This window comes from Molossus molossus, unplaced genomic scaffold (genome assembly GCF_014108415.1).
Source record: "Molossus molossus isolate mMolMol1 unplaced genomic scaffold, mMolMol1.p scaffold_m16_p_18, whole genome shotgun sequence".
Classification (NCBI taxonomy): Eukaryota; Metazoa; Chordata; class Mammalia; order Chiroptera; family Molossidae; genus Molossus; species Molossus molossus.
This window is the reverse complement of record NW_023425353.1, coordinates 61,416,010-61,659,022: the sequence shown is the minus strand read 5'-3', so window position 1 is coordinate 61,659,022 and position 243,013 is coordinate 61,416,010. Positions and strand designations below refer to the sequence as shown.

The 243,013-nt window shown below is 50.5% G+C and overlaps 5 protein-coding genes and 2 non-coding genes across 8 annotated transcripts; 4 read left to right on the top strand and 3 right to left on the bottom strand.

Annotated features, from left to right (window-relative positions):
• Nucleotides 1–11,721: 11,721 nt before the first annotated feature.
• On the bottom strand, nt 11,722–19,734 carry CCR9 (C-C motif chemokine receptor 9). Its single transcript, XM_036267345.1, has 2 exons — nt 19,699–19,734; nt 11,722–12,836 (listed from the first exon to the last, which is right to left on the bottom strand). The coding sequence occupies exons 1-2, from the start codon at nt 19,717–19,719 to the stop codon at nt 11,748–11,750; spliced, it is 1,110 nt and encodes a 369-aa protein (XP_036123238.1). The 5' UTR covers nt 19,720–19,734; the 3' UTR covers nt 11,722–11,747.
• Nucleotides 19,735–49,265: 29,531 nt separating this feature from the next.
• LOC118633665 lies at nt 49,266–49,370 on the top strand. The gene has a single exon (XR_004960219.1). It is a non-coding gene; the product is annotated as a small nucleolar RNA U13 (small nucleolar RNA).
• A 13,394-nt stretch (nt 49,371–62,764) lies between these two features.
• LZTFL1 (leucine zipper transcription factor like 1) lies at nt 62,765–81,663 on the top strand. Its single transcript, XM_036266883.1, has 10 exons — nt 62,765–62,891; nt 68,090–68,214; nt 70,671–70,865; nt 72,316–72,376; nt 73,436–73,504; nt 75,926–75,991; nt 76,078–76,155; nt 78,886–79,062; nt 79,818–79,921; nt 81,232–81,663. The coding sequence occupies exons 1-10, from the start codon at nt 62,889–62,891 to the stop codon at nt 81,248–81,250; spliced, it is 897 nt and encodes a 298-aa protein (XP_036122776.1). The 5' UTR covers nt 62,765–62,888; the 3' UTR covers nt 81,251–81,663.
• A 17,311-nt stretch (nt 81,664–98,974) lies between these two features.
• On the top strand, nt 98,975–131,487 carry SLC6A20 (solute carrier family 6 member 20). Its single transcript, XM_036266938.1, has 11 exons — nt 98,975–99,182; nt 114,663–114,803; nt 116,303–116,394; nt 116,801–117,028; nt 119,716–119,826; nt 120,663–120,904; nt 121,925–122,087; nt 125,697–125,901; nt 128,018–128,177; nt 130,549–130,714; nt 131,080–131,487. Exons 1-11 carry the CDS (start codon nt 99,062–99,064, stop codon nt 131,227–131,229), a joined length of 1,779 nt encoding a protein of 592 aa, XP_036122831.1. The 5' UTR covers nt 98,975–99,061; the 3' UTR covers nt 131,230–131,487.
• Nucleotides 131,488–135,888: 4,401 nt separating this feature from the next.
• On the bottom strand, nt 135,889–179,977 carry SACM1L (SAC1 like phosphatidylinositide phosphatase). 2 transcript variants are annotated; one of them, XM_036266845.1, is made up of 20 exons: nt 179,840–179,977; nt 170,588–170,685; nt 169,621–169,695; nt 165,812–165,939; nt 163,736–163,885; nt 161,987–162,046; nt 161,110–161,143; nt 159,178–159,279; nt 156,369–156,454; nt 155,232–155,318; nt 154,860–154,928; nt 150,497–150,576; nt 146,460–146,558; nt 144,689–144,827; nt 142,402–142,471; nt 142,210–142,282; nt 141,313–141,406; nt 141,108–141,200; nt 139,788–139,845; nt 135,889–137,496 (listed from the first exon to the last, which is right to left on the bottom strand). In XM_036266845.1, exons 1-20 carry the CDS (start codon nt 179,869–179,871, stop codon nt 137,360–137,362), a joined length of 1,764 nt encoding a protein of 587 aa, XP_036122738.1. In that variant the 5' UTR covers nt 179,872–179,977; the 3' UTR covers nt 135,889–137,359. The 2 variants fall into 2 exon arrangements, with proteins under 2 accessions (XP_036122738.1, XP_036122739.1); XM_036266846.1 differs by lacking the exon at nt 141,108–141,200 and having other exon boundaries at nt 179,840–179,914.
• A 281-nt stretch (nt 179,978–180,258) lies between these two features.
• On the top strand, nt 180,259–180,331 carry TRNAR-ACG. The gene has a single exon. It is a non-coding gene; the product is annotated as a tRNA-Arg (tRNA).
• A 4,937-nt stretch (nt 180,332–185,268) lies between these two features.
• On the bottom strand, nt 185,269–242,788 carry LIMD1 (LIM domains containing 1). The gene is made up of 8 exons (XM_036266340.1): nt 241,066–242,788; nt 213,648–213,749; nt 195,821–195,888; nt 193,332–193,394; nt 190,999–191,129; nt 190,392–190,443; nt 189,920–189,988; nt 185,269–188,767 (listed from the first exon to the last, which is right to left on the bottom strand). The coding sequence occupies exons 1-8, from the start codon at nt 242,456–242,458 to the stop codon at nt 188,630–188,632; spliced, it is 2,016 nt and encodes a 671-aa protein (XP_036122233.1). The 5' UTR covers nt 242,459–242,788; the 3' UTR covers nt 185,269–188,629.
• Between the last annotated feature and the right edge of the window lie 225 nt (nt 242,789–243,013).

Genomic DNA, 243,013 nt, shown 5'->3' with positions numbered 1-243,013 from the left:
CACACCCTGCAGCCCTGAGCGCACCCCAGAGCCCCAAACGCACCCTGCAGCCCCGAATGCACCCTGTAGCCCCGAGCGCACCCTAGCCTTGACGAGGAGCCGGGCTGTTCCAGGCAGGGTGCACTCCGCCCTGCACCACCCAACCTGGGGCTTCCGAGGGCTCAGGCAGCCTTCCCTATGGTTAGGGACTAACTGTCCTTGCACCGAAGGGACACTCTGCCAAAGGGCCACCTGCTCCTGAGGACACCATTGGTTCCAAGCCTCCTGTGGGAAGAGTTTCACAGGCCAGACGAGATGCCCACCTCTGCCCATGGAGGGAGTTGCCCTGCTCTGCCCAGCCTGGGCCCGGCATCCCAAGAGACCATGAGCCTGGATGCCCTTGCCAGACCCCGAGAGGCCCTTAGGTCCCCTGAAAAGAAGGTCTCAGGGTCACTGCGAGAGCCAGCATGCCAGGGCCCTCCTGAGGTCTCCCCGTGTTCCTGCCCCAGTGGTTTCAGAGGCGCCTCCAGCTGCTCCTTCCGGGCCTCTGGGCGTTTCTGCCTGTGAGCAAAGCCCTCGTCACCAGGCCCGGCAGCTGTTGGCAGAGTCACTGCGCCCAGGAGCCAGACCCCATCGCACGCGGGCGGCAGCAGCTTCCTGGCTGCAGATGGCCGAGGGCGGACGCTGGCCGAGGCCCGTGCGTGACTGAGAAGCGGGGCCGTGCTTGGCCTTGCCGCCCTGCCCCTCAGCGGGTGGCCTGGCTCTGCTTATACAGACGAGCCGCTGCCCACCTGCGGACGCGTGACTGATGCTCGTGATCAGGACGAGAACCACTCGGGCAACGGTGCGCAGGCGGAGTTCGTGGATCTGCTCCCGCCTGCCACAGTCCCCCGCACCCCACTTGCCTGCTTCCTGCTGCTCAGCTTGTACCCGGGCAGATGTTTCCTGTTCCTGCTCAAGGAGATGATCTTTCTGTTCTCTGTGGCCCTCGTGTTTTGCGCAGAAAGCTGGCCCTTGATGGCCTCTTCGTGCCTGTTCACTGAGGCCCGCCTGCCGCCCAGCAGCCCTGGCGGAGCCGCCACTTGGGCAGGGCCGAGGCGGGCACGGGGCAGGCGGTGTCTGAGTGCTGGGCCCGGCAGTCCTCCCGCTGGCCTGGTGGCTGCGTCAAGTCACGGCACCTCAAGGCTTCACTTGGTGACCCACAGGCCTGGTCTGACTGGTTTTGAGAGCTGGAGACCAGGTCGGGGCCCCTGGCCCAGTCCAGCGAACACCCCGCGTGCGCTGCGCCCCGCAGAGCACTGTCCTGGGGCGGGGTAGGAGGAGACGACTCGCTTGGGCGCTTCCAGTTCGTCTAAGTGGGGCATGGGGAGGGGTGACAGAACCTTCCAGAGCACAGCCAGGCTTGTGCTCTCTTCCCTGGACCCAGCGCGGCCTCTGGCGTCTCCTGGCTCAGCACCAGATGGCGGCCGGGCCAGAGGTCGGAGCGGCGTGCTGGTCCGGGCGTGCCCACAGCCGGGCTGGCTCTCCAGAGCACGCGGCCCTGCGCTCACCCCCTAGGAAGACTAATAGGAAGTGGCTGGTCGACCACATGAAAGGAACCAGCAGTTCAGAGAGAACCGACGCGGTCTGGGATCTTGTGAGGGCTTAGCTTTCCCAGGACCGGGGATGCCCAGCTGGTGCGTGCCGTGTTCCGAGCACTGCCCGGGCCCGCTCGTGACCGGCCCTCGCGTCTTGCTGTGCCGCGCGGGCCCCGCCCGCCGTCCCCAGCTTGTTTGCTGTGCCCTGTGCAGCTGGAGGCCACCTCGGCCGTTGAAGTGCGGTTTATAAACAGTTTGATCACTCTAAACAGCTCTAACTTTCCTGGGGCTTTGGGGTCAGGGTGCTTTAAAAGCTGCAAATGGAATGAGGAACTGTTGAAGGGGTAGCCCAGCCAGTAGACAAGAGGACACTAGAAATCAACAAGGAGGAATCATCCATGGGCTCCCAGATCACTAAGACAAAACAGACCAGCAGCCCTTGCTGGCCCCGCTCTCTGCATCAGCCACTTATGTTCAGTATCGTCCCTGCCCGTCTTCACCAGGGCTTTGGGAGCTGCTGGCCCAGCTTGCTGAGCATGGGCTCCGGCAGGCGCAACAGCCCCGGGGGAAGCGGGTTCGGGGTGGGGCGGGGCTCCTGCAGGGCACCGGCTGGGCCCAGAGCGGGCGGGCTCTCCTGCAGAACCTGGACCGGGAAGACCCCACGGGGTTTGGAAGGTAGAAGTGAAAGGCCACATAATACAGCGCAGAAATGAAGGGGATGGTTTTCCTGAACTCGTCCGTTGTCACCCACCCAAGGTGGCGAAGCCATTCCAGGCTCCCATGAGGAAGTCCCCCGGTGGGGGCTGAAACCTCGGTCTGCAGCTTATGGTGCTGGTCAGATGTCCACCGACGCACTTTGGTAGGACTTCCACTCTTCAGTCTCCGTCGGCTCGGAGAATTACAGCAGAGACGCCGTCCGCACTTAGAGCCAAGGGTCACTCTTCACGGCAACCTGAGTCAGCCGTCCGCCTGACCCAGCACCCAGCAGGCACTTTTTAGTGGAAGCTTGGGTAAGTTTTCTCGTTTCGATGTGGTTCTTTCAAGGAAATGGGAAAGACTGAATAACGGAGTATATCCACATCTCGGGAGGGACGGCTAAGGAAAGGCTGCGGAGCCTGGGGACGCGCTGTCCCGAGGGCGGCGCCCGGCCCGGCTGCGGGGCTCCCCGCAATTGCACTTTGCTCGGCTGCCCCTCCTCTCATGGCCTCACGGGTGGGTCTGGGAACCGTTCACGCTCCACAGATGACCCAGAGCACATCAAATGCCAACACCTGCAGGGGGCGACACTTGGGGTCCCAAAGCATTTCTTCACAGCAGCTGCTGCACCTTTGGACACGTATCTTCAAGCTCAGGATTTAAATAAACACTATGACGTTGAGCGTGGTGTCCTCCTTCATTCTGTGGGACGTAGGCAGGCAGGTGATGAAGTTGCCCAGACCCGAGTCGCGCTGCGCTGCTCTGCTGGGTGCCGGGCTCCGAGAAGTCGCCGCAGGCCCAGGATCCGTGCTTCCCGATCTACTCCGGGCGGCTGCTCAGACCTGCCTGAGCGGGGAGCTGCCCTCGGCTCATGTCCCGGCCCTGCTGAGGCACAGCACTGAGCGAAGTCTAGCGTCTGCCTCACCAGAACAGTGGGTTTGGGGAAAGTCGTGGAAGGCTGACCCACAGTGAGTCCACCCATGGTACGCAGCTGGGCAAGACTGCCAGGCCGGGCAGCTGGCAGTTCCCACCGCAGCTTACGTGGCTGCAGCTGCGCCAGGCCCAGTGGCATGTTCCCATCACTACTGAGCGAGTCAGACGGAGGTGAGGCTGGGCAGTCCGTTCACACCTCCCTCCACAGCAGGGCTGCCACAGCTCCTGCCCTTGTTCCCTGTGCCTCGCAGAGCACCCCCCAGCTGCTGCACCTTCCCTCCAGCCCTGCCCCTGCCCGGATTCTCGAGTGGCCTCCTTGAATTAGTCACTCGGGGATACGTTTCTGCATCTGTCTTCTCCCTGGCTTCGTCCACCTCTGTCTCCCTCACCCTCACAGCACTGAGCGCTGGTGCCAGGCTGATCCCTGTTCCCGAGTCCTTGAGGACACTAGTCGGTCCCAGTGCCTTGGCCCGCTGTGGACCTCAGCAATCCCTGGAACGCCCTTGCAGAGAAGGGCCCAGGGCAAGCCTGCAGAGGCTTGGGGAGGGTGCCGGTGAGCTGGCCATCCCTGGCTCCTCCCCTGTACTCGTTAACGACGCCCTCAAATCAAGCCTCGTGGCTGTCCCGCCACCAGCTTGAAGCAGCGGAGATTGGTCCATCCAGGCGCCCGAGCCGCACAGAGGATGGACCTGCCAGTGGAATGGTCCCCCCGAGGCGTGGCGGCCTTGCAGGCGTGCGTGCTGAGCCTGGGCTGGGATCTGGGGCCCCCGCGCCAGAGGCCCCGTGGTACCTCCCCGCCTGCGCGACCACCGGGCAGCCCGGACGACCCAAGTCTGCTCCCGGTGTTCCCAGCACCGTGCTCCACCCCAGACTCCTGTCCACTCGGTGCCGCAGGCCCGTGGCGCTGGGGGGACCACGCCTCTTCAGGCCATGTGGGCCCCTTGGTGGTGGAGGACATCGCGGTCCCCCAGGTGACTCAGAAGGACACTCCCGGCAGGGTCAGCCCTTTCGGTTTGAAGATGCGTGGGGAAGTCTGGTGTGAGCTCACTGCCCACACATCTGAATAGCAAATGGTGAACCCTGTCACCCCAGATGAGAGAACAGACTTTGCGGGAACGGTTGACGCTGAAGCCATGACAAACCAGAGGGAGGGCACAGCTGCGGTGAAAGCCGTTCAGAGTGGGTTAGGGTTGAAAGTTCAGCCTTTTACTTTTCCCACACCCACCGCCTTGTGAAGGGAGGCGGTGGGGCCGAGCAGGAGCCTGCTGGCAACCTCGCCCGAGGTGCCTCCTCCCGCCCCTCCTCCGCGCCCTGTGGGCGGACCGAAACCCCTGTGGTTTCCTCACACCTCTGGCCCTGTCTCAGTCCGCAGCCCCGTGCGCAGCCTGGAATGAGTCGTCGTCTTAGCCAAAACGGCAGCAACGTGAGACAGGCCTCAGCAGACCCCAGAGGCCTGAGCCCTTACAGAGCAGGAGGCCGCACGGCCCGGCCAGGCTGGGCTCTGGGCCTGCGGCTCCAGGGACTCGTCAAAGAAAAGGTGACTTCAGGGAGACCTCCCAGCTCCCTGCTCCCAAGGAGCCTGACCGGCCACGAAAGAGGAGGCGAGCGTTCTTAGGAGCCTGAACCTCTGTGGGCAGGTCAGTGGGGCGGGCACCGGGGGAGAAGGGGGCGCTATGAGGATGGGAGGGAAAGGGACACGCAGGAAGCGCCTTCCGGGGGCCGGGCTGCAGGCCAGGTGAGCAGGCCTCGCCTTTCTCCCCGGAAGAAAGGGCGGCGGGGCAGGGCCGTGTTGGTGTGGCCGGTGGAGGCGCATGTTGGTGGAATCGAGACCTGGACCGCTTACCGGACAGACACCAAAGGCAGTGACTGCAGACGTGGGGCGGTCACTTGGCTGTCCCCGGACCCAGCTGGCCTCGAGGCCTTGCATGCCCTCACGGAGGGGCGCCGGGGGGCCACTCCCTCACTCCTCCCGGGAGGCCTTGGCTCAGAGCTGGGGTCCGTGTGTGGAACCAAGAGTCTTTGTGAAGACAGCCCTCTCCACCAGCAAGGGCCCCCCAGAACGGGGGGTCTCAGAAAGAGGGCCGTACGTTCATCCCCCGAGTTGTGGAAGAGGACGGAACCAGCATCCACCTCGGATCAGGCCTGGAGCCTGGGGTGGCCAAGGGTTCCGACATCAGCTCCAGGAAGAGCCCAGGACTGACCCGGGGCTCGGTCTTGCTCCGGAGTCAAGCTGTTCTTTAGTGTCAGTAAAGATAAAGCAAGTACCTTAGAGTTTCTTAGAAGAAAGTTTTCCCATTTTGGTTGCCTGGTGGTGTATTAAAACCCAGATTCACGGGCACCACGCGGGCCAGCTCTGGTCCCGGGGCCTGGCTCGTTCCCGAGTCTGCCGGCCCGGGCAGGGTGCTCTGCGGGCCGCACAGGATCCTTGCTGCTGGGCTGTGCCGGCACTTTGCTGAGAGCTTGAGGAAAGGGGGTAAAAGGAGCTAATGGATCTTCTTCCTAATTTAACTCTGCCAGCGACCCTAAAACCGTGGAACCTGAACTTCTCCCCCAGTTCGTTGGCCCAGCCACTGGGATGCAGGGATGGAAATTTGATCCACAGAGGAAGACAGTTCTAAGTGAATCCCCTGCAGGTAAAGCCATTTGACAACCATGACTTTCTATGGCTTGTATTTATATTCAACAGGCATGTTGCTAGCTGGCAATCCCTTCTCCCAAATCCAGAGTAGTTCCATTCACGTCCAGAGTTTAAGAATCAGAGGAAGAAATACGAATTTGGTACCAATGGATATGGGTTGGGGGACCAGGTTACAGGTGGGTTCCTGAGCTGTCCATACACGGAATTCAGAAGCTCTGGACTTGGAATGAGGGTGGATGGCATCCTTCCCCGAACTTCTAACTAAAATGTAGGTCACCCCTCAGGTAGGGACATAGACCACACACCCTTAGCAAGACCTGTGCGGCCAGCGGTGGAAATGACAGGCGTGTCCATGTTGAGACAGTTGTTACTGACGCTCAGAATATTTATGCTTGTCGCCCGGGCCGGTTTGGCTCAGCGGTTAGTGTCGGCTCGTAGACCGAAGGGTCTGGGGTTTGATTCCTGGTCAAGGGCACGTACCTGGGTTGCGGGTTGGATCCCCGGCCCCGGTTGGGGTTGTGCGGGAGCCAACCAATCGTTGTGTCTCTCTCACGTCAGTGTCTCTGTCTCTCTCTCCCTCTCTCCCTCCCTTTCACGCTCTCTAAAAATCAATGGAAAACATCCTTGGGTGAGGATTAAAATATAAATAAATACACACACACACACTCATCTCTACTCGGAAACAAAGGCTGTCATCGATGGATTCTACTTAATGCACCAACAAAGAGGCACACGTATTATTAGTTAATAAATTTATTTCACTATTTAGAGAATTGTACATCAATATAGTTGGTTCCCTCTGCAATCCTATATATTGCAGTCATTTCCAAACACCCCAAGAAGGGGCCGTGGACGGCGTCAGATGGCCGCCAGGTGCCTGAGCCGCCAGGCGCTGGGAAGGGGCCGAGAGAAGGAGCCGCTCACGGCCGCTGCTCACCGGCCGCGCAGGAGTGTTTCACAGGCTCTTGTCCTAAGTCAGCCGCGCTCAGGAGGCCGCGCAGGTGAGCTCCACAGGCTCTTGTCCTAAGCCAGCCGCGCGCAGGAGGCCGCGCAGGTGAGCTCCACAGGCTCTTGTCCTAAGTCAGCCGCGCTCAGGAGGCCGCGCAGGTGAGCTCCACAGGCTCTTGTCCTGAGTCAGCCGCGCGCAGGAGGCCGCGCAGGTGAGCTCCACAGGCTCTTGTCCTAAGTCAGCCGCGCTCAGGAGGCCGCGCAGGTGAGCTCCACAGGCTCTTGTCCTAAGCCAGCCGCGCGCAGGAGGCCGGGGCAGGTGAGCTCCACAGGCTCTTGTCCTAAGTCAGCCGCGCTCAGGAGGCCGCGCAGGTGAGCTCCACAGGCTCTTGTCCTAAGCCAGCCGCGCGCAGGAGGCCGGGGCAGGTGAGCTCCACAGGCTCTTGTCCTAAGCCAGCCGCGCGCAGGAGGCCGGGGCAGGTGAGCTCCACAGGCTCTTGTCCTAAGCCAGCCGCGCTCAGGAGGCCGGGGCAGGTGAGCTCCACAGGCTCTTGTCCTAAGTCAGCCGCGCTCAGGAGGCCGCGCAGGTGAGCTCCACAGGCTCTTGTCCTAAGTCAGCCGCGCTCAGGAGGCCGCGCAGGAGTGTTTCACAGGCTCTTGTCCTAAGTCAGCCGCGCTCAGGAGGCCGCGCAGGTGAGCTCCACAGGCTCTTGTCCTAAGTCAGCGCGCTCAGGAGGCCGCGCAGGTGAGCTCCACAGGCTCTTGTCCTAAGTCAGCCGCGCTCAGGAGGCCGCGCAGGAGTGTTTCACAGGCTCTTGTCCTAAGTCAGCCGCGCTCAGGAGGCCGCGCAGGTGAGCTCCACAGGCTCTTGTCCTAAGTCAGCCGCGCTCAGGAGGCCGCGCAGGTGAGCTCCACAGGCTCTTGTCCTAAGTCAGCCGCGCTCAGGAGGCCGCGCAGGAGTGTTTCACAGGCTCTTGTCCTAAGCCAGCCGCGCTCAGGAGGCCGCGCAGGTGAGCTCCACAGGCTCTTGTCCTAAGCCAGCCGCGCTCAGGAGGCCGCGCAGGTGAGCTCCACAGGCTCTTGTCCTAAGTCAGCCGCGCTCAGGAGGCCGCGCAGGTGAGCTCCACAGGGTCTTGTCCTAAGCCAGCCGCGCTCAGGAGGCCGCGCAGGTGAGCTCCACAGGCTCTTGTCCTAAGCCAGCCGCGCTCAGGAGGCCGCGCAGGTGAGCTCCACAGGCTCTTGTCCTAAGCCAGCCGCGCTCAGGAGGCCGCGCAGGTGAGCTCCACAGGCTCTTGTCCTAAGCCAGCCGCGCGCAGGAGGCCGGGGCAGGGGCGAGGCCATGCTGCTGCTCCGGCTGCGGGCGCGGTTTCTCTGAACCACTCTCAGTTCACTGGGACGCAGACTGTCCGCTTGTGCCTGCGTCTTCCGTAGACCGGGCCGTGCTGGGCCAGGGTGGGCAGGATGACTTGCCTGGGCTCTGACCTGGACGCCGCATGGAGCTCAGTGTATGAGGCCGACTCAGATCGGAAAACCAAGCACAGCTGCTCACAGGTCACAAACACAGAACACGTGTGACAGCGTTTCGTGGCTTGAACCAGAAGGTCACTGGGCGTGTCCGAAGGTCTCATCCCGCTCGTCGGCCTTCGCTGTGGTGTCAGGCCATCGGGGAAACGCCCGCGGGACCGCCTGCAGCGGAGGGTGAGCGGCCCAACGGCAGGCAGGCGCTGGGCTGGCTGCGTCCTCCAGGGCAGTGAAGAGCCCGGTGGGCCAGCGGGAAGCCCTGAGCAGCGCCCCGCCCGGAGCCGGCAGGCAGAGCCGGAGCCACGCCCAAGGCCGCGGGAAGGCACAGTCGGCTCACGCCAGCCCGCGCCCCGACAGCCAGCTCCTCCCGGCGCCTGGAGGTAGGAGGACGCACTGCCGCCCACACTGCGGTGCTCGACGTTGTCCGCCTTTACTTCTCCAAGGGTTTCTGGCTGCCGATTTCTGACACCTGAAGTACAAATTTGACAAAGGACTAGTTTTACATTTTAACAAATTTATTAGTTCAACATGTTGTGTCTACTACATACAAGGCACCATGGAGGGGAGGGGGTGCTTGGGTCACCCAGCAGGTCAGGGACACACTCAAAGCCGCTGTCCCAGGGTTCGCCCAAGGGGCCGTCATGCGTGCGAGCGGCTTGTCCTGGGAACTGTCTACAACCGAGCTGATGAGCCACGCAGGGACACTACCTGCGGTTCTCAGCCGAGGGGTGTCACCTGACAGCGCCCGTGGCGCTGGCCTTCCCGTACGGCTGGGATGTCAGGAGCCCGAGGGAAAGAACCGCTGTTCCCACGTCAGCCTCGGGGAGCAGAGGCCCGGCCAGGCGCTCGTGTGCCGAGTCAGTGAGTGTCCTGTGGGCCTGAAGGGCGGTTCCCAAGGCCTGGCTTCCCAGCCAGCTGCTTCCGACCACAGTCCTCGCGGGGCCATGCGTGCCGGGGTGCGGCAGCTTAAAGGTAGTTTAAAAAATTCCTTTTTGGTGAAACCATTTTTTGGTCATGAAAACATCATCTTTGATCCAGTTTCTTTATTTTTCTGATTTACAGAGGTCTAGTAAAATGTAATGATATACTGTAATCCACTTTTATATTTCAAAAAGTACTCACACAGCATACTTTCTAGAAATGTTGAATGGACACAACTTCCTCGTGGATTTCCCCGCGTTGACCCGTCCAACATTTTTGTCTTAAGATAAATCTGTTACTGAAACCTAGTTTAATTCGAATGGGAAATGGTCCTATTTATGCAGCCCCTTAAAAACCAAGACAAAGAACCTGTAAAACAACACGCGTGCAGCAGGCCTCCAGTGCTAGCTGAAGCTGAATGAGGCCTGGACCGTCCAGGAGTGGCAGGCGGGGCCATGCGCAGGGGGCCGCGCAGGGTGCAGGGTTCGGGGTTCGCGGTGCCTGTGGCGTTCCCGCATCTCCCTTCTTAAAACCAGAGGGGCAAAGGTGGCCCCCGGCGCTGTTTGCCAGCTAGCGCACAGTGGCCAAGTCTTACTTCTGAGCTCCCGCCAAGGCTCCGTGTCCCCTTAGTAACTCTAGACTGAGTCGGTCAACAAGCAGGGTGATGGCTCAGCTTCCTTTCCCACCCCAGCGGCCCTCGGCTCCCTGGGAGCGCAGGACCCGGGTTCCACGAATGGAAAAGCCAGGCTCGTGTCCTCCCCACCTGACTGCACTTTGTTGTTTAGGGTTGGCTCAGGCTCAGCCTTATCTTCCAAGTTCCCCAAACGACATCTGGGTCTTCTGGAAGCGGCCACACGGCGGCTCTGGGCACAGGCTGGCCTCGGAGAAGTCTCGCCCCTGGACTGCGGGCACCCTGAGTGCTGGCCCGAGGCCGTGCTTGTCTGCCACCCACCGCCCCCCACGGGATGGCCTGGCGTCACCCCTTGCGCCCTCTCGGCGTGGCCCATTTCCTGGGCTCTCTCTCACGGACACGTCGCTGAGCGGGCGGGAGCGGGAGAGAAGGTGGCAGAGTCCAGTGCTGCTGCGTCCCCTTCGGGAGGGTGGCCCTGGACCTGAAGCCCCGTTAGTCAGCACACTGGAGAAATCAGACGCTCCTCTAGGCACGCGGCGAGGGGGGTGCCGGCGGGGCCGCAGCCGCAGGGAAGGTCCTTGCGCTGTCGGGACGGCTGGGGCAGCGGCGTGACCAGAGGACAGAGGAGCGCGAGTCGGCCCTTTCCAGGGTCTGAGAGCTGACTCACTCTCCTCGCTCTTCATAGGGCTATTTTCTCTGTACTTTTATATGTTTAAAATACAGAGACAGGGTGAAGAAAGGGACAGGTCATCGGTATTTTTAAATGTACATTAAAAACTACTTTTCTAGTATACCTAAAACTAATATAATATTGCATGTCGACTGTAATTGAAAAGTAAATTTTAAAAAATGTTAAGCACTTTTCTAATGTACAAAACGTTTTCAAATGTGATAAATTTGCCAAACAGCTAGACGACACAAAGCAAAAAAAAAAAGAATTATATTAGTTTTTTCCAGCCTAATCTGCAAGCTGAAAGCTTTGAAACGTGTTAGTGCTACACAGTAAGAAAGGACGGCGTGGAGGCGAGAGGGCCGACGGGCCTCGGCTGTACGGGCAGCAGCGGGGACCATCACGAAGCCACCGGCCGCGGGAGCCCACGAGGCCCCAGGGCTGGTTCTCCGTCTCCCTGTGGAGGCTGAGGCGACCACCCCCACGACACCGGGGGACAAGCTGAACCCTTGCCCACATCACCCTGCGGGCAGGGATCACAGAACCTCCAGCAGAACACAGGAGGGGTTGGGAGCCGACAGGATCCAGGTGACCAGCTGGTATGGTCATCCGCCAGGAGCTCACTGACCAGTCCTGCAGAGAGTTTCAAAGCAGGAACAGGGACCCTCCCTGGCCCAGACCAGATCAGGGGGACCAGCGGGGAACTAGGTCTGAGGTCTTTGGAAAGATTCTAGATTAAGAATCTATGAGACCCGGCATAGGCATCAGCCTCAAAACCAGGGCGGAAACTCCCCAAAGATGGGAGTTTTCATGCAACCTTGTGCTTTTGTGGACGGTGCACCGTGGCCAGTGCTTCTGCGTGACCTTCGGAAGGGGCGGCTCGGCACTGAAACCACGGCAGCTCGTGGTGCTGAGACTCGGACGCCGCAGCCAGGCGTCAGCGCACTGGTGGGCCGGGCCAGGGGTAGTCTGCAGTGCTGCCCGCAAGCTCTCCTGAGTTGTGGGCACTGCCGTCGGGAGCCAGTCAGCAGGCTCCTGGGAACGGCCAGTCCGTTTTGAAAACTCTGGCTTGGAAAATGATGACCCGAACTAATCCTGTTCCAATTCATTCTTTTCTGAGTTTTCTTTTTCTCCCTGTTTCTTCTTCGGTGTCCTTCTGGTCCCATCGGTGGGAAAGCTGTATGTGTATTGATTGTTATCCCCAAAAGGACTGTCCGCCTCTAGGACGGTCCCTCAGGAGAGAGCACCTGAGTTTGTCTCCAGCAGCACGGAGGACAGCTTCAAGCTACCCTCTCTCCTTGTGAAGGAGACCCACTGAGCATGGCTGATGCAACCCAGGTTCTTCAGGGTCTTCACGAGATCCCGGCGGAATCGCTCACCCACAAAAACATAGAGAACAGGGTTCAGGCAACTGTGGAAAAAGGCGATGGTTTGAGTGACCTGGAGGAAGATGTCAATGTTGGTGGAAATGGCACAGCTGGAGATGAACATGGTGTAGGCGTCGATGGTCTGGACCAACAGAACGCAGTTGTAGGGGAACTGAGATAAGACAAAGACAGTAAGGACAGTGATGGTCACCTTTAGGGCCTTGTGCTTGGGCGACTTCTTGGCCTGGATCAGAGTGTGAATGATGATGGTGTAGCAGCAAGCCATGACCACAAAGGGAAGGAAGAACCCCAGGATCACCTTCAGGGTCAAGACTGCTGATTTGAGTTTGGTGCTCTCATCACGAGGGTACACCATGGTGCAGATGGTGACGCCAGTTTCATTCTTGACTTGACTGTACATGATTTCCGGGATGCAGAGAGTGGCCGCCATCACCCAGACAATAACGCAAACCATTTTGCTGTACAGGAGCCGCTTCCGCCGCCAGTTCTGCGCTCGCATGGCCTGCGCAATGGCGATGTACCTGTCCACGCTGATGCACACGATCAGCAGCACACAGCTGTAGAAGTTCATCTTGTACATGCCGTTGACCACTTTGCACATGAAGGACTGGAACTTCCACTGTTCGGCGGCGGCGATGGCCCAGAAGGGCAGCGTGACGAGAAAGAGGAGGTCAGCGATGGCCAGATTCAGCAGGAACATGTCAGTCATGGTCTTCACCCTTGTGCAGTACCAGTAGACCAGGACGACCAGACTGTTGCCCACGGTGCCCAGGATGAACACGAGCCAGTACAAGGGTGGGAGGAAGTGGCTCGCAAACTGCCTGACGTGGTTCTTCTTACAGAAGAGGTCTGTGAGGGTGAAGTTCAGATAGTCATCCATGGAAGACGTGTAGTCGTAGCCGAAGTCATTATTAGACAGATCAGAGACCAAGCTCTGCAAGGAGACACAAGACAGCGTTAGGTCAAGGACAATCTTTTGGAGGTTCTGTCTGATGGCAGAGGCAAGGACCACTAGACCCTTCCAATCCCCAAAGCCTATGATAAGACGAAAGAAATGTGTACGTAGGAAGTAGGGATTCTGAGAGCGTTGCTTGAATCATAACAGATTTATTCATTCAACAAATGTTTATTGAGCACCTACGATATGTCAGATAACCTGTCCATGCTGACGACACAGGTGAACAAGTCAGGCATGGTTCCTGCTCTCATGGAACTTAACCCACCTGTGGAGGGCACACACGGGGGTGACAGCTGCTCTTATGGGGTAGGACCCCCTCGGGACCACTGATGGGCACAAACCTTTATCAAACTCTGAATGATTCTGACTGTCCCTCTCCTCTGTTCTTTCCTCCCCAATAAGGTCTTCAGAGGCTCTTCGACGTTTCTGGGTCCGGGTCCCTCTGAGTCTACTGCTCCAGAAGCACTGACCTCACCCATGGACACACATGCACGCGCACGCAGTTCATACACTCTCACGTACGCGCACACAAGCGCCAGGACAGGCTATATCGTTTTCAGGGTCCCTTGCTCAAAATTCGCTAAGCATTCCAAGACAACAGAGCATTAAACCAAACAAGTGGCACTTCTAGGTACAGGGCCTGTGCAGCTGTGCAGGACAGATGCCCATGAAGCTGGCCCTCGCCGCACACACACTCACATACGCACAAACATGCCTACACTCATGCTCACACACACATATGCACACTGTTCAGAGAGGGGCACACGTCCTCACAATGCACACTCACACATATGCACACCCACACAACTTGTGTGCATGTGTGTATGTGCACACACACCCCCACTACAGTTTTGGTGGGTTTCTGGCCCAGAGCCAGCCTAGAACCCCTGCTGGAGAAGTGGGAATAAGGGCTGATGATCAGAACCTCCCGCAGGGAGGGAGGGAGGAGAAGAGCCGCAATCCCACATCTGCCAAGTTCCAAACGCATCACTCACAGATCCTGAGATGCCCTCACTTCCTACTAGCCCCTCCCGGGGCTCCCAGGAAGTCCCCCAAATTCCACCAGGAGCCACCAGCTCTGGCTCCCTTGCCCCAAGCCATCTCTACCTTTATTTCCCCTCAGGGAAATGCAACAGTTCTTCACTTCACCTGGATGCATTTGGACTAGAAGTAACCTCAAGTCCACAATAGCTTTTTATTGTTTTAAATATTAAATATTTAATTTACATATTTAACTGGTCAGTAAAATAATAAAATTCTTCCACCAGACTCCTGTTAGCGGGGTTCTCCCTGTCTATACACACTGTCATTTCCACGTCTTCCTAGTAGCTTCCACCAGCATTTCCCAAACCGTGTGTGGGCGGAATACTGATGGTTAAATAGTGGAGAGTCTCTGCATAGCATACCACCTTCTTTGAACTTCACAGTACTGGTGAGCTTATTAAAGGCTCTGAAAAGTCCTGCAGAGCTTGTTTTATTTTAACTGCACATTAGAACTGTAAAGTTTCTGTGGAGTCTTTCATATCTGGTGGATTTTGTAGAACAGTGCTTCCTAAATGTGTATGAGCACGGACCCGTGTGTGTGTGTGTGTTGCTCATTAAGACATCAGGACACACGGAGTTGACTGGTAAGGGGCAGTAGATGTCAGGAGCCTGTTGTCTCCTGAATTCTGAAGCTCACACCAAGAGCTAAGGGAACATGTCCATTGTATTGGGCCCTGGCTGGCAGAAAGTACCAGAAGGACCCCAGGGTGGACACCCAAGGTAATTCGGACTACAACTAAGAAGATCTGGAATCTAGTCCTGACACCACCTCCAGTGTGTGAGCAAGAGAAAGTCCTAGTGCAGGGAGAGACCCAGTGGACTGGTCTGGAGATGGTTCGAGGGCCTGGCAGCCAGCAATGGCCGCCCCTCCCCTTTCTCCGCAGGCCTGACGGATCCTCCTCGGTTTGCATGAAAAGATTTCCTTTCCAGCTTTGGCCACTGTCTGGAGAGCCAGTCTCTTGGCAAGACAGGTCTCATGGGTGACACGCTTCAGTGAAACTTTGGGGAGAAGGACGTTTTGGAGGAACGTCAGTGAAATTATGCGGATGAGCAGGTGTCCCTCGTGAATCCTCACAACAAGGAAGCAGGGCACTGCTTTCGTAGAGGTTTGGTTGGTTTTTACACTTTTGGGGTCAAATAGCTTTAATAGACTCTCACATGAGCCTGAGGCTGATGCTGGGAGGTCAGGAGGCAAACAGCTTCCCCATTCACAGATGCAGCCCGGAGGGTCTCGAAGAGGGGACCTCACGCAGTTCGTGTCCCAGGAGACCCAGCATCTGCCTCTGCCCAGCGAGGGGCCCACGACCACCGCTCCCCGAGATGAGTCCCAGATCAAGGGCCCCGCGTCCTGCTCGAAGCTCCAGAAGTATGTTTTCTTCTTGGGTGAGGGTGGCAGGACCCAGCGCTTCAGTACAGAATTACATTTAGTTAGGGACTCCCCAGGCGTATTTTTAAACATAATTTTTTATTTTTCTATTACAGTTAACATACAATATTGTATTAGTTTCAGGTGTATAACATAGTGATTAGACATTTGTATAATTTACAGTGATCACTCTGGTCAATCTAGTACCCACCTGCCACCACACATAGTTATTAGAATATCACTTACTATATTCCCTGTACTGTACACATCCCTGTGACTATTCCGTAACTACCAACTTGTACTACCCTGCTCCACAAGCCCCCACCCATCTGTCGAAATGTTTTCTGTATCTATGCGTTTGTTTCTATTTTGTTTGTTCATTTATTTATTATTTTTAGTGAAATCTTAAGGCATTTCTTTTTCTCTGTCTGCCTTATTTCACTCAGCACAATAAATACCTTTTAGGTCTATCCATGTTGTTGCAGATGCAAGATCTCCTTTTTTATGGCTGAGTCATACTCCATTGTATAAACACCACTTCATTCATTCATCTGTTGATGGACATCGAGGTTGCTTCTATCTTGGCAATTGTAAATAATGCTGCAATGAACATATAGATACATATGTCTTTTTGAATTAGTGTTTTGAGTTACTTTGGATAAATACCCAGAAGTGGGATTTCTGGGTCCTTTTTTGTTTCTTATTATAGCCTTTGTTTTAAAGTCCATTTTGTCTGGTATATGTATTGCTATCACAGCTTTTGTTGTTGTTCGTTTCCATTTTCATGAAATATAGTTTATGTGTGTCTTTCTATCTGAAGTGAGTCTCCTGTAGACAGCATATGTAAGGGTCTTGTTTTGTTATCCAGCCACTATATGTCATGTGATTGGAACATTTAATCCATTGACATTTAAAGTAATTATTGAGAGATGTGTAGTTATTGCCATTTTATTATTCATATTTTTGCTGCTGCTTCTTCTCCTTCTCTTTCTCCTTCTTCTTCAAGACGTTTCTTTAACATTTTTTTGTAATACCGGTTTGGTGGTGATGAACTCCTTTAGCTTTTTCTTGTCTGAGAAGTTCTTTATCGCTCCTCCGATTCTAAAGGATGGCATTGCTGGGTAGAGTAACCTTGCTGTGGGCCCTTGCTTTTTTTCACTTTTCATATTTTATGCCCCTCCCTTCTAGCCTGCAAAGTTTCTGTTGAGAAACCAGTTGACAGTCTTATGAGTGCTCCCTTGCAAGTAACTAACTGCTTTCTCTTGCTGCTTTTAAGATTCCCTCTTTGTCTTTAATCTTTGACATTTTAATTTTGCTGTGCCTTGGTATTGGCCTCCTTGGGTTCATCTTGTTTGGAACTCTGTGTGCTTCCTGGGCTTGTTTGCCTATTTTCTTCACCAGGTTATAGAATATTTCTGTCATTATTACTTCAAATAGGTTTTCAATTCTTTTCTGTCTCTCTTCTCCTTCTGGTACCCCTGTGATGCGAGTGTTGGTACACTTGATGTTGTCCTAGAAGCCCTTAAACTATCCTCATTTTTTGTATTTTATTTTTCTTTTTGCTGTTATGATTGGATGTTTTCTGCTTTCTTATCTTCCAAATTGCTGATTCAATATCTCAGGCATATTTTAAAAGCTATCTGAGTCATACACAAAACACCCTGGGTTTGTATAAGATCACATTTGTTGTGAAGACCAAGGTAAGCCTGCATCATCCTTACAAGTTCGAAGCTTTGGGCATCTGCATGAGCACAACAGATCAAGCATTCATAGCGGGGCTGGGGAATCCTGGACAAAGGTGTCTCTTCCGTCTCAGGACTACACTCACTGTGTACATGCCTGATGGGTAAATGTCCTTTGGATCGTAGACACAGGATCCAGCACATGTCCAAGTCAGTATTTACAAATGCATGTATTCACTCCCTTTGGAGCACCTTGTGCATGTCAGACTCGGTGCTAAGCACGGTCTTGCCTATGTGTACTCCTTTGGCGTCCAGCTCAGGGCTGGTCCCTCTTTTCATGGGGGACTCCAGGCTCCCATGAGGAATTCTGAAGTTGCAAAGCCCTTATTCCATCCTCCCTGCTCTGAATTGTGTCTTAGAGACACTGTTCTTGCTGGAGAAGCTACCTGCAGAGGCTGTTCTCAAAGCCTGGGCCAGAGAGAATTAGTGGCAGGGTCTGAAATCCACACATTTTTACCCCACATTCCTTCCAGCGTACATGGTGGAACCTTCTAGAATGATTTCCACCAGCTGCAGTAGCTTTATGCCCAGGGTCTACATCAAGGTGGGATCTAAGAAACTCCCCATGCAGCCCACTCTGCATTGAGAGAGGGTCCTCAGGGGGTTTGTTCATATAGCTCTGTGTCCTATGTAAAGAAAGGCTTCATAGCTCCTGAAGAACATGTGAGGGTTTTTATTCTCATGAAACAGGAATTTTATGATCAATGAGGGTTCTCTTTTTAAGTAGGAAGCTCAGCCAAACCTGTATCCCAGTGATAGTAGCCATACAAGGCGCGTTGGCCAGCATGGTCCAACAAGAGCAAAGACAAGCCCCAGGTTAAGTTGGAGTTTGCTAGTAGCCACATTACAGTAAAAGTGCCCTGGCTGGTTAGAGCATTGGCCCGTGGACCAAAGGGTCTTGGTTTGATTCTCAGTCAAGGGCACTTACCTGGGTTGCAGGTTCCATCCCCATCCTGGTCGGGATCGTGCGGGAGGCAACCAGTCAGTGCATCTCTCTCACATTGATGTTTCTCTCTCTCCCTCACTCCCTTCCACTCTATCTAGAAAGCAATGGAAAAATATCCTTGGATGGGGAGAAAAAAAAGTAATAAGAAACAGGGAATTCATTTTCATGTATTTTAGTGAAACCTGATGTATCTAGAATGTTTTCTCATTATGTAAGCAACCTAAAATGTATGGCGTCATTCTATACCCTTTCGGGGACACGGCTCTCAGTCCACAGGACATCTCAGTGGGAGCAGCCGCATTCCAGGTGCGTGGGGCTACCTGGCCGCATAGCACAGTTTCAGGCTAAACACCCAGGTTGGACCTTCTCTCCCTCTTTCCCACTTGTCCTTTCATCTTCCTCTGACCCCGTCTGCGTTTGTTCTCTTTTCCTACTCTGTGTGCGTGTCCTCGTCAAGCGCCTCAAGTCTGTTATGGGACGTGAGGCGGGCGGGGAGTGTGTTGGAAGGGCACCCTTGTTCATAGAACGTGTCCCAGCCTGTGTCCGGAGGGACTGACCAGTTCTCTTTTGTATCTTATTAAAATGTCTAGAAATACTCTTTAAAAATTTTTTTTCCTTTATTGTTTTAGAGAGAGAGGAAGGGAGAGAGAGATAGAAACATCAATGAGAGAAAACATCGATTGGCTGCCTCCAGCATGCCCCCCACTGGGGATCGGGCCCACAACGTGGGCATGTGCCCTGACCGGGAATTGAACTGGCAATGAGCATCGGTACATGTGCTGATGCTCAATCACTGAGCCACACAGCCGGGCCAGAAATACTCTTACCGAAGGTTTCTCTTCCTGTATTTCTTAGCAAACTATGTTGTTCTCAGACCCTCTTGAAAAAATGAGGTGTTTACCAAAGCTAGACCTATTATCCGGATGAGCTGACCTCTGAGCTGGTTCTTGATTCTTCTGTGTGAGTTGAGGGGACACATGCAATGCTAAGCATCGTCAGCATATCATAAATGACTTATCTGACCTTAACGATGGCAACCACAGCCCTACGTGGACTGTGAAAACCTACAGTGTTCTGGGAAGGGCAGTTTGTTAGCTTCACTAAGAAGGCTTGATTTCAATGGTCTTCCTGGAAAGCCCAGACTTTCCCTTGGAGAAAAGCAAAATTAAACCCCTTAGGTATTTTTGCAAGGCATTTATGAATGTAACGAAAGCATGGGAATTTAATTTGATTCTGTAATTGGTCACATTTACCTATAAAAATACAAATGATTCTCTGGATAATGACCTACTAATTTTTGTTAACTTCTTTGTACCTTTCTGAGAAATCAATCTCATTATGTGGTTTTGTGAAACCGACGTATTTTTATGTGAGAAATACAATCAGTGTGCCCACCAGGGATCTTGTGAAAACAGTGAATGGGTTCACCCTCACCCTCTCTGGTTTCAGTTTCAGAACAGACACACGGAGCAAAGCTCATTCTAGTTGAAGATCATGAAAACCCTTAGCTCTTAGTAAAATCTAAAATAGCCTTTTCCTCTGTCTTCACAACACACCTCGAAGGGCGTCTGTCTCTTGTGTTTGCAAAGCCCTCTGCACTGGGTGTGGACCGCCTCTGTGGGGCGCTGCTGAACAGAACGCTTACCCAGGAAACTTCGCAGAGAGAGCCTTCCCCACACCCCCCCGAAAAGCAAGAGAGGAGGGTGTTTTTAGGAGCCCGAGGAGCGGGGCTGTACTCACTGTGGATTCTGTGGGTGTCATGGTGGGTCAGATGCAAGCTTGCTGCTAGAAAGAGGGCAAAATAAAAACAGGACTTGTAAGTGAACAATAATAAACACCTAAAGATGGAGGTTCCATGTTAACTCTCTTTCTCACGAAAACAAATCTCGAGCAAGGGTTGGGGTCCACGTTGTGCTGATATCAGTCAAATAGTCTCGATTCCAAAACCACCTTGGCTGTCCGCAGACAGGAGGGAAGCCTTTCCTCGGAGAGCCCTCGGGGCTTTAGCATTCCAGCCTGTCCTTCTTCCTTTAGCTCCATTTCTCTGGCCTCACTTCCCTGTCAGGGTCTGTTTCACTGAATTCCATCTCCCTCCCTGTTTTATCACCCTGAGATCGCCGACAGCTGACGACTTGGGAATGCTCTGGCCTGGACTCTGAAGGGGGAGGGCCTTTGGGTAACCAGGAGGCAAGAACATGAAAGTTGGGTGTCATGTGCCAGCATCAGGGTCCCCAACCCAGAGGGGCCCAGCACCCTAGCACTATCTGCATGCTCCGTCTACAAGCTCAGAAAAGGAGAACAAGCCCTATTTCCCTGGACCCTGACTCCAGCAGGAAAGGAAAGTCCTAGATTTGTTTACTAAAGAAAAGGCAGCCCTGGTTTGGTTAAGTGGTTAGAGCGTCGGCCCGTGGACAGGAGAGTCCTGGGTTTGGTTCCCACTAGGGGCACGTACCTCGGTTGCAGTTTGTCTCCGGCTCTGGTTGGGGTCATGCGGGTGGCAGCCAGTTGATGTGTCTCTCTCACATTGATGTTTCTCACTCTCTCTTCCCCATTCTCTCCCTCCTATTCTGAAGAGAAATGCAAAAAATGTCCTCGGGTGAGGATAAAAAAAGAAAAGAAAAGAGAAGGTAGTAGCCTAATGCGCGGGGCCCCTGAGCTGACTGGAGTCCATCTTCGCTGTTGGTTTCACATGTTTGGACCTGTAAAAGCCAGGCCTGCAGGACCAAGGGAACAGCAGCTCGACTCCCTTCAAGGGGGGGCCTGTGTCTGAGCGGGCGTTTCCCCTCTGCTAGTGCCTGTGCCGCACCCCAGGCTTCCAGAAGAAAACATGCTGCTTCTTCAATCCGGCCCTCACCCATGGGTTTCCCTTTCCCCGGAAACACAGCATCGGGCTCACCCTGCTTGGTCACACCGTGTGGTGCGCCACTTTGGAAAACCGTCTGTCAGTTTCTTAAAAAGTCAGACATGCCTACACTCACCGGGTGATCTAACCATCCCACTCGTAGGAAAACGTTTAGCTAAGAAAAGTGAAAGCATCGTCCCCGCAGACTCTGATCTGCGATGTTCACGGCAACTTCATTCGTAACAGCCCACGGCCGGGAAAAGCCCGTGTCCGGCGGTGTAGCGAGTAGGCAAGGAAAACGTGGGCTGTCTGTCGGGCGGAAGGGCGGTACCGGCTGCCACAGACAGTTTGTGGGTGGGTCTCAGATAATTATGCTAAGTAAGGAAGCCAGACCCAAAACTCCCACGCTGTGTGATTCCACTCCTGTCAGATCTAGAAAATGCGAGCTCATCTGTAGTGACAGCGCAGATCCGTGGCTTCCCGGTGAGAGGGAGAAGGGGCCGGCCAGCAGGGAGGTGCTGGAGGACGCTGGGGATGAGTGTGTTCACTCTGCTGATCGTGTGGTGATCTCGCAGGTGAATATCTATGTCCAAACTTATATTCTGCCCGGCCAGTGTGGCTCGGTGGATTGAGCATTGTCCCATGGACTGAGAGGTCCTGGTTCAGTTCCCAACCAGGGCACATGCCTGGGTTGTGGGCTCAATCATCAGTATGGGGTGTGCAGGAGGCAGCCAATTGATGTTTCCCTCTCTCTCCCTTCCTCTCTCTCTAAAATATCAATACAAACATTTTTAAAAAGTATATTCTGCCCTTTGATTATTTGCCATTGATTGTGGTGGGACCATCCTAACTGAAGCCGTTGAAGTGAAAGAAGGAAGGTGAGGTCCCTGGGAACTCTGGCTGCCCCTCCGGGGCGCATCCAGGCTCAGCAGCGAGGGGCAAGGCTGTGGGGCTCCCCCTTCCTGCCGGTGGCCTCCCTGAAGCGCCTTGCTCTGTTCTACAGCACCTGAGGGCCCAGTGCGACCTCGTGGTTTTTAAAATTAGATTAGAGAAGATATTAGATCGACAACGTGTGTTTTACATACGTATTTCCTGGCTGTCTGCTGAGCGGGCCTAAAAGCGGCGACACGCGGCAGAGTGAGACCTGGTGCCCAGACCTTGGTCTCCGAACACCTTTCTGCACCGAAAGGAACCAGGACTCCCGAGGACTGTCCGAGTCCAGAGCCGGGGCAGGGAAGCCGCAGATGAACCTGGGGCCGCTTTTTGCACCAAAAGGCAAGGAAGTGTTCAAAGGACCATGAGGACCTGTCAAAAGGACATAAGAGCCAATCTGATGCCCCCCTTTGCCTAACCTGAGGCGATCGGAGCATCTGCCTGAGTGATGACGGCAACAGCGAGAGCACGTCCGGGGGATGCGGATCCGCGCGTGCGTGTTGAGGGAATAGTGAACAAGGGGAGGAGAGAGGCGTTATGGTGCCAACTAATAAAGCAGAAGGAACACTGGACTTAGAAAGTCACCGGAGGACTTGAATTAGTGGGTGAACATTTCATGAGGAATAGGATGTTTCCCTCATCTCCCCCCAAATCACATATTGCCCACTGACAGACTCTCCCTCTCTCTCTCATTCTCTTCTGAATCATGCTCTTAAAATTTTTATTTTATTTTATTTTTTTAATCCTCACCCAAGGATATTTTTCCATTTATCTTCAGATAGAGTGGGAGGGAAGGAGTGGGGGATCGAAATGGGAGAGACACATCGACTGGTTGCCTGCCACCCGACCCTGACCAGGGCCGGAGATAGAATCACAACCGAGATATGTGCTCTTGACCGGAATCGAACCCGCCACTCTTTGGTCCATGAGCCAACACTCTAACCACTGAGCCAATTCGGCCAGGGCTAAAAAATTATTTCTAAAAAATGCTCAGTTAAGTTTTGAAGATCCCAGCTCAGCCAATTTGATTTTATTACCGCTTGGAGAACAGGGAGATTGGTTTGGAGGACATTTGTTAGAACACATTACATATTTCTCGTGCCCATGGCTTACGTCACCTCCTTTGTACCTGCGTGAAGAGACTGAATGTTAATCAGATAATAGCTGAGAAAACAGATTTCCAAAGAAAGAAGCCACGTAAAGAAGAAAGCAGGGGCCCTGGCCGATTTGGCTCTGGTTGGAGCGTTGGCCTGCGGACCAGAGAGTCCCAGGTTCGATTCCTGCTAGGGGCACGTACCAAAAAAAAAGAAGAAAGAATGGCTTTGGTTGTGGTTTGTTGTCAGCAGTGTTAGGTTGAAAATAGGGATCAATGATGATGATGTTGGTAAAAGTTTGGGGAACAGGCTTCCCCGCTGCAGTGGGCAGGTAAGTCTGGGTGATCTTGGAGGATTAAGCCATGTCTGTCAAAATACCAAGGCACAACAGCGCTGACTCAGCGGTTCTGCTGGGGACACACCCTCCTGGTGTTCTCACAGAAGAACACGGAGGTCCATGTACAGGGATGTATGTTGCAGCATTTTTCCCCCAAACAAAAAACTAAAAACAACTTAAACATCCAGAAATTGGTAATATTCTGATATATCTGTTCAATAAATCACCTGTAGCCAATAAGTAGAATAAGACAGACCTCACACCACCCTGGCTGGTTTGGCTCGGTGGTTGGGGCATCGCCCCACCGGCCACAGGGTTGCGGGTTTGATTCAGGGGCGCGTGCCTTGGTTGTGGTTTGGTCCCCAGCCCTGGTCGGGGTCGTGCAGGAGGCAACCAATTGATGTGCCTCTCTCTCATCGATGTTTCCCTCTGTCTCTCTCTCCCTCCCACTTTATCCGAAGATGAATGGAAAAATATCCTCAAGTGAGGATTTAGAAAAATAAAGATAGACCAGACCTCACACTGACACAAGGAGGTCACCAAGATCATTAGGTGAAAATGCCAATTGCAGAAAACCGTATCGTGTGATCTTTGAAATATACATATAGAGGTTGTACCCTCACTGCCAATTCATACTAAAACATTTTCTGGAAGGAGCTTGAACAATGAGGGCCAGTGGAAAGTGCAACTTTCATTTTTCCTTTAGGGTTAGTAAACTCTTTAAATGTTTTACTTTGTGCATGAAATCTTAAGAGCTATCATAAAAATAACCTGTCAGCTTAAAAAGAGAAAAAGAAAGAAGAAAGCCCGGGGCTCTTCGGCCCCAGAAGCTGTGGCCGAGGAGGAAGTCAGAGCCCCGCAGCGGCCTGGACACGAGCCCGAGAGAGCGGGGCCCCGCGCTGAATTCGCCGAGGCTACTGGGCGGCTCTGAAATCCTGCGCCAGCTTTGCAGAAAAGTTTATCTTTTTTCCATGATAAATGTGTTTCTGGCGCATAAAAAATTTGGAGAGCAAAAGAGTAAAAACGAACCGTCGTCCTCCCTAGACCTGCAGGCACCGCCGAGGCCTCTCCCCCTGTGCCCGTCTGCTCTGTCAGAATATGCTTCCACTGTCCTGTGCGTGTGCGGCACAGTCTGCGAGCTGGCTTTCATTTTCTTCTGGCCCCTGAGAAGCAGGGAACACAGAGGAGGGAACAGCCTCGGATGACAAGACATCCTGAAACTGCTGGGACGTCCTGTGTCTGGCTCAGTGCCGCCTCCCAGCTCCCCCTTGCTGCTCAGAGCCTCTGTCTCTCGTCTGTAAAATGAAGGTGGGCTCGTTAGGCGGGTCAGAGCAACGCTGTGCATGAATGCCCACGCACAGGCTTCAACAGTGTGTAAGACATGATCTGTGGCCCCCGCCGGTTTGGCTCAGCAGTTAGAGTGTCAGCCCGAGGACCAAAGGGTCTCTTGGGTTTGAGTCTAGGTCAAGGGCACGTACCTGGGTTGAAGGTTCTATCCCTGGCCCCAGTCAGGGTCATGCAGGAGGCAACCAATCAGTGTCTCTCTAATTGGTGTGTTTCTCCCCCCCCCCCCCGGACCCCCGCCACCGCCCCCACTCTTTCTGCAAATCAATGGAAAAAATATCCTCAGGTGAGGATTAAAAAAAAAAAAAGATATGATCTGTGTCCTCACAGCTCACATTCAAGTACAGTGGGTACATCAAGACTGCAAATGCCAACAATGGTAAATGCTATGAAATGGTTTGGGAATTAGGCGAAAGAAGTCATGTCCTCCAGTGCTGGGGGGAAACCCAGGAGGGCTTCACCGAGGAGGTGGTTTTTGCTGGCCCTTGAAGGCTGGAGACCATGGGGACATGCAATGAGGGAAGAGAACATTGCTCCGGGGCAGGAAAAACAGAAAGCATGGAAGGGGGCGGGGAGTGGAGACAGAGGAAAGCGAGAGAGCAGCCAAGTCTCCAAAGGTAGGAAGTGCTTTCAGACAAGTTAGCCTGGAGTCAGCTACTACCCAGCCACTCTCTCTCTATTCTCTCCTGTCCTCAAGTGACCAACATGAAAGTGAACAAGGGGCAGCTGTGGACAGCAACTCCCCACGTTCATAGCCTCCGTGGCTCACAGTAACCAGTGGATCGGACCCGAAGGGGAGTCAGCAGTGTGGGCCTTCCTTTGATCTTGTCCAGTCTGCTGCAGAGCCAGGCACCCACCCAGCCCCCACCCCACAGACACTGACCCGAGCCCCAGGGCTCCCAGTGTGTGCCTGTGAGTGGGGCTCAGGGCAGACGGACAGCGATGGGAAGTGAGCCTGTCCTTTAGCTCTGGTCTGTCTGTCCTGGGGGGGGGAGGCGGCACACTGACCGGTGGCCGCGCCACCTCCCAGCCCCGCGCGGCTGGGCTCCCCCGAGTGCCAGCCGGCTCTGCGGCAGCGGCTGAGTGAGAACTGAAGGAAGGTGTTTGAAAGGACAAAGCAGTATTCACTGATGAGTCATTTAAAATAAAGTAGCTTGGCTATTTTCTGATGAGAAAAAGGTATTTTCACACTGTACCAAGAAACACCCCCCCCCAAACCACACATGTATAACGAAGAAAATAAAAACGCAAGCCCTTTTCCAAGTCCAGCCATTGCTAACTTTCTGAGACACCTTCTTTCAGATTTCCCCGTCTCTCTCTCTCACACACACACACACCTGAATGCTGTGTGTTATCCGACTGCTCACACAATGTTCCACCTTGCCTTCTAGTGTACAGTCCCTCATGGACCACTCTTAATGCCAACTGAACGTGGAACCATAACATCCAACTGGATGGCCACTGGGTAGGATACAATCTATTTAACCCATCACCTCCTGGCACCTCGTTACTCCCCCAGAAGCCTGGTGCTCCTGACACTGAGCAAACGCATGAAGCTGCTGTGACGCACACAGCTGAGGACGAGGGGACCCTGGGCCAGGGCAGGAGGGGGGGTGATACTCACAGCGGCAGCAGCGAGCGGCTCCGGAGGCGGTGGCCCCGCCAGCTGGCCCGGGGAGGGGCTGCTTGCTTCTGCCCGGGATGAGAAGCAAGCCCTCTGTGAGCTCTGAGCAGGCAGCAGCCGGTGAAAACACCAGAAAGGAAACCAGGCCACCCCGTCTGTGTTGTCACTGGTGGGGTGGCCCGGAGGTGGGGAGTGGGGTGGCACAGCTGTGCTTTCAGCAGTGAGCGGAGCGGATGGTTTGCAACCAGAAATGGAAAGCAAACAACTGCTGGGCTACGGGAAGCCGTGTCCTCCGCGGGCGCGTCCACAGCCTGACCGGGCCACAGTCTTTCCCTGGACAGCGCAGCTGTTCGGAGAGAAGGGCATGGGGAGCCCCCTGAGGGCGGGGGCGTCGGGCTGCCCAAGGTGTGCTTCCCGGAGGCTCCTTCCAGTGCCGTCTGAACAGGCCTGTGCGCCTGTCGCCCCAGTGCTGTCCGCCCATCACCACGGAACCCTGGCCTTGACCTGAACCCGGCCGTGCCGCCGGCACAGTGACTGCAGCCACGTGTGCCGATTACAATCAACGCGAATTCCAGTGTAGCTAGTTCCTCAGTCACACCAGCCGCGTCGCGGTGTGAGAGGGCGCCGGTGGCCAGGGACAGCGTGCCCTCGTCCGAGGGTCCGGCGAACGGCCGACGTGTGGCCCGGAATTGGGGTCAAACACAGCAAGATTTTATTTTGACGTGACCACTCTACCTCAGACACGTTCACACTGAGACGTTCCATTTTATTAGTTATGGGTGTTTAGATGAAATTTTGAAAAAGCCTAAACATACAAAACGTTATCTTTTTAACGAGGCCCACAGAGGAGGTCCTCCTAGCCACAGCTACATAGGGCCTTGGGTCACGACACCATTGAACCCCCCTGGACTCCGAGAAAAGCCCCAAGTTGGTTCCTCGTTGTGATGACGATAGAGTTCTCTTTTATATTTGTTCTGGGGGAAAATCACAGCCCCGTGGAGACTGAGTTCCTCTTTTCAGTATCTTTACCGTCGGTGGACTCAGTGGTGCTCTCTGCACAGTGGGCCTCCCAGACACGTGGCCCCTTGATCACCATCGGTTTGGGCAGAAAACCACCCATGGGTAAGGTGCAGGGGGGTCGACTGTCTATCGGAAGGCCCGCGCCTAGCCCCTCCGAGGGTACGGCCCCGTGCAGTAAGAATGAAAGCAACGGTTGATTCAGCAGCCTCGACGGAGCAACGAGGGCCTCCCTGGTCCCACATTCGCGGCATCATGTGTAAGATGGTGCGTGACTGAGACTCAGCCTTTCCCTTCTCCCTCTGCACTGGACACTATGGACAGAAAAGGACGGGCGACAGAGGGAAGGAAATGCTCTCCTGGCTGACCGCCCAGCGGTCCTCGGGCAGGTGAGCGGTGACCTTGCCGCCCACTGCGTGTGACTGGGCCCTGGGAAGGCTTTCCGGAGGCCGAGACAGGCACGCACGGTGGGAAGGAGCTGTGCTTCCTACCTTCCCTTGGCTCAGACTGTTCCTCCCCAGGTAAGGGCGTCCCACCGGCTGGCTGGGTGAGAGGGTGGGGGCAGGGAAGTGGGGGAGGCCGTCGGGGGAAAGGAAGAGGGTTAGATGCACCGTCAGGGGAAGATTCCCTCCGCGTGGGATCGGGCGGTCCAGGTGAGGCCGGGACACTCAGGTAGCATCCAGTTCTGGAAGAGCTGTCGGAGTCCCAGGTCCCGTCTCCTGGGACGCAGAGAGGAGGCCGGGGACCCAGGACGCGGCAGAGAGAACTTACTTCTGGAGGAGCTGGGACACGTGTGATTTGTTAGCCGCCCAGTCAAGTTCTTTCCTTAGAGGGAAAGCCCGTTCTTTGGGTTTCTGCGCTGCGTCTGTCTTTGCGGGCAGAGTTCAGCGCGGACCGCAGGCTCCCTTCTGCAGTGGGTGTTACTCTCTGCATTCCCTCCCGCCGAAGGGGAGTTCCAGGGGGCAGGGCAGCGTGGGCGCCCCTCTGGGTCCCCGAGCCAGGTGCGGGCTTCACGCTCCTCGATCCCCACATTCTAAGTGTCTAAACAGTTTGGCTTCAGTCCTCTGCTTCCAGGGTCTCCATGTGTAAACTAGACTCGTAATCTTGTCCTTCTGAGCGTCCCAGACACGCGGGGAGAGTGGTATTCCGGAAGCTCGATCAGGTCCTTGGAGGAGGAGGATGCTGGTTTCTGCCCTTCATCCACAAGGCTTATCTGAGCTGTGGAAGGCCGGAGGGTCTGCAAGGACTGACAGGAGTCTGGTGGCGAGGTCTGGTCAGTGCGGCAGCAGGGGGCCCGGAGGCAAACCTCCAAGGAATAAAATCTGTGAGGACTTGCCTTTGGCCACGAGCTCCATGAGGCCAGAGACCCAGGGGTTTGCGTCATGGTTGCAGCCCAGCAGCAAATTCTAGGAACCTACTGGTCACCATTTGATTACATTAATTAAAAGTGAACCTCCTACAAGCCCTGGCTGTCTGGCGGAGGGCCATCCAGTCGAGCGTTCCACAAGGTCTGTGTCTGCATGTTCAGTGCGCAGCCACCAACCACACGTGGCCAATGACCACGGACCATGCTTAGGGGGCTGAGAAACCGATTTTTACGTTTTGTTTAATTAACATTGGTTTAAATTTCCATGTAAACGGCTGCCGTAGGCAGGGCCACCACAGTGGACAGTCCAAATGCAGACGGACCCTGCTTCGAGCAGCTAAGCAAGAGCCTCAGGATGGCTCCGTCTCTGGCCAGACCGCTCTCCTCCCCCAGGGGCAGAGGGGCTTGTAGGGGAGCTTGTCCCTCCCTTGGGCCAAATTTGGTTTCTATGAATAGCCATTAAACGTTGGGAGGCCGGTTAAGAGGCAGTTGTTAGAGGGGGAGAGAGAGAGAGAATGAATGACTGTCCACACCCTACACCAGCAGTAGGAATGACAGGGATGGAGACACAGCCGCTCGGCCCGTGGGAGCTGACACAGGATGGGGTGTGGCGGGAAGGGGAGCATGAAATCCCTGGGAGGCCCTGAAAGGACTTGGGTGCCTTCCACAGACGGGGGACCTGAGAGGAGAAGTTGGTTTGAGCCGACGGGGGTGCATTTAGCACTGGATGTGATATGGTCCAGAATGGAAGCGGACGAGTCTGCAGCTCAGAGGGAGGTGAAGAGTTCATCATGCAGCCGCCAGGCTCTTGCAGAGTGTGAGCTCTTTATAAGGGAAATAAAAGCCATCCACACCTCCTCCTTCACAGTTTTGTGCCTGCAGCACTTGAAGCCTGAGACCCGTTGCAGGATTTGTGATTTCATGTGCCTCAGCTCTTACTGCTAAAACTCGTGCCTTCTGCCCGGACACACTTTCTCTGGTGAAGGAGCTCAGTGGGGCCCTTCATCCGCCGTCTGTGTGTCCACTTCCTACTGCGTGCGGCTCTGGCCTACGAGGTAGGGACGAAGTAGTCGAGACAGAGCACAGTAAGTTAAATGACAGAGGGGCTGAGGGGCTTAGGAAGGGCTCACTAAAGAGGTGACATTTAGGAAAAGAAGTTACCACAGAGGTGAAGATTGGGGGGACCGTTCTCAGCAGAGGGAACTGGCGGCAGGAAGACCTTGCTGTGCCCCAGAGTGTGAAGACGAGGATGCTGGGGACAGAAGTGAGGGCCCCACTGTGTAGGGACTTGAGGCCAGGGTGTTTGTTCTGATCTGATGCCAGGTGTGAGGTTCATGTAGACCCGGAGGGATTTATGTAGACGGTGACGTGGCCTGACTTCCATGGCCGACAGCTCGCGGGCTGCCGGTGGGGGACTTCAGGGGAACACAAAGGCTCCTGTCTCTCGGCGTGAGGCCCGCCTGCCCGAGTCAGCTGACCGATGCGCTCTTCCCCGGAGCTGGGCCCCCCGGGAGCCAGGCCCCTGTGCTCTGCCGCCACTGTCCCTTCCCCCACTCTGGCTCTGGGGAGGCGTCAGGTGAATCCATACCCCCCGCCACCCAGACCAGACCGAGGGAGGGCATCCACTGACCGCAGTTAACCTTTGCAGCAATGACGACAATTGTACAATGAGATGACCTGATGGCTTTTTAAAAAAAAAATAGGCTTTGTTTTTTAAAGCGGTGTTAGGCCCACAGCAAATTTGAGCAGAAGGTACAGAGAGCCCCCACTCAGGCAACCTCCTCCACTATCGGCGTCCCCACCAGAAAGAGTCAGTGGTCACCACTGATGGGCCGCCACTGACATCATAATCGCCCGGCATTTACCCGAGGCCTCCCTCTGGGTGTTGTACATTCTAGGGGTTTGGACAAATGTATCATGACACATGTCCACCGTCACAGCATCACACAGAATAGGCTCACTGCCCTAACATTTCCCTGCTCTGCTGGTTCTTCCCTCTCCCCCACCCCTGGCACCCGCTGCTCTCTTTCCTGTCCCCGTAGTGTTACCTTTTCCAAAATGTCATATGTTTGGACTTATACAGCGTACACTGTAGTCTTTCCACATGGGCTTCTTTCACTTAGTAATACACATTTAAAGTTCCTCCATGTCTCTTCATGGCTTGATAGCTCATTTCTTTTTAGTGCTGAATAATATTCCATTGCGTGGATGGACCACTGTCGATGTATCCATCACCTACTGAGGGACATCTTGCTTGCTTCAAGTTTGGGTAATTAAGAAGAAAGCTGCTGCAAACATTTGTGCGCAGGTTTTGGGTGGACATAAGCTGTGGGCACATCTGGGGAGACTCCAAGGAGCACGATTGCGGGACCTTATGGTAAGAGAGTAAGAAACTGCTCACGTGTCTTCCGAAGTGGCCATGCCATGTAGCACCCCAGCGATGAATGGGAGTTCACAGGGCTCCGCAGCCCCACCGCGTGTGCTGCTGTCAGCGTGCTGGAGTTTGGCATCTGAATGGGCGGTGTCTCGTTACTTCAGCCTGCATTTCCCTGAGACGTATGACGGGGGGCACGTGGTCACGCACTTATTTTCCGTCTGCGTGTCTTTTCTGGTGAAGTGTCTGTTATAATCTTTGGCCCATTTTTAATTTAGGCTGTTCATTTTCTTATTGGTGAGTTTTCAGAGTTCTATGTGTATTTTGGAGAGCAGTTCTTTATCAGTTGTGTTTGTTGTTGTTTTTATCCTCACCCAAGGACATTTTTCCATTTTTTTATTCACACAGAACGGGAGGGAGAGAGAAGAAGAGAGAGAGAGAGAAACATCGACGTGAAGGGACACATCGAGTGGCTGCCACCTGCACGACCAACCAGGGCCGGGGACAAACTGCAACCAAGGTACATGCCCTTAGCGGGAACCGAACCCGGGTCTCTCCGGACCACAGGCCAACGCTCCAACCGCTGAGCCAAACCGGCCAGGGCTCAGCTGTGTTTTTACAAATATTTTCTCCCAGTCTGTGGCTTATTTTCCATTCTCTTGACATGATCTCTTGCAGAGCAGAAGTTTTTCATTTTAGTGAAGTCCAGCTTCTCCAGGCCTTCTGTCATGGATGGTGCCTTTGGAGTTGTACCTAAAAAGGCATCACCATGCCCAAGGCTACGAGGCTTACCCCTGTGTCATCTCGTAAAAGTGTTATCGTTTTGCGTTTTACATTTAGATCTGTGATCTATTTAAGTGGCTTTTGGTAAGAGGTGTGAGGTCTATCTAGGTTCATTGTTCTGTGTGTGGATGGCCAGTGCTACCAGCACTTTTGTGGAAGAGACTCTTTGCTCCGTTGAACTGCCTTTGCTCCTTTGTCAAAGATCCGTGACTATGCCCTGGCCAGTTTGGCTCAGCGGTTAGAGCGTCGGCCTGCGGTCCAGAGAGACCCGGGTTCGGTTCCCGCTAAGGGCATGTACTTCGGTTGCAGTTTGTCCCCGGCCCTGGTTGGTCGTGCGGGTGGCAGCCACTCGATGTGTCCCTTCACGTCGATGTTTCTCTCTCTCTCTCCCTTCCTCTCTCTCCCTCCCGCTCTGTCTGTACAAAAAATGGAAAAATATCCTCGAGTGAGGATAAAAAAAAAAAAGATCTGTGACTATTAATGGGGGTCTATTTCTGGGCTCTTTATTCTGTTTCATTTTTCTATTTGTCAGTTTTGTTTTGTTTTTGATTTTTCACCAATACCACACTGTCTTGATTACTGACAGGGTTTTGTTTTCATGGTCTTTAAACTTGGGTGGTGGTGGTTGTTTTTGTGAACCTAAAAATCAGGTCATTAAACATTTAACTTCTTTTCCTATAAGAAATGCAAATTGCAAAGGGACCCCCATCCCAGAGCCTCATCCTGGCCCCGTTTTGTCCAAGATTTTGACCTTCACCCTGTCTCTGACCCCCTGCAACACTACTTGGTCACATTTTTTTTCAAAAGCTGAAAGTTCAATGGCTGGTGTTTTTAAAAAGTCTGAAATTTTCCACGGCATTAAAATAGCTGTGTCGAAATGTCCCCGCTGCAAACTGGCCACATCAGAACAACCACAGGAAGAGGCCAGGCTCCTGCAGGGCAGCTCAGGGCCGAGCTTGCCGATGGGCGGCGCTAACCTGAGGCTCCTCGCTTTGCACACCTGAGCTTCTACCTGCTGGGCGCGGGCAAACCCGAACCCAGACCCCACCCCCGGCTTCAGACTGCTCACAGGGCTCCGCCTGAGAAATGACTGCTCGTTTTTCTATATTAACCACAGTTTTTAAAAATACACCCCCAAATAACGCACAGCAGCCTTCAGTACATCTCGCGAGGAGAGGACCCCTGCGGTTTCGTGCGCCGACGTTACCTAGGACCTTTCCCGAAATCGGAGGTTACGCAGGAGGGGACGCCTGCTGCCTTGGCTGCTCCTCGGGCTGCCTCGTATTTAGGGGGCTCTGAGCAGAGGCTGGGGGACAGTTCCCCTTCCTCTCCAGTGTCCTGCCACCACAGAGATGACCCGCCCTGGCTTTCTGTTGGCCTCAAAGCTTTCGTTCATTTCTGTTTCTGTTTTAAGGCTCCTATCTACCCAATTTCTTGACCGTTCCCCCATCCCGCCCCTGGGAATGGCCGAGGGGATGGAGAGGTCCATACTCAGCAGAATGGTGCTGGGATGACGGCCACCTACTGTGACCCTGGGCAAGAGACTTTCTCACTGTAAATGTGGGCCAGTGTCCCTCCAAGGGTTGTCCTGAGGGTGAACAGGGCTAATGTGAGGAAGGTCCGAGCCCAGGCCTGGCCCTCAACATAGGCTCAGTGGGTGGTGCTTTCCACCGAAGGGGGTCATCCCACTGTCGTGGTCATGCCCGGGGTCTGTCCAGTCCTACACGTGCTTCCCAGATGGCCTGTCTCAGAGCCTCTGTCTCCTCTTGTAAAGCGGAACGTCAGTATCTACTCCCTAGCGTTGCTGTCCGGTTGCTACCCGAGACCTTGGTGCTCAGGAGGTACGAGAGCAACCATACCGCGCCTTTCATTGTTGGGAAGAGATTCTATGTCCAGACCCTGCAGAGAAATTCAGTCAGTGGCCAGTGCAAGAACATCACTGAAATGCAACCAGATTAACAGGCTTGCCTTACAATCGCACGCTGGGATCCCCTTCCCAGCAGCCTTTTTTCTGAATGCTTCCAGAGCCTCTCAGATTTCCTGGGGTTTCCTCTGCTGTTCCTGGGGAAGAACAGGGCAGGCTTCCTCTGGACTGGGATCTCCACTCTTCTCCAGGGAAAAAGGAAGTAAGTCAATGTCCTGAGCACCTAGCTGGTGCCAGGAGCCTCGCAAGCCCACCTCGTTTAAATCCCACAATGGTTCTAGAAGGCCGAATGTATTCTTCCTTACGACAGGGAAGCGGAGTCTTTGAGCGCCGAACTGGATTTCCTGAGAGTGCTCTACAGGACGGGAGCAAGGTCTACCGGGCGGCTACTGCTGCGTAACAAACCAGTCCATACTGCAGTGGCTGAAAACAATGATTATTATTTAATCATGATTCTGTACATTGCAATCTAAGCTGGGCTCCACTGGGCAGTTCTGGTCCCGGCCAACCTCAGCCGACCTCAGCCGGGCGTGCTCAGGTGCCTGCGTCAGCGAACACGCTGGCCAGGGCTGGCGGCAGGGATGGCGGGGCTCTCGTGCCCGGGGTCGCCCCTGCAGCTGGCTGGCCTGGGTTCGCACACGTGCTGTTGGAAAGGCTCTGAGAGGGAGCAGAAGTGCACACGCCTCACAAGTCTGGGCTCAGAACTGGCACGCCATCACTTCTGTCGCGTTCTTTCTTTTTTTAATTTGTTCTTTATTGACTTTAGAGAGAGAGGAAGGGAGAGGGAGAGAGAGAGATAGAAATATCGATGAGAGAGAACGTCAATTGGCAGCCTCCTGCATGCCCCCCACTGGGGATCGGGCCCACAGCCTGGGCATGTGCCCTGATCGGGAATTGAACCAGGGACCTTTTGGTGCAGGGTCAACACTCAGCCACTGAGCTACACTGGCCGAGCTTTTCGGTCATTTTTCTATTGCTCAAAGCAAGTCACAAGTTCAGCCCAGAGTCGAGGGCGGGAAAACAGACCCCGCCTCTCAATGTGAAGAGCTGCCAAGTTCATTTCAAAGGGTGTGGGTAGCAAAGACTATTGATTGGGGACATCAGTGAAATGAATCTACCACACAGGGCAAGGTGCCAGAGGGTGGCTGGGTGTGGGAAAGGGAGACGATGAAGCTGCTTTAGATGGGGGCACCGAGAGGGCCTCTCTGAGGAGTGACATCCATGCTCGCAAAGGAAGAGCCATTCCAGGACACAGGAAGGAGCCCCCCTAGGGAGCAGTCCCCGGGGACACGGCCATATCCTGTGCACAGACTACTGGGCAGGCGTGTATTAAACAAAGGACCAACAGCAGGCGGACAGGAGAACAGTGTAGCATCAGCATAGCATCAGAATGCTCCCCCCTGGACCTCCCTTCACCCCTGAACCTCCCTCCACCCCAAAGGGCTACTGAAAGCTTGGGGTTGTTTCAGTGATTGTTATTTCCATAAAAGAGTTTTGGTTCCTTAAAGAAAGATGCCCTTTAAAATAGGGATGTAGGGATGGGGAGGAGGGAGTCAATGGGGTAAAAGAGGAGAAACATCTGTAACAAAAATAAAATAAAAAGGAAAAATAAAATAGAGATGTGGGCCCTGGCTGGTTTGGCTCAGTGGTTAGAGCGTCGGCCCGCAAACCACAGAGTCCCGGGTTCGGTTCCCACTAAGGGCATGTGCCTCGGTTGCAGTTCATCCTCGGCCCCAGTTGGAGTCGTGAGGGTGGTAGCCAGTCGATGTGTCTCTCTCACATCGATGTTTCTCTCTCTCTTCCTCCCTCTCTCCCTCTTGCTCTATCTGAAGTTGAATGCAAAAATGTCCTCGGGTGAGGATAAAAAAATAATAGTAATAAAATAAAACAGGGATGTGGGAGAATGGAGGAAGTAAAAGGACTATTAATGAAGAATGAAGACAAGAGAGTGATAACAAGAAAGGGGGCATGAAGAGAAGGTTAGAGAAGTCTCAGGCATGTGGTAAGCCCTTGATAAAACTTATAAAATCCGTGAGTGGGTGAGGTCACTATGTACTGCATGAGATAAAGCAAATATCAAAGAATTAAGTAAGACAGACTAAAACAAAAACCATTATGGTGTAAATATACATACATGTGCACATCATATACACATGGGTGGGGGTGTGTGCACATGGATGCACATGGAGGAAAGGGGAGATCACGGACGCAGAGGGAGACAGGTGCACTGGGGGAACCGGGAAGCTAAATGGCTTCAGAAGGTCGTGTTATGCCCTGACAATGAGTAACGCTTCATTCGGCAGGTTGCATGTGAGCCTGCGGGGAAGAGAGGGTAGAAGGGGACGGTATTCCAGGGGGAGCGACGAGAGCTCGGAGGCGGGGGGTTTTGTTAGAGTTGGGGAAGGAGTCAAGTGAGCAGGGGTAGGGGGCACTCCCAGAGAAAAGAGGACTGTATCAAATATCTCTCTGGTGAGCTTTAGGAAGGGAGAGGGAGCAAGGCATTGTAAGAAGAAAGGAAAGACAATGCAAAACTCCAGGAAAAACCAAAGGCTGTATGAGAAATGAGACATGGTAACAAGTCACCTGCGACCCTGCAGGGGACTGTAATGTGAACACGGTTTTAAATATTGACACAAATACACGACACTGGGAAGATGGAAGGTATTTGAGGCCGGCGTGGAAATTAAAGCCTTGTCTATCACAGCAGGATGTAAGCGAATAATGTCAAAAAGGGGTCACCAGAACACACAGCTGGAAGAATGACTTAAAACCTTCGCATAGAAAGCGTGGCCGGCAGAGCACCGTCACGTGGCGGGGGGCCTGTCAGCAATGCGGAGTCAGGCCCTGCCCGCACTCAGAAGCGGGGTCTGCGCTTCACAAGACTCCCAGGGGTCCGGGCACACGTACAGTTTGAGAAGTGCCAAGAGTTGGTTTGGGAATAGGACTGGGACTGGGGGGAAAAGAACGAGAAGTAGGAGGTTTTGGTCTTAAGCCTTTAAAATATCATTTGACCTTTATTTAGCCATGAGCATGTTATTTGTTACTTTAATTTTACCAGTTTTTAATGGTTAAAAAATATAAATACCTGGGTAGAATGTGGTTCCTTTCTAATATTTATCCTTCACCCCAGTTTAAGCTCCTCCTGGTCCTGGCCCCCCGCTTTGACGAGGGCGATCTTTCTAAAGCCCACGGCCCACGGCGGCCCCGGCCAGGACTGCAGCCTCACCTGCCTTCAGAACCCCTCCGGCTGACGTGGTCCCTCACCTGCCATCTGCAGACTCCACCAGGGGTGCATGTCTGAGTTTTTCCGACTCTCTGCCCCGCTCCCCAGCAGCCCGAGAAGAGACCACAGCCACAAACCGTCTACTCGACTCCCCATCATCTGTCTTCTCCCCAGTCATCGGTTTCTCTGGGACTTATCTGTAGCCCGGTGGTTCTAAGTGCTTCCCCGACCACCAGCAGCAGCCGGATGCTTGTTAGGGCTGCGGGGTGCTGCAGAGCCTCGGAACCAGCGACGGGCTGGGTCCAGCGGCCCGTGCTCGGAGCGGGTCCTGCTGCTTGTCACGCACGCCGCTCCCTGGCTGGGTCTGCGCGGCACAGCTCCCCGGCCCCAGCAGCACCTCCCCGTGATCACTGCAGCTTCCTGGCCACTTTCTTCAACACTCTTTTGTTCTTATCCAGCCACTTTTCACCAAGGATGAAAACATGACCTCCCCAACCCTGTTTTTCAAAGAATGGCTAAAGCCTCTCTCTATAGAATCTTTAATTTTTTTTATGAGTCTGTTCCTATTTTGTTTGTTAGTTTATTTTGTTCATTAGAATCCACATATAAGTGAGATCATGTGATATTTGTCTTTCTCTGGCTGGCTTATTTCACTTGGCATCATAGTCTCCAGGTCCTTCCATGCTGCCACAAAGGGTCAGATTTCCTTCTTTTTATGGCTGAGTAGTATTCCATTTGGTAAACGTACCACAGCTTTTTCATCCACTCTCATCTACTGCCTGGCACTTGGGCTGCTTCCAAATCTCGGCTAAACAGTGCTGCAAGGAACACAGGGCTGCACGTCGTCTTTCTCATTTGTTTCGGATTTCTCGGATGTGTTCTCAGAAGTGGGGCCGCTGGGTCATAAGGCAGTTCCATTACTCCTCGGAGGAAACTGCACACCGCTTCCCGTAGCGGCTGCACCCGTCTGCATTCCCACCGGCAGTCCCCTTTTCTCCACACCCTCGCCAGCGCTTGTTTGCTGATTTATTGAAGATAGCCATCCCGACAGGTGTGAGGTGATACCTCATCGTGATTTTGGTGTTCATTTCTGATGATTGGTGACGTTGAGTCTACAGAATATTTTAAACGATGCGCTCAAACAGAGGCGGATTATGCCACACGTGCCCAGCTCCTCACTCCACACCGCACCCACCTTTGGAGTCCGCCCTGGTTCCTCCCTGGCCTCGTCGGCACATTAGAACCAGCGGTGGAGAACTTGGATCTCCGGCCCCTCCCCCCTTGGTCCCTCTGTGCCCCATACGGGCCGTTCCCTCAGGCCCCAGACTTCAGCTTTCAGCCAAGAAGATGCCCAGTGCAGATAAGTTCCCCTGCGGTTGAGGGTGAGTGGAGGAGCCCGGCCTGCCTCTCCTTGCTACCACCTGCTTGCTCCTCTGTCAGTGCCATGAGCGATGAGCCCCTCAGATAACCCCAGACGAGGGCCACAGACTCACATCACTTCCTTAGATGAGCAACTGACAAGCACGAGCCCAGATCCTAAGCGGCCACTGCAGGAAAGATTCCTACGGGGAAGAGCTGGCCCTGGGTGGCAAGCGGGGCCTTCCGCAGACCCGGGAGCAGGTGTCCTCGCTTGGTGGGAAATGGCCTTTCCTTATTAGGTGTTCTTTGTTTTTTTATCTTGGCCATTGCAACCTGAGGGGCCTCGCTCTGGGTTCTAAAGGTGTGTGGGTGTTGAAGTCACGCTACGGAAAAACTTGCATACACACATCACAGGCTTTTTCTCTACGCACCAAGATGTTTTCGTGACTTTCTGAAATAGAAAACACTGTTAACTACTTACTTCTTGCAACTTTTCTTAGAAAAGAAGTTCTGCTCTTACAAACTCAAAAGAAAAAGACAAATAACCCCAATTTTAAAATATACAAAAGGATGGAGAGGCAGCTTCCCAAAGAGGGGAGAAAGCCATTGGAAAAGATGCCCTAACCAACTATAGCCAGGGAAATGCATGTTAAACAGCAACAAGATCTGCCCGACCCGTGTGGCTCAGTAGCTGAGCATTGACCCATGCCCCAAGACGTCACCAGTTCGATTCCTGGTCAGAGCACTTGCCCAAGTTGTGGGCCGGATCCCCACTGGGGGCATGCAGGAGGCACCCAATCGATGTTCTCTCTCATCGATGTTTCTATCTCTCTCCCTCTCCCTTCCTCTCTCTCTAAAATCAATTTTAAAAAAAAAAAAAAAAAAAAAAAAAAACAGCAACAAGAGCTGCATCCTGCAAACAGGTGAGTCTTTGTGAGTTTAATGCTGAGCACTGGGGTGGGGAGCTGGCTACTGTGCTACTCCTGTGTGTGTGTGAATTGGCTCAGCCACACTGGGAGGGGACAAGGGCAGGATTGAATCCCTGTGTCTCGGCAACTCCACAGTGCTGTCCCCTTTAGAGAATACTCATGCACGCTCACAAGATTGTTTTGGTGAAAATGGAAAACAACCTACATGTTCATCCATGAGACAATGATTTCATAAAGGATGGTATATCCATTCTACGAAATACTACACAGCAGTTAAAAAGAATGAGGTGGATCTATATGTACTAACATTGAAAGATCTGCAGGGTAAGTTTCTGAATGAACAAAGCAAATTGTAGACATGTTCAATATAGTGGTATTTCTGATGGAAACAAAATGAAACAGCAAGATGATGTTATCTAGATGTCTAGGAATTTATTCATGTTTATAATCGCAGAGAAAGGACTTTGGAAGGAGTCATACCCAAATGGTCACACTGCTTCCCTCCAGGAGGACTTTGGGGGTTGGTGGGAGGTGATCAAGGAGGAGTTTAGCTTGGTTTGTAATGATTGATTATTTTACTGTAAGAGTGTATTAAGGAATAAATTGCATCATTGTGTAATTAATCTTAAACACTTTAGGATTCTAAGTGTTTCCATCTGTTGAATAACACAAAAATACTACTGTAACTTGTCTTCAGTGTTAAGTAGACTTTGTTTTTGGGCAAATAATATGGTTACTTCTCTTTAGAAAGTTGTTATAAAATCATCCCATTTGACAAAATTGCTCATTGTTCATCTGTTAAGAGCAAAGACAGATTCTCTATGTTCAACCACACACACACACATACACACACACACACGCACGCACGCACATGCCATCACTCATCCTGGGTACAGCATTTCCACCCTGTGCCACAGTGTGCTAACTTTCAGGATGTCTAAACCACATCCAAGCAGGCCTTCTGATTAACTGATAGCTTTGTTTCCAGGCTTCTGTGCCACCTGATTGTCAACTCATAATTTCAGAGCGTCCAGAAAACACAAGACACCTCGCTTGGTGGTGGTGCCTGGGTCTGTGGGTGTATCCTGGCAGCCAGGTGCCTGGTTTCCTGACCCCAAACCACACAGCTCCCCACGTGGCCTGTGAGCACCCTTGTAACATGCTGCCCTATCCCTCCCACCAACCCAAGCTTCAGAGCAGGCACCGGGAGATGGTGACAGGCCCAGAAGTCATTGCAGGAGCATCTTCTACAACTTTCCAGCCGATACCCTGTTTGATGAGGCAGTGTTGTGCAATGGAAAGGCATGGGGATCCGAAGGAAAATGTAAGAGCGGATGTCAGGGGACTCGTGTACTCTTGCTGACATGACCGCTCTCCCTGGGCGGACTCACTGAAGAAGCCGAGTGCAAGCCCAGAGTGGATGGTTTCAGACAAGAGGTTAGAAGGTGATGTAACTGTCATCTTGGATTCTCTAGGCTCTGGGGTGACATCCCCTTTCTGAGTCAGACATACTTCAATTTTTCTATTTCACTGGGATGGGGCTTCTGGACACCAAAATCAGAGCTTTCTTTGGCTCTTCCTTCCTTACCAATGCCATGCCCGGCCCTCTGCAGACACCACCACACTGCTTCCAGCCACCTTCCACAAAGGAGGGTTCCTTAGTGATCCAAGCAATTATGGACTCATTGCCTTAAAGTTGGCCACATTGCCTTAAACATTAGGAAGGTGTGTTCCTTCTTTGTCCTGTCTTCTAGGAAGGTCCTTATGCATTTTGAACCGTAAAAATGAGTTACAATCTGCCTAAGGGTCTCCTGCGACAAACAGGACGTCAGCAGGCTTGGATGCTCGGTGCATCCCTCACTGCAGCACTGACCTTGTCGAAGGCCTGCAGCCAAGAGCCTCCATCCATGAGCGCCGCTGGGATTGCCTGTCAGTGGCTGCCCCGCACGCTCCGTTCCCTATTCCTCCTGCCTGGCCAGCCTGTTCAGACCCTGCGGGCCTGGGGGGCACACTCTGTTTCTTCCCAGTGCCTCTGTGTGTCTGCTCTGGTCGTGATGTGCACGTTGGATGGCTGACTTGATGGAGTCCTTCGAAATTTGCATGTGCTGACAAATCACCTGGGGATTTTGTTAACATATAGATTCTGAGTCAGCAGCCTGGGTGGAGGCTGGGAGTCTGCATTTCTAACAAGCCTCCAGGTGAGGCCCATGCAGTTGGGCCAGAATCACACTGCAAGTAGCAGCTGTCAAGTTTGGGGAACATGGGGAGACGCCCTGCAGGAGAGCAGCCACCTGAACAGAGAAGGGTTGTCAGGGCCTGAAGGACCTTGTGAACTGTGGTGTGCAGGGAAAATGCTGGCTGGTATGATTACTGTACATTATATGTGAATTATATGCTTACTTTGGATATAGACAGAGCTGGATTTATCCCTCTTACCACTTACTAAGTGGGGGTTTGAGCAAGTGACCAATCTCACTTTTCTTAGGTTGAAAGGGGAGGTTATCATTTAAATAAAGATACAGTTGCAGACATTCTGAGTCTATATGTACATTCTATACATATATATGTTCATTTTCTCTTTGTTAATCTAAATGAATGAAAAGTGTGTGTGTGTGTGTGTGTGTGTAACTCACTAAACATTTCTGCTAAATGCTGAGACTTGAGAACCAGGACTTGGCTGAAATCCACTCCAAAACTGTTCAATCAAATAGCTCTGTTGAGAGTCATCTGGTTTCCTACATCTGCAGAGCTTCTTGGGGAACTTAGAATGATTTATGGTCTGCTACCGCAACTCTACGAAGTTAGTGGTTTCAGCCAAATTACTTACTCAACCCTGGAATTCAGCAGAAAGCTGGGGACAATCCACTCAGAAGAAAATTGCTCCCCTGAATCTTGTGGATCACCAGAGCTATCCAGGGCCAGAACTTGGAATCCATTCCACTGGGGCCAATATTTATCTCTGGCTAAGGTGAGTTTTCTGAAGAGGTGCCAAATAGTGATGATGTAACCTGCAGATCTTATTATTTTATTCCAACCCATCCAAAAGATTCTTTAAGCCAGCCTGACAGATGCATTCCGACTGGCAGATCCCAAGAAAAACTTTTTGAATTGAGGGACTTTACATGGAAACATGGACAATTCTGGCACAAAAATGGCCCCAAGGTGCCATCATCACAATTTTTTCTCTGCCCAGTGTTGTCGTAAGCTCTGTTTTGGCACTGTCTCCTTTAACCCTCACGACCACCTTGAGAGGTGGACACTATCACTACTGCCATTTTACAAAAGAGGAAGCTCAAAGAGAAGTTAATTAACAAAAAAATTTTAAAGGTGGAAAATTTGACTATCTCTTTCTTATCTGCACAATGTAAGGTTAAGTTGTTAACCTGCTTAATTGGATCCATGGAGCTGCCTGTGATATACTCAAGGATTTTTCCACAAATCACAGCACCATTGATTATATTGAAAAATTGATAACCCAAGTCTAAACTCAAATACTGTATATCCAGACTGTAGAAGAGTATCCAGACATAAATATACTTTCAAAGAACTTTTAGCGACATGAAAGAGTTCTGACATAACATGAAGAGGGTAGGATATTTCCATTCATTCATTTATTCTCAATGGTTAGCAAGCAGTTACTTTTCCGGCTGACTCACCCTTGCACAGCTTGCAGTCCTGGTGGGTGTGAAAATAACTCAGAGAAAAGGCCCAAAATGTTAGCTGTGTTCTCAAGGGAGTAACGGTGCTATTTATTTTTCCTCTTCATTCTTACACAATTTCCAAATTTTCTATATTAAGCATGTGCTTCATTTTTAAAGATTCATTGAGGTATAATTGTCACACAATACACTGCACTATTTAAAGTGTACAACTGGCCCTGGCTGGTTTGGCTCAGCAGTTAGAGCGTCGGCCTGCGGTCCAGAGGGACCAGGGTTCGGTCCCCGCTAAGGGCACGGACCTCGGCTGCAGTTTGTCCCCAGCCCTGGTTGGGTCCTGCGGGTGGTGATCACTCGATGTGTCCCTTTCACGTCGATGTTTCTCTCTCTCTCTCTCCCTCCCACTCCATCTGAACAAAAAATGGAAAAATGTCCTCAGGTGAGGAGAAAAAAAATAATAAAGTGTACCACTGGATGAGTTTTGATACAGAATCCACCACTGACCCACCACCACAATGAAGCCAGTGAGCATATCACCCCAAAAGCTTCCCTGTGCCCCTCGGCCATCCCTGCCTCTCACCTCTCCCACCCCGACTCCCCACTCAACCCCCAGTCTGCTTTGTCACTGTAGTTTGGTTTGCATTTCCAGAATTATAAACAAACTGAAATACACAGTGTGTCCTTTTTGGTCCGCTTCTTTCCGAGCCCCACTGTTCTGAGATTCACCCCCTAATGTGTGTATCCATAGTTGTTCCTTGTTGTGGCCACAGAAAACGGGCTCTCGCGGTGTCACGAGAAAAGATTTCAGGGGCACCACCTGGGAGAGGCAGCCCGCAAGAAGGACTGGGGTGAAAGGAAATGTCACGCCCTCGGGGTGTCGAGAGCCGCAGGCTCCAGCAGCGCCCCCGGCCTTTGCGGCCCTCCACACAGTGCCTTGGGGACCATGCAGGCTCGTCTTTTAAACCACCCAACTCCTTTCCGACGTACCCCAGGCCTGGGCTGGGTCCTCCCCCGAACCAAGCCCTTTCCGGGATGCTCCGGGGTCCTGCGCCTTCATCCTGTCTGACCCTTTCCCCAGATTTTCCCAGGCTAGACTGCACCCTCATGGTGGCCACTGTGGCTCCTACTGCGCATGCCTCAAAGTTCTGGCTTCTACTGCGCATGCACCCAGCAAAGGAATTTCCCCCTCGCTGTTATCCCCGCCCCCACTCCGGGCAGCCAGGTGCTTTGTGGGGAGATTGAAAAACTGGTCGTTCCCATGTGCTCCGGGAGTAAGGTCCCTTTGGCAGAGGATGCGGCTGTCCCCTGGGGTGTCTGTGGAGCTGTGGCTTCCTCCTTATTTTGGCTTAATTAGCTATCTGGCTCCCTTCTCTTTCATTATTACCTAACTAGCTGCCTGCACTGACCTTACTACTGTGGACTAGTGTTCAGTTATCTGGTGGTACCATGGTCTGTTCGCTGGGTAGTGGATGTTTTGGTTGTTTCCAGTTTCTGGCTATTAGAAATAATGCTCCCATAAGCAGTCCCATCTTCATATATACATACACATTCCTTTCCCCGGGTAACCGCCTTGGAGTGAAATGGCTGGGTCACATGCTAACACTGTGTTTAAATTTGGAGGAACTTCCAAATTGTTTTCAAGTGACTATACCACTTCCACCTTTCAACCAAGAGTGGATGAGTTCATCTTCCTTCTTTTTAAAACTCACATAAGAAATAAATGAGCCCTGGCTGGTGTGGCTCAGTGGTTGAGCATTGACCCATGAACTGAGAGGTCACCAGTTCGATTCCCAGTCAGGGCACCTGCCCTGGTTGTGGGCCAAATCCCCAGTGGGGGGCATGCAGGAGGCGGCCAATTGATGCTCTCTCTCATTGATATTTCTATCTCTGTCTCCCTCTCCCTTCCTCTCTCTCTCAAATCAATAAAGAAAAAAAATTTTTTAAAGAAAGAAATGAATATCTGCTACTGTAAAAAGAAAGTTTTAGAAATATATAGAGCAGGAAAAGTTCTCTTTTATTCTATTCCTTTTCTAGTTTCTCATTGATATTTACCATTAAAAGTTTGGTGTGTGTTTATCCAGAGCCTTTTCTTTGCATGCACATGTGTGTACACATGCGTGTGTGCATGTATATGCATATGTGTGTGCATGTGTTTGCATGTATACACACATGCACACACATGGGTGCAAGTGTCCTTCTGTGAAGCCTGTTGCTCTGGCTTTACTGGCTGCACAGCGAAGCCTGGAGGTCTTTCCTGCCGATGCTTTTGGCTCTACCCCCAGCTTTCCCACTGCTCCCGAGTACCCTACTTCAGCAATCGGGGGGTGTGTTTTTAACATGGTTAAAGTTGGGTTATGCCCCCCGAAAAAGGCAGGTCTCTTCTCAATGTCATATCAGTGTGACGCTTGGCAAATGTCCTGTTTCTTCTCATGCCTGAGGAAGGGCTGCCGGTGGGAAAGGCCTGGTTTCCCGGGGTTGGCCCGGGTCTCTGGGTCGCACCCCAGGCGTGGCCGCCTTTCCTGAGAGAGAGGACCCTGGAAGGCTCTGGGGACCACGAGCTGAGGCTGCCGGCACGCTCACCCTGCGCAGGCTGCCGTGTTTGTCACCGCTGTCCCCCGGCCTGTGCTCGGCTCACCGCGGTTTACTCATTCTGAGAAGGGCAAAGGGCCATCAACTCTTCACCTCTCGGTTTTGCAGATGAGTAAAATCAGGTTTCTCTCTATTGTGTCAGGAAATTTACCACATCGGCCCAGTGTGGTGAGAACCTACTCTCTTGTTTGAAACAGTCAGCAATGTAATCGGTCCGTGCCCACGAGCTCTACAGTGTGTGACTGTCGCCTCTGTGGTTTCCCCCTTATTGTCTTTTAACAGTCACACTCGAAATGCATTACAGGTGCCTCTCTGTCCCCCCCAACCATGATCTGGGGGCTTAATCATTTTTACTACTTAAAATTAGAATATAGTATAATATAATTGCATGTCCTGTCATAAACATGTTTTCCAGTTATTAAATATTTCATCCAAAAGTGAAATTAAATCCAGATCTTAATGGTTAATGATTTCACACTATCTCAGATGTGGGCATACCATAATTTATCTAATCATTCCCTGTGGTTGATCGATTTTCACTAGTAGATGAAGACTTTGAGTAGCACTAAGTGAAAAGTTTTAAAAATAATTAATTGTGGTTATCTAGGAATAAGACCAAAAATATTGCTGTTATTTTTGGTGAAGAAAGTCAATTTTGTATAGTTTATGTCAACGTAAATAAAATGTGAATTTTGTTTAAAAAACTTTTTCACCGTGAACAGTGGCTATTAGGTTCTGGTGACACACTGGGGTCAGTTACCAGGTCTTCTGAAATGTTGTTTTACTTACCTTCTTATGATACTGCCTTCCTCATTATTTTGAACTAAATATTTTATGCTACCCTTTTTCACTTTACTCACCGTGAAGACATCAATCTTTAGAAGATGGTGGGTAGAATCTGCACTCGTTATTTGATAGCAACTTATAGTTACATTGCTTGCTAGTGGGTTGTCTCTGATAAGTGTGGTTGATAAAAGGTCCATGTATGCCCTGGCTGGTTTGGCTCAGCAGCTGGAGCATCAGCCCCAGGACCAAAAAGTCGCAAGTTGGATTCCGGTCAAGGGCACGTACCTCAGTCTTGGTTCAATCCCTGGCCCTGGTCAGGGTCGTGCAAAAGGCAACCAATTGATGTGTCTCTCTCACATGGATGTTTCTCTCTGTCTCTCTCTCTTTCTCTTTCTCTCTCTCACATCGATGTTTCCCTCTCTCTTGCTCTCTCGCTCTTTCCTGCACTGAAGATAAATGGGAAAAAAGTGTCTTTGAGTGACAATTAAAAAAAAAGTCTCTGTGTGTTCAGCCATTTCATAGGGGACCTTAACCTCACTCAGTCTGTTTCACACAGAATGTCCCACTGTGTATCAATGTAAAGAATACATTAGAGACATCATGACATTACCCCCTAAATACCTCAAAATGCATTTCTAGAAAAATAAGAATAATTTTCTACATAGCAAAGAGTAACACTATCACAGTTAAAATGAATAATTATTGTTTAAAATCATCTAATAGCCTGTATATATTCAAATCCCCTCAAATGTCTTTTCTAGCTTATTTGTGCAAACCAGGAGCAACTCCCAAACCATGCATGGCCACGGGCTAGTGGCATCTCGTGGGTCTCAGGAGCCTCAGCTTTCCTTCGAGGGCTCTTCTATCGCAGCCGCTGGGCCGCAGAGGCTCCCTTGCTTGCCTGGGGTATCATTTAACTTGTTGCTGTCTCCCCTGTATTTCTTGGCAGTTACATCTACGGGGTGATTAGACCCCAGGTAAATAGCTTTAGCTAGACTGCACTCCAGGTGAACTGTGATATCAGAATGCATGACATCAAGAGATATGTCATATCTAGTTGTCCCACCATGTGTGAGTAGATTGGGATGATGGCAGTCTGACCCATCCACCCTAATCTGATTATGTTTTTCTCCTGATGACCAGAACCATATTGTTGTGGTGAAACTTTGGTTCCATATGAATGTCCAGGTCCCATCAACCATTCACCGAATGCCTTTAACACGAGCTGATAGCCCTTGCCTGGCTCTGCATTCTCATCGGAATTGCAGTGGTGACTTCCTGAGTCTTCCACCCTGCAGGTAGCTGGCATTCTTCTGTACAGTAGAGCTTTCTCTCATCACGTGGAGCTACTTGCTATGCTGAAATACGGTTCCTGCTGGAAAGCCATTCATTCAATGGACTTCCCTTTAATGACATAGTTTCCAAATAAGGAGTTGGTATTAGCTGTCTCAAAAGAGTTTCTACTGACTATCTCCTTTTTAGTGTCATTATGGACTCATGAATTTTTCACATATTCGATGTTTGTGTTTTATTAAATTACCCTTGACACCCATGATACTACTAGTCTCAGGAGAAACCAACACACCTAAACTGAGTTTAATTGAAAACCACGTTCCAAAGCTAGTAGCTCCAAATGTAACTTATGCAAACATTCTAGAAATAGGAAGTGCTACTTTCTAAGAGAACAATGGCAAAATAATCCAATGCATTATTGCCATCACTATTGTTCATGTTTGTGTTCTCTCCTCATCTTCAAGGTATGGGAGGGTTCCAGATGTGCATGAAGGAAGGCTACAGCCTGTGCTGGTGGTGCCCGCCGACTGCCCCCGATTTGGCGTGTGTTGTCACCATCTCATTCAAGGTCAAGAGCTGGTTGACTGACTTATACTTTAAGATGCTTCCATGCCACAAAGCCATTGAATTTCTGTCGTACCTGTAGCAAGAACCCAGTCTAGGCTCTTTCTTTCTCATAGAACAACCTGTAGAAACGAGATCACCGGAGCCCATCCTCAGGCTGTTCCCTCAGCAAGTCATGGCTACCCCGCCGTGGTTTGCAGAAGAAGCAAGGCGGAGCCCAAGCGTTGCTCTGTTGCTGTTCAAATAACTGTTGAGGAGGACGGATGTGTGGAATCCCCTCTCCGCAGTCCTCCATGGCCCCCAGGTCTGCTCTGTGCTTTTGCCCTGTGTCACTTCTGGTCCCTTCCCCGGGGAGCAGATCCCTCTGAAGAGAAGCCATCACCTCCCAGCTCCTGCCTTGGGAGTGACCACACTTCGCTCCCTTCAGGGGAGGTGGTGGCCTTCTTCCAGGCTGCTCCACACGTCCCTACTGGTTCCCCGTGAGGATGCAGGAGCTACAATTAGTCTGCAGGTTTCTCCGAAGCAAGAGCAGTGTTCACAGCCAACTCCCTCACTCCCCGCACAAGAGCAGGTCACTGTGACCCCACAGCGCAAGATGGTGTCCGACAGGTATGTCACATCTCAGTACACATTTGACGAACAAACAAATGGACTTAACTTGCAAAAGTCCATAGCTGGCTACAGAAAACGAGGGGCAAAAACAGTTTTACATTTATTTGTATGGAAAATAATACAATGATTAATTAATATTAAAAATGTAAGAATTAACCTGTGTTTTGCATACTCACAACTGTAAACCTACTTTTGCCCCACCCTGTAGTGTATAATTCTTACTTCCTCAGGAAAAACGACTTCCATAATGATAATGATAACCACCAGGCAGGGAATAAATGCTTTGACTGCACCTTGGTAACTTAGGCGGGCCATGTGGCTGTTTTGGACCTCAGTTGTCTCCAAGTCGGGTTTGTAATAAATCATATGAATGTCCCTCGTGACTTTCAGCTTCTACAAATAGGTTCTCTTTTGGGTGAGTAAAGTCTTCCAGTTAGTTACATGGAGAGACGTAACTGGTGAAGCCTTTTAAGAAAGTGGTCAGCCTCTGCCTTGGCCGGTGTGGCTCACTGGTTGAGCATTGTCCCATGCAGCAAGAGCTCGCCGGTTCGAGGCAGCTAGTCGATGTTTCTCTCTCTCTCTGTCTCCCTCTCTCTTCCTCTCGCTCTTTCTAAAAAAATCAATAAAAACATATTTAAAAAAAAAAAAGAAAGTGGTGATCCTTCTGTAGTTCATAAGCGAGATGATTGGGTCTTCATACTTGTGTCTGAGATGTGCCTCCCACTAAACCTTGTAACGACTGTGGCACATTACCCATCTGACATGAACTTAAAAAGAGAAAAAAAGAAAGAAAGTGATAGACCTCAAATCAGTTGTATGCTTGAGCTTGTAGTAAAATGCCAATAGTGCCAGGCTCTGGTCTCACCTACGGGTCTCATTTTGCCCCTTGTAACTGCAAATAAGCAGGCAACACACACACACCCCACACACAGCTTTGAACATATAATTCCTTCAGCAGCAGGGTCAACCCACTCGTAGGACTTTTTCTCACACCCACCCGCCTTCCTCGGCACGCCTTGAAGCTGCAGTAAACGGCTTTTATCTGACACTAGCAGCCAGTTCCAAAAACCTTTTAGGAACCAGGCAGATGTGTTCGATGCTTCTGGCTCACAAAAAAACGAACCCTCAGCCAACCAAACTTCTGGGCGTTCTGAGCACTTGCGTTTTAATTCGTGTTCTCGATTTTACTCACCGTCTATCTTCCCTTTTAACATTGAAAATAAATTCTCATTTGAACTTTTGCCCTCTGAAGGGTGGGGTTTTGTTGCTGTTGTTGTTGTTTTGCTTCTTGGCATTCTTTCAAAATAACTAGAATACCCACAAGGGGTATCTGGACTGAGATTTAGAATAAATGCTACTCCCAGGCCTCTCCAGTCTCCCGGAAATGATGCCTTTCAGCCCCAGCTCACTCCTACATGGCCAGTGCCCTTGGACCCTGTGCATTTTCTCCTATCTTTTCTCTAAAAACAATCCCAAATAAATGACTCCAAAGAAATATGCCCAATGAGAGTTAAGCAGAAAAATGTTGGCCATGAACTGGACCAGAAACCAGCTGGGAAACCTAAGCTGAAAATCTCTCCTCCTAGCAGAAAAAAGAGTGACTTTGAAAGTAGGGCTACGTAACTGGCTCACACGTGCTAACTCGCTCCGCCACCCACTCCGGGTTCACTGCGCTAACCCCTGGAGGAGCTGCCTCGTGCCCGTGGTGAGACCAGATGGCGATAGAGCCCCCCCTGCACTCCCCAGCTCCCCCGGAGCTCCGTCTGGCCGTTCGCGATCCGCTTTCAAAACGACCTTTATCTTCCACCTGCTCCCGAGTCTCCTGGTGGCCTTCTACTGAAACATATGAGTCTGGCCTAAGTATTTGAACAAAACTAAAATAGGAAAAGATCATTTCGGGAAAAGAAAATCTTTGCCTGCCAAAGAGAACTCCACAACTCTAGTTATTAGAGAATTTGATTACTCACATTTGCTGACTTTCATCACATAGAAAAAATATTTATTAAGATAGGCTCGTAATAAATACCCATCCAGCATCAGAATTATCTCAGAATTCCAAACTCCTTTTCGTTTCATTTCTGCTCTTCTCCCCTAACACACACACATACATGTGCATGCACATGTACATGCATGCACATGTATACACACACATACACATGGGCACCCCTACACACATACCCATACATTCATACACATGTTGACACACCCATACATAACACACACTCATGTGCACACACACTCATGGGCACACACTCATACACAACATATACACACATATATAAGCACACACATACACACACACTCATGCACACACTCTTTCATTTCCTTGGTATAGTTTCTTTTTAAGTGGTATTCTTTTTTTATTATTGATTTTTTTAGAGAGTGAGGAAGGGAGGGAGAGAGAGAGACATCAATGTGAGAGAAAAACATCAATCAGCTGCCTCCTGCACGCCCCCTACTGGGGATCGAGCCTGCAACCCTGGCATGTGCCCTGACTGAAAATCAAACCAGGACCTCTCGGTCCATGGGGCAGTGCTCCATCCACTGAGCCACACCAACCAGGCTTGGCATTGTTTCTTAAATAAATGGTTACTTGCAGGTGCAAATTTTAAAATCTACATGAAATCTTTATTTTCTCTCTCTAAAATAACAGTAGCTGTTTGTCATGTTGTGATCCTTAGGAACTGTTAGAGCCATAGTCCATGATTCATGTGTAATTAAAATGTCATTCCATTTCAATTTTCCCGAATTCCTATGTTTCAAAAAGGCAATGAGTTTCATTTCAATTCTTTTTTTTTTTTTTTGTGGTATGTGCCCCTAGCAGGAACTGAACCCGGGGCTCTGGTCCGCAGGCCGATGCTCAACCGCTGAGCCAACCTGGCTAGGGCTCATTTCAATTCTTTACACCACTTAATCAGTACTCCACGTAATGTTCTCTGTGAAGGACCCACTTCCATTCATTCATTACTTTTTGCCATTAGAAAATGAGAACCAGTCCGTTGGTGTTTTTTGTTGGTAAAAGACAAAAGTACCAGCATAAATCTGAGACCTGTGGAGGCTCAGCCACTGTTCTGGTGGGAGCAAATGGAATGGAGGGTGTAGACCAGGCTTTGGGCTAATTATAAGATGAAAAATCAGCTCTGCACAGCAAACTTTTTTAAAATGCAGGTTGTTTTTATTGACCAATATTACCTCAATGAACTCAATAAATAAATAAGGTAAAAATACAGCAAGAGGATTAGTTTTCATTTCTGCCCCACGTGTTGTATCATCAACTCACAAAGTCCAAGAAAGCAACTTCCTGTATTTTGTTTTTAAATTCAACTATTAAGAGCTATATTTTTGAGCCGTAAATAATTTTTACAAGGAGCAATACCTCCAAGTGCCTGTATCTCAGAGAGCATCCCAGAGCCTCATGAGTTCCATCGGCGGGTTCATCACCTGAATGAGGAAGTATAGCAACCTCCTCTGACAACCACAGTGTAAAACCTTGCGTGAACAAACAGCCATTTCTATAGTAAACATCCCATAACCAAGTTTGCAACCTCAAGGTTCAACTCAACAATTATTAGAATTGTTGTTTTAATGATGACATCACAGGAAAACTATTTGCTCTTTGGGTACAGACAAACTCAACAATGAGATAAAATAGTAGCCCAAACTTAACAAAGTTCACTATTTTTTAATTTTCTTTATTTATTTTTAGAGAGAGAGGAAGGGAGAGGGAGAGGGAGAGAGAGATGAAAACATCGATGAGAGAGAACATCAATTGGCCACCTCCTGCATGCTCCCCACTGTGGATCAGGCCCACACCTGGGCATGTGCCCTGACCGGGAATCAAACCAGCGACCTCTTGGTGCAGGGGTCGACACTCAACTACTGAGCCACACCGACCTGGCAACAACGTTCACTATCTTTTGGGGGGAGGGGGAACTAAAAAAGGCACTTTCAAAGCAATCATGTATGTAGCTTCTTGATCTCTATTTTTTAAATAGTAAGTGGTTTTTGTTTTACTTTTTGTTTTGATGGTATATGTAGCATATAAGTATAGTTTGTAAAATATGGCATGTGGTTTTAACTTTAACAAAGAGTAGAAAAGATATTAGGGATATGACTAGATCATTTCCATGCTACTAGGCAGGAATGTAAGCAAGTGTGTTTCAGCTCACCTGTCACTTTGGATACTTCTCTGTCACCATGTTATCCTAGAGGCCCTGTACTCCAGCACCTGCTTGACCTTGGAGGTAATGTTGAAGGGATCATTCATATTTTGACTAAAATACTTGTATTATTAAGTACTCATGGAATCTTTCAAAGTAAAGAAGAACACAAGATGATTTTGTTATGAAACAGTAGATGTGTTTTTCTTTTTTTATCCTCACCCGAGGACACCCTTCCATCTCTTTGTTCAGACAGAGTGGGGGGGGGGGGAGAGAGAGAGAAAGAGAGAGAAACATCGATGTGAAAGGGACACATCGAGTGGCTGCCACCCGCACAACCCAACCAGGGCCGGGGACAAACTGCAACCGAGGTACCAGCGAGAACTGAACCCTGGTCCCTCTGGACCGCAGGCTGACACTCTAACCACCGAGCCAAACTGGCCAGGGCTAGATGACGCTCTAACCACTGAGCAAAACTGGCCAGGGCTAGATGACACCACACCCTAACATTTGTTAAAAGAGCAAATTACAGTAACATTTATTTTTAATCTACTGTTCATATCTTTTTTTAAATCCTCACCCGAGAATATTTTTCCATTGATTTTTTTTTCACATCTATTGGTTGCCTCCCCCACGCCCCCCACAGGCCGACACTGCACACTGCTGCTATTCATATCTTTATTCACCCTTCTTAGAAATGCATGTAAATTAGCCAGTATTTTTCTCCTGAAAATTGAGTGTGTAAAGGGCCTTTTAAAAAATTATGGCCCATTGGCATAATCCATTTTACAAGACAAAATGCAAAATTAAAAGGCATTAAAACCAGCACTTCTTTGATAAAATCAGTATGATATGAAAAGTTACAAACTCTATTTTTTATACACCGGAAATCAAAACTGAAAACAAATGGTTTTTCAACCTATTTGCCCAATAAAATTTCTAGTAGATTTTTAATTTTTTTTTTTACTCTAAATATTTAAATGTGAATCTTAGACCATTGGGCAATTTTGTTGATGTGGTTAACTTCTAGGTTGGTGTAACTAATATGCCCCTCAGTCCACCAAGTGAGGTGTGTGAGAACCATCCCTTTGATTGTCCAAGATAAAATGACATTTTTATTTTGAACTCTCATTTCCTGGGGAAGGAGGACACTGTGCCTCATTTTGTACTCCACTCACCCAACCTTCTGCACCTTCTCCAGGAAACTAATCTCAATTCCAGTAGGAGGAAGTTCTGTACGTTGGCGAGTGCTGTTGATGTGTCAGAAGCATGTTGCGTTGTTGATACTGCTTTTGTGTTATTATTCCCGTTGGGAGGAATGGGACCGGGGAGGAGGGGGGAGTGGTGATTTTGAAAGTCATTGCAGGAGATACGATCCCAGGATACGCTGGAAGCAGGAGGAGAGAAAGGAGACCTCGTAGATGACTCTGAATCATCTCATTGGTGGATGGTGATAAGATGATTGGCGATGCAATGGGACCAAGACAGCCGGGCAGGTTCTGCTTTCTCTTTGGGTGTGTTAAATTTAAGTGGCTTTTGGGACACCCAGTTGGAGAAATCCTGTAAGTTCCTGAAAATATAAGTTGGATGTGCAAGTGAGACGCATGGCTTGAAGGAGCAGAGGTGATGGTCATCCTCCAGCACGACAGATGAAACCCTGGGAATAAACGGAGTTGCACAGACAAGGAGGGGAAAGTGCGAAGACTGTCGAAGGACACCAGTTCTCAGAGGAGTGGGGGCGGAGCCAGCCCTGGGGAGCGAGAAGGAACAGAAAGGAGAGAGCAGAGTAGCAAAAGGCAAGGAAAGCGTGGAGGAGGGGTGGTCCTTACTGGGAAATGCAGCAACGCTGAGATGAGGCATTGGTTTTGGCATCAGCAGATCATCCGATGGCTTTTGAGGAGTCTGTTTCAGTAGGAAGGAGAAGACAGAACCAGACTGCAGGTGATGGACAGGTGAAGAGTGAGCCCTCACGGGGGCGTGCTCTCTCAAGGAGTTTAGCAAAGAGAAGGAAAAAATTTGGGCAACCAATTATAGGAAAATTTGGGCAACTGATTATAGGAAACATTTGGACACAGGACGGGTCAGTTTGGGGTTAATGTTTGTCATTATTTTGTGCCATTCTTAATTTGGAGGAGACTTGAATATGATTTTAAACGGAGGAAGGGTCAAAGAAAGAGGAAGAGAATGAAGATATAGGAGCTAAAAAAAATCTAAAAGGATGCTTGATGAAGTTTAGTCCCAGCAGAGATGAAAGGGGTTGGATAGGACTATGAGAACTTGCCATGGTAGCCTTGGACAAGAGTTCACCTTGAGACCCAGTAGGACAAGGAGAAGAAGGTACATGGTGTCCTAGAAGAAAAGACGAGAGCCCAGAGTGTCTGCGGAGCCCCTGAGATACCATACACTTAATAATTTTTCCCTGTATTTCAGGCAAAAGGGTGGCAGTGATAAACCATAAGTGATAATCATTGTTCCCAAAGTAAGTCACACCAAAATTGATATGCATCTTTCTCATAAAAGATATTTTCCATAACAGTAAAGAAAATGAGCCTGTAATGAGCTTGTAATGTTTCTGTGGTGTGTCTTTGTCTCCAAAGACATGTCCCAGCTTCCTGTTTAATTTTGCAGTAAATTATCAGAACGGGACCTGCCCAGGGGGCCTCCATTTCAGACAGAGGTTCTGACAGGACCTCACCAAGGCCAAGCGTCGCTGCTCAGAGAGGTTGTGAAGCCATCAACCAATGGCAAGTCAGGGCTTCTTTGTGGCCCCACCTGCCCCACCTCCACATGGAAGGGCCTGGGTCTGCTCAGCCAGCCGGAGGAAAAGGGGCAAAGCTAACAACAGGGACTGTGGCTGGGATGAAAATATCCAAATGCTAATAAGAGTGTTTGGAGTGAAGAATAAAGAGCCCTGGCCAGTGGCTCAGTTGGTTGGAGCATGGTCCTGTACACACACACACACACACACACACACACACACACAAGGTGGCAGATTCAATTCTTGGTCAGGGCACATACCCAAGTCTCAGGTTTGATTCCCAGTTGGGTTGTGTACAGGAGGCAACCGATCAGTGTTTCTCTCTCTCCCCCTTCCTCTCTCTCTAACATCAATAAAAACATATCCTTGGGTGAGGATTTTAAAAACAATAACAGTAATAATAACAGCAAATAAAGGGCGTGTTCCTTTGGGTGGTTTCCATCCAGCCTCATTTTTTCTTTTTTTTCTTTTTTTTAATCCTTACCCGAGGACATTTTTTTTTGCATTTTTTTGTTCAGACAGAGCAGGAGGGAGAGAGAGGAAGAGAGAGAGAGAGAAATATCGATGTGAAGGGACACATCGAGTGGTTGCCACCCGCACGACCAACCAGGGCCAGAGACAAACTGCAACCGAGGTACGTGCCCTTAGCGGGAACCGAACCCGGGTCTCTCTGTACCACAGGCCGACGCTCTAACCGCTGAGCCAAACCGGCCAGGGCCAGCCTCATTTTTTCTTAAAAGAGAACAGAAAGGAGGCTCAGCCACGAGAAGGAAGGTGCCTTCATTGCGAGGAGCCCATAAAACAACGGCAAATGAAACCAAAGATGCTTGCATCAGCTTTTATTTTCCCTTTACATCGTAAATCAAAGTAAATAACGCAATTCAAAGTACAGACGTGTACAAAGCAGAGATCAATACCCCCCCACACACACACACAGACACACGTCTCTCACCTTCTATTACCCCTGCACAGATTTGGGACTAAGGAGCTGGTTGCTCTGCTTTTCCAAAGCTCTCGTGTGTGCATTTATAACTCACTAGGTAGGCTCTTACCATGACTACTATTCTCCAACTTGATTTTTCATTTTATTATCTATCTTTCCAGGCCCGTGCACGTGGATGCCTCCTGGTTTTCTGACAGCTACAGAAAATCCCACTGTGCAGCAAGGTCGACTTAGCGTTCCCCCGAAGAGGGACGTTCAAACGGTCTCAAGATATTTACCACATCAAAACCGCAGTAAACATCTCTGTACCCACATCTTGGCTCTCTTGTCTTTCCTTAAATTAATTCTTAGAAGTGAAGGCAAACCGCGGGGTCAAAGGGTGTGTGCATTTTCAGTTTTGATACTAATTTCTAGTTTGTTCTCCAAAAAAAAAGCCATACTGCTTTATCGTCCTACCAAAGTTTTCAAGATTGTCTTTTTCCACGTGCCCCAGGCAATACTGAGTGATGATAAGTTTTAAGTATTTCCTGGCTTGTTGATGACTCACTTTGAGCACAAATGCAGGGACATCAGGAAGCTCACCGTTCTGGAAAAGCAGAAGGGGTGGGGGGTATCTGTTGGTTTGAAGAAGAGGAAGGGGGTAATTGTGTAAGGACTAGGAACATTTTTGGAGACAGCCCCTGGGTGAGAGGGGTCAGCGGCTGACCCAGAAGGTCTAAGCAGCTGGAAAGCCCAGAGAAAGTTGAAAAACAAAAAAAAGTACAAATGTTTTTATAAAGCCAATGCAGTTAGTTATGTGACTTTTCCAGTTGGGGAGCAACAACAAAAAAAATGGGTGGTTGGATGAGTTTATGGTGGGAATTGATCAAGTTGATGTTGTAACAGAGAGTCCCCTCGTGAGAAACAGACACTTCTCGTGGTTGAGTGATGACATAAAGGTCTGGAAGAGAGTCAAGGAGAAGGGATGATAGTGCAGAAGGACCTAGAAAGTTCAAAAGATCACAGTTCATTGGCAATCAGGTTAGAGGTGAGGCTTAGGGTAACTGAAGGAGTTGGTGCAGGGCTCAGATCGCTGGGGATGGTCAGGGGGGCCATGCTGAGTCGGAGACTTCAGCACTGCAGTGGAGCCGCTGTGGGCTGTGAGGAGGTGTGGGAGCGGGTGGGTGCGGACGGGGAACAGAGCCAAAGGTGGCTGGAGGGACCGGGCAGAGCCGGGATGAAGCAGTGCTGGATGGGTCATCATCAGGGATGGCAAGACAGGGCGGAGTCAGATGTCACAAACCTCGGGTGTGCCCGAATGAGTGAAGATTCGGAGGTTTTTCTACTCATGACTTTCTCACTGATATTTTTAGCAAAGCAATGACATTTTTGGCAACATTGACTCCTAAAACTAGATGCTAACCTCATCTTGAAGCTCTTGGGGTTTGGTAAAAATTCAAAGCCAGGCTGTTTCAGGTTTGTGTTCTCTCTGTTCTTTCTACCTTGCTTCCCCAAGCTAATTCTTTTTTAAATAGGTTTTTATTGATTTTTTAGAGAGAGAAGAAGGGAGAGAGAGAGACAGAGACCTCGATGTGAGAGAGGAACACAGATGAGCTGCCTCCTTTATGCCCCGTACTGGGGACCAAGCCTGCAACCCGGGCATGTGCCCTGACTGGGAATCAAACGTCCATGGGACCACGCTCAGTCCACTGAGTCACACTGCCGGGCCCCAAGCTAATTCTTGCCAGCCCCTCCAGATTCCACTCGGGGCTCTTCCTCAATGCTTGCCTTGGAGCCCTCGGGTGGGCTCAGTGGCCCTTACCCTGTTTCCCGGAAAGGTGACCGCACTATGTGGACATAACCTTCTAATGGGTCTACCTTTCCTACTACACAGTTAGGAGCCTGGAGAGCAGGGACCTTGTTTCTACATCTTCAAGTTCACCTCCCTAAGGCTTGCCTTGGAGTCTGTGCTGGAGGGCTCAGGTCGATCCTATGAGAAAGATTCCTTCCTTCAAGGAACAGTGGGAAAACAAACATGGATAAACCAAGAATGAGGTTTCCTTCATTCTCCTTGCCCGCCTCATTGAGAAAACCTCCCTTCTTGAACATAGCTGGTACTGGGCCATCCAGACCACCCGCAGCACCTACCTCTGTACGCTACACTCCCTGTTTTCTACTTGCTGAGATGGAGCGCGACCGGGGAGCACGGAGGAGTCCACTAAGGTCTAGCGAAGGTCCCGGATCTGGGAGGACCTCCCGCCCTCCTGGACGAGAGCTAGTACAGGTACGCCAACATTCTCTCTCTCCCTTTGCAATCTGAAATGACAACACATCTAAATTCACACCTCTGGACGCTTCTACGGCCTCACCTGATGAAAAGTCTGGTTCCTTGCTCAGGACCACCTCCCCTCCCTCAGGCCTCACGCCCACCTACACCTCGTCCGTCCACGCACCTTTGAAAGCCCAGCCCCAATGCCACCGCCTTCTGAACGTCTCTTCGCTTTCAGCAGAGGTGGCCGTATCCTTCCCTGACCCAGGCCACTTATTGTCTGCGTTGAGACTGTTTTGTAAGCTTGCTTTTTCCCTTGACTTGATTAGAAGGCCATGGTGAAGGGGACAAATTCCATCCTGCTCACTGTCCCCTTCCCTACAGTGCCTTTCATGTATCCAGTTTTCCATGAACAGTTGCTGAACACAAGGACTGAGGCTGCTGATCTAACTCAAACACACATGTGTACATGAGGGTGAGGGATAAAGATCTGACCACCGTCACCATATTCACAGTAAGCGTTTCTTGTACTACACGAGAAGTTATCCCTCACAACCAATTCCTGACTTGTTTTTAGGTAGGCTTAACTTCTTGATGATTTTGGTGTTTGTTTCCTTTGGGGTTTTTTTTAATGTATGGAGATTTATCTGTGAAACAAATCTATCATTTGGGCTAAGAAATTAGCATCATCCACACAATCTTAAAGGGAGTTGTGGTATTTTTAGTGAACCACTTCCTTTCCTGACCTCCTTTAATGCATGTGATAGAGATTTTACTAATCTAACTTCCCAGCACCCTCCAATACTCTGCCGGTCACTAGGGCATTTTGAAATCAACCACTGAAGGAGTAAACAGCGGAAGGATGGAAAATAACCTCTTGCCACTACAGACCCATTCGAATGCCGTAGCTCCTGTAAGGGCTGTTTTAATCCTAGGCTTCTCCCTTCTTTAAAGTCTTGGCTACTTCCTCAGTTATAGCTGGGCAGGGTTGGAGAAGATGGTGAGGACCCCATGACATGCAAGAAGGTTCTGTTTTCTTTTTTGTTTGTTTTTTTAAAAATTTTTTTCTTTATTGATTTTTAGAGAGAGAGGATGACAGAGGGAGAGAGAGAGAGAAACACTGATGGGAGAGAATATTGATTGGCTGCCTCCTGCATGCCCCCCACTAGGGATTGGGCCCACAACCTGGTCATGTGCCCTGATCAGGAATCAAACTGATGACCTCTTGGTGCATGGGTTGATGTTCAACCACTGAGCTGCCCCAACTGGGCAGGCTCTGCCTTCTTTGAGATAATCCCCCCAAATGATTTTCCCCTAACCATTTCCCCCTACTATTAGTTCACTGTTTCTCAGACTTTCCTCTTTCCCATATGACCTTCAAGATTTTTGCCTTTTCTGAATATCACCTTATATTAACTTTAATAATTAAAAAAAAACAATTTCCTCTTTTTACTTAAGTAAAGTCTCACCTTAGTCCCCCCCCCCAATCTCACCCAAAGATCTATAGAGTAGGGAGACATAGGGCTTCCTGAATCCATCCACTGCTCCCCTCAGGTTCCCACTACCATGGCCACAGAACCTTGCACACAAAGGGGGCTCTGTAAACAGTGGCTGAATGAGTGAGTCTGTCAACACTGCTACGGAGACCATCATCATCTTCCCATCCCTCCTTTGCCTGGTCTAGCTTGTAAACACCCTGAAATTCATGGTCCCTGTGTTATGACTGGTCATTTATAAACTTATAAAAAAATGAAGTACAGAGTTGATCTTCATTTTATTTATGTTGAGCTATATGAAGAGGTATTTAATGGTCTTGCTTGTGTGCCTCCCATCCAATCTTTCCAAACTGACACAACTTTTAAAAAATTGTCACAACAATTAAAAAAAAAATTGAGTGAGACCAAGGAGCTCACTATTAAAGTAGGGTGGAAAAATTCTGCCTCACAGGTCGGATCGTTTGCTTTGGTGATCAACTCCAGCTAGTAAACAACCTGAAGCACAAGTTCAGCCTTTTCATGAGCCAAATTCATCAATGTAAGACCAAGATATATGTTCATATTTGCTAACACGATTTAAACAGCTTATGTAACAACATTCAGCTCAGCTAGGTAGATTGGCTAAAAGTGATATAACATCCTTGATACAGAAGATTTTAGATTCAAATAGGATTTTAAATTAAAACAACTAGCTGATGTGGCTCTGTAGAACAACTTACAAAATCCCCTAGCCACAAACACAGACAAAATATTTGCATTATCCACCACTGCTTTGGTCCCCCTACACCAGTAACATTTAGCAAGCTCAAGAGTTTGCCTGTAAGAAAATATACTTGTTCCCTTAGAATGCAAACCGATAAACAACTTTATTTTCTCAAATGTCATAAAAGTGTTTATAAAATTCTTTCTTTGTCTTGGGTCCACAACACTTAATAAAGTGACCTTTTCTCTGTGTGAATTCAGTGACTATTGTGTAGGAAAAAACAAGATTGTGAGGATCAACTATAGGAATGGAATATGCCTAGCCCATAGTAGGCACTAAATAATGGCAACTATTATTAGCAAATTCAACAAACACTCGACAGAAATGTGAGAGATGGTGTGGTAAAGCAGAAGCTGAACTGAGCTTGGAGGAGGTCATGATGGAATACGGGGCTTGAGAACCTGCCCTCATAGACCTTGCAGGGAGACAGAGATTCTGCCCAGATGCCACTGGGAGGCCAAAGTGGAGCTGGGCAGGAAATGAAAACAAAAAGAAATTCATGATAGCAGAATATAATTAACACCCACTGTCCCAGAATAGTTCACATCTGCTTTCTGTTTTTGCTCTTGAAAACATATTTGTATTAGTTTCATCCCAGACTCAAGTTTCAGATGCCCCCACCCAGCCAGCCCTCTTGAGGTCTTGAACATGTGACCTTGGCTCTCAGTCTCTTCATCCATAAGGTTAGTAGGTGGAACCAGATCTCTACAATCCTTTCTAGACTTTAAGTCTCAACTGTGGTCTATTTTAAGTTGCGCTGTGTAGTGGCCAAAATCAACATAAACCCAAAGAGCATTATCTAAATTACTGTATCTATTCATAAGTCAGAGCAAATGCCAAATTTCCTCAATTTGAAGTCTCCCAGATTCTCAGAAAGCTACCCCTCTATGCTCCTTATTTCTATGTGCTCAGCTCATTTCTTGGCTTACTTACTGCCTCCCTGGTGACTGCATCTGGCTCAAGTTTCTGTCTTCACAACCCGCAGAAATGCCTCCTCCATGGCCTATGCCCACTCAGGGGCGTTCACCCACCCAGCCCCAAGCTCCTGGCATTGGCCACAATCTGTTAGCCTACGCCTTCGCTCTGCTAGGACTGCGGTTTTTCAAGAGTGGTCCGTGGGCACTCCAGGAGTGTGGGCCAGGACGGCAGAGCCCAGGGGCCCAAGCCACACTCGACCGTCCAGAACTTCGGGGTGGGGCACGCAAGCCCCCTTTCAACAACCTCCCTGGTGATTTTAGGCATCACAGTTGTTTGAAACTCGCTGCTCTTTCAACGACTTCTTTAGTAATTACTGTTTAAGAAAAAAGGGTGTTTTTGTTTTTTGTTTTTCACCAGGACTATAAAAGCAAAAAAAAAAAAAAGGGCGGGTTGGGGAAAGGGTCATTCAAAGGTCCGGGAACGGGGCACCGCTGGTGCCGTCGGCCCGGCAGGAATCCTGGAGGGAAGAGAAAGGCTGGGGGCGCGCGCCCGACGCCCCAGGAACCCGTCTAAAGGTCTGGGGTCAGCCGTCGAGACCATGGCCCTCGGGACCGGCAGGCTGCGAGAAGGGAGGCACGAGCCCTTCGCAGCAATCCTCCCGCAGCAGCGGCTGCCGTCCCGTTACCATTGGCAACGGCGGCAGGACCGCAGAGACTACGTGGCGTGAAGAGGCGGGACTTCCCAGCCCTGGAAGCCAGTGCGCATGCGGAGGCCGGCCGGTCACGGGGCACTTTCTATCACGTGATCTTAAGGACCGATAAAAGTGCCTAATTTCAGGGTCACGTGCCTCCGTTCCCATTAGCAACCGGAGGCTTCCAAACAACCCGCCCGCCCCTCGGTCCGCGGCGGTTCAACCGCTCTCGGCGATTCCGGGCTTAGCGAGCCTGCGCCCGGCCCCTCCCGCTCCTCGAGGCCGCCGACTCCCGCCCGCCGCCATGGTGAGTAGCCGGCCGCTGGCGCCGCACCGCGCCGGGGAGTGTGCAGTGGCCGGGGCTGGAGACGCGGAGCGGGGCCCCGAGTGGTGGCGTGGCCTACAGCGGGTCTGAGCCGGCGCCTGGGCCTCCTTGAGGAGCGCGGCCGCGCGGGTGCGGGCTCGGCTCTCCTCGGCCGCAGCCCTTCGGGTGGCCCTAGGACTGGAGGGAGCCCTCCGCTAGCAGCCTCGCTCCGCCGCGTCGCGGCAGCCCTCTGCCCTGGCCGCGGTGCTCCGGCCAGGTCACCCTCGCGGGCGGACGGTGGGGACAGCTGGCGGGACCAGGCTGCTATAGCAGAAGGCGAAGGGCGGGATTCTCATTCGCTTCCCCAAACTCCCAAGTACACACACACACACACACACACACACTTGCTTCCCCAAACTCCCAAGTACACACACACTACCACCTGCCACACACACACACACACACTACCACCTGCCACACACACACACTTACTACCACCTGCCACACACACACACACACACACACACACTCACTACCACCTGCCCTTGGCAGCATAAACAATTCTGTGTTAATGAGCTGAGCTGAGGAGGGAGAACGGGATTGAATCCAGCTTTCTGATGTGAGAGTAACGTTAAAAGTCCGAGCCCCCCCATTTAACAGCTGAGGGAATTTGGGTGACATTTGTTTTGTTTCGGCCTGTTGAAGAGAGGTCCCGTTTTCCTGGAGGTTAAAACAGTACTTAGATGAAACCAGCGCTCGGGCCCCACTGGAATGGGATACTGAGATACCTCAGCAACCAGAATTCCTGTTGAGCCCACACTCGGACCCAAGCACACCCTTGCAGCTGAGAGACAGCTATGAGCAAACAGACCACTGCCCGCCCGTCTTGATCTTAGCGCCTGTCCCACTCATTCTCTTGATTTCAATAAAGTAATCAAGTTGAAAAAAAATAATAGTGATGTCACACACACAAATTGGCATCTACTCCCATTCTGTCTTCTGTCATTCCTTTCTGTCAATTTGCTTAACAGCTGAGGCTCAGTTTCTTCATCAGTAAATAGCAGATGATAACTAAGCCAGGGTTGTTAAAATGATAAATGAGCCAAATGCATATAAAATAAATAGCACAGTATCTGTTAATAAAATATTAAGCATTCATACATGATAGATTTTATTCAATTGTACTCACTTTTACCATTACATTTTCTTATATTTCTCATAGTAAAATTGTATATGGATTTTTTGAGTAGTCAAGAACAGGGAATCATTTCTGGTACCCTCACCGCTCATCCCCTCATTTTATGGCACAATATCAAGACACTAACCTGGTAATGTTCTTGTTGTATGTTCTTAGCTTATCATTACTATTATTATTTTAATAAAATATTTCTGAAACAAAATTCAAACATTCTGATCTCCCTATTTGTATACCACCTATTATTTCTAAATATATTAGAACCAATCATGATATCTACCTCTCATTTAGCATATGGCAAAACTGGTGTCAGTGAGGTTAAGTGACTTGGTAACAGACAGTTGCATGGCTAGACTTAAACTGGATTTTAATCCAGTGCTTTGTTTACTTGTACCACACATCAACCTATGCCTTTTTCTCTCAAATGATTTGACTCTTGTGCATATGGGGAAGCAAAGGTTTGTGAATACCACATCCTGGGCTGATGCTGGTTCGTGCTGAACTCAGCTGTCCATTCTGCTCCCTTTCTTCATGCCCATTCATTTTGTTTAATTGATGCGTTTTTTAGAGGGAGAGAGAGAAATCAGTGTGAGAGAGAAACATCCATCAGCTGCTTCCCAAACACTCCCTACTGGGGGTTGAGCCTACAACCCAAGCATGTGTCCTGACCAGGAATCGAACTGGTGACCCTTTGGTGTATGGGACCACTCTCAACCACTGAACCACGCCGACCAGAACTTCACTCCCATCCATTTTAAAGGAACTTTTCTGTCTTTTGTCCTAAAATTTATCCTCAGTTTGAGCAATTTTTTCTTCTTAGTCTTAGGACAGTTTTAATTCTTCTTGAGAAGCGAGAAAATAATGAATAGATATGAGTTGGCCACTTACTCTGCACAAGGCACAATACTGGGAGCTACGTGGCATAAGAGATGATTCACAACCTCACAAACTTGCAGTCTAGTTGGAGAAGCAACACCTGGAAAAATCAAAAAGACAACTAATATAGTACTCAGTCTGTGGTGGTGCCAAATAAGAAGCAGAAATGGTATGTGCTAGTTTTTGAAGGGAGGCATAAGTTGAGTTACTGAGAACAGATTGGGAGGCTTCGCAGAGTAGGTAAAACAGGTTTGGCCCTGAAGAATGGGTAGGAAGTCTGTGATGTGCTGGAGCATGCTTGTACTGGCTGGTGAGAGCCAACTGTATGCATTTCTTCTCATGTCTACATTGAGTGACATTAAATTAGTAGCTTGAAATTGATGGGAGTATTTACACCATGGAAATCAGCAAGAGCTACAAATCAGAGTTTCAAAATTTCACTGCCACCTCCACCCCCCACCCCAGAGAGCCTGTTAAACAATTACCAACACACCACTGGGTAGGATTCAGATTCTTAAATAGGAATGGGGAGATACTTTTAATCAAAATCAGGTAACAGTGAAAATAGAAGCAGGAAATGTCAAATCATGCCCCGGGGCCCATGAGAAAACTACTGTTACTCAAATACAGTGTTCTTACAGAGAATTCTGGGGGAAACGGGGTTAGAGAACGAGTTTGGAGGGCTTGCATGTGTCGATGTAATACTATAAACAATGAAGAATGATTGAGAATTAGTGTTCATGGGATTTTTTTTAGCAAGTTGTGACATTGCTTTGAGATATTTCCAAATTGCAAGATGTTCTTTGCCATACTGATATGACTGTAAGAGATAACATCATTTCTGATGTAGATGTTCAGTTTTTTGTTTTTAATCCTAGTGGAAATCTGTCTTTGGAGTCACAACTCAAGTGCATATGCAACTATAATGTGTATATGTTCATTTATTTCTTTAAACTCTGCCATATTCCAAAAAGGATTTGAAACAGCAGAATTGAGTGTGGGCTTAAGGGTTAGATTGCTTGGTTCAGATTCTGCCCTACACCCACCATTTCAGTAGTTTGGGGAAAATTTCTTCTCTGTACCTCAGTTTTCTGTCTGTGAAGTAGGAATGAGAGTACCTTTTTCATAGGGTTGTATTGATTAAATGAGTATAACCTCTTCACTGACTTTTAGCTGTTTCATCATTACTACTATTGTTGCTAATGTTTGACATTAGTTCAGGGAGTTGGCTAATAGTCAGTGTAAACCAAACCATAAGAAAATTCTTCTGTTCACATTTTCTAGCCCTAAAGCAAATCGTAATTTCCACTTTAATCAAATAGTCATGAATTTTAAGGTAAGTACATACATGAAATGTGCTGGTTTACATTGGTCAAAATACCTCAACTGGTTGTTCTGAAACATTAGTCTACTGAATAAATAACCATTAGAGAGCATCATGGCATCTTGGGTAGTTCTTACATTATTAAGCTTTAACATCTCAAACTTTAGGAATATTAGAAACTGTGGGAAGAAAAAGACTTGGTGGAGCTGTTCATCATGCAGTTCTGGACACACATCTGTAGGTCAGCCTCTTAGACGTGAGGGTCGTAGGCATGTAGGTAACCGGGAAACCTTGAGTTGGTTACGTCATCAGGGAGCGTATATAGAACGAGAAGAACAAGGGTCCAAGGGCAGGGCCCTGGGGAATACAGATCTAAGAGACCTGCCCAAGAAGAGGAGCTACCGATGAGATCAAGAAGGAAAGGTAGGCTAGCAGCCAAGGAAAGAGCAGGCCAGCTGAGAGCAAGGCATCAGCCGTGTAGTTGGGTTTGTAATTAGAGAGTTGCTGGAGCTTTACAAAAGCAATTTGAGTACCATGTGGGTTTACGGACTGGATGATAGGATGGGAGAGCAGGGGTAGAAGCGATGTAGAAATGCAGTGGTAGCTAGAGGGAATCTCAGGTTCGGGTGTTTCAGTGTGAATGACGTTCATATACACAGTCTTCCCTATAGTCTCAAGGGAAGAAGAAACCAGTCGAGTGTCGAGAGAGGCAACAGTGGGTTAAATACAGTCCCCCAGGAGTTGGAAAGAGAACCAATTAAGGTCTCATGAAGGAGTGACCTTCAAAAGAGGAATACTCTTTAAGTTCATTTGTTGGGCACATGTCTGTCATGTGCCAGGCCCTATAAGAAGTACTGGGTATACATCAGGGATAAGATGGGCAGGGCCCTGGCTCTTGTAGACTTACGTTCTAAGGAATTGAGACTGTCGAGAGGAGTCCAGGGCGGATGTGGATGCAGAGAAGCCATGGTAAGGGCAACCATGCCCAGTGACGTTAGTGTTGGCCTCTACACTGCTGGAGGTAACGCTGTGTGCTGAGAGTGAGAGGTAAGCCTGAAAAAGAGGCTTGGAAGGTAGACCTTTGTCTCCCCTGAGAAGACTATGATAGTTCAAGTTAGTCTTAAAGATAATTCTGACTCATTTAGTCCCCTACATGAGATGTTCAGTTTTATAATTTTCTTTAATTTTTGGTGTAGCTATAAAATGAAATAGAATTTCATTAATCTCTAGCTCATAGTTGTGAAGCTGTCGTGTGGTTTAAAATCAAGACCAATTAATGGCTATGTCAAAACCAAATATATTTTGTAAAGCTGTATTAGAGGGGGTAAGGTTGAGTTGCTATAATAGAAATCCAAGAAACAGTGGCTTAAAGAAAATAGAGGTTTAGTTCTGTCTCACTTAACTGCCTGCCATCTCTCTGCTCATCTCAGTTAGGTGAGACAGTGCTGCTCCATGAAGTCATTTAGGGATACAGGTCCCTTTCATCTTGCCGTTCCCCCAACCCCTAGGGCATGGTTGCTATCTGCACGTTCAGCCTAGTCACCACCTCCGCCAAGTGTCAGAGAAATGGGGTATGGCCAGGGCCACCTCCTGTCTTAAGGCCCGGGCTTTGGAAGTAGTCCTCATCTCTTCTGTTGACATCTGTTGCTGAGAAGTAGCCATGTGGCCCCACCTGACTGCAAGGAGGGCTGGGAAGTGCCCCCTGGTGGACATCTGGCGTCTCCACCACAGGATATCCTGTGTTTTCATTGTTGGTTCCTTTACTAGTTTCAAGACTAACAATTAAATTACTTCTCTCTCTTTCAGGCAGAGTTGGGCCTAAATGAGCACCATCAAAATGAAGTTATTAACTATATGCGTTTTGCACGTTCAAAAAGAGGCTTGAGACTCAAAACTGTAGATTCCTGCTTCCAAGACCTCAAGGAGAGCAGGTATCGGGACTCTAAGGAAACCCAGTGGGAACACGGATCCTTGTGGTAGCCAGTGTGGGGGGCTGTAGCAGAGGCCTTACAAACCACTGCCAGAATTACCGTGACCAGCTGTTCACATAGAGCAGCTGCACAGCCTTGTGGACGTGAGACTCAGTGTGGTGGGAGCATTTGTCCCCAAGCATGTACGTATGGTCAGGGTTTGCAGAGTTTCAGAAGGGCCGTCAGGAGATTGTGGAGTACTTGTGGGTCAGTGATTGGTTTGCATTAAAGATTCCAGAACTTTAATTACTTGAGTTATTAATTAAGAGATTAGAGTCATGCCCTGGCCGGTTTGGCTCAGTGGTTAGCCTCAGCCCGCAGACCAGAGAGTCCCAGGTTCGGTTCCTGCTAAGGGCATGTACTTTGGTTGCAGTTTGTCCCCGGTCCCAGTTGGGGTCATGTGAGTGGCAACCAGTCAATGTGTCTCTCTCACATCAATGTTTCTCTGTCTCTCTTCCTCCCTCTCTCCTTCCTGCTCTTCTCTGAAGATAAATGCAAAACTGTCCTTGGGCGAGGATAAAAAAAAGAGAGAGAGATTAGAGTCATAAGTTAGGGCAATTAGCAAGAAAATACATACAGTTCATGATGAAGAGTTAGGAGCAGGGAAACAGCAGGAACCCATGAAAAGCTTGCTGACTGATACCAGAATCATTCGTGGATCCTGTAGCAAGATAATGGAAGATAATTAAAGATAGGAAATTTAAGTTTGATCTGGAGAATAATAGGGAGACCAAAGAAAAAGACTGACTAACACAGAGCTCTCAGGTTATTTTGGAATGAGGCTGGGGCACACTTCCGTGTCAGGTAAGACATGAATGAAAAAGGCCTCCAAGTGAGCTGCAGCTGTCAAAGCCAGGAACTCACTGGGTAGCAGAGGCCTTCCGCTGTAGACCGTTATCTGTTCCATTCATCCATCTGACCTGGTGATCTGGTTTCCTGGCCCCCAGCAGATGTAAGCAGCAGTTTAGTTGGCAAGGCAGTGGGCAGCCAGTGAAGGGGCTTCGTTACCACTGTGTGCGTCGTAACTGCCGCTCCCGGGAGTAAGCTCAGGCTGCCAAAAAGAGCAGACTTTTTAAAGCAGATGTGGTGTGTTCTGTTAAAGAACATAGAACAATTGTTAGTCTGTTTAGGAAGGACTGTCATCAAAAAGAATCCAGGCCCTGGCCAGTTTGGCTCAGCGGTTAGAGTGTCGGCCTGCGGTCCGGAGAGACCCTGGTTTGGTTCCCTCTAAGGGCACGTACTTCGGTTGCAGTTTGTCCCTGGCCCTGGTTGGGTTGTGTGGGTGGCAACCACTCGATGTGTCCCTTTCACGTGGATGTTTCTCTCTCTCTCCCCCTCTATCTGAACAAAATATCGAAAAATGTCCTCGGGTGAGGATAAAAAAATAAAATAATAATCCAGGGTTTGGTTTTTTAGAGTGTCTTAACTCTGCTGGCTAAATGAAACATGAAAGAATGCTAAATAATATTAACTTGAGGATAACTGATGAGATGTTGGCGCAGGTCCCTCATCAGGTCCTTGTGGAAGCGAGGAGGACAGGCCTGGGTTGGGGGCGTTGCTCTTCGCATTCCGAGCAGCTGAGGGAGGGGCGTTGAGGGTGGAGGTGGCGAGAAGAGGACCGTGTGCTGTGAAACCCATTGACAGGAGGGGTGCCCAGAAACTCTCCAGAATTCCACGTTCTTGGGAAGCAGGAAATGACTGTGGGGCTGTCACCCCAGTGGGCCGATGGGCACATCTCCTCCACCTCCTGAGCTGTGTTCCCATCTACAGAGTGAGGGGACTTTAAGACGTAGGCCCTGAAGCTCCCTCCCAGCCCAGCACTCTCCGTGGCAGACGGATTTTTAGTGCTGTTCTTAATGGTAACGTTCACTTTGATGGAGTGGTCAGTGGTCCGTGGAGCTTAACCAAGAGAAGTTAGGTTGGGGGGTTGTTTGTTTGAGTCTTTAATGCTAGGAGAAGCAGTATGTAATTACCATTGGTTTTCTCATGGGCCTTTACTACCATGTGACTAGTTCATACAATTATTGCAATGAAAATAGAAAGAAAGGAGAAATTATATCTTCTGGGTGACTTTTGGAATTACTAGCTGTGATAAGACAAATTTTAGTGGAGAATAAAAAGGTTTTTAATCTAAAAAATTCAAGAAAAACATAAACAGTTGGGGAGAATGTCTCTGAGATGTACTTGTATTGAAGGATGTCCTTGAAGAATGAGCCCCAGTTGAATCACTCAAATAGACATCGACATTCATTCAGCCTAAACCATTTTCAATCTGCTTTATCAACAAAGGAGATAGTTCCCAGAGAGATTTTCACAGTAACCCGTCATCCCCTAGATGTCATTAAGTGGGTTTCTTAGTTTTATTTTGCAAATGGTTTTTGTTGTTCGTGCAGAAGTTTTGGGTGGTTGTTTTTCAGGCTGGTGGACGAGACTTTCACCATAGACGAAGTCGCAGAGGTTCTGAGCGGGTTACAGACGGTGGTCCACAGCGAGGTGGAGTCCGAGCTCATCAACACGGCTCACACCAACGTGCTGCTTCTGCGGCAGCTCTTCTCCCAGGCGGAGAAGTGGTACCTCAAGCTGCAGACAGATATCTCCGAACTCGAAAACAGGTAGTCAAGTTTGTACGGGAAATTATGACCATAGCGGCCCAAGCACATTCTGAAAAGTTAGCAAATGTCTTTGCTGCTGCTGTTCTGGGGCTAGTGCCTGGGAAAATTTGGGCTGGGCAGGGGCAAAGCATTATTTCCTGAGTGACCTGTTAGGTGCCGCTCAAAATTCTCTGCTTCTGCTGTTCCTGGGTGTTCTAGGGGCATTTGCGGTTTATGCAATTACTTTTCCAGCTGTTACTAATTATTCCTTATAGTATCTCTGTGAGCCTGATTGGTATTACAATAAATCTTTAGAGACAGGTCAACCAGGAAATAAAGATTATGAAACCTTTGAAACATTAATTCCAATACCATCACTTCAAACTAGTAACCTTGGAAGTTTATTTCCAAATAATTACATTTAAAATTATACACTTATCTTTAAAATAGGAAATGTAAAAAATTTTTTATAATCCAAACAATATCAAAGAGCTCATTAATTTAAACAAAAGTGGTCAAATCAGCAAAATTAAAACATTCTTTTTTTTTTCTTTATTGTTTAGAGAGAGAGAGATGGAAACATTGATGAGAGAGAACATCGACTGGCTGCCCCCCACTGGGGATCGGGCCCACAACCTGGGCATGTGCCCCGACCGGGAATCGAACTAGCCTCTTGGTGCAGGGGTCGACGCTCAACCAGTGAGCCACACCGGCCGGGCAAGATTAAAACAGTCTAAGAAAAGCTGTGCCAGAAATCAGGAAAGACCTCTAACCCTGAGAGCTGTTGTCTAAGCACAGCTGCAGCTCGTAGGCCCACATGGAGAATGTTGACCAGCACAGGGTGAGGCCTTCAGTAGGGACGAAACCGTGGAACTTCACCAGCAGTCAGTAGGTTACTGGTGAGAAAACGGAGAGGCGGACCTGTGCCGGAGCTCGGGAGAGCAGTGACAGCCGTCCCCGCCGTCGTCCCCGCTGTCGGCTCTCACACAGTCGGCGCGCACTCTCACAGATAAGAGGAAGTCATCGGGGGTCACCCAAACCGCCTGTCTTTCTGGAGACTAGAAAGACTTTTTCAGTGGATGTCACGTGCTATGGTAATTCCGACTTTGCGAGGATACTCTAGTAAACTCAGTTTGTCTTTATTGAACATCTACTAGCTAATAATGTATATTATATGGTAGAGCGTTCCCCTCATAGCACCTCAGAAATACAGAGCTGACTGCAAACTTCAGGCATACTTGTCTTAACATTGTAATTCCAGCAATCATATTGTCCACTCGGTGGGTGGGTAACACTCGGCGCTGCGGAGACTCAGCTGGAGCCATGTGCTCGGCTTCCTGACCATTAGTAACTCAGTATCTCGCTCTGTCCCCTCTGGCATGTCATGGATTGGTACCAGGGGTTTGATTCATCTGTGCTTTCATCTAAAATGTATTTTAAATGTTTTTTTATATTTGCTTTTGTCTTCAAGAGAATTATTAGAACAAGTTGCAGAATTTGAAAAAGCAGAATTTACATCTTCCACTAAAAAGGTAATTTTAAATCCCTAACTTAATAGCCAGTATTTAAACCCCCAGTTCCTCGGAGTTCAGAGGCTACGGGAGAGCCCTCAAGGAGGAGCATTCGATTTAAGAGCAGAATTGAAAACTGCCTCTCAGATCTTCAGGCAAAAGAAGAAAAGCTTTGTAAATAACTATGAAAAACTGTTTGGTCTCCTATCACACACACACGTGCACACACACACGCGCGTCCACGTGCACAGTTCCTGCCACCCACCTGACTCCAGCCAGATAAACTCTCCACTCCCACGATGCAGCCAAGGGTGTGGGGTCAGCCACCTCGGTGTGCATCCTGGCTCTGTCTCACGAGCTGCGTGACCTTGAGCAATTTACTTGAGATGCTGCGCCTCGTTTTCCTCACCTGTCACGGAGGCCATACTACTACTCTTTTTAATCTCGTTTGCAGTGACCACTGAACATTGCCTCATAAAACCCCCAGAATGCTGCTGAGAGGCACGCATGGACATACACATACAAAACCACTTTCCACTTACTCCTTTGGAACACATTTGTGTCTAAGACACTTCTGGGTCAGAGGGAACGGATTCTTTGCTTTTCGTACATATTGCTAAACTGCCAGCATATTTGAGCCACGTTATTCTTCATCTGCAGTGTAGTTGCCTAAATCCTTATCAGTATCATGGTTTTTCCCAGAGTCTGGGCTCATACAGAAATGTGTTTCTGCTCCCACAGGTTAAATAAAAAGGTAATTTTTGGTCATTTTAAATCCCAGTGCTGAGATGCTAGGACTTATGCCTGCTCTGGCCTGAGCACCTTCCTGCCTTCCTATCTTCCCTCCTTTTCTTCCATCTGTATTTTTTTTCAAGATATGGGAGGATGGGTTTCATTTTTGTCTCTCATTTGTATTGGGCTCTGGGACGTAGCAGAGAACCAAACTGAGAATGCCCTCACCCATGGTGGTGACTTCCCGTGGATGTGTTCACAGTGTCTCCACTTAGAAAGTGTAAGTGGTCAATGATCATGTGATTTATTCTGTGGTAGTTTCAGTTTGGTTTCTGTATTTCATTTCAGCCCATCATAGACATCATAAAGCCAAAACTTGCTCCACTTAACGAAGGCGGAGCAGAACTCCTGAACAAGGTACTGTTGCCATCACTTTGGGAAACACAGACCCTCTAGTCCGCCCCCCACTGCCCGCCCCGCCCCAGTCACCCCCCCCACTGCCCGCCCCGCCCCGGTCCGCCCCTCACTGCCCTGCCCGGCCCCGCCCTGTTCCGCCCCTCACTGCCCGCCCCGCCCCAGTCCACCCCTCACTGCCCGCCCCGCCCCGGTCCGCCCCCCACTGCCCGCCCCGCCCCGGTCCGCCCCTCACTGCCTCCCCCCCCCCACTGCCCCACTGCCCACCTGGCCCCAATCACCCCTCACTGCCCGCCCCGCCCCAGTCCGCCCCCCCACGGCCCGCTCCAGTCCAGAGGGGAGACACGGAGAGGAGGAGGTTGCTTTAGGCGTGCGTCCACAGAGGGTAGTTAGTCCCCTGTTGTCATTTCCTTAATGGTACTGACAGGCCAGAAGAGGGCATACTTACTTTCCAGAAAGTCTGAAGCAGCTCTTTTTAAAAAAAAAAGTTTATCAATTACAGTTAACATTCGGTATTATTTTATATCAGTTTCAGGCGTACAGCATAGTAGTCAGGCATTAATGTAACTTACAGAGGGATCCCTGTTGTCTAGCACCCGCCGGCAGCGTACATGCCGCTCCGGGATTACTGAGCGTGTTCCCTGTGCGCAGCCGGCGAAGCGCTCTGGACGGCATCTCTTCATGGTGAAGGGAAGAGCGTGGCATTTTGACATCATTTATTGATGAGCTTTGAAGTTTATAATCCGTGATAATTAAAGGAATTGATAGTTTCATAAAAGTTAATTGCCAGTATACAAATAAATATTTTTCATGACCCCTGTATTGTCAATGTTATGCTAGATCTTGTTAGATAAAAAGCAGTATAATACCAGGCCTTTTGCCCTCAAAACCTTAGAGTCTCATTGAGAAGGGGAGCTAATATTCTGGAAACCAGATAGGAAAATGCTAATGTGTAGCCACGGGTGACACATGGTGGCAGAGAAAACACAGTGCTGTGTGTAAGGACAGACTTTTGGGTGAGGCAGGGCGCGGGCTGGGCTGAAGAGTACAAACGGGTGAAGAGGGGGGCATACTGGGCAGAGGCAGGGAGAAGGCCGGCCCGGCGGGAGCAGGGCGGGCCCCGGCACTAGGCCCGCGTGCGGAGGGAGAAGGCCGGCCCGGCGGGAGCAGGGCGGTGCTCGGGCACTAGGCCCGCGTGCGGAGGGAGAAGGCCGGCCCGGCGGGAGCAGGGCGGGCTCCGGGACTAGGCCCGCGTGCGGAGGGAGAAGGCCGGCCCGGCGGGAGCAGGGCGGTGCTCGGGCACTAGGCCCGCGTGCGGAGGGAGAAGGCCGGCCCGGCGGGAGCAGGGCGGGCTCCGGGACTAGGCCCGCGTGCGGAGGGAGAAGGCCGGCCCGGCGGGAGCAGGGCGGGCTCCGGGACTAGGCCCGCGTGCGGAGGGAGAAGGCCGGCCCGGTGGGAGCAGGGCGGTGCTCGGGCACTAGGCCCGCGTGCGGAGGGAGAAGGCCGGCCCGGCGGGAGCAGGGCGGGCCCCGGCACTAGGCCCGCGTGCGGAGGGAGAAGGCCGGCCCGGTGGGAGCAGGGCGGTGCTCGGGCACTAGGCCCGCGTGCGGAGGGAGAAGGCCGGCCCGGCGGGAGCAGGGCGGTGCTCGGGCACTAGGCCCGCGTGCGGAGGGAGAAGGCCGGCCCGGTGGGAGCAGGGCGGTGCTCGGGCACTAGGCCCGCGTGCGGAGGGAGAAGGCCGGCCCGGCGGGAGCAGGGCGGGCTCCCGCACTAGGCCCGCGTGCGGAGGGAGAAGGCTGGCCCGGTGGGAGCAGGGCGGTGCTCGGGCACTAGGCCCGCGTGCGGAGGGAGAAGGCCGGCCCGGTGGGAGCAGGGCGGTGCTCGGGCACTAGGCCCGCGTGCGGAGGGAGAAGGCTGGCCCGGTGGGAGCAGGGCGGTGCTCCCGCGCTAGGCCCGCGTGCGGAGGGAGAAGGCCGGACCAGCAGGCGGCTGGGGGACAGAGCTGCTCCCATGCAGAGGCCTTGGGCTTCAGCTCAGGCAGACCCGCTTAGGGCCCAGGCACGGGAACGGGGATAATGACGCCTGTCCAGGGCGGTGGCAGTGGAGTGGGGTGCAGTGCAGGCCGGGAATTGCCCGGAGGGTCACAGGGGCAGCCAGGTGAGAGGCAGCAGGGGCACTTTGGAAGAAGGCTGAGAGCAGAGGGCTGACGAGAGCCTGAGACTGAGAGAAAACTGGAAACCTTAGAGCTGAAGGCGACACAGGCGCCAGGGCTGTGGGCTGTCACTGGTAACCAGGGCATGCAGGTTTTTGATCTATTAGGTAATTTAAGTTTAATTTTAAAACGACATTTTTAAATGAAACAAGTAATTTCAAGTATTCAAAATACTTTGTCTAAAATAATACAACTTGAATTTACTCACAAAGGAAATTTTAAGACTTCAAGAGGAGAATGAGAAATTGAAGTCGAGGTTGAAGACCATTGAAATGCAGGTAACTGAGAAATCCCTGCACCGACTCCCTGAGAGAGTTACTTACAGACCGAGCCCTGAACGTGTTCTGTTTGAACTGGATTGCAGGCCACCAATGCGCTGGATGACAAGGCCAAGCTAGAAAGAGCACTGCGTGACCTACAGCTCGACCAAGGGGTTCAGAAGGTGAGTCAGCTGTCTCTTTCACATGTGCCAGACAGAGTTACAAAGTTTCTATTACATCCTAGTTACTGTTCCTTATTCCCCACCCCAACAGTGCCCTCCAGTGTGCTGCCCCGGGACACCCTTGTCCAGGAAAGGCCGTGAGAAGCAGTGCCCGTCCTCTGCCCATCCTGCGGGCCGGGGGCAGGTGCACAGCCCACGTGTCCTGACAGCCCTTGGCATACGAGAGATTCTTCAATACCGTTCTAAAGTTCCCACCTTTCACTCTGACATTCCAATTACAGTGGGAGAAAAAGGAAAGAAAGAGTTTGTAATGAATTGCATCTGTGTGTAGGTTTTATTATATAAAACTCACGCCCTGGCCGGTTTGGCTCAGCGGTTAGAGCGTCGGCCTGCGGTCCGGAGAGACCCGGGTTCGGTTCCCGCTAAGGGCATGTACTTCGATTGCAGTTTGTCCCCGGCCCTGGTTGGTCGTGCAGGTGGCAGCCACTCGATGTGTCCCTTCACGTCGATGTTTCTGTCTCTCTCTCCCTTCCTCTCCCTCCCTCCCACTCTATCTGTACAAAAAATGGAAAAATATCCTCGGGTGAGGATAAAAAAAAACAAAAAAAAAACTTATTACCCCATTTGCTTTCAGTGAGTATGATAAAATAGGACAGATATACATGCTCAAGTCCACGTATATGTAGCGGTGCTTGTTCAGTACACTGAAGTCCAGGCTTGTCTGAGTGTGACACCGAGTGGCGCTGTGCCGGCCAGAAGTCATCACGTGCGCAGCTCTGTCCTGGCCTGCCCTTGAGGCTCGTGCTGCCGTGGCCTCCTGTCCCGGGGCCCTCTGAGTGCCAGTTCAGAGAGCACTGGCTTTTCCAGGGGTGGTACTGTCATTCTAAATGTCTACCAAACAGTCCCAGAACCTACTTCATTGGGCTCACGTTACACTTTTCCTATGGAACATTTCTAATACATACAGAAGTAGAGAGAATAGTATAAGGCACCCCCAGGAATCACCCCTCAGCCTTACCCATCCTCAGGCCTGGCCGGGCTGCTCTCATATTTACCTCGCCTTTCTTTTCCCCACACCCCTGCTTTCTGAAGCAAACCTCAGACTCACATCATTTTGTTTGCAAATAAATATCTTTTAAATAGGAGGATACTTTTTACATGGCTTAAAAAACCAAAGGAAAATACATATGGTTTTCAGTCATTGTATACCAAGGACCACAGATTTATAAAACAGAGCTAAATACTCTAGAAAAGCTTTATAATTTCCCAAAGGAAAACAGTTGTAAACGATTTTAGATGATGAATTTGTTTTAAAGCCATTTTGCACTTTGCTCCGATTTTACTTTTAAGATTTTGGCAAAAGCAAAATGCATACATGCCTTCACTAGTTGCAATGAAATAAAATCTTTTTAAAGAGCTGATTTCAAAAACGAGTACAGAAATTGTCTTTTGTTGATAGTACTGCTTCATCTTCATACTTGCAATGATAGACTGTTTTTCTGTCTTATATTAACACAACTTTTTCTATTATAACTTTTATCCAGTCAAAAACAAGGCCCAGGTAAAAGATCCAGCTGCTTGTATTATGCTGACAACGTTTGCAAACAAGTGCATATGCATTAATATAAAAATCTGGTAAATTTAGCAAGCCATAAAGTCAGTAACCATTAATTAGGCTCTTAAAAGATTTTATTATAAGTAATGACTAAAGTATGTCTATTAAAATTTTTATATATAGTAATTTTATTATTCTTCCATATGTATCATTTAAACTACTTCACCAGGCCCTGGCCGGTTTGGCTCAGCGGTTAGAGCATCGGCCTGCGGTCCGGAGGGACCCGGGTTCGGTTCCCGCTAAGGGCATGTACCTCGGTTGCAGTTTGTCCCCAGCCCTGGTTGGTTGTGCGGGCGGCGACCACTCGATGTGTCCCTTTCACATCGATGTTTCTCTCTCTCTCTTCCTCTCTCTCCCTTCCTCTCTCTCCCTCCCGCTCTATCTGAACAAAAAATGGAAAAATGTCCTCGGGTGAGGATGATAAAAAAAAATAAGAAAAAAAATAAATAAATAAACTACTTCACGAGGAATTTTTTAAACTTGACTTTTCAGCCCTAGCCAATTTGGCTCAGTGGTTGGAGTGTCAACCTGCAGACCGGAGGGTCCCAGGTTCGGTTTTCACTGGGGACACGTGTCTTGGTTACAGTTTGTCCCCACCCTAGTTGGGGTCATGTGGGTGTTGACCACTCAATGTGTCTCTCTCATATCGATGGTTCTCTCTCTCTCCCCCTCCCTCTCTCCCTCCTGCTCTATCTGAAGATAAATGCAAAAATGTCCTTGGGTAAGGATAAAAAATAAATAAATAAATAAAATAAACTTGACTTTTCAAAGTAAAACCTTTTTGCCATCCCAGCACTGAGCCACACAACCTTGTCAAAGTTAGGATCTCACCTCTGTCCTCTTTCTCTTTGGAGTCCCAGCAGCTCATCAGTCATGTTTCACATGTTTGGAAGTCAGTGACCCTGCACTCTGCCTTGCGCAAGACACCGCGCACTGAGGGCTGAGGGTAAACGGGAGGTGCTAGCAGCCCCAGGAGCTGGGGGGGGGGGGGGGCGGCGTGTACCTGCAACACAGCATCATTTGCCTTCATCTCCTGTGAGGGTGAATCACCATCTGAAACAGTCACTGTTTGGGATGTCAACGTGAACTTATGATCATTTGTGTATTTTTTGCAGGATTTTATAAAGGCCCAAGACTTGAGTGACTTGGAAAACACAGTTGCTGCTTTAAAGAGTGAGTTTCAGAAGACACTTAATGACAAGACAGAAAACCAGAAGTCCCTGGAGGAGAGTCTAGCGACAGCCAAGCACGACCTACTCAGGGTTCAGGAGCAGCTGAGCATGGCTGAAAAGGTCAGATTTGTCTTCAGATGCCCAGTTAAGTGGTGACCGCAGTGTAGAGGAAAGTGTCCTAAGGGGAATGCTGGACAGCTGCAGACTCACGTTTTTCTCCAGGTGTTAACCGATACATGTTCTAAAGGTGGATCGTTTCTGCACACTGAGGTGCTCCGTCTTTGGCCCCAAAATACCTATGATAATAAAGATCTCCACTCCTTCGTGTAGTGTGATAGAATCTTCTTCCACAGTGGCTCGCCTGCCTGCTCTGCTCTTCTGGCAGAGGTTTGGGGTGACTTTGGTTTAAAGGATGCTATACCTTTTTCTTAATTTATATGAAATATGTAGTGAACTGAGTTCTTCACTGAAGGGATTAGACACTTAAGAATTTGGGAGCAAAAATTTAAGTAATTTAAAAATCCTCCTTAAATATAGATACTACTTCAGGATTTGGAAAAAGATCATGCTGCTTATACCTGAAAATTAGTTTTCTGTTTCAAATAGATTTTCTATATTTAGGACATAGTATGTTTGAGCTATTTGCTAACATTATATTTGAAGAAACATTACTACTTTATTGGCTTCTCATTTGAAAGAATGTATTTTTAAAGTTTGGATACTCTTGATTTTATATGAGTATTTTTATTTTAAATGAGAAAATAATATAAGCAGAACAATAGTAAAATTGAGCAAAAAATATACATTTTCATCAGATTTGTTCATTCCTTCCTTAACTATTTCTTAGTAGTGAGCTGACATTTTTCACTGTGCAGGAGTTAGAGAAGAAATTCCAGCAGACAGCAGCCTATCGAAACATGAAAGAGATTTTAACCAAGAAGAATGACCAAATCAAAGACCTAAGGAAGAGACTAGCAAAGTAAGCCATGCCCATCTGCCTCTTAGATTTGTCTCCCTGCTGGGTTAACATCTGTTCTCCGTTAAATCTAAGCTTGTGTCCAGAGAGGTCAGCCGGTGAGTAGTTGCTCTGTCATTTAGCCCGGAAGCCTGCAATTGAGGACAGCAGAGGAGCTTTGGCCTGGCCTTGCCAGTAACACCACTCGGGCTTTCGTTTCGGCGAGACCTGTGGACTCACACACGACTGCAGTGGGCTACTCTTGGCAGTGGCTTCAGGTGGCAGGATGTAGGACGGGAAACAGACAGCGCACAGGGCAGCGCTGGGCCTTTCTCCTCCGCAGTGTCCTCGCAGCATCCAAGACCTGGCCGTACTGTGCCCTCGGGTAACAATTTAGGTGCGAGGGAATGAGATCGTGCAGATGGGTGCTGTAGCCCGCATGGCTGAGAAGTCCATGCTCACATAGAAACGTGGTCCCCAGGCAGGGACAAATGCAGTTACAAGAACTTACCGCGCAGAGGGGAGTCTCAAGGTGTGGCTCCCACCGTGTACTTTGAGTTTGCTCACAGTCCTCCTGGTCCAGAGTCTACTAATTGAGGTCACTTTTTTTTTTTAATCCTCACCCAAGGATATTTTTCCATTTATCTTCAGATAGAGTGGGAGGGAGGGAAAGAGAGAGAGAAACATCGATGTGAAAGAGACACATCGACTGGTTGCCTCCCACACGACCTGACCAGGGCCAGGGACGAACTGCAACTGAGGTACGAACCTGCGAATCCAACCTCTACCGGAATCGAACCTGCGACTCATTGGTCTGCAGGCTGACGCTTCAGCCGCTGAGCCAAACCAGCCAGGGCATGAGCAGGGTCACTTTTATCATCAGCGGTTCTGTCTGGAAACTCAGCTGATATTGTATCATCCAGGGTTCCAGGGGAACAGCGTTAGGAAGTGAATCCAAGATCAGATTTGTCCTTTGAGAAGGGGCTTGCTAACCCTTTACTCACATAGCTGTGTCAGCTGGTGGTGCTGGTCTGACCATCGCCATGACTGCTGAATTTCTCCTCTGGTGTCGCCGATCTGCCTGCCAGATAGGGAGACGTGGCTCTGAAGGTATCTTAGCATTTACGGTGCATTCTCCCCTTCAGGATCCCCTCAGGCACCGTCACAGTCTTTGCTTGTGCCCAGCTCCTACCACAGCAGTGATAGAACGTGAGAAGCGCCACGTCGCTGGTCTAGTCACTGGAGATTTTTCAAGTAAACTCACTTGGTAACAATGATAACAGCAAAAGGTATTATGATATTATGCTCTTAATTTTATTGGTCTCTCTTTCCAGATATGAACCCGAAGATTAAAAACCGAAGATTCCACCCAGAAGCTGCCAGAACATGAACGTACAAGCTATTCTCACCTCAGGCATGTATTTGGAAGCAGTTTGTTATATTCCCTCTATTTCTCCAGTATGTGACTTTGCTTCTACTGTGTAAAACCAGGGTTGCTGTTTCAGTTGTCTGATTGAGAAGAGAGAACACCTACTGGTTCTGGTCATTTGTCCCAAACTCTCTGCCGAGTGGTCCAGCGTCTTAGTTCAGATGCATTGGGAATTCTTCACAGTGAAGAAGAGATCTTTAGAGGGGGAAGAAGAGTCTTACCCTTTTGCATTAGTGTGAAGAGTCTACCTTTTTAATAAATGTTAAAGCTAGCAATATCTATACTTGTGCGTTCCAGGGTAATGTAAGTAGAGAGTTATCGGAGAGAGTTACTACAAATAAACCTTATTTTTAAAAATGAAACCTAATTCATTTTCTGTTTAATCATCAAAAACGTGAATTCATTGGAAATGTAAATACCATCTATTATAGGCAACATTTTTACCAATTATAAAGAATTTAACAGTGAATGTGAGAATTTAGCTTCTTCGATCAATCTAAATTCTGTCTTTATCTCAACGGAGGTTCGGACATTTTTTTTTTTTTTTTTTTATCCTCACCCGAGGACATTTTTTTTTGTTCAGATAGAGTGGGAGGGAGAGAGAGGAAGAGAGAGAGAGAGAAACATCGACGTGAAGGGACACATCGAGTGGCTGCCACCTGCACGACCAACCAGGGCCGGGGACAAACTGCAACCGAAGTACGTGCCCTTAGCGGGAACCAAACCCGCGTCTCTCGGGACCACAGGCCGACGCTCTAACCGCTGAGCCAAACCGGCCAGGGCGGTTCGGACATTTTTGCAGCACAACTTACCATGAGAAAACTGATGGAGAAGTCAGGTGCATCTTGTATTTCCACAGCTGGGAAAAGATCTGGGCTCAGAATGAATGTCTGGTCCCCTCTTATCTGTGGTTTTGCTTTCCATGATTTCAGTTACCTGCATTGAAACTCGGTCAGAAAATATGAAATGGAAAATTCCAGAAATAAATGATTCATAAGTTTTAAATTATATGCCGTTCTGAGTAGCATAATGAAATCTCACACCATCCCGCTCCATCACACCCCAGACCTGAATCAGCCCTTTGCCCCAAGTAGCCAGCCTGTGTATGCTCCCTGCCAGTTAGTCACTTAGCCACGGTATCACAGTGCTTGTGTTCAAGTCACCCTTATTTCACTTAGTAATAGTCCCAAATGTAAGAGTAGAGATGCAGTTTGGAGATACCATAGAGCTGCGAAGGGCTTCCTCTAAGGGAAACGGTGTGGCACAGGAAACAACATAGTGCGTACAAGGTTCAGTGCGCACCGAGGTTTCAGGCATCCACTGGGGGTCTTGGAACGTATCCCCACAGATAAGAGGAGACTGTCATCTTTGTATTTATGTCCTGACTATTTTAATTACATATTAAATAAGAACACTTTTTTAAAGACTTATATTCAACATAAAATCAGTAATGAGACCTCAGATTCAACTTTTGATTATAGTTGACTTGTATGCCTTTACGGTAACTGTACCGTTATTCTGATAAAGAGCACAGGGCTCTTTGGGAAAGGGGGGAAGGAGTTGTGATCATATGATTGCTGCAGGGTTCCTCCTGAGGACTCAGCCTCCTCTTCAATCGATGGGCTCTGGATCTGAGCACTGACTCCGGTCTGGAAACTGTATGAGATATGATTTTCCAGTGTGGTGGCTGACCTCAATGTTTTATTCACCAGCTATTTGGTTTGGTTTTAAAACTCAATAACCATGGATTATCCATTCAGCTCATCTTTAGGAACACCATGATATATTAGCCAGATCCTTGGCCCCTGGTGCTCTTCTGGCCTTGTGGCCCATTAGGTTATTGCATTTGTGTTTCTGTCTAATGGCTAGGTGCTGCCATTAGGCTCTCGTTCTGGAATCCTGTCATTGACCCTAGGGAACGCAGTCACGTACGAGCATCTGTTGTCAGCTCTGGACAACAGGGTAACCACCGCTGAGCTTCTCAACAAGGCTGACGTCACATTCCTTACTGTCTCAGTGAAGGGAGTATCCTGTGCCCATGGGCGGTTCCCCTATCTTTTTTTTTTTTTTTTTTTTTTTAGTCCTCATCCGAGGACATTTTTCCATTTTTTGTACAGAGAGAGTGGGAGGGAGAGAGAGGAAGAGAGAGAGAGGGAAACATCGATGTGAAAGGGACACATCGAGTGGCTGCCACCCGCACGACCAACCAGGGCCGGGGACAAACTGCAACCGAGGTACATGCCCCCAGCGGGAACCGAACCCAGGTCTCTCCGGACCGCAGGTGGATGCTCTAACCGCTGAGCCAAACCGGCCAGGGCTCCCCTATCTTATAACCATTCTAGCATGCCACCCCTCTGAGCCTTCTGACCCCCTCCTCAGTATTCTGCAAGGCATGAAAAACCTTGGGTAGGTTGTCCAAAATTAGGTATTACCTATACATAAATGTTCTAATACTAAGGTTTCTCTATATAAATGACCAAAACTTTAAAATCAGCATTAGAAAGATCTTTAATATAGGACATAATTTCCTGTCCTCTTAAGTGGTGAGTCATAAGCATGATTTTATCTTTTCCTGCTGACTCCAAGTCACTACTGCACTGTTACATTGATACCTGTTATAGTGACCTATACTGCAATGGCCTCAAGAGCTACTGAGGTGTGGAGAGATGTGTGTCCCTATAATAAATGGTTTGCAAGCACTGTTTTTTTTGAGCTATTACATCTGATTTTTATGGTTTACCCATATCCACCCATGTCTTTTCCTATCAGACTGGTAGCTAACATTCTGGTTTTGATCAGTGTGCCAATCTCTGCTGACATTTCTAATGTGGTATGGGCTTGGAAAAGAGTAGCTTATTAGAATTCTGTGCATCCTCAGATTGAGAGCTTAGGGACTCCTCTGTGAAGTGAATAAACTTTGTGGCATTTTGGCAGCTGTATTTTAGATTGATTTATAAGAGAATGTTAATAGCTTTGTTTCAAATAATTGCAGTTTCCAGATAAATGATTTGGATAAGTAAGATATTATGCCTTTTTATTTATTTATCTTGTCTTATTGCACTGGCTATGACCTCTAGTCCAATGTCCAATGATGAATAGAAGTGGTAATAAAAAGCATCCTTGCCTCACCCTCACTCCCAGTCTCTGGGGGGATGGGGGGGGGGACACTTTAAATATTTTACCAATAAAGGATAATTGCAATATTCTGTATTAGATTAAGGAAGTTATTTTCTGTTGCCATTTTGCTAAGAGCATTTATAAAAATTATGAATGGGTGTTGAATTTTGCTAAATGACTTTTCTGTATCTATTGAGATTATATAATTTTTTTTCTGTTAATGTTGTGAATTACAACACTTAATTTTCTAATGCTAAACTGTCCTTAGAGTCCTGAAGCCTACTTCACTTGGTCGTTGTGGTGGGTGCCGTGGTCACCCTGGCACATGTGGGCAAGGGTTGAACCTCAGCTGTTCTGTCTTGTCATATTGCCTTGTGATTTTTCCAGAAGGCAAGAGGTTGGGAGACCTGTGAGGAACTGCTCCAAGGCCATCTCCCACCTACCTGCTCATCTTCCCAGGAGACTTGTGATGACGTTCTGATGAGCTCAGGTAGACCTGCAGAACATAAAGCTGCTTAGTACAGTCTAGACTTGGCTCCTTAGAATGTGGCATCCCACAGTTCATGCTGCAGTCACCCCCCCCCCCCATTTTGTTTTGGTTTTGTCCTTTTAGTACATGAAAGAAGGACCCAGGGAGCTGCACCTTTGGCTTACTCTCTTCCTTTGATTGTCTGTATAAGTAATAAACTGCCTGAATTTAGAAGTGGCTCATTATATTGTTACCATCTGACCCAGCAGCCTTGGCCTTGCCTTGGCTGCTGCTATGTGCTTGGTAATCCCCTTCAAGAATAAAGGACTATGGCCCCAGCCACTGAAGTGTCACTAGCCATAGGCCTCAGCTATGCAGACCACCAGCGAAAGAGAGCCACCTCCCCCAAGTTTACACTCCCCTTCAGGGTGACTGCATCCAACAACAGTCCGTGGGGAAGTATGAAGTCCAGGCCCTCTCTCCCCAGCACGGACTGTGTTAAAGTGTGTCTTGTCTCCAGGACTGCCCACAGGGTCGAGAGCCATTCATTGGACCTGCCCAGTCCTCCTCCTCCCCTTCCCAAGGGACCTGCTAACTGATGTCCTGCATACCGATCTCTGTCTCAGAGCCTGTGTCCCAAGGGGCCTGACCTGTGACAGCCATGAGGTATTGTCCTTTTATATCCTGCTGGTTCCGATTAGCTGATACATTATTTAGGATTTTTGCATCAATATTCATGTAAGAGATTGGTCTGGAATTTTCCTTCCTTGTAAAGCCTTGTGGAAGCCACCAACAGTTTTTCTGAATCAATAACTGATTAATATTCAACGCAACCTTCGTATACTTTAACCAGCGTTGACTCTGCTGCAGAAGTGAGAACAGTGCTTTGTTATAACATAAAGCCCATCTTCAAGAAAGGAGGGCGCAGCGTGAGCAGCGTGAGCCAGGTGGATGGGGTACCGGACCAGTGTTCCCAGGACAGCCGCCAGCTTAACCCAGTGGGTTTTCTGGCATGACCAAGGCCGCCCCCTTGTGTTCGGGGACGGATGCAGCAGGGCAGACGCTGCCGCGCCTGGGCCACAGCGAGGGCTGGGCCGAGCTCCCGGCACTCCGAACTGCCTGTTTTCTGTCACTTTGGCTTTATTGTATTTTCTGCTTCCTTAGACTCCACATTATTGCCACATATTTTTGGACTAAAAAAATAACATCTTTAGACCTGCTCCAGGGTCCACAGTGGGTATTAAGAGAGTGGTAACATTATTCTAAACAAATAAACTACCTTCTTTTATTACCTTTATGAGATACAATTTCCACATAATAACATGCACCCATTCTAAGGGTAGTTTGGTGAGTTTGGGCAAACATAGATACCCATGTGACCGCCGCCACAACAAGATATAGGACATTTTCATCACCCCACAAAGTTTCTTCCTCCCCCTTTGCAGTCAGCCTCCACCCTGGGCCCTGGGCAACACTGAGCTGCTCTCTCTCTTGGTAGTTAGAATTCATGTGATGACACTACACAGTATGTTCTCTCTCTCAGCCCGTGTAAATCCACCCCTGCTGTGTGCGTAGCAGTGCTGTCCACCGGCAGTCCCCCGTGCACGGTGTCCAGTCTGCTCATTCACTGCGCCGCAGGCTGCCCTCACCTGGATTGACCACGCTTCGCAGCTCCGCCCAGTTCTTTCTCAGGCCGAAGTGCCTGCTCTGTGCCGGGCATTGGTTTGAAATTCATTGTGGACAAACAATAATGTGTGCCCTCGTGGAGCTAACGGGGATAGAATAGAGACTGATAAGTAGTGATAAATAAATTGTCTAGTAGGTATACTAGCTTCCTAGAGCTGTAGTGACAGATGAACACAAACTCGCTGTCTCCAAACAACGGCACTGCCTTCCCGCGCAGCGCTGGGGGCCGGCAGTCCCCGCTCCAGCGGCCTGGCTGGTTGCTGCCGGAGGCTGCCGGCCTTCCTCGGCTCGTAGGTGCATCCCAGGTCTGTCTGTCTGCACATCACCTCGTCGTCTTCTCCCCATCTGTCTGTCTCTTCTAAGACTTGTTGGATTTAGCACCCGCCCTAATCCAAGACGATCTCATCTTGAGATCCTTAACTTAATTGCACATGCAAAGGCCCTTTTCCCAAATAAGGCAACATTTGCAGGTTCTGGGTGGACATATTTGGGGGGCTACCATTGAAACCACTACAGCACGTCAGAAGAAGAATGTGCCATGACAGGATAATGGCCACGCAGCAGAACAGGGAGGTTCGGGGTGCTGGAGGAGGCTGGGTGCACGAGGTGGAGGCTGGTCAGGGCCTCTGTGGGGAGACGCTGAGCAAAGGCTGCGAAGAGCTGGCCCAGGGGGACGAGCACCCCAAACTGAGGGAGCAGCAGGGCAGAGGCCATGGATGGGTGTGACCCCGGCATGTTCTAGGGCAGCAGGGAGCCTGTGGCTGAAACGTGCCGGCCTCGGGCGCTTCCGGAAAGATCCGGGATTTTACTCTGAAGGAAGGGTGGGTTGCAAGTCTGTGCGCCCCGGAACAGTAAGGAATGATGGCCTGTACAGGCACCCTTCTGTGGCTGTATTAGGAGTAGACTGTCCTTGGCAGGACTGGGCACAGCACCAACTTAGGTTCATCGAGGTGGGAGCCAGCAACAGGGCAGTGATTTTCGACCATTTTCACCTCATGGCACACACGAACTAACTACTGTAATCTGTGGCACACCAAGGAATGTTTGATTTTCTGTCAATCTGACAAAAAGAAATAGGTAAAATTATGATTTGTTCACACCGGACAGCTATGGTTGCATGGGCTGCTGTCATTTCTCTCTCACAGCCTAAGGGAAACGAGGTCAGTGCCCCTCACTGAACAGTCAGGTGATGCATGTTTTAACGATCCTTGCAGCACACCAGCTGCAAAGCGCCGGCTGTGACCCAGGTGGGAGCCGTGATGCAGGGGACTAAGGAATAGTGGGAGGGGAGAACGTGGAGAGTGTGCGTAGAGACAAAAACTGCAAAAGCCAGAGGGGAAAGTGGGCCCAAGCCAAGGGATTTTCTCTTGAGACTAGACCTGCCCTCCAGTCTTCCTCCTGCTAGAATGTCGGCCCCCGGGGCTAGGGCCTGGGTTGGCCTGTTCACTGTCCCTCATACCCAGAACAGGACCTGGCACACAGGGGCATTCAGTAATTTTCTCTTAAATAAAAGAGTGAATCAGACCTGGCAAGTAAGAAACTTACGTTATGTGCTAAACAGTGGAGAGTGCCAAGGAGCGAGAACAGCAGGAAAGGGTGCAGATGGTGGAGTGGTGGGCAACATCGGGAGGAGCCTGTGAGCAAACAGAGGAAGGAAGGGAGGGAGCTGGCCGTGGGTGTCTGAGGGACGAGCTGCAGGCAGAGGAGGCAGCCAGGGCAAAGCCCCCGAGGCAGGACCAGGCGCAGCAGTGGGAACAGCGGAGAGCGAGCTGGGCCTGCAGTGCACGAACAGGATGGTAGCGGGAAAAGAGGTCACAGACACGGTGCCGGTCCGGCAGAGGCTCGCAGACGGCCAGCGACCTGGTCTTTTGTGCCGAGTGACATGGAGAAGCCACGCAAGCGTCGGCCTGTGGTCCAGAGAGACCCAGGTTCGGTTCCCGCGAAGGGCACGTACCTTGGTCGTTTGTCCCCGGCCCTGGTTGGGTTGTGCGGGTGGCAACCACTCAATGTGTCCCTTTCATGTCGATGTTTCTCTCTCTTTCCCTCCCACTCTATCTGAACAAAGGATGGAAAAATGTCCTCGGGTGAGGATAAAAATAAATAAATAAATAAATAATAAAATTCAGGGAAAAATGTCCTTGGTTGAGGATCAACACCACCAACAAAAAGTTAGGGTACAGGTAATCAATCTCTGGGTTGGGGAGCTTTGAAGACATGGAAAGAGTAGAGTGGAAATACTTTGTCTTCACTTGGGCGGTGGCCACATGGGCACCCGCATTCTAATCGTTTATCGCTCTACACACGCGTATGCATTTTGCTGAATGTCATAATCGATCAAGTACTGAATACATGAAAGCAACCATGGCAAACCATGATGAAGTGTAATTCGGGGTAGTTGCATGTTGGGAAACGGACACCCGAAAGTCAGAAGTGGTTTCGGAAGCATGAAATGCCCCGTGATAGAGCCGGGCATCCGCTTAGCAAAGCCTCCCCAACAAGCTGAGCTATTTCCGGGCAACGTGGCACCTCGGCAAGCAGGGGGCAGTCCACGCTCCTCAAGTTCATTGGAAGCAATTTGTGTCGCACGTCCAACAAAATTACCTTGAAGATTTTTTCTCTTGACTCGGTGTATTTTCGAGAAGAAATAATTTAAAAAGTGGGAAAGCAGGCAGAAGTGGACCATCCAGAGGGGCTTTGGGGACACGGAGGAGGATTCTGTGCTCGTGAATAAAACAGACGCAGAGTCCTGGCGGTAGGGGTCTTCCTCTCCTGGGAAAAGGGAGTCTTGCCAGCTGCCATGGGACGTCTCAAAGCAAAGTCAAGAGACTCCGGCAAGCACAGTGGTGCACCAGGACCGCATCTGTGTTTTAACAGCTCGGGAGAGGATTCTGCCATGCAGCCAGATGAAGAGCCCAGCGTGCCCCTGAGACCGCAGCATGCCTTCCACCCCTGGGGGGCTTGTTAAAACCACGTTCTGACTCAAGAGGCCTGGGGGGGCGCCTGAGAATCGGCATTCTCACCAGCTGCCTGGTGCGGTCCATGCGCGTCCATGGACCCCATGTCCAGCACCGAGAGATGGAAGAAATCCAGTATTGTTTGAACTGTTGAGCTTGTGACACGAAGCCTGTGTGTTTCCTGGCAGAGTGGGACTCCTGCGGCTCCTCCCGTGGTGAAAGGAAAGAACAAGCACAGCCGGACACAGGGCGAGTCCTCGGGGGGTCACTAATTGAGACAGCGTGGCCCCAGGTTCACCGTGGCCCTGGGAAATATTTTCACAGCGCTCCGTGTTTTTCTCCAACAGATTACGACTTCTTGTTGGTCTTGACTGCTCGTTCCCAGCAAAACATTAGAGGGAGAGAAGCAAACAGCCAACACCAACAAGAAGTACGAAGGTTCCTCGCTGCTCTCCGCCCGGGGTCGTCAAGCATGTGGCCAGTCTTCCTAAGGCGGGTGATCAGCTGAGTGGTCGTGGGGAGAAGCCACAGTGTTTTCCCAATCAGCTCATTTCTGCATCTGTTCTCTCTGACCTGGAAAATTTGCCTGTTTGTTCCATTCGGGTCTTTCTGAACGATGCCCTCTTGGTGTTCACCCAAATTAGTTACTTTGGGCACATAAGCGTCAATTTACAGAAAATCCTTTCGGGTTGCTGTATAGACAAGAGAATGCAGTGTATCTAATTTCTTTTCTTTAATGTTACTCAAGTCTGGCTTGCTTTGATTTATATTTGATTATATTTGAAGCCCTGAGTTGTTAGGAATGTGTGCTGGTGAAAGATAGAAATGCAAACGGATTTTAGCATTTGCTGACCTTGTTTTGGGTTAAGCCTTCTTTGTTTTCAAGCCTTAGACTTCTTCTCATTTTCTCTCGTTGTTAAGGCTGCCATTAAGTCATCTGTGTCCCGCCTGTTTTCTCATGTCTCACAGCAGAAGCAGGGCCGGAAACAGAGCCAGCGCCCCCCGCGGCCACCCCAGGCTGTCCTGTGCGTCCTCCTCCCCTCCGGTCTGGCCAGCAGTTCCTCGCCATGCTGGGGGTGTCTCTGCCTCTTGTTTTGCTTGGGGTACTGTCTCCCATTTTGCAAATGTAAGATGTAAACTCAGAAAGGTTATACACTCATTTTTCCCCAAGTCCATCAACAACAAACATTTTAACTGCCTAATGAACAATGCTATAATATATAATATATAGATACCATATGAAGACTAAATTGAGCACATTCTCTGCAAGTTCCATGGTGGAAAGGCAGTGTTAAATGACCCCCTAGAAAACAATCAGACAAATCCTGAAGTAGGACATTCTGCAATTTAAACAATTAGCCTGATCTCTTCAGAAAGTTAATATGGTGGGAAAATGAAAATAAAAGGGTGGGAAAACTGTCCTAAAAACACCTCTATTCATAGCAACCAAATGCAGTGTAGGAAACCGGATTAGACCATGGGGCGCTATAACAAGCATTTGGGGCCAGGCTGGTGTGGCTCAGTGGATTGAGTGACGTCCCATGGACTGAGAAGTCCAGGTTCATTCCCTACCAGAGCATGTGCCCGGGTTGTGGGCTCGATCCCCAGTAGGGGGTGTGCAGGAGGCAGCTAATCAATGTTTCTCTCATTGATGTTTCTCCCTCTCCCTTCTTCCCTCTAAAGTCAATAAAAACATATTAAAACAACAACAACAACAACACTTGGGGCCCTGGCCAGGTGGCTCAGTTGGTTGGAACATCTTCACGTGCACCAAAAGGCTGCAAGTTTGATTCCAGGTCAGGGCACATACCTAGGTTGCAGGTTTGATTCCCCATCAGGGAGTGTATAGGAGGCAACCAGTCAATATTTCTTTCTCACATTGATGTCTCTCTCTCTCTCTCTCTCTCTCTCTCTCTCTCTCTCTCTCTCTCTTCCCCTCTCTCTAAAATCAATAAAAATTTCCTTGGGTGAAGATTTAAAAAAGAAAAACATTGGGGGTACAACTCCTGGAAATTTTTACTTGACATACTTTCACAAAGTCTGAAGTTATTCACCAACTTAGACCATCTTAACTCTTATTGCTCTTCTAAGTTACTTGTTGTTCTACCTGTTCCTTATTTTCTCAAAATCCCACAAACTAAACTTTTTTCTGCAGTGAGGACTTTGACGTGGATTGAGGGCTCCCCATGATGTTCTGGAGCATCACGATAACGATGCTGGATCTCAGTGTGTATTTCTTTCCTTTCTTTTTTAGTCCTACTCAGGATTCTTGGGCTGCATGAATCTGGGAAATGCTGAGTTCTCAGTACTTTAAATATCACTCGGTCTCAGTGTGTCTCTCTCCTCCTCCTAGAATTCTAGGTAAGCATACATGAGACTTTATTGCCCTGTGTTTCTTATTTATATAGCTTTGCTTTTTCATGTTTTTTTCTCTTTATCTCTCTGTGTGATGTTCCAGAAACATTTCTTCTGACATATCTTTGAGTTCATTGACTCTCTCTTCAGTTTTGTCTAATCGAGTTTTAAACTCATCCATTACGCTTTTCATTGCAATTATTGAATTCTTCACTTCTAGAAGTTCCATTTGGTTTTTATTGTATTAGTCTATATTATTTTTCTTTCCTGTTCTTTTATTTTCTGCTTTATCTATCCATAATGGATACAGGAGTGCAGAGAGCACCATGATGGCAAATATGTCAGTTTCTTTGTGTAGTCCTATCAATATTTGCTTCTTGTCTTTTGAAGCTATTTTTTAAGTTGTATTCAACTTTGAGCATATTCTTTCTAGTGATAAATATTGTTTTTATCACTAATAACACCTTTTGGTTTAAAGTCTGTTTTGTCTGGTGTAATACAGCTCTCTTTGGATTTCTTTTGGATAACATTTTCCTGGAATATCCTTTTCATTATTTTACTATAAATTTTCCTGTGATCTTCTGTTTGGTATGTTTCTTGTAAATGACATGTAATTGTGTGGATTTTTTATTCCAGTCTATAGTCTCTGCATTTCACCTGGTTCATTTAATCCATTTATACTTACTATAATTACTGATGGATAGGACTTATTTTCCCTATCTTACTTTTTGCTTTTTATTTGTTCTGAATTTTTAATGACTCCTTTTCTGCTTTCATCAGACTATGCAATATTAAGCAACAGGAACTCTCAGGCTGTTGTGGGAGTATTAATACATATATATGAGTTGATACAACCACTTTAGGGATCATCTAGCAAAGTTGAAAATACACACTACATTTCAGCAACTCCAACCACAGAGATGCTTGCATGTGTGCACCAGGACACATGTACCAGAATGTCCCTAGCAGCATTCTTCATAACAGCCAGAACTCACAAATAATCCCAGTGTCCATCATTAGTAAAATGGATAAATGATCTGTGGTTATAACCACATAGGGAATACAGTAGACTGGCAAAAAAAAAAAAAAAAAAATCAACTATAGCTACACATACCAACTTGAATGAAACTTAAAATACCAAAACATAATGTGAGACAAAAAAATGTCAGACACTAAAGAATAACCTCTACATTGTCCCATAATGTAAAGTTCAAACACAGAGAACCGAAACCTCCAAAGAACAGCATGTGCACTGCCTCCCAGGAGCACGCCCTTCCCCCCTTCTTCCCTCAGGCTGCATCTCCTAAACTCTAAGGGACCCCACGAGGCTGGCACCCAGGGGAGCAATGGGCAGCAGCAGCTCGACCCAGACAAACTCCCTGAACCTGTCCCCAGGTCCCCCTTTTCTCTGACCCCTTAGTGAGCCGAAGCAGATCAGCCCAGGCTCATTTCCCCAGCCCCTCCTGTGTCACTGTCCCCAGCTCTAGTAAAGGTCCTCTGAAATCCACCCGGACTCATGGGAAACCCTTCCTGCACGAAGTAAGAGCCCACACACCACCAGCTGGCCCTATGCAGACCCGCTCCAGCCAGCTTCCCTTTCCAGTAACAGACGCGGCACCACAGATAGACGTTTTAAAACTTTGACATTTGTCAATTTATCTTAAGATGCATTAGAAAAACACTTTACATGTGTGGTAGTGACATAAGGTCATTTAAAAATGTGTTTAAATGGAAAGGAGAATTAATTGAAAATAATACAGTTTATGTGGTTCACAAATTTAGCAAAAATGGTGGTTGAAATCCATGAGAGACATGGCTGGCATATGGGAAGTATTGGAGGATCTGGTGTGGGGTGCAGGGCCTTGGACCAGCAGCAACGGCACCCCCTGGAAGCTTGTGGGAGTTCAGAAGCCCTGGCCCCATCCTGGCCCCACTGAAGCAGGCTCTGCATTTTAACCAGCCCCCAGGGGTCCGTGGGCACACCGATGCCCGGGGAGCAGTGCTCCCAGAGGTCCTGCAGCTCTGAGAGCCCAGGGCCAGAGGCCTGACCACTCCAGCACCACACACACACACACACACACACACGTACACATGCATGCACACACAAATACATGCACACACAGAGATGTATATACACATGCGTGCACATGCAAATATGTATGTGCACGTGCGAATACATGTGTGAGCACATATACCCATAGGCATGCACATGTGTGTGTGCACATGCTCACAATGCATGTATGCACACACAGATGTATGTACATATGCGCATGTGTGTGCATGCACCATACACATGCACACATATGCACATACCTGAGGCAGGGCTCCCCAGGTTGTTGAGAGGACCATCAGCCTCACTACCTGAGCTAGGCCAGTCCCACCAGCAGCCCAGCATTTCCTCCACAGAATCTCCCCCAGGAGATTTGCACACGGCTCTCTGGGCTCTGTGGGTCTCTGTGTGCCCAGAGGGAGAATGAGTGGGTCCCTTGGACAGCATAGAGGGAGGACAGTCTTGTACAGAGGTTTTTTCTAGAATTCCAGCCTAGCAGGCTCCTGGCACAGAGTAGGTGGACAATAAAAAACTTGAATGTCGCCCAGCTGGTGTGGCTCCGTGGATTGAGTGACCTCCCATGGACTGAGGTCCCAGTTCGATTCCTAGTCAGGGCACATGCCTGGGTTGCGAGCTCCATCCCCAGTAGGGGACTTGCAGGAGGCGGCCGATCGATGCTTGTCTCTCACATCGATGTTTCAATCTCTCAGAAAATAAATAAATAAAAATTATTTTAAAACACTTGAATAACATTCTGAAATGCGAATGTCACATGATGCCATGGGACAATAGGATCACTTTATACCTGAGTGCTCAGATTCCATAGCAGGCTTTTCATTCATCAACTACCTTGTACTGAGACTCAGCCACGAGCGCCACACCAGGGGGACTGAGGAAGACATGCCAGCCACAGACCAGAGCGGACACAAGCCTTGCCCAGTGTGTGCCAGGGCGGCACGGAAAGCCTGAGAAACCACATGTGCACCTGGGCGTGGCGGGTCTGGCTGCCGTTAGGGTGCTGGGCTTCTTTAAAAGGTAATATTTCGCCCTGGCCAGTTTGCTCAGTGGTTAGAGTGTCGGCCCGTGGACCAGAGTCGCAGGTTCAGTTGGGGTCAAGGGCACATACCTTGGTTGGTTCCACTGTGCGGGAGGCAACTGATAGATGTGTCTCATGTTGTTTTTCTCTCTCTCCCCCTCTCTCTTCCTCCCACTCTATCTGAAGAAAATGGAAAAATATCCTCAGGGGAGGATTTCTTAAGAAAAGGGAGGGGGGTAATATTTCAAGAATAGATAAGCATAGAAGGGAGAGGGTGTTCCTGGCTAAGGGAACTTCCCAGAAGTATACAAACGCACATTTTCCAGAAGAGGAAAAGTCTAGCTTCTCCTGGAACCTAGGTGAGCAAGGGTCAAATTCCTCAGGACCCATTTAAAAAAAAAAAAAATTCCCCAGGGCTTTACAGACCAGGCCGGGGACTTTGGACTTTCTCTCTTGGGGAACTGGGAGCACTCCCGAGGGTTCAGTCACAGCGGGCGCACTGATTACTGACAGCTACGTGGCCGGAGTTGGCAGGGCAAGCATCTGGCATCTTGGTACCAGGCCGTGGCCACACCTGTGCAGTTGAGTCACGGTGCACTGAGTCACGGCCGTCCTTCTCTCTCCACCCTCTTCAGAAATCAGATAATCCTGCCATCCTTCCGAAAGCTGAGTCCTGACTGACGGCTCTGCCACTCAGAACCTGCTTCCCAGCCCCAGCAGGCTGCTGAGTGCCAACTGGTACATTTTCAGGAATTTGTGAGCTGATTTTAAACACGACAATTAGTAAAAATTGAGTTATATAAACCAACAAATGATTTAAAGCAGAGACAATACTCCACACCCACTGCTTTCTAATTACTTACTACACCATCGTGTATGCTCTTGCGGTCACAGATGCCCACTGCGTACGTACGGTGGGAATTCGGGATAGTGGGGTGCCATTGCTCCTCTCTCCCCAACTCTGCACTCAGGGACACCATGCTGGTAGCCATCGTGGGAATATTTACACCACGGAAATTGGCAAATGCTTTGACTGCAGCGTGGTCGTTAAACACTTGCCAGCCACCACACTCCCGCTTTGCCGGCTCCGGTGGGAGGACACGGCCTTCCCAGGCCTGTCCGTCCACTCCCAGAGCTGGCCGATGCTTTCAGGAAGGTACGTGGAGCCCTGAGCATCTGCTCCTGAGGACGTGGTCCTGTTGTGGGCTATCTGGGGTGTCCCTCTGTACTGCCACAGTTCCCACTGAGAGCTGCGTACTCTGGGCAGGCTCCAGGGAGTCTGGCCACACGGGAGGGGGGAGGGGCTGGCCTAATCCCCACTGGGGTCGGGAACTGAAGAGGGGCCTTGCCTATGTCAAACCAACCAAGTCCAAGGAGCCTCCTGGTCCAGGGGACAGGCAGCTGTCCGGGCATCTCTCGGAGGCACCCAGCTGCTCCTCAGTGCCACCTCCAGCTGGTACCCGCTAGGCAGAACGCACGTGTGAGAACGAGAATGTGTCGAGCAGACAGCGGGAGGCAGCAGCGTATGCCTTGTCTTCGTCCTCTGTCATGGCAGCAGCCTGGCAAAGGCCTGGCAAAGGCAGCCCCGGACGGACTGCCACAGATGTCAGCTCTCAGGGAGTCTCTTCATGACCTTGGAGAACTTTCTGCAGCAGGACATTTTTCAAACTAAAGGAGAAGACACAGGCCAAGATTGGCAAATTGGGCTTTGTTAAAATTAAGAATATCTGTTCATCAGAAGACAAGAAAAAGGCGACTCACAGACTAAGAGAAGCATGCAATTCATGAAACTGACAAAGGGCTCATGTCCAGAATACAGAAAGAACTGTCAGTAGAAAAAGACAGACAAGCCCATTAAAAACTGGCAAGAGGCTTGAATGACACTTCCTGAAAGATGACATCCGAACGACCCAATTAGCCCGTGGAGAGGTGCAGCCTTGTCAGCTTCAGGGTAGTTCAAATTCAAAGCCACAGTGAACGACACAACACACCCAGAAGCCTGGATAGAACTTTAAAAACTGAATAAGAGTCAGTGAGGGTGCAAAGCAACCGAAACTCGTGGGAGTGTGAACTGGTACAACCTCTCCAGAAACAGTTGGGCAATAGCCACTCCAGCTGACACCCACCCAGCCTGTGGCCCAGAAGGGCCCAGCTGCAAGTATGTGCTCGGACCCAACGACACATACTAGAATGTCTTTACCACTTCATCCATAAGATCCCCAACACAAGTGTCCAGTTCGGGACCGGAGTTTTTCACATGTGGACCATCTCGCAGTCATGAGAAGGAACCGCCTACCACAGCATCCGAAGGAGCCCCACGGATGAAGGCAGACACAGAAGAGCATGAAGCAGAGGAGTTCATTTCTGAACAGCTCAAAGCAGCTGAGATTAACCTCTGGCAACAAAAACCAGGATGGTGGGTTGCTTCGGGGAGGAGACAAGGGGTAGGAAAAACACTGTCTAGATTCCAAAGTTTAAAAATCAAAATGCTTTCTCCTGCTGGATTGCTGGATTTTTCTGCTCTGCTGGGTTTTTCTGCTCTGCTTTTTGGAGTCAGAAAGTTCGAGGGAAGAGAAGGTGCCCAAGGAGTCTCCACCTTCCTCCTTGTACCCCACTTTCTCCTCTGCCACCAGCCAAGCAGGAACTCCAGGGAAAGTCCAACTGGGGACTGTCCCAAAGTGGTGATTTCATTTGGCTTCAAGTGAGAGTTCCACTAGCAACTTGGCTTTTCATTTCTTTTTAATGGTATGTATTTATGTGTTTACTTATCAAGCACAATCTTAGCTCTTACTGTGTACCAGATACTGTTCAAAGAGTGTTGTCAATATTAACTTATTTAGTACGTTACACATGCCTTCCTTCAGCCCTACTGGGGACTTGTAACAATGGCCTCTTTAGTGAGCACTTACTATGTGTCAGGTAGTGAGCTAAGTTATCAATTATTTATCACATGAGCCCTTGGGAGGTGGGGGGAAAGTTTGTTCCCTTTACAGATGAGGAAACATGCTTGGCTGAGATTCAAAGCCAGATAAATCCTGGTTATCACAAACTACCAGGCTTAGCCTGTCCAGTGACCAACTGCCTATACCAGTCACCTTGCAAGACTGGTAGAAACCTGAGGTTTCTTAGGCCCCAACCCGAGCCTAATGAATCAAAGCGAAAATCGGAATCGGCATCCCTTGGCCTGAGAAGTAGAATCCCCCACAGCCAAGGTTCAAAACCCAACTTTTGGCTGCACTGGGCACTGCAGAGCCACACCCCTGGCCCTGCACACAGCAGGCACGCAGGCGCACAGTAGGCACACAGGGCTGTTCTGTTGAATGGACAGAAATGGGGCGGCCTGAAAGACTTATCTCCTACAAGAGGGGGTGTCCATTGCTTCCTTCGTGTCTCTGAGCAAACGTCAGGTCTCCTCCTCTGGGAAGCCTTCCCTGACCATCCCAGCCCAACCTTGGTAACTGCCAACCCCTTTGCGTTGCCTCAGTTGCCTTCCTTGCATCTCGGGGTGTTGGATGCGGACTTCCAGAATATCCGCTGCAGAAGGTTCACCCCCGTCCCCAGACAAAGCACACAGCAGGCACTCAACCAATGATGGGGAGGTGGCCGAGAGCCTGACCACTCTGGGAAACTGCACAGCTAACCCACCCACAGCCCCCGACGTCGAGCCCGGCCCGGGCGCCACAGGTACCCCCAGTCCCGACGTCGAGCCCAGCCCGGGCGCCGCAGGCACCCCCAATGCCAACGTCGAGCCCGGCCCGGGTGCCGCAGGTACCCCCAATGCCGACGTGGAGCCCGGCCCGGGTGCCGCAGGTACCCCCAGTCCCGACGTGGAGCCCGGCCCGGGCGCCGCACGTACCCCCACTCCCGGGCGGCTTCCTGGCGGCGGCGGGCGAGGGCGGGGTGGGGCTGGCCGTCATCCACTCACCAGCCTCGCCCTCCCCAGCGTTAATGAGATTAGCGATTGAAGGCGTGCAGGAGGCGCGGGCCACCCCCAGGCCGCGGGGCGGGACGGCGGCCGGGACACAGGCAGCCGGACAGCGGCGGCGGCGCAGGCAGCGCTCCGGGGCCATGGAGAAGGCGCGGCCGCTGTGGGCCAGCCCGCTGCAGTTCGTGTTCGCCTGCATCTCCTACGCCGTGGGCCTGGGCAACGTGTGGCGCTTCCCCTACCTGTGCCAGCTGTACGGCGGAGGTGAGTGCGCGCCCGCCCGGGCTCCAGGGCAGCCAGTGCCCAGCCCCGGGCGCCCGCTACCCCGCCCGCGGGCGCCGGCTGCGGCTCCGGAGCTGGGACCTCGGGACCTCGGGGAGCTCGGGGAGCTCGGGACCTCGGGGAGCTCGGGGAGCTCGGGACCTCGGGACCTCGGGACCTCGGGACCTCGGGGAGCTCGGGGAGCTCGGGACCTCGGGGAGCTCGGGACCGGTCCGAGGCGGCGATGGCTGGGCTTCTAGGGACGGTCCGCGGTCCGCAGAGAACGGCCTCGCTCAGCGAGCTCCTACCCTGCTGCAGACCGAAACTTGTATTCCCCGCCGCCGGCAGCGACTCACATGGGAGGATCCTGAGAGGACCCTGAGCGCCTTCGCTGAGTTCCTTTTCTTCTGTCGATCCTCACTCTAGAATACTTTTCCATTGATTTTGTTTAGATAGAGTGGAAGGGAGGGAGGGAGGGAGGGAGAGAAACATGGATGGGAGACACACTGACTGCTCGCCTCCCTCACTACCCTGTCTGGGGCCGGGGATCAGACCTGCAACCCAGGTACCTGCCCCTGACCAGGAATTGAACCCCAAACCCTTCAGTCTGCTGGCGGGCGCTCCAACCATGGAGCCAAACCGGCCAGGGCTATTTCTTTAGATTTCTTATAAAAATCATGATTTGGGGTTTGGAACCAGAGGGCAGGAAGGCAAATCGTTCTATTTCTGCTTTTGTTTCAACGAAAATTTCTCTGAAGCATCACACAGCATGCCCACTAGACAGAGAGCAACATACACCACGTTCTCACCGCTCGGGGGACAGGGACGCCGGTGACATGCCGAGGGACTCCGTGGAGGCCCGCTGCCTCTCTGGAGGGCAGTGTGGCAATAAGGGTTGACGTCTCAGCGTTAAACAAACTGCTTTTCTTAACTGTTCCATTTCTAAAATTCTACCTGAAAGAAATAATGAGCGTCTGACAGGAGGCAGCTGAGAGAAGGGTGGTCTCCATCTTTAAATGAAAGCAAAGCCCCGGGAACCCCCTCAGCCCTCCACTGGAAGGGGCGCTGGTTCGGGAAGCATGGGCCGTCCATTCGGGGTGCTCTTCGCAGCCATTAAGATCATGTTTCACAAAATGTCTCGTATTTTCTCACGTCATATATTAAACGGAGGGATGGGGAGTCAGAGTCGACGCTGTAGCAAATGAATGGTCGCAATGTAAAATATACAGAGAAAAGAGAATGAGAAAATATACCGAAGTGTTCAGAATAGTTATCTGTGGGTGATTTTCGCTTACTTTGTAGTGTGTATGTGTGTGTTACGTCTTCTATAATCTGCACGAATGTCTTTTTCACCATAAAGGACAATGAAAGATGTTAGACCAAAATATTTACAAAATTTAACCCATTTGAGACCTAAAACACTGCACCTTCTCTCTTGCCCCCACCAGCTTAAAAAAAAACAAAAACAAAAAACTCAACAAAAAGATTAATCCATAGTTTTTTTTAAACACTGCATTTTTAATTCTGACTCTTTTTGTTTAATTTTAAGGGCGTAAATACATCATAGTTACATGAAGGGCGTGTGTTGCCATATGCTATAGCGATTTCATAACTGCCTTTCGAAATAATTGTCATCAAGGTGCGATTTCCTTGTCCTGCGTCGGCACACCTGCCATGCTACCTTTTCTTTCCCCGACATTGGCCAGGTGAGCCTTGCTGTCACCTGACTATATCATTCCTTGTTTCTTTCTTTCTTTTTTTTTGGCCTCACCCGAGGACATTTTTTGATATTTTGTTCAGGTAGAGTGGGAGGGAGAGAGAAACATCGATGTGAAAGGGACACATCAAGTGGTTGCCACCCTCACGACCCAACCAGGGCCGAGGACAAACTGCAACTGAGGTACGTGCCCTTAGCGGGAACCGAACCTGGGTCTCTCTGGACCACAGGCCGACGCTCTAACCACTGAACCAAACCGGCCAGGGCTCATTCCTTGTTTCTAACAACACCATTGCCCAAATAGCCTGCAGGTGGACACAATAGCCCTGAAGTAGAATAGATATAAGGAACTGCTGGGAAAACCACAAGACCTTGAGTTCTCAGGAGAAGGAAAGAAAAATGTGTTCCTGGCACAGAGTATATCAAGCTGGCAGGTAGCTAGAAAGATGGATGGATGAAGGTCAAGGAGTGAGTGGACACTGGTGAAAGGGTGGGTGGATGGGTGGATGGGTGGATGGATGGATGGATGGATGGATGGGTGGATGGATGGTGGATGGATGGTGGATGGGTGGGTGGATGGGTGGATGGATGGGTGGATGGGTGGGTGGATGGGTGGGTGGATGGATGGGTGGGTGGATGGGTGGATGGGTGGGTGGATGGGTGGGTGGATGGGTGGGTGGATGGATGGATGGATGGATGGATGGGTGGATGGGTGGATGGGTGGATGGGTGGATAGGTTGGGAGGTGGATGGATATTGGTTGGGTGAATGGCGCCCCCAGGCATCTGTCTACAGGATGATGACTAAGTAGTTTACCCTGGCCCAGTGAGGACTTGACCACCTAACACCTGCCCCGATTTCCACCTTATTTTCTGCCACTTATCTTCCAGCCCCTCCCCCAACTTTTCTGACCAGCTCTCCCTGGGAAACACCTACTCTGCTTCCACAGGTATTTCCTCCCTGGGGAGCTGCAATCAACCTGGAGGGCTCCTGTCCTCCCTCAAGGCCAGGCCTCTCCCTGACTGTCCCCACTGCCTGTCTGGGCCCGTGTGAGCCCCAAAGGACCACACGCTGTTCTCCAGGTTCTCTGACTCCTACTAGCCCGGACTCTGTGGAGTGGCGGGGTCAGAGGAGGCACCAATAAGCATTTGTTGGATGAATGAGCCAGGTCTGTTATGAAAAGCCACAAGGTCCATAAGGTGGGAATGCCGGTAGTTTTCCCAAGCCTTTTGCTGCCAACAATGTTGCCTATTAATAAGTGATTTATGTCCCTCCAAACCCAGGCAGTTTACAGACCCATTCTTTACCTACAGCCGAAGGGTAAACCAATCACTCTAGAAAAGGCTCCGGAGCAGTATGTAACTTCCTTCCAAGCAGAGCTGGGTCCCTCCTACCCCCAATCCCCCCCGCCCCCCCACTCCCCTCAACAAAGAGCTTGTTGATCAACCGCAGAGCCAAGCTGTGCCAAAATACTTCCCAGAATAAACGGATTAGGGGTTTGTGCCCCTTTCCACGGGGCTCAGCCTGTGACCACGGAGGCTTTTTTCTTCCTGCGCTGGGGGCCAGGCCCGCATGAGGAATGTTAATTCTGCAGATTACATGCCAGGTACCAACCTCTGTGCGGTGTGCTGGCCCTAGGTCAGAGGTTGCGGGGAGCAGCTGCAGGAACTACACACAATCTCTTCTTGAAAAAGTCAGCAGGTCTTGGCAATCATGTCAAAGTCTAAGTTGTTAGGGAAGAAGTCGGGATGCAAATGTGCCGTGTACGAATGCGCAGGGCAAAGTGTGGTTTTATGTACGCACGTACTCACGTACTCCAATTGTGCGTGGAACGTGGAGAAATGAGAACAGTTGTGTGGCTCGTGGAAATACGTTTTTTTCCCTCCTCAATTTTCTCTATGTGATATTTGAACCATGAAGAGGGGGAATCAAAGGCTGCCTGACCATGCAGTAGGACAATGACACTGTAATCCCTGATGTCCCCTTCCCCTCAAAGCCCCTGCTGCTCCTCCGGTTCTTAGGATCTTGGTAAACTGCTGGACCCCACCCCCAGAGATTCTGACTCAGATAGCCGCAGGAGGGCAGGGTTCTGCATTTCTGACAAGCTCTTAAGTGGTGTCCATCGAAGGACCACACTTAAGGAAGCCCCCCTCCCAGGCGCCAGCTGCTAGAACCTGGGCAGTGGGTTGCTGGTAAGTGCGGAACAACTGGCTTTTGGACCTAATTTGTAGCATTTGCTGATGACCGTGGTGTAAATGCTCCCTCCATGGCCGATGGCAGACTAGCAAAGTCCTGGCCTCGGATGAACAGCGGGGAGAGCTGTTCAGAAAAGTTGGGGGCAGGGCTGGGAAGAGATGGGCAGAGCCAGCTCTGGTAAGCAAGTGTGAGCCAACCCGGCACATCGCTGGAGCCACAGCCCCGCGGTCGGCACCCAGCCTGGAGCGGAGCCACAGCAGCGGGGCCCTGTAGAGGACAAAGGTGTGTACGTGGAGGAGGAGGAGGAGGAGTTGGAAGCCTGAGAAACGTTCCCCGGAAAGCAGCTGACTCCAGCTGCCTCTCCGAGGGTCTCAGAGAGCGAGCCAGACGCAAGGGCTTGCAGAGATCCATGTAACGCAGAAGGAATTCTCTCCTAGTGATATTCTTGGCTTTAGGAAACAGATAAGGTAAATAAGGAAAATAGCAACATGCTCTAGAATGACAAATTTGTGTGCATGTTGGGGTTACACATGTTATAAAATTTGGAAAATAGACAACTACAAACACAACAAATAAATAAAATACAAAATCACCCCAAGTTTCAGCACCCAGAGGTCAGGACTGTTAACACATTTTTGGCTTTAAAAAATTAGAACCAGCCCTGGCCAGGTGGCTCAGATGGTTGGAACGTCATCCCATACACCAAAAGGTGGTGGGTTTGATTCCTGGTCAGGGAGCATACAGGAGGCAGCTGATCAGTGTTTCTCTCTCTCTCCCCCTTCCTCTCTCTAAAAAATTCAATTAAAAAATTAGCCCTGGCCGGTTTGGCTCAGCAGTAGAGCGTTGGCTAGAGGACCAATGAGTCTCGAGTTCGATTTTGGCCAAGGGCTCGTTACTGGGTTGCGGTTGGTCCCCAGTCCTGGACGGGGTTGTGCGGGAGGCAACCAGTAGATGTGTCCCTCTTAAGTTGATGTCTCTCTCTCTCTCTCCCTCCCACTCTATCTGAAGATAAATAGAAAAGTATCCTCGGGTGAGAATTAAAAAGAAAAATCAGACCCTGGCCGGTTTGGCTCAGCGGTTAGAGCGTCGGCCTGCGGTCCAGAGAGACCCGGGTTCGGTTCCCGCTAAGGGCACGTACCTGAGTTGCAGTTTGTCCCCGGCCCTGGTTAGTCGTGCGGGTGGCGGCCACTCGATGTGTCCCTTTCGCGTCGATATTTCTCTCTCTTCCTCTCTCTCCCTCCCACTCTGTCTGAAAAAATGGAAAAGTGTCCTCGGGTGAGGCTAAAAAAAAAGAAAAGAAAAAAGAGGACTTTTATATGTAATTTAGTGTCTTGCCTTTTTTTTTTTAACTTAACCTACTATCATTTCCAAGGTCATTTAATATTATTTGAAAATATGAACTTAGCCCTGGCCAGTTTTCCTCAATGGTTAGAGCACTGGACTGAGGGGTCAAAGGTTCAATTCCTGGTCAAGGGCAAGCACCTGGGTTTCAGGTTCAATCCCAGAGGGCCCTGTTGACCTTATGCTGGAGACAATCAGTTGATGTGTCTCTCTCACAGGGATGTTTTTCTTTCTCCCTCCCTCCCTCTTCCACTCTATCTAAAAATCAAAGGAAAATATCCTCAGGTGAAGATTAACAACAACAACAACAAAAAATGAACTTAGCTCCATAATATTCCCTTGACAGGTATAACATACTTGTTTACCCATTCTCCAGTGTGGAACTTAAAGTCATTTACAGTTTTAGGTGATTATGACCCAAATGATTATCATCTTTTAGTGGAAGAATTTGCTTTATTTATATTTATTATCATATTTTGTTTGCTGTTATTTTTCATCACATTTGTATGGCCTTGCTGTTTTCTTCTTATTGGGGTTTTATTTTGATCTTTTACAAAATAAAGTGTATCTTCTCAAGTGATTTCAAAGGTATAAATCCTATTTTCAGTCTAGTAGTGGTTAATTTAATTTTTTAAAGAAAAAGGTACTTCTTTGCTGTAATTGTCAGTATCCAGAAGGAAAGTTGAAATCGGCAGTGCACTGTTATGCCCTGTTTCTCCCCTTGTCCTCATTTAATTTCCCAGTATTTCAGGTGCACGGTGAGGACTTTCATACTCCTAATGTTACATGTCTTCTCATCCGAGAATTACATTTTTCATTTGGGTTACTTTATAATGATATTAACAATATGATCTTTAGAATTAATCCTGTCGAGTGCATTTGTCACTGGTTAGTTCTTTTATAACATAACTCCACATTTAAGTTCTTTATTGTGATCCAACACTGATTGACTATAGTTGATCAGCGAATGTTTTTTTCAGAAATACTGAACAGGTGGTTCCCTTTCTAAGCACATTTTGCCTTTGTTTCCCACACGACGGAGCCCAAATCATTTTTCCTTGAAATTCTATAGATGCTACTCTGCTCTGTGAAGACATTTCAGATTTTTAGTTCTGCAAAGGAGGCTCTACAGCCTGATGATTTATTTATTTTATCCTCACCCGAGGACATTTTCCATTTTTTGTTCAGATAGAGTGGGAGGGAGAGAGAGAGAGAGAGAAAGAGAAACATCGATGTGAAAGGGAAACATCGAGTGGCTGCCTCCCGCAGAACCCAACCAGGGCCGGGACAAACTGCAACCGAGGTACATGCCCTTAGCGGGAACCGAACCCGGGTCTCTCTGGACCTCAGGCCGACGCTCTGACCGCTGAGCCAAACCTGCCAGGGCCACCCTGATTTATTTTTTATTAGCTCTTAGGTATCCTACAGATGTTATATAAGTGTACATGATATGCAGTTTTTACCTAAAAAATGCATGAGCTCTGTGTCTAGGTAGTAAATATGTTTTCCTCACTTTACTAGTGAGCCCGTCGGGTGACACGGGCAGAGACGTGTCCCGTAGGATTTGCGTGCGTCCCAGCTGCGGTGGGCAGCGTTCTCCGCTCCTCGGTCCTCACTCCAGGCGGAGCCTTAGGCTCGCTGGCCGTGTGCGTCGCTTCTCTTATGAGTGCCACTTGTCTGCCCTCTCCTCTGGCTGCAGGGTAATTTCTCAAGGTCGTATTTCTTGAATTGACCTTTCTTCATCATTGCCCGATGTTGTTCTAGAGACACAGTGTCCCCTTGACTCTTAGAGATCGAGTTCTGGGCGTCTTCCTCCACGTTTCTCCTGTCCCCTCTGAAGGAGGCAGAGCCAAGTCGGGGAGCAAAGGCTTGCAGAGAGGTGGTCCTGTGTCCGCGTGAATTTTAAAACTGATTTGAGAGAGACAGACATCGGTGTGTTCTTCCACGTATTTCTGCACTCACTGGTTGATTCTTATATGTGCCCTGACCAGGGATTGGTATAGCGAGATGGTGCTCTAACCAATGAACCACCCAGCTAGGGCTCAGCATTCTTTTTTTTTTTATCTTGCTGATTGCACTGGGATTGTGTGAGAGGGTGTCCTTGTTTCTAGGAAATACACACTGAAGTATTAAGAAGCAAGTAGATACATGCACGTTTCCCTACTGGTCTGATTGGGCCCCTCACACGTTGGCAATTGGTGCCCAGTAGGTGGGGCCCTGAATTTTCCTCCACGTGGCCTCTGTCCTTGGGTTGCCTGGCCCGGCTTCGTACAGTGCAGCCTCAGGGACGTGTTCCAAGAAAATGAAGCCACAGCTACAGGCATCCTGTTGGGAGCGTCAGTAGTTGGTTCCTTTTCATTGCCGAGTAGTATTTCATGCGTGGACGTACCCACGTTTATCACCCGTTCACCCACTGAAAGATAATTAGGTTGTTTCCAGTTTCTGAAAAGAGCTGCTATCAGCATCCGAGTGTAAGTGTTGTGTGGACAGAAGTGTGCATTTCTCTACAGCGAATACCTAGGACTCCAGTTGCTGACTTCTATGGTCAGGAAGCTACGTTCACAAGAAACTGCCAAACCGCTTTCCAGGGAGGCTGCGGCAGTGCCCACCAGCCACTGTGGCCATTGTCCAAATCCTTCAGCTCTCGGGATTGTCAGCACTTTTTTTTCTCTTTCCCTTCCTTGTCTTTCCTTTTTGAAGATCTAATTGGTTTTATTAAGTGATTCACGAATTGGGCTGCTTCCCATCCTGCAACTAGAAGGGTGTTCCCAGCGTCTCTGATTGTAACCATTCTAGCAGGTGTGCTTGGCATGCCGTTGGGGTTTGAATTTGCATTTTCTTAACTAACACTGATGCTGTTAACATCTTTTCACATGCTAATTTGCCATTTATATGTTTTCTTTGGCGAAATGTCTGCTCAAACTTTTTGTACAGGGTTCTTTTCTTTTCTCGTGACTGAGTTTTGAGGGTCCTTTATATATTCTAGTTACAAAGTCTTTATCAGATATGTGTTTTGCAAACATTTGCTCCCAATCAGTAGCTTGTCTTTTTATTCTCCTAACACAGAGCAGAATGAAAAGGAAGTTCAGTTGATCGATCTTTTCTTTCCCGGGTAATGCTTTTGATGTTGTCTCTTAAGACACACTTTGATGTTGACTCTAAAGGTCAGAAAGATTTTTCTCCGGTGTTTCCTTCTAGAAGTTTTATAATTTTGAGTTGTACATATATATAGGATGTCCCCCAAAAATGTATATATAACTTTGAGTAGTTATAAAGCCAGCGTTTATTAAGATACATTTCATTTTCAAAGTGTAATAGACCCTACAGGCACCTGTGTCCATTGTTGGGACACCCTGGGAATCTGTGGTCCATCCCGAAGGGTGGTTTGGGTTTGGGTACACGACGTGAGGCCAGTTGAAGTTTGTATTTTCTGCGTATGGATGTTCAGTTGTTCTAGTTGTTGAAAACAATGACTGCAGAGCAAATTCACCAGAATCGTGTGTGTGTTTGGATGGTTGGGGGCAGGAGGAGTGACAGGAACTGCTGATGGGCAGGGCCCCAGAGCCCATGTGCCCCGGGCACCAGGCCCAGCACGTCTAGCCTCCCACCGGCCGCGGGCCGCGGGCAGGCCCTGCCAGAGACAAGCTTTCCGTGGACCTTGCCAGGCTGCTTGTGGCTACTGTTTGACACCTTGGGTGACAATGAGGTTTTCTTACAACCACGGAGAGTCTGGCTGTTGCTCCAGACAGGTAGTGTCAACACAGCCTGTCGTCAGGGACATCTCGGGTGGGACCTCAGATGGACTCCGCGTACTGAGAGGAACCTGGTGAGGGGCTGAGACCCCTCACCAGGCCGGGAGGGGAGGGTTGGTTTCAGGCCCCGGGTGAGCAGGGGAACGTGGGGGCCTCGTGGTGCGGGCCCTGCGCCCCCTTTCTCTCTGCGGTCAGCACGCCCACAGTGGCTGCACCTGGTCGTGCTCCCCGCTATTCTGCTTCTCTGATTTCTGTCCCGAGGAGATAACCAAGCTCGTGGACCCGGCTCTGTGCCCAGCTTGGTTTGGGGTGGCAGAGAACGGGCAACAGCCTAGGTGTCCAAGGCTGATGAAATGAATCTGGACCCATTCTCCTAGTGGGACGTTGTGCTGCTACTTAAGGGTGATGCAGGCACCCGTGTGTCAGGAGGGCTTGGCGGTCCCATGGTTACAGGACAGTGTGCAGCACAGTGGATGCCTTTCACAGAAGCACGTGTGAGTGTCCTGTTTGCCTTCAGCTCTCGGGCTTGCGTCACCACCAGACCTTAACCCTTAACTGCAGCAGCGGGGTTCGTGTCTTCTGCAGAAGTCCTGCCCTCTTTGCCCATTGGGCCTGTTTTCAGGTTCACAGCCAAGGAGCCCGGGGCCGGGGGGAAGGCTGAGGGGCTGCAGAGAGGAAGGGACTGGCCCTGAGCGGTCTGCCTGGGCCCAGCCGCAGTGTGTGGGCTCTGGACGTGCAGGAAGTTTCGTAACAGACTCCAGGTGAATTTTAGAGGACCCTTATTAAAGCTGGGGACAGTGAGACGGAGGGCAGAGAAAGGGGGCCTGGGGACAGTTCAGGGGGGTCTGGGATGAGCTGCTGCTGCCCTGGGTGCCAGCCTCGTGGGGTCCCGTAGAGTTGAGGAGATTCGTGCCTGTGGGAGAAGTGGGGGAACAGGCGTGCTCCTGGGAAGGAGAACGCAGCGGGGTCCCTTGTCTTGGGGCTTTTGTTTCTCTGGCAGGCCGGTGTCTTAGGGGAGGTCTCAGGGGAGGGTTTCAGCAGAATAGTCATCACTTTCCAGGTGTGTCCTTCAGGGCCGTGGTCCTCGCTGATGGTCAGTGCCAGGGCAGGGGGTCCTGGTGTCGCCCACCTGGTTTTGCTGCTTTTCTGTGTCTGGCGCTGAAATGCACCGGAGGCCTAGATGGTGTGTCTAGGCAGGTGACCCTCTGTCTCTGCTGTAAATTGCTATCAGTGTGTTCAGCTCTGTCTCAGTTTCCCTGTTTCCCTTGTCCTGGCTCACTGGCCTGTCTCAGGACCAACCGGAGAAGCAGGGGGTCAGGTGTCTGCACCAAAGGGGGGGGTGTCGGATATGGTGACCGCCCCCAGCAGGCCGCCTGCGCTGTCCGTGCGTCAGGCAGTGGGGAGGTGTCCACAGCTCTGTTCACACCCGATGGCTCCCACTGTCACCAAGGGTGCTTGTCTGAGGAACCCGTGGCTTTAAATTCTTGTTTTAGTCAATTTTATTAAAAAGAAGTGAGATTTTAGGCTGAAGGCCACTGTATAAAACAGATACACACAGAGGTGCTCCCTAAAAGGAAGTGGTAGCCTAGGCTCGGTCTGTTGGGGACCCCCCCCCGTCTCCCCCCACACACACAGCAAGCCCCTACCTTATCTCTGAAGATATGAGGCCTGGAGGACTATTCTGTGACGCTGGACCATTGAGAGGCAGCTGACATTCTTTGCCCAGGTGTTGGCTCCAGGGCGGGGAGCAGGCTGCTAATCTCCGTCCATCTCACACCAGCCCCCGGTGAGGCCGGAGGAAGTGCCTAGTGAGAGGGTTGTTTTCTGCACCCCTTCACCCCTTCCCTGTGGGGGGCGCCGGGTGGACGGATGCAGGGGTGATAGTCCAGTATTTCACCACTCTGTGTGGTCCTGCCTCCATTCGTCGCTACAATAGAGGATGGACTAGGAATTCCTTTTTCTGTTAATTTTTGTAAACAACTGTATCTGTAGCCATGATACCACAGATGGGGTGGGCAAACCAAAGTCCATTCCTTAATAAAATACGAGAATTTCCATCACGTGTGGTTTACCTGCTCCTTAGAGAGGGTGTCTCTTTAAGAGGCTAGATGTTCAAGAAAGATCCAACAGCCCTGGCCGGTTTGGTTCAGCGGTTAGAGCGTCGGCCTACGGTCCTGAGAGGCCCGGGTTCGGTTCCCGCTGAGGGCGCGTACTTCGGTTGCGGTTTGTCCCCGGCCCTGGTCGGTTGTGCGGGTGGCAGCCACTCGATGTGTTCCTTTCACATCGATGTTTCTCTCTCTCTCTCTGTTCCTCTCTCTCCCTCCCACTCTGCCTGCACAAAAGATGGAAAAGTGTCCTCGGGTGAGGATAAAAAAAAAAAAAAAAAAAGAAAGATCCAACAGTCAAATAAATCTTGGCAAGTCCCTTTTTACACAAACCCGTGTTTGGTTATTTAGCCACCTTAGCAATACAACATGTTTATACTCTAACTGGGATAAACACTACATGAGAAACACAAGCCTATCGGATGTGTTAGTAACAACGACCACACCGCGTGAGTGAGACCGATTATCCTCGTGTTGGCGGCGGGACCGGCACAGGTGTTAGTCCCGCGGGGTCAGACCAGGGTTCAGCCCCCTCGGTACTTGAGTCCTGGCTAAGAACGAATTCAGAGTCAAGACTCAAAGTGTAAGAGAACGTTTATTTACGGGGAGGGGTGCATAGAAGAGATAAATGATGATGGAAAATAAGGAAAGAAAAAAAAGAGAACGTTTATTTAGAAAGTCACGGAGGTAAAGGAGTGAGTGGTAGAAGAACTGGGACCAGAAAGAAGTTACGGAGGCAAAGGAAGGAGAGGATGAGACCTCGTTCTGTCTTCTCGGAGGGGGTTTCAGTCGTGAGACGAAGTGCGGCAGCGTTGGTGAGGACGTCTCGGCAGAGCACACTCAGGACAGTGAACCGAGGAAGGGTGGCTGCTCCGCTCTCCGGGAGGTCTAGAAAAGGGGGCCTTGGAGGCAGGATCGGGGGTTAGCCCAAGAGGAGCTGCCGTGGCCCACTGCCTGTCCCGAGGGGTCCCTAGAGGGAAGACGTGGGGAGGAACGGCGCTGGTGTGCTCCCCCAGGAAGAGCCCTCGCTGGGTCCTTCGTGCTGAGGGTCGTTCTCTCTCTCCTGCAGGTGGGGATCTTAGGGGCAGGCTCGGGAGGCTCTGATGGAATATACGTCAGCTTTCCAGGTGTGCTGTTTCAGGTTGTGCTTGGCCCCAGGGCAGGGGTCCCTAGTCGGTGCATGCTGTCCTGAGGCAGCCGGGTGTCACTTGTCTGGTTTTGCTGCCTTTTTGGGCCTGGAGCTGAAATACAAGCCCAGATGTTATCTTTAAGGAGGAAAAGTCGGGGGTCCAAACCACATGACCAGTGATAGCTAGAGAGGAGAGTTGCCCTGGGGGAGAGGGTCTTGTTTTCCCAGTTTTGCCCCTTGCTGGGCTCTCCACCCCGGCACCCTCTGTCCCTGGCCCAGCGCCCTTGCTCCGCTGTCTGTCTAAGGACTTCAGAGTCGTGTCTTCTCCCAGCGCGTGCTCTGTGGACTTGTAGCTCAGGAACCAGAGTATAACCCAAACACAAACACCAAGTGTTCTGAAGGACCACTTCTACCCCTCATTTGAAATAGAATCAAATCGATGGAACTATACCTTTTCACATTAAAGACAAGTTAGTAAAATAAGTCCAAGTAATGTTGATATGAGCTGCAGCGTGAGCCCAACTATTTTAATTATCATGATTTCGGATTTCCCAGGATGCAACAGCACTAGGCTGAGCCGTCACTAGCAAGGAGAGAAAAAAATCACTAGCACACTCATGCACTGGGGTCATTGTTGTCATTTTCAAAGACTCTTCAGGTAAGCTATATTTTCAGACTCTTCAGATAAGATATTTGTTAGAGGAGGTAAGTAGATAAACGAATGTCTGAGTTGCACCATCCCTGCCAGGAACTGTATCACAGACACAGAGTTAAAGCCTCCTTGGTAAAACAATGTGGAAGGGTCTATATATACTACAAATCTAGCAAAACACCTTTATGTACAGAAGCCTACATATTTTGGGACGTTCTTTTAAGTACTGAAACCTAGCCCATGGAAAATTGGACCAGAACATGCAAAAAAAAAAAAAAAAAAATGAAACCAGACCACTGACTTACACCACATACAAGAATAAACTCAAAATAGATAAAAGACAAGTACCACATGATTTCACTTATTATGGAACATCATGAACAAAATAAGCTGTCAACCAAAACAGACCCAGAGTCATGGAAGTAGAGAGCCTCAGAGGATGGGGGATGAGAGGGTGGGGAGAGAGACCAAAGAACTTATATGCATGTATGCAGAACCAATCCACGCAGACATTAGGTTGGGGAGGCAGGAGTGGGGTGGGAACGGGAGGAGAGGGTCATTGGGGAAAAAGGGGGACATCTGTAATACTTTCAACAATAAAAAAATAAAATAAGACTTAAATGTAAGTCGCAAAACCATAAAAGTTCTAGAAGAAAATATAGGCAGTAAAATGTCAGACATCTCATATAGCAGTATTTTCAGATACATCACCTAGAACAAGGGAAACAAAGGAAAAAAATAAATAAATGGACTACATCAAACTAAAAAACTTCTGCACAGCAAAAGAAACCATCAACAAAATGTAAAGGAAACCTACTGTACGGGAGAACGTATCTGTCAATGATACATCTGATAAGGGGTTAAGTTCCAAAATCTACAGAAAACTCAACACCAGGAAGACAAACAGTCCTATTAAAAAATGGGCAAAGGACCTGAATAGACACTTCTCCAAAGAGGATATACAGATGGTCAATAGACATGAAAAAATGCTCAGCATCACTAATCATCAGAGAGATGCAGATTAAAACTACACCTGCCAGAATGGCCACCATCCATAAATCAACAAATAAGTGCTGGAGAGGGTGTGGAGAAAAGGGCACTCTAGTACACTGCTGGTGGAAATGCAGACTGGTGCAGCCACTGTGGAGAACAGTATGGAGATTCCTCAAAAAATTAAAAATAGAACTGCCATCCGGCTCAGTGATCCCACTTCCAGGAATACATCCTCAGAATCCTAAACACCAATCAGAAAGAATATATGCACCCCATGTTCACAGCAGCACTATTTATAATAGCTAAGATCTGGGAACAGCCCAGGTGCCCATCAGTAGATGAGTGGATAAAAAAGCTTTGGTACATTTACTCAATGGAGTACTATGCAGCTGTAAGAAAGAAAGATCTCTTATCCTTTAGGACAGCATGGATGGACCTGGAGAGTATTATGCTAAGTGACACAAGCCAGTTAGAGAAAGACAGATATCACATGATCTCACTTATATGTGGAATCTAATGAACAAAAGAAACTGATGAACAAAATAGGTCAGAGGTACAGATGCATGGAACAGACCAACAGATCTCAGTGGGGAAGGGGTGGGACAGGAAGAGATTAACCAAAGAACATACATGCACACATGCAGAGCCCATGGACACATAGTGTGGGGAAGGCCTGGGATGGGACGGGGATTGGGTGGAGGGGCGCAAAAAGAGAGAAAATGGGAGACATCTGTAATACTGTCAACAATAATAAAAAAAAAAAAAGTAAATACATTTTTTTTAAAAACTAGCCCATGGGCTCAGATGCATTCCACCCAGGTAAGAACACCAAATAAGAACCGCGAACCAAAACTGTCCACTCTCAGTTTCTAGTCTTTGATCTGACAGTGTTTATAGAACCTCAGACTTTGATTCCAGTTCGCACAGTTAGGAAGTTATACTAATCGTGGGATGAGAGAGATTTGTATTTTTGGAACCCATGTGAAGGCTTATTCCGCTTTATATTGCTTTTCATCCCGGCCAAGTTCCCGGAGACCAGCGGACTGAAAGCTTCCCAGGCTGCGGGCCGGACCTCCACAGCGGTGCCCGGTTCCAGTGGGGCCGAGCAGTCCGGCCCTTGGTTCCATTTTACTAGAGTCGATAATGACAACCAGACAAGGAGGGGTGGATGTGATTCCCAATAGCACACAAGGAACACGAATCCGTGCACGCCGTGATATACACCCCAAACAAGCCATCTTTATTCTGGCTCCACTGGGGAAGGGGACTTCTGACAGGGCTGGGGGAGCACGGGGAGCTGGGACCCGGGCGATCTATCGGCCGGAATGGGAGGGCTTAGAGATTTCGCTGGCATGGCTGCCCGTCAGCCATGGATGGATGGCGGAAGAGAGAAATGGGTGGATGAGTGGAAAGATGAAGGGGTAGGAGAATGGCTGGCTGGTCGGTGGGTGGGTGGGTGTGTGGAAAGGTGGAAGGATGGGTGGACCGGAGGAAAGCCAGAAGGGAGGGCGGGTGGACGGAAGGGCGTTGGCAGAGAGGATGGCCGGGTTGCAGAGCACAGCGCACTGGTGACCGGGCGGTGGCTCTGCGTGCCCACAGGGAGTTTCCTGGTGCCCTACCTCATCATGCTCGTGGTGGAGGGAATGCCGCTCCTGTACCTGGAGCTAGCCGTGGGACAGCGCATGCGCCAGGGCAGCATCGGAGCCTGGAGGGCCATCAGCCCCTACCTGAGCGGTGTCGGTAGGTGGGCGCTCCCGGGGGGACCCTTTCTGCGTCCTGCCTCCCCGGGTGGGGGCGGGCGCAAGGGGCCAGCACAAGGCCCAAGAGAGAGCCCTTGAGTGGGGCGGACAGACGGCCCAGAGGGGCTGCCCCAGGACACTGGCTAAGGGGCTGGCTCCTGCCCCCCACAGTGAGGAAGGGAGGAGGTGCACTGGGGACCTGAGGCCACACTGTTCTGGGCCGAAGGCTGCTAGTCTGAGGGGAGGGGGCGCTGCCCCCAGGAGCTGTGCCTCCCTGCCCCACTCATAGCCCTTCTGGGGACTGCCCCCTGCTGGCGACTAATGACTGTCCTTCGGTGAGCAGCTGCTTGGAGCCAGCGCTGGCCTGAGAGTCCCTGGGCATAAACCCATTTCCTCTTCCTCTCACCACCGAGATGCAGGGGTGTCATCAGTACCTCCAGTGACGGGGCTGGGCACACAGGGGGTAGGAGGGCCACTGCCTCGTAGCCTGCCTGCCCTGGGCACCCTGGGGCGGTGGTTAAACTGCCTTCACACGCTCACCCTCCTGGTACCAGCTGGAGGAACTTTGACCAGCGATGACCACACTGTCCTGCCACCCCTCCCGCCCCAGACAGGAAGCCAGGGTGTCAACTGTGTCAGGTGCAGAACTGTGTCCCGTGCCCCGCCCGCCTCCTCCTCTGGAGTGGCTGTTAACTTGTAACACGGAGGCACGTGGCACTACAATCTGCCGAGTAAACAATCCCAGAGGGCTTCTCCGAGGCGTGGTTTGTTGTGTAATAGGAAGGGCACCAGGTGTCTGCCCAGCAGGGCTGCTAGTGGATGCTTAACGCCCAGCTGGGGGCGGGGCGCGCTTCTTGCATTTGCTGATTTCGTGCTGTGACTGCACCACCACAGTGATGTGGCCAGGTTCAGGCTACCAAGGAGATGCCCTGAAGCAAGGGGTGGGCAGAGCGCACGCGGTGGCTGGGCCCATGGTCAACCATCCCTCTGCTCTCCTCTTCCCCCCACCCCAGGTCCCCGCAGACCTGACCCTGTCCCCACACTCCTGACACCTCCTCACACCCTTGCCCCCTGCCACCTTAGGGCAGGGACTGGCCCAGGGGAGCTAACCTCGGGTGAGCCAGGAGGGAGCCCCCGCAGGGTCTGGCAGCGACCACAGGCTCCTCTCCAAGGTCTGAACCCTAGTCCTGCCTCTTCCCAGGGGGGGACAAGCTCGGCGCCTCCCGTGTCCCCTCTGAGCACGGAAACAACCGCCCCCCTCACAACACTGCCGGGAGGGCCCACGGCACAGAAAGGCCTTCGCCAGCAGCTAGCACACAGACCCCCAAGATGCCATCGGCCTCCTGTCCGGGGCTGGGGAGGGTGAGGGAAGAGAGGAGCCTCGGGGACCCTGTCACACCTGCAGCCGAGGCCCTGCCACCCGGGCCGCACACTGGGGGCGTCTGCCTGGCCCGGGCAGGGGCTGGGTGGGCACCCTCAGCGCTCTCTGGTCCCGCACAGGCATCGCCAGCGTGGTGGTCTCCTTCTTCCTGTCCATGTACTACAATGTCATCAACGCCTGGGCCTTCTGGTACCTCTTCCACTCCTTCCAGGTGAGCGGCCGAGCCGGCGGGAGCAGGGCGGGCGAGGCGGGCGGCCACCACTGGGGACGGACAGGAGGCTGTGGTCAGCTCCGCTGTCAGATGCCTGGCCCGTGTCCCTTGTACATTCCGCCTCTCAGGCCCACCGTGGAGTTAGGTGGCCCTCAGACACCGGCAGGATTGGAGGGAGTGTGGATCCCCCTGGCCACCCCTCCCTGCCTCTCCTCTTCCCAAGCCCCATCTGTGCCCCTGACAAGCCCTCTGGTGCCCTGTCTGCCTTCAGGTGCCCCAACCGCTGCCCCTTGGGGACCAGCACCCTTCTCGTCCAAGAGCCCCTTATCGGGGCCACCCCATCCTCTCCACCTGACCTTTGGCCTCAGCCCTCACCTCTCTGTATAATGCTTGTGTTGACCCCAAGGACCCCCTGCCGTGGTCTGTGTGCCCCCTGAACGCCAACAGCACGGGCTACGACCAGGAGTGCGAGCAGGCTTCCTCCACCAAGTACTTCTGGTACCGGAAAACCCTCAACATCTCGCCGTCCATCCAGGAGAGCGGCAGCCTGCAGTGGGAGCCGGCGCTGTGCCTCACCCTGGCCTGGCTGGTGGTGTACCTGTGCATCCTCCGGGGCACGGCGTCCACGGGCAAGGTGGGCAGGGGGCAGGGCGGGGGCGAGCCGAGGGGGGTGGGCATGGCCGTGCGCTACGGCCATGCGCTGCCAGCGCCACCTGCTGGGTGACTGTCCAGGTGCCAGAGGGGCTGAGCCGCAGCCTCATCTCAAACAAGGACGTTCCCCCACGGGAGAGACAGACAGACAGACAGACGTTCTGCCCCTCCAGCCCCAAATGCACACTGCCCACGTAGCACCACGCAACCCGACGGGGAGTTTCCCCACCTGTGAAAACCTCAAGTGGTCGAAGACTTCCTGGGGCACGCTGGCCCCAGCTCTCCCGCTCAGCTGCGGGCCGGTCGGAGGGTGTGCAGCTCCGCCATCAGTCCGACGCCCACAGCTTCTGGGAACTCGGGTGGGTGCGACCTGGGCGCCGGGGCTGGGCAAGTCCAGGCGCTTCGAAGCCGGTTTGAGGACCTCCGTGGAGCTGCTTTCCCTGGGCTGTGGGTCTGGCTTGTAACCTCTCCTCCCGGGGGCGCCCCCTTGTGTGCACTGCTGCTGGGCTGGACGTCCCTGTAACTGCTCTGCGCCAGGGAGATCTCTGAGTGTTTCTATCGCCTGCCACCTTGCCCGAGGTTCAGCAGATGCCCGGACCCCCAGTGTCCTCGCCTGTCCCTCAGATCCACCTCGGGGGGCATGCCCAGTGTCTCAGCCTTGCAACAGCCCCTCATGGTAGAGTTTGTACCCCACTCCCCTGAGGCTTAGAGCAGTACAGCGACCTGCCCAAGGACACCAACTGGTGAGGGCAGAGTGGGCAGACCCAGCTTTGCCCCAGAGACTCCTCATCGCCTCAGTTTGGTGAGCCGCCTCCTGTGTGTTCTCTCATCTTCATGACTTAACCAGTCCCCCCCCCCCAAGGCCCAAAGAGTCTCCCTGTCCTCACCCTCTCGACCACCTGAGTTGTCTCCTGCAGCCTCACCATGTCTTTCTTGAAGAATCCAGACCACAGCGACCTGTGGTGTTTCAGACACCGTGAGATGACCCCAGTACCATGCTTCGTAGGACATTTGGTTTCCAAACCCTGTGATGGCCTGAACCTTACCCCCAAGAGCTCCCGCCATGGCCCAGCTGGGCCCCGGCAGCTTGCCCCGGCCTGTCCACGCTCATCACAGATGGCTTCGCGGTTGATCTTTGCTGGATTCTTACATACAGGACCCACACGCTCTGGGGGCAGGGTCTGCAGACCTGGGGGTTAAGGGAGCCATCTTTTCCCAGATCATCTCTAAATGTGCTGCACGAGGTCCCGTCACGCCCTGAGAACTTCTTATTCGTCTGTTTCCTCTGCTTCAGCCACACCCTGTCCAGGACAGGAGTGTCCCATCAGCTCTGTGTGTGGGGGTTGGCTTGTCAAGGGCGGGTTCCTGGCCTCCTGTTGGAATCTTTGGCAATTGGCTTCTCCCCCTGGGTGGGCCTGGATCCCCCGTCCACCAGCCCCACCAGCTTCCTGAGCCAGGAGAAATGAGCCACCCTGCTGGGGGTCCAGAAGCCTGCCAGGAAATACGCCCTGAGGGGGAGGAGGGGCATTCCCAGGGCGCGCCCTAATTGCCCTAAGTGTCCCCGTGAAGGATGTTGTCACCCCTCCCCCGCTGATGTCCCTTGATGTCCTTGAGCTCACAAGTCAGAGGTCCTGTCTTCCCACTTACTCTCTCCGCCTCGAACCTGGTTTATTTTCTTGCAACCTTGGGTGGATTGATTCTTCTTCTCAAGTACAATGACCTCAGTTTAGAGTCATACCCGACCTCTGCCGGCTGCCCCAGGTGGGAGGGCAGAGCCACCGGCCTGGAGAGTCACAGGAAGACGGTGCCGGCCTCGGCCCAGCCCGTCCGATGTGGGTCAGCAGCTGCATTTCTCATTTCTCACCGGAGGACCCAAACTTCAAGCAAACTGCTTTCCCAAAGGGGAAAAAAAGAAAAAAAAAAAACTTGCAAAATATTTCTTTGCTTTGTCTCAGAGGCCCCGGTGTACATATGAGTTAATACACAGGAAAATATTAGGTGGACCAAAAAATCCATCTATTTGCCATTTTAAAGCCCGTGGAAGTGAGGCCTTTCCTGAAACTCGGTCGTTGCACCTGTTGTTTTGCTGGAGGGGCGTCACCCCCTCCCTGTTGCAAGCTCTCAGGGCCAAGGCCTCTGGGGCCCGGGACCCCGTCCTTCCTCGAGCCCCACGCTCCCTCCTCTGACCGCGCAGACCCTGTGAGCCCTGCTCCTCCTCCGCTGGGGCCTGGGAAGCCAGAGACGAGCTCAGACTCCGGGTCGAGCCTCGCGCTTTGTGGGCCGCCCGTCCGTGGCTCATCGCTGGATTGCCTGCATTTCCTCCTTTACACGGTTGTCTCCGGGCAATGCAGACACGTTCATGGGACAGGTGTATTTGGGGGGCTGCCTCAAACCCTTCCTGGAAGAAGGTCGGGTTGGAGGGAGGGTGAGGCAGGGGCCTCAGCACTGCTAACCTCTTCTCTGCGACCCAGATCTCCTGGAGGGTCTCCGTTCCATCACCCCATTTCCCAGGCCGACTCAGGACCGACCCAGACTCGCGGTGTCTTTCCCCCTGTCAGCAGCCGGGACACGGAGGCAGCGTCATGTGTCGGGGACAGCGGGTCTGTTGTGGACAAACCGGCTGTGGCCACCATCTCTGCGGGGGCTGACTCTGCCCTCCGGTGCCCACAGGTGGTGTATTTCACGGCCTCGCTGCCCTACTGTGTGCTCATCATCTACCTGATCAGGGGCCTCACGCTCCACGGAGCCACCAATGGCCTGGTGTACATGTTCACCCCCAAGGTAGGAGCCGGAGGGACGGGGCCCCAGGGTACCCCCGCTCATCCTGCCATCTTCCAGAATGGAGGGGAGAGGGGAAGACGGAGGGTGGGTGACAGCTGTCGAGGACCCAGGAGGCTGGTGTGAGGCCTCCAGGCTCTGGGAGGGGTGTGATTACCTGTGGGTGCTGAGTCACCTCCTCAGCCAGGCAGTCCCCAAGCCCTGTGAACTCTGGGGCACTGGGTCTTTGTCCGCTCCTCCCCCCCATCTTCACTGCCCCCACCCACCGCTGCCCAGGGTCACCTGGACGCCTTCCCGGCCTGCAGACTAATTACCTGCCCTGAGCATCGTTCCCATGACCCCAGCTCCCTACAGGGCACATCCACATCCGCAGGGGCCCCAGGTCCCCCCCAGCTCCCACAGCCAGTCTTCATCACTGTCACCTTTGGGGCAAGACAGAGTCTTCACTTAGCAAATCTGGTCCTTGCAAACAAGTGACTGTGGGAACAACACCCCCGCCCCGTCCCCCCACCCCCATTGCTGGGGTTCAGCACAGACCTCGGCCTCCACCACCACTTCTAGAGGCCCAGACCCACATAGGACCTGGCTTGTGGATCGGGGCTCAGTTCCCCGACACTTCCAATTGCGGGGGAGGGCAGAAGGCTGTGTTTCAGCTGCCAAGGAGTGGACGGGCAGCGGCCGGAGGCCAGGAAGCTGGGTTCCAGCCCCAGGCCTGCCTGTGTCTGGCCGTGTGCTGCAGGCAGGGTCCTCCGCCTCGCGGGCCCCTCCCTCCCGGCCCTGGTCGGAGAGTCTGGGGTCCCACCCGGGCGTCATCAGCCCTACCCCTGCTGGCTTCCCAGATGGAGCAGCTGGCCAACCCCAAGGCCTGGATCAACGCGGCCACCCAGATCTTCTTCTCGCTCGGCCTGGGCTTCGGCAGCCTGATCGCCTTCGCCAGCTACAACGAGCCCTCCAGCAACTGTCAGAAGCACGCGGTCATCGTGTCGCTCATCAACAGCTTCACCTCCATCTTCGCCAGCGTCGTCACCTTCTCTATCTATGGCTTCAAGGCCACCTTCAACTACGAGAGCTGCTTGAACAAGTAAGCCCAGGCCGCCCAGGAGCCCCAGGCCTGGGGGGCGAGACACGTCTCCAAAGCTCCGAGCTGACAGGGCACCTGGGAAGAGGTGGACGCCAAGGTGCCGAGGGGCACGGGGCAAAGGCAGCGGCCTTGCAGTCCTGAACCCAGGGTTCAAGTTCAGGCTCTGGCCTCCACCACGAAAGGCTGTGCCAAGTCAGAGTGTGCCTGCAGTGGGGGGGGGGGGGGGGCAGTCTCCTATGCCAAGCACGGGGCACAACAGGGCAGTCAGCAGGTGAGCCCCCCTCTCTGTGCCCCATCTCTCCGCCTCAGGAACCACCACGAGCTGTCTAGCAGAGCCCTGGAGGCTACGGAATCGGCTTTCTGTAACCTACCAAATACGAGAAACACCCAGAGGGGACACAAGGGCTATTTACAAATCTGAATGTAAATGTTCATGTGATTTAATTTCGATGTTGTGGCTCATGGGCGCCACATTGGGTGGCCCTGGTGTGGAACGTGTCCATCATCACGGAAGTCCTGTCGGGCACAGCTGGCCCACAGGTAGCCAGCTGTGTGGGTCGGTTCCTCTTTCCATCACTGTTCCTATTTGAGGCTTCTTCAAAGTCATTCAAAATACCTTGCCATGTAAAAGGTCCCAATCAGGCCTGGCCGGTTTGGCTCAGCAGTTAGAGTGTTGGCCTGTGGACCAAAGAGCCGCGGGTTCGATTCCGGTCAAGGGCACCTACCAGGGTTGTGGTTCGTCCCCGGCCCTGGTCAGGGTCGTGCGGGAGGCAGCCAGTCGATGTGTGTCTGACGTCGATGTTTCTCTCCCTCCCTCCCTCCCACTCTATCTGAAGATAAATGAAAAAATATTCTTGAGTGAGGATTTTTTAAAAATGGTCCCAATCAGCAGATTTCTCTGGTTGAAGCCCTCGCCTAACCAGAAGGAAGCGGCGGGCGGACAACGCGGGGCCCAAACTTCCAGGAGGTTTGGCGCCAGGGACCTTTCTAATCAGTGGAGGTCAATCTGATGCTCTGCAGGGTGATTCTGCTGCTGACCAACTCTTTCGACTTGGAAGATGGCTTTCTGACAGCCAGCAACCTGGAGCAGGTGAAGGGCTACCTGGCGGCCACCTACCCCGGCCGGTACAGCGAGGTGCTCCCGCACATCAAGAACTGCAGCTTGGAAGCGGAGCTGGACACGGTAAGGCGCCGGCCGGGTCTCAGGGACAGAATTCTCTCCTGGCTGCCGTCCCCTGGCTGCCGCATGGGACACCGTCACTGCACACTGGTCCTCTGTGCCCTTCTCCCTCTCCCTTGTCTCCTTTGACATGTTTGAAAGACAGGAAAGTACCAAGAGTAACATAATAAGCCCATATATCTACCACCCTGAATGAACAACTGTAAACATTTGTCATCTGGGGCTCAGACTGGCTTTTTAATGTGACAGAAAAGAACCTTTCAGAGACTAAGTTCAAGCCCCTGTTACTGCCCTGAACTTGCCCTGCCCAGCAGAGGCAAGACCTTCATTGGGGCGTTTTTATTACCTACGTGTTCCTAAGTCCTGTTGTTTGTTTACATGGAAATACGTGGTCCTAGGAGACAGCGTTCTCAGTCAGCATTCTGTTTTTGAGCTCTGTCCATAATAACACGTGTGGAATCTCGTAATTCTTTTTTTTTTTTTTAATCCTCACCCAAGGTAATTTTTTCATTTTATCTTCAGACAGCGTGGGAGAGGGAGGCAGAGAGAGACAGAAAGAGAGACAGAAACATCGATGTGAGACAGACACAGCCATTGGCTGCCTCCTGCACGACCCTGACCAGGGCCGGGGACCGAGCCCTTGATCAGAATCGAACCCGCAACTCTTTGGTCCAAGGGCCAGCACTCTACCGCTGAGCCAAACCAGCCAGGGCTCCTAATTCATTTTAAATGCTGCATTTTATTTCGCCATACAAACATATCACAATTCCTTTATCTCTTTCCTCACTAGTAGACATTTGGCTTTAAAACGATTGCTACTAAAAACAGTCTTCTTTATATTTTACAAAATCATCTTTACTCTGCTGGGTTCTTTATTTTCTCCCATTAATTTTAGGATGAATTCCACACGTTCCCTGGAGGGAAAATGTTCCTTTAAGTCTTTTTATTAAAATTGCATAATTTTTTAAAATGTAAATTCTGGAGAATTAAATATTTTTTTGATTCAGGGCTCTTTTGTGACTTTTGACTCAGGAACATGAATGATCTCATTGTGTCCTCGGGTTTTCTTTTATAGTCTTCAACTAATTTTTTCCTTAAACATCTCGGCACATCTTTTATTAGCTTTTTATCTGGGTGGCTTCCTTTCCTCTTTCATTTGTTGTTTATTTTTGTTGCAAAGTGAACTGAAGGCTTCTTTTGTATGTTGATCTTGTATCTAGCAACCTGGATGAATTCTCTCACTGGTTCTGGTATTTGTTTAATTCGCTCGGTTTTTCATGCAAACCCCATGCCACCGGCTTGCATCTTTCTCTCCCACCCTCACACGCCTCCTGCCTTTCCCGTGGTGTTCGCTGGGACTTCAGAAGTGAGAGTGGGCATGCGCGCCGCCTAGCTGTACGTAATCCTCCTGGAGCGTGTCTCCAGAGAAGACGTAACAAGGATAGAGGCTGGTGAAGGCCCCGCTCTGGTCGCCAGCAGCTGCCTTGGAGTGTTTTTGTCACTTTGTTTCATGGGTGGAGCCCTTGTAGGTCATGTCGTGGATGAAACCCAGCTTTGGCCGCCTGCTGACTCGGGCCTTGGCAGGACCCTCCGTCCCCAGACAGGCGTCAGACCCCGGTCCCCAGCCGCAGCCTTTAGGGCCCCATTCACAGGGCCCCTGTTCAGGTTCCAGTTTCTTCTTTGTTCTTGGCACCGAGGAGTCTTCCTCGCTCACTTGTGAGCTTGGCTCAATGTCCAAGAATCATGTGGTTATTGATTTATTTAGAGCTTTCCCCGATTGTGTTTTGTCCTCATTCCACGTTGTTGTCTGCTATTTGGAATGTGTGTACTCCACTTCTTTTCTCTTCTTTTCCAGCCTTTTCGTTTTCTTTTTTTAATTGTTGAAAGTATTACAGATGTCTCCTTTTTCCCCGTTGACCCCTCCCACTCCCACCCCCCTCCTGCCTTCCCCAGCCTAGCCTCCGTGTTGATTGGTTGTGCCGATATGCATGTATGTTCTCTGGTCGATCTCCTCCCCCTTCACCCCCCCCACCCCACCCCCCACCTTCCCCAGCCTAGCCTCCGTGTTGATTGGTTGTGCCGATATGCATGTAAGTTCTCTGGTCTATCTCCTCCCACCCCCCCCCACCCCCACCCCCCACCCCTCTGTGGTTTGTCAGTTTGTTCCTTACTTTTATGTCTCTGGATCTCTTTGGTTGACAGCTTATTTTGTTCATTATGCTCCACAAATAAGTGAGATCATGTGGTACTTGTCTTTCTCTGACTGGCTTGTTTCACTCAGGATAATACTCTCCAGGTCCCTCCATGTTGTCTCAAAGGGTAAGAGATCTTTCTTTCTTACAGCTGCATAGTACTCCATTGTGTATATGTACCACAGCTGTTTTATCCATTCGTCTACTGATGGACACTTGGGCTGTTTCCAGATCTTAGCTATTGTAAATAGTGCTGCTATGAACATGGGGGTACATATATTCTTCCTGATTGGTGTTTCAGGCTTCTTAGGGTATATTCCTAGAAGCGGGATCACTGGGTCAAATGGCAGTTCCATTTTTAATTTTTTGAGGAAACACCATATTTTCATTTCTCTTCTTGAAAGATGTCCGTGTGCAGTTAACAAAGGCTCAGGTGAAGTCCGTCTTGACCGCACTTGGGCGCGTTGTGGGCAGAGGCGCGGTCCACTCACTGTCTCCGCAGCCGCAGGCAGTGTTTACTTAACTGTCCACCGAGCCTCTCAATACGTTTTCTAGACACTATTTTTTTTCAAATTTGCTTTTTATTCCAATAGTTTCTAGTTATGTGTTTATCTCTGGAAGTTTAGCTCCTTTTTCTTTACATCCTACTGTGAGGTGGCCACAGGCAGAAAGCAGGTATCGCTGAAAATAGTCGGAGAATAATGATGATGATGATGATAAAATGAGCATGGCGACTCTGGTAGGTTTTGGTGTCGGCACCTTCCCCATAGTGGGACACCTTGCTTCTGCCCCAGGCCTGACCATCCCACTGTCCCACCGGGACGCCATCAAGCGGTTTGTGTTCTGAGTCTCACGCCCAATGTTGTCACTCCTGGGGGGGGGGTCCCTAAACCCAGTTCTCATTCCTGCGGACTCTGCAGTCACAGGGCCACGTCTCCTCGTGGGCTTGGAAATTTCTGAAAGTGCCCTGCGTGGTTGTCTCCGGTGGTCTTGGGGTGCTGACTGGGACCTGCCCCCAGACAGGGTCTGCTTCTGATTTGATTCTGGGACACCCCAACCTTGACCCCTTTCAACCCCCCGGGGGCGTCTTTAAGCAAGAGTTCCAGGTTCAGTTTCCACAGCTCAGTCTTCTCGAAGTGGTGTGATCACTGCAGGGATCCGCCCACGGAGCCCCCCGCCCCCCTGGCTGCCTGCTGGCCAGGCCCCCCTCCCCAACGTCCACCTCGGCTCCCGGCCCCTGGGCCTCAGGCTCCGCTCTGTCGTGGTGTCGGGAGCAGAGATCATCCGAACGTTGTTTTGTGGTCTGTTATCCAGAACGTATGAGTTGGGGCAGGACAGAGACCTCAGTATTGCTTAGCATCAGGGTGTCTCAGGAGCTGTGAGTCCCAGGGGGTGACTTCGGCCTTCTCGCCATGGGCAGGCCGTCCAGGGCACCGGCCTGGCTTTCATCGTCTACACCGAGGCCATTAAGAACATGGAGGTGTCCCAGCTGTGGTCCGTGCTGTACTTCTTCATGCTGCTGATGCTGGGCATCGGGAGCATGCTGGGCAACACGGCCGCCATCCTCACCCCTCTGACCGACAGCAAGGTCGTCTCCAGCCGCCTGCCCAAGGAGGCCATCTCAGGTGAGCGGGCGCACCGGGAGGGGGCGGGGCTCAGGCAGCGGGAGGTGAGGGACAGCAGGTGGAGGGACCACTCAGGGGCCCTGTGACTCTTGGGGTGGCCGCAGGGTTGCAGCAGCCTCACCGTGGTCCTGCCCTCACCTTGGGCAGCGGGACCTGGGGCACGGGGAGTAGCCACCCCGACTTTGGGAAAAGGCCCAGCTCCCCAACCTGGCACCCAGCCCTCCAGGCTAGGACAGAAGCTGCTTTTTCTTTGTTTAACTGAGGTATAACCATCATAGCGTGTATGTTCCTCTGGCATAGACTCAGTGAGCTCTACACACGTGTCCACCCGAGGAACCAGCACCGAGGTGCAGACACAGGGCGCTGCGCCCACCCCAGAGCCCCCCAAGTCCAGACACAGGGCACTGCGCCCACCCCAGAGCCCCCCCAGAGTCCAGACACAGGGCACTGCCCCCACCCCAGAGCCCCCCCAGAGTCCAGATACAGGGCACTGCCCCCACCCCAGAGCCCCCCCAGAGTCCAGACACAGGGTGCTGCCCCCACCCCAGAGACCCCCCGAGGTGCAGACACAGGGCGCTGCGCCCACCCCAGAGCCCCCCAGAGATGCAGACACAGGGCGCTGTGCCCACTCCAGAGCCCCCCAGAGGTACAGACACAGGGCGCTGCCCCCACCCCAGAGCCCCCAGAGGTGCAGACACAGGGCACTGCCCCTACCCCAGAGCCCCCCAGAGGTGCAGACATAGGGCACTGCCCCTACCCCAGAGCCCCCCAGAGGTGCAGACACAGGGCGCTGCCCCCACCCCAGAGCCCCCAGAGGTGCAGACACAGGGCGCGGCCCCCACCCCAGAGCCCCCCAGAGGCCCCTCAGTTCTCACTGCTGCTTGTTCCCCTCCCTGGACCTCACACCAGTAACTCACACGTGTGCGCCCGGTGTGGGCTGTCCTCACTCCCACTGGGAGACCCCCCACATCGTTGCAACTAGCAGTCACCTGTCCCTCCGGCCATGGGACAGTCGAGTAAGAGCAGGTGCTACCGTTCGCCACCGCCCTGCTGTTGGTGGACAACAGGCTGTTAGGGAAGAACCTGCTTTTCCAATCAATCCACCACCCATCTGCGCCACCCCAGCCCTTGACACGTCCCTCCACATCCTCGAGGCCCCTCCTCCCGCCCCGACCCCCCAGCCCCCATGCCTCGTCCTGGAAGCCTGCTCGCTCAGGAGGAGCTGCCCACCCTCGTCAGCGCCCTCCCGCCATGGCAGCCCCCGTCACCTGCAGCCACATTCTGTCACCCTTGGCCGCCGGCCACACTAACCCATGCTCCCGCGTGCCCTCAGGATGGGCTCGGAGGCCGGCGGCCAAGGGTGTCGCAGGGCAGAGGGCAGGTGGGAGCTTTAGAGTCGAGTGCTTCATGGGGTGCCCAAGACCGGCAGCCAAGGGGGGCTGGGACAAGAACCCCGATTCCGGAGGCAGAGGGGCCTGGGTCTGAATCCTGACTCGGTCATTCACTTGGGACACTGGGGAAGTTACTCAACCTCTCTGAGCCCTGGCCTCCCCATCTGTACAAGGGGCTCCTGAACCTGCCTCAGAGGCTTAAGTGCTCACAGCATGGCCAGCCCCCGGGGGCGGGGTGGGAGCTGCATGAACAACGGGCTCTTCCTTCTCCTCCCCACCCCTGCTGGCCAGGTGAGAGCTGGGAGGTCCCGAGAGGGTCGCCCGGGCTCACAGCCTGCCCAGCTCACGCCCATGAGCTCAGGGACTGAGTTGTTGGGATAAACTATCACTAGACGCCTGGGCGAGGTCCCCTGACAGGGACGCCCACACCAGTCTCCTGTCCTTCGAGCTGGTGCCCCCTGCAGGACATCTCTGTGAATTAACATCAGTGATGCCGGCTGACACTCCCTTGGGATACCCTCCCCCACCCCAACACACACACACACACACACACACACACACACACACACGTGTGCGCGTCCCGAGAGGCCAGACCATGACAGCTCTTCCACCCCACGTGGACGAGCCCGTCAGCCAGCGTCCCCCGGCGTGCACGGCCCGCTGCCCCCCGACAGCTGGGGAGCAGGCGGGTCTCAGGAGGTGAGCGGGTGGTCCTGTGGCCCCAGGTCTGCTGTGCCTCATCAGCTGCGCCATCGGCATGGTGTTCACCATGGAGGCCGGCAACTACTGGTTCGACATCTTCAACGACTACGCGGCCACGCTGTCCCTGCTGCTCATCGTCCTGGTGGAGACGGTGGCCGTGTGCTACGTGTACGGGCTGAGGAGGTGAGCGGGCCCCTTCGGCAGGCGCGGCCTTGTCGGGCCTTCCATCCGCCCGTATCCCGCCAGTGCGCTGCCTCGCTCCCCTCCTGCCTTCAGCCTGTGCTGTGACTTGCTGTCACAGGCGATGGGCCTGCTGGCCTGCTGAACCCCTACAGCTCCAGGGGCAGGCAGCCTGCCTCCGGGCACGAGCCCCTCTGACCCTTGGCCAACACCCGCATGTTTCAAGTTCGCTGACCAAAGTCCAGCCGCTAACGCAGACTCAGGCGTCCGGCGGCTCGGGCTGTGCGGCTCTGAGCCCTGGTGCGCTGAGGTCTCCGGAGCTGGGGAGAACCGGGCCAGAGCAGCTCTCAGACCTGGGGTGCTGCGGGAGCCCCGGGCGGTTCTCACTGACCCCCAGCTTCACCCAGGGCATGGAGTAGGCAGGCCCAGGCGGGCTCAGACTCCAGGTGAGCCGGGAGGACGCTCAGAGCCGCCCCAAATGGTAGCAGCCTCAGAGAGCTGGTTAGAGCGCAGGGCCCCAGGCCCCCAACGCCGGGACACGGATCCCACGTCACCACGTCCGGGGTCAGGGGTCCGCAGCTCAAATGTGAGCCTGACCACAAGGGCTGCACTGAGCCGGTCACACGTCTTTTATGATCTTCCAAACCGACCTGGAGGCGCGTCGGGGTCCAGCTGGGACATTCCAGGAGCCAGGCCCCTGTGCCGCTTCCCCCTGTGCCCTTGGAAGCCACTCAGGGATTCCGTGATCATTTCAGGACACAAGTTAAAGCCAAATTTCTTTGCCATAGGACCTCTCAGACCCTTGAGGACAATTGTGAATCTCTAAGGGGGGTTGCAATTTTCAGTATTTCCACACTCTTGTGGCCCCGGAATGCCCTCCTATCCGCCCACACTCCTCCCCTGCAGCTGGTGACATCCAGGACCACTCACCCCGTTCCTGGGAAGAAGGGTTCCTGGGATGTTGGGGCTTCGTGATAAACCCAGGGGAGTCCCGGGAAAACTAGGCACACTGGTCACCTAGAAAATGTCCTTTCAGCGGGTGGGTGTTTCAGGGTAGAGAGAAGGCTGGGACAGAGGAACAGAACTGAGGGCCCACTGGAGGCGCTGGAGAGGGGCGCACGTCCATCCAAAGCGGGTGCTGGCAGGTGCTGGGATGGCGGGAGAAACCAAAGGTGCCCTGGCGATTTGCTAAACAGCCAGATTTGGGAATGACCAGCAGAGGGCAGTCTTTCTGCTTGCGCAGGCGACAGTGCCATCTAGTGGCCACTTTGCAACAGTGCCGTGTGGCCTTTTTTCCCTGCAGCTGCTCTGTCCGCCCCTCTATCCAGCTAGGTGGAGGGCGGGGAGGGTGAAGGGACAAGAGAACCCAACACTTTCTGCCACGTGTGGTCTTGAAAATTCAGGGGGTCACATGAGTCTTAGTGGCCTAGAGCCTAGGGTCCCGCTAGGTCAGCGGCAGCATGGGGCAGGCAGAGGCCTCTTCAGGCTCATGGGGGAACTCCGGACAGGCCTGGGGTCCCAGTGAGGCAGGCAGGTGGCTGTGGTTGCAGCTGGTGACAGTCTCACCCCACCCCCACCCTTCCTTACGCCCTGGACCGGCCCACCGCACCCGGGGCCCCCCAGCAGGTCAGTCCCAGCCCTGGCACCTTCCCTGTGAAATGAGGGGATGGCTGAAGACTGCCCCTACTTATCTGTGTGCATATTCCAAAATACAGATTAGCCTAGCAACCCACATGGAACGGACGCTGTTACGCTATTGCTAACCTTGGGCAAACGAATCCATTTAAGCCAAGGAAGGACGGTCTGCAGGCATGACAGCACAGGGGGGTCTGTGGGCAGCTCCCCCCGGGCGGCTCCCCCCGCCCGGCCACCAGACTTTCATCCCAGGTCTGGCTGCCTGTCCACCTGTCCCAGAATACCTGCTGCGCTTTCAGAGGACACAGAGCGTCCTCTCGGGGGTGTTTCTAATGGGCAGCAGAGTCACTGGCAGGCACCAGGGCGGGAGGGGCGGGGCACAGCTGCCCTCGGGGGTCCCCTGGCCTCGAGGCTGGCTGGACCGATGTCCCGTGCTATCTGTTCCTGCCGTTGCTGGGAGCTGCCCTCTGGTCCACACCAGCAGCCTCCATCCACACCGGGAAGAGGTCTGTCATCTGCTTCTCTGTGGGGTGGTCGCTTTGCCCCTGTGGTGGCCTCAGCCCTTCTCCCCTCCCCTGACCCAACGCCCCCGTCCCCAGGAGTCAGAGAGAGGCCAGTGGTCGTGTTCACACTCAATGGAGCCAGAATAGAAACCCCCTAAGGGAACAGGGGTGTACAAGCTGGAACCCCCTCGCCCAGAAGCGTGGGTAATCCAGACTCTCTCCCGCTGTCCAAACAGATTTGAAAGTGACCTTCAGGCCACGACCGGCCGCACTCTGAACTGGTATTGGAAGATCATGTGGGCCGGCGTGAGCCCGCTGCTCATAGTCAGCCTCCTGTTCTTCTACCTGAGCGACTACATCCTCACGGGGACCCTGCAGTACCAAGCGTGGGACGCCTCCCAGGTACCTGCCGTCCAGGCCCCGCTCCCTGGAGAGCGCGGCGTAGTTTTCTGAACCCAGGGGACTTCTGCCACGGCATGGGCAGGTGACCCGGCACGGGGGGGGGGGGGGGGGGGGGGGGGCACGGGGACACGGCACCCAGGTAGTTCAGAGCGCTCCCCGGTGCGCTGCAGGAACGGGGTGCAACCCGCCAGCTGCCCGCGCTTCTCCGGGAGCCGAGAACGCCGCCCCGAAGGCCCCTGGGCCCCCCTGGGAAGGGCCCAGCGAGCCTGGAGGGCAGGCCGCCGGCCCAGGGAGCGGCTCCGGGGGACTCAGCCCACACTGGGCTGCGGGGGTCCCTTCTGCTGACGCCCAGCTTCTCTCCTCAGGGCCAGCTTGTGACCAAGGACTACCCCGCGTACGCCCTGGCTGCCATCGGGCTGCTGGTGGCCGCCTCCACCATGTGCATCCCCCTGGTGGCCCTGGGGACGTTCGTCCTGCGCCGCCTCCAGAGGGGAGACACAGCCCCCGTGGCCTGAGACCCAGGCCTCCCGAGGCCGCCACCGGTGGCCCCGTTTCCCAGCCACTAGATAAAGTGGAACCTCCGCGGCTGCTTTGCAAGTACTGACTCCAGAAGCCTCATCTCCCCGGGGCCAGAGGACCAGCGAGCGGAGGGCCCGCCTCCCCAGGCCCCGGCTGCCTCCCTGCCCACGGCGGTTTCCAGGGCCAGACTCCCACCGACAGTGGCTTCTCCTGATTCTAGGGAAGTCCTGGGATTAGCGCACGCTGAGCTGAAATTCGACTATAATTTTTTATGGAATAAAATTTAAGCTTTTTTTTCTAAAGAGATTCCAACATATCAGAGGGTCACCAGATTCCGATCCGTTGTAAGGGCCCCAGAGGACACACCCGAGTGTCACGGTGGGGACGGAGGGAGCAGTGCTGCGCCCCTTCACGACAGGAGTGACGCCCGAGGGAGGCCTTCGGTGGGGACCGCAGAGGGGGCACCTCTCTAACTCCAGGTCTCCCCCAGTAGGTCCAGGGCCGGCCCTCTCTGCAGAAATCGCCCCACTACAGTGTGCAACCCAGACCACCGCTGGCACGGTCGTGTGAGGGGGCCCCACAGACACCCCCATGTCTTAGCGCGTTAGACAAGGTGCCAGAGCCGCAGCGAGGGGGCGCGCCTCGCCTCCTGTGGCCCCCGCTGCAGCGGGCACCCCGGCCAGCGCTCGGTAGGGGAGACCAGGAGCACCGCTCACAGCCCCTTGTGATCATTTACCTGTACGTTCGTTTCCTGAGTGCGTCACTCCGAGCGTCCTGTAACCGAGGACACCGTTATGACGTAGCTTCCGTCCCCACGCGTGTCTCCTGCCCTCTTTACTGCGTGGTAGGCGGAGTCGCCCCTAACGTGAGCGGTCCCTTCCTGCTCACACAGCCTGCTATCGCCGGGCCGGGAATCCAGGGTCGTTCCTGTGGGTCCATTTGCACAGACCCTTTGGGGACCCGCGCTTGGGACATCAGCTGGAGTCTGTTTCACACGCGCTTCCCACGCCACCTGTCCCGCGGCCTCGCATGGCCATCTCGCCAACTTTCCAGCCCCACCTGACGGCCGGTCATAAAAAAATCACTTGCCTTTCAAATGGATGAAGCAGCATTTATTCACCCCAAATAGTCAGTCCTCTGAGTTCTCACCAGAGGGTTTCTGTGCTGAGAAACCTCGGGTATCGAGGCCCCAGGAGCGAGCACACCCAGTGGCAACACCCTCAGCCCCACACTCAGCCCCACCCTCAGCCCGAGTCATGGTCACTGCCTCGCAGGGGGGCCACCCCTCCTGGGGTCAGGCATCACCAGGTGCCAAATGCCAGGTGTCCCCAATAGTGTAGAGACAGAGGTCCTGGACCGTCACTCCATCCACAGTGACTGTGTCTCGGCCGGCTGCCCATCTGAACCGCCTGGAAGCATGTAATGCCCCGATGCCCAAACCGTGCCCCCAGAACCAGCCAAGTCTGGGAACCAGCACCCCATTTCAGGAAGGGAAACGGCCTGGCCGGTGCAGCTCCGTTGGCTGGAGCATCGTCCCAAAGGCTGAAGCCTGGAGGGCTCAGTTCCTGGCTGAGCACATACCTAGGGCAGGCCCCTGGCTGGGGCTAACGTAAAACAAAAATGTTAACAGAAAAACGGAAAACGTGTCCTACTTTTAGGAACATTTACACCAGAAGGACCTTTAACAGGTTGAAAGAACTTGTGAGCATGTCCAGTTGTACAGAAATGTCACTTCAGAATAATTTTGCTCACAGGAGCCAGAAGAGAGACCCCGGCAACGCCGTCTCGCTCGGTGGTTTCAGTCGCTCTGCCAACTCCACGGAGAGCAGAGCGTGTCCACTGATTCTCTGGAGGTAGCAGCGAGACTGCTCTCGACAAACACTGGGTAGGCTCCTTTCTGGGCACGTCACAAAAGCGGTCGCCTTGACATGGGTGCCCTCTGCAGTAAGCGGGAGAGGAAGGGGACTTCGCGTCCCTGTGCACGAGCAGCAGCCACGGTGATGTGGCCAGACCACCCCCTCTGCCGAGCTGTCCGTTTATGCTGGAACCCTAAGCACCCCCCTCGGCTCTCAGGAGTCGGGCGGAAGTATTTGGTGTTTAGCGATTGTCGTCATAGATAAAACCCCGAACAAGAAGAGCGATGGCGCTTTTGCCCTCTGCCGGCTTCAGTTTAGAGACTGACACAGCACCGCCCCTCCTGTGACCGCACCAGCTAACTGGAAACATGGGACGTGGAGAAGAAGCCACCCCCCTTCTTCCCCACCTTCTCGTGTGCGCCTCTCGGGGAACCAGTGAACCCCACGAAGATGAAGGTTAGGCTTCATAAGGAAAATTAGTAGCCAAGTATTTCTAACTGTCTGGATTTAAGATAGAATGAGCTCCTCTGAGCTGCTGCACCCCAACCCCTTCGAGAGGTGTCCTGGGCGGTCTGCCCATCTGGGCACCTTTGGCCAAGGTCATGCGAAAACACAGCAGGTTAGTGTGTGACCTTAGAGCTCTGCCTGGCAGGGGGAGTGTGTCTCCTACTGTATTTTAAAAAAATCCTCACCTGGTGAGGCCGGTGTGGCTCAGTGGTTGAGCATCGACCCTGCACCAAGAGGTCCCCGGTTCGATTCCCGGTCAGGGCGCACGCCCAGGCTGTGGGCCCGATCCCCAGTGCGGGGCATGCAGGAGGCGGCCAATCGATGTTCTCTCTCGTGGGTGTGCCTGTCTCCCCCCCCCCCTTCCTTTCTCTGTAAAATCAATAAAGAAAAAAAAAATTTAAGATAATAAAATCCTCACTGAAGATATGTTTACATTGATTTGAGAGAGAGGAAGGGGAAGAGAAACACTGACGTGAGTGAGAAAGAAACATCAATCGGTGGCCTCCCGCATGTGCCCCAACTGGGGATAGAACCCGCAACCTAGGTATGTGCCCTGACTGGGAGTCAAACCTGAAACATTTTGGTGCACAGGACGACGCTCCAACCGAGCCACCTGGCCAGGGCTGTATTGGATTTTTGTATGAGTTACTTTACATGGAAAAGGAAAGTCATGGCTGTTCCACCACAGACAGCAAAGCTGGGACAGAGAATTAACTAACTCGCCCATTTTCCACTCGACATCAGTCAGTGTGCGTGTCGGGGGAACAGATATAAACATCCCTTTGCAGGGCAAAAAGTGCACCTACGAAGCTGAAATTCTGAACCACAATCTCTTGACCGGTTTCTGGCATGTGAATCACTTTTCTTTCTATCGCCCACCCGCAGTCCGCTTGTACTGAGATCACCCTGGGCAGGCGCTGGGGACGTGCCGAACAGGACAGACAGTCCCTGGCCTTCGTGGCACTTACATTCTGGGCAGGAAGAGACAGTGCAGATCATGAATGAGATTATTGCAGACAGTGCCTGTCCCTAAAGAGGAAACAAGGGCCTAGTGAGGTGTGCGAGAGCAGCACTTCCACCAGGTGGTGGAGTTTTGAAGAATGAACTGGTTGTTTGGATTGCTGGAAGGCCCATCTGGGCAAAGGCCACAGCAAGTGCAAAGGCCCTGGGGTGAGAGCAGAAAGGAGGCCTGTGGCTGGGATGCGGGCGAGTGGAGGTGAGCTTGGAGGAGTGGCAGGGGCCAGGCCGCATAGGCCACAGCAAGGGGCTTGGATTTTATTCAGAGCAACAGAACGCCACTCAGGGTTTACTAACACGGGGCCTGTGGGTCTGATGGACACCTGAGGGTCACCGGTGGCTGTGAGGGGTTAGAGGGATGTGGGTGGGGAAATTGAGTCACTCCGGGAACGCCATCAGTAAGTCCACAGGAGACGATGGAAATGGATATGGGGAGAAAGGCAGGTTTGAGTTGTATTTGGGGAGGACAGTTGCCTAGACGTGCTTATGGACTGGATGCATAGCCAAGGGGAGAAGAATAACATACAGGACTCACTGGGTTGATGCTGGGGCATTTTCGGAGACAGGGACAACGGGGAGTGGATTTAGTCTGCAGAACATAAACCAAGGGCTCTGCTTGCCCGTAAGTTTGAGATGTCTTGAACCAGGTGAACAGCCAGGAGGCAGCTGAACATAAGAACCCGGAGCTTTGGGAAGGGTCTGGTCTAGACACTCATTTGAGAAACCCCAGCAGAGATGCCATTTAACGCTGCCCTCACCCCGGGGGGCGGGGGGGGCGTGCACCTGGATACACGGGCAGGGGTCCAAAGCCTACAAACTACAAACAAAAAGCCAACCTGTGCTCAGCCGTGGCCAGTCTTCTCCACCCTCCTCATTGAGGGGCCTGTGCCTCCTCCTCCACCCGGGTGGGCCTGTGACTAGGTGCTCTAACCCACAGAATACGGCAGAGCGCCACCATCTGGCCCTGGCCAGTGTGGCTCAGTTGGTTGACGTCGCCCTGTGCACCAGGAGGTGGGGGAAGAGAGGACATCTTTTTATGGACATACTTTACTAACATTTCCCTGGTTTTATCTGTAAGAAATAGTTATGAGGATGAACACAATTTCTCAAGTGATCATAGCTGGAGAGCAGGATTTCAGAAGCTACTAAATTTCTTGTTCCCGTATGTTGTCTAATTTTTCTATAATGACCGTGCACTGCTTTGCAAGATTTTAAAAATTCTAATAAAAAAGAACATTCTTTTCAAGACAAAGTGTAGGAACGACACCAACAGTAGTTAGAAAATATGACATTTTATTCTCACTTATGGATATTCATACAGGAATTTAGAAATACAATCACTGCAGGGCTCTGAAGAATCAACACCTTGCGACTGGCCACACCATGTTCATTCACGCGAAGCAGCCACGCCAGGTCAGGCTCGGTCTGTCGTCTAGTTGTTGAAGTAACTTCTCAACATGAAATGCCCAGTCGCATTTGAGTAATAGGTTACAGTAGATAGGAGCTAAGTTTCAATACTTCGTCTTTGGAACAAATTCTGCTTATTTACATGTTAAGAACAGGTAGTTCTAGTTACTTACACTATTGGGAGTTTTAATGACTGGTTTTAAGCTACAGGTTTTCCAGCTACTATTTCCTTCAGAGTTTCAGAAAGCAAATCCTCGTATTAATGTTTATAAAAGATAATGCTGAAGAAGGAATGCGGAAAAGCGCCTTCAGAGCCTCAGGAAAACGCTCCACGGCCAGCGCGGCACACGCACGCACGCAGGTGCACCGCCCACGCTTTCCCACCATTCGAATCTCATAATTACAACCTGGACACAGTCCGACTCAGACCCATCACAGCTTCCACAGCCTATTTTTGGGGTATGTTTTACACAAATCAAAGTTTAAGTTGGTCCTTGATTGAGAACTACGACTCCCTGGAAGCACTATGTGTCAGACACGCTCACTGATGGCTGACGGAGCCCGGCAGGCGGCGGGAAAGCAGCGGGCAGTACACGCGGGACTGCTGCGCACCGCCAGGCCAGCAGGGGGCCCGGGGCCGCGTCCCCATGAGGGGCCCAAAGAAACGGAAATGCCCGAGAGGAAGCAGCTGGGCAGCCAAGGGATCCTTTCAACCGGGTGGCTCTGGACCATCAGCATAAGACAGACTTTCTAAAATTTCATTTACTCCTTTCAGAAAGGTCCCGTGTACCTGAACTTTCCGTCCCCCGCGGCGGGCAGCCCACCCTCCTCTGCCGCCGCGAAGCCAGGGCCGGGCTGTCCAGCTCCTTGATGAGTGGGAGAGACTGACATTTTATAAACGTAGCATTTTATAAACTTTCCTTTTAAGGAAAGTCCAAAGATGAGGGGGAAGGTGGCTGCTAACAGTGGCTGCTTCCATGACGACAATAATGAAACTGAGCTGGAAAAGTAATCCGACTGTTTAAATAGTGAAGGAAGCTAGATTTTGATATATATTACGTATTCGGCCACAGCTGATTAAACTGACAATGAGCGGACCCCTTCCGTTGTGTGAGCTGAATCAGGCTACATGTGATTACAGGAGCTTCCAATTACAGCGTAGCAGCGCCGACGGCAGAGCATCGGGCAGACACCAACCCTGCGCCGTCAGCCCGCCAGCACAGTGCTCTCGGGGAAGGGCTGTTGAGGGCCTCGGGCTCGTGTGGAAAGCGGGTCAGTAAAGACTCCAGTTCTGCATCATGGAATCTTCTAAGCCAAGCCGCTTTCCACAGACACAAACTCAGTCTATCTTTTCTTTCTGGACCAATCTGGGAGCATCAACAAAATCTTTGCCATTGTAAAGAATGATGAAAAACGTCCCCACGCTGGCAACTCCCCAGAAAAGCACGTAGGCCAGTGTTTCTGTCCAGGTGTCACCTGTTGACAGAAAAAACAAAGTGTTGATGAAGAAGCATTTAGTGAGACCAGAGCCAACTTTCAGCCATTCAGCACATCCCGACATGAAAATTCACAGACACGCCTGCAGGAAAACACAAGAACCTCTCACTCGAGCTTAAACCAGCAGCTCCACAGCCCCGGCCGGCATCAGAACCCTCTCCAGGGCTCGATCCACCCTGACGCTCCGATTCGGCCCAGGAATCTGCATGTCTGTCCAGTTCCCAGATAATGCTGATGCTGCTGGTCCAGGGGCCACGCTTTGAGAACACCTGACTAAACTATTTCGAGTTATATCACACAAACAATAATTCCTCTTGGATTATATGTTTTTGTGTTACAAGAAACCGTTACTAGCAGTTCAGGTCGCAGTCCCATCTGTGAGAGACACTAGCTGCTATCAGAATACCGACACGATAATACCTACAAAACATGCCTGTGTCAGAAAAGATACGTATTAAAGGCCAGTGTCTAAAACTAAACTCAAGCCTTGACCGGTTTTGCTCAGCGGTTAGAGCGTCGGCCTGCAGACCAGAGAGACCTGGGCTTGGTTCCCGCTAAGGGCACGTACCTCGGTTGCAGTTTGTCCCCGGCCCCAGTTGGGGTTGGGTAGGTGGCAGCCACTCGATGTGTCTCTCTCATGTCGATGTTTCTCTCTCTCTTCCTCCCTCTCTCTCTCCCACTCTATCTGATGATAAATGCAAAAATGTCCTCGGGTGAAAAAAGTTAAAACAAAACTTGATAACCTCTTTTAATAGCAGGAACACAGCTCCCCTGATGTGTTTCTCAGGCCCAAAGCTGGACGTGGCCCTCAGCCCTGAGAAGAGGCCCAGGGCCACCTGTCCCCTGCAGCCGGCCGGCCCGCGGGGAGCAGCCCAGAGGCCGCCGCCAGCAAGAGCAGCGGGAGAGAAGCAAGCTGGGGATGCTCTCGCCGGGCTGCTACGCCGCGGATGTCCTGTTCTCTTCAAAACCGAAGTGAGGCTAGAAATCAGACAGTATCATGTGAACATCGCCGAGCTCATTATTTTATAACAAGCAACTGACATGAGGTGTTAGCATCCACAGCATTTAATCTCTTTTTACTTAAACACGTATCAAAACCTGTGAGATGGCTCATTTTCACAGCAGAGTCTTACAATTCTTCCTGGACAGAGAAAGGCGTTTCTCTCTCTCTTCCACACACACACCCGCCCGGGACACTCCCGAAAGGACCGGCCACGTGTCCAGGCTGAGTCCTTGGTCCTGGCTCCCCTCCCACTCCAGAGAGCTCTCCAGAGGACTGAGAGTCCACAGTAAAGAAAACACAACAGATCAAAATAACGAAACAGTTAACAATGGAGTGGCTCCCAGGAAATGACACTACTGGGCAGTGTTTTCTCTTAATCCTCACCTGAGGACATTTTTGCATTTATCTGCAGATAGAGCAGGAGGGAGAGAGGGAAGAAGAGAGAGAGAGAGAGAAACGTGATGTGAGAGAGGCACATCGAGTGGTTGCCACCCACACAACCCCAACCGGGGCCAGGGACAAACTACCACCGAGTTGTGCCCTTAGCGGGAACCAAACCCAGGACTCTCCAGTCTGCAGGCTGACTCTCTAACCACTGAGCCAAGCCGGCCAGGGCTGGGCAGTATTGTAAAGAAAGAAATCAGCCCTGGTGGGTGTAACTCAGTGGTTAGAGTGTCAGCCCACAAATGAAGGGTCATGGGTTCGATTCCCAGAAAGTACCTGGGTTGCAGGTTCAACCCCTGGCTCTAGTCAGGGTGTGTGCAGAAGCAATCAATGTCTCTCTCTCTCTCTCTTCCTCTCCCCCGCCCCACTCTAAAAATCAATGAAAAACAGACATGGAAGTGGGGTACAGACTGACAATCCCCAGAAGAGGGGGTGGGGGGAAGGAAGAGATAAACCACAGAACTTATATGCATGTACGCATGAACAATGGACATGGACAACAAAGCTGGGGCAGGGACGGAGGGGGTAGGGGGTATCAGTGGAGGAAAAAGAGAAACATCTGTAACAAAAATAAATTAATTAATTAAATTTTAAAAAAATCAATAAAAAAATTGTTTTAAATCTTAGGGAAAAATATCTGTGAAGCTACTGAGTAAGTATTTTTCCTCCAGTCACATCAAGGACTAGACTCATCTGCTCACTTCACGCACTGAAATTAACTGGGAAACATCAAGTGCTGAGTAGACGCAAACTCAAGACGCTGTACAAGGAAGGTCAACATTCTAAAACGTGAGGCGAGAGTGTGCAGTGTGAGTAGACTTACCAGCCATAAGCAAACAGATGATGCACATCGAAAAGGCCACGACCATGATAATCGGCAACTGGAAGAGAGAACGGAGATCATCGGCAAGAACGCGAACCGCGGCGCACCCAGCTGTGCGCGCCTTCCTGAGAAGGAACCACCCTCTCCGCGACCCTACACTCGTCTTTCTTCAACAAAACACCCCTGTTTGCGGTTGCCTCACAAGCGCCCCAACCTTCGGAATGGCTAAGCCATCAGATCTGAGAGCCTGTCTTTGCTCCAAACCAAGTACTAAGTGGAAGGCGGCCGCCCAGGTGCAGGCCCAGGACCCTGGGCCCTCCCACTCCAGGACACTCTGCCCACTTGATGGGACCCCAGAGGGTCCTGCAAAGTCTGGTGAAAAGAGGAGTCAAGCCCTGGCCAGTTTGGCTCAGCGGTTAGAGCGCCCGCCTGCGGTCCGGAGAGACCCGGGTTCGGTTCCCGCTAAGGGCATGTACTTCGGTAGCAGTTTGTCCCCGGCCCTGGTTGGTCATGCGGGTGGCAGCCACTCGATGTGTCCCTTCACATCGATGTTTCTCTCTCTCTCTCTCTCTCTTCCTCTCTCTCCCTCCCACTCTACCTGAACAAAAAATAGAAAAATAGAAAAATGTCCTCAGGTGAGGATAAAAAAAAAAGGAGTCAAATAAGGAGAGAAGTACCAAAAACATGTAGGCACCCCTTGTTTTATTGCACTTTATCTTATTGCGCTGTGTGGACACTGACTTTTTTTTTTAAACAAATGGAAGGTTTGTGGCAACCCTGTGGCAAACAAGTCTGTCAGGGCCATTTTTCCTACAGGCTCAATGACGATTAACATTTTTTAGCAATAAAGTGTTTTTTTTAGACATATTGCTACTGCCCACTTAAGAGACTACAGTACAGTGCAAATTTTTTATGCACTGAGAAACAAAAGAATTCATGCGATTCGCTTTATCGCAACACTCGCTTTACTGCGGTATCTGGAACCAACCTCAACGTCCCTGAGGCACGTGCCTGCGCTTCGCCGTCCAAGACAAGAGTTTGCTCCGACAATCCTGAACGTAAGGGACTAGAATCCCCCTGAAATGAGAAGCCTCCACCCCCTTCGCTCGGTTCCCACGGTGAGAGGAGGAGAGAGTGAAATCAGAAAGGGAACACATGCCCGTTTCCACTTCTCGCGGTTCCCGCCTGGGGAGAAGGGCGACCAGCCCGTCTACGTTCTGTTCAGAACCACACACAGCGTCTGAAACCAAGGGGAGCTGGCACCACTATGCCCTCAGATGCGATGCTTTGAACAATCTGAGAAACATAAAGATTTCTTACAGCCAGGAATTTCAAATCCCGAGGAACACTTAAAGGACTATGAGATTCTAGTTCGTCCACCGAGTAGTTCCCAAGAAACAAGTCTATGGCGTCCTAGAACAGAAAGAAGAAAATTAACTCCCAAGGCAGGTGTGAGCGCATTCCTGAGGAACAGTGAAAGGCACAGCCATTCGTGACCAACAATCAGCGTCCCGTACAAACTCACCTGTCTGAATCCGTCCGAGAAGTTGTTCTTGTAATACCGTACGAGTGAGTTCCAGCCGTCCTTGAAAAGTCCCAGCTGAGTTCTCTTCCCGGTTCTGGATGGAAGAAGTTTTGAGTTACATGATGGTGTACTGAACTCTCACTGTTTTACATTGTGAGAGAAAGTGGCCAAAAGTACGCGATATGGAGATAAGGGAGTCACAAAGATTTAAAAAATCAACCCTGAAACTATAAGGAGATACCTCTGAAAAAACCCACCAGTGGGTCCAAGAAATACGTATTCTCTTCCTAAAACACTACCAAAGTAGGCACAAAGAGGAAACACATTCAGTTCCCATTGCAAAGGTCAGAAATAAGAAGAGAAACAAAGTCTAGGTTAAATGGTATGAGAGAGTAAAAAGGCTAAGAAATCTCATTTTGCTCCCAGGGATCCACACGGCAGAAAGGCCCAACCGGTAACAAATTCCGAGGCTGCACACCTCGCACCATCCCGTAGGGCCCCAAGCAGCATCGGAATCACTGGTGCCTTTTTAGAGGCCAGGATCTCAGGCCCTGCCCCAGACCTGCTGAGCCTGACAGGTGGCTCAGGTGCACAGCACCTCTGAGAACCGCAGAGCTGCGGCTTGGAACCCTCACTGTGCATCGGCACCACCCAGGGAGCCCGGCCACCGGCCTAACGAGGCCCCGGCGCTGCCATTTCGCCCTTGCTGCCGAGAGTGTGTGGAAGCTGCCCGGAGGTCCTAAGGGCCCACGGCCGCCAGTGCGCACTGGAGGCTGCTCCGCGGCGGGGCTGCCAGGAGGTCCTAAGGGCCCACGGCCGCCAGTGCGCACTGGAGGCTGCTCCGCGGCGGGGCTGCCAGGAGGTCCTAAGGGCCCACGGCCGCCAGAGCACACTTGCCTGGTGAAGTCGGTCTTCAAGGCACCGGTCCCCGCGTACTGTTTGGCGCAAGCATTTGCATTGTCAGCCCAGGCTGTGTGAAAAAGGAAAAACCGGCTGATGATGATGAAAATGACAACCAGAGTGCTAAATCTAAACTATTACTTATTTGAAAATTTGAGTAACTTTGCCTCTAGAAAAGAAAACACCTACCATTTTTGTAAATCTTCTCAAATTCATCTTGCTCTTCAAGCTTTTGTCCCACATGCAAAACACCCAGTCTCTGAAACGAGAACGAGCCGCGTTTACACGCAGGTTTCCGGGCCAGGACTCAGAAGAAAGGCAGCCGCTCCTCAATCGCGCCGCGTGCTTCCTGGCTGCCGGCTGCCGGCTGCTGGGAGGAGCGCGCCCTGCAGAGCAGTGCCGGGGACCCAGAAGCCCAGGAGCCCCAGCACCGCAGGAACAGGCAGGACTGCCCAGGAGAGGAGCGAAGGGGAGGAAAGGGGAAGTGGAAGCACCTGCAGGACTCCAGCCCCGGCTTCCTCCTTCCCTGCCTTCCCCTGCCCCCCTCAGCCACCACCCCAGGCTTCCTCACCCAAACCCACCCCTAGCCAGGGGCCCCGGGAGAAAGGCATGCGCACACAGCCCTCACACACAATCTCCAGATTCCTGGGCATCCTGGACCCCACGGACTCCCCTTTGGGTTCACTGACCACTGATTAGACCCCGCCTCGGGCTTTGTCCTGGACCCTCAACCCTCTGAGCACCACCGTCCTCACTGTCTCCACACGGTGCATACTCGGCCTTGGCACGGGAGCCACCTCAGTGGCCGTGGCTGGGTAGAAGCTCTGCCCTCACCGACCAGGAAGACACCACTGGAGCCCACCCAGCCAGCTCTGATGAGCTAGAGGCTTCTGACCCGAGTCTCTGAAATCAGTCAGGCTTTACAAAACCAAATTTAGCATGAAAAACAGCTCACTATGGCTTACAGAACCTAGTCAAAGAGGATTTTATTCATCAGCCTTGGAAACACCATTCCCAATATTGTTGCTATTAAAAATCCACTCTGGAGTCAACCCAACACACTGACAAGCACATAGTCCAAGAGAAACCAGGAAAACTGAGAGCCTCCAACAGGGAACCCACGCCCTGGGCACGTGCTACTTCAGGGTTCAAGGACAATTCACCCTGAGGGAGCATCCTCCCTCCACAGCCCTCCCGGGGCGCCACAGAACTGCCATGAACACAGTGGAACGCTCACTGATTATTTCAGCGGAAACCACTTGGGATGGACTGTGTTTGCCCCTCACAACAAATGCCAATGTGATCTGGAAAGCGGGACTCTACAAAATTCCAAACATAAACAGAAGAAAATATTTACATCTATTTTCCATGACAGCGCAATCTCAAAGGTGAAGCTAAGCTGTGTCAGAAGCCGCCTACTTGGAAGTCAACATCCTTTGTCAGTAATAAAAGAGATGCAAATAAAAATGACCTCGAGCCCTGGCCGCTCGGGGGTTAGAGCGTCGGCCCACGGACCAGAGAGCCCCGGGTTCGGGTCCCACTAAGGGCATGTACCTCGGCTGCAGTTTGTCCCCGGCCCTGGTTGGGGTCGTGTGGGTGGCGACCACTAGATGTGTCCCTTTCACGTCAATGTTTCTCTCTCTCTCTCTCTCCCTCCCTCTCTCCCTCAAAAAAAAAAAAAAATGACCTCAAGGCCCTGGCTGACTTGGCTCAGTGGTTAGAGCGTCGGCCTGTGGTCCAGAAACTCGGGTTCGGTTCCTGCTAAGGGCACATCCTTCAGTTGCAGTTTGTCCCCAGTCCTGGTTGGTCATGCAGGAGGCAGCCACTTGATGTGTCCCTTTCACGTAGATGTTTCTCTCTCTCTCTCCCCTCCTGCTCTATCGGAACAAAATATGAAAAAATGTCTGCGAGTGAGGATTTAAAAAAAAACCAAAAAAACGACCTCGAGGTACTACTCTGTACTATTTAGAAAGAAAGTTTTAAGTAAAGATATCTAATGCTGGCAAGAGTTCAGTGAAATGGGTTACCTACTGCTGGCTGATGTCAGTGTAAACTGGCATGACCCTTTTGGAAAATAATCTATATATATATTCCCTTTAACTCAGTAAATGAACTTCTAGGAATTAACCCAAAAGAAATAATCCAAGTTAACAATAATATATATAGATATACTCTCAGCAGTGTTATTTATAAGCCAAAAATGTAGCAACCTAAATGGCATAGTAAATTATAGTACATCTGAATGCAACTCTGAAACAAAACTGTGATTATGCATGAGCTAAAGGAAACAGCAAGACTAGAACTTGTGCATGCACACAGTGACCGTGGTTACAGAAAATCCACAGCCACGGATGGAAGACACGGAAACAAAATGAGTTGGATTAGGGTGAGGGTAATGCGAGTGTTTTGTTACTGGTTTCTGAAGACAGTTTACTTTTTGATCACTTGTGTAATAAAAGAACAAAGGAATGTGCACCTGCAGCTGGGCCTGGAGCGAGCGCCGAGCTAGCAGACTCTGGATCACGTTGGTCCTATCCAGACAATCCATGCAGTTACTGCGGAACACGCCCTCCTGGTTCGTCACCACCTTGCCGGTAGAGTCTACTAGAAAATAACTAAAACACATTTGTATAAACACTCTCATAAAAGTCAGTTAAATCTACTGAGGACACACCTCTTATAACACAGGTCTCCGATCAGAAACATTATTAAAACCAGTGAATTAAATGTCAGGCAGGAAATGCATGGCCAGGGATGTTTGATTGCCACAGGCCGAAAAGACAGCTGAAGGGCCGAGGCAAGAGAGCCACCCTTCCCCCGCCCCACCACCCATCCACAAACAGCTGCGGCATCACGTCATTTCACCCACGAGCTGTGAAGAACTGAGCTGGCGATTATGAAGGTTGCTACAGACACCAGCGTGCTTCCCTAAGGCCAGAAGAGGGCTTCCCCTGCCGAGACTATCCCACCTCTGTCCCTGTCAGCATGTCTGAAGCGCGTTCCCTGCACTACCTGGGTCAGAATCCTGTTTGTTCAAAGTGAAGATGGTTGGCCTTGAGATCATCTGAGTAAGAATCTCTGACGTAAGAGTTGGATACTGTGCATTAAAAACATTTTAAAACCCTTTCTTAAAATGGGTAATACAAGCAAACGGTACAAAATTTGTAAGGTATAACAGGGTATTACTTGAAAAATCTGTTTCCCTTTCTCCCCTTAACCCCCCAGACATTGCAATGGAGCCAACCATGGTCTCCAGTTCCTGTGTGTCCTGCAGTATTAATAATTTGCTCAGATAATGCTGTGCACTTGAAAATTTGACAGCACACATGTGGAGGAAAAGAGCATGAACTCTGATCGCAAGAAACTGGTTTGCCAGCCTTAGCTCCTTAGGCAACTGTGATACTTTAAATAATTAACCTAATCTCTCCGAGCCTACGTTTTTCACCTACAAAATGGAGGTCACAGCACCACTACTGGGTGCTCGAAAGTGTGAATGAGATAATGCCTGATGCACATAAGACGCTTAGCAGAGTGTATGGAACACAGCATACCATGAATACTAGATAATACTAATTAATTGATTAAGGCAGGACAAATTGACATGGTTTAGATTCCTGTTCTGGCTTCAAAAGAAGTGAAGATTGACCTATGCACAGAGTACAGTAAACCTTCGAACAATACAATAAGTAACACGGTTAGCACACAAGAAAGTGCCACAAGGATGTGCAGACCCTCTGACCCATCCATCTCTCCATATATACCCAGAGTGTTACGCTGCAACACAGCCTTCCACGGCGGGAAGAGAAAAGAAAGCAAACCAGATCTTCAGCTGGAGGAGAACACTGAACTGAAACTGTATCGTGACCCAGTGGCACACACAGATGCCATCGGACACTATCCTTACAAGATTAGGAAGGCTAGTGACACAGATCTGCAACAGAATGTTTAGTGAAAACAACTAAATATAAAACAGTAGTAAATTAACTTCAATTACATAAAAAGTTGTAAACGTGTGGAAGATAATTCCTAAAAATACAAAAACACCCAGTTGTAGGTCATTATTAAGAATTTAAAAATATTTTTAAATTTGAAGTCTCATCTTTTCAATTAAAAAAACTAAAAATAGTATAGACGGTGCTGTCAATGCAGGAAAGTGTATGTGTAAGTCTGATAGATAATGAATAAATATAGTTAATATATACACAGACCTCTTCCCACGACCTCCACAGAGAAATAAGACGGCTTACCTTAATTCATCTTGCATTTCTGCTACCCGATCCAATAAAATATTTAGTCGATCCCATCTCATATGTTTACATTCCTTATGGAAGTCAAAGGCAACATACCTACCAAAAGAAAAGATATTCGAAACAGACCCATGATCATTCATGTTCCTTCGATCAGTGATACGTTCATAGCCGACTCTCCTCTCTCCATCACAGCACCCAGTGTTCTGGGTTCACCGCTGCACACACGCCCACCTCATGCTCGTTACCTCCCGAAGGAAATGTGCACACACTGCTGCCTCCACGTGTTCTCCCAGAGGCCCTCGGACAGGGCCCGGAGAGGCCCAGCTCAATGCTGGAGGGCTGGGCGCAGGTACAGCAATCAGGTGTGTGAGGAAAGTAGCCCTCTCCTGAGTATCTGACACACTTATTTTCTACCCCCATGTGCAAAGAATAGGGTCCTATTTTATTGTCTTTCAAATTGATTAAAATGTTCAAAATAGACAAACTTTCAGTCCAACGAGGGTTGGATGATGTGTGCTAAGGGTTGTGACAAGAACAGAGGGAGGATGGCCCCCACTCTAGTTATTGACCATACTAACAAAATATTCCACTTCACCAGTATCTATACATCACACACAGGTGGTAGAAGGACTTCCCTTGTTTGCCAACTGCAATGAGTTATGTTCAGTTATCCGATTTTTAAGAGGCACACATCTCAGGTAAGAACAGTGAAGACGGCCTACCACGAGCTGAAATATGCCCCTTGAAAGGGGAAAAAAATCATGAACCAACTCCTGAAAGTCAAGGGAGGAAGAAAGAACAGAGGACCTGAGCACCAGACACAAAGGTCCTCACTTACTCCACTTCTGCCAACTTCCCACTCGGGGACCACGCCGAGTCATCAGGTAGGACTGGAAGGACATCATGCTTGTCTAAGAGTAAAACTCAGAGGTGTCTGCTCTCATGTGACACCCTGGGCTCCGACAGCCTGAAGGGGCACCAACAGAATGTGGGCTTCTGGGCAGGTCAAGAGAGGGGCTCCTACCATCTCAACTATCGCAAGTTAGAAACAAAACTAAAATTAGTACGAAAATAGAGGCTAGCCAACTGCGAGGTTTGACACTGGGAAGACGCGGGAGTGTGGTAGAAGCATTTTCAGTGACAGCTGCAATAAAAGTGACAATGATTTCTGGGGTGCTCTGACCAGAAGTAATAGCTCTAGACTTGCTTAAAGACTTTAAGTGGTTCACTGCCACCCACATGCATTTGGACTCTTAAGCTTATATCCTTCTAAAACCACATTTATATCTTCTAAGAATGAATTACGTAGCTTGATTTTGTTAATAAAATGACTTTAAACATGTTAGTTTACTGCTGAGCACAAGGCCCAGCAGTGCTACCTCCTGGGAAGAAACCCCGCACCCTCCTCCTCCTCCAGCCTCCAGGCCTTTCCACGGCCAACGTGTGCCAGCCACCGCCCTCCGCAGTGCACCCACTTTCCTCTTCCTGGCCATTCGCCAGTCCATGAACTCAATCTACTTACCTTCCTCAAAGTGACAACGGTTAAAAAACTAAAAAGTGAATCAGTAAATTAAAGCTAAAAGTGAATATCCATTAGCTATCTAAAAGATGACAATAAACCTACCATTTGAGTTCACTTTTATTCCTGCCAGAATATATATTTATGAAGTAAAAAAATTATCAAATACATTTTTTTGTTGTTGTTAATCCTCCCTCGAGGATATTTTCCATTGATTTTTAGATAGAGTGGAAGGGAAGAAGAAAGAGAGAGAAACGTTCATGTGAAAGACACATCAATTGACTGACTCCCACATGACCTTGAAAGGGGCTGGGAATTGAACCCGCGACCCTTGCGTCCAGGGGCCGATGCTCTAACCGCTAAGTCACACCAGCCAGGGCTCTAATATACTGTTTAACATGCTCCTCTGTCCGGAGACTTCAGCACGCACAGCAGAAAGGTAACAACAGCTCTGGGGTGTGTGGGGCACCGAGGGTGTGACTTTAGACTGATCTATGCCTCACATTCCCAAAGTCAGCTGCTGCTACAAGCTCAGGTGACCCTGGAGGCAGGCACACCTGTGGACACTGTCTGAGCAGAGGGTCTTAACCAGGGATGTACACAGGAGCTAGCACACAAACTCTTTCCAGAATATACATGCTGGACTCCACACCCAGAGACTCTACATTTCAAGTCTGAGGTAATTCTAAGTTCCTCTGAGGGTTCTGAGGCATATCTGGTTAGCAGCCCCCCACTGGGCCCTCCCAAGTGTGTCTGGGCAGGTTCTGCTGTGACAGGGCAGAAACGTGCATGGGTGGGGTCTGGTGGATCTGCCAAAGCTTTTAAGCCAGACAAAACAGACAAATTGTTCCCCAAAGGTTCATTATATGATTCCGTCTTTGTGTACATTTAAATTTTCCCATAGGTTAAAAAACTCTCCCTTGCCCTGGCTGGTGTGCCTCAGTTGGTCAGTGTTGTCCTATACACTAAAAGGTGGAAAGTTCACTTCCTGGTCATAGCACATACCCAGGTTGAGGGTTTGATCCCTAGTAGAGACATATGTAAGATAACCAACTGATGTTTCTCTCTCTCTCTAAAATGAAAGAAAGAAGAAAGTAAGTTGTTTTAAAAAAAAAAAAAATTCCCAGCCCTGGCCAGTCTGCTCAATGGTTAGAGCACCAGCCCACAGAACAAAGAGTTGCAGGTTTGATTCAGGTCAAAGGCATGTGCCTCGGGTGTGGTTCGGTCCCTGGTCCTGGCTTGGGGTCATGTAGGAGGCAACCAATCAATGTGTCTCTCACATCGATGTTTGTCGCCCCACCCCCCCGCACTCTATCTGAAGATAAATGGAAAAATATCCTTGGGTGAGGATTAAAAAAAAAAAAATCTCCCCAAATAACTCAGTACTATTGCTTTGGAAAGTTTTCCCCCAGTGTCTGTGACTCCTTCCCACCAGAGTACAGCCCCACCTCCTGCCACAGTTCCTGCTGCAGAAAGTCCCCACTGGGCTGCCTCGTTACCGTGCACCTCTCCACAGGCCACCGCTGATGCCTCAGGACCCCTGACAAGGCGCAAAGGGTTTGCAGCTGTTGTCTGGTAACTATAGGAGAGGCCGAGCTGCTTCACCAGACAAGGCCACTCTGCCCGAACAATCCCGCGCGTGAGGTGGATGGGACCCCAGAGAACACGCAAAGCAATCATGAAAAACTGTAATTCGTGACCCAGTAACCATAGTGAAGCAAAGCCTCAAGAAGGGGATTTTAATCAGGGACTAAATCTTTGCAAAATTAAAATTAAAATGCAACTATTAAGAAGTTATTCTGCAAAAGAAATTATGCCAGATAAAATTTTAAGCCAACAAAATCATGCTTTGATCTAGTATCAAAATTAAAAAAAAAAAAAAACACCTGGCCGGTGTGGCTCAGTGGTTGAGCATCGACTCATGCACCAAGAGGTCGCCAGTTCAATTCCCAGTCAGGATACATGCCCAAGTTATGGGTCTGATCCACAGTGGGGGGCATGCAGGAGGCAGCCAATCAATGTTCTCTCTCATCCATGTTCCTCTCTCTCTCCCCCTCGCTTCCTCTCTAAAAAAAAAATTTAAAAAAAACAAGTTATTCTGCAATAGAAATTATGCCAGATAAAATTTTAAGCCAATAAAATCATGCTTTGATCTAGTATTAAAATTTTTAAAAACCTCCTGGCCTGTATGTCTCAGTGGTTGAGCATCAACCCATGAAGAGGTCGCCGGTTCGATTCCCAGTCAGGGCACATGCCCAGGTTATGAGCCCAATCCCCAGTTGGGGGAATGCAGGAGGCAGCCAATCGATGTTCTCTAGCATTGGTGTTTCCGTCTCTCTCTCTCTCTCTCTCCCTTCCTCTGTCTCTCTAATATATCAATAAGGAAAAAAAAATGTTTTAAATAAAACAAACCAAGCTGAAATATGTGTCTATGAAATATAACATGTGAGACCTATGTACTTGTGTATATGTGTAAGTATACAAAAAGACCTGCAACAGATTTCTGGTAAAGTACCTGATCATTCCATTTGCCAAGGAGGACACCATAGTTGCAAATGCCTGTTCAAGTGGCTTCTCTGAGCCCTTCTGGTTAACCTGTAAAAAATTAAAAACACTATAGCCTAAAGTTTACTTAAAAGGAGAGAGTGATCCCCTAGCTGCATAGCTCAGTTGGTTAGAGCGTTGTCCCGATATACCAAGATTGTGGTTCAATCCCTGGTCAGGGCAAATACAAGAATCAACCAATGAATGCATAAATAAGTGAAACAACAAATCAATGTTTTTTTTCTTTCTCCTTTCCTCTCTCTCTCTAAAATCAAAAAGTAAAAATATAAATAAAAAGTACATAAATAAAAGGAGAGAGTGACATCAGCAAAATGGAGGACTAAGAAGGTCCAAGCTCTTGTTCCCTTACAAAACCATTGAAAAACAGAAGCTGTCTGAACCAACTTCATAGGAGCCCTGGAAAACAAAGGTTTACATCAACAATAAGACATCCGATCAAGAAAAAGCCATCTTCAAAATCACAGAACAGATTTATGGCAGTTTTACTTGCCCTTGCCCCAGCCCCTTCCTGGTGCAGTAACAGTCTTAGTCTTAAGCAGTGGTAACCTCAGTTCCCTCCTGAAACCAGAGGGTGCAGACCAGACCTTATCTGTATAGTATGTTTTGTACTGTGTATGTTTTGTTCTGACCTAAAGGACGGACTCATCTGTCTCTGTCTTGCGTAACTCTGAACACAGGCAGGAAAAGTGGTGGACGCTGGTTATGAAGCTTCAAGAGGACTACAAACCAACAGATGCTGAAGGCAAAAGATTTCAGGTGGGGACATGAAATAGACAATCTAAGCCTGCACAAAGACTGGGGTGATGTTTTTTGGGAAATTAGGACATTAAAAAGCAGCCATAGCCTAGCCGGTGTGGCTCACTGGTTGAGCGTTGCCATGCACCAAGAGGTTGCCGGTTCGATTACTGGTCAGGGCACACGACAGGTTGTGGGCCTGATCCCCAGTGGAGGGGCATGCAGGAGGCTGCCAATTGATGTTCTCTCTCATCAGTGTTTCTGTCTCTCTCTCACTCCCTTCCTCTCTCTCTCTAAAATCAATAAAGAAAAATTATTATTAAAAAAAAGATTTATATATATAAAAAGAAAACAGCCGTGGCCTGGCCAGTGTGGCTCAGTGGACTGAGCGTCGTCCCATGGCCTGAGAGGTTCCGGTTCGATTCCCAGTCAGGGTACATACCTAGATTGTGGGCTCGATCCCCAGTAGAGGGTGTGCAGGAGGCAGCCAACTGATGTTTCTCTCACATCAATGTTTCTCTCTCTCTCTCCCCCTTCCTCTCTCTCTAAAAAATCAATAAAAACATTTTTTAAAAAGCAGCCATGTATAAGAAGGATTTTAGAAAGCCACATGTACACCAGGTGAGATGCAGGCTCAGAAGAGCCCTGAGAAGGTCTTAAGTCTTCACCTCGGGCTGGTCCCTAGGCTCAGAGCAAGCCTAGCTAATCAGTGAAGGACTGCTCCAACACAGAACCAATCTGCAGAGACTGGGAGCTGAGGTTCTCGCTTCTTTGTTTTTTCCTTGTCTGTTCCAATTTCTGGCATTCAAGGACATCTGTCATAACATCAGCTGAACATGAGAGAATAGACTTCAGTGAGCATACAGGACAAGAAATAGTCTTAGCAAAAACAGTATGGAAAAGTCTAAAAACAAATGGATTACTATAGCCTTCAACAAGTAAAACAAAACCAAAAAAAACACAAAACAAAACAAAAGCCCAGAAAACCCATGGGAAAGAAGAATCTGACTTTCAGAGTTACCACATTATAACCACCCAATGCTCCAACTTCAACAACAAAGAAATTACAGGGCATACAAGAAAATAAAAAAACAAAGGTTATTTAATACAAAAGGACAAATTGATGGAAACCATGCTTGCACAAACCCTATTAGAAATAGGTTCTAAAGTAACTGTCTTAAATATGCTCAGACTATAATGAAAAATGGACAAAGAACTGAAGGAAATCAGGAAAACAGTATATGAACAAAACAAGACTATCAACAAAGAAACCGAAATTATTCAAAGGACCCAAACACTAAGTCTGGAGCTAAAAATTACAAAATAGAAATAAAAAATTCACTAGAGCCCTGGCCAGTTTGGCTCAGGGGTTAGAGCGCTGGCCTGCAGACCAGAGTCCCAGGTTCAGTTCCTGCTAGGGGCAAGTCCCCCAGTTGCAGTTTCTCCCTGGCCCTGGTTGGGGTCGTGTGGGTGGCAACCAGTCAATGTGTCTCTCTTACGTCAATGTTTCTCTCTCTCTCTCTCTTCCCCCCTCTCTCCCTCCTGCTCTATCTGAAGATAAATGCAAAAATGTCCTCAGGTGAGGATAAAAAAAAAAAATTCACTAGAGGAGTTCAAAAGCAATATAGCAGGAAGAAAGAATCAGCAAACTTGAAGATAGGAGAAAGGAAATAATTAAGTCAGAAGCAGGAAGAAGAGAGAATGAAGAAAAGTGAACAGAGCATATAGGACTTCCAGTAAATCAATGAACAGACGATATACTCATTGTGGGAGTCCCAGAAAGAGAGGTAAGAGAGAGAAAAAGGTGCAGAGTTGATATAAAGAAAAAGTGGCCCACCCGGCCGGTGTGGCTCACTGGTTGAGCGTCAGTCCATGCACCAAGAAGTTGCCTGTTTGATTCCTGGTCAGGACGCATGCCCCAGCTGTGGGCCAAATCCTCAGTGGAGGGCATGCAGGAGGCTGCCAATTAATGTTCTCTCATCGATATTTCCATCCCTCTCTCCCTCTCAAAAAAAAAGAGAGAGAGAGAGAGAGAAATCAATCAAAAAAAAAAAAAGGGGCCCAAAACTTCCCAAATTTGAAATCCAAGAAGTAAACCAAACTCCGAGCGTAATAAAACCAGTGACCCCACACCAAACACATTATAATCAAACTACAGAAATACAGAAAAGATACTGAAATCATCAAGAGAAGAGACTCATCATATACAGGAAATTTTCAATCGGATTATATGCCAATTTCTCTTCAGAAACCTTAGAAGCCAGAAGGCAGTGGGATGATACATATGAAGTACTGAAAGAAAAGAACTGTCTGAAAACAACAAGTGAACAAACAAGACAAACAGAAATTCGTAGACACAGACAACAGTATGGTGGTTACCAGAGGAAAAGGAGGGTGGGGGTGTAGTGAAGGGTAAAGAGAGTTAAATATATGGTGACGGAAAGAGATCTGACTGTGGGTGATGAACATACAATGCAATATACTGATAATGTATCACAGAACTGTACACTTGAAACCTATATAATTTTAACCAGTATCACCCCAATAAATTTAATAAAAAATAAACAGAAAGCAAAACAAAAGAACCATCAACTAAAAATTCTGTAGCTTGCAAAACTGTCTTTTGAAAGTGAGAGAGAAATTAAGACATTCTTAGATAAATAAAAGCTGAGAGAGTTCATTATCACTAGACCTTCCCTACAAGAAATGCTAAAGGGAGTCCTTCGGGTTAAAATAAAAGGATACTGCAAAGTATCTCCAAAGAAGATATACAAATGGCCACATGAAAAGATGCTCAACATCACTAGTCATGAGAGAAATGCAAATCAAAACCACAACGAGACAACACCTCACATCCATAAGGATGACTATAATCAAAAAACAAATCTAGAAAATAACAAGTGCTGACAAGGATGTGGAGAAACTGGAACCCTGGTGCATTGTTGGTAGGAATGCAAAATGGTGTAGCTACTGTAAAGAACAGTATGGTGGCTCCTTAAAAAATTAAACACAGAATTATCATAAGAGACAGCAATTCCTCTAGTAGTATATACCTAAAATAATTGAAAGCAGGGCTTCAAACAGATACTTGTACACCCGTTAACAGCAGCATTATTCACAATAGCTAAAATGTGGAAACAATCTAATGTCCATTGATGAATAGATAGATAAACAAACTGGTACACACATACAATGGAGTATTTATTCAGTCTTAAAAGGAATGAAATTTTGATACATGCTGCAACATCAGTGGACCTTAACAACATTATGCTAGGTGAAATAAGCAAGATACAAAGGAACAAATATTATATGAATAGGCAAATGTATAGATAGAAAATAGAACAGTTACGTGGGGCTGAGGGGGAGGGATAACAGGAAGTTAAGTTTAATGGGTACTGAGTTTCTGTTTGGTACGATGAAAAGTTGGGAAAGGTCAGTAGTGATGGTTGTACAGCACTCTTGATGCCACTAAACTGCACAATTAAAAATGGCAGAAATAATAGACTTTATGTTAGATAAAAAGAAAGTCAATTTTTTTTGGTTTGTTTTGCTCCCCCCAAAACAAGTAAGAAACATACCAGATTGATTATGATTTGTTTTCCATAAATAATTACTTGCGAATCAAAATGCCTTTGGAAACCATCCATCTAGAGAAGAAAAAAGAATTTTACACTTTACCAGAACATTTATAAGATGTTTTAAAGTATCTCTTTAAACACCCTCTCTGTTGAACCATGTCTCCTAGACATTCTAAATACCAAGTAGTGCACAGTAATTATACCCATTCCACTCCAAACTGCAATACTGCCACTTTAATTCTGAGCACAATCTCAAATAGAATACACTCAATACTCTAAACACCATATATAATTGCAAATCTTATTGAAATATAAATTATAATGCCAATAATTCCAGTTTTAGCCAATAAGGAAAGCATGGAAGATACATACATGATTAGCTACTTTGTTGATCTGTGGCCGTGGTTTGTACTTGAGGTTTGGTCTCTGAGACCAGAAAACTGGTATTGATCCTCGAGTCTAAAAGAAAAAAGAGAAATGTGGAAAAAATAAAAATAAAAACATACACGCAAACTTGTCTTTATCAGCTTACTTATTGTCAGGGGTATACATATCAATGACTGCAAAGGAAAAAGTATAAATACAACCTTACCAACTATGAAAGAAGTCCAGGTATACCTGCTCTTAAAGTTTCAATTTTGTGGGAATACATTTGGAAAGGACCTTTTATCCCTTCTGATTTTATATACACAGCACTAGTGTAGTACAGTTCAGTGTTTCCCCTAAATTCTAAAATGAATCAATTTCTCTATGAGTAGAAATTAACAGGTTATGTCTGTTTTATAATTTGGCATTATAATAAAAGTGGAAAATGTCTGTATGCATTATCAGATGAATATGGGGCATGAACTTGTATGTTTAGCCACTGATGCTCTGGAGCTTCTCAAAGAGGCAACAAGAAAGACAGACTATCTCACAATGAAGTCCAGGCAGGTAGAGACAGCTGTCCCATCACTACAGCCCTGAATAAGTTTAAGCGGAAAGGTGGCTCCATTTCCATAACCCTTGCCCCTCCTACCCCTACCCTCTCCCCTCCGGATTTAATTCAAGGACGGGAAATGTCAGAAAACTGGGTGTCAGATTAATGGAATACCTTTGTTTTGAGTAAACTTTTTCCACATTGTAGACAAAGATATTTTAAAAGGTGTGTGTGTGTGGGGGGGGGGGGACAAGGGGGAGAAGGAGCAGCGGCCAGTTTGGCTCAGTGGTTAGAATATCGGTCCGAGGACCAAAGGGTCGAGAGTTCAATTCCCTGCCAAGGGCACATACCTGGGTTGTAGGTTCGATCCCCGGCTCTGGTTGGGGTTGTGCCAGAGGCAAAATCTCTCTCTCTCTCTCTCCCCCCCTCCCTCCTTCCCTTCTACTCTATCTAAAAATCAATGGAAAAATATCCCTGGGTGAGGATACAAAAAGGAGGGGAGGAAAGGGAAATTTCAGTAACATGACAGAAAACTATGATCCAAGCAGAAAAGGACAACTGGCTGGCTGCCTCACAGACATATAACTTGCCTGGACAAATGAAGCTTTGCTTCCATTGTAGTGGACAATTTGTTCTGTTTCCACAAAGTTAGCTGCATGGCCTTCAGAATCAATTCCTAAATTGAAAAAAAACTTCAATTAACTATATTTATCACATAAGAAACACATCAGAAACTCACTAATTCAGTTTAACTTGGAGAGAATTAAGTCAGTTCAAATTAGTGGAAAACTACTTATAAAAATACATTTTAAACAAATGCACAACACGTGATCAGAAAGCTAACAGATGCTCATTCATTTTAAACAGGCTTAAAGGGGAATATTAAGTACCTATTAATAAATAACATTGATTATTATTTAATATATCAATTGTTTATACATACACAATCCTATAATTCCTCAAACACAGTGTTTCTCAAACTTAAGATATAATTTAAAGAAAAATAAATTCTCAAGGATTCCTCAGAGTATGTCCATAAATGCCAGTTTAAAAAATACTATTTTGAAAGTTAAAACCATTAAACACAATATTTAATGCAAATACGAGCCATTATGTTATTTTGTTATAATAATCAAAATGGTCCAGAAGATGCATATAGTGATTTAAATGATCAAAATGAGAACACAAAAATTGTATTGACCCTCAAATTTCTCTAACTCCACGAACATGCCCACAAAGCCTCGTTTGAAAAGCGCTGCTCTAAAGTATTAGTCTGTATACAGGTTAGTCCTTTCACATATTGGAAGCATTCCCTTAGTCTTGTTTACATGATCTATTTTTACTAAGAAAAGCTTGCTGAGCAAAGGTAACTTTCAAGCTAATCCCTGACTCAAATTACCAAATTATCAGAAAGAAATCAGCAGATTTTTAATCACCTCAAATATTTTTGTTTCTTTATTGATTTTAGAGAGGAAGGGAGAGGAAGAGAGAGAGAGAAGCATCCATGAGAGAGAACATCAACTAGCCGCCTCCTGCATGCCCCCCACTGGGGACCGGGCCCACAACCTGGGCATGTGCCCTGACTGGGAATTGAACCAGAGACCTCTTGGTGCATGGGTCGATGACCACTGAGCCACACCAGCCAGACACCTCAAATATATATTATTTTTTTCCCCTCACCCGAGGACATTTTTTCATATTTTGTTCAGATAGAGTGGGAGGGAGAGGGAGAGAGAGAGAGAGAAACATCGATGTGAAAGGGACACAACGAGTGGCTGCTACCCGCAAAACCCAACGAGGGCCGGGGACAAACTGCAACCGAAGTACATGCCCTTAGCGGGAACCGAACCTAGGTCTCTCTGGACTGCAGGCCAACACTCTAACCGCTGAGCCAAACTGGCCAGGGCTCAAATATTTCTTAATGTTATCTCTATCTGACATATTTCTCCAACATAACATTTTGAGGTGTCAGGTATCAGTTTTTTTTTTTTTTATTATTACTCTTTTTTTTTATCCTCACCCGAGGACATTTTTTGATATTTTGTTCAGATAGAGTGGAAGGGGGAGGGAGAGAGAGAGAGAGAGAGAGAGGGAGAGAAACATCAATGTGAAAGGGACACATCGAGTGGTTGCCACCCACACGACCCAACTAGGGCCGGGGACAAACTGCAACCGACGTATGTGCCCTTAGTGGGAACCGAACCCAGGTCTCTCTGGACCACAGGTCAACGCTCTAACCGCTGAGCCAAACCGGCCAGGGCAGGATTTTTTTTTTTTTTTTTTTGTACAGATAGAGTGGGAGGGAGAGAGAGGAAGGGAGAGAGAGAGAAACATCGACGTGAAGGGACACATCGAGTGGCTGCCACCCGCACGACCAACCAGTGCCGGGGACAAACTGCAACCGAAGTACGTGCCCTTAGCGGAAACCGAACCCGGGTCTCTCCCGACCGCAGGCCAACGCTCTAACCGCTGAGCCAAACTGGCCAGGGCAGGATTTTTTTTGTTGTTTCTATATTACCAGAAGGAGACAAAATTATTGAGTCAAATCGGTAATAAAATGCCTTCTCAACACTCTCTAAAATTACTTGTCAGAATCATTGGCTATACTTTGTTCTTTCCATAATTCCCATAGTCCCATTAAGGAATAATATGTAGTTATTTTTAAAAGTGAGATGGACGCTGCCCAGTTAGGCTCAAGTGGTTGAAAGAGTCAGCCTTTGGACCAAAGGGTTGCAGGTTCAATTCCCGGTCAAGAGCATGTACCTGGGTTGCAGGTTTGATCCCTGGTCTTGGTCGAGGGAACCAACTGATGTGTCTCACTCACATCGATGTTTCTCTCTCTCTCTACCCAACCTCCCTTCCATTCTAGGTGCATGGGTCGACGCTCAACCACTGAGCCACACTGGCCGGACAACAGTAACTTTTAATACAGATTTTAAAAGCTTGGTTTAAGCAAATCAGCATTTGCTAGTACAAAGCCTAGAGAACAAAGGCTCCAAATGTAAATCTTTGAAGTTGAAGGCATAAAGTCAAATGTCTAGCTTTATGCATGTAAAGAAACCAAGAACAATAAAGAAAATACTTTCTGATATGAGTTTAGATTACTGAAAACTACACTGCGCTCAAGCTTGCTGTCACACATCCAGCAAATACCATGATCAGTTTCTCTGGAGTAGTAAGAAGCAGTGGACAGTGTCTCTTAACATTTGCAATGTAACTACAGTGGCTGGACCTACCTAATTATTATAATGAAGCAGGAGATAAATATTTATCGAGGCTATCAAATGGTAATGAAAACAAATAAAATACAAAAGGTTACAGTCACATCACGGTAAAACAAAACATTAATTGGTGACAGATATAACCAGTACTGCATCATACTGACAAAACTAACCCTACCTCTCACGTAGTAGCGCACGCCAGCTCTGAAACAGCTTCTCCTCGAGATGAGAATCCAATCAAAGTACTTTCCATTCACAGAACAGGAGTGCATGGTAATAACTTAACTACGTTCAGAAAATGTAACAGAGAAATCACGTGCATGATCTCCAGATTAAACCACTCTGACAAACTATACACGGGGTATGAAAGAGAAGAGTTTAGAGTGACCAAATCAACTCGGATATCTATAGAAATCTCCAGTTTCACATTCCAAACAGAATCCTGAGCACTCTCAGCCTCCCTCCCCCTCTGGGCTCTTCCCGCCTCCTCCTTCCACTTACTCTGGTCAAAAATTTAGATTCCTAGTAAACTTCTCTTTTAAGCCCCATGTACAATTTGTCAAAAAATCCTGTTAGCTCTACCTGCAAAATACAGGGTGTCCCCCCAAAAATGTATACACACTTAACAGCTGACAGCTCAGTCGATGTTTCCTTTCCGATTTAACCCACTGGAATTTATAATTATTCAAAGTGTGCACCCACATTTTGGGACGCCCTATGTATCTAGAACCTAACCACTCTTCACCACACCACTGCTCTCAGCTCAGCTCCAGGCATTTCACACCTCCTGGATTACTGAGACTGCCTCCGAATTATCCCTTGTACCTGCCCTTGCTCTCCTTCGGCCTGCTCTCTGGCCTACTGTCAAGAGCAATCCTCTCTTAGCAGGCCAATCGTCTATTTAGATCCCAACAGTTTCCCATCACAGCTGAAGTAAAAGACACCACCTATTCGGCCCTGCATAATCTGGGCACAACCACTTCTCTGACTAGAGCTCCCACCTCTCCTGTCCACTCGCCCTGATCCAGGCAGGCACCTGCCTTGGGGCCTTGGTTCTTGTTGATCTCTCTGTATGTGTGTGAAGCATGAGACTATACAACTAATCAAGAAACTACAGTAAACAAAAGTTGATTTAAAGCTTTAGATTAAGCCAATGAATCAACTGTTCTAAAGTCGCCTAGAGTGTTTCATAATTTCACTTGATATTTTTTGTCCATTCACAATCTCATTTGGGAGAAAGAAAAAAAAAAAACAAAAACCCACAATTGGCCCAAACTTCTTAAAGCACTACCTAAATACATCTGTTCTTATTTTCTCCTTAGGAGAACTTGGAAAGCTCCAGGGAAGGGAGAAAAACAAACAAACAGAATAAACAAGAGCTTTTATCCAGATATCTTCTCATTTTTATTCCTATAACTGTGGAAAATGTTTCCTCCATTACTCTTCTGCTTTTCTTTGTGCGTAACAGGCATAATTTAAGGAAATCGCATTAGCATAACCAACAAATGAATCAGACTGCTGTATTAAGCTTCTTGGGGGACCCCGACAGGAAGATCACCTGGTCTCTGCAGGGCACTGCCCTGACTCTGGGCACTCATCCGCATACTGTGCGTACCCTTTAACAGCCAGCTCACTTCCCTTTCCTATTTTAATTATAATGTCTATGATAAAGATTAGTTTTTAAAGTAAACTTACAATTAAATAATTATAGAATTAGTAGAAACTGCTTTTGATTTGATTTTGTTATCAAAAGCAATTTCTATTAATTCTACAATGCTCTCTCCTCATGCAGTATTTGAGACTGTCTCTACATCTGCCTTAGAATAGTATTCAAATAAAGCAGTGGTTCTCAACCTTCCTAATGCCGACCCTTTAATACAGTTCCCCATGTTGTATGTGGGCGTATCTGCACCTGGGCGGACCAGCCTGGAGATGGATAGAGGAGCGGTGTCTCGGTTCCTGAGACCATCGGAAATATGTGTTTTCAGATGGTCTTAGGTGACCCCTGTGAAAGGGTTGTTCGACCCCCAAAGAAGTCGCGACCCACAGGCTGAGAACTGCTGAAATAAAGACTGCGAGAAAACCACAGAGCAGTGTCATGTAAGGATACAGCCATGCAACACTGGAAGAGCAAACCGATGGACCTAAAACAAAGATACACATTATAGTTAGGAATAACTATACTTTAAAAGTAAACAAAAAGTACAATATAAGATATTTACAAACGAGGAGGTAATATACAAGTATAATAAGGTAGTAAGCTTTTAATTTTAAAGAAATTTCTCTAATGTAACACTGCCTTTTCTATTAAAAAATTTGAAAATGTGCTATAATCATTGCGCTTGGACATTCAGACCTTGGAACACTAATGAAACCACCTGCAGTCGGCAAATGTTTACCTCCCTCCTTTTCAGCCTTTGCCTCCAAGAACTTCACTCCTCCAGGGGAAAGATATGCTCATGCTAAGTGTTTGCAGCTCATATTACTTTTCCAAGAAAAGCAAAGCACACGACAAGAAAGCCATTGGGCAAATCTATTTACCCAGATTCACTATATTACACATCCTGGCTGGGCCTCCTCGTTCATATCGCATTTGTACAAACCAAGGACGGGGAAGGTGACCTCTATGCTGCTGCTGGGTGACTGGAGGGACTCACATCCCCACAGGAAGACAATGCAGAGCTCCCACTGTCTGGGGACTTGGCTCTGGCCCCTCATTTCTCCATATTCACCCACCAAGACTCAATCTCTCTCTCTTATTTGTAAAAAACAATAAAATAAAACATGTATTTTTACTTTATTTAAGGCTCCTTTAGGAGATAGAACAATGTGAGAGGGCAAACGTGGATCAAAGTTTAAAGTCATAAACAGAGTTAAATTATACTTATTTACCCAAATCTCTGGTGAGTAGGTAGCCACTTTATAATAGGTATTCAATTAAAACTTGGACTATAACAAATAAGCAGGTTTTATTTAATGTACGTTACCTCTGGCTGAGCAGAAAGTTCTCTCAGAAGATGACCATTCCATACAAATCGCTGATCTGCCTAAGAGAGAAGTTTTAAAATTAATAAAATATCTCCTGCCAGGGTAAGTTTCTACAGAAAGAAAACTATGACAATCAAGGTTTCCACCTCTTGGCTAGAAACAGGTGTCTCTGACAAGCTCCAAAGAGAACTCTCCCCCTCACATCAGCCCCGTCCAGTGGGTTCCCTGTCTCACTGCCTCGAGCCGGTGCTGCTGGCCCGGAAACCGGGGAGTCCTCTCAGGGTCCTTCTTTCCCACACAGCCAATCGGCAAACCAGCCTCCCTGCTACATCCCTGCTGCCACCGCCCCTGGCCAGCACTTCACTCCAGTCTACCTGCTGAAGTCAACGTGTGCCCTTGCCCTCCCACCCTAGTCCACACGCTGCTGGCAGAGTTCTCTAACAGGCAGGCCGCCCTGTGCTGGGAATTCCTCGCTGGCTCGGTCATCTAAAGAACCACATCTGTGTGGCCTAACCAGTCCTGAGATCTGGGAGCACCTACTGAACTCTCTAATCTCGCCTCTGGCCATTCCATCTTTCAAACTATAAATATAGAAGCAGCTCCTTCAACAACTCAGTAGATTAACCAGTTCTCTCCATAAAACATACCAACCAGCCCGGCTGGTATGGCTCAGTGGACTGAGCATTGTCCCATGGTCTGAGAGGTCCTGATTTGATTCCCAGTCAGGGCACATGTCCATTAGGGCCTTGATCCCCAGTAGGAACTGTGTAGGAGGCAGCCGATAGATGTTTCTCTCTCATCAATGTTTCTTTCTCCCACCACCACCCCCCTTCCTCTCTCTGGAATAAATAAAAACATACTTAAAAAACAAATAAATAAACTGCCATCTTAAAAAAAAAAAGCAAGTCTCTTCGCAGTTAAAAGCCACATTTCTTGATTGCTTAGCTGACATCTGAATTTACAGCCAAGCCTACATAAATTTACTAGATTAGAGTATGTAATCTTAATAAAGCCAATCAACTAAAACACTGATTTAGGTTGAACTGTATTAAATTATCATTTTTATTGGGCAAAACTGGGCAAATACTGGCAATTTCATATGGTCCAATCCAACACATAACAGCAACCTCTTAAATTCTGTCTGCCTCCTAAACACAACTTGGTTTGTTAATGAAAACTCAAGGTAGAGATCATCCAGGTTCCAGAACAGCAAAAATTTTCAGCTGAGATCATCTGAGACCCAGTTTTAAAGATACATTCATCTGTAAAAAAATTTTAAAAGCAAAATAACAACAAAAAAATAACCCCACCCTAAACAAAAGAAAGTTTTTCTCTTGAAAAGAAGTTGTTACTTTGCTAGCTGCAAAAACTATGACACCACTGCAGGAAGAACATTACCTATTAGAACATTTGTTTTGTAAGCATAATTGTTACTAAGCTAACAAATGTTAGACTGTAGAACACCTAACGCTAGGGGATTACCAACATGTGAGTTTAGACTGGATTTCTGACTACTGATATGATGGTTCTCTATCCTGTCTGTGTAAAATATACAGATTGGGTTCCTAAATTTGGGACTGATATATATTTGAAACATGATATATTTTCAAAGGTCTATACACAATCCTGATACAGCCAGGACTGAGAAAAAATCAAAATATATTTTTATGGATAAAATAGAGACATGTCTCTTAAAAAAAAAAACAAAAACACCCAAATAAATGAAAATAAGTGACAATGCAGCTCACCCTCTCCAAGAGGCTCATCTCCTGGAACTCCGGACTGGTGTTGGACAGCCGCTGCAGAGTGTGGGTCAGATCATAGGTGGTTGAAAAGTAATATCCGTCCACATTCAAGACATGGTTTATCATTGCTAGGAAGGTTTTATTATCTTGTAACTATAAACAAAGGAGATTAAAAACTCAGTCTACCTCATACTTTAAAAAAAATGTCAGCATGAAAAAGGACTGAAAATCAAAACCTGTTAGTCTGGCCCTATTAAACATCAATGCCACAAGAACTGGGCTGGGGAGGGGGACACTCACCATTTCCACAGGACCTAGAACAGTTCCTAACTCAGATGATGCTCAGTAACGAGTATAAGGCATGACTATATTAACTGATTACGCAGAACTCCTCCCCTCTGGTACCTTTCACAATTTTTACTCAAATGGGCAGAAGAGTTATTTTAATAAAATCTCACCCACTGAGGTTACAACCTACTGTGGTCCAGATACTTTACACAGATTTTTCTTTTACCTTCAAAAACAACCCTGCTAGAACAAACAACAATAAAGAGTACATATTCAAAAAAAGAAAACTAGAAAACAACCCTGCTAGGTTAGGAATTATCCTCATTTGACAAGTGAAATACATAAATTCACAAGGGGCCCAGTAACACAAACGAACAAGAGAATACCATCCCTGTTCTTAAGAAACTTTATTGGTTGGGGTGGATGGTAAATAAAACAGAATTCTTTAAAAAAAGAAAATAAAAAGTCCTGTAAAAGTAGTATCTATCTTTATTTTCTGATAATCATTTTAGCTGGCTTTCCCAATGAATACCAAGATCGACATTTGTTTTTATCTTTGTTCTAAAAAAATAACCGTTGCCCTGGCCAGCTAGCTCAGTTGGTTAGTGTCGTTCCATTAGCCAACATTGCGCATTTAAGGCACATATAAGAATCAATCAGCCCTGGCCGGTTTGGCTCAGCGGTTAGAGCGTCAGCCTGCGGTCCGGAGAGACCCGGGTTCGGTTCCCGCTAAGGGCACGTACTTCGGTTGCAGTTTGTCCCCGGCCCTGGTTGGTCGTGCGGGTGGCAGCCACTCGATGTGTCCCTTCACATCGATGTTTCTCTCTCTCTCTCTCCCTTCCTCTCTCCCCCTCCCACTCTATCTGTACAAAAAATGGAAAAATATCCTCGGGTGAGGATAAAAAAAAAAAAAAAAGAATCAATCAACGAATGCATAAATAAGCAGAACAAAAAATCAACGTTTCTCTCACTTTCTCTCAAATCAAAAAATAAAAATTGTTTACAATAATTGTTGATGTTTGGTACTTAAGAGACATAACCACTTCATCATTACTGTTGATGAATTCACCTTCACTGAGACCTCTGGCTCTGTATCTAGGTCTCTTGAACAGCAACAACATCAGCATTCCCACAGTCAGCTATTTCTTCTACCCCCATTTATGTTCAATCTGAATTACGTTCCCAGAGCTGTCACTTTTCGTTTGTCTGCACTTTCATCTTTGGTGGGATCATCTTTAGTTACTATACCAGGATAACTGAAATACCAACCATGTTGTTGGGGGACTGACAGTAACTAAACCATGCCAACTAAAACCCGCGCGTACAGGGATTGTGCAAAAAGAGGACTGTTTGAACACATATACATACACATTTACATTCACATGGGGCAAAAGTAAAGAACTTTTTCTCTGGGGAAAGAGGGAATGAAATAGGATCAGTGGAACTTCAAAGGTATTTAACATTTTATTTCTTTTACAAAAAGAATATGAAGTTAAAACTGAGCGTTGAGAACATAGGCATTTTCTGTTTGTCCTTTTCTCTTCACATGAAATTTCATAATTTAAGAAATGAGTCAGTTAAAAAAAACAAGAGAAATAAAACATATGAAGAATTGTTTTAATATATTTTATGCTGGGTATGAAGGTATATAAAGTGACCTTGCTCTATGGGTTGCTTAAATAATTAGGCTTAAAAATCCAGCAAATTTTCTTCGTATTCCACCTCCCTCTCTCCAGCCCCCCAATGGTACTACTCTGGGTGTTACAACTAGTAAGTGCTTCCATTTCTTACCTGAATATCAGTTAAGTGCAACATGGTCTTCTTATAAGAAAGAATATCAAAATCTGTTGCTTTCCAGATTACATGATTGAAAAATTCACCTATTTTTATCTTTTTGGTAATGACAATTAGATAATTTCCTGAAAAAAAGCAAAGCCAAACTCAGATAAATATAAATAAGGGAACTCTAACACCAAAAGTAGCAGTCTTTGTTGTTTAAACTCTAAAGGCTAGCGAATGAGATTGCATCGTGCTATACAAATAAAGGGCCCATACTTTTTTTTTTTCAATTTTTTATTTATTTATTTTATTTTTGTTACAGATGTATCTCCTTTTTTACCCTACTGACACCCTCCTCCCCATCCCCGTCACCCCGTGACCGGCTTTGTTGTCCATGTCCATTGGTTATGCATACATGCGTATAAGTTCTATGGTTTATCTCCTCCCTCCCTCCACCACCTCTATTCCAAGGGTTGTCAGTCTGTACCCTACTTTCACGTCTCCGGGTCTACCCTATTCCTCAGACTGTTATATTCATTATATTCCGCAAATAAGTGAGATCATGTAGCATTTGTCTTTTTCTGCCTGGTTTGTTTTGCTTAGGATAATACTTTCCAGGTCTCTCCGTGTCATCTCAAAGGATGAGAAATCTTTCTTTCTTACAGCTGCATAGTACTCCATTGTGTACATGTACCAAAACTTTTTTATCCATTCGACTACTGATGGACACTTGGGCTGTTTCCAGATCTTAGCGATTGTAAATAGTGCTGCTATGAACATGGGGGTACATATATTCTTTCTGATTGGTGTTTCAGACTTCTTAGGGTATATTTCTAGAAGTGGGATCACTGGGTCAAATGACAATTCAACTTTTAATTTTTTGAGGTAACACTATAGTGTTTTCCATGGTGGCTACACCAGCCTGCATTCCACCAGCAGTGTACTAGAGTCCCCTTTTCTCCACACCCTCACCAATACTTATTTGATGATTTGTTGATGGTGGCCATTCTGATAGATGTGAGGTGATACCTCATTGTTGTTTTAATTTGCATCTCTCTGATGATTAGTGATGTTGAGCCTTTTTTCATATGTCTCTTGGCCATTTGTATGTCCTGTTTGGAGAAGTGTCTATTCAGCTTCTCTGCCCATTTTTTAATTGGGTTCTTTGTCTTCCTTTTGTTGAGTTGTATGAGTACTCTATATATTTTGGAAATCAACCCCTAATCTGATGTATCATTAGCAATGATGCTCTCCTATACAGTGGGTTGCCTTTCCATTTTGACGGTTGTATCTTTTGCTGTGTAGAAGCTTTTGAGTTTGATGTAGTCCCATGTGTTCATTTTTTCCTTTGTTTCTGTTGCCTTAGGTGATGTATCAGTGAAAATTCTGCTGCGTATGATGTCCGAAATTTTGTTGGCCTACATTTTCTTCTAGGATTTTTATGGATTCATGGGTCACATTTAAGTCTTTTATCCATTTTGAGTTTATTCTTGTGTATGGTGTAAGTTGATGGTCTAGTTTCATTTTTTTGCATGTAGCTGTCCAATTTTCCCAACACCATTTATTAAAGAGGCTGTCTTTACTCCATCGTATGCTCTTGCCTCCCTTGTCAAATATTAATTGAGCATAATGTCTTGGGTCCATTTCTGGGTTCTCTGTTCTGTTCCATTGATCCATATGCTTGTTCTTGTGCCAGTACCAGGCTGTTTTGATTACAGTAGCTTTGTAGTTAACCTGATATCCGGTATAGTGATCACACCTACTTTTTCCTTCTTTTTCAAGATTGCTGTGGCTATTCGGGGTCTTTTGGTTCCATATGAACTTTTAAAGTATTTGTTCTAGTTCTATGAAATATGCCATTGGTATTTTGATGGGGATTGCATTGAATCTACAGATTGCTTTGGGTAACATGGACATTTTAATGATGTTAATTCTTCCAATCCATGAACAAGGTATGTGCTTCCACTTTTTTATATCTTCCTCTATTTCTTTTTTCAATGTCCTGTCATTTTCTGCAAATAGGTCCTTTACTTCTTTGGTTAAGTTTATTCCTAGGTATCTTAATTTTTTTGCCACGATGGTAAATGGGATTGGTTTTTTCAGTTTCTCTTTCTGTGAGTTCATCATTGGTGTATAAGAATGTCGTCAATTTCTTGACATTAATGTTGTATCCGGCTACTTTGCCAAATTCATTTATTAAGTCTAGTAGATTTCTGATGGAGTCTTTAGGATTTTCTATGTATAATATCATGTCATCTGCAAATAATGAGTTTCACTTCCTCCTTTCCAATTTGGATCCCTTTTATTTTTTCTTCATGTCTGATTGCTGTGGCTAAGACTTCCAGTACTATGTTAAATAAGAGTAAGGCCCATACTTTTTTTAAAGCAATCTTATAATTTATAAACAAAAAGATCAGCATATTATTTAGAAAAATTCCTATTGAAAGTTCAAATTTTTTTTCTAAAGCAGTGATCTTAGCAGATCAAAGTTGATCCAGAGACATTTTCCCCTCTCTCCTCTCATCCCCAAGCCAGACAAGCTTCTGCTAATACATTTCCCATGGTGTAGCTTAAATTACCATAGGTTATGAGATCTGACCACTGCAGGACAATGTCCCATCAACACCACTCTATGTCTTTCACTTCATTCTATAATGGTAGAGAAATGTGCTGGGCAGTAGTATAACTGCCTGGTTAATACAACGTTACAGATGGTCCCCAACTTATAATGGTTTGGCTTAGGATTTTTCTACTTTATGATGGTGCTCAAGCAATATGCATTCAGTAGCAACCATACTTCAATTTTTAAATTTGGATCTTTTCTGGGCTAGCGGTAGGATCCCCTCCCACGATACTGGGCTGCTGTCCGGGGCTACAGCTCCTAGTCAGACATGCGATCACGAGGGTAAACTACAATGTGTTCATGTGTCAGAGATGCTGCCCAGCTGGAGGCTAATATGAGGGCTCTGAGCACGTTTAAGGTAGGTGGTCTAAGCTATGATGTTCGGGAGGTTGGGTGTATTAGATGCATTTTCGACTTACATTTTCAACCTATGATAGGTTTACTGGGATGTAAGCCCATTGTAAGTCTGGAGCATCTGTACAAAGATGAGCAGGCAGGCATCAGGGAGCCAGCACAGCACCATGCACAGTATACCAACCCTGATCCTGGCCACTCCTCCCCCCACAAACAAAATAGGGTAAGTCTTTCCCACTAATTAATTCTTAAGCTCTTGAACAGACTCTACTTACAAGTGCCCTCCCTGGCAGTTTTCCTATGTATATCTCTCTCCTAGAAGTTGTCACACTATATTGCAGTAATTTACTACTTAAATGCCTCTCTCTAGACTGTAAAGTGAGGACGAAAGGGACTTGCATCTTTTATAACTTAGCGTCTAACAACATGAATTTTTTAAAAGTTCAATGAAATGAATCTTAGATAAACAAAATCACTTTCCTAATAACTCAGAACCATGTAATATTCTCTAACATGCACTATGTCATATTCATATGAAGGTGGAATACTCTGGTGGTCCATCAATTCATTAAAATTTTTATTTAAATACTCTTAGAATTAATTAATAATGTTTAGTTGACTAGGGATTTCAACCCTAGTAAAACCAAAAACAAAATTATTTTTTTAATAGAACCCCAGGCTGATAAATTTAACCATTTAGGGTATATTACTTTTAGAAATTAATGACAAATACCTAATCTACAGATTATTTCCTAAAGCATGATATGAAGTATGCCCTCATCTTATACTCTACAGTGTCAATTTAATTATCTTCTTTAGCCTTCTTAGCTTATTTTTTCCTTACCTGCCACCAGATGGATTGTGCCCAGTATACCAAATATTGGTCTTGTAACAGCTGAAGGAGGAATATCTTTCTTGACTTTAAAGAAAAAGAAAAAAAAATCACAAAACATTGCTTTCAATAGTTATACCTCAACTAAATCAACATGTATAATATGTTCTTAGAAAACAATACTACTTCATTAGTGTTAGACCTCCATTATGGCAGAATTTAAAATAAAGATGTCCGGCCCAGCCGGTGTGGCTCAGAGGACTGAGCATCGTCCCATGGACTGAGAAGTCCTGGTTCAATTCCTGGTCAGGGCACATGCCCGGGTTTCAGGCTCCATCCCCAGTGGGAAGCATGCAGGAGGCAGCCAATCGATGTTCGTCCCTCACACTGATGTTTCTCTCTCTCTCTCTCCCTTCCTCTCTCAAGGAAGGAGGAAAGGGAGGGAGGGAGGGAGGGAGGAAAGACTGATTGAAAGATGTTCATGTTATAAAGGTCTCTCTGCCTGTCCAAAGTATAGCGTCAAAAGTAACATATATTTCAGCATTTTTATCAGGTAAATTGTGGGTTATTTTTAATGCCAGTTTTCAACTAAATGTATTCAACCTCTTGCCAGAAAGTAAATATTTATCCCTTTAAGAGAATTAGAGCACTGACTGGTGTTGCTCAGCGGTGAGAGTGCCTGCCTGCACACTGAAGAGTCACAGGTTCGATTATGGTCAAGGGCACATACCTGGGTTGCAGGTTCAATCCCTAGTCCCGGTTGGGGCAGTGAGGGAGGCAATTAATTAATATGTCTCTCTCACATTGATGTCTCTCTCTCTCTCTCTCCCTCTCTTCCCCTCCCTCCCACTCTCTCTAAAACTCAATGGAAAATATCCTCAGGTGAGGATTAACAACAACAACAAAAAGAGAGAGCATTAGAAATTGAGTGGAAGGAGGGTTGAGACACGACTTCAATTTCAATCTGGCTATGACATACCTGAGAGGGTGACCTCTGTGGACACGCGGTCGATGATAAGCACATCATCTGCTCCATCGTCACAAGCTTCCACGTAAAATTTTTCAGGTGTGATATGCCTAAGAGAAAAATTAAAACCATAAATAACTAAACCAAATGAAATAAAGTCTCCTGAAAAACTATTTATTATAACAATTTCAGCTGGGTTTGAATCGGACATCGCTGCCCCGGCTTCTGAATAGATGAGGCCGATACGCAGTCCTCGCGTATTCGGTGCCGCCTTCTCGCTTGTACATTCAGTGCTCGCAAGATTGTGATTGGCTGTGGAACTGCCAATTTGACTTACACAAGAAAATTAAACTAATCTTTAATGTGGTACAGAAGGCAAGTAACATAGTAGGTAGCAGCGCAATCTATAGAACGATCGATGTTTCTCTCCCTTTCTCTCTCTAAAAATCAATAAAGTAAAAATCAAAATTAAAAGAAAAAGCTTGCCCAGCAGGTGTGGCTCAGTGGTTGAGCAGTAACCCATGCACCAAGAGGTCACCGGTTCGATTTCCAGTGGGAGCAAATGCCCAGGTTGTGGGCCTGATCCCCAGTGGGGGGCATGCAGGAGGCAGACAGTCAATGTTTTCTCTCATCAATGTTTCTCTCTTTCCCTCCTTCTCCCTTCCTCTCTCTCTAAAATCAATACAGAAAAAAAAATTTTTTTTAATAAAAAGCCAAATAAAAAGAAAGCAGCCACCTTTTAATTCCAGAAAAAGAACAAAATACTTTATAAGGAAATGTAGTTATAATATACTAGTGACTTCATTTGAATCATATCTACATAACCATAACAATATGACCACTGAATATCTTACTACAACTACACTGAGGCGAGGAGAGGAAAAGAGAGTGTGGTAGGAAGTCATCAGAAGACTAAAACTGAAAACAATCAGGAAACAGCAGTATAGGCATGTTGTTTAGAAATGTGGAGTAAAACACTAAAAGAAATCGCTTAAAGAGGTGAAAGGGATGTCTCTGGGCAGTGGGAATTGGGAGTGCAGAAGCATGCTAGGATGCTCTCTTTTATTATAAGCTTTGTGTACTGTTTACTTTTAAACCATATACGTGTATGAGATTAAAATAAAAATTAAGTCTAAAAATGTGCTAAAATAACAAAATAAGAGTAACAGTGGATCAAGGCAGAGAGTTCTAGTCCAAGGGCTCTGACTTCTGCTGGATGCTACCTCTCAGGAAGATGCTGCTGGACCTAAGTTGCTGGTGCTGCCACCAGGCTATTCTGATAATGTATTGAAAATGGCTTAAGAATTGGAGCTACCATGACAGGAACAGTGACTGCCAGCTAATCAGCAGAGTAATGACAAATAACAACTCAGAATAATAGCAGCAGTCACAATAGTAGGTGTCATCCTGACTCACAGTCACGCATGTATCCCATTGCTGTCTTCCTCTTCCTTCCCCCCTTCCATTCCCCACCACTCTTTAATTGGCCTTAACAGTGATCTGAAGCACAACAGATTTTATTCTGTGACTTTTATGCTTCCCAGGTTTCATTTCAAAAGCTAGCGAAACTAACTTGAACTCTCCAGCACTTACTGTCAGAAACACTTAAGTAAATATCCAGTGGTTTAATGTTTGCTGGTGAGTGTGGTTTTACTATTTTTTGTCTTTAATCTTCACCAAACAGGCTACTAAGCCTCTGCAGACAAGGACTCTAAGCTTTCCATTCCCCCTTAGTATTTTTCATACAAGAAGACAGCAGAAGTTCCACTCAATTTTCTTAGAGACCATAAGAAACACCTACATTAAGCTGGTTTTTATATATGGCCCTTAACTAATGTTTTCTTTGGATCAGTTTCAGAGTAAACAGAATTTTTAAAATTGTTTTCCTTTCTCCTAGCTAAGAAAAGATCTTGACAGGTCAAATTTTAACTGGATTTGATGTTACAATGCAACTAATAAGAGGAGAAAGAGGGAGTAGTGTGTTTTCTCTGAGTAAAACGTCTACAATATGCCCTGGCCAGCTTGGCTCAGTGGTTAGTGAGTCAGCCCGTGGACTGACTCACAGGTTCGGTTCCTGGTCAAGGGCACATATCATGGTTGCAGGTTCAATCCCTAGCCTCAGTCAGGGTTGTGTGTGTGGGAGGCAACCAATCGATGTGTCTCTCTCACATCGATGCTTCTCTCTCTCCCTCCCTCTCTTCCATTCTATCTTAAAAAAAAAAAAATCAATGAAAAAATATCCTCTGGTGAGGATTAACAAAAAAAAGAGTCTGTAGTATGTCACTGAAACCAAGTTTGCCAGAAGTTTTTCAAAATTAACCAGTCAACAGGCCATACTGAGTTCTCAATGTAATAAATAAATGGAAACCAAGCCAAAATACTCAATGATAATCAAAAATCTAGGAGAAAATCCTCTCCCTACTGCAAAAAGAATGGCCCTCAACTGCTGTGATGTCTCTCATTTCCGTTAAACTCTCTCACATTACTTATTTTATGAAATAGATTTTTGAAGTTAAGACAAGGAGAACCCTTCAAAGAACATAATTTGTTCTTTAACTATACTGTTGATGACAAATCTTTAAAGCTCAAAGTAATACATCTCTAATGGAATAAGAATACACTTTCTCCTTCAAGACAGGGCATTCAATACCAACCCAGAGTTCTGGTTTCTCTTACGATGACACACATTTTGGGAGACAGAAAAAAATAACAATTACTTCCTATTGACAACTTTCATTGGCTGACTATTTTCCATTTATGGATTACTGCCCAAGTATGGGACAAAAAGAAAAAGAAATCACAGAAATTGAAAATTCAATTCAATAAAGGCAATTCTCACTATGATATTTAATATAAATGCACTTAATGTTATAGCCACCTGGGATTCAATAGTTTTTAAGAGTGCCTTACAAAATTACTCTTGCTAAATCTTAAGAAAGGCTATATATTTAATTATAATATAAACACCAGATGTCATTTATATTTTGTATGTACAAAATGTAGTACATACATAAAATAAAATATTGTTGTCTTATAAAGGAAATCTGACACATGCTGTAACATGGACGCGCTTCGAAGGTATTATGCTACGTGAAATAAGCCAGTCACAAAAGGACAAATCCTGTACGATTCCACTTATATGAGGTATGTAAAGTAGTCAAATTCATAGAAACAGAAAGTAGAATGGTGAATGCCAGGGGCTGGGGGAGGGAGACTGGGGTGTTGTTTAAGAGGTACAGAGTTTTGGGTTTGCGAGATGAAAAGACGAATGGTGGTGATGGGTGCACAACAATGTGAACGCACCTTAATGGCTGATGGTAACAACAATGTGAACGCACCTTAATGGCTGATGGTAACAACAATGTGAATGCACCTTAATGGCTGGTGGTAACAACAATGTGAACGCACCTTAATGGCTGGTGGTAAATGTTATGATTCGTGTATTTTACCATAATTTAAAATAACAATAAAATTACTATTTGTATAGAAATGCGATGATTGTCATGTCACAAAATTGTAGCAAGAACATATTTCCTCAAAAATATTACATAAAGAATTAAATCAGTCTTAACGATCAAATTTACCATATCTCTAGCTGAAAACATACAAGCATAACATTTTACTAGATTAGCAAGCAAACAGTGAAAACTCAGATGGTAAAGGAGGGTCCTGTGAATCTACTACACTCATACCCAGAAGGTGCTCCCACCACCCCTCATCCTTCCTCCCTTTGGGTCCCAGCAGTGCCTCCCTCGTTGAGTGACTTCTTGGACAACTCTCCTATAGCCCAGGTTCATCCCAGACAACTCAGGAGCCCAACCCAAACCCCAAACCTAGACTGATAGTTCTAGGAAGCCAATTCATTTTATTTATTTATTTATTTATTTATTTTTCCTTTATTGATTTTAGAGAAGAAGGGAGAGAGAGAGAGAGAGAAACATCAATGAGGGAGAACATCAACTGGCCGCCTCCAACATGCCCCCCTGGGGATTGGGCCTACAACCTGGGCATGTGTCCTGACTGAGAATTGAATCAGAGACCTCTTGGTGCATGGGTTGATGCTCAACCACTGAGCCCCACCAGCTAGACAAGCCAATTCATTTTCATTCCATCTTCTTCCTCAAGATCTTGAGGTCCCATTTACTTCCTATTCTCTGTCCATCCTAAAAGCCATTCTCTCCAAAAACCAGTCTCCTCCATAAAAATCAGATCTAAATGCCACCTAATATGAAGCTCTAACCTACAACAAAATCTTCCAGACCCCCAGGCCCTCCAAAGAATGCTCTTTTATCAGCATGTCCCAGTCCTTACTCAGCTCAACCTCGCCCTAAAAATGCCTTTAGAGAGCCTAGGAACTACCAGGACAGCTGGCTGAACTAGCAGGTTGCTAGACCTCAGGAGGCCTAATGTGGCGTTCTGGAATATGCATTTAAAGCAAGCATAGCAAGTGATCTAATGCAGCCTAGCACTAACCTAGACTTTCTAGCCTGAACCCCTGCCCAACCAATGCCTTGGATACAAACTTCTTATCATCTGTGCCTAAACTTAGCTTCCCTTCATCCTTCCTTGCAGAGAGACTGTGAATAATCTGAACATTCATTGTACTAGATAGATCACATTATGTCTTCGTCACAGTGTAGCTTAATTTACATCTGTTCTCAGGGTTGCACCATATCTGCCATGACTGACCTCACAGGTATGACAATCTTTTAAGAAAAAAGGCAACTTCTTAAGGGAGAAAACAATGTTTCTTCAAAGGTAAACTGTAGCCTGCCTGATTCATTTTCTAAAGGATTCCTTGCCTTACACCTATTTCAGCTGACCTTTTAAAAGAATTTTTTTAAACGCTTTGAATGTTTCCAATAATAGATTTATTGTAAATATTTTGTAATTTCAAATTTATCAATGTCTGACATGATCCATGCATACACAAATGACTTAAAAGGAAAAAGGAGTCATAAAATATTTAGAACTGCCTGAATGTTTAAAAAGCATGAATTTTAAATTCTGAACAAATCAATATTGTTTTCTATATTAAAAATCCATATGGACCTGTCAACTATTTTCAATTATAGGTGATTTATTTCTATATCAGACATGTCTGAGGACTAAGACAAGAGCAATTTGATAAGAGATGAAAAGGTCATTTGAATAATGCAGTGTAATGGAAAGATCACTGGACTCTGAACCTTCTATTCCAAGACCAGCTCTACCATGGCTGGGCTGTGTAACCTGACTGTGGGCCAATAATTTCCCTGTCTTTAGTAACGATGGAGCATATAGACCAACTGATGACCTCACAGAGCCATCGAAAATACAATATAGATGAAATTACTTAAGTGGCTACAACTTCAAAAGACTACATTCCAAATTACTCCAGACCATTCAATTTTTGAAGTGCTCGTAGGTGTTCTACACTAGAAAGTTCTTTTCATTTACTCAGGTGATTCACTGAGGATCTGTTCTGCAGAGTTTTATACTAGGTACTGAGGGAATAGAGAAGAAATCAAGTTTAAGGTGTTTCTAACACGTTCCGCATTATTTGCAACCTAGCTGGAGAAACACAGTGTGTATGATTTCATCATTGCTCGGTAGTGGAGTGAGTGGTGCAAACAGTGCTGTGGGCTGATCACTGTGACTCTCAGTCCTGTTGTCCATGAGACAGGAAATGCACTGTTCATCAACCCTAAGAGAGAATGTACAAACCACATAGATGCTTAGTGTCTGGTCCCTGTGACCGTAGTCTGGCAGCTCATTGAAGAGAATGACGTGGGAAAAAGGCTTCTCAGAAAAAGTGAGCACCTGTTAAGTACTCTGGTATTTCACCCATGCTCTCTTTCAACCCTTATAATGATCCTGTGAAGTAATGTTCTTATTTCATGGATGAAAAACCGTTTTAGAAATAAGTAACATGGCCAGGGCACAAAGCACGTAGCAAGGTCAGGATCTGAATCTAAGTCTGCTTTGACTAAAAAAACCTGCGATCTCTCAGCTCTATCATGATCAGTAGGTAAAGAGGGGAGAGAGGAAGAAGGCATCTGGGTAGAAGGATCAAAATAAGCCCAAGGTTGAAGCTAAAAGAAAACTGCCAAGTCTGAGGGGGGTGGGGGTGGTTGGGCAGTCATACGAAATAAAGTTAGGGCAGAGATTGTGAAGAGGCTAAAAGTACCGATGGCTAAGAAATGGGGACTTAATCCTATAGATCCGTAAAATGGAACTGGAGATTGTAAGCAGGGGAGTAGAGGGTGAAACCAGAGCACTTAGGAAAGTAAACTTCATAGCAGGACAGAGTTGGACTTGAGAAAATGTATGACATAATGCAGAACAAATTATTATTTAAAACCCAAGCACTTCAATATTTAATAAACCCAGTAGCAATACTTTTGTAATGAAATATTCTCAAACTATCTCTTGTACGCATCTTTTTTTTTGGTGTTAACTCTCATCTGAGGATATTTTCCCACTGATTTTCAGATAGCATGGAAGGGAGGGAGGGAGAGAAAGAGAAACATTGATGTGAGAGAGACACATCTGCTGGTTGCTCCCATACAACACCAACTGAGGCTTGAACCTGCAACTCTTTGGCCTGCAGGTCGATGCTCTAACCACTGAGCAAAACTGGCCAGGGCTGTATGCAACTTTCTTTCTTTTTTTTTTAGTCCTCACCTGAGGATATTTTTCTATTTATCTTCAGATAGAGTGGGAGGTAGGGAGAGAGAAACATCCACGTGAAAGGGACACATCTATTGGTTGCCTCCCGCACGACCCCGACCAGGGCCGGGAGCAAACTGCAACCAAGGTACGTGTCCTTGACCCCTTGACCAGAATCGAACCCATGACTCATTGGTCTGCGGACCAACGCTCTAACCACTGAGCAAAACTGGCCAGGGTATACACATCTTTCTTAAAACACATCTTGAGCCCTAGCTGGTGTGGCTCAGTTGGTTGGGTATCGTCCCATGTACCAAAGGGTTGGATGCCTTGTCAGAGCACATGCCTGGGTTGCCTGCTCAATCAATCCCCAGTAGGCAGCATGCAGGAAGTAGCCAATCGATGTTTCTCTCTCTCCCTCTCCCTTCCCTCTCTGTAAAATCAATAAAAACATGTTTTAAAAAAAATCTCGGGACAGCCCTGGCCAGTTTGGCTTAGCTGTTAGAGCATCGGCCTGAGGACCAGAGAGTCCCGGGTTCGGTTCCCCCTAGGGGCATGCACCTCAGTTGCAGCCTGTCCCCGGCCCTGGTTGGGGTCATGTGGGTGGTAACCAGTTGATGTGTCTCTCTCACATCCATGTTTCTTACTCTCTCTTCCCCCCTCTCTATCTAAAGATAAATGCAAAACTGTCCTCAGGTGAGGATAAAAATAAATAAATAAAATGAAATAAAAACCTTGACCAGCACGCCTCACAGCAGAAAGGGCCAAAAAGACAGAGAAAGGGGAGATTTCAACACACAAACTCCTTGATAAAGAAAAACAAAGTTGCAAAAAGGTTGTACTTTTACATTTACAGAAGCACTCAAAACTTTTTGTCGGGGGGCGGGGGGTGGGGGGGGGAGCTAAGGACTGACAAATTAGAAGATGACTTTCACATAACCCCAGATTTACTTTTCACCCAAATATATAGTTTCTACTTCCCACAAAAACCAATACACAAGCATCAGCCTCATCATTTAAGGGCCAAATTTCCGTTCTCTTGTGGATGCAGAGTTTTTTTTGTTGTTTTTTTTTTAGTTTGGACTGGTGAATTTAGTGCCTCCTTGGCAGCTCAAGTTCTCCATCCCATTCAATCTTTACCACATGAAAATTCAGCCACATTCCGTAACCTAACTCTGACCTGCACCAAGCCGAGGCTCCATATTGCTTAACACATTTGAGACCTGGCGTAGGATCATATTAAACCCTTTGGTAACTATCAGATAGGCAGCAATAACCTAATTAGCCAGCAGAGCACATGTGACACTGTTCTGGCCAGTACCTTGGTCAAAGACACTGCTGGATTCATTCACCACGGTAATCACCTTGCCAAGGGGAATTGGGAAAGAGTAAGGAAACTTGGCCAGGACAATCTGGAGGAAAGTGTGCAGCTGGGGTTTTCAAAGAGAGTTACAGTAAGCAGGAGCGGCAAACGGAGTGGGCTGCGAGAAAAGTAATCATCTTCCTCCAAAATATCTGATGTTGAAATGACCTCACTCCCAGTTCTGGAGAAAAGTTAAGTGAGCCTGAGGTTCTGGGGAGCACAGAAAATGCCCAAACCACATTTTGATGTCTTCCTACCCCTGCAAAGAAAATGAGATACCTATGCCTATGCCTAAGCACCAAGACATTTTAATTTATGTAGAGATGGAAAAGCCCCTCAAAGACGACATCTGCTTCTGCTGCAAAGACATTCTAGACTGCAGCCACTGGATTTTCTGTCTAGAGCTAAAGCATTAAACACAAAGTGAGTAGAACAAAGTTATTCACAGACAAGAAGGGTGTAGGGGCCAGAGGGTAATGCTAAGGGAAATACATGTTTTTATTTATCCAGGACAAGCCAAAAACCTGACAAATACCTCATTTACAACTCTAACCACCAGAGCTGTTTCTCAAGGCCCCAAGAAGGTGGCTTTGAGAAGTCGACCTGCAGTGCCAAATTTCCCCAGATGAGCCTCTAGCTGTCAACGTGGACTTAAGAACCTGCGTTATGCTTGAGCTGTATACTATTTTATTATTTAAAACCAAGTAAATCTTTCAGGACCTTAAGAGTACTGACTGTACTTTACGTTGTGGGGTTTGGTCTTGTTTCCTGCATCCTAGACTGGTCAGGCAGGCTTCGATGCCCAAAGGTTTGTCGATTTGTGTACGGACTCCAACGTGCTGCTACCGGTCCATTAAATTAAAAAAAAAAAAAATTGCTCTGCTGAGTAATAAGGACAAATTTAGACGCCACTTCTTAAAAAAGAAAGAAGTGGGGAGGGACATGAAGGGCTGCATCCCAACGCCGACCCGGCTTGCTGGAAGCCAGCCTGCAGCCTCGCTCTCCCGCCCCAGGAGCAGAGGCCCAGGGCGGGACCGAGAGAGGCTGGCGAGACGGTCGCTCCCAGGCCTATGGAGACTCGGGCGGAGCCTTGGGCGGCCGCGCCGGGCGAGCAAGGCGAAGAATGCAAGGGGCTCCCACAGCGGCCCGCCGCCCAGGGACTCAGGAGCCGTCCCCGGGGCCAGCGCCCCGCACCTGCCGCCCCGCCCGCCGCCCCTCTCGGTCAAGGGCCTCGCGCCCGTGGGACTCACAGCTTCAGCAGCTCGTAGGTTGTCGCCGCCATCCCGCAGCACCACCTCCTTCCTCCTCTTTCCGCCCGCCCCGCCCCGCGTCGCCACCTCGGCTACGGCGCTACCGGTCACCCTGGCACGGCGGCCGCAGTGCCCAGCATGGTCCCACCCCTTTCCACGCCCCGCCAGGCCGGCGAACGAACGGGAGGCGGCCGTGGACAAAATTAGTGCGCACGCTAGAGCACGCCCGAGGCGCTGCCCTGCGGAGTGGGCGGGAGTGCGATGACGTCGCCGCTGCGGATTGGCGGGCGCCTTTGCAGGACGGGAGGCGCCTGAGGGGACGTGGGCGAGCGCCGCGGCGGAAATGCAGTGCCTGTGTCGGGGAGCCTGTTGCAACTGCGTAAGAGGTAGTCTACATTGTAGGGGAGCCAGCAAGTGCCGGGCCAGTGGCGCAATGGATAACGCGTCTGACTACGGATCAGAAGATTCTAGGTTCGACTCCTGGCTGGCTCGGGGTGCACCTTTTGCCTGGTTCCGGGGCCCCCTTGGGAAGGACCGTAACCAAAGTGTAAAGACTCTAAATGCCTTGAATTTTAGCACTACTTTGCCCGCGGTGTCATCTTTTAAGCAGTATTTGGAACCCGAGGTTGTGCGAGATGTTTTGTAAATTGCAAAGCGCCCTATTAATGGTTCACTTACAGAGTCTTTGTAAAATGGGGCACATTTAGAAAAACACCCCTAGAAGGTAGCAGTTTGGGGTGGGGAGGGGTGGGAGAGGAGCGTGCTGTGGCCCGAGGTCAGCTACCGGAGGGCACAGAGGCCCACCGAGGGCAGCAGTTCTGGCTTCTCCCCGCGGAGGAGAAGCCCCCGAGGCGAAGGTCAGCCCCCGGGGTGGGGTGGGCTCCGGCTCCGGCCCGCTTTGGAGCGGAACCGCTGCAGTGCGGCTGCGCGCGTCGGAGCTGCTCCGCGGTGCCTGAGTGTGCAGCCCTGGCCGTAGAGATCCCGGGTCCCAAAGCAACCTGGCCCCTCGTGTCGGGAAACCTTAAGTAGGGGTGTTTTTACAGTTAGAAGACCTGTAAATGGAGCCCCCCGTTTTATAGATGCCTGGCTCGAAGACTTGGGAGGACCCGAGACGTCTGCGGCGACGAGGGGACTCGAATCCGGGGAAGCACTGCCCATTAGGGAGTCACTCGTCGATCGATAAATCTTTCCAATATAACGTGTTTTCCTCCTAAGGAAATATAGAAAATGTAGAAATTACAGAAAATTGTTGGGAATAAAAAATGATGCCGCCTTGGCTGGTTTGGCTCAGCAGTTAGAGCGTCGGGCGGGGAACGGAAGGGTCTCCTGTTCGATTCCCAGTCCAGGGCCTGCATGTACTTGGGTTGCAGGTTTGATCCCAGGCCCTGGGCTGGAGTGTAGGGAAGGCAACCAATGAATGTGCCTCTTCCAAATCCACGTCTCTCTCCCTCCCTCCCTCCCTCCCTCCCACTCTAAATAAAAAACCAATGGAGCCCGGCCAGTGTGGCTCAGTGTTTGAGCGTAGACCCCTGCACCAAGAGGTCACCGGTTCAATTCCCGGTCAGGGCACATGCCCAGGTTGTGGGCCAAGTCCCCAGTGGGGGGCATGCAGGAGGCTGCCAATGATGTTCTCTCATTGATGTTTCTCTCTCTCTCTCTCTCTCAAATCAATAAAGAAAAAATTAAAAACAACAACAATGGTGCCCTGGTTGATTTGGCTCAGCAGTTAGAGCCCCGACCTGCGGTCCAGAACCGGTTCGGTTCCTGCTAAGGGCATGTACCTCGGTTGCAGTTTGTCCCTGGCCCTGGTTGGTCGTGCGGGTGGCAGCCACTCGATGTGTCCCTTTCACGTCGATGTTTCTCTCTCTTCCTCTCTCGACCTCCCACTCTGTCTGAACAAAAAAAAAAAAAGGCAAAATGTCCTCAGATGAGGATTAAAAAAATACAAGGAAACCTATCCTCTGGCGAAGATTAACAACAAAAAATAATAATGCCAATTCTCATCTCGAGATTACTATTAACGTCATAACTTTTTCCCTAGAGGCTTTTTATTTTTCTTTCATACTTTCAATATGTATCTACCCACACGTGTATTTTTTCCAAATTTGAGTTTATACCAGAAATGTCTTTGTGTTTCCTTTTTGTCTCCTTAGTTTTTTGCCTGAGATTTAAGGTCATTAAGTATTTTTTAAAGATATCACTAGGGAACTAAGATATTTTAAGCATTACTCATTTGTTGGGAATTTGGGTTGTCAGTTTGACACTTTAAAGAAAATAAATCTGTGTTGAATTATTTGATATGTCTTATAAATTTCTAGATGTGAAATGATCAGGTGGACATTTTTAAGGTCCATTTTATGGACATTTTTACCCCTTGGTATATATTTTCAAATTGCCCTCCAAAAAAATGAACCAATAAATACTTCCATCAATAACATCTGCTTCCCTGCATTCTAACCAGCACTGTGTATTATAAATTTCATTATTATTTCTTACCAATTTTCATAAGTGAAAAACAGAATTTCCTTTTACTTGATGTATATATTTTTTCTTGACATATGCATTCAGTGTTTTCTTGCAGATCTGTTAGACTCTTTGATATATAAAGGATATGAATTCTTTAGCCATCAAAGATATTGCAATCTTTTTCCAATTTATTGTTTCCCTTTTCCTTATAATATTTTTGCACTTAGAGTAATTTTCACTTTCATATATTCCAGTGTACCAATATTTTACTTTATGGTTTCTTCCATTGCATAAGTACTCTTTTCAAATTATTTTATGTTTATATTATTTTTTTTCCATTTACTTTTTTTTTCTTTTCAATCCTCACCCAAAGACATCCTTAGAGAGACAGAAACATTAATGTGAGAGAAACATCGATGGGCTACCCTCTGTACATGCCCCAACTGGAACGGAACCTGAAACCAGGCATGTGTCCTGACTGGGAATCAAACTGGCAACTCTTCAGTGCACAGGACGATGCTCAACCAGCTGAGCCACTCCTGCTGGGCATTCCATTTACTTTAACTCCATTTGTAATTTATTTTGTTGGTCATTGCAATGGAAAAATCAATGAAATCTTAAAGTCTGTCTTTCTTATTGAGCAATTAAGAGCTCTAACCTCTTTACTTGACTAATTCAATCCTACCACAATTCCCTAAGGTAAATCCCATTGTTATCCCCATTTTTAAATGTCAAGGAACTAAATTTGCTTAAGGTCATTGAGCAATTAGGTGGTGGAGCCTGAGTCAGACCTTGAATCTGGGCTCAACCCCAAAGCCATTCTGCCAGTGGGCTTGCTATGCGCCAGAGGGTGACCCCAGGAGTGGACACTGGGCGATTCTCAATCGGGACACCAGTGGTGATCCCATATGCTCCTGTCTTTCCTGTCTGCTAATTAGCAGTCAGAAGACCTCATCTCTAGTCCTGTTGATGCTTCTACTCACCAGCTGGGGGCTCTGGGCCATACCCTCTCCTTTACTAAGATGGGGATTTAAGCTGCACCCCATCCCTAAGGCTCTATGAAAAGTGCGTTCAGCTGAGCCCTCTGCCAGGCAGAGCGCTCCTGCCTGGACTCCCTGAACATTCACCACGTAGAAGTTCTGTCACCACAAAACTGAGACACAAAGGTTGACCTTTCTTTGCCAACTGTGTAATACAACCAAGGCCTTTGTGAGCATTCAGTGAGGCTGAAAAATGGCAACTAATTCACCCCCAAACAGGCATTCCTTTTGGGCATGTTTAAATGCCAAACAAGCCCAAATCGGATTCTTAGGAAAGCAATGTTCAGGATAAGAAACCCGCCCAGGGCCCTGGCCGGTTTGGCTCAGCGGTTAGAGCATCGGCCAGCGGACTCGTGAGTTGTGCATTCGATTCTGGTCGAGGGCACGAACCTCGGTTGTGGTTCGTCCCCAGCCCTGGTCAGGTCCTGCGGGAGGCAGCCAGTCCATGTGGCTCTCCCTCCCTTTCTCTATCTGATAATAAGTGGAAAAATATCCTTGGGTGAGGATCAAAAAGAAAAAGAAGAAACCAGCCAAGGATAAGTAATAAAAATTGACATCTTTAGCCAAGTTTTTCCTAGAGTGAAATTACATTACCTATATAGTTTTTTTTTTTTTTTAAACAAAATCTGCCAAGGGGCTTTCCATGAAAACAACCCGAGCTGCCGAAGAAGCTTGTTAGCACCATCCGAATGAACTCTGCAGCCCCCTTCACGTCCGTTCTACAGCTGAGCGTGGCTCCCAAGCACAGCTCCCGCATATCAACTTTGATCCATTCTGTCTGCTGTGGGGTCTGCCTTCCCGCCAAGCCTCCAAATTGGGTGTGTCCCTCCCTTCCCCCCCAAACTGCCGAGTCTTAGACGATTCCCCAAGGGTCTCTCACATCCCTACACATTTTGTGATCTCGGCACGACTGCCCAAGTCCACGCTGCTTTTACAAGGATGTGGTGTAGTGAACCATCTTAGGCGGTACAGGTAGTGTCCCTGCCCGGAGCAAAGCCAGGCTTTATAAAAGGCGGAGGCTCCCCGAGCTCCGGCTTCCTCCAGGAACACAGCCCACTGCATGCGCAGGTAGGCAGGCATTCAGGCTCAGGAAACGTGCAAATGCTGATCGAGTGAAATGCTACTGCTGTTGCTGAGCATTCCAACGCCCTCTGTCTGTGAGCTGGGAGCCTCGCACCGCCTGCCAGGATCCAGGAGACATGGCATGCCACCTCATTAGCTCGTAAGTACAGTCATGCGCCACTTAACGAGGACATGTTCTGAGAAATGCGGTTAGGCGATTTCGTGGTGCGAACACTGAGTGCACTTACACTAAGCTAGGTAGTGTAGCCTACACCTCAGCTGTGTGGTCTAGCCCATTGCTCCTGGGCTACAAGCCTACTGCACAGAACAACGCGAGATTAAGTGCCATCAGAGACAGTCAACATGAGATGTATGACGCTGCTGCCGGTGTAGCATGGCACACTGTTCACAGCAAACACTTTTTATAAGCAGAAAAGAATAAACTCTAAAAGAACAATAAAAGGTATAGATCAGTCATTTATCATCATTATCAAGAATTGCGCACTGTACATAATTGCATGTGCTATTCTTTCCTAGGACTGGCGCTGCAGATTTGTTTACACCAGCGTCACCACGATGTGACTAGTACACTGCACTACAACACTGACGGCTACATCACTAGGTGACAGAAATGTTTCAGCTCCAATATCTATGGGACCACCTTCTTATGCAATCCATCATTGATTGAAAGGAAACAGGCGAATAACTATAGAGCAACATCTCAGTCCCTCTCCTGTTCTGACACCCATAGGTTAGAACCCAGAGCTCTAAAAGGAGACCAAATCCACTTAATAGAAAGCATCATGTCTTCACACACACACAAAAGAAGACCCATAAACATCGTCATGTCAGAGAGCACTTTAATAGTCTACAAATCGATGCAGTTTTATTTTCATATTTTGAATCATTTTATAGAAACAGTAAAATTTCAAATAATTTTATAGTAATATTTTGCATGATATCATGACAATAAATTTTTGAATCATTTTATAGTAAAAGAAGAGACACAGAGTAAAACGGTTTTCCCTGTACAGGTGAAATCGTCACGCACTCTATGGAAATTCCCCACATCTGTCCAGTTCTGGCTCCGAACAATACATAGCTAACCCTTTTACTCTTTTTTCTATTCCTTTTAAGAGTTACCTCAGATAGTAACTGGGAAATCAGGACTACTTGTGGCATAAAGAATCTGGTTTCCTGGCAGACACGGTTTTATTAACAAGCACAGCAACCAACGTTTGGGGTCAGGTGTCGCACACATTTTTTGCAAGCGTACAGCAGCCACCACAGCTCCCACTGTCGCCCGTGGGAAATGGCACACACACACACACACAGCCTGCAAAGAACTGTGGATGCCAGAGCGTTCTCGCAAGTCCCAACACTTGCTTTCCCTTTCAGCAGTGACTCGCCCGTGGGAACCAGGTGGGGGCAGCCCTGAAGGTGATCAGAACTCTGTGACAATCCCTGCAGCCGCCCAGGACTCAAGGGCATAACCTCCTGACTCAGCGGAAAGGTTTCCACTCCCGCACTACCCACGGAGCAATGCAGTCCTGTGCCAGCTGGGCACAGGCAGTGACGGGGACAACCAAACGTCCTCGTGGTGAGAGATGAACACATCACTCTACCCAGGGACAGGCGGGGAGACATCAGAGGCAGAGACAGTGTCCTGATACAGCCGGTCAACCTGGGTTACCGGCCTCCCTCGGACCACCCCGTTTCTGAATGGCCTGACCCGAGGGCTGGGGGGCGGCGGGCAGCAAGAAAACCAAAGGGCACAGTGAGGCGAGGGAGAAGGCTGCAGGCTGGTTGTGGGTCTGGAATCGGGCCGTAGTTCTCCTCTCCTTGTCTAGTTCAAGTCCAGTTGTTGTCTAGGAAGCTCGGGTGGGATTTCTGCTCTACTTTTTACAACAAACTTACTCATCCTGGTCTCCCGGGTGCCTGTTTACTTTCTGGGTGCCCGTAAGTACAACTCCATTACAGTTCCATTTGCCAATAACCTACAGAATGTTTACGATAACCAGGTGGGCGAACACCTCTTCCTGCAGGAGAGAAAATCGAGTCCTACCAGGCACCTCCCCAGGGACGCTGATCAGAGGAGCTGCGGCTCAGCTTTTGCCTGGAAGTCTCTCGCTGCTCTTCGGGGACATGAAATGCCGTATCTGCAGTGAGATCGGAACCACCCCAATCAAGGCTATTTTAAAAATTTCATTAAAACTTTATCAGATTGAACTAACTAGTCACCTAATTTGCAACCAAACGCCCCTGCCTCTGACGGTGGCGCCCACTCTGCTGGACTTGAAAGTGGGCAAGGGGGCCTGCGAGGCAGGAACATCCCTGGCTGGCAAGGACGGGCTGAGGCGTGGCAGCTGCCCACAGCCTGGCCCGGGCTGAGCTGGGGACCCGATGGGCAGAGAGGGGCACGTTCACGGGTTCTCAGGAGGCTCAGCCCGTGAAGACTGCACCAACGAAAGCACGCAGCCTGGGCTGAAGTGACATCTGGCCAAAGGATCCCAGCAGAATAAACTGAATAAAAATGTGAAACAATCAATGGTACCAATTTGTGTTTCTTATAGGCAACTGCTACTGAATGAGTCAAAACATGGCCTAGAGGGCAGCTGGGCCCGGGGAGCTGAGTCCCAGGAGGGCTCCGCTGACCGTCCCCACGGCTCGTCAGCTAGTCCCTGGCTCGGGTACCAGGTGAGGAGGCGGAGAACAGATGCCAGCTGCCACGAGAGGGCCCAGCGCTCCTGCGACAAGGCCACGGGCCCTCAGCACAGGCAAGAGGGAAAGTGCCAGCCAACCTTTTACGGATATGTACGTACATATCTCCTTACTGAAATACCAACGGATCTTGACCTCCAGCCTCAGGACTGGGACTGGCAGGGCAAATTCCGCCCCTTCAGTGCAGAGGCTGCCTTGAAATCCTGCCGGGGTGTGGCCCTCTGAGCCCGTGCCAGCCCGGGAGCTGGCATGGTGCTGTGAGTAGACAGCAGCACCCACTTTCCATCTGCTGTGTGCCCTGCTGACCTTTGGTTAGGGTCACACTGCCCTGACCACTGCAGTCTGGCCTGCATGAAGCCAGATGTCCCTAACCCACCAGAGCCCACGGTGATGGCCCACTTCCTCTTTACCTGTCATTTGGTGAAGCTCTCATCTGTGAGGTATTTTTGTGTGTGTGGAAGACCGAAAGTGGAGGGAAACAATTTAAAACAGAAAAAGAAAACACGGACAAAAGCATTGTACCTTATCCTGGTTTCTTCACACAGAACGCCTGTGCCAAGAATGGGCGAGAGAGACCCGTGTAGGGACCAATAACTTATCCCCAGGCGTGCCCTCCGCGCTGGCTCCGTGCCCGCCCTCACACACCCTCCTCCACGGGGCGGCTCTCAGGACACAGAAGCCGCAGGCACAGATGTCCGCACGGGGTCCTGAGCGTGCCGTTGCGGAAGCCACACCAAAGTCACAGACTCTGGGGAGCGCCAGAGGGGAAAGGGGCAAACAGGTGGGCAGAGAGGCCTGGTGCCGGCACCACGCTCTTTGCCCCGGAGCACTCTGCTGGACCGGGCAGATCTCCGCCAGCCCACGGGGTGCGGGGACACGCAGCACGCTGTCAGGGCGCAGGACACCCCGTGCGCTTATCTCCACACCTGGCTCTGGCTTACCAAGGAAGGGCCCCTAAGATGCGGGGCACAGGTCGGGGCTGCCCTCTCGCCATACCCATGTAAGCCTGCAGCCCTCCCACAGAAGACCGCGCCTCGGGGAGGAGGGAACCTTCGATCATGGCGTGGGGGGCCGGTGTGTGTATTTTCCTGAAGGGAGGGAAGGGTTGACCGGGCTGACAGCTGACAGCTTCTCCCGAGGATGTTATGAAATGCGCTCAGTGCAAACCTTTCCCTCTGAAGGGAACGTTCCCAGAGGGGACCGGCGGGTTCACTCATGCACTGCTGTGATCTGTCACATGCCACACGCTTGCTGGAGCGTCTTCCTGAGTAATCTGATGAGCGCAGGCCAGCAGGGAAAGGCCCTTGAAAATACACACACACGAGACGGGAGGGCAGACCTTGCTGGTGAGAAGGGCCCCATGCACGCACACCGGCACCCCAGGCCATGCCCTCCTTCCCCGCCCCAACTCGACCCCAGGGGCCACTGGAGTCAACCGGCGGATTTGTCAGTGCGCACCCCTGGCCCCTGGCCCCGCCCCAAGGTCGGTGAGAGGCTCTGGCTAGAAGTGGAGCTGGTGGGGGGCCGCGGGCGGGGCGCCCTTCTCCAGCCTCTTGACATGGCAGGGCTGACAGAACAGGCGGTCCTCCAGCGGGTAGCAGCGGTGGCCGTCTTCGTCGTTGAGCTCCAGACCACAGTCCTGGAGAGGCAAAGGGTCCAGTGGCAGCCAAACAAAACGACTGCAAGACTGACACAAAGCCACCGTCCCTGAAGCCAGCGTGTGGTGCCCTAGAGCTGGGACACGCCGAGCGCCCTGTCCCAGGGAAGGTCTGCGGCACGTCCCGCACCCGGGCCACGGCTGCACGTCACCACCGAGCCGTGAAGCAATGGGATGCGACATTAGTGTGAGCACGACAGATTGCCAAGATTTAGGGGGGCGAAAAGGATATAAAATAGCTCATGTAAAATGTTTTATAGTGACTACATGTTGAAATGATAACATTCTGGAAAGAATGGGTTGAATAAAATTTTATCACAAAAACTGATCCCACCTGTTTCTTGTACTTTTTTAATGTGGCTACTGGAACACAAAAGGACACACAGGACCTGAATTTGTGACTCTCGCGTTCCCACTGGACGGCGCTGGTCTGGGATGTGTGGAGGGGACGGCATTTCCCACCTGTGTCTCCAGCACTGCCTGGGGATCGAGCTGTCTGTCCCCCACAACCCCTGTTCTCCAACCGCCACATCACAAAATACGTCTCCTCTGCTCCCACTTAACTCTGGTTGAAAGGTCACAGGCTTTGACCGTGTGCACCCTTCACAAGCCTGGCGGGGGTGACCCGTGGCTGGCCTACAGTCCTGTGGCTCCTTCAGGCTGGGGAGGGGACAAGGACAGAGGGGGGCAGATGGCGCCCACCCACCTTCACACCGACCAGCCACATCCCTGTTTCCAGGGCAGTGGGGGTGGGGCGAGATTTCGTCCTGATTTCCAGGCTCAGCCGAGAAAGAGGCTCCTGGCGGAGAGAACAGCCTACCAGCTGGAGGGGAGGAAGTCTATCCCCCACGTCGCACCCTGACTGACCACGTGCCCCCGAACAGGACCTGAAACCACACTGCCCAGGCCCCTCCCGTCCTGCGGCTTCAGGCAGGGCGGCCTCGGGCCCTGGCAGTTACGCACGTGGAGAAAATAGTAAAGACCTTCATGCCCCAAACATCTGCACCCTCTCCAACCTCCCCCCGACCCCCCCGACCAGGCTCTACCCCAGTCCCTCCACCAGCTGTCGCACTCGGCTGGGCCCCTTTCCTTGGGCTGCTGAACAGTTTGGGGTCTGGGCAGGGAGGGGCCTACCTCGCAGTGGTAGCATTCCACGTGGTAGTCTCTGTCCATGGACACGACACGAATGGTCTCGTCTGAGCCCTGGGCCAGGAAAAGTGAGCACAAGAAGCAGTTGGAGGGCCCATCAGGCTCCACATGTGGTGGGGGTGTGGGGGGGATTCTGAGTAACCCGCGGGCAGCCTTCGGAGAAGGTACTACCATGGGGGGGAAAGGACACCCCGACCTATGGGCGGAAGTGGGGCACAGGAGTGCCACCTCAACACTGCAACACCTACGTGCTCTTGCCCGCCGGCTCGCCTGCTCTAGGAGTTCGTGCAAGTCAGAGTTCGCCCTGACCGCCGGGATGAACGGGGCACGAGCAGCGGGCCGGGGAAGCCAGCAACGAGGAAGGGGCTCCTCGGTGAGGCCACTAAGGACAGACACTGCCAACGACCCCGGGGAGAAATTCCTGCGGTGAGGCCCTGGGTCTGAAGGGGCATCTTACCTCGGGTGGGAGGATGGGAAGCCCACAGGCTGCACACTTGGGGGCCAACACCCTGGGGGGAGAGCAAAGAGCAGTGAGATGCACGTTGTGTTTCTGGGGGGCAAGGCCGAGTTTCTGGGAGGCCTGCGCCCGGGCCTGCCGGGGCCTCCCTCACGCCCGGCTCTGCCTCCTCCAGCGCCGTACAAACGGCCTGGCTCACGCTCCGGGACTCGCTTCCGTAAAGCTTCGCGACGGCCCCCCAGCGGCAGCAAGTCCCCTCACTCCACGGGGCAGAGACCGACAGGCTGCTTGCTCCCCTCGCGGTGCCCGGTACAGGCCCAGGCACCCCGAGGGCAGAGGCCAGCCGAGTCGGTGCCTTCTGACGTCAGGCAAACCTGCAGCCACAGGGCCTGGTGGATTGAGCTGTTTTTCTTTTTCTTCAGTAAACATAATTATTTACTCCGTTCCTGCCTGCACAGACATCCGCGGAGCTGCCTAGTGAGGCCCCTGCTACACCCCTCAAGCCATGAAGCCTTTGGGGAGTGGGCAGCGGGCTAACGGGACCAGCGTCTGACTGTCATGCTGCTGATGTCCATGCGGCTTCACGCGCGGCTCCCAGCCTCCTTACTTGTGGTAATCCCGGACACAGTAGATCTTGTTCTCCGAGTCCACCGTGAAGGGCACCCCATCCAGGCACTCGTTACAGATGACGCAGCGGAAGCAGCCGGGGTGGTAGGACTTCCCCAGGGCCTGCAGGATCTGGGGACGTGAAGGACGAGTTCAGGACTCAGCAGGGGCGGGAGGGATGGCAGAAGGGAGAACATCGGGCAGAGGGACCATGTGAACAATCACACCGCCGAGGCACATCACCCAGAGTTTCCCTGGGACCAAGGTCACGTCACGTGTACAAACAGGAGAAGGCCAAACACACTCCTTCTGAATTCATAGAAGCTCCGGGAGGGGATTTAAAGGGCTCCCTATGACAGCGCCAAGGTGCTTTGCGGGAAACGATGCAAAGCAGGGCCGTGCAGGGATGCAGCCCGGACTTGGGAAGCAGGGGTGTGTGGGAAGGTTAAAGAAATCTATGAGAGTGCAGAGCTCGGAGCAATCCTCTTAGCTCCTTCTAAGCGGCTTTGACCCTGCAGCATGATAAGCTCAGCCCCTGATTATCTCGAATCCAGGTGCAAGCAAAGCCTCTTTGTTGTTGTTTTTAAACACAGTGAAGAGAGGCCCAGCCGGTGTGGCTCAGTGGTTGGGCATCGACACATGCACCAAGAGGTCGCCGGTTCGATTCCCAGTCAAGGCACATGCCCGGTTGTGGGCCTGATCCCCAGTGGGGGGCGTGCAGGAGGCGGCCAATCGATGTTCTCTCTCATTGATGTTTCTACCTCTCCCTCTCTCTTCCTCTCTCTAAAATAAATAAAGAAAATATTTATACAAATAAACAAACAAACACAGCAAAGAGAAACCCACACAGGCCGTCTTCCTCTCTGTCACTGATCTGGATGCGTTTCCTGGAACTGTGAGAGGCGTCCTGAAACCAGGACGGAGCTGGGACACAAGGGGAGAAAAGCCAGAAAGAACGTTCTTGGTGACGTCAGCAAGTAACCAACTTCACCCACCGTGGAACTGCCCACTTCCAGACCTTGTTGGGTGAGAAAAACGCTTTTCCTATTAGTCAGGGTTCTCCAAGTACAACCCGTGGCCCACAGCATCAGCATCACCTGGACACTGGCTGAAAATGCGGATTCTGGGGCCTCACCCCAGAACCCCTGAATCCCTGACTCTGGGGTACGGCCTTGGTGTTAGTGATTCTGAGCATGCAAAAGCTTGAGAACCACTGGTGTGAGTTAACATGAGTCTGGGTTTTTCTATAGTGTACGATGGAAAAAGCATCTTCACTGACTCAATAGGAGGGTCGTTTCTGCAAATACCTGGGCCATGAGACTTAGCACAAACAACGAGCTGTGGAATCAACACCAGCCAGGTTGCTCCGAAACACCCATCTGGGAGCGAACCTTCTAGGGTGTGGAATGTGGGGTACGCTCTACCTGCTGATCTGCACGGTGCCTACATGGGTACCTGCCAACGTAAAAGCTCACTCAGCTGTACACTTCAGGTGTGTGCCCTTTCTTCCATGAGTTTTTACATTTTCTCAATAAAGATGTAAAAAAATAAAAGCAACAATCAGCAAGTCCCTTCTCTAGAGAGGAATTAATGGATCAGCGTAAGAGGGGATGTAACTCTTCCCAACTAAAAAGATGTTACATAGTCATGTTCTCTAACCAGGAAATTCTACAGGGCTGACCTCCACGGGTGCACAGCCTAATCCGAGACAGAGTAAGAATTCAGTATTCCTTAAGCCCACAGCCTTACCCTATAAGGAGACCAGGAAGGAAAAACTGTCCCCACTGAAGCGGTAAAGATACTGAGGCCCACGACAAGCCCAGAGAGCCAGTAGCTCAGCAAGGAACAGAATGTATAAAACCTGCACCTTGTTCCGAAGGTTCAAAAACTCATCCTAGAAACAGACTGAATCGGGCAGAACGCAGCGGGGAACAGTGCTCATCTGACTTTCTGCGCCTGACTCCAAGGTCGCTGAGAATTCTGTCCTAACAACAGGTCCCTTCGGCATCCCAGCTAGGCCCCGCGGGGATCACAGAAACCAGAGGGAGGCCAGCGTGATCTGAGCAGCCCAGAGCAGAGGAGGGTCGGAAACACCGCACCGTGTGACCGGATGGCTGCGGGTGTGGTAGCAACACAAGCCGACAGTGTGGGCTCTACTACAGCAAGCAGGTGCACTGCACAGGGTCTGCTTTTAATAAAACAGATAAATGAAAAACAAAAAAACTGCAACCGCAAGTCCAGCTAGCAAACACTGTTCTCCATGGTTCACTTCCTTCTTCTCCGAGTGCCGCCCCCTCTCCTGTGCTCTTACCTCGTTCGGCTGACCCTACTCACCATGTCCATGATCAGATGGCCACAAAGAAAACACCTGTCGGCAGACTGCTGGAAGCCAGAGTACTGCAGAGGAAAGAGAAACGTTACACCCAGGCAGGGCAGGTGACCCCGGCCACTCCCCTGCCAGCCACAAGGATAACAAGGAAGTTCTCAGAAAGCTGTGTCAGTCTATTCAGGAACTGTCATTTCCCCGAGGACAACACGGTTGTATGATGAATCATGGAGTGGTCTCTGCCACCAAAGCCATGGCACATACTAACACCACTTGCCCTCACAATAAGTGTGTCTGGTACCCATGACATGCCAGAGAGGCCTCAATCCATCAGGTCTTCTAAAGGAGGAGTTCCCCTGTATTACCTGCGAACTTCAAAAATTGTAAATTCTTAGAATCCAGCCCAGAACTACTGAATTGGAAACTCAGGGGATGGGGCCCAGAATCTGTGTTTTCACAAGTTCTTCAGAGGATTCTGGTGCATGTTCAAGTTTGAGACCATCACTCTAATCCTAAAACAATTCTGCGAGTATATGTTATACCATTTCTCAAAGGGGAAGCTCAGAGAGGTTAAGCAACCTTCTCGAGGTCACACAGCCTCTAAGGGGTAAGGACAGGGTTCAAATTCAAGTCCGATTCCTGTTAAAAAGCTAATGCCTTTTACAGTTAGCTTCGAAGAAACGTGGTAGGTAGTATCTACCATACCTTACCAACACACACACACACACACAGCTGGAGTCTTGGGAGAAATGAGGAACTCTCTTCAGAAGACATACTAGATATTACACACTGGAAGACACTAGAGTTTAGATATTGCAGACAGAACTTAAGGGGGGAAATGTAATGGAAAGGAAAGTGGACAAAAGGAAAAGGGAAGTTTTCTACAACCAGTGGTGGGGGTTTCCGCTGCCGGGCTCTTTGTCCATTCCAGGGCTAACAACAGTTCTGTATTTTCACTTGGGACCCACCCCTGCCCCACTTGGCAGGCCCCAGGATTTCTGCAGGGCTGACCCCATGCCGGGCCCCAACTCAACCCTGGCCAATCAGAGCATCGCATTCCTCCAGCACCAATGATTTTCCCCAGGGATGGCCATGTGACCCAACAAGAGCCAATGAGACTCCAGGAGCTGTCTGCTCAGGCTCTGAAAGCAGGACCAGACCTCAGAAGGGCTGCCACCATCCGGCCATCACACAGTGCCCGAGTCTGATGCCAACACAATGAGAGGCAGGCCCAAAAACTAAAGAGAAAATGAGTCCCAAAGGCGTTGCTGGAATGACCTTCCTTGTTGCTCAATCCAGCTTGGGTTTGCTTGTCTGTGCCGGCAAACACGAGTCATAACGAATCCATGCGCACATCCACAAAGAAGCTGGCCCCCGGCCACCTCTGGGTCTCAGCTCCTCATCCCTGAAACGCAGGCTCAGCTCAACACCCTGTGCCGGGCCCACTGTACACTCGGCACTGCTCGGCTCTGGTGACCGAAACGTGGACAAGCACGGGCTTCCCTCCGGGGGAGGGGCATACAGTACAGTCAGGACGGGAAGGCGTGTAAATGGACACGATGCTGCGCTAACTGCTCGGCCAGGCGGGGCCGCGGGGGGCGGCGTGTCCCATGTGGGGGCAGGAGGGACAAGGAAGGACGTCGGAGTTACCGGGCAAAGACAGGGTGAAGGGCTGTAGCAGGGTACACGGCACAGCTAAGGCCGGAAGGGGAGGCTGGCGGGCATGCAGAGAATGGCAAGCGCAGAGTGAGGAACACAGGGCTGGGCAGAGGCAGGCTCCGGATGCAGAGAGCTTTCCTGCGCCAGCCTCGAACCCTGGGGTGCAGGGCCCGGCAGGCCAGGAGGACAGGCAGATAGTGTGGGAGGGGATCAGGCCAGCCGGCTGGGCCACCCCGACTCTGCCAGCTGCGCAGGCCCAGGGAGGCCCAGGTGGCCCCAGGCTCCATGCTTGGCTGCACTCGGGGACAGGCAGGAAGAGGGCACAGGAGGAACCTGGGACACAGTTCTCAGAGATGAGGACCCAAGGCAAGGAGATGTTTCTGCTTCAGGCCAGGGACTGTCCTGTGGGCAGCGAGATGGCCTCAGGGGTGCTGACAGGGTTGGAGCTCAGATCGGGGATCACTGGCACATGGACGGGCTGTCCGTGCATGGGGGAGGCTGGATCTCCCTGGAGAGCAGGCAGAAAGAGAAGGAAGGAAGGCCCAGGTCCCAGTCCGAAGGTTTTTTTGGGGGGGAGGGAGAAATGGGAGAAGCAACAAGAGGACAGGCCAAGTGACCCTCAGGTGCCTTCAAGGCACAGAGTGTTGTGGTCGGTCCTTTGCCTCAGGAGCACGGGCCACCCCTCACATCTACAGAGGGCAGGGCAGGACTCCTCTCTCAAGCAGTGCCGTCCCACCGACACGGGGACCCGGAGAGCCCACCCTCTTCTCCGGCCAGCCCCTCCGCATGCCCAGCTCTGGTCAGGACGGCAGGAGAGACGACCTGGGGACAAACTCACCAGGAAGTCTTCCTCGCAAAACACTTTGCCGTTGACGAAATAGAAGGCTTTTCCTCTCAGCTTCCGGCCTAAGGAAAAAACACAGAGGCAGAGTGAAAAGAAAATGTTACCATGCAGCGAACAGACAGAAAAGAAAGGCAAAATCTCTTTACGCAGAAACAGACACGCAGACAATGCCAACTGCAGGCAGGTTTGTGGTTAGTGAAGCCGCTGGTGGCCCCTGGCAGTGGGCGGGCTGAGGCCAGGAGACGCCCCTGGAGGCGCTGCCAAGGGCTGACCGGGACGGTCCTGCTGAACAGGCAGTGAGACGCTGGTGGCAGGAAGGCTGGGGCACACAAGTGGGGGCACCGGGCAACAGTCTCTTGTGAAGCTCCTGTTTCCCCCAGGGGTTTGGGACCATCGCCTTCGACATGTTCTCCAGGGGACACTGGTGACATCCTATCAGGAAAGTCCTGTAAATTGGTCCACTCCTGTTTTCCTTATTTTCAGATCTTTTTTCATCTGAACTACGGAAAGTACACATTGCTGGAAGGATAAGGATTTTTCGTGTTTTCTTGGGATCTAAATGGGGCGAGCGGCCACGGGAAAAACCCAAAGCACCCTGACTCCTCAGCTGTCACTTTAGTGTCCGTGGAGCTAGAACACTGACAAGAATAACTTACGTTATCGTTCCTTTGATCCCTCATGAAAAAACACAATGGGCCAGGTGTTCACGGTGAGCAGGAGCAGCCGGCGGGAGACCCCGGGTCCGTGCCTCAGCCGTGTGCCCGGCTCCAAGACTCCAGCGCCAGGCACAAAGCACACCCACCAGACTCCTCGGGAGTTTCAAAAGCTGAAGGGGTTCTAAACACTAGTGGAATCGAGCCCCTGGAGCCAGGGTCCACACATGAAACCTAAGTCACCAATGTCACAAATATTAACAGTACTGGGGACACAGACAAACCCAGAGTGTCCCCAGAGCAGGCCGAGCACAGGGCGACAGAAGAGAGACTGTGGATGTGGCCTTGGAGCTCAGAGGGGACTCTGCAAGTATCCACGCCGACGAAAAGCCACAGCAGAGGAAATAAGTTCAACTACAAAAGGTGGATCTAAGACCTCAGTGCGAAAAACAAAAGCTATTATCGGAAATGACAGGCAACTGTCTTGGACCTTGGCACGGAACAGGATTTCTTAGGTAAGACCTAAAAACCGCATCTTATGAAAGCAAAGACTGATAAATGTGACATCGAAAATCTAAACTTCTGTCCAACATAAAACAACAAAGTTCAAAAGACAAACTGCTGGAAAAATCAAACTGCTGCCCAGCAGGGAGGCGGATAGAGGGGGTCGGCGGCGGGTGGACTGGGGGCCACGGGAGGCAGAAGAGCGCCCCCTGGCTGGGTGAGCATGGCTGCAGGCTTGCAGGCTGCAATGGAGGCTGAGGTCAAGAAAGGACGCAGACGGCGGGCTGACCATCCACTTTTCCGCCTCCGTACCCTCCTCTGTGGAAGGCCCCGCCTCCTCCTGGCCTGGGCAGACCCTTCTTTGTGTGGTGCTTGTTGCTGCCAGACCCACTGTTGTTTCTGTGTCTCCCGAGCCCTCTCACTGGTTCCTGAGGACTCGGTAGGACTCTGAGTACGTGCTACACCCCTTAGGATAGAATGTGATTTCACATCAGCTACGCACTAGGAGGGCTTGGGGATGGTCTGACAAGGGCAGTAAATGCTGAATTGAAGAGATAAAAGGCAGGCCAGGGATCAGAAGGTGGCTGCAACCCACCTAACAAGGAACTAGTACCTAAAACATAAAGAACACCAACACTCGAGAAGACAAAGACAAGTAACCCAGTGGAAAAATGGGCAAAGTATAGGAAGGGAAGGTGCAAAGAAGAGAAAACCCATTAAATTCTAGGCACTAACCATTTAAAAGGATGGTCAACCCCACCAGCAACCAGGACGTGCGAATTAAAACACGGTGAGACGCTATCTCATTCCCAGACGGGCGGAACCCACCAAGCCCGACAGTACCGTGACCTGGGGGCGCCGTGCGACAAGAGGAGCCTTTCACACAGCTGGGGGGGCGTGTCGACTGGCACAACCGCTTCGGGAAGAATTTGGCAAGAGCCCGTACTCCTGAAAATCCACATGACCTGCAACACAGGCCTAGGGGTGCCCCTCGAGCTCTCCTACCGCACATGTACAGATGTCCTCTGTAGCCCTGAAATAAAAACCTGGGAACCCAGAAACATCCGCAGTGCTCACCAGTATAGAAAAACTGATGCATACAGGGAGGGAGATGCTGGAGTTAAAGTCACTGAATGAGATGTTACATAGCAGTCAAAATGAACTGGATTGGTGCATATTATTATGAATTAAACAAGCTGATGTGCAAACGGGAACGCTGCTCAGTGATGCATTAATATCATCGCTACTATATGTGTAAGTCATAGCATGCACTCAAACTAGGACTGCGTGTTGTTTATTAATATCCAAATGTGTGGAAACAGTAGAAAAACTGGGCCCTGGCCGTTTTGGCTCAGCGGGTGGAGTGCTGGCCTGCGGACCAGGGAGTCCCGGGTTTGGTTCCCGTGAGGGGCACATACTGAAACAAAAAAGAAAAGAAAAGAAAAACTGGGACTGCAGGACCTGTGCCCTCAATTCACAAGAGCAGCTGCCCGGAAAGGGGGAAGTAGGGTGGGAAGCAAGATGATTCCAATTTATCCGTAATATAAATGTTTGTACATTGTGGCTATAAAGTTATCTCCTACAGTACTTTCCTGTAGTTTAACTACACACACACACACACACACACACACACACACACACACACCTCTTTAGATTAAATTATATAAACCAAAAGACAAATGACAAACTAGAGAAACATCTGCACCATATGACAAAAAAGAACTTAATCCTAAAATGCAAATAACAGTCCAATAGAGAAAAAAGACACAGGCAAAGACAGATGACCAAAGAAGCATGGATGACCAACAAATATAAAAGAAAATCTTTAACTTTTTTAATGATTAAAAAACTGACATATTTAAAATATCCCACGCTGCGTCAGGCCGGCAGAAGGTGAAGAGTTATGACGACATTGACAGACACTCTCCACTCTGCGAGGAACAGTGGAAACTGGAACAAGGTTTGAGGAGAAAATTGGTATTAAATATTCATAGAATTTAGAAAGTGCAGATTATTTTGACCCAAAAACTCTACTATAAGAAAACGATCAGAGTTCAGTTGTTAAAGGTGCTTCGTCTCGGCATCATTTATAATTGCCCACAAAAAATGAATGAGCACCAACCAAATGTCTAATTCCTATCAAATAGATGATGGCATTAGCACTATTATGCAGCCATAAAAAAAGATTGTTTTCAAAAAGAGATTTAATGACCCAGAGACTTATTTACAATTCTCTAAAGGAGGGTATAAAAGTATGTGTGGGTGTGTACAGACATGGATATATACATACACACCTATGTGACTGCAAAATTATATGTATGCTTGTACACACCCAATGTATACCAAATGTTAATGGTTATTATCTTTGAGTATGGAAATGGGTGATTTTTAATTCTTTTTTTCGGCACTGATTATATTATTTATAGCCTGAAACAAATTGTGATGGAGTGAGGAGTGAGGCATATGTTAGAAGGCTACAAGCCTTGTGCTCTCAAAGCCTTTCCTATCTTTCCCTCAAAGCTAGTTTACCCGCACTTCTAGAAGGTTCTAGAACCTTCACAAGTACTTCCTGACTCTGCTAAAATAAGGTAACGATGAGTGCTTACGACTAAATGATTTCAGTTTACTAACACAACCCCCAGACCAGGGAAGTTCATTTTAATTACTTCACTCTAGGATTTTCCACAGGGATGGTGAGAAAGGAGGTGAGTCTGCAGCTGCCGGTGAGGCCACTAGAGGGAGCAGAAGGCCACCTAAAATCCGCACCAGACTAGAGAGGGGGGAGGCTTCTGACCCAATGGGGCAGAACACCCAGCTCTGGGTCCAGGAATGAGCCCAGGAAGTTCTAAGGAATCTGAGCAGGGAATTAATTTTTTGTTTTGTTTTTAGCTTTTATTTATTTATTTATTTTTAAATTAATTTATTTTTGTTACAGATGTTTCTCCTTTTCCCCCCATCAACACCCTCCTCCCAGCCCCCCCCCCCCCCAGTATTGTTGTCTGTGTCCATTGGTTATGCGTATATGCATATAAGTTCTTTGGTTTATCTCTTCCCTCCCCCCACCCCTCTCCTCTGAGGTTTGTTTTGTTTTAAAGGAGGGCAGCCCAGCTGGTGAGGCTCAGTGGTTGAGCACTGACCTGTGCACCAAGAGGTCACCAGTTTGATTCCTGGTCAGGGCACATGCCCAGGTTGTGGGCCCGATCCCCAGTGGGAGGCATGCAGGAGGTGGCCAATCGATGTTCTCTCTCATCGATGTTTCTGTCTCTCTCTCCCTCTCCCTTCTTCTCTAAAATTAATAAAGAAAAAATATTTTTTAAAAAAATAGGGGGCAGATTACCTCTGTCCCAAAAATCATCGAGGAAGATCATTAAACATGCCGGAGCACTGAACCCTCTCTTATTCTAAGAAATGTAAATTAAACAAGAGTTCTTCCACTTATGATATCAACACAGATCTTTTTCTAAGTGATCACAGTCGTTTGTGACTGCTGTCACGGCATATTTCTGTAAGCTACTGATGAGAGTGTAAAATGATAAACTCTCTTTGGAAGGAAAACTTAAAAATGTTTGTCTGACTTGGGGCAGTCTGGGACTTAGCTTAGGGAAAGAATCTGAAATGTGAATAAATATTTACTTGGATCTAATCTGGCAGCCTTACAGAATGACTACATAAAACAGAGTACATCTAAATGTGAAAATATTATGTAGCCATTTAAAATACCATTCAAGTAAGTGTTTTAGTGATACAGGAAAATGCTTATATTATAGAAGAATACTCAAAATACATTAGTAAGTGAAAAAAGCCAGCTGGACAACTGTGTTTAGAGTACAATTCCATTTCAGTAACTTACGCACACACACACACATACACACCCGCTGATACACAAAAGAACAACCTGGAGGCCTGCACACTAAAATTATCAGTGGTCAGTGCTGGTTGACAGCATTACAGGGAAACTTCACTTTCAATTTTATAAATGTTTTAAAACCACATCCAGTATCATGTAGGTAGGATGTATTAAAGGGAAGTTTCACTTACTATTTCATACATTTCAATATTTGAAAATTTTTGTAGTATTAGGTACACTTGTAGATATGAGAAATTTCACTTTTTGTTTCATACGTTTCTATAATAAATTTTTCTAGAATTATGTATTTATAACCTGAAAAACACTTTTTTAATTTTAAAAAGCCCTTATGGCCCAGCCGGCATGGCTCAGTGGACTGAGCACCGCCCATGGACTGAGAGGTCCCGGTGCGATTCCCCGTCAGGGCACATGCCCGGGTTGTGGGCTCCATCCCCAGCGGGGGGCGTGTAGGAGGCAGCCGATCATGTTTCTATCTCTCCCTTCTGCTCTCTCTAAAAAAATTAATAAAAACATTTTTAAAAACTTTTAAGTAAAAAAACCCTTATGGAATAATATGAAAAGTAAAAAAAGATCCAAAAATTGTGTGTTTGAAGAAGGACTGGAAAAGAAATCTGCAGGAGTGAGTGACAGTGCCTCTGAGTAGACATGGCGTCTGCATCACGGCGGTGGGGGTGGGGAGTGTTACTGCTGTTTGTTTGCTTCCTTCTACTTTCCTACAGCTCCTCAAACTTCTAACAACACACAGTATTACTTTGATCATCATTTAAAAACTTGCCCAGCTGGCTAGACAAATGCTCTTGCTGCCTGCCAGTCCCCAGAGGGGCCAGGGAAGGGCTCTCAGGATGCATCTGCTTTTCCTTGATCAAAAATAAATAAAAACTGAGCGCTCCCCACAGACCTGACAGTGGGCCTTAGTCCGCGCCAGAGAACTCAACTCCAGTTTTCACTTCGGGTTTAAAAGGCCATCTAAGTTTAGACCACGAATCCCACGCCCAGAGTTTGTGTCTGTATTTTGTCAGTGGGAGAGAAAAGCTAACATCTGCTGCCTGCCTTCTGTGTCAAGGACTGCGTTTAGAACTTCCACATATTAAAAAAGTTTTTTAAATGTTTAAAAACATGGTCACACGTTACTGCATCGTTAGTGCCCGTTTCTGTCCCTGCCCCGCCACGGGCCTCTCACAGAGAAGTCCACACGTGGCTCCGTGGCCTCCTCCGGGTTTCAGCACGTGTGCAAAGGGCTCACCAGAGAATGTGGCAGAAAGAAACTCCACCCCATGTCAGTGTCACAGAGCAGCACAGGAGGCGGGAACTGACTGTTCTTGGGAATCACTGGAAATGACACCCCAGGATTGCTCCCAACTCTCTGGGTTTCCCTTTCTCTTCATAAAAACACAATGCTCCAATAAAGATAAAAATAAATAACACAATGCTCCAGAGTTCAGTGTTATCATCTGCACGTGGTTGATTCCGAGGCTCAGGCAGGCGCGCCTAGGCGGTGTGTGGGCATGGCGGGGACCCAGGCTTGTGTGGCTCTGAGCGCATGCTTGTCCCACGCTCCTGTCAACCGCACAGTGGTGTGCGGAATCCAGTCTCTCCTCCTACCAGGACCGGAGAAGGGGACTTCCATTTCTGGAGCACTTACTATTTACTGGGCACTTTCCCTGCATCGTGTCTCAGTTATCCTGACAATTCTGTAAAAGAACTCCGGTGAGGGCACAGGTGTGGGTGTAACTTGAGGGGCGGTGGCTCCCACCTTCTGCCACAGGCACGCTGAAGGGAAGGGGTGGTCAGGCGGAAAGCAGGGAGGCAGACCTGGCCAGTGAAACAGACACCTAACCTGGAATCACTGCCACTGTCCTGAGCGTCCCATTCGAGCGCTGGACGCAGAACCGAGCTCACTGACATGTAAGTTAGAGCAGCCGATCACCACTAGGTGGCCCCAGAGCACAGCCAGGACCAGGACGGGTTGGCACAGCACAGCCCTTAGAACTGCAGGCTGGCTGGTCAAGGAGGCTGGCCGAGGTCATTTCATAAATCCTGCAATAATGTGACCTGCATTCTAGGCAGTTCCACTCCACCTGCTACATTATGCAAAGACTACATCAGCCGGACAACATGCCTCTGTGGCTAAAACTAAGTAGAAGAGCTGGGATTGGAACCCAGGTCTCTAGTGCAAAGCCACCACCTCCTACCACACTATGCTCTCTCCTTGTCCCAGGAGAAATCTCTCTCAGACCAGCTGGAAGAAGGTGGATTTCTTGTCCTTCCTAATCAAATCTCATGGGATTGGAGTGGGGACAAGTCTCACTGTCCTGTCGTCAGCAGCGCAGCACATACGTGGAGGTGTGACACCAAGGAGCCAGGGACAGCTGGACCAGTACTCACACAGACCGAGGACAAAACGGAACGGTGGAGGGTTGAGCACCAAAATCAGAAGCCGGGGGTTCTCAGACTTCAGCATGCTCAGCAGCAGGTGCCGGGTTTGTTAGAACAGAGACCTCTGGGCTCCACCCCCAGAGGTTCTTTTGGGTCTGGGAGGCACTGAGAACCTGCCTTTCCCAGGTGACGCTGCTCCTGCTGGTCCAGGGACTGCACTTTGAGAACCACTGAGGCTGGTCTCTGAGCCAGCATTTACACGCGATGAGATTCATCCTGGTCAAACAGAAGTGTTAAGACCTAGCCCAGGCCTGAATTATTAGCATCAAACACAAAGCCGGGGAGGGGAGGGGGAAGGCGAGTTTCAGAGTCACTTTGCGTTGAGCAGAGAAGTCCCTGGCACCAGGAAACGGGCATACCTGAAATATACCAGGTTTTTTGGTTTTTGTTTTTGTTTTTGTTAATCTTCACCTGAGGATATTTTCCCATTGATTTTTGTTGTTTGTTTTTACTGATTTTTTAGAGAGAAAGGAAGGGAAAGAGAGCATCATGTGAGAAAGAAACATGGATTGATCGACTGCCCCCTGCACGCCCCGCACTGGGGACCCAGCCCGCAACCCTGGGTATGTGCCCTGAACGGGATCGAACCGGGACCTCTCAGTCCAGGGATGATGATCAATCCACTGAGCCACACCAGCCAGGCTCCCATTGATTTTTAGATAAAGTGGAACGGAGAGAAGGGAAGGAGGAAGAAAAAGAGAGACAGAGAGAGAACATCTATATAGAGACACATCAATTGGTTGCCTCCCACACTACCCCAACCAGGGCCAGGGATCGAACCTGCAACCCAGGTATATGCCCTTGCCTGGGAGTTGAACCCGCGACCGTTCAGTCCATGGGCCAATGCTCGCACCACGGAGCCAAACTGGCCAGGACTGAAATATATTAGTTTTCCCAGAGCTTTGTAGCCAAAGTTGTTCTTTATTTAATTGTTTATAAAATATTGACTAACAAGTGCACAGACTCATCAAGAATCCCCTGTAAAAGCCACTTCCTATAGATGCAGTGAATGAATATTTTATATTTGCCTTCGGGCACCTTGGGTTGAAGAGAGAAAAGAGCAGGTGAAGCCAGCGAGGTGAGGACGGTCGCAGTGGGGCGGGCGGCAGTCGGCTCCCACCTGACAGTACACTGGCCTGCAACCGGCCTCCCTCCCTCCAGACACACAGGCCACTGCTGCATTCCGGAAGTACCTGGCTCTCACCTGTAAGACCTCATCACAAGTGTCCGTTTCCAAAATACCTCCCTGAAAAGTAAAAATGCGAGATTTTCCCAAAATTGAGCCAAGTTCCTGAAAAAAGGCATAAAAACTAGCAGTCGTTTAGACTGTGTTTTTACCGAGTTGCTCCAGTTGGTCACTTCAACCTGTACTGTCCACAGCGGCTACCAGGTGGCTACTCGTACGTAAACATCAATTAATTAGAATGAAACAACTCTGCCCTGGCTGGTTTGGCTCGGCGGTTAGAGCGTCAGCCATGGACCAACGAGTGGTGAGTTCAATTCTGGTCAAGGGCACGTACCTCGGCTGCAGTTCAGCCCCCGGCCCTGGTCAGGGTTGTGCAGGAGGCAACTAGTTGATGTGTCTCTCTCACATCGATGTTTCTCTCTCTCGTCCTCCCTCTCTTTCTTTCTCTCTCTCTCTCTCTCTCCTCCTCCTCCCTCCCTCCCTTCCACTCTGTCTGAAAACAAATGAAAAAATATCCTCGGGCGAGGATTTAAAATAAATAAATAATAAATAAAACAACTTTAGAACTTCAGCTCCAGTACTTGAACAAGGACATCTGGAGGACCTGCCGGACACTTGCGACAAGGGCAGCTTTAGAGCAGCTGCATCATCGCACAAAGTTCTACCTGATCCGCTTCTTCCAAAATAGGTCAACTCTTAAAACGTACTGCCAACAGCAAAGCACCGGGAAGAGACAGCCAGACCGGTTTGGCTCCAATGAAACCGACCGGCCTGGAGTCCGCAGGCTTGGGCGGCCTCAGTGGCCCAGGTGCAGGGCGGAGGGGGGAGAGGGGGAGAGCACTCGGGGTGCGGTTCTCCCAGAAATGGAAGTTTGTGGAGAGGACAAACTGGGGACCAGAGTGAGGGACCAGCCCAGTACTGGCTCACACTAAACCTTCAGTTTCCACAGCGGAAACCTCCCTGAGCTAAGAACACATCCCCTCCGTCTCCTTCTCTGCCCATCTCTTCCAGGTCACGCCTTCCTTCTCAGTTAACCTGGGATAAAGGGCCAGGTTTTTGTTTTGTTTTTAATTTCCACCTGTCAGATTTATTTTCATAATCACATAAAAAAAATGAAACATAAAATCCAAGCCCGGATTTACTCTGTCAAATTGTTACGAAAGTTTCTAAACACTCAGTTTCCGTGCTCCTTCTTCACAGACCGGCACGGGCCCCCCAACTCTCTGCTGTTTCCCATTCCCACTGTTGCAGACCACCACCCCAGACCACCACCGTCAGGGCCAGAGAAGGAAACGCTGCAGACAAACCTGGACACCTGCAGAGGGCGCCCTTCGGGCTTCAGCAGAGCACAGATCTGGGTGAAGAAGCGAACACCGCCAGGGGGAGAGACGCCTGGAAAGATGAGCGAGAACAGTGCCTGGTGTTCACGAGGCTGAAACAGTCAGTGCCTGATCCCACCAGCCACACTGGGAAACTCGTCTACTCCACGGGGTAGTGAGTGAAATCAGGAAGGTTTTCCCGGGAGTGGGGAGTAATTAGACTGAGTTCTGCTCTAAACTCACCTCACAAATCGTAAGAGCCAAATAACTTATTTGCACCCTGAAGAAAGCTCCAGACGGTTTAAAGGAATATCAAGATATACAGGACTCAACAAGGTAAAATGTCTGGCATCCAATCCAAGATTACCAGACATGCAGAAGGTCAGGAAAACGAGCAGGGTAATGAAGGGAACAGTCAGTCTCTGGAAGTCAACCCGGACCCGACACAGACATCAGACTGAGCAGAGAAGAACATTACAAACTGCCGCCGTGTTCAACACAGACAAAAGGTGAGGTAGTGACATGGGAGACAGCACACACACACACACACACACCCCAAATTCAACTGCTAAAGGGGAAAACTAAGCCACCTGAGATATAAAATGTCGATGCGCAGTAGAGCAGATTGCACACTGCAGGAGAGAGTGGGTTCGAAGGCGTAACACCGGAAACTACCCCAAGGAAGCAGAGGAAAGAACGAGACAACCGAGAAGAGCAGAGGTGAGCTGTGAGGCAGCAGAGATGAAGACGACGCTGAACTTCCGGTTGAAAACGATGCGAGCAAGGAAACATTAAAAGAAAAAAACTATCAACCTAGGATTTTATAACCCAGCAAAAAATATATTTTAAAACCAAAGGCGAAATAAAGATGAATTCACTCATTTAAAATCGGAAAGATTTACCGCCAGCAGATCCGACTACGAACAGAGGCTGAGGTAGTCCTTGTGTCTTGGTACAGGGTGTGGGTGATTTTTTCTCATATTTATGTATATCTCACATATATGTGTGTATATATATATTTTTTTCTTTTACAATCTGACTACACTGCCTTTGTGATGTATAAAATACTGAAAATAATCAACTTCACTAATCATTTCTTATGAATAAGTGAACTCTGGTTTAAGAACAGAGACTTTATTGGCACTGTCTAATATGGCAGCCACTAGCCACATGTGGCTATTTAAATTTAAACTTTAATTAAAGGGAAATAAAATAACAATGTCAACTTCTCAGTCACACTCACCACATGTCAAGTGCTCAACAGTCGCACGTGGCCACTGGCTGCCATATGGGGCTGTGTGGATCTAGAGTCCAGGAAAGCAGCCAGAGACCTGGAGGCCACATGAAGGTGAAGGGGGGTGGGCGGGGAGGCGGCTGCAGGGCACAGATAAGTTCCCAGGAGGCGGCATCAGGTCCCTGGGACGCTCAGCTTGGAGCGTGTACCCGGGCTCTGCTCTCCAGACTTCAGGGGTCAGGATCTCTGGGGTGGAGCTGGGCATCTGCATGGTAACAGCCTCCTCGTGACTGTGACTGATGCACGGTAGAAGGTGATGAGCATGGATGTGGTGGCAAGGACATACACTGCAGGGCCACCTAGAACTGAGTTGGGACTCGTCTTCCACACACCAGCTGTGTGGCCACTGTGAGACTCCACTTCCTCCTGTGTAAGTGGCATGGTTGGGAGGCAAATGAGAGGCCGTGAGGAGACGGGGCACATGCCCCATGAATGCCAGCTCACGTTACAACCAGTGTCAGGGGTAAGGAAGTGCCGGGGGAAACCGGGGTGCAGAAGAAATGGCTGGGGAGGGAACACGAGAGAGTGGAGGTGAGGAGGGAAGGGGAAGTAAAGAAGGAAGATGAAAGGGCCTGGACGAGTCAGGGTTCTCCAGAGGAGCAGCACTGGGGGGGTGGGGTGCAAACAGACAGATTTGTTATAAAAGGAACTGGCTCACACAGTATGCAGGCTGCCAGGTCCCAAGATGTGGCAAGCTGGAGGCCCAGGAGAGTTCAGTGTCGTAGCTCTAGTATAAAGGCAGGAAAAGACTGATGTCCCAGTCCACTCGTGGGAGACTCAGTCACTTTCTGGTATTCAGGCCTTCAACTGATTGAGTGAGGACCACCCATTTTGGAAGGGCAATCTGCTCTACTGTCTACCAGTTGTTGATCTCACCTAGGAACACCTAGGAAGATTTTGGAGACAGGACATTTAAGAGAAAAGGAGAGATGCTCTTAGAAAAATGAGAGAGCCCAGGAGACCCAAGCAGGGTCCATGATGCCAGAATCAAGTTCAGACCTCCAGGACAGCCCTCCCTCCCTAACCCAGGACCCAGGCTCTGAGGCGAGGCACCCGGCGCAACATCTCCATGCTCATTAGGGTGCAGTGTACCCTGGTACAGTGGCACACCTTCCATTCTCCTCCGAGAGTTGGGGAGACACACATTGGGTATAACCAGGCTGCACCCCTGATCTGGGGTTACTGAAGGAAAGGAAAGCAGATTTCCTTCCACCCAAAAGCACGCGTGTGCTTGGAATGTAGGCGTGGCAAGTAATGACGTAGGTTACACTGGCATTACCTGTACAATATAGTTCAAAAATTCCAACTCGATTCTTCGTGTCACCAGCACAGAGAATCTCTACATCAGAGACTTATGGCCTCTGGTTGAATCCAAAATGTCTGACCTAAGAAACCAAGTCCGGTCCGAATTCCAGTGCACCCAGCAGACCTGGGTTTGCTGGGACGGACGCAGAGCCTCTGGAGCACGCCAAGCAAACATCCCCCTGTGCTCTCTTCCGGCCGCACAGCCCTCTGCCCAGCTCTCTATTTTGGTCATTTCCTGATTTCCCCCTCGCCACTGATTTCCTTGAGACCTTCCCACTCTCCCTTTCTCACATTCCTGATCTTCAGCTTCCTCCTTGGACCCCGCTGACTCATTTGACTCATGCAGAAATACAGACATTCGATGAGAAACGTGGGGGGTGACTCAATGGCTCCGAAATTCGGGGATCCAAAGCCTTAGGAATGAAGAGGCCCCTGGTCAAAGCCCGTAATACATCTCTCTGCTACGGGTGCCGCCGCTATTGAGTCCTGTCTCCCCTCTGCCAGGTCGCGATCTGAGAGCATCCGAAACCCAACCTTTGTGGTCACCCAGCCCCAAGGCAGCAGCTGGATCTGAGGAGTGGTGGTAAGGCCCCACGTCCAGACCCAGCCCCTTCCTTCAGTACACACCCTGAGCAAAGGTAACAACACCGTGGCTGACAGCAGGCGCTGCAGGTGCCCTGGCTCAAGGGCCAACCACCATCCTTGACAGCCACTCAGCAACCACAAGCAGACGGAACTCTCCACGTCACTGTCTGCTCGTCTGTAAAACGAGGGTGATGAGCCCTGGCCGGTTTGGCTCAGCGGTTCAAGTGTTGGCCCGCAGACCAGAGAGTCCTGGGTTCGGTTCCTGCTCAGGGCACGTACCTCGGTGGCAGTTCATCCCGGGCCCCAGTTGGGGTCATGTGAGTGGCAACCACTCAATGTGTCTCTCTCACATCAATGTTTCTCTCTCTCTTCCTCTCTCTCTCCCTCACGCTCTATCTGGATAGTTTGTTACAGGATTTAGAGAGCTACGGTGGGTAGAGGGCTTGGTGTGGGGTCAGGCCAACGGTGAGCTAGAAGGCTCACCTATAAACTACAGCAGGTCCTTGAATAAGGTCATTCCATTCTAACACTGACAAGACACCCTAGGAACTGAACTCTTGTTTGTATCAATTAGCTTATGGTGAAACTGATTTAGTCATACCTCATCTCTCTTAAAGTCGCAGAACCTATCGGCGACATTAAGTGGGGCCTTACTGTCCTCATCAATACTGCAATGACTGTTTTAAGGAAGCAGGCCTGCCATGGATTAAGGGTGACCTCCCTGCCCTGCCATGGATTAGGGACGACCTCCTTGATTCATGTGCCACTAGTTCTGACTCAGCATTTTCAAAGTCAATGATTAGGCAAACAGGATTTCAGGGGTGGCATTTGGACACAGTGAGTAGCTGACCAGACCCTCCTGTACTTCAGAACTTGCTGGATGCTGGACCACCAACCAGACTGAGCCATCAGAACCTCTGTTCCACACGCCGGGATTATTTCTAGTTGTTTCATTTACCCGAGGCAATCAATGGCTCTCTTTTAGTGTTCCGGACGCAGGCTGGCCACTAACTCAGACCCCCTGACTGCATCTAATGTGTGAGATTTCACTAAAAATACACTCACGATCCCTGACAGGCATGGATGTTTGGTTCTGGAAGGTGGGATGGTCAACGGGGTATATTCCTAATTTTGTCGGGCTTTTCCCCCTATGATACAGCTTGGCAGGTCCCAGGGCCCCCCCGCCCCGCCCCCGCAGGGATGCAAGCACCAGGCTAGCACTGAAAGGGACCGGTGGTGGCCCTGACTTGCACATCCCAGCACTGTCCTGAGGGGACCCTGTCTGGCCCTGAGTGGCCTTTCTCTGAGCGCAGGCACCCTTCCCGTCAGCGTGGACTGCCTGTGCTCCAATCCCCACCCCCCGGACCTGGGCACCCCCGTGCTCCAGGAGCCCCGGGGAAGGAAAGTGTGCAATCTCTTATCTAGTCCACCACCGTCCAACTCGCACAGACGAAAACCAAGAGCAGCCAGGCGCAAGCCAGGGCACAGCAGCGGGTTTCCCCGGGCCGCCGGGCGAACTGGTGTCTACAAAGTGAACCCAACCGGGCCTTTCGGACCCGAAGCTGCCTTGGAAGAGGGAGAGTCCTGCCTTCTTTGTCCCTCACAGTCTATTCTGGAAGGTGAACTGCACTTGACCCCACAAGTCCAGCACCCCTTTTCTTCCTTCGCATTCCACCTCTGAAGCCACAGATGGGCGCCAGCGTCTCCTCAGACAGGCCACTTGACACACGGAGTCCAGCCACGCCTGCCCTCTCCACTGACCCTCCCTCCCACTCCACGGCATGCCAGCGGCTTCCCGAGACAGTTCAGCTGGGGTCAGGCCACTCGGGCGGGCAGGGCCTGCGGGGGGAAAAGGGAGACCCACAGCCCACATCTCCATGGCAACCAAACACACGGGCTGCCCGAGGAGCACGTCAAGAAAGAAGGGAACTTTACCAGACCACAGAAACGCCCACACACTGCACCCCGAAGCTGCTTCTGGGGACGTGCACCCAGGAAACGGCCCCGCAGAGGGAGGGAAGGCCGCAGCACCTGGCCCTGGCCAGCCAGGGGTGATCACAGACCGGAAACGAGCTCGATTACTTTCACAAAGGAAACGGGAAACAGGAAAACACTCACATACACACCCACACACGCACTAACAACCGGCACACGGGGACGTGCAAGGCTCGTCCAGATTTGGGAGCCTTGGACTCTGTGCCAGCCCCACGCTAGGTTTTCAGCCTTGAGCAACTTTCTCTCCACTTCCTCTTCCACCACGGAGGGGGGGATGGATGCGCCCAGCCCCAGCTGTGCCGGCCCCTCGACGCGGAGATTCACAGACACACCTGAGGACCCAGGTGCAGAGCCAGGCTTGGGCGCCCCGGTGCCTCCTGGGGCATTTACAGGGACAGCGAGCCATCTGAACAGCGGCTAATTACTGCCAGTGCCCAAGGCAAGCTGCTCCGACACGTGGCGCTGCTCCCGAGTGCAGAGGCCGCTGTGTGTTTACCCACAGCAGGGGGTGTGCAGGCCGTGGCAAAGAGGAACATGCGGCACTCCCTACCCGACGGGGTCCCCGTCCCCATGCCTCAGCAGCTCCACCCGAGGGCCTGGACTGCTGGCACGGGGTCACAGATAGTGTGGTCACGTCTACATGACAGCACCAATGAGAAAGCAGGGCATGCCTGAGTCCGGAGAAATGGTTCCTTCCTGCTGTGGGACAGGGAAGGCTTCCTGGAAGAGGCAGCTTCTGAGCTGGGTCCTAACGGCTGGTCCGAATTTGAATGTGTAGAGTGTGCGGAGAGAGGAGATTCCGGGGAGCCATGTGTTGAGACATGGATGTGGAGAGCAGAAATTCGGTTTGATTTGATAAGATAACAGGAAGCAATGACACAGACCACAAGGGCCTTGAACGCTGGGCCATGCCAACACCCAAACCAGCTGTCTTCCCCAAGCCCTGCCGCTTGTCAGAAACTGAAGCAAGATAAACTCCACCACGGAGAAGCTGACAGCCAGCCTGCAGCCACTGGAAGAACCAACGGACTCATCAGTAAAGACTTTTCCCAACAACTGTCTTAGCTCAAATAATAATTGCTTGAGAAGAAAAACAGCTTCTACTTACTATTTTCTTTTCTCCTGGAAAATAGAGCAAATATTGAGAAATATTTTGGCAGGAGCAAAAAGTCGAAGTAATTCAAAAGAAGGTATGATCACAATGCTTGTACAGATAAACCAGAAACACGTGCCAAAGATTGTATTTAATTCACGAATTGGCAAGGGAACCAGTAGGACATTATACCAGGAGACTGCAGGGAAGCACAGAGGTGCAGCCTATCAAAAATGCTGAAATAAACTTGCTAAATGGATGCAAAACCAACCGTGGTCAACCCCACAGGGCGACGGTCAAGCTCGTGTTTTACAGGAAATCGCAGTGAGGACCGAGGCATGAGGTTTCGAGCCTGGCCGGCAGGGCCCGGCAGGTGAGGAGGCAGGTCCGGGCCCACAGTCACTGCAGACGGGGCATCAGAGGACCTCCAGGGCTGCGCCCCGAGCCAGCTGAGGGCAAGTCCCTCCTCTCCCTTCTTCAGAGGCTTCTAAAGTGAGGAGCCCGGCACTAATCAGGGTGCTTGGCACTGGCCACCCCTGGAGTCACCTGAGGAGCTTTGAACTGCACACTTGCCCCATATACTGCACACCTGCCCTACGATAGAAATCCCACCCGTGGGGCTTTGGATTCTGCTGGTCGTGGTGGGGCTGGGGCATCACTGGTTCTTATAATCTCCCCAGTGACTCTCATGAGCAGCCAGGATGGAGAACCACTGGGCCAGACGATTAGACTCCTTCCTCTCTGACACTCCTTGAAACTGATCTTTGGTAGAGACCATAAAACAAGCACAGGTCATGACCTGGTCAAACTTGGTAAATGTCCTACAATGTATCAGAATCTTCCACTGTGGTTGCCATTAAGTCAGTGAGACCTGTGCTGAGCTGAGCACAGGCCTGGTCCCCCAATTTGTTGTATTCATCAGAATGCATGTACTAGAGTACGAAGACACCCACAGGTATGAAGCAAGCACACACACAGGCATGCATGTGCACACCCACAGGTGCCCACAGGTGTGGGCTGACAGGTACCACCATCTGTGAGGCGTGCACACACAGGCATGCATGCGCACGCCCACAGGTGCCCACAGGTGTGGGCTGACAGGTACCACCATCTGTGAGGCATGCACACACACAGGCATGCATGCACACCCCATACTCTACACTCGTACAGTAGCCTTCAAATCAAAGACTGGAGTCTAAGAGTGATGAAGGGGCCCCACCTCCCACTGGGGTAACTGACTGATCAATCACCTTCTCGCCTTCACCGAAGGGGATAGAACTGGCAATGTGCAGATGATGGTAAATCCCTGTGCTTCCGCACCCCCAACTCTTCTGAGCTCTCTGATGGGCATTACAAACCCGACATTATTAGGGATCACTCTGAAGCCACTCAATGTGTCACCAAAGTCCATCCCAGGCAATCCCTGGTGCTCTGATCAGTCACCTTACCTTGATGGCCCCTGTGTTGCTGGCACGGAGCCCTGTTTAGAAGGCACTATCCTTTCGGTGGGGCCATGAAGGCCAAGGGCAATGTCTCCTCCCTGTCCCCGCCCCCACGACCCTCACCCCGCCCCACACACTTACTGCAGGCCGCGCAGGTGAAGCAGGCGTCGTGGTAGAGGTTCCCCATGGCCTGGCAGGCCTGGCCGGCCCCAAACACCCCTCTGCTGCATTTCACACAGGCACCTGCAAGGGCGAGAACACACCAGTGAGTCAGGAGGACAGTGTACACTGAGTCACAGAAGCCGACGAACAAAGCCTCGTGACCCTCCCCTTAAGCAACGCATCCCCAAATGCCACGCGGCCCTCCTCTGAAATGTCTCTCTCCCTCCACCAGCGATCAAGGATCAGCGCTTCGACTAGGGAACAGCCACCAGGCTGCGCTTCGGGTCCCACCCCCGCTGTCGGGCCTGGCTCTGCCATGCCTCCACTATGTCTACCTGCTCCTTTGCCCAAAGGTCTAAGTCTCCTGCTGTCTCTAAGACAGTGTCCAAAACCCTGCACCATGCTGACAATATTCCAAGCACACAGATGGCAAAATTTCAGCTGAACGATTTCCTCTCGCTCTCACTGGGAACCACCAACTAGGATTTACGAGCCCACTTTCTACAGAAGTCAGGCCCCAGCCCCAGGTCTGTCAGAACGCAGAGCAGGTACTCTCCCTGGCCCCTCACCTCCAAACACAACACCCCCGCCCCCGGGGTCTCAGCTCTGAGCCTTCTCTCCTGGGCTCCCCTGCCTGGCACCCTGCACCCACCTCCTGTCCCTTCCATCCCTCCGGCTCTCTGACCCTGAGGCAACCTGGTGAACCAGAAGTCAAAGAGCCAGGTTCTAACCTGGAGCTTCCCACCCACTCACCACCCACGTGGCTCGAGTAAACCCGGTAAGTTCTCTGAGCATCAGTTCTTAGTTGGGGAAAAGAGGACCATTCCAACCGCCTTGCCCGCCTTGCACGTTTGCAGGAGCGGCAGCGAAGGTTACTTTGAAAACCAAGAGTTCTGAAGCATTCATCTGCCTCGACTACAATGTATCTGCCGGAAGACCTGGTCTGGAATTGTAATGCCACAATCTAGCGGCTTTTCCCATGCAATGGGCGACGGGAGCCCCCTTCAGCGTTACTGTGAGACACATGAAGAACTCAGCACGGGGCCCTTCACCTGGTAACTGCTCAAGAAGCAGGCATCTAAGTGAAAAGGATGCTGCTGCACTCAGCACGAAGTTGCCTCGGCACAAAAGTGAGCTCTCCAAGACTTTCCAGGCCCCCCAGGACCTCAGCCCATGGATAAGCCACGGTCTCTCTGGACCAACCGGAAGCTGTGCTACCTCGGCCCAGGCGCGGCCCGTGCACAGAAAGGAGGCCTGGGGGCCTCTTCCACAGAATCCCATCACGGTCGAGCAGAAAACATCGCAACTGTGCAAACAGTTCAGGATATTTAAAATAAGATTCAGGGAAACATACCAAAACGTAAAGAAGAGTTTCTTTAGGTTGTAAGTTTATGGCTGGTTTTACCTCTTTGCGGTGTCTGTATTTAAAAAACAGTTCTTCTAAGAGCAGGCGTTGCCCTATAGCTTTAAAAAAGTCTAGTCTCAAAAAAGTTGAAACATTTTTAAATAGATGGTATCATGTTAAATTGTTGGAAAGTCAATTCTATGTGCACACATACACACGAGAAGAGCTGCCCCGGCTCCCAGCAGGTGACCGGCTCTCGTGCTTGGTCAGCAGGGCCCCGGGTGGCCTGTTCTGGTTCCCCTCTGCCCGGCTGTTCTCAGGCTGCAGACCCCGTCTCCTGCCGACAGGGCCGAAGCCCTGTGGTTCACAGTCCCATCGTCCCAAGTGGGCGAACTAACTGTCCCACCTTCAGAGGCATCCAAGCCCGCACCTTTCGTGAAATGCACTCACCAGCCCCAACAGGCCCACAGAGAGCACAGCGAGCCAAGGGCCCTCACGCCACTTCACCAAACCCCGAGGAGCACGGGAGGCCGTTGTAGGAACAGTATGGTGTTGGCCAGGGAAACTGGCACTTGGGGGAATTCGTTCATGGAAAACTCTAGAGAAGCCCGGCCGGTGTGGCTCAGTGGTTGAGCATCGACCCATGCACCAAGAGGTTGCCGGTTCGATTCCTGGTCAGGGCACATGCCCAGGTTGTGGGCCCAATCCCCAGTAGGGGGCATGCAGGAGGCAGCCAATCGATGTTCTCTCTCAATGATGTTTCTATCTCCTCCCTCTCCCTTCCTTTCTCTCTAAAATCAATAAAGGAAAAAAATTGTAAAAAGAAAAGAAAACTCTAGAGAACACACTTTGTGGTTCTTCAGTTTCAACATTATGAAATGTTCAAACATGCAGAAAAGTTGAAAGAATCATACAGGGATACCCCCTCACATGCCCACCACCCCCATTCTATGACTGTCAACATCAGACAACCCAACAATCCATCTTATTTTCGATGCATTTCAAAGCAAGCTGCAAACAGCCATCCACTTCACCCTGGACTCTTCCCCCTGCAAATCACTCATCAGAGTTCATTATTTCCTTATCATTGTCTTTTCCAAGATAAAATTCACAAACAGTGAAATGCACAAATAAGTCCACCATCCAATGGATTTTGGCAAATGCCTCACAAACTCAAGTCAAGACAGAATATTTCCAACAGCCCAGAAAGCTCCAAGGCCCTTCCCTCCCACCTTGTCTTTCATCACTATGAAACTGCCTGTGCATGTCCATCTGTGCGTGTGTGCATGTCCGTGTGTGTGTGTGTGCGTTCATGTGTGTGCATGGGTGTAGGGCGAGACCACTGCGCAGCTGGTATTTCTGTACCTAGCAAGCAGGAAAGTTCAGAGTCCCCATCGCTATGAAATGGAAAATGTCAATGAATTCACAGGTCTCAGCATTTCTTTCTGTCTGAACATTTCATATACCAGGTAGGCTGCTCCTAAGTCAGGAGCCACATCAGTCCTGGGCACGCACAGAGCTGCGGCAGCCAGCGGGGAGGTGACGTGGGGCGGCAGGGTCCTGCCGTGACCACCCCTCCGTGGGCCGTTTCAGCAGGCTCATCGCTCTGGAAACCGGTGGGCCGGGCTGCTGCTGCTGGACCCGGAGGACCGGTCATTGAAGCAGCCCGGGCCAGCTGCGGCCTCGGGGGCGGCTGACATTTGGGAACGTGGGTATGTGAAAGCGATGGTGTTGGCGTGTTTGCCCCTGGACGTGCTATGGCCGGTTCCTGGTTACCTGGACACCTGCCGGCCTCTGCTAGTAAACTGGACGTGCCTGGGGACAGGGCCATGTCCTGACCATGGTCTCTGAACGTGGCTGACGAAGAACCATCGAACTGACTCACTTCCTGTGCAGCTCCACACGCAGCCCTGAACACTCCCCTCTTCGCCCCTCGTACGTGGGGTACATATGTCCCTCCCCTGGTGAGTGCCTTCTATATAGATTCAGAGTCCTATTCATCTCTGAACACCCCCGGCCACTGACAAGGCGCACTCAGTCTGCCCTCAACAAGCACCTGTGGAAACAGGAACGGCTCCGTGGACACTGAGCTCTGCGGCGGCGTGAATCAATGCAATGGGGAGAACACTCCTGAAAAATGTGGTAGTAATTGTACCATCTGGTGATCCCGAAGTCTACTCCCAGTCCCAAGTCCCTGGCCAACCCAACTCTAGACCTCGACACCAAGCAACAGAGGCTGGCTTGCCAGATGGCGGCCGAAGCGTGCTCAGGCCGACTGGGTGGCCGTCAAAGCCACAGGAGTACAGCTGCTCACCAGCGGGAACAAAACCACCCCCAGGGGCAACACACTTCTTCCCTGCTGATCCTGGTGGCTGAGCCACTGTAGAAATGTCATTGCAGCCCTGGCTGGTTTGGCTCAGTGGTTAAGCGTCGGCCCAAGGACCAAAGAGTCTGGGGTTCGATTCTGGCCAAGGTTGCAGCTCGTCCCCGACCCTGGTCGGGGTCGTGCAGGAGGCAACCAGTTGACGTGTCTCTCTCACATCGATGTTTCTCTCTCTCTATCCCTCTCTCCCTTCCACTCTATCTGAAAGAAATGGAAAAATAGCCTCGGGTGAGGATTTTAAAAAAAGAAATGTGGCTGCAAAGAACAGAGGAGCGTGAGGGTCAAGGGCACGGTCAGCCCTTCCACTGCCCACAGGTGAACGCGGGAAGAGGACCAGCCTTCGAGACAGCCCACGGAGGAGGAGAGCCGCAAGGAAGCTCCGAGTCGCTGGGATTTTGTCGACTCACAGGGAGGACAGGAACTCGTCTGGTTTGGGTCTGGGGACTGACCTCAGAGCGGCCGCCCCACTCCTGCTCCTAAAGAAATGGCAGGATGGACAACATCTTCAAGTGGACACGGACAACCGCCAGGCCTCCGGCTTCCTGCTACTTTATCTCTGGACATCAGGCCTTCCTCCCGTCCCTGCAGCCAGCCAGCGACACGGCCCTTCTGGTTTCCTCTTCATCTGCGGACTGAGACCGCGGACTTCAACCTCGCCCCTCCCCCACTCCCGAGCCTCGGGCCTTCGCTCCGGGCGGCTGACACCCTCTCACCAGGCCCACCACCTCGCACAGACACAACGCAAGGAAGGGCCACCAGTCACAGAGTGGGGACGATCCCATAAGAAGGGCCACCAGTCACAGAGTGGGGACGATCCCATAAGAAGGGCACCAGTCACAGAGTGGGGACGATCCCATAAGAAGGGCCACCAGTCACAGAGTGGGGACGATCCCATAAGAAGGGCACCAGTCACAGAGTGGGGACGATCCCATAAGAAGGGCACCAGTCACAGAGTGGGGACGATCCCATAAGAAGGGCACCAGTCACAGAGTGGGGACGATCCCATAAGAAGGGCACCAGTCACAGAGTGGGGACGATCCCATAAGAAGGGCACCAGTCACAGAGTGGGGACGATCCCATAAGAAGGGCACCAGTCACAGAGTGGGGACGATCCCATAAGAAGCCACACAGGCAGGAAGGCACTTCAGCCTTGTGGTAAATGGACAGAAAAGTGCCACACGGGCAGGAAATAGACTGATTCCTCCTTTGGTAGAAAAGAAAAAATCAATCAAAGTCCATTTCATGTTCTAGAAAAGGATGCACCCACCGGACCCCGCCGGACTCTTCTTCCAGCGAAGAAGCCACTGCCCACACCCCTTCCTGAAACCCGAGTTCAGCTGACCCCTGCTGAAGGTCACTCCTCTGGCAGGTGTGACAGACGGAATCTGAGCCCAGGATCCAACTCAAAGGTCCTGTTACCCTGTCTGAGTGGCAGATGTGTCTATTCCAGCCACACGTGGGCCCCTCCAAAAAACAGGGGGCTTCCTCACCCCTCCATCCCACCTGCTCAGGAACGCAGACCCAAGACCAGCCCCACCCCAGATCTCCTGACTGCCGAGCCCACCTGCCACCCCGGCCTAAGCCACGCACACAGCCCGTCTCTCCGCCTGGGCCTCTTGTCAACTACAAGCCCCTCGCACGTCGACCCTCAGTTCCTCCTGCTCGTCTGCTGGGGCCCCTGCCGCTAAGCATTCACCCCACAAGTGCTCCTCTCCCTCCCGCCGCGCCAGGCTCTCTCCACATGCTGGCAACAGGATGGTGAGCAGAGTGACTACACTCTGCCCCGCCCCAGGGAAGGGTCACCCAGAGCCAGGAACCCAGAGCTTGCCAGCGCTGCCCCATCTCACCTGGAGTCCTGCAAACTCCGAGTGGCCTCAGGAGAGGCTCCGGCTTGTGAGATAAGAAACACATGCACCGGTCTCTGCCCCCAGTTCTGCGAATATGAGGTCTTTGACCCCACTTCTGACACAGAGTTCCTAAATCCTTTACAATTTCCTGGGTGATGGGAGCATCTTCTGTCCTAATGAGGTGGCTCTGGGTGGGCTCCTGGATGGGGCTGGTCACTAGAAAGACCAAGCCGTGACTACAGCTGGGAACTGTCAGCCCACCCCATCTTCCGAAGAGGGGAGAGCACCTGGAAAAGGAGTTAAGAACTGATCATGGCTACATGGTGAAGTCTCCATACAAATCCTCAAGTGTGGGGTTCAGAGAGAGCTTCGAGTTGATGAACACAGCCATGTGCTGGGAGGGTGGTGCACCCCAGCTCCATGGGGCAGAGGCTCCTGTGTTCAAGATCCTTCCAGACCTCACTCTGCATTTTTTTAAATCTGGTTTCTCATCTGCATCCTTTATCATATCTTTATAGTCACAAAACACAAGTGTTTTCCTGAGTTCTATGAGCCGTTACAGCAAATGATCAAGCCCAAGGAGGGAGCTGTGGGAACCCCAGTGGATAGCCAGTCAGTCAGCACAGGTGCCTGGGCTTGCGACTGGCACCTGAAGTGGGGGCCGGGGGCAGCCTTACGTGGGATCTCTACTAACTCCAATTAGCGTCAGAACTGACTGAGTTGCAGGACACCCGGCTGGTATCGCAGAGTTGGCGGGTGAGGGAAAACCACTCATCTGGTGTCGGAAGTGTTGTGAGCGTGAGCGGTAGGGTCAGAGAGAACGAAAAGGCTCCGCGACACCCTCTGCTTCCACGTGGCCCCTTCGCTACAGAATTCTAGAGAAATGCCCAGCAGCGGAAAGTAAGTATACGTCATCACATCTTACTATGGAATCCAAGTTCGAAATGCAGGGGACAGTGAGGGCAGAAGACGTTAACCTTTTAGAAGAGAGGAAGGGATATGCGTTTTCCCCTGCAGTTAGACTTACCGCCCACTAAGCCATCCTCCAGTGTCGGCAGAGTGGGCTCTCCACCAACAGCTTTGTAAGTGACACACAAGCTACACGTACTTAAAGTCAAGGGTGGGTGACATGGTACACACCTGGTAAAGCATCACCTGTCTAGACAGTGAACACATCCACCAGCCCAAGACGGCACCTGCCACTGTGCCCTTTGTAACTCCTCCCTTTCTTCCTCCCCTCCCCCAGGCAACCACTGACCTGCTTCCTATCCTCACAGAGCAGTCTGCATCTGCTACAGGGTCTCTCAATGGACTCTAGAGTAGGTACTCGTCTTTCTTTCTTTTTTAAAATTCTCACCCAAGGACATTTTTGCATTTATCTTCAGATAGAGCGGGAAGGCGAGAAGGAGGAAGAGAGAGAGAGAAACATCGATGTGAAAGGGACACATTTAGTGGCTGCCACCCACACAACCAACCAGGGCCAGGGACAAACTGCATCCGAGGTACGCGCCCTTAGCAGGAACCAAACGCGGTCTCTCTGGACCGCAGGCCGATGCTCTAACCGCTGAGCCAAACCGGCCAGGGCTGTACTCTTCTTTTACCTGTTTGCTTTCACTCAGCATGATTATTTTGAGATTCTCATATGTTGTTGCATGTACCAAGAGTTAATTCCTTTTCATTGCTAAGTAGTATTCCATTGTATGGCGGGATTACAATTGGTTTATCCCCCTGCCCCGTTGATGGACATCTGAGTTTCCAGTTTGGGCTGTTTCGTATAAAGCTGCTTGTGTACAAGTGTCTGTATGGACATATATTTCCTTTTCTCTTGGGTGAGGACCCAAGAGTAGAATGGCAGGGTCTTAAAGTAGGTATATGTTTAACTTCGTAAGAAACTGCCAAACTGTTTTCCAGAGAAATTCTATCATCTTATGTTCCCAAAAGCAGTTTATCAGAGTTCCAATTTCTCCACATCTATGCCAACACTTGGAAAGATGGTTTTTTAAATTTTACCTGTTCCGAGAGGTACACAGTGGCATCGCTCTGTGGTTTTTATGTGCATTTCCCTGAGCAACTCTTCATGGGGCTATTTGCCATCCCAGATCTTCTTTGGTGGGGTGTCTGTTCAAATCTTTTGTCCCCCTTTTATTTCTTTTTGCTAGGTTATGAGAATTTCGTATCTATTTGGGATACAAGTCCTTCATCAGATATATGCTTTGTAAAGATTTCGCTGGAATCCTATCAACCCCAGCCGCCCTAGTCTCCCCAGGCTCCCAGCTGCATTTCAACTCGAGAGTGTACAGGGCTCTGTGTCACGCCTCCCGCCGTGTGCGAGGCGGGAACCTCCCCACTGAGCAGCAGCAACCTCAGGGCTCACCTCGCCTCTTTCCCGTGCCCCACATCACCGGTCTTCATTGCCTGACGTCTGGTATCTTGAAAACCTTCGGTTTGCATATTTTGCCCGTTTGTTTGTTTGTTTGTTTGTGACTGTGTGTGTGTGTCAGGCAGAAGGTCAATCCAGTCCCTGATACTCTGTCTTTGGTGGGAATTATTAAGCAGCACATGGGCCGAGTGCCGGGCTACACAGTGTGTACGTGTTTGTCCACTGAATCACAACCCTATAGAACAGGTGTATCATCATTTCACGGATGAAGAAACTGAAGGTCACGGATCAAGTAGGGAGCCCTGGCCAGTATCTCAGGTGGTTGGGCGTCATCCGGGGCAGCAAAAGGTTCTGGTTTGATTCCTGGTCAGGGCACACGCCCGGGGTTGTGGGTTTGATTCCCCATAGGAGGTTTGCAGGAGGATGTTTCACTCTCACATGGATGCTTCTCTCTCTTTCCCTCTCTCTAAAAATCAATAAAAAATTTTTAAATAGATGAAGTAGAAGGCCCAAAGTCAGGCTGGCTCTGTACAGTGTCCACCCCACTGCACTCATGACAGGAGCTAAAGGAGTGGGGAGCTAAGGGGCTCAAAACTTAACGTTTCTGCATTTGGGGGCTGAATCCATAAATACCAACGCACTGGCGGGGGCAGAGCCCTTTCTTGGCTGTAGCCTGGGATGGAAGAGCTGTGGCCTGGGGTCCTGAGCATGGAGGGACCCCTGCCGAGGGTGTGCATGCCCAGGCCTCTGCCTCACAGGCTCGCCTGGGAGCTCGGGGAACCGGGTGGGTTTCTGAAAGAGCATTAACAGTCAATAGTTGGGGTAGGGATTCTTGTTTGTTTATTCCCTTCTGGCATTTTTAAAAGTAGAAGTTTTAGGCTCACAGCAACATTGAGTGGAAGGTACAGAGATTTCCCACATAGCCCTGCCCCCATACTCTCCCCCCTCCCCCACTGACTGCACCCCCACCGGAGTAGAACACGTGTCAGAACTGAGGAACCTGCACGGACACCGCGAGATCGCTCGGAACCCCCAGGCCACGTCAGGGTCCCCCTCGGCACGTCACCACAGCACGCAGAGTCTTTGCACTGCCCGCCTACTGCCCCCCCCCACATCTGGCACCCACTGATCTTCTCACTGACTCCATAGTGTTGCCTTTTCCAGAATGTCATGCAGCTGGAATCACACTGTGCACATGGCCTTTCCATCAGATGGGCCTCTTGCATCCACGTACCACACACTGGAGCTTCCCCCACGGCTTGTCATGGCTCCGCCGCTCACTTCTTTCACGGCCGATACCCTGCGGTCTGCAGGGACCAGCTTGTCGATCCACTCCCCCCCTGAAGAGGCACTCGGCCGCCTCCAGGCCCTGGGATCGCGAATGCAGCTGCTCTCAACACCGGGTTCTTGTGCGGACAGAGGCTTTCAATTCACTGGGTAAATACCAAGAAGCAAGACTGCCGGACTGTATGGGAAGCATTTGTTTAGTTTTACGAGCAACTACCACACTGTCTTGCAAAGTGGCTGTATGGGATTCTTTTAAAAATCATAATATTCCCACAGGAAGGACAAGGACAAGGCACAGCTTCCTGTTTCAGAAGATGTGCGACAGGAGGCAGGCCACCCGGACGCTGCGCACGCTCTGCCCACCTCCTTGGCGCAGCCTGTGGCGTTCTGCCCTCCGCTACTCCAACTGCCGAAGAGCGAGCTTGGGGCCGGGCTGTGTGTCCCCACGAGCTGGAGGAAGGCAGAGCGCCTCCCACAGTACATGCCAGACAACACAATGCATTCGGAAGCCGGAGCTGGGGGGGGGGGCAGCTAGCTCCAGGAAAAGGTAAGAGGAGGCGCAGACAGGAAGGCCAGAGGCATGTGCACAACTGTGGGATGATTCATGGGACAGCGATGAGCCAGCTGGGCTGGAGGGAGGAGGGGTGGATGCGAGGAAACTCCAGTGGGGCCCCTGGGACACAGGAGGTGGGGGAGTATGGTGCCGGGGAGGAAGAACAGAAGGGAGACATTGCCCATCTCGGGAGCAGGCAGCACTTACAAAGGGGCTGCAGAGTGTCCAAGACTGTCACCAGCCAATGTGGCCCAGACCTGCGGGGCTGCTCCCAGGCAGATGAGGCCCCCTCCCGGGGGACTAGCTCTTGTCCCTGAGGCCACAGTCGTGTGGGCCAGGGCCTGGGGCAGCTGTCCAGAACTTCGCACACCGACTTAGCGAGAGAGTAGAGAACCTGGGCACCAGTGACAAACGCTGCTGACACTGTGACTTACGGTCACGCCATGTCCTCTAAGAGACCAGAGCCATTTACCAGGCCTTCCCAACAGCCTTTCAATTCACCGGAAGGAAGCAGAGCTCTGCTCCAAAGGGAACGTGACCTTTCATTCTATCTGTGGGCATCACCTCTGTCGTATTGTCTGGGCTCCATGTTTTCCGCACTGTTGAATACAACCAGGCTGTCGACTCTGCACAACAGTGGCTGTTGTCAGGCTGCTTAAAGGGGAGAGACTTTCCTCAAAAAAAAGTGTCAATGGGCCCTGGCCGGTTTGGTTCAGCGGTTACCGCACCGGCCCATGGTCCAGAGAGACCCGGGTTCGGTCCAGCTAAGGGCATGTAGCTCGGTTGCAGTGTGTCCCCTGCCCCGGTTGGGGTTGTGCGGGAGGCAGCCACTCGATGTGTTTCTCTCACATCGATGTTTCTCTCTCTCTCTCTTCCTCTCTCTCCCTCCCACTCTATCTGAACAAAAATGGAAAAGTGTCCTCAGTTGAGGATAAAAAAAAAAAGTGTCAGTGGAACCTCGAATATCTGTAACAGGCAAAAGGGAGACGACTTAACGATTTGGGTGGGACAGAGACCTCTCTGCCTCTTGGAACATCCAGTCCCTGCCTGACAGCGGTTCTGGAAGATGCCTTGGGAACCAATGACACAGCAAAACTGATCGAATGCAGACTCCACCCTGCCGGGCCTGAGCAGTGCTCCCTGGGAAATCAGTTATCCCAGATCGGTGTCTTATCATCTTCCGCACACCCAAAGCCAAAACCTAACCTCAGTCTGGGGCCATGGCACCTTCCCACTCCCTGCAGAGGCGGGGTTCACACCCAAGGAGGCCTTCGGAGTTCCCTGCAACAGTGTCTGCCTCCTGCCTGCACAGGGGCTGAGACCTGCAGCCCTCCTTCATCTGCACGCACAGCCAACCCAGTGACGCACAGCCAACCCGGGTGACGCACAGCCAACCCGGTGACGCACAGCCAACCCGGTGACGCACAGCCAACCCAGTGAAGCACAGCCAACCCAGTGACGCACAGCCAACCCGGTGACGCACAGCCAACCCGGTGACGCACAGCCAACCCAGTGACGCACAGCCAACCCGGGTGACGCACAGCCAACCCAGTGACGCACAGCCAACCCGGGTGACGCACAGCCAACCCAGTGACGCACAGCCAACCCAGTGAAGCACAGCCAACCCGGTGACGCACAGCCAACCCGGTGACGCACAGCCAACCCGGGTGACGCACAGCCAACCCGGGTGACGCACAGCCAACCCAGTGACGCACAGCCAACCCGGGTGACGCACAGCCAACCCAGTGATGCACAGCCAACCCAGTGATGCACAGCCAACCCAGTGACGCACAGCCAACCCGGTGACGCACAGCCAACCCGGGTGACGCACAGCCAACCCGGGTGACGCACAGCCAACCCGGGTGACGCACAGCCAACCCAGTGACGCACAGCCAACCCGGGTGACGCACAGCCAACCCAGTGATGCACAGCCAACCCAGTGACGCACAGCCAACCCAGTGACGCACAGCCAACCCGGGTGACGCACAGCCAACCCAGTGACGCACAGCCAACCCGGTGACGCACAGCCAACCCGGTGACGCACAGCCAACCCAGTGACGCACAGCCAACCCAGTGACGCACAGCCAACCCGGGTGACGCACAGCCAACCCAGTGATGCACAGCCAACCCAGTGACGCACAGCCAACCCGGTGACGCACAGCCAACCCGGTGACGCACAGCCAACCCGGGTGACGCACAGCCAACCCAGTGACGCACAGCCAACCCGGGTGACGCACAGCCAACCCAGTGACGCACAGCCAACCCAGTGACGCACAGCCAACCCGGTGACGCACAGCCAACCCGGTGACGCACAGCCAACCCGGTGACGCACAGCCAACCCGGTGACGCACAGCCAACCCGGTGACGCACAGCCAACCCGGGTGACGCACAGCCAACCCAGTGACGCACAGCCAACCCAGTGACGCACAGCCAACCCAGTGACGCACAGCCAACCCGGTGACGCACAGCCAACCCAGTGACGCACAGCCAACCCGGGTGACGCACAGCCAACCCGGGTGACGCACAGCCAACCCGGGTGACGCACAGCCAACCCAGTGACGCACAGCCAACCCGGTGACGCACAGCCAACCCAGTGACGCACAGCCAACCCAGTGACGCACAGCCAACCCGGTGACGCACAGCCAACCCGGTGACGCACAGCCAACCCGGTGACGCACAGCCAACCCGGTGACGCACAGCCAACCCGGTGACGCACAGCCAACCCGGTGACGCACAGCCAACCCAGTGATGCACAGCCAACCCAGTGAAGCACAGCCAACCCAGTGAAGCACAGCCAACCTGGGTGACGCACAGCCAACCCAGTGACGCACAGCCAACCCAGTGACGCACAGCCAACCCGGGTGACGCACAGCCAACCCAGTGACGCACAGCCAACCCAGTGACGCACAGCCAACCCAGTGACGCACAGCCAACCCGGGTGACGCACAGCCAACCCAGTGACGCACAGCCAACCCGGGTGACGCACAGCCAACCCAGTGAAGCACAGCCAACCCGGGTGACGCACAGCCAACCCAGTGACGCACAGCCAACCCAGTGATGCACAGCCAACCCGGTGACACCCAGCCAACCCAGTGATGCACAGCCAACCCAGTGATGCACAGCCAACCCAGTGACACCCAGCCCACATCTTCTGCTGTTGTGATAAGGACCGAAATATAAAGGCTCCATCAGGCCAGGCGGTGGGTGTGGTCCTGCTCCCCAGCTCACCTACGCCTTGTCCGGCGACTGCTCCTCTTTCGGGGAGGACGGGAGCCCTCCTGAGGCCGCCTCACTTTTCGCTGGACATCAAGGGGGCAGCTTTGTTAGCCCTGCCCAGCTGCTGCCCGTCTTAGGGACCACACAGCCATCGACCACCTACTGTGCTGAAAGGAGGTGCAGGCAGGTCGGGCACCCAGTCAGCCTTTGGGGCCGGCTGGGAGGGGCAGTCTGCCAGGCACGTATCTGAAAGAATTATTCCAGACACAGCTGAACACGGCTTTTCCTCAGCTGAGGGCTGCAGCCTCTGGACCTGGGCAGCTCTGGGAGTCAACGGGTTCCGGAAGAGGTGCCAGGAGCTGGGGCAGAGCTCGACCAGTGACCCCAGCGCCGAGTCACACTGTAAGCTCACATACAGAAAGACCCTGGGCAGTGGGTGCTGGCTCCTGCCTCACGTGGCCGCGTCTCTCGTCTGGCTCTAGGAGTCAGTGGAGGTGCCCACCGTGACCTCCAGGGACGGTTTCCTTTTTGGGACAGGGCCAAACCACCTGGGGACCATGGCTGTTGATAACGCAGCACCCAACCTGGCACCAGGCCTCCCCCCACCCCCTGCCCTCTCTCCCACGCACCCTGAAGTTCCCGAGCCAAGGGGTGAACTCTCAGCAAGCCACAAAGGAAGTATTTAAGGCCATCAGGGCTCCGGGGTCATTGCGCCAGTCCGCTTTCTTCACTCTGAAACTGCTCAAACAGCCGTAGCTTCTCTTCACGGCAGCAGGAAAGGAAGCTTCTGTCAGTTTCCCAATCACTGCAAGACGAGCGGCTGCACGCTGCCCAGGGCACCCCCGCCCTGCCCGCCATTCGCCGAAGGAAGCAAAGAGTTCAAGGTAGCCCCCAGCAGGGGGCACCCTCCATCTCCGCAGCCACTGGGACCCGGGCCTGCAGCTCCTGGGCTCACCCTCTGCCTTCCCCTCACTTCTCTCCACTCAGACGCCGTTTGCTTTCTCAGCTCTAATCTGCCACAGGAATGGCTCATCTGCATGGGCCCCTTTACAGGAGCCAAAAGCAAAGGCGGGGGGCCACCTGTCACTGACCCGCTGGCAAAGGGGAAGAATAGTAACAGCCGTGACTGAGGGTGTAGAGAAAAGGGCACTCGGGTACACAGTTAGTAGAAACATAAATGTGACCGCCTTTCTAGGGGACAGGGTGGCACAATGTAACAAAGCCTTAAAAAAATCTTCCCACCATTTGACACGGTGATTTAACAGCCCTGGCAGCAGCCCCACAGGTGACTCATCATTCACCATAGTCACCATCCATAAAGAAGTCACCTTCCATAACGTCACCTTCCATAAAGTCACCGCAAATCCTCAACCATTGCTCGTAGAGGAAATCCAAGGTTAGGTCCCCAGGAGCCTCTGGTCACAGTCTCATCGACCAGTCAATACGTACATTGTTTTACCGGTTTTCTGTGCGAAGACGCCTTAATTAGCACACAGTTGTTGACTCGTTAACACTGAACTCACGCCAAGGGCACGATGACTCACGCCCGAACGAAGCTTAAGTGCCACGTTTCCCCACGGGAAGCTCAGAGACCTCTCACGTCCAGGGACGCTGGGCGGCACGTCCTGGGGGCATTTAAGACGAGATCGCCAGCCAAGGCACAGAATGCGAGAGCGCGGCACTGGGCAGACCGCGGGCAGGACACCTGCGCCTCGTGCGAGAGCTGAGAGGGGCAGGCGCGCCTCGCCCACGGGCCTCCGCCGAGGCTGGCGGGTCTCCACTTCTCACTGCGCGGCCGTGTCCCCCGGTGATCACCGAAGAGCTGACTATTGATATGGGGGTTACAAGCACATTTTACCAAGTAGGCAAATTTGCAAAACAGAATCTGAGTAACAAGGACCAACTACATATGAACGCCGTATGACTCCACGTGTATTACCTTTTAGGGCCAGCAACAGAATAAAGGATGAAAACATCAGAACGGGGTCGCCTGGGGGTGGGGAATGACTGGGGAGATGGCGAGGGAACTTTCTGGGGTGAACTTTCTATATTTTGATAGGAGTATGGGTTACATGGGTGCACACATTTGTCAAAACTCATGGAACTAAACATTTCACAGTACGTAAGTTTTCTTAAAACCCAGCTACAAACTCCCCAGCACCTTCCTCTGAGAGGCGGGGAGGGCGGGTGACGGTCAGAGGGGCTGAGCGTCCAGGGCAGAGAGGAGGAGCGCACAACACACAGCTACTCGGCAGCCCGCCCTCCCGCCCCACCCTGAGCCTCCTTGGCTCTCTGGCTGTGCACCCGGGCACCGCTGCCTCTGCCCACACCCCACACCCCCTGTCGGGCGTGGGTCACCCGGAGAGGTGGCAGCCACAGGTAGGCCACGGGCAGAGGAGGGGCTGCCAGCTCGGAGCTGACCTCTGCGGCGGGCCGACAAAGGGCCTCTGTGTCAGCGGGGCCACCTGAGAGGCCAGCCTCGGCTGCAGACAGGCCCCAGACAATGGGGTCTTTGGAAGCTGCCCGGAAAGCCACCCCGACTTGGCCGCCGCCCCCACAACCCGGCGAGACCTCCAGAGCCCGGCTGGAGGCGCAGGGTGTGGCAGCCCGTCTGCTGGGGCCCCACAGACGCCAAACCCCGAAGGGCCCCTCCCACCCGACAGGAGTCTTCACCTCTCCAGCCGCAGCGGCGGTCGGCCACGGCCTGGACGCTGGGCCTGCACTGGCCGAGCAGGGTGTCCCGGCTCTGGAACGCGCTCAGCTGCACGGCCACCTGCTGGGCCGCGCCCTGCAGACACCAGCTTAGGGCCCAGCATCTTCCTCGGCAGATGCTCACGAGCCTCAGTGGGCTCACGGAGAGGGCGTGGCAACCTGAACTCAGTCTCCCCTGGACAAATAATCTTTCTGTTTAAGCGCTTGTGGATCTGAACACATGAACTGGGCTCGAGTTGCAGATGGGGCAAGGCAAAGAGGCCTTGATGTTCCTGAGACAGTCATTCGTCGCTGCAAGTGCCGGCCGGCAAGCAGTCACCATGCGCCACGCAGTTCCGAGAGCGTCACAGTACCGCCCCACCGACAAAACGGTGCCAGCCATCTGCCACTTCACTTTCAAGTAGCCATGCTTAACAGGTAAAAGCAGTGAAACTAAGTTTAATAATGTATTTACTTAGCCCAACCTATCCAAAGTATCCTCATTTGAACATGAAGTCAATATAAAACCTCAGTGAGCTAGTTACATTGTTGTCACACCCAGTCTTCAGAATCCAGTACTGCCCACACAGAGCACCTCTCGGTCTGGACTGGCCGCCTCCGTGGTGCTCAGCACTGCCTGTGGCCAGTGCGTCCCACACTGGACAGTACAGACACACACTAATTCACTTCTCGCAACAACCATACCCACATTTTCCTGACGGGGAGACTGAGGCCCGAGAACACTGAGCAGTCTGCCAGGGCAGACCCAGAGCCCACACACCTGTGTGTCTTTTCATTCCCACAGACAGCAACTCAAATTCTGATTTTCGTGGGATGCAAATGTCCTCTCAGATAAAAACAGGCGTGCCGGCCGGCCGACTCCCTGCTCCCCCAGGAACAGGTGGGCTGGTCACCCAGACAAACAATGGCATCCGAACTCTCCCGGCCCCTCCAGTCCTGTCACCCATGGCACCTTGCACCCACGTGGGAGAGTTCACAGGAGTAATCCTGGTCAAGTTCACAGACAAGGACAGCTAGCCTGGCACACTGGCCCCCCTAGCATGTGAGTGTGGGGTTGTGCCCACCACAGCAGTGACACCCCACTCAAAGCACGGACACTCAGGAGGGAGTCAAGGAATGCCCCTCCTCCCCTGGCCAGGGCATTCACTCATTCATTCAAAAAGGACCTGCTGAGCATCCGCGGTGTTCCAGGGTTCCAGGTGCTGCCGTGGGCCCTGGAGATACACGAACAGGATGGACACCTCCCTCTCGTGCAGCCCACATTCCAGCAGGGGGAGCTAGGCAGTAAGTCCTGTGCACAAAGGAAGCCTCACTAACCCTAACTCAGTCCCTTGTGTACAGCAGGTGTCCCATAATGGCTGCTGAGGGAATAGATGACGTGGGCTTGGATCTGGGTGTGGTGATGGACAGAGGTGGGTGAAAGGTCTGGAGAAGGATGGGGGTAGGGCAGGTGAGAGCCACGGGGACACAGGAGGAAAGTCAGTGACCCACTTGGGGCACACCCACAACCCCAGCTCCAGGACGCCAGAGCTCCACCGGGCCACGTAAGACAGGAACCATCCAGCCTCACGCAGGTTACACGCCGGCTGACAAGTCCCCTTCTCAGACTGTAGTCAGGTCCCCAGTCAGCGCCGGGAAGGAGACATCTCCACGTTACAGATTTGGGAGGTTCGGCAACCCCATGTTCAGCTCCCTCTGTCTGGCCCACCTACCAGTAGCCACATCACCCAAGTCCTCGCCCAGTAAGTTCATCCTTGGCCCCTGACACGTCAGGGTCTGACATCAGCACAGGGCGTCACAGCCACCACTGAGCGCAGGTTTAGAGAAATTACGTGTGGTGTCCACTGTCTCAGCCCACTACTGTGACCAAAACATTTCCATTTTTTATTCTGAGTACACAGCATTATAAATACACACCATGATTCATTCATTCAACAAACACTCTGAGTCACTTCTATGGACCAGGCCCTGTGTTTTATATCTTGAATCTTATCGTTACTTCAGTGGTTGGTTTTATTTCCTGACTGTCCTTACTTCTTAAATGCTGCTTTATCATAGAGCTTAAATTTTCTTTCCCAAAATAATGTAGTTTTGATTCCATGAGCCAGGCCAACGATGAGCAAGTATTATTGGTGGGAGAAGGGCACTTCTGCGTCACCCTGGTTGGGACACGATGCTCTGTCTGTCGGAGGCCTCGGCGGACAACTCATAAAAGTGCCTGCCACCAGCATCCACTCACCGCTGCCCAGGGTGTGTCCCTTCACACAGGGTTTTCACGCCCTCGCCACCCCAGGCTTCTCTGCTCTGCTGCTGGCAACTCTTCCGAGTTCAACTGACACACAGGCCCCACACAGGGTCTGAAGCAGGTCGCCCGAGGCAGGAGCCTCCTCCCAGCCTACGGCCTCGGACCCCGCAGCAGGGACAGCAAACAGAACCACGACAAGCACGGGACCCACCGCCCGTCGGTGAGAAGGCTGAGGGCAGGAGAGGGAAGCCAGGGGCCCGGCTGGCACAGCTTACACCTGCCCTCCTAGCAGCCAGCTCCGCCCAGCTGAAGACAGCTGTCTGCAGATGCCCGGCGCCCAGCCACGGCCTGTCCACCGGGGTACCCAGAATCCACCTCTTTCTAAATGCAGTACCTACTGCACCATCAGCATGGGAACCGAGTGGGGCGGGGACCCGAGCGGGGCTCTGAAGCAGATGCAAAGCCTCCACCGGCCGGGGGCAGAGCGCCATGGGAGCAGCCGGGCCCACTGGGTCCCGGCGCCGACGGGAGGCTCCGGGGAACAGGGAAGCCGCTGTGAGGTCAGAGGGGCTTCGGGCGACAAACGGCAAATCTGCTCCTGCCTCGTGGCGCTGAAATGACCATCACGTACTGTCAGCCCAGAGCCTGCTGTGACGCAGGTCCCCCGACTCAGGGGTGCCTTGTCCACGTGGTCCTCAAATTACCTGGGTCTCTGCGCCCCTGGGATCAGCTGCAGGGAGACCCACGGTAAACTCAAGTCCCCTTCCTCTGAATGACAGACAGCAGCAAGGCAGGCTTCCAGAACTTTCTACATGCTACAAAGACGTGTGTGCGAGGAGGAAGATGAGGCCCCTCACATGCTCCCACCAGACTTCCGGTGACCAGGAGTAAGCAGCCCTGGCTGTCCCAGGACGAGTCGCGGAATAAGAAGGGCGAGGAAGGAGCAGGGCCACGTCAGCCGTGGCTCTCAAACCCTGAACTAACCTGGCCACGGCTCCTGAATGACCCCCTGGGAACACTCAGGCAGAAAGTCTCCAGCCTTCCACCGTGACCCGAGAGTCCGTGACCAGCTGGTTTCCCTGGGAAGGGACAAATGAAAACCAAACCCTGGAGCAGATATAAATACTTGCTGGCAAGTGCTGCCCTGCTGGGGACGCGGGGAAACTCGGGGGCTGTTCTGTTAGGGAAAGGGTTCTGTGCAGTCTGCCAGACGGACTCCAAGCCCGGCTCCATCCAAAGTTTGGTTCCAAGCGTCTTCGCAAAGGCCTGGGGTTGGCACTGACCCTTAGTCCAGGGCATCGTAACTGTCCCCAAGAACAGTGTGGGCTGGCACCCCCTTGCCCGCCACACATGGGGGTCACACAGCACCCCGAGGGCATGCCCCCTGACCCTAACCCACACCCTACAGAGGAACATGAGAGCGACCTGAGGGTGTGGGCAGGGTGGCCAAGGCCACCATGCAGCCACCTGCAGGCTCCATCCCGGCCCTGCAGAGGGGCCAGCCCGGCTCCAGCAGGGGGTCCCGCTCCTCCAGCCAGAGCAGGCGCCCTCCACGCCCTGCCCTCCTTGTTGCTCCAGCAGAGAAAGGGGGGCTTCAACCCTGACCCACCTGTGGCCGCAGACCCCCTGCAGTGCCCTTTGTCGGGAAGCCGCTGTGCTCCCAGGAACGAGAGGCAGCAAGGCCTGGTGCCAAGATCTCGGCCTCAGCGGCCACACTCAGCAAAGCGCCTCAATAAATGTACTCAGCGGGCTACCTAACTTCTGTGTACCTGTTTCCCCACCTATAAAATGGGGATAATGTAATAGGATTATTGAGAAAATAAAACAAGTTAATGCTTGTGAGGGGATTTGCAAAGTGCCTGGCACAGAGCAACTGTTCAACAAATTTTAGCAAAACTATCTCACAGCCATAACACCAGCTAAAAATCCCTTCTTCCCCCTTCACACCCTAACTGAAGCCCCTCCATTCCTTCAACAGGTGTCCACTGAACCCCCACTACGTGGGGCCCTGACAGTGCTGGGCCCCGAGGCCACTGCCCTGTGTCTGATGGCCCAGACCGAGACCCAGCACCGCTGAGGACATTGCAGGAGTCCACAGAGGAGGCCTGGGACATGCCAGCAAACACAAGGTCACTAAGCCCCACGGCCAGTGCTCGCAGCTGTCCCCCACACTGAGGACCCCAAGTGCAACAACTAGAATGAGAATCCCCAAAGGCCTGGGGGATGGGCGGTCACTGTATTACAGTGGCTCCCGTGTTCGACTGTTTCCTTTCTAATCTCACACTCATCAGACACGTTCAGCAGAGCAAACTGGCCTCCAGCTCAGAAAATGCTTCTCCATCAGGCCATAGAGCCAAGAACCATAGCCCGTGACGCACCCCGCATGGCACATCCCAACAGGCTCTGGCCGCTGCTTTGCCCTGGCCACACGCCAGGAATTTGTGTTCTTGTTTTAACTGTGTGTCTTTTCCAAAATACCTAAAGTACAAGTGATTACCACTTACAACTGAAGATGTAGCGGCAGCTAAACAAAAAGTTGTTTTTAATCCTGTAGAGGTCTGGAACGGGGGCCTCTCCAGGCCCTCACCATTGCCAACAATGCTGCTGCCCGGCTCCTTGGCACTTGGTCAGCTAAAAGCCAGGCACTCAATTGCACCCCGAGCCACAGCCGCTGAACTTCAGGCCGAGAAGCACCCAGCTCAGCAGAGAAAGAGCAGCTTGCCCAGTGTCCACCGGGGCTGCTGGTAGATCTGGCCCAGAACACCTGGTTTCCTCACTCGCACATGTATGTGTGTTGCTTCCAAGGTTCCATCTCCTACACGGGAGTCGTAAATCAACACATGTAAAGAAACACAACTTTTAAAAAAAACCTCCGGCAAGAATGGCCATGTCTGAAGGTCAGTTTCGTGCTCTGGATTACTAGCAGAGAGCAGAATTAGATGGGTAATGCAAGACATTCTTTCCTGGTCCCAAAGGCACGGGGCAGGAACAACATCCCGAGGAGGGAGGACCTCCGAGAGAGACAGCCAGATGGGACCAGGCAGCCACCGTGGGAAAGCCATGTCAGGACCTGCCAGCACTACCGCAGGAGACCCCCTGCCCCGAGGGGCTCACAAGGGCAGGCAGCACCGTGCTGGCCGGAGGACACTGGCTGCACAGGGGCAAGGCCCTGCAGTGGGAAGGAACACCACAAGCTCAGGGGCCAGCAACGAGGCTGGCATGACAGGAGCCAGTGAGCTCAGTGGGCTGGAGCACCAAGGTAAGAGAACTACATGTCACTGCCAAGCACGGTGGCCTGAGCCTGACCCTTTAGTGGCCTGCCCTGCAGCACCAGAGCTGAGGGACGGGGCCCTGACCATGCACCTTGCTGACAGGTCGTCAGCGAGCAGATGAACTGCTCTGAATGAGGTGCGGCCGCTGGATCATCCTCTCCCTGCTAAAACCTCTGAGGAGCAATCCTGTGGACAGAGCTGGCCGGTAGGGATGGTGCGAAAGGAGGACGAGAAGTCCACAGAGGACCAACGGCACCCGAGCCCTGACCACTGACCACACAGGAGCAGCCACGTTACAAAGCGAGCTGGACCGCGCAGGGGCGCCGACAGGGCTGGCCACACGGACATCGCCGGCTCCTTGCTATCCACAGCCTGACCTGCGCTCCGACCGTGCTGTCCACAGCGCTGTCCACTCATCCCCAAACCTGTCATGAAACGTTTTTAATTTTTTTTCTTTATTGATTTGAGAGAGAGAGAAAGGGAGAGGGAGAGAGAGAAAAACATTGATGAGAGAGAACACTGACTGGCTACCTCCTGCATGTGCCCTACTGGGGATTTGGCCCACAACCTGGACATGTGCCCTGACTGGGAATCGAACCAGTGAACTCTTGGTGCCTGGGTCGACATTCAACCACTGAGCCATACCGGCCAAGCTGGCATGAAACGTTTTTAATTTTTTTTCTTTATTGATTTGAGAGAGAGAGAAAGGGAGAGGGAGAGAGAGAAAAACATTGATGAGAGAGAACACTGACTGGCTACCTCCTGCATGTGCCTTACTGGGGATTTGGCCCACAACCTGGACATGTGCCCTGACTGGGAATCGAACCAGTGAACTCTTGGTGCCTGGGTCGACATTCAACCACTGAGCCATACCGGCCAAGCTGGCATGAAATGTTTTTAATTTGCTTAAGGTTTTAGAAGTTACTTCAAATCACACAATTGCTTAAAAACTCATGTTTGGCCCTGGACACTGTGGCTCAGTTGGTTGGGCATCGTTCCATGCACTGAATGGTCACCAGTTTGATGCCCGGTCAGGGCACATGCCCAGGTTGCGGGCGCAATCCCTGGTAGGGGGCGTGCAGGAGGCGGCCAATCAACGTTCCACTCTTCCTCTCTCTAAAAGAAAAAAAAAAAATCAATACAAATATTTAAAAAACAAACACGTTTGGTGTCAGAAGCCACACATGGTTATCTTTTAAGGGCGGTGGTGATGTAAGAGGACAGAGGCAGGGGGGGTTTCTTGGGTGGCCGTGTTCTGGGTCATGATCTGGGTGCAGGTAATGTGGATGTATCTACTTTGTAAGCATCTACAAGATGTGTCTATTATACATTAATGAAAAGTTAGCCCGGCTGCTGTGGCGCAGTGGTTGAGCCAACCCATGCACCCAGAGGTCGCTGGTTAATTCCCAGTCAGGGCACATGCCCAGGTTGTGGGCCCGATCCCCAGTGGGGGGCATGCAGGAGGCGGTCAATCAATGGTCTCTCTCATCAGTGTTTCTATCTCTTTCCCTCTCCTTTCCTCTCTCTCTAAAATCAATAAAGAAAAAAAAATAAAAAATAAAAAGTTAAAAAACTTAAGTCCTTCTGATCCTGAGAGGAAGATTACCTGGTCTTCTAAAGATGCACATGGGTTACCCAATGTCTAAAGGGCTGGGTGTCCGCGTACCTCAGGTATGCACCTGCAGGGCTAGCCAGGCAGAACTGGAGTCCTGGAGGCCACTTCCACGTCACCAGGAGGGTCAGAAATGTGTTCCCATGGCAACGGGTGCCTGGACCCGTCATGGCCCAGTGTCCCCAGAGGAATCTGGGTGAGCTCCGAGGAAATCACACCTGGGCACGCCAGCCACCCGCCGAGCCAGAGGGCTAGCGACCTTCCGCCGCCTCCCACTTCAGCCCTGGGCTGGGGTTCAGACGGGCCTGGTGTCTGGGGGTAACAGTCGGCTCAGGCTTGCAGGCCCGCGTGGCAGCTGGCGCTCCCCTCTGCTCACCCCCGCTTCCTTCCCCTCCCCCCACAGGTGGGGGTCCCAGGGAACACCCCTGCACGCTGGACTCTCTGTCAAAGTCAGCTTCCTGGGGAACCCAGCCTGGGACAGTGGTTTGTTTGTCCTTTTTCCTTGGGAAGGGAGGAGAGGCCCCGTGTGAGGAAGACAAATGAGCACGGTGGAGGAAAAGGCGGGAAAGATTGAACAAAAGGCACAATGTCCTCCGCACTTCCTCTGCGTGTAAACAGTGGTGTTTGAACAGAAACCAGCCACAGGGCACTGGGCGGCGTCCTCCAAGAGGGAGGCCTGGGAAGGCCGGACACCCAGCCACATTCTCCCTGCACATCCAATTTGTCCTTAACTCTTTCCCATGGACAGAAAGACACAAAGAGGCCACAGAGGAATCCTGGAGAAGATGGACACACGCACACACACAATATTGTCACACACCTACAAAGACGGCCATGGGCCCGGCCGGTGTGGCTCAGTGGCTGAGCATGGACCCTGCACCAAGAGGTCGCCGGTCCGATTCCGGGTCAGGGCACATGCCCAGGTTGTGGGCCCAATCCTCAGTGGGGAGCATGCAGAAGGCAGCCCGTCGATGTTCTCTCTCACTGATGTTTCTATTTCTCTCTCTCCTCTCCTCTCTCTCTAAAATCAATACAGAAAAATTATTTAAAGAAAAAAAGACGGCCATGGAAAGTGCCAGAAGAGTCCTTGGCGGCCAGTTGACCAATAACTGGAAACTGAGGTGTCTTCAGACCTCACTGTTAACGAGCTCGGGGACTCCCGACGCCCCACCGTGTCAGGTGCCCAGAGGACAGCTGTGTCTGCCCCAGGGAGGGGCCTACGTAACCCAACCAAACGCCCCCTCTGCTCTGCTTCTGGCTAGAATTACATCAGCGGACCGAGACCATCACCTCACCCTGACTCTCTCGGGCTAGAGCCTGTATCTGCAGACATTCTCCTTTTTAGAAGTACAGCTTCATCATTATTTAACAAATGCAGTGTGTCGGGCAGACAAAATCCTTCTAATAACACCAGATCTAGGGAAGGGAAAGTGTCCGCGCAGCAAGCCCCTCAGCTGGCCCAGCCTTCTTATACTCCAGATGAGGGGTCCTGGACGAGAGTGGGGTTCGCTCAAGGTCCCATGGTGGGGCTGGGCCAGAGCTGACTGCCAGATGCTCAGAGGACAGACACGTTCTCCCTGCCACACAGCCGGTCACATCAGAGCGAAGGAAGCTCGCGCCACCACAGGTACGGGGCAGGCCCTCCCCTCCACGGTGCGTCCCCGGCACAAGCTCCGAGCAGAGCCACAGGCAGTATCTGATGGGCACACAGCCCCCGGCCCTGCAACCCCACCCCTGAGGGCTGCTTACGTGACCCAGGGCACATCCACACGGCGATGACACTGAGCCAACTCAGCGCATGCCAACATGGAACAACTCCCAAGACACACTGTTCGGGGCAGAGGCAGAGCAGGTGACAGCATGCCGCCACTCTCACCCGACACAGATACATGTTCATTACACTCAGGACACCCGATGGAACCGCAGGGAGGGGCTCGTTAGTCACTGCAAGTGTTTTATGTCTTTTGAATGTTCTATGTGTGAACGATGCAGCCAGAAAATCAGTGATTCCCTTTACACAGAATACCCAGAACAGGTAAATCTGGACAGAACGCAGCTTGCTGTTTCCAGGGGCCGGGAGGGGGCAAACGGGAAGCCACAGCTGCGTGGAGCCGGGGTTCCCTTCGGGCGATGAGAATGTTCTGGAACCTGACAGACAGCGTCTGCACGTTATGAAGGTACTAATGCCACTGAAGTTCACCTCAATGTTTAAAAAAACCATAACAATGAACAAACGAGCCCAGCCGGTGTGGCTCGGTGGCTGAGGGTCGACCCACGCACCAAGAGGTCGCCGGTTTGATTCCCGGTCAGGGCACAGGCCCAGGCTGTGGGCCCGATCCCCAGCGGGGGGCATGCAGGAGGCGGCCAATCGATGTTCTCTCTCATCAATGTTTCTCTCTCTCCTTCTCCCTTCCTCTCTCTCTAAAATCAATAAAGAGAAAAAAAAATTGTAATTAAAGAAAATGAACAGATGAATGAGGTTTTCACATCGGAGCTTGGGGGCAGCGCGGCAGAGCTGGTGAGAGGCTCACCTGATGGCTGAACCTGGGGGTCCACTCCCAGCCACGCCCCACTGCCCGGAGGGGAGACCTCTGGCAAGTAACGTAACTTCCCTGGATCCGTGCAGTGGGCGTAGCCCAGAGCCTGTGTCCTAGGGTGGTGAGGAGTAAATTAAATAGTCCACGTCAAGTGTCTAGCTCGGCACCTGGCACAGCCCAGGCCCCAGGGCCTCTAATCTTGCTGTCTGCCCTGCTGAGTATGCCCTTTCCCTGGGCAGATGCCTGGTCCACTCCCGCCTCCTTCAAGTCTCTGCTCAAATGCCCCCTTCGAGACGCGACCTTCTGTGATCACCTGATTTAAAACGGGAACCCTCCCTCACCTGTGGCACCATCCTCTCCTCTGCCTCCTTCTCTCCCCGAAACTGGCTTATTTATTCTGTCCATCTCCCGTCTCCTACTGCACTGTCTGCTCGAGGAGGCAGTTTCTGCCTGTCCCGTTCACTCGGTACCCCAGGGGAGAGGCAGTAAGTGTGTGCTGAGTGAATGAATGGCATCAGCTAGTATCTCCGCTCTGATCCAGAGTTCAACATGCCTCCCTGAAAAAAGAGAACTGTTGTGTTGTTGTTGTTTAATGAGCTTGAAATAAAAAATTAAACAAAAGTCTAAATTTAAAAACCCACAATATTGCCAGCTAAGCACTATTCCCAAAGGGGGGAATTTTCGCAGAAGAGACAGTTCTCAGCAAAACAATGCTACGTGCGCAAAAACATAAACCAACAAACATCTCCCTGACCTCTGACTGCCCGGTGTGGTGTGACAGCGGTCACCCTGAAGCTCCCAGGACGTGCAAGAACGCAGCACCACCCCGGGAGCCGGGGACCTGCCGCGCACCTGGGGACAGAGCGTCCATTCCTGAAGAGGGCAGACTGGACACAGCAAGCCAACCTCGTCCCCCGGGCCTCCCTGCCCCTGCTCTCCTCCACTGGCGGGGCGGTCACTCCAGTGGGACTTGGCTTCCCAGGGCTCTCAGGCCTCATGGGGAGAAACTGTGACCCCAAGAATTCAGAGTTCAAAAACAAACACAAAAACAAACAAAAAAAACCCTCAGACTCTTCTAAAAATAGGCTGTCTTTCGGTTAGGTCTCCCGAGAGACGGCCACATCACTGCCCCCGATGCGGCAGCTGCTGTCCCGCTGCCTCCAGGCCCTGCACGGAGCGAAAAGGCTGAAGCCAGCAGTCTCCAAGAGTCTGCGGTTTTCAAACAGAATAAAACAAAACCAGCAAGTATGAGCAAAACCAGAAAGGAGCATCTTCCATCCCATCGTCAGCAATCTGCCTGCGGGCTGGGCCCGGAGTGGGAATAGGGGCTGAGTCAGGAGGCACCTCGTCCACGGGTCTCAAATTTCCCCGAAAGTCAGGGTCACTCAGCTGGCTTTTGAAAATGCTGAACGCCGGGTCCACTCCAATTTCTGATGCAGAAGGTCTGGGGTGGGGCCCTATAATTTGCATTTCTAACCAGGTCCCTGGGGAAGGACAGAGATTGAGAACCGCTGCTCTAGAACAAATTCTTTCATCTTCATGTGACACCTTCCTCAACTACACACAGTACCTGCAGACACACACACAGGGCCTTACAGACCCCGGCCTGACCACTGGTCCTCAAACAGCCAGACATGCTGGCCCAGCCAACTACTGAGACCTGGGCGCGGGGACCTGAGAAAGTGCTCCCATTCAGCCCTGAACGAGCCAGTCACCGGAGAGGCTCTAAGGCTCTGAAACCCTTGAAAACCAAAGTCACAGCGTTTCCCTTTTTTGAAAGCAGTCATGAGTAATCCCACCCTGCTTCACCCTTCGCACATGGGTAACCCCCAGCTGCAAGATCCGCTTTCCGCCCAGGGATGCTTTCAAGTTTCTGAATCAGAAGTAGCAGCTGAAAGAGGAAGCAAAAAAAAAAAAAAAAAAAAGACAGCCCGCTCAAGGAGAGCTACAGCATCCCTAGTGGCAACCCCATCCCCACTGTGGGCAACTCCACCCGCATCGCACTCACCAAAGTAATCAGCCTTCGGATGAGCATCCATCTCACGCTCCAGACGTTGGGTGAGGGCTTCTAATTTCAATTCGGCAGCCGAGGGCCCAAGCTCAGAGCCCGGGATGAGGGTTTGACACGGCAGCCTCACTCTGTGGGAGCTGGGGCTCTCTGGGAGCACAGACCCCAGGCTGCCCTCAGAAGACCAGCCAGGGGGACCTTCTTTACAAGATAACTCAAGCGGGGTGGACATCACTGGATGGACACGGCTGGTGGGGCTGAGCTTGGGACCAATGCCAGGGTCTGTGCAGCCAGGCTTGGGACCCAGCCCAGGGGCTGCCTCCAGCTGCAAACTGTCCATGCTGGCTGGCAAAGATGATGGCCCAGAACTAGAAAGGTAAGATTTGGGCCCATCCTGGAACCAGGGCTGAGGGTGCACACTTGGTTTGGGCATCACGCCTGAAACCTCACTCCCCACCCCCGAGTTTGTTCTTGGAAGAGGTCCTTGACTGGGGCAGCTCAGGGCCAGCGGTGCTGAGAAAGGGGTCCTGGGCGGAGCGGGCCCCAGGAGGGCCCCATTCTCCCGGCCTGGGGAGGAAAGGCCAGGGCTCACCCACTGGGAGGAGGCAGTGGTCCAAAGACCCGCTGGCTTCTCACTGCTGCGGCCATCAACACCCCCATCCTGGCCACTCTCGAAGGACCTGCTGGAGCTTGGAGAGGGCTTCGGCTGGTAGAGGTGAGGGTCCCTGGAGGGTTTGGGCGGTGAAGGATCACCGCCTGGGGTGCCAGGCCACCCACTCCCTACACCCAGCCTGATGCTGGAAGGCACTCCTGGTTCTTCACCCCACTTTGGGCTTGCCAAGGAGAGGTTGTCATAATAGTCTCCATGGGTGAGGCAGGAAGGATCCTCGCAGGGGCTCAGCCCATGGAAAGCAGACACCTCCGAACTGGCTGGGCTCTCCTTGGAGCCACAGTCCTGGCTACCAGGCCTTGTGCCACGGACATACGGCCTGGCCTTCAGCTCCTGGGGTGGACACAAGGGCTGCCCAGCAGCAATGGTGGTGGCTGTCCCAGGAACTATGGTCGAGGCAGCCAGAGGGGGCTTGGCGGCACCGTCCATGGTCAGCTTGCTGCCCGCACCAGCTTCCCGATGGGCCTGTGGGCCTGGGCGGCCCCCTCCATTGACAGGACCTCGGCTAACCCTAGGCAAAGTCTCCTCTTGCAAGAGCTGCTGCTGCTGCTGCAGGTGGATTTTGGCCATCTTGGTGGCAAACACCCGGCGTGTTTCCTCAAACTCCGGGTTGTTGCCTGCACCCTTGTCCACGCGGAAGAGTCCGTCCTTGGAAGCCTCATACATGTTCAGGTCCTCGATGAACTTACTGGCCTCCAGGCCCAGGTGGTCGTACTTATCCATGCCGCAGAGGGGTGTGGAGGCCCAGGCCAGGTGCCGCGTAGTGTGTACGAGTGTTTGAGGGGCGGGGGGGTGATGCTGGCCAATAATGGGGGGCTCAAGTCCAGCCCAGAACAAGTAAAACTTTCCACCTGCCCAGAGTGAGAGTCATGACCCCAGGCCTCAGAGTCCAGCCCAAGGTGAGGCCTCAAGCCAGATGGACCAAGTTCTCTTCCAACTTCTCTCCCCCTGGGAAGTGTCCACGTGCGGGCAGCTGGTGGCGCTGCCCTGTCCCCGCTTACTGCGCGTTTTCTCTTCTTCAAATCATAAAAGGAAAAAGAACAGAAAGAAAGAAAATACACACCCTCCTTAAGCACCCAACTCGGAGAGGCGCGGGCGGCGGGCCGGGCGGCGGCGCAGGCTCGGCCGGGCGCGGTCCGGTCCCGTCCCGGGGCTTACCCTCGTGGCCGCCGCGCCGAGGTCCCGGCCGCGCCGAGGAGGAGCGCGCCCCGGCGCACGGGCGGCCCGGCCGCGGCAGGAAGTTCACGGGGCCGGGGCGGGCGGCCTATTGTCCGGGAG

Coding starts and splice junctions, on each gene's coding strand:
- SACM1L (XM_036266845.1), bottom strand. CDS start 179,871: ATGGCGGCGACAACCTACGAGCTGCTGAAGCT. Junction 156,455..159,177: donor CGTGCGCTACTACGTGAGAG/GTAGGGTTAGTT, acceptor TTTTCAATTTAG/GAATTGATTCTGAAGGCCAT. Junction 141,201..141,312: donor TCTCGGACGGATTCAGACAG/GTGAGTTTGTAC, acceptor TTTCTGTTCTAG/GACGCCATAGACTTGTTTCT.
- LIMD1 (XM_036266340.1), bottom strand. CDS start 242,458: ATGGATAAGTACGACCACCTGGGCCTGGAGGCCAGTAAGTTCATCGAG. Junction 193,395..195,820: donor TTTGCGAGGAAGACTTCCTG/GTGAGTTTGTCC, acceptor TTTCCTCTGCAG/TACTCTGGCTTCCAGCAGTC. Junction 191,130..193,331: donor GCCATCTGATCATGGACATG/GTGAGTAGGGTC, acceptor TCACGTCCCCAG/ATCCTGCAGGCCCTGGGGAA.
- SLC6A20 (XM_036266938.1), top strand. CDS start 99,062: ATGGAGAAGGCGCGGCCGCTGTGGGCCAGCCCGCTGCAGTTCGTGTTC. Junction 114,804..116,302: donor CCCCTACCTGAGCGGTGTCG/GTAGGTGGGCGC, acceptor GGTCCCGCACAG/GCATCGCCAGCGTGGTGGTC. Junction 125,902..128,017: donor GCCCAAGGAGGCCATCTCAG/GTGAGCGGGCGC, acceptor CTGTGGCCCCAG/GTCTGCTGTGCCTCATCAGC.
- CCR9 (XM_036267345.1), bottom strand. CDS start 19,719: ATGACACCCACAGAATCCACA. Junction 12,837..19,698: donor TGACACCCACAGAATCCACA/GTGAGTACAGCC, acceptor GTCTCCTTGCAG/AGCTTGGTCTCTGATCTGTC.
- LZTFL1 (XM_036266883.1), top strand. Junction 70,866..72,315: donor ATCTCCGAACTCGAAAACAG/GTAGTCAAGTTT, acceptor TTTGTCTTCAAG/AGAATTATTAGAACAAGTTG. Junction 76,156..78,885: donor TCGACCAAGGGGTTCAGAAG/GTGAGTCAGCTG, acceptor TATTTTTTGCAG/GATTTTATAAAGGCCCAAGA.